The sequence below is a fragment of the Capricornis sumatraensis genome, chromosome 3 (genome assembly GCF_032405125.1).
Source record: "Capricornis sumatraensis isolate serow.1 chromosome 3, serow.2, whole genome shotgun sequence".
Taxonomy (NCBI): domain Eukaryota; kingdom Metazoa; phylum Chordata; class Mammalia; order Artiodactyla; family Bovidae; genus Capricornis; species Capricornis sumatraensis.
Genome location: NC_091071.1, coordinates 80,086,052 through 80,374,409, shown reverse-complemented (window position 1 = coordinate 80,374,409; position 288,358 = coordinate 80,086,052).

Genomic DNA, 288,358 nt, shown 5'->3' with positions numbered 1-288,358 from the left:
ATTTCATAATTTGCATTCCCTAGCTGATTCTGTGAATGTGTTTGTAAACAGGTTGCTGATAAGTATTAATATAGCCTTTGGTGATATTAAAGTCCCAAATAAGTAGACATTTTCAAAAGTTCAGGGAGTAAGCCAGCTGAATGGGAAGGGGAAATTTTTAAATTCACCTTATGGTCTGTTTTCTTTCTGAGTAAGCTAGCCGTCCTCAAGCTGCTATTGGTTAGAAATTTGGATTTTTGTGGAGGCCAATATTTCCTAAAGATAGATTTTTATATTTATGCCTTGCTTTCCAAATTTTTTAAATGATTTAGATAAAAGTCATTTAGTGACATGATTTTTTTTAAATGTTTTACAAGGACCAACAAAATCATGTTATTAAGCATGTGTCAACTGAGGGTTATTTTTTTCAACTGTAATTTCACTTTTTAAAATAGCCTGACCCTTGCAGCCATATGTTTAGATGCCTGTGTGAGGTAGGCTGTGGTTTCATGATTTCATCATCAGAAGAGGTCAAGAAAGAGTGGCTGTGCTCCTAATTATTTTAAGGCTCTCTTTTAACCAGAGGATATTTCAAGTGTTTTAATAGGAGAACTTCTGAGGAAGTATCAGAAAAGAGTGAGAAGAAAATTTTTGCCTTTCCCTAATTCTTTCTTCCTTTCTCCCTCCCTCCCTCCCTCTCTCCTCTTTCTCTTTCTCCACTATTTAGTAGTTTCAGATCTTCTGTCTTTGAGATTTTTTTTAAAGCATTTTAAAATGAGATGGTATGATGTCCTAAAAGTTGAGATGTAACCAGTGTATATATGTATTATATATGTATACACACATGTACACTTTTCAATTCAGTTCTGAAAATACATAGCATGTATTTCAATATTACATGGAAGTATTTGATAAAAATGGACGCCTAAGACTATAAATTCTATCAATATTTATCTCCAGAGTATGGGCTCTCTGAGTATAGCTGATCAGTGAGGCAAGGTGGAAGGCACTGCTACTGCTGTTTACTTGAAGGCGCTGTGGAATTAGAAAACTGGGGAAGAAAGAACACATAGTGGAAGCATCATTAGCTCCTTTGTGTGTTAGTAGCTCAGTTCAGTTCAGTTCAGTTCAGTCGCTCAGTTGTGTCCGACTCTTTGCGACCCCATGAATTGCAGCATGCCAGGCCTCCCTGTCCATCACCAACTCCCGGAGTGCACTCAGACTCACGTCCATCGAGTCAGTGATGCCATCCAGCCATCTCATCCTCGATCGTCCCCTTCTCCTCCTGCCCCCAATCCCTCCCAGCATCAGAGTCTTTTCCAATGAGTCAACTCTTCGCATGAGGTGGCCAAAGTACTGGAGCTTCAGCTTTAGGATCACTCCTTCCAAAGAACACCCAGGACTGATCTCCTTCAGAATGGACTCCTTGCAGTCCAAGGGACTCTCAAGAGTCTTCTCCAACACCACAGTTCAAAAGCATCAATTCTTCAGCGCTCAGCCTTATTCACAGTCCAACTCTCACATCCATACATGACCACTGGAAAAACCATAGCCTTGACTAGATGGACCTTTGTTGACAAAGTAATGTCTCTGCTTTTGAATATGCTATCTAGGTTGGTCATAACTTTTCTTCCAAGGAGTAAGTGTCTTTTAATTTCATGGCTGCAATCACCATCTGCAGTGATTTTGGGGCCCAAAAAACTAAAGTCTGACACTGTTTCCACTGTTTCCCCATCTATTTCCCATGAAGTGATGGGACCAGATGCCATGATCTTCGTCTTCTGAATATTGAGCTTTAAGCCAACTTTTTCACTCTCCTCTTTTACTTTCATGAAGAGGCTTTTTAGTTCCTCTTCACTTTCTGCCATAAGGGTGGTGTCATCTGCATATCTGAGGTTATTGATATTTCTCCCAGCAATCTTGATTCCAGCTTGTGCTTCTTCCAGCCCAGCTTTTCTCATGATGTACTCTGCATATAAGTTAAATAAGAAGGATGACAATATACAGCCTTGACGTAGTCCTTTTCCTATTTGAAACCAGTCTGTTGTTCCATGTCCAGTTCTAACTGTTGCTTCCTGGCCTGCTTAGTCGTGTCCAACTCTTTGTGACCCCATGGACTGTAGCTGGCCATGGAATTTTGTCCATGGAATTCTCCAGGCAGAAATTCTGGAGTGGGTAACCATTTCTTTTTCCAGGAGATCTCCCTGACCCAGGGATCAAACCTGGGTTTCCCACATTGCAGGCAGGTTCTTCACCATCTGAGCCACTAAGAAAGCCCTTAACTTCTTTAACACTTGTAAATTTTCCAAATCTAAGTTACAGTTGAATTCTCAGCAATACTTTCCTTTCTTTCTAAAGACTTGTTATCTCGATTTTATCACCATCATTGCTGTCACACTTATTTTGGAATTATTTTAACATTATATTTACTTTTAGATTTACTTTTGGCTGCACCATGTGGCTTGTGAGATCTTAGTACCCCAACCAGAGATTGAACTTGGGCCTTTGGCAGTAAAAGTGCAGAGTCCTAACCACTGGACCTGCATGGACTTCCCCATAATTACTTTTTAATTTACAAACTCCCCACACATTAGTTACCTCATTTGATCCTCACTGAAATCCTTCCAGGTAGACCTTGTTATTAAAGAGCACAGTCTTCAGAGTCAGAATGCCCAGGTTTAGAGCTGACTGTTCCCCTCCCTGGCTTGTGAAAGCAGGTTGTTGAGAGGATTCAGTTCAGTTCAGTTCAGTCGCTCAGTTGTGTCCGACTCTTTGCGACCCCATGAATCGCAGCACGTCAGGCCTCCCTGTCCATCACCAACTCCCGGAGTTCACTCAGACTCATGTCCATTGGGTCAGTGATGCCATCCAGCCATCTCATCCTCTGTCGTCCCCTTCTCCTCCTGCCCCCAATCCCTCCCAGCATCAGAGTCTTTTCCAATGAGTCAACTCTTCGCATGAGGTGGCCAAAGTACTGGAGTTTCAGCCTTAGCATCATTCCTTCCAAAGAAATCCCAGGACTGATCTCCTGCAGAATGGACTGATTAGATCTCCTTGCAGTCCAAGGGACTCTCAAGAGTCTTCTCCAACACCACACTTCAAAAGCATCAATTCTTCGGCGCTCAGCCTTCTTCACAGTTGAACTCTCACATCCATACATGACCACTGGAAAAATCATAGCCTTGACTAGAAGGACCTTAGTCGGCAAAGTAATGTCTCTGCTTTTGAATATACTATCTAGGTTGGTCATAACTTTTTTTCCAAGGAGTAAGCGTCTTTTAATTTCATGGCTGCAATCACCATCTGCAGTGATTTTGGGGCCCAAAAAACTAAAGTCTGACACTGTTTCCACCATTTCCCCATCTATTTCCCATGAAGTGAGGGGACCGGATGCCATGATCTTCGTTTTCTGAATGTTGAGCTTTAAGCCAACTTTTTCGCTCTCCTAGGTAAGTTGATATTCAAAAAGCATTTGGACTAGTACCTGGTAAAAAGTAAGCACTATAAAAGTATTCATTACTATTAGTTCTTTTACATATTAAAAAAAATCTCAGAGATATTAAATAATTGTCCTAAGGTAGTTATTTATGGTAAGTTAAAAATCTAGGGTAAAATCCCAGATTTTTAAAGTATTGTTAAAAGCCCTACTTTTAAGTATTGTTCAGTACTAGCTTGTTACTTAGATCACTTTTCCTTTAAGATTTCTTTCCTCCTTCCCCTCTTTCTCTTTTTCATCCCATTCTTTCTCTCATCTTTTCCTTCCCCTTCATCTTCTCCTTTCTCTCTGTTTTCTCTTCCTTCTCGTAGTCCTACCATTACCCTAAACACCTCTTCCAGCACCGCTGCCACCAACGTTATCACCGGAAACACTAGTGGGATAAACTAGACTGGCCATGAATTTGAAAGAAACTCATGCTGGTAAATGTCTTTTTAATGGGCTGATGGAGAATGAAAGAAGGAAAGAGAGAAGAAAGGAAGGAAGAAAATTTTAGTTGATAATCGTACTATGCTATATATTTAACTTGTAGTTATGGTCTCTACTTATTTATAAAAAACAATGCCTGAGGTGAAAAACATTCTTGAAAAGATTAACAGCAGTTTAGACACTGAAAAAGAAAAGATTAGTCAACTTGAACAGTTAATAGTAGAAGCTATCCAAAATGAAAAATATTCATAAATGCAGAACACTAAACTGTGCTAATGCTAAGAATATAAATGGACAATTTATATAAAATTGTTATCTAGAAAAATATGGAAATGCTTGTGTAAAAATTATACTAGTATGTGAACTGGGGTATTGCAATAGTGGGTAGTTTTTGCTGCTGCTGTTGGGATTTCAATGTTTATTCATTCCATTATTTATCACATGCCTAGAGGGTGGCTTGACGTTGTGTTAATCAACAGGGAACTAAAGGAAAATTAAAATAAATATAATTCCTGTCCTTGAGAGATTCTCAGTCTAGTAGTAGAAACAAACATGTAAACATATTTGCTATAGAGTGTGGTGAGCTGGTTAAGGAGGAAGCACTTTATTGGATGAGGATGTCCAATGAAGCTTCTTTAAGAAGAGATATCTTTATAGTTTATGGAGAGAAAAAAAAAAAAGAATTCACGAAGTAAGGATACAACTAGAATGTAGTAGGAGTAAATTTAAAGGAGAATTGGAAAATTCTGCACAAAAGATAAGTTTATGCAAAAGTGTTGGAGAACTGCAAATCTTTCATTATGATTTAAGTTCCAAGTGCATGCAGAGGTGAGTAGAGATTTGACGCTGAAAAGGCTAAGTAGGGGCTGCTGAAGCTGCTGCTGCTAAGTCACTGAGTCATTGCAGTTGTGTCCGACTCTGTGCTAACCCACAGACAGCAGCACACCAGGCTCCCCCGTCCCTGGGATTCTCCAGGCAAGAACAGTGGAGTCGGTTGCCGTTTCCTTCTCCAATGCATGAAAGTGAAAAGCGAAGTTGCTCAGTCGTGTCTGACTCTTCGCGGCCCCATGGACTACAGCCCACCAGGCTCCGCCGACCATGGGATTTTCCAGGAAAAAGTACTGGAGTGGGTTGCCATTGCCTTCTCTGAAGTAGGGGATAGATCATGACAATCTTACTAGAATACTACTGTCCAATAAGTGGAAATTTCCAATATTTCCTGCATAGACAACAGGAATTTGTGAACCACTTGGGCTTTATTCTCTAGGTATAAGGGAGTTATTAGGGGTTTTATGCAGTCTGTATTGCAGTCTGAGTTACAAGGTCAGATTTAAGATTAGAAAGATTACACTGTCATCAATATGGTAGATAGATTCATTGGCAATGGGGAGATTAGAATCAGAAACTTCAGTTATTTCAGGGTAGAGATGACAATGGCTTAATCTAGAGTCAGGATATATATAAGCAATGGAGCTGTCCATTCTGGGTGTAGGCAGTAAGAGAGTGTGATGATAAAGATGAAACACTCCTCCCTGAAAAAAATCTTTCATTGGTCTAAGTTCTAAATAATTGCCATGGTTATTGCTGAGTTTTCAGTTCAGTTCAGTCGCTCAGTTGTATCTGACTCTTTGCAAACCCATGGACTACAGCATGTCAGGCCTCCCTGTCCATCACCAACTTCCAGAGTTTACTCAAATTCATGTCCAATGAATCGGTGATGCCATCCACCCATCTCATCCTCTGTCGTCTTCTTCTCCTCCCACCTTCAATCTTTCCCAGCATCAGGATCTTTTCCAATGAGTCAGTGCTTTGCATCAGGTAGCCAAAGTTTTGGAGTTTCAGCTTCAACATCAGTCCTTCCAGTGAATATTCCAGACTGATTTCCTTTAGGATTGACTGGTTGGATCTCCTTGCAGTCCAAGGGACTCTCAAGAGTCTTCTCCAACACCACGGTTCAAAAGCATTAATTCTTCAGTGCTCAGGTTTCTTTCTAGTCCAACTCTCACATCCAAACATACCTACTAGAAAAACCATAGCCTTGACTAGATGGACCTTTGTTGGCAAATTAATGTCTCTGCTTTTTAATATGCTGTCTGGGTTGGTCATAACTTTCCTTCCAAGGAGTAAGTGCCTTTTAATTTCATGCTTGCAGTCACCATCTGCAGTGATTTTGGAGCTGCCAAAAATAAAGTCTCTCATATTTCCATTGTTTCCCCATCTATTTGCCATGAAAAGGCAGAGGAACCAGAGATCAAATTGCCAACATCCGCTGGATCATCAAAAAAGCAAGAGAGTTCCAGAAAAAAACATCTATTTCTGCTTTATTGACTATGCCAAAGCCTTTGACTGTGTGGATCACAACACACTATGGAAAATTCTTCAAGAGATGGGAATACCAGACCACCTGACCTGCCTCTTGAGAAATCTGTATGCAAGTCAGGAAGCAACAGTTAGAACTGGACGTGGAACAACAGACTGGTTCCAAATAGGAAAAGGACTACGTCAAGGCTGTATATTGTCACCCTGCTTATTTAACTTATATGCAGAGTACATCATGAGAAACGCTGGACTGGAAGAAGCACAAGCTGGAATCAAGATTGCTGGGAGAAATATCAATAACCTAAGATATGCAGATACCACCCTTATGGCAGAAAGTGAAGAGGAACTAAAAAGCCTCTTGATGAAAGTGAAAGAGGAGAGTGAAAAGGTTTGCTTAAAGCTCAGCATTCAGAAATCTAAGATCATGGCATCTGGTCCCATCACTTCATGGGAAATAGATGGGGAAACAGTGGAAACAGTGTCAGACTTTATTTTTTGGGGCTCCAAAATCACTGCAAATGGTGACTGAGTCATGAAATTAAAGGACGCTTACTCCTTGGAAGAAAAGTTATGACCAACCTAGATAGTATATTAAAAAGCAGAGACATTACTTTGCCAACAAAGGTCCGTCTAGTCAAGGGTATGATTTTTCCAGTGGTCATGTATGGATGTGAGAGTTGGATTGTGAAGAAAGCTGAGCGCCGAAGAATTGATGCTTTTGAACTGTGGTGTTGGAGAAGACTCTTGAGAGTCCCTTGGACTGCAAGGAGATCCAACCAGTCCATTCTGCAGGAGATCAGCCCTGGGATTTCTTTGGAGGGAATGATGCTAAAGCTGAAACTCCAGTACTTTGGCCACCTCATGTGAAGAGTTGACTCATTGGAAAAGACTCTGATGCTGGGAGGGATTGGGGGCAGGAGGAGAAGGGGATGACAGAGGATGAGATGGCTGGATGGCATCACTGACCCAATGGACGTGAGTCTGAGTGAACTCCGGGAGTTGGTGATGGACAGGGAGGCCTGGCATGCTGCAATTCATGGGGTCGCAAAGAGTTAGACACGACTGAGCGACTGAACTGAACTGAACTGAACTGATGGGACCAGATGCTATGATCTTAGTTTTCCGAATGCTGAGCTTTAAGCAAATCTTTTCACTCTCCTCTTTCACTTTCATCAAGAAGTTCTTTAGCTCTTTGCTTTCTGCCATAAGGGTGGTGTTATTAGAGTATCCGAGGTTATCGATATTTCACCCAGGAATCTTAATTCCAGCTTGTGCTTCATCCAGCCCAGCATTTCTCATGATGTACTCTGCATATAAGTTAAATAAGCCGGGTGACAATATACAACCTTGATATACTCCCTTCCTTATTTGGAACCAGTCTGTTTTTCCATGTCCAGTTCTAACTGTTGCTTCCTGACCTGCATACAGATTTCCCAAGAGGCAGGTCAGGTGGTCTGGTATTCCCATCTCTTTCAGAATTTTCCACAATTTGTCATGATCCACACAGTCAAAGGCTTTGGCATAGTCAATAAAGCAGAAATAGATGTTTTTTTCTGGAACTTCCTTGCTTTTTTGATGATCCAATAGATGCTGGCAATTTGATCTCTGGTTCCTCTGCCTTTTCTAAATCCAGCTTGAACATCTGGAAGTTCATGGTTCAGTATTGTTGAAGCCTGGCTTGGAGAATTTTGCGCATTACTTTACTAGCATGTGAAATGAGTGCAACTGTGCAGAAGTTTGGGCATTCTTTTGCATTGCCTTTCTTTGGGATTGGAATGAAAACTGACCTTTTCCAGTCCTATGGCCACTGCTGAGTTTTCCAAATTTGCTGGCATATTGAGTGCAACACTTTCACAGCATCATCTTTTAGGATTTGAAATAGCTCAACTGAAATTCCATCACCTCCACCAGGTTTGTTTCTAGTGATGCTTCCTAAGGCCCACTTGACTTCACATTCCAGGATGTCTTGCTCTTGGTATGAGTGATCATACCATCGTGATTATCTGGGTCATGAAGATCTTTTCTGTACAGTTCTTCTGTGTATTCTTGCCATCTCTTCTTAATATCTTCTTCTTCTGTTAGGTCCATACAATTTCTGTCCTTTATTGAGCTCATCTTTGCATGAAATGTTCCCTTGTTATCTTTAATTTTCTTGAAGAGATCTCTAGTCTTCCCCATTCTGTTATTTTCCTCTATTTCTTTGCACTGATCACTGAGGAAGACTTTCTTATTTCTCCTTGCTATTCTTTGGAACTCTCCATTCACATGGGTATATTTTTCCTTTTCTCCTTTGCTTTTCGCTTCTCTTCTTTTCACAGCTATTTGTAAGGTCTCCTCAGACAGCCATTTTGCTTTTTGCATTTTTTTTTTTTTTCCTGGGGAATGGTCTTTAACCCTGTCTCCTGTACAATGTCATGAACTTCTGTCCATAGTTCATCAGGTACTCTGTCTATCAGATCTAATCCCTTGAATCTATTTCTCACTTCCCCTATATAATCGTAAGGGAGTTGATTTAGGTCATACCTGAATGGTCTAGTGGTTTTCCCTACTTTCTTCAATTTCAGTCTGAATTTGGCAATAAGGAGTTCATGATCTGAGCCACAGTCAGCTCCTGGTCTTGTTTTTGTTGACTGTATAGAGCTTCTCCATCTTTGGCTGCAAAGAATATAATCAATCTGATTTCAGTGTTGACCATCTGGTGATGTCCATGTGTAGAGTCTTCTCTTGTGCTGTTGGAAGAGAGTGTTTGCTATGACCAGTGCATTCTCTTGACAAAATTCTATTAGCCTTTGCCCTGCTTCATTCTGTACTCCAAGGTCAAATTTGTTACTCCAGGTGTTTCTTGACTTCCTATTTTTGCATTCCAGTCTCCTATAATGAAAAAGACATCTTTTTTGGGTGTTAGTTCTATAAGGTCTTGTAGGTCTTCACAGAGCCGTTCAACTTCAGCTTTTTCAGCATTGCTGGTTGGGGCATAGACTTGGATTACTGTGATATTGAATGGTTTGCCTTGGAAACGAACAGAGATCATTCTGTCATTTTTGAGATTGCCTACAAATACTGCATTTCAGACTCTTTTGTTGACTGTGATGGCTACTCCATTTCTTCTAAGGAATTCTTGCCCACAGTAGTAGATATAATGGTCATCTGAGTTCAGTTTACCCATTCCAGTCCATTTTAGTTTGCTGGTTCCTAAGATGTCGATGTTCACTCTTGCCATCTCCTGTTTGACCACTTTCAATTTGCCTTGATTCATGGACCTAGCATTCCAGGTTCCTATGCAATATTGTCCTTTACAGCATTGGAATTTGCTGAGTTTTAAGCATTGTATTTGTTATATATTGCTGCTTAACAAAGTACCCCAACTTTAGCGATTTAAACAACATACAGTCATTATTTCACATGATTTCTGACGGTCAAGAATTTGGGAGGGGCTTATCAGTTCTTCCCACTTCCATAGTAGCTCAGACGGTAAAGCATCTGCCTGCGTTGCAGGAGACTTGGGTTCAATCACTGGGTCGGGAAGATCCCCTGGAGAAGGAAATAGCAACCCACTCCAGTAGTCTTGCCTGGAAAATTCCATGGATGAAGGAGCCTGGTAGGCTACAATCCATGGGGTCCCAAAGGGTCAGACACGACTGAGTGACTTCACTTTCTTTCTTTCTTTTTATCAGTATCTTTAAACTTGTGCTCCATTGTAATCTCAAACCCCTTCATTAGTGGTTTGTCTAGATTATTTCTCCTGTTACATCAGCAGAGTATTTCAGTTTCAGGGCATGTGTTAATTAATGTTACTTTGTACTTTTCTCAGAATTTTTTGTTTATGAAAGTGAAAGTGAAAGTGAAGTCACTCAGTCATGTCCGACTCTTTGCGACCCCATGGACTCTAACCTATCAGGCTCCTCTGTCCATGGGATTTTCCAGGCAATAGCACTGGAGTGGATTGCCATTTCCTTCTCCAGCGGATCTTCCTGACCCAGGGATCGAACCCAGGTCTCCCGCATTGTAGACAGACACTTTACCATCTGAGCCATCAGGGAAGTCTCTAATTTACAAAGAACACTTTCAATTTTCTTCCTGTATTTTGTGTGTGTGTGTGTATTAATCTTGTCATATTCGCAACCACACCAGAACTGAGAATTTTCTCAGTTCCATTTTGTTACTGATAAGGAATGTTGACAACATTGGAAAACTAAAATTCACCCCAGTGTGGTAGTTTACTATTAGATTGACACTAAGTTGAGCACCTGCACTTTGGTGGGTTGGGTTGGGGGGTGGGGAGACATTCAGTTCAGTTCAGTTCAGTTGCTCAATCGTGTCCGACTCTTTGCGACCCCATGAATCGCAGCACGCCAGGCCTCCCTGTCCATCACCAACTCCCGGAGTTCATTCAGACTCACGTCCATCTAGTCAGTGATGCCATCCAGCCATCTCATCCTTGGTCGTCCTCTTCTCCTCCTGCCCCCAATCCCTCCCAGCATCAGAGTCTTTTCCAATGAGTCAACTCTTCGCATGAGGTGGCCAAAGTACTGGAGTTTCAGCTTTAGCATCATTCCTTCCAAAGAAATCCCAGGGCTGATCTCCTTCAGAATGGACTGGTTGGATCTCCTTGCAGTCATTACTCCCTATCAAATTACATTTGTAGGATGGTAAGAACCTTTGTATGTTTGCAACTTTCCCATTTTAATGGATAGTAGAGCAAAGGTAAGACTTGTCTGGTAGACTAAATCCCAGTTCAGGGAAACCTTAGTAATTTGCATTTCCTGCAGGTACAGTGCAGAATGCAGTGATTGTAAGCCATCTAGTCTTTGTCAAGCCTTTCTCTGTTTGGTATATATTGTGATTGACACAGCAACAATAATGAAATGCGAGTAATCCTGTGCTGTCAAGATACTTTAGATGGATTTCTCTGTGTTTGGGAGATGTCTGGCCTAGTGAGAGGAGGAAATCTAATCTAGCATTCAGAAGGACTATACCTGCACCCTGATGTCTAGAAGGAAGTAGGTTAGACTTCTGGGTAATGCAATTACATGGGAATGGTGTTTACTTCTGTGGAATCATTAGACTATTCCAACTCTTTGAAAGATATGTCTCTTATGTAGTTGAAGGGTAGTTAACACTCTTTAATGAATGCCGTGCAAGGAGTCAAGATTATGTGTGTGTTCAATCGCTCAGTTGTGTCCGACTCTTTGCGAGGCTCCTCTGCCAAGGAATTTTCCAGGCAATAATACTGGAGTGGGTTGCCATTTCCTACTCCAGGGATCTTCCTGACACACGGATCGAACCTGAGTCTCTTGTGTCTCCTGTGTTGGCAGCAAAATTCTTTGTCACTGTGCCACCAGGGAAGCGCAGAGTCAAGATTACTAGGTGGGCTATTGGCATGGATGGGCAAAGTATAGTTTGATCAGGGCACCCCTGACTAACCAGGATCCAGCCTGAAAAATAGCCATTTTCTATGACTTCCTGAAGGTCCAGCTTGCATTTAATTTCTTTCACACTTCATAGCTCTTGTACAATGTCAACCACTTTTGAAATGTTTCCTTACCTAATCCTCTCTCAGTCACCCACTTTGTAGGTTACTATCTTGCATTTCAGATGAGAAGCCAAAGACTGTGTGAGTAGCCTCTTGCCCAAAGGTTCAGAATGGAGGAATCAGGATTTGAACTGAGTTTCTACTCAATGCATTATGCGTCAATATTTCACTTTAAGCAAACAGCCAATGGAACATACAAATGGTTCAGTTAATTTTATAATTAATCTTGAAATTAATAAGCATGATTATGTAAGTACCATGGGGCATGTGCAGGATCTTGGTTCCCTGACCAGTGATTGAACCCAATGTTCCCTGTATAGGGAGCATGAAGTATTAACCACTGGATTGCAGGAAAGTTCCTCAAGCCTTAACTTATAAAAGCATATTCTGGTCTTAATTCAGATATACTTATAATTTTTATATAGTAGTAGAACCTTTGGCAAATGCACAATTTCCAGTTCTACTTTTCTCATATAACTTTTCATTTATATTTCCCCAAGTTGTATAGTTTTTACATTTATAATTTTAGTAGCTACATAACGATACAGTTAATAAATACAGAAACATTAAAAAAATTCTTAATGTAGTAGTGAAAATTAAGACAATATCACACAGATACACCTCATTTGGGGCTTGGCTGGTGTCTCAGATGGTGGGGAATCCACCTGCACTGCAGGAGACCTGGGTTCGATCCCTGGGTCGGGAAGATTCCCCTGGAGAAAGGAATGGCTACCCACTCCCAGTATTCTTGCCTGGAGAATCCATGGACAGAGGAGCCTGGTGGGCTACAGTCCATGGGGTCATAAAGAGTTGCACATGACTGAGTGACTCTCACTCATGACGAGTGTGACACTCACTCATATACCTCCTTTTGGGAGAACCAGAATTCTGGACAAACAAAAAAAGCAAAACAGAGGGTGAGTATTTTCGTAAGGAAAGGACTCAATATAGAATTCCTTTAAATAGTAACATTCCCCTGGGTCCCCAGGAGATTTGGTATCCTAAAATTAAAAGTTACACACTTTTGTGAAGGGCTACCTAAGACTGGATAATTTCTGAGCTCGTTTCTAGCACATGATGACTAATGCATTGATTGAGTAAAATGAGGCCACCCATTTATTCTAGGGGTTTTCAGTTGAAGAAAGCTACAGGAATGAAGGATGTGTTTACTTCTCAGGCTCTGGTGGGTCAATAAAAACTCAGAACGGTTTTTCTCTCATTTACTCCCACAATGCCGAATCCAAGGGCTTCTTGGCTCCGGGTGTCCTCAGTTTGTCAGGGACGGTGTGCGGTCGTCTATTCTCGTCCATTCTCCTGCCTCCAGTCGGACCACACCCAAACCCGCCCAGACAGAGAAGAGCCTGCCCTATTTTTAACAAGACCCAGACACTGGGAGCATTTCTCCTTCCTCAATAACGCCATTCCAAATCCAGTCCACACTTCCAGTGTACTTTTAGCAATTAACAGAGGGCCTTCATACCCTTCTTATACATTTCCATCTAATACAAGAGATAGTTTCCAAAAATTTAAAATTAAGGAAATAATAAATATGCATCAGGTAGAAAACAAGGTGTATTTTAGATTGTCTGTGACTTTAAATATACTAGTATAGTGTCCTATTATGTTGTAGGATTGGATGTGTGTGTGTATGCACGTATGCTCAGTGGAGTCTGACTCTTTGTGACCCCGTGGACTGTAGCCTACCAGGCTCCTCTGTCCATGGAATTTTCCAAGCAAGAATACTGGAATGGGTTGCTGCTCCCTTCTCCAGGCATCTTCCCGACCCAGGGATTGAGCCTGCATCTCCTGCACCTCCTGCATTGGCAGGCAGATTCTTTACCACTGTGCCCCCTGATTAGGATATGCAATAGCAGATATCTTTTCCTGAAATCCTGATTTCTGTAGGTGTAAATACATATCTTAAAAATCTTAAGACATTCGACTGGGAATACATAACTATATCTATGAGAGAAGATGCTATACCTTTCGCTTAAAGCCTACCCCCCCACCAAAGATTTCACTTTTTGCTTAGTGAGATTCGATTATATTTAAGTAAGATTTATTTGAACAAGGTTATATTTAAGATACATAATAATGAAAACCACTCTACCCTCTTCCACATGCAAACTATCTTTGTTCAATGAGGTCACATTGCTTTGGGGGAATAATCACTATTAACCGCTCTGCTGGTGTTTTGTTAATTGTCTCCCATCAGATTTTATTTAATTCTTACACATATTAGGAAGCTGAAAATTTTGAGGAGTTGTAAAAAGACAAAGATTAGTCAAGGATAAAAGTGACCACTTTAACTCATACCTGATCAACATCCATTTTTTGAAATATTTTCCATCCAGCCTCCTCCCAAAATCAAATGCTTATTTGATATTGCAGGGGAATCTTTCTTTATAGGTGAGGACATACTTTCTTAAGGCTTCCTGCATTATTGTTATAGTTTCAGCTAATTTATTTTATAAATTTATTCTATCAAAGTTGATCTGTTGTCTTCCTTTGATATCAACATTCAGACAGGCCTGGTTTCCTCATTTTATTTTTCTTAGATAATTTCTATTTTGAAGAATGTAAACAAGACCAAATACTTTTCCTCGATCCTGTCTGCTTTTGTCTGTATTCTTTTTTCCTTTAGACTGGGGCAAATATGTGGCCACATGTGCTAGATAAGAATTCTTTATCAGATTTAGCCATTCCTTACTTGATTAATTTTGCTATGAGTAAAACAGAATGTGACTTCTAGGTTCCTCTGGCAGTCGCAGTATAAAGCTTCTCCTGCTCTTGCTGCTGCTGCTGCTGCTAAGTTGCTTCAGTCATGTCCAACTCTGTGCGACCCCGTAGACGGCCTCCTACCAGGCTCCCCCATCCCTGGGATTCTCCAGGCAAGAACACTAAAGTGGGTTGCCATTTCCTTCTCCAATGCATAAAAGTGAAAAGTCAAAGTGAAGTCACTCAGTCATGTCTGATTCATAGCGACCCCATGGACTGCAGCCCACCAGGCTCCTCCATCCATGGGATTTCCCAGGCAAGAATACTGGAGCGGGGTGCTATTGCCTTCTCCATCTCCTGTCCTTAAATAACCTTAATTTGTGTATGGTAAAGTAGAGTACGTCCTGGTTGAAATTATTATTATTTTTTTAAAACCATTTATGCCACAGTGTTTCCTGTCTTTTTAGGGTTGTATTTTCATATTTGGGCTTCTCCAGTGACTCTAGTACTTTGGCCACCTCATGCGAAGAGTTGACTCATTGGAAAAGACTCTGATGCTGGGAGGGATTGGAGGCAGGAGGAGAAGGGGACGACAGAGGATGAGATGGCTGGATGGCATCACTGACTCAATGGACGTGAGTCTGAGTGAACTCTGGGAGTTGGTGATGGACAGGGAGGCCTGGCGTGCTGTGATTCATGGGGTCACAAAGAGTCGGCAAGACTGAGCCACTGAACTGAACTGAACTGAACTGAACTGAGTGATTCAGCGGTAAAGAACCTGCCTGCAATGCAGGAATCACAGGAGCCACGGGTTTGATCCCTGGGTCAGGAAGATCCCCTGGAGGAGGGAGTGGTTATCCACTTCAGTGTTCTTACTTGGAGAATCCCATGGACAGAGGACCTTGGCGAGCTACCATCCATAGGGTCACAAAGAATTGGAAACATTTGAAGTGATTTAGCACACATACACTTCATATTTTTGAAAAATGGTTAATATCACTTTGGCAGACTGTCTTTTCTCATGAATTATATCAATAAAACCCTCATGACAAAGGCACAATTTTATTTTTCATGTTATAGCAATTTTGATCCAAATAGCATTAGTGAGAAAAAGGAGGAAATAGTCTGAATCAGATAGCATTTTTTTAAAAGTAGAAAATAAGATATCTTTGTTATCAGGTGCTGCTATGAAATTTTGTATTTTATCAGCTCTCAGTAGGTCTATGACCAATAAATATTACTGAGTGGTTAATATGTCTACCGACTCAGAAAATTTACCCCAAAATACATTTGCTGATCATTTCAAACTACAGTGAAGTCTCTTTATATTGTATATGCAGATGGGTGGGAGTTAGGAAATAGATTTGGACCCTTGTTCTTTTATTTATTTGCTATGTGACCCTTGGCAAAATATTTGACCTCTGTGTGCCTCAGTTTCCTCATTACAAAATGAGGGAAGATAAAATTATCATGCTATACACCTTAAACTTATACAGTGGTATGTGTCAATTATATCTCGATGAAACTAGAAAAATGAGGCTAATACCTTCCTACTTAAAAGTTGTGATATTAATGAATTTAAATAAATATATATATCATTCATATCATATGAACATTATAATATCACTTATTTCATAAGTCTATATCACTGAGTATTATTTACCTGGTAAATAAAAATATATTAGCTATTATTACTAATTTTAAAATGTAAGATTTCATTGCTGCAATTATTATACTGATCTTGGACATAGACAAACATTAGTGTTTGGAAGTGATTGCCCAGAGAATAGGAGTTCTTCATAGAAATTCCAAACAGCACAGAAACTCTAGAAGATGTGCAAATACAAAGAAAAGAATTTCTCTTTTACTGAGCAGAGTTACCACTATTTTGTAATTAAATGAATCTTAAGTTAACTCTCATGAAGAGTCACAGAACAAACTCTGACTTTTCTGAGATGTCCAGAGTTGGCGTGACCTCACCAATCAGCAGAAGTCAGGATGTATGGGGATTCATAATCCAAACTCACTTTAATTTAAGGGGTCCTGAAAACTGCCTTAAAAATCACACTTATCTTCTCTACTTGCTCCATGCTGCTGCTGCTGCTAAGTTGCTTCAGTCGTGTCTGACTTGTGTGATCCCATAGACGGCAGCCCACCAGGCTCCTCTGTCCCGGGGAGTCTCCAGGCAAGAATACTGGAGTGGGTTGCCATTTCCTTCTCCAATGCATGCATGCATGCTAAGTTGCTTCAGTTGTGTCCGACTCTGTGCTACCCCATGGACAGCAGCCCACCAGGCTCCTCTGTCCACAGGATCCTCCAGGCAAGAATACTGGAGTGGGTTGCCATTTCCTTCTCCACTTGCTCCACGGTGCATCTGCAAATTCTATAGTGACCTCCACAATTGAACTGTTGTAACACTGAAAACCAAAGAAATTTACAGACATTGTAACTAGGGTCAAGAAAATGTTAAACCCATCCTGGCTAGTGTTTTATTATAAATAAATATGTTAATAATTATTTACAAGACATATATACACTTGTATATAAAATTATGTTATGTAATAATATATTATTATGCATATATATATGATGTTGTCTTTAAACAGAAACACACATAAAACAAGAATATGAATTGATTTTGTCTGCTCATAGGAACCTGAGCCAATCTGGGACATTTGGGAATGTGCGGAGCTGTTTTGATGGTCTTGAATTTGGTGAAGAGTGGGCTGTGATGGAGGGTATATGGCATATACCCCCAAGACTACTAGCCTTGGTTAAAGAACAAGGATGCTCTTATACTTCCTAGCATACACAGGACAGTTCCCCACAACAAAGAATTATCCAGTCAAAAACATCAGTGCCAAAGCTGAGAAACCATGCCCTATATTGAGTCTTCAAACTGTCTCTGTAGGGACTGGATAGTTAATATCTTCCTCTTTGTTAGTCATGCAGTCTCCATTACAACTACTTGCCTTTGCTTGTGTAGAATGAAAGCAGCTACTGACAATATACCGGCTAACAGTGGGTGCATCTGTTTCACAATAACCTTTATTTACAAAAACAGTCAGCCTGCTTGATGCTGGCCTGGGCTATCGTTTGTGGACTCCTGCATAACAGTAATTCTCAATCTCAGATGCTCATTAGAAGAACTCAAGAGCTTTTAAACATGGTATTACCTGGACTCCCCTTCCCCCAATTCTGATTTGATTGGTCTGGGAGGGGCCTCCCGTGTTGGTGTTAGTTAAAAACATCCCATGGATGAAAATGTATAGCCAGTGTTGACAGCCATCGCTCTGAGATAGTTGCTGTTTTTGTGTTTGAAAGCTGACCCAGCCCAGGAGACCCTTATCAGCAGTCAGCAGAGCCTTCTCTTGCAATCTGGCTTTTGTCCCAGGGACTCTCCTGAAAGTCCACAAATTAATGGGCTTTTATTCGTGTCTGTTCCTCTGAATCCCTGAGACTGAGATTTAGAAACACTCCATGATTTCCGGTACCTTGAAACTCCTCACTCTCCAAGTTTTCCTCCTATGCTTATAACTTCCCTTCTGCCTCTTCTTCAACCTTTTGCACATTAAATATAGATGCTCCCCAAAGAGCTGTCCTCAGGGTTCTTCTCTGATTAATTTTTCCTGGCCTTTGTCATGGCCTTACTTCTCTATAAACAACATTCATATAACTAACTTTTGGCCTAATCTCTCCCACAGGGGTTGTTTTAGTAAGTTACCTGGTGACTCTATTCTTGATCATGGTTTTGGAAATTAGATATGAAAAGTCATAGTCATAAAACTAAGTTACAGTCTTTTATTCCAAATATCAACTCCCACAGCATGGGACATTCCATAAAACATTTTGAAAACTACCATCCTTACCATGCAACTTTTTTACAGGAGAAACCCCACAATAAGGTCTTTTGGGGACCTCATAACATACCTTTTGCATCGAGGTATACCTCATGCTGTATAGAAAGTTACCAGTGTGTATAAGGGTAAGTAGTACTTAATAGAAATAAGTAATGTAAATAACAATTTTGCGTTTATGTCACCAGAGCACTCCTATAGTTCAGAGATAAAACGATGAGACACTCATTCATTGCCAGTTATATCCTGCAGCTTGTCAGGAGATGGGTGAGACATGCAAACTGGGTAACTGGCGAGAGTTTTAGGGAGTCTTTTTACAAAGGTATGGGCAGGTGTATTTTTTTCCAAGGTCTATCATAACAAATTACCACTAACCTGGTGGCTTAAAACATCAGAAATTTATTCTCTCATCATTCTGGAGGTCAGAAGTCCATGGTCAAGATGTTGGCCAGGCGGCACTACTTCCAGAGGTTCCAGAGGAGAACCTGTTCCTTGCCTCTTCCAGGCTCTGTTGGCTATTGGCATTCCTTGGCTTCCTCGATTGCAGCCACTTCAGTTCAGTTCATTTGCTCGGTTATGTCTGACTCTTTGCAACCCCATGTACTGCAGCACGCCAGGATTCCCTGTCCATCACCAACTTACAAATCTTGCTCAAACTCATGTTCTTCGAATCTGTGATGCCATCCAACCATCTCATCCTCTGTCATCCCCTTCTCCTTCCTTCAATCCTTCTCAGCATCAGGGTCTTTTCAAATGAGTCAGTTCTTCGTATCAAGTAGCCAAAGTATTGGCGTTTCAGCTTCAGCATTAGTCCTTCCAATGAATATTCAGGACTGATTTCCTTTAGGATGGACTGGTTTGATCTCCTTACAGTCTAAGGGACTCTCAAGAGTCTTCTCCAACACCACAGTTCAAAAACATCAATTCTTTGGTGCTCAGCTTTCTTTTTGGTCCAACTCTCATATCCATACGCAACTACTGGAAAAACCATAGCTTTGACTAAATGGACCTTTGTCCAACTGCAGCCACGTCACTCCAGTCTCTGCCTCCATTTTTGCGTCACCTTTTCCTCTTCATATTGCCTTCTTCTCTTCTGTCTATGTCATATTTCTTTTTGTCTTTCTTTCGTAAGGACAGTCATTGGATTTGGGGCCCACCCAAGTAGTCAAGGATGATCTCCTAATTTCGAGATCCTTAGCTTAATTACATCTGCAAAGATCAGTTTTCCAAATGAGAGGTTAAGAAGTGGACATCTCTTAATTTCTTTTTTGGGGGCCAGTATTCAACCCATTATAGCAGGGTTGAGAGAAACCAACAAGGGACTGTGAAGCCCTCTTGGGCTCATTTACTAGGGCTGTAGGAGAGAGGAAGGAAGTACACTGTGGAATCTAGAACCAGTAGCAGTAGGTGGGGAGTAGGTGGGGAGGGAGGCACCCATGAGGCCTGGGAAAGAGAATTTCACTTGCCTTAAAGAAACCTAGAGGAGGAAATACCCAACTTTATTCCCTTTCCACTCCCTTACTGGTACCTCTCTTTGGCCAAATCGAAATGGATGCCAGAGGAAAAGATGACCGAAGATGCAGTCTCTAAAGGGGAAGGGAAGGTGGATCTGGAGAGGCAAACAGAATACATCCCACGCAGCAGGACACTATCATTCCTGAGACGGAGTGGAAAATTTCTCAAGTCAGAGGTTCAAATGAGACTGCTTTCAGATGCGCAGCAATAAGTTTAGCTTTTTATACATGTAAGGAACAAATGAGAACATATTTCATGTTTTCCCTGTAATTCCAGACCGTTACACACTGCCCTGGGAAATACTAATTGCCTACTTCTGTGTTTTGGGAAAAGAAGCATCAGCAGAATACACACCACCACAGTCCTTTACATATGTAGGAATAATCCTGTTATCATAAGCATCATCATTTTTATTATAATTCTATTTCCTTTATTTATACTCCTTTTCTGTCTCAAAAGGAATGTAGGTGGTTCAGGAAGAAAAAAGGTATTATAAGGATGATGAAATTAAAGTAGAAAGTCAAGACCACGGAAAGAAAGAGAAAGCTAATATGTCAACCTTAAGAGCTAATAGAGTTGCTGTGATTGAGCATCACATTGGACTCTACCTTCCTGGCAGCCGTCATTCTGATAACATAGTTACGTCTACCTCTTACTCTAACAGCACTTTGCTTATTTAGTCAAGAGAAGCTCTGCAGCACATGGTTCCATAAAGGCTGTCTTCTTCTCCCACTCATGTAATAATCACTTTCTAGGATTAAAAATCACCATATAATTCACTAATCACTGGTTGTAGAAATAAAATGTTGAGAGATGAAAAAAAGACTATAGAAGAATACAGAGGGACCAGAAGGAAAGAAACAATGAAGGTGAGAAGAGGGAACATTTTAAGGTTCATGTAACCCTTCTAATTGCTAATTATTTTCAAATTTCCTCACCCCTTCTGTCATATTTTTTATTTGTTTTATTGAGATATAGCTTTAAATGTAACACTTAAATGTTCATTTTACTATTGTTTGATTACATGTTATTATAATATATACTAATATATATCTATTATAAATTCACCAACTTGGCATGAATTTTCCATGATTTTTGATGTCTTTATCCTGTCAAACTACTACCACAATCACAATTTCATCACTGCCCCAAATCTTCATGCTCAAGAACTGACTTTTTGGAAAAGACCCTGATGCTGAGGAAGATTGAAGGCAGGAGGAGAAGGGGACAACAGAGGATGAGATGGTGGCATGGCATCACTGATGCGATGGACATGAGTTTGAGCAAGCTCCGGGAGTTGGTGATGGACAGGGAAGCCTGGCATGCTACAGTCCATGGGATCGCAAAGAGTTGGACATGACGGAGGAACTGAACTGAACTGATTGAACTGTCACCAACTTGGCATGAATTTCCCATGATTTTTGATGTCTTTATTGCTGTCAAACTACTACCATTATCACATTTTTTTCAATGCCCCAAATCCCCTTCATGCTCAATCTCCTCTTCCCACCACTGGCTTCTAGAAACAAATTATCTGCTTCTTATAAACAGAGTTGTGGTTTTTCTTTTGTATAATGATTTATAAAGTTGTGCTAGTTTCTGGGATACAGCAAAGTGATTCAGTTATACAAACATAAATATATATTCTTTTTCCTTATGGGTTATTACAAGATACTGAATATAGTTACCTGTGCTGTGCAGTAGGACCTTGCTGTGTATCTATTTTATATGGAGTAGTTTGTATCTGCTAATCCCAACTCCTAATTGATCTCTCCTTCACCTATCCCATTTGGTAGTCATGCTTGTTTTCTATGTCTGTGAATCTGTTTCTGTTTTGTAAATAAGTCCATTTGTACCATAGTTTAGAAATCACAAAAAGTGATATAATGTGATATTTATCTTCCTCTGTCTAATTTACTTCACTGAGTATGATAATCTCTAGGTCCATCTATGTTACTGCAAATGGCATTCTTTTATTCTTTTTTATGGCTGAATAGTATTCTGCTATGTATGTCACATTTTCTTTACCCATTCACCTATCCATGGACATTTAGGTAGCTTCCATGTCTTGGCTATGATAAATAGTGCTGCTCTGAACACTGGGATACATGCATCTTTTTGAATTTAGGGTTTTCTTTGGATATACGTCCAGGATTGCTGGATCATATGGTAACTCTCTTTTTAGGTTTTCAAGGACCCTCTATATTGTTTTCCATAGCGGTGGCACCAATTAACTTTCTCACCAATAGTGTAGGAAAGTTCCCTTTTCTCCCCAGTGTCTTCAGCATTTGTTATTAGATTTGGCTTTTCTAGAATTTCTTATATCTCTAGTCTTTTGTGACCAACTTCTTTCATTTAGAATAACATCTTTGAGGTATCATAGCTCATTCCTGTTTATTGTTGAGTAGTTTTATTTTCTAATATACCACAATTTATTTATGTATTCAAAAAGTCAGTGGACATTTGAATTATTTCCATTTTTGGCTATTATGAATAAAATTATTATGAACATATGTGTACAAGTTGTGTGAATATACATCTTCATTTTCCTTGGTAAATACCTTATGTGGGGTTAGCAGGTTGTATGATAGATATATGTTTAATTTTGAAAAAAACTGCCAGACTGTTTTGAAAGTGACACTCCCACCAGCAATGTATGTATTATTTCACATCTTTGTTAACACTTACTATTATCAGTCTTCTTGATTTTCGCTGTTCAACTGTGTGTGGAATATTTTTAATTTGTGTTTTCCTAATGATTAATAATGTTAAGCATGTTTTTTATTATTCATGTACCACTCTTTGGTGTGTCTGTTCAAATCTCTTGCTCATTTAAGTTATTGGGAGAGGTTTGTCTTGTTATTGAGTTTTAAGAGGCTCTTTTTCTTTTAAAATAAGTTCTGATTTAAACAGTCTTCTAGTGAATGTGTTTTGCAAATATTTTTCCTCAGCATGATAAAGAATACTACTTGTACCATAGAGCTACAGTAAGAGTTAGGCTAGAGTAGAAAACGTGCAAAGGTTCGGATACCTCATAGCCACTTAGTTAATATGAGTTCTTTTCCCTTGCCCTTTTGCCATATCAAATCCTCCAAAGAAGTTGAGAAATGATTCAAGGAAGGAAAAAACAGTCTTTCAATGAGGGCATCTTGGAGAGAGTATTTTCAGGATACTAGTGGGGTCATAGGGAAATTGCAAAAGATTAAAGAGTGAATAATGATAATTTAAATAAGGGTTAGGTAAAGTTTATTCTTTCTGAAACTTGGGAGATTAAGGAAGAAGACAGTAGCATAAGTTAGAGGCAGGATTGCATTGTGGTGAGCATAAGAGTCTGCAGTCAGGTTGCTTGGAGTTGAAATCCAGCTCTAGCCCTTACAAGCTATGTGAGGATGGGTGAGTTATGTAACATGTGGATGATCAGGTAAGAGAGGAGGGCAAGGTCTCAAAGGAAGTTATGAGGTATGCTCCAAAATTTGCATTAGCTAAGGAAAACAGGAGCAGACACCATGAGGAATTCTGAGAGATACATCAAGTCAGATGATCTTTATTATTTTTTAAAATTATTTATTTTTATTGAAGGATAATTACTTTACAGAATTTTGTTTTTTTCTGTCAAACCTCAACATGAATCAGCCATAGGTAGACATATATCCCCTCTCTTTTGAACCTCCCTCCCATCACCCTCCATATCCCACCCCTCTAGGTTGATACAGAGCCCCTGTTTAAGTTTCCTGAACTATACAGAAAATTCCTGTTGGCTATCTATTTTACATATGGTAATGTAAGTTTCCATGTTACTTTTTCCATACATTTCACCCTCTCCTCCCCCCTCTCCATGTCCATAAGTCTATTCTTTATGTCTGTTTCTCCATTGCTGCCCTGTAAATAAATTCTTCAGTACCATTTTTCTAGCTTCTGTATATATGCATTAGAATATGATATTTATCTTTCACTTTCTGATTTACTTCACTCTGTATAATAGGTTCTAGGTTCATCCACTTCATTAGAATTGATTCAAATGCATTCCTTTTTTATGGCTGAGTAATATTCCATTGTGTATATATACCACAACTTCTTTATCCATTCACCTGTTGATGGGCATCTAGGTTGTTTCCATGTTCTAGCTATTGTAAATAGTGCTGCAGTGAACAATGAGATACCTGTGTCCTTTTCAATTTTTGTTTCCTCAGGGTATATGCCTAGGAGTGGGATTGCTGGGTCATATGGTGGTTTTATTCCTAGTTTTTAAAGCAATCTCCCATACCATCTCCCATAGTGGCTGTATCAATTTCCATTTCCACCAACAGTGCAAGACCTTTCCCTTTTCTCCACACTCTCTCCAGCATTTATTGTTTGTAGAGTTTTTGATGAGGGCCATTCTTACTGGTGTGAGGTGATATCTCATTATAGTTTTGATTTGCATTTCTCTAATAATGAGTGATGTTGAGCATCTTTTCATGTGTTTGTTAGCCATCTGTATGTCTTCTTTGGAGAAATGTCTGTTTAGGTCTTTTCCCACTTTTTGATTAGGCTGTTTGTTTTTCTGGTATTGAGTTGTATGAACTGCTTGTATATTTTGGAAATTAATCTTTTGTCAGTTGTTTCATTTGCTATTATTTTCTCCCATTCTGAGGGTTGTCTTTTCACCTTGCTTATAGTTTCCTTTGCTGTGCAAAAGCTTTTAAGTTTAATCAGGTCCCACTTGTTTACTTTTGTTTCTATTTCCATTACTCTAGGAGGTGGGTCATAGAGGATCTTTATCTTTTTTAATAAAGTGTAAAGTTAAATCATCTATCCAGAAAGTGAAAAATCAAGGGGAAAGCTGGGAGTCAAGGAAAGTGAAGAAGATGAGGAACAGTTGTTGAGATGCAAATCCTAACTTGACAAGACAGTCATTAACAGATAGCCAAAAATCTAGAATGATCCAGGTGAACTTGGAGAGCATAAATTTAGACATGGGTTCTATCAACAGTTTCTTGTGAGCTGCTCTAACGATATTTATTAACCTAGAAGCAGGAAAGAGAGAAAACAGGACACCAGCTACTGAAGGAAGATAATGGTTGGTGAAATAGCAAATAAGGGATTCCAGATGAACAATGAACAATGCTGAAATGGTCAATGTTTTACAGATATAACCATACTATGTGATAATGTGCACCCGAAGAAGGTGTTCATTAGCATGTTTTATTTCTATAAGTGGAAAAAAGAAAGATTCTAAGTGACAGATTTTAAATGTCTGCCCAGATGGACTAGACAGAGTAAGGTGGAAGGAAAAGCTGAAAATGTGGTGGGTCAGATACTTCAGATTCGGTGATAACCAAATGCAGATGAAATTAAAGTGATGGATGGGGAGATGTCAAATGAGAGGTTCTCAGGTCATGGGAAATTTCATTTATTTGTTTTTTTGTTTTTTAATCTTTATTTATTTTTTTGTGGTCACATTTTTATTTTTTTAATTTAAATTTATTTATTTTAATTGGAGGCTAATTACTTTACAATATTGCATTGGTTTTGCCACACATCAACATGAATCCTCCACGAGTGTACACATGTTCCTCATCCTGAACCCCCCTCCCACCTCCCTCCCTGTACCATCCCTCAGGGTCATCCCAGTGCACCAGCCCTGAGCATCCTGTATTCTGCATTGAACCTGGACTGGCAATTAGTTTCTTATATGATATTATACATGTTTCAATGCCATTCTCCCGAATCATCCTACCCTCTCCCTCTCCCACAGAGTCCAAAAGACTGGTCTATACACCTGTGTCTCTTTTGCTATCTCGCATACAGGGTTCTCATTACCATCTTTCTAAGTTCCGTATATATGTGTTAGTATACTGTATTGGTGTTTTTCTTTCTGGCTTCCTTCACTCTGTATAATGGGCTCCAGTTTCATCCATCTCATCAGAACTGATTCAAATGTATTCTTTTTAATGGCTGAGTAATACTCCATTGTGTATATGTACCACAGCTTTCTTATCCATTCATCTTATAATGTTGTGTTGCTTTCTGCCATATAACAACTTGAGTCTGTTGTAATTATACATATATGTCCCCTCTCCCCAAAACCTTCCTTCCCCTATGCTACTCCTCTAGGTCATCACAAAGCACCAGACTGGATCCCTATGTTATATACCAACTACTCAGCAGCTATCCATTTTACACATAATAGTATATATATGTTGATGCTGCTGCTGCTAAGTTGCTTCAGTCGTGTCCAACTCTGTGCGACCCCAGAGACGGCAGCCCACCAGGCTCCCCCATCCCTAGGATTCTCCAGGCAAGAACACTAAAGTGGGTTGCCATTTCCTTCTCCAATGCATGAAAGCGAAAAGTGAAAGTGAAGTCGCTCAGTTGTGTCTGACTCTTAGCGACCCCATGGACTGCAGCCTACCAGGCTCCTCCGTCCGTGGGATTTGCCAGGCAAGAGTACTGGAGTGGGTTGCCATCGCTTTCTCCATGTTGATGCTAGTTTCTCCATTTGTCCCACTTTCTCCCTCCCCTACTGTGTCTACAAGTCCATTCTCTACATCTGAGTCTCCATTCCTTCCCTGCAAATAGATTCATCAATACCATTTTTTCTGGATTCCATACATACATGGGGAATTTTAGCTGGGGGGTTTTTGAGAGAGGGAACTTTGGAGGTTAAGGTACAGTCTCATCAATATCACAGTTAGAATTGCTATGGGAGATACAGCAAATTTGTGGATTAAGGGACTGTAAGGTCAGTGTTAGTAAGGGTTATGTGAGGGGTGCTAAGTGAAGATGCTCATCCATGCTGAGGAAGACTGAAGCCCCCATGAAACAGGGAAGAGTGCTTTAGAGATCAGTAGATTATTGCAGAGACTGTTCAGCTATTAATACATTATTTTGGCAATTAGTCCTAAAAACAGGTAGTAGATCTGTATCCAAATAACTATTTGCTTGGCCTTATCTTATAACTAATGCTAAGTGAGCTTTTGCATTTATCTTTTACAATTGATGTCGTCTCAGTATTTACAGCACGTGACACCATGTTCCAGAAAACGAGAAGCTTTCAAAACCCAGCTCTCAACAGCTTCCTCCTTATGCTCCAACATAATCTGCCAGCTGAGTTGACTCTGTGAGCCACCTTTGCCTGGGACTATGAAGGAGGGCTGCAGAGAGGGGAAACCAGTGTTCTTCCCCTTCGGCTTCCTGAGGGGTAACTGTACGGGAGCAGAAGAGTGGGAGGGAGAGCTTCTCCATATTTCATTGCTGGTTAAAAAACATACCTTGGTTTTTGATTCAAGGTGCTAATTTATGTATTTCATACATTTGTAATCTGTACCCCAAGGTTCTTAACTACAAGTTACATGCAAGTTATCTTTTAAGGTAAGTCTCTGAAATCTCTAGAGGACTCTATTCTCCTTTTTATCCACTTCTAGGTAAAGCTGTATTTGAAGGAGCCTGCAGGAAGAGCCACAATTTTCATAATTCAGATGGAGCTTATGATCCATAATTTACTACACTGAAAAAAATTGAACTTGCCAATGCCTACCTCAAAAGGCCTGGAAATTTATTTAAACAGGGTTAATTTCTCCTTTTATTATGAAAATAGGCAAAATATTGCCATTTAATATCCCTGTCCTGAGCAATTTGCAACACATACACAAATAACCGAGAGGTTGAGGTGCCTATATTGATAATTCAAGTTTCAAAAAAGGATTCTGAGAAAATGTTTTATTGCTTACGTGGTCCAGACTGACTGTCTCCATTAAATACATTCATTGGATAATTGCTTAACTTTCCACTTTCCTTTTCTGGGGAAGTCACATATAATATGTTCAAAATGACTAGAAGGAATCATGGGATTTATGCATATAAATACAGCAATGCTTTTCAAAAAGGACGGAATATATTCAAGAACTATTTATATTCTGGGTAAGCTTTGAATTATATTTTACATGCACAGAAAATAATTCATTATGAGCATATCTCATGTTGTACGCCAAACTAAACGACTCTTTGATACTGATGTCATGCCCATTCATATTAGTAGGAGTTATAGATACCAAGAAGACCAACAGCTAATGCCAAGAATGCACGGAATGGTTTCCATGGAGCATAATGGCATAATTGTCAGATGGAACAAAATTGAAAAGAACTGGAAGACGGGAAGAGGGTGTGGTGTCTGCAAAAATGAAAAACTTATTCATGGATTCAAATTTATGCTTCAAATGAATTGGATGTGATATATCATTCCTAGTTTTCAGGCAAAAGCTAGAAACTAGTTAAACAGTGATGGAACATTCAGAGTAAACTGGCAAATTCTCTTGGAACTTTCTTTTCCTCCACCTCAAATATACTAATTATCACCTGTTCTATCTTCCCGTAAGGATGACAAAATATCCTCCTTTTTTAAAAAGCTAAAGCTTTTGTAAAGTCCTTCCATATCCTTCTTAGGATTTCATGCCACCCGTTGTCGCATTGCCTTGTAGACTTACCATTTCGTCCCACACATCTGGACGATCCAGTATCATAAAAACCCCAACCTGACTGAGAGACAGTTGGGAAAAAGTGCTTGTCCAAGAGAAAATCCAAAACATTTCTTTGTCTTTTCATCAGACTGTTTATTTTCGTTATCTTCTATAACCATAATTAAACTTTCCTTTGATTTATTTTATGAACACTGAAAACCAATAAGCAGTTTTAACATTATCTTGAGCATGTAAAGAGTGGTCACTTAAAAGCGTCCCGATGGTACATTTCATGACTTTGATGCCATTCCAAGGACAATTTCTTGTGTCAAGTTCAGAAAACAGCGCTTGACTTTACTTGGTGCCTTCCCCACTGAGCTGTGTTTCTTATGGTGCCTTCCCCACTGGTATCCAGTCCGCATCCAAACTGTTTTCTTATGGTGCCTTCCCCACTAAAGAAGTCTCTCTTGTTAAAAATTACTTGGAGTCAATTTCACTCTTCTTTAAGGGTATTGACTTTTTGTTTTAATTTGACTAGTTTCTTCATTTGTGGACCATATTTTCATACTTAACCCCACTTCCAACAATTACCATAAAGCTCCCTCTTGGGATCCTTTTATCTTAACACTCTTAAAATATGGACCGGTTGCTTTCTAGAGTGAAACCATGCTATAGACTTCTTTTATTGGGCTCCTGAATTGGATAGATCCATTAATTTTGGATCCTCCATCTTCCCTTTGTTTATTTTGCTTCTTTGTTTCACTGTAGTACATTTTTAAGCACCCGCCTATGAAAAGATGAATGCATGCAAATATTCTGAGAATCCACAAGTTTGAAAATGTCTTTTATTCTGCTCTCACCTCTGACTGAGAGCTTGACTGAGTATTCAATTCTAGGTTGCAAAAATTTTTTCTTAGAACTTTTATAATATGATTAAAGAAATTTATAAAAACTCACAGCTAACTTCTATCAATGGTGAAAGACTGAACGTTTTCTCCCTAAGACCAGGAATAAAGCAAGGCTACCTGCTTTTGCTACTTCTATTCAACTTTGTACTGGAAGTTTTAACTATAGTAATTAGGCGAGAAGATGAAAAAAGGCATGTAGATGGCAAAGAAGTAAAATTATCCATTCACAGATGACATAGTCGTATATATAAAAAAATCCTTAAAAATTCTTCTAAACTATTAGCAACAATAAATAAATTCAGCAAATTTGCAAGATATAAAATTAGCACACACAATTCAGTGGTATTTCTATACACTAGTAATGAACAATGCAAATCCAAATTGGGAATACGATTCCGTTTACAGTTAATACTTAGGAATAAGTTTAACCAAGGCGGTGAAAGATTTATACACTGAAAACTACAAAGTATTGCTGAAAAAAATTAAATCAGACATAAATAGAGCTGACATAATATGTTCATGGATTGGAAGATTTAACAGTGTTAAAATGGCAAAACTACTCAAAGTAATCCATAGATTCAATGCAATACCTACTAAAATTCCAATAGCATTTTTCCAGAAATGGAAAAGCCAACCCTCAAATTCATATGGAATTCAAGGGGCTCTAACTAGTTAAAACAATACAGAAAAAGAGAAAAATTGAATAACTCACATTTCCTGATTTTAAACTTACTACAAAGCTACAGTTATCAAAGGACTGTGATACTGATATAGGGATAGACATATAGATTAGTGAAATAGAATTATCAGTCTAGAGACAAATGCATAGATCTATGGCCAATTGATATTTGCAAGTGAGTCAATCATTCAATAAAAACAGTTTCTTCAACAGATGGTGCTGGGACAACTGGATATTCACATGCAAAAGAATAAAGTTGGACCCTTACCTCACTCCATATATAAAAATTAATTGAAAGTGGAGTAAAGATGTAAATATAAGAGCTAAAATTATAAAAATCATAGAAGAAAACATGGGAGTAAGTCTTCATGACCTTAGACTTGGCAATGGTCTTAAATACGACACCAAAGGCACAAGAAACAAACAAAACAAGATGATTTTTATTCCATTGAAATTAATAACTTTTATGCATCAGAAACCATCAAGAGAGGGAAAAGACAACCCACAGAATTGGGAAAAAAAAATTTCAATCCATTTATCTGATAAAGATTTAGTATCCAGAGTATGTAGAGAACTCATTCAGTTCAGTTTAGTTCAGTCACTCAGTCATGTCTGACTCTTTGTGACCCCACGGACTGTAGCACCCCAGGCCTCCTTGTCCATCACCAACTCCCAGAGTTTACCCAAACTCGAGTCCATTGAGTCAGCGATGCCATCCAACCATCTCATCCTGTGTCATCCCCTTCTCCTCCTACCTTCAATCTTTCCCAGCATCAGGGTCTTTTCAAATGAGTCAGTTTTTCACATCAGGTGGCCAAGCTGTACTGGAGTTTCAGCTTCAGCATTAGTCCTTCCAATGCATATTCAGGACTGATTTCCTTTAGGATGGACTGGTTGGATCTGCTTGTAGTCCAAGGGACTCTCAAGAGTCTTTTCCAACACTACAGTTCGAAAGCATCAATTCTTTGGTGCTCAGTTTTCTTTATAGTCCAGTTCTCACATTCATACATGACTACTGGAAAAACCATAGCTTTGACTAAATGGACCTTTGTTGGCAAAGTAATGTCTCTGCATTTTAGTATGCTGTCTAACAAACTCAATAGGTCAATGGAAAAATCAAAGAGGAAATAGAAAAGACCTTAACACAAATGAAAATAAAAATGCAACTTTCCAAAATCTGTGGGACACAGCAAAAGCAGTTCTAAGAGGGAATTTTATAGTGATACAGGCCTACCTCAAGAAACAAGAAAAATTTCAAATAAGCAACATAATCTATCACCTAGAGGAGTTTAAAAAGAACACACAAAGCTCAAAGCCAGCAGAAAGAAGGAGATAATAAAGATCAGAAAAGAAATAAATAAAACAGAGACCAAAAAATAAAGAAAAAAAAAAAAGAAAAACATCGATGAAACCAAGAACTGGTGTTTTTTAAAAGATAAAGTTGATATGTTTTCAGCAAAGCTCATTGAGAAAAAAGAAAGGAGATCTAAATAAACAAAATAAGAAACAAAAATGGAGAAATTACAACCAATATCTCAGAGATAACAAAAAATCATTAGAGAATACTAGGAACAGTTATATGTCAATGAATTGGACAGCCTAAGAGAAATGGATAAATTCCTAGAAACATACAACTTTCCAAAATAGAATCAGGAAGAAATAGATAATCTGAATAGATCAACAACAATGAAATTGAATCTATTTTTTTTTAAAAAAGGCAAACCTCCCAGCAAACAGAAGTCCAGGATTAGACAGCATCATGGGGTAAATTTACCAAACAAATAATGAAAAGCTAATATCTATCCTTCTGTAACTATTCCAAAAAATGGAAGAGGAGAGAATACTCCTATATTCATTATATGAGCCTGTGATTACTCTGATATCAAAACCAGACAAAGATACTATGAAAAAATAAACCAAACAAACAAAGACAAAAGAAGAACATTTCAAGTTAATATCTCTGATAAATATAGAGGTAAAAATTCTCAATAAAATATTCAGTTCAGTTCAGTCTCTCAGTTGTGTCCGACTCTTTGCGACCCCATGAATTGAAGCATGCCAGGGCTCCCTGTCCATCACCAACTCCAGGAGTTCACTCAGACTCACGTCCATCGAGTCCGTGATGCCATCCAGCCATTTCATCCTCTGTCGTCCCCTTCTCTTCCTGCCCCCAATCCCTCCCAGCATCAGAGTCTTTTCCAGTGAGTCAACTCTTCGCATGAGGTGGCCAAAGTACTGGAGTTTCAGCTTTAGGATCATTCCTTCCAAAGAAATCCCAGGGTTGATCTTCAGAATGGACTGGTTGGATCTCCTTGCAGTCCAAGGGACTCTCAAGAGTCTTCTCCAACACCACAGTTCAAACGCATCAATTCTTCAGTGCTCAGCTTTCTTCACAGTCCAACTCTCACATCCATACATGACCACAGAAAAAACCATAGCCTTGACTAGACGGACCTTTGTTGGCAAAGTAATGTCTCTGCTTTTGAGTATGCTATCTAGTTTGGTCATAACCCTCCCTCCAAGGAGTAAGCATCTTTTAATTTCATGGCTGCAGTCACCATCTGTAGTGATTTTGGAGCCCAGAAAAATAAAGTCTGACACTGTTTCCATTCTTTCCCCATCTACTTCCCATGAAGTGATGGGACCAGATGCCATGATCTTCGTCTTCTGAATGTTGAGCTTTAAGCCAACTTTTTCACTCTCCTCTTTCACTTTCATCAAGAGGCTTTTTAATTCCTCTTCACTTTCTGCCATAAGGGTGGTATCATCTGCATATCTGAGGTTATTGATATTTCTCCCGGCAATCTTGATTCCAGCTTGTGCTTCTTCCAGCCCAGCGTTTCTCGTGATGTACTCTGCATAGAAGTTAAATAAGCAGGGTGACAATATACAGCCTTGACGTAGTCCTTTTCCTATTTGGAACCAGTCTGTTGTTCCATGTCCAGTTCTAACTGTTGCTTCCTGACCTGCATACAGATTTCTCAAGAGGCAGGTCAGGTGGTCTGGTATTCCCATCTCTTTCAGAATTTTCCACAGTTTATTGTGATCCACACAGTCAAAGGCTTTGGCATAGTCAATAAAGCAGAAATTGTGTTTTTTTGGAACTCTCTTGTTTTTTCGATGATCCAATGGATGTTGGCAATTTGATCTCTGGCTCCTCTGCCTTTTCTAAAACCAGCTTGAACATCTGGAAGTTCACGGTTCATGTATTGCTGAAGCCTGGCTTGGAGAATTTTGAGCATTACTTTACTAGCATGTGAGATGAGTGCAATTGTGCAGTAGTTTGAGCATTCTTTGGCATTGCCTTTCTTTGGGATTGGATTAGCAAACTGAATTCAACGATATAGAAAAAGGACCCAACCATGATCAAGTGGGATTTACTCCAGAGAGGTAAGCATGGCTCCATATTTGCAAATCTATCAATGTGATGCACCACATTAAAAAAATGAAGGATAAAAATCATATGACCATCTCAATAGATGCAGGAAAAGTATTTGACAATATTTAACATCCATTAGTGAGGGGAGGAGAGTGAGGTGAAACAGGAAGAGGAAGGAGAGGGAAGGGGAAGGTGGGAAGGTTGGAAAAATGTCAGGGGGCAGAGAAATAAAGACAAGCTTGAGAACAAGGCTTAGAAAGTGGGCAAGATCTGAAAGCCAGGGAACAGAAGCTGCAAGGAATGATCTGGCTCATGTGCTTCTGCTCTTGAGATAATCTTGAACTCTCTCAAAATAATTTTATTCCTGGCTCATCATTCAAAGTCCAGAGAGAGGCTAATCATGTGCTTGTACCCTGCCTATGACAGAAAGATGGATAGAGGATCTTAGTCATTTAGCTTCTGAAATACAAGGTGTCTTCTGAAAAACTAGGAAGATAGGAAGGAAAGGTGGATGCTAAACAGACAGAGATGACCAATGTCCACTGTAGATACTATCTGTAATGGCATCTTAAAGTTTAACACACACTATTATATACATGTTTATTATACTACATTATGGACTTAAAGGGTGATGGGGTTAAGTGACTTCTCCTAATTATGTAATTATTTGCTCATTCATTTATTGATCTCTCCTTTGTGTGCCTGCAATTGAACAAGAATCATTGCTTAAGTAATCCAGGAAGTATTCCCTAGATTTCATTTCTGTCAACCCAGTATATTAGTGTTCACGTAAAGCAAATATACACGAGGCAAGAAGTTCTGAATTTTATGAATCAGATTCACATCTAAATATGCTATCATCAGCCTTTTCCAAGAAACAATATTGTCAGAGGTTGCTGATAACTCTCACAAATGCATTTGTTCTCAGTTATCAGGATCCTAAGCCCACATTGAAAATCAATGTTAATTTTAGAATTCTCAGCTCAAAATGCAGCTTGTTCTGAGCTCTAGGAATTGTGCAAAAGAAAAAAGAATGATTTGTGATGCAAGGAATATGCTTTGACAGCTCAAACCCAAAACACATACAAAAATTTCCACAGGGATTTTAATGGTGACCTTGATGAGGATGAGAAAGCAATCTTTACCTGCTAGAAATATAAGAAACACTGCTTAGAAAGGTACACAGACTAAATTTGATATGAAAAGAAATCTGGATTTTACCAGATGAGTGCTTTGGGCTCTGGAAAATAATTTGAAATGCTGGCATCTCAGCAATAAATATTGGAGAATCTGGGAACTATCAAGCAGTGACACCTGCCAATAAACCTCCATGAACAATGAAGAGATTCAGCTACTGTTGAAGGGAGCATGGGTTCCCACTGCCCTGACATTGAAATGAAATGACTCTCCAATGGCCTCCTTGGAAGCTGGTTTTGGAACTGGTCCACAAGATATAATTATGAGATTCTTAAGCTTCTATGCTTAGCTACAAATAAAGTTCATCTGACTTACACTTCAGCTAGAAGTCTCTGTCCTGAGTTATGCATGAAGAAATAGGAGCAGAGGAGGCCTTTTATTTAAATTTGCAAACTTTTTCCTTGAAAAGAAGTAATGATAGAAATCATTTACTTCTTCTCCAAAGCTTAATGGGAATAGAAATAAAAAACAAACAAACAAAAAAAACTTTAAAGTTTAAATTTCAAATAGAACACATAGGCTGTAAACTATAGTTACAGTAAACAGTGTTGCCCATTTTTTTTAATACAACTTTAAAAATACTAGTTTCTCGTCATTAACCTAGCAGAATTACAGCACAGAATGGGACAAAAGTACTGCTGGAATTAGTTAGATATTTTTCAAGGCTTGTTTCATTTTCAAAATGAGAGATTGCTTTCCTACTCTTTGAAAGAAAGTAATAGATTAAATATACGAAGAGACTCATCTTGGGAATACTTCTAACTTTAAAAAATCAAAATCCACTTTCTCAGAATTGATGTGTTTCAAGGATCATTTCTTGTTCAAGGACTCTTAACATACTTTGGGCCTATTAGAAACATTTCAAATGATCAAAAATGAATGTCTATGTGGGGCATTCCATGTGTATCACATTGTTTTTAACCACTAAATTGGAAGATGTGACCCTTGCCCTAATTATAAATTAGACAATTATAAAATAGACTGCAGAAAACTCGGCTTCAGTGGTGGAAGACAAAGAGTACCAAGCGAAGAGGCTGAGGTCCTGGCTCTACCAACAATTCATTTGAACTTTGTTGAAGTTACTGTTTTGTGTCTCTATTTCCTCCTCCTTCAGGTGTAAGTTAATACCTGTCCTCCTCATCTCACGAGTTCCTGTGTGGAAAACACAAGATAAGGCTACAAACATTTCTAAAAACTCTAATGCATTCAGTTCAGTTCAGTCGCTCAGTCGTGTCTGACTCTTTGCGACCCCATGAATCGCAGCACTCCAGGCCTCCCTGTCCATCACCATCTCCCAGAGTTCACTCAGACTCACGTCCATCGAGTCCGTGATGCCATCCAGTCATCTCATCCTTTGTCGTCCCCTTCTTCTCCTGTGCCCAGTCCCTCCCAGCATCAGAGTCTTCTCCAGTGAATCAACTCTTCACATGAGGTGGGCAAAGTACTGGAGTTTCAGCTTTAGCATCGTTCCTTCCAAAGAAATCCCAGGGTTGATCTCCTTCAGAGTGGACTGGTTGGATCTCCTTGCAGTCCAAGGGACTCTCAAGAGTCTTCTCCAACATTACAGTTCAAAAGCATCAATCCTTTGATGCTCAGCCTTCTTCACAGTCCAACTCTCACAGCCATACATGACCACAGGAAAAACCATAGTCTTGACTAGATGGACCTTAGTCGGCAAAGTAATGTCTCTGCTTTTGAATATACTGTCTAGGTTGGTCATAACTTTTCTTCCAAGGAGTAAGCGTCTTTTATTGCTATCTATAATAGGTTCAAAAGTGCTGTGAAGGGGGTGTATATTTCCTTTTAAATAGCTTTACAAAGCATCTTAACCTTTGTACTTTTGTAAATCTCTTCTCAGCCCCACATTGCAAAGTAGTTTAGCTATAACTTGGGCTGTGGTTGCAGAGAAAGATGTATTATACTCCCCTCTTACCAGAAGCAACATGTTGATATTTTGAAGAACTTTTTTAATGGACAAAGAAATGTGGAAAGAAGCCAACTACAAGAGGAAGATGATATCTGAGACCCAAAATATGAAAAAAATTGGCTTAGGGCATTTTGGGGTGATTGACAAAGTGCCAGGATTAACCTACTTTATTAAACCTTTGAAATGCTTAGAATAAAAAATTTTAAGGCTACAATAACACTTGAATAAAACACTTGAAATTTATATAAGATATTGTTGATTTATAGAAAAGAAAATGTTGGGAGTTGAATAGATAAATTAAAGGCAGAAGATACTGGTTTCAATTCTAGGTTCATTTATGATAAAGTGAAACCTCAACCAGAGTAAAACACTTGATTTTTGATCTCTACAAGGGCTGAAGATATTGTGTACCCCTGACTCTTATCATCTTACTGCACACCAGCATGTCTCTGAGTCTTTGCTTCTATGATCAACTCTATTTCCAAGTATTCCACATTTAAATTTCCCAAGAGAAGATTGGGTTCATCAGCCTGTTCAGTATTCAGTGCTCCTCGAGGTCTCAAAACAGACCACTTCAGAGGTCACAGATTAGCCAACTGCTGTTCCAATTAGTGTTGAGGTCAAATGATGCGAAGCATACCTGGAAGATTCCTGTGCACACAGTTTCTGTGGTAAGTGCAAGAAACACTAGTTGGGGTCTGGGGAACTGGGACAGAGAGTTGGGGAAAGACATCCAGGAAAGAGTGCAATATCAAGCACTGTGAGTGACTAGAGTTTAATCCGGAGGGGAAATCTGGGTACATAAAATACGTATCCCACGGTTATCCCAGTGAAGTATTATCTCAGTTTTAGCTGAAGGCTGCTGGGAGAGAAGCTGAGGAGGGGTGTTCACTTTTCTATTCCCTAATGTTTGCAGCCTCAGGCCAAGAGATGCAGTTGAACCCAGCAGTTGAAAGCGCTGCACTCACTGAAGTGGTGAGGCCTGAGTGATGTGTGTGGCGCACCATAGCATTCACTCTACTGGGTATGTATGTGTAAGAAATCACTCAGAGTCACTGTCCACGAGAAAGGCTTTTTATGTGAAAGGCTTCATGGCTTGGCCAGTACCATTTTTATTAGAGCAGTAATTCAATTTAAATTATAAATTAAATTAAATATAAGTAGTATTAGATTTTTGAGTTTGAAGTTTTTGAACAGTATTTATATATATACATGTTTAAATGCCTGAAACCATTCTTTATACTGAATTTAAAGTTTTATACATTAGCTAATAAACATTAAGCTTTTCTGTGGGTATGCTGGGAGCTAATCAATAAATCAGTTTTGGCAGCTTTGACATTTTTGAAAATTAGTTGAACTGGCCAGTTACTTGACTATTTTATTTCGATTTTTGCCCCAATTTTAATGAAACATAGAAGTGCTAGTATTAATCATAGGAACTTTCATATGTTAAACAAAATAGAGATAAAGATTTAAGCCAAAAAGCATGTCCTGAAATGGAAATATTTGGTCATATTTGAACTCCAACTTTATTTTAAATTTCAAGAACAAAATTAACAACAAAAACAAAGCCATGATTATGAGCATATAATTCTTATTATGATCATGAGATTAGGGTTTTGGTAGTTCTTGACTTCTGAGAACCAGCACCTTTTAAAAAATAAGTCTATAGTTTGACTTTTTTCAACTTTTGTGCATATTGTTTCAAGACTGCATAGAAATAGATATTGGAGATTGCACATAGTAAAACTGCTTCATGAAAAAGAAATAGTCGAAAATGTCATCTCACTGAGAGTAAGATTGAGCCCCAGTAGAGGTGGAGTGTTTGACCAAGAGACTATGCACTTGGACCTGCCCCTCAGGATCTGAGTTCTGTCAGTCATAAGATCAGGAAGATTCTGGAGCCAGCAACATGAGATGACATGGGAATGAGCACAAGCAGGACCAGGGCACACAAGTAGGCTGTGTAAGCAAAAGCCCAGAGCTTATGTCTGGAGAAGCACCTAGCTGATGTGTAAGGTCATATGGGAATCCATTACAACCAGCTGGTGGAAGTCAAAATAACATGAACTTGACTTATAGGTGTTTCTACCCGATTTGTGGGTACAGACCAAGAACTCTGGAGTGACTTTGAAAGACTCATCCCTCCAATAAGCCAGCTGCCGTGGGTGTTGTAGTATATGATATCAACAGTGGATCCCATAGCCTTAGAAGACTGGCAAATTCTCTGCTGTGAAGTGGACCCCTGGTCTGTGTGGAACCCTCTGCTGGTGGACCAAACACTCGATCAACCTACAGATGGTGTTTCTGGTTGGAGTCCTGCAGGCAGGAAAGGCAAACCCATATCTGGAGTTTGTGTCTGGTGGTGGTAGGACAAATCTCTGGTCCTTCAGGGATGAGAGGGCCGTGTAGTCGGTGGCCGACATCAGCAGTCCAAATCATTTTATCTACTTCGTTAGTTAACATCTTCTCTGGTGGGTGCTGCCATGTGATGTAGAGATCTACACCCTTTGTGCCCACTCCCACATGCCTCTACCTTAGACTTCACTGTACTTAATATTTCAGTTTTTGGTTTCCCAAGTCCCATTTGATCAGTTTTTGGCCTCTGGCCAAAAAAACCAGGCCGTTTGTCACTGTCTCTCAATCATATATATTCTAATCTTGGGTCGCTTCTTCTTCTACCCGAAGTGGATAATAACCAAGTGCTGGAAGCATTTATGTATGTTTACATGCCTATGTTTTCATTTTTCATGAGTAAATATTTAGAAGTTGAATTGTTGGGTCATATGGGTAAGTGTATATTTCATTCTGTAAGAAACTGCCAGAGGGTTTGAAAAGTGGCTGTAACATTTTGCATTCCCACCAGCAAAGTATGAGAATTACCTGTTGATGCTTAGCCTTTTCAGTCCTTAATTTTAGTCATTTTAATTTGGGTGTGTCATATTATCTCACTGCGTTCTAATTTGCATTTCCCTTAGAACGAATGATGTTGACTGTTCATGAGCTTGAGAGTCATTTATATACCTGCTTTTGTGATGTGACTATTCAAATCTTCTGCTCATTTTTAAAAAGTGGATTACTTTTAGAATTATTATTGAGAAATAAGATTTCTCTATATATTTTAGATTCATGAAATATTTTCTCCCCAGTCTGTAACTTGCCTTTTCATTGCTTAATGTAATCTCTTGACGAGTAAAAGTTCTAACATGATAAGGGTCAGTTTATTAAAGTTTTCTTTTATTTCTCATTATTTTTGTGTCCTATCCAGGAAATGTTTGCCTGCCACAACACTACAAAGATTCTCTTTTATGTTTTCATCGAAAATTTTTATGACTTTAGCTTTTGTTTTTAAGGCTATGGTCCACTTAGAGATTTTTGCTTGTGTACATATATTGTGAAGGAAAAGTTATGATTGAATTTTGTTTACATGGATATCCAGTTGATCTAGCACCTTTTAAAAAAATACTATGCTGTTCATATTGGGTAATCCTTGGCATCTTTGACAAAAATCAGTTTACTATATAGGTGTGGACCTATTTCTAGACTCTCTGTTCCATTTTTTTATACCTTTCTTCTTATGCCAGTACCACTCTGTCTTTTGCTTTATGCATGCTTGCACGCTAAGTTGCGTCAGTCATGTCCAACTCTGTGCAACCTTATAAACTGTAACCCACCAGGCACCTCTGTCTGTGGGATTTCCAAGGTAAGAATAATCGAGTGGGTTGCTATGCCCTCTTCCAAGGGATCTTCCTGAGCCAGGGATTGAACCTGGGTCTCTTTATGTCTCCCACATTGGCAGGTAGGTTCTTTACCACTAGTGCCACCTGTGAAGCCCCCTTTTGCTTTATAGTAAGTCTTAATTTACTTTAACTTTATGAAAATTATTGAGATCAGATACACAAGTTCTCCAACTCTGTTCTATTTCAAAATTGTTCTGTTTATTCTAAGTCTTTGCAGTTTCTACACAGAACATGCTGTGTTTTGATTGGCATTGTGCTGAATCTGTAAATCAATTTGAGCAGAAATGATATCCTAAGCATACTGAGTCTTCCAATCTAGAAAAATAGCATATCTCTCCATTTCTTTAGATATCTTTATATTTTCATTTTTCAGTGCACAGATATTACACATATTTTTATTTAGTGTATTTCTAGGTGACTCATTTTAAATGGATTCTATTTTAAATGGAATTTTCTTTTAATTTTCTGATTGCTTATTGATTATGTGTTGAAATGCAGTTGATTTTTTTTACATATTTGTTTTGCATTTAGCAGTCTTGCTAGATTCACTTATTTGCTGTAGCCTCTATTTTGTAGAATGTCATTTTATTTCTTCCCTTTCAATCTTTATTTATTTCTTTATTTTGGTTGTGCTGGGTCTTTGTTGTGGCTTTTCTCTAGTTGTGGAGAGCAGGGGCGACACTCCAGTTGTGGTGTGCAGTCTTCTCATTGAGATGGCTTCTTTCGGTGAAGAGCTCTAGATGCACGAGCTTCGTTGCTATAGCTCGCGGGGTCTAGAGCACAGGCTGGGCATTTGCGGCACACAGGCTTGGTTGCTCCGCGGCATACGGAGTCTTCCCGGACCAGGGACTGGACCTGTGTCTCCTGCACTGGCGGGTGGATTCTTATCCACTGTATCACCAGGGAAGTCCCCCTTTCAATCTTCATCTATCTTCCTGTCTATCTCTCACTTACACATCTATTTGTTTGCCTTATGGCACTGGCTAGGATGTCTACTTAATGTTGAAAAGAAGTATTTTGAGCAAACATTCTTTTTTGATTCCTGATCACAAAAGAAAAGCAATTACTATATTTAATATGATGTTATCTGATGCTCTTGTAGATATCCTTTATCAGATTAAGGGACTTTCCTTTTATTGACAAAATCTTTATTGAGATATAATTCGTATACAATAAAATTAATAAGGTGCAACTTTTACCACAGTGTAAGTTTAGAATATTTTCATTATCCTCAGAGAAATCCTGTGCTCATTAGCAGTCCCTACCCATTCTTCCATTTCCCCAACCTTTCCAAAGGCAACTGCTAACCTGCTGCTAAGTCATTTCAGTCATGTCCCACTCTGGGCGACCCCATAGACAGCAGCCCACTAGGCTCCCCCGTCCCTGGGACTCTCCAGGCAAGAACACTGGAGTGGGTTGCCATTTCCTTCTCCAATGCATGAAAGTGAAAAGTCAAATTGAAGTCGCTCAGTCATGTCCAACCCTCAGCGACCCCATGGCCTGCAGCCTACCAGGCTCCTCCATCCATGGGATTTTCCAGGCAAGAGTACTGGAGTGGGGTGCCATTGCCTCCTCTGTCACATATGGAAGCATGCAATATGTGTGGTCTTTTGTAATTGCTCTTTCATTTAGCATAATGTTCATCTAAGTTGTAGCTATAAAAGTACATCCTCCTTTTTATTGCTAAGAAATGATAATAATAGTAATATTACCTTATGATACACTTTATTCATTCTTTAAGTGGTTGTTTTCACTTTTTGGTTATTATGAACATACATGTACAAGTTTTTATGTAGACATGTCTTCATATTTTTCTTGGGTATACACTTAGGAGTAGAAGTCCCAGGTCATTTAATAAACTAACTTTAAATATTTGAAGAATTGTGAGACTGTTTTCCAAAGACTCTGAACACTTTAAATTTCCACCAGCAATGAATACGGGTTACAATTTCTTTATTCCTTGGCCAACTCTTATTATTGTGTTTAAAAACATTTTTTTTCTCTCTTTTTTTTTTTTATTATAACTATTCTAATAGGTATGAAGTGGTATCTCATTGCAGCTTTGATTTGCATTTTCCTGATGGCATTTGTGCATTACTTTGCACAATTCTCCAAGCCAGGCTTCAAAAGTACATGAACCATGAGCTCCCAGATGTTCAAGCTGGATTTAGAAAGGGCAGAGGAACCAGAGATCAAATTGCCAACATCCATTGGATCGTAGAAAAGGCAAGAGAGTTGCAGAAACACATCAACTCCTACTTTATTGACTATGCCAAAGCCTTTGACTATGTGGATCACAACAAACTGTGGGAAATTCTTAAGAGATGGGAATACCATACCACCTGATCTGCAGCCTGAGAAACCTGTATGCAAGTAAAGAGCAACAGTTAAGAACTGGACATGGAACAACAGACTGGCTCCAAATCAGGAAGGGAGTATGTCAAAGCTGTATATTGTCACCCTGCTTATTTAACTTATATGCAGAGTACATCGTGCAAAGTGCTGGGCTGGATGCAGCACAAGCTGGAATCATGATTGCCGGGAGAAATATCAATGAACTCAGATACGCAGATGACACCACCCTTGTGGCAGAAAGAAAAGAAGAACTAAAGAGCCTCTTGATGAAAGTGAAAGAGGAAAATGAAAGAGTTGGCTTAAAACTCAACATTTAGAAAACTAAGATCATGGCATCCAGTCCCATCACTTCATGGCAAATAGATGGGGAAACATGGAAACAGTGAGAAACTGTATTTTCTTGGGCTCCAAAATCACTTCAGATGGTACCTGCAGCCATGAAATTAAAAGACACTTGCTTCTTGGAAGAAAACCTATGACCAACCTAGACTGCATATTAAAAAGCAGAGACATTGCTTTACCAATAAAGGTCCGTCTAGTCAAAGCTATGGTTTTTCCAGTAGTCATGTATGGATGTGAGAAAGAAACCTCAGTCATGTCCGACTTTTTGTGACCCTATGAACTATAGCCTACCAGTCTCCTCTGGTAGGCTATAGTTCATAGGGTCACAAAAAGTCGGACACAACTGAGCAACTTCACTTTGACTGGAGTATGGAGAGGGCGATGGCACCCCACTCCAGTACTCTTGCCTGGAAAATCCCATGGATGGAGGACCCTGGTTGGCTGCAGTCCATGGGGTTGCGAAGAGTCAGACACGACTGAACAAATTCACTTTGACTTTTTACTTTCATGCATTGGAGAAGGAAATGGCAACCAACTCCGGTGTTCTTGCCTGGAGAATCCCAGGGACGGGGGAGCCTGGTGGGCTGCTGTCTATGAGGTCACACGGAGTAGGACACGACTGAAGCGACTTAGCAGCAGCAGCAGTACTGGAGTGGGTTGCCATTTTCTTCTCCAGGGGATCTTCCTGACCCAGGGATCAAACCCAGGTCTCCTGCACTGCAGGCAGACGCTTTACAGTCTGAGCCACCAGGGAAGCCCTATGGATGTGAGAGCTGGACTGTGAAGAAACCTGAGTGCTGAAGAATTGACGCTTTGAACTGTGATGTTGGAGGAGACTCTTGAGAGTCCCTTGGACTGCAAGGAGATCCAACCAGTCCATCCTAAAGGAGATCAGTCCTGAACATTCATTGGAAAGACTGATGCTGAAATTGAAACTGCAATATTTTGGCCACCTGATGCGAAGAACTGACTTCTTGGAAAAGACCCTGATGCTGGGAAAAACTGAAAGCAGGAGGAGACAGGGACGACAAAGGATGAGATGTTTGGATAACATCACCCATTCGATGGACATGAATTTAAGCAAGCTCCGGGAGCTGGTGATGGACAGGGAAGCCTAGCATGCTGCAGTCCATGGGGTCGCAAACAGTCAGACACAACTGAGTGACTGAACTGAACTGATGACGTTTGTAGCGTGATAGTCTAAAGACAACTAGAATGGCAAAAGAAAATGTAAATTTAAGCCAGTGGTTTTACTGTTAATAGTAATATTGTTATTATAACTTTGAAACTTTTTATATACAGTAGGGTAAAGCAAATAAGACAATTTGTTAATGTTTTTAGGAAGCAATATTTTTAAATGTAAACAAGAGGATATAGAAGTAGAAAATTAAAGCAGTTAAAGGAAATAAAGCTCTGACATACAGATCTGAATTGGACACATAAAACTCCTGATATTATAGTAAACTTTATCCATTTAAATTGTCTAGAACCACCGACACCCTAGTAGTAACAGTTATACTTAACACCTTCATCTCGGTTTCTAAATACTTTGGAGATTAAAGAAATTATCTCCTTGGAGAAATAGCTGATTCTTAGTCATGTGACATTTAGAGTATAAAGCGAGCCTAGGATGTCTTGTAGTTATTGAAAACCAAGAGGAAGTGTTCAAAGAACAATGGGTTTATAACAAAAGTGTATAAGGGCCAGATTGAAGAGACTCCCATTGGCCAAATATGGGACAATTCTAGCATTAAAAAGAGTATCAACTGTAACTGATTATAAATTAGAGTGAGAGAGAGGAGAGAGCACATGCGTCATTTGTCACGTTGAAGGTGACTTTTACATTAAATTTTCACTCTGAACACTTGAACTTAAAGGGAAAGAATGATCACTGAGCATATCTTGTTAAAAGATGATAATGGGAAGAGTGCTGGCTAATAAACGTAGAAGGAATGAAAGAATTAGAGTTACTGCTGATTGCTAAGGGAAAAATAAGACTGCTTTTGCAATATAGGAATCCAATTGTTAACCCTTAACCAAATCAATTTATCGAGATTGCTGTCCTTTCCAGCAAGAGGGTCCATTCCAGGATAACATGTTACATACTTGTCATGTCTATCTAGTCTCCTTTAACCTGTCTATCCTTAAGTTCCATGTCCTTGACATTTATGAAGCATTTGTGTTTTAGAACGTGACTTTGATGTGAGTTTGTCCAGTGTGTTTTCTAAGACCCAGGTTATGCCTCACAGAAGAGGTGCAGTGTTCTCATTCCACGCACTCAGCTGATACACCAAGTCCATTTGTACCATTACTGATGATCTTACCTTTGAGTTTCCTAGATGTCTCTATTATTAAGTTTCTTTCTTTCCTTTGTAAGTGGGAAATATATTATGAGGAGACACTTTTGAGAGCAAGTAAATATTCCATCTTTCATTCTATTTTCACCTACCGGTTTTAGCACTCATTGATATTTCTTATCTGAATTATTTCTCTGATGACTGCCAAATGATTTTTTAATTTCATCATTTCTTTTATTTTTTGACTTTCTAGAGCAAGAAAATGGAGAAGGCAATGGCACCCCACTCCAGTACTCTTGCCTGGAAAATCCCATGGACGGAGAAGCCTGGTGGGATGCAATCCATAGAGTCGCTAAGAGTCGGAGACGACTGAGCGACTTCACTTTGACTTTTCACTTTCATGCATTGGAGAAGGAAATGGCAACCCACTCCAGTGTTCTTGCCTGGAGAATCCCAGGGATGGGGGAGCCTGGTGGGCTGCCGTCTATGGGTCGCACAGAGTTGGACACGACTGAAGCGACTTAGCAGCAGAGTAAGAAAGTGTTTTCTCTTCTCCCTATTTATTTATTGATTTGTTTATATCAGTGTGGACTCAGGGACTCATTCAGTAAGAGTAATCAACTGCTATCTTAACCTATTTTGATACTCACATTGTCCAAATTTGATTATTAGAAGCTCCTTTAAGCTGTCTTCTATGCCCTTTTGACATGTTCCATTGAATATTTTCTTACTTTTTTGGCACAGCATGAAACCTAGGTTCCCCTTGCACCTTTCCTGCCCTTCCCTGAAATTTAGCCATTTCTCCAAGTCCTGCTTGCTCTTAGTGGAAAGCGTGATTTGCAAATCAGGATTTGGGTACCAAGTGTGCTCATAGTTATTGGAATATTACTTCTCCCAGACCTTATCAGAGGAAACAGCAGGAGCTCAAGGGACAAATCTTTATATATGGATATGTCCCTGAGTTCACATAGCTCGATTTTAATTTAGTTCCACAGGATCCATTCTACTTGCATCTTTTCCATATTTGTATTCTCTCTGCCCATCAGGGAGAACCCTATCTTCCATTATCCTTAGGATATTTATTTATTTGTTCAGTCACTTGTAAGTAGTTACTTTCTTGATCCTGCCAGACTGTCTGTGCTGCCCCATTACAACATTGTCCTTGAGAGGGACACAAGTACTGCCTGACACTGAAATGTTCTCCCTCCTGTTCTGACCCTGTTCTAATCACTACCATCTGCCACTGGGCTTGCCCTGGTGTCTCACTCCAGCCCTGTGCTCATACAGACTGTCATTACCATCTGATTTCTTATGGTAATGGAAATAAATATAACAATCTTTATTATGTAAGGTGTTAGATTTTGGTTATATATATGCACATATACATATATGTGAATATACAAGTTTAAAAATAAATATGTGTATATAAGAATAAAATGATATATATGTATAATCATAATCATACATAATACATAACAATCATATTTACATTCATATATAATATGATCATGTTATATATATTTGTGTATATGCACATAATATACTCATATATATATGTATGTATATTACACACAATTTTTAAAACAGTGAAGGATGTTCGACTTTGCAAAATACCTTCTTACTATTTATTGACATGATGAAATAAGTTTTTCCTTTAACCCATTAACCTATTAATGTGATAATGATAGCTTAATAGATATTCCAGTTTTGTACTATTCCTTCATCCAAAGAAGAAACCCGATTTGATCATTGTGTATTAAATTTCTTGGTGTTTTATAGAATTACCTCACGATATATAAATTCTGTATTGTTCTGTAGTTTCTGTTCTTGCACTTTATTTGTCAGATTCAATGTCAGTGTCATTCTTTACCTCCCTCTCCATGTTCAGAGGCCACTTAGGATTGAAATAATGCTTTCCTAGATGTTTTGAATGCAGTCATTAGTGAGATTTATGAAGCCTGGTGCTTTTGTGAGGGGTTAATCTTTGATAACCTTCTCAATTTCTTTACTGGTAATTGGCCAGCTTGTTTTAAAAAAATCTTTTATTGGGTCAGTTTGGTAATTTATATTTCTTTAGAGATCAACTTATTTTATCTAGGTTTTCATGTATATTGGGCTTCCCTGGTGGCTCAGAGGTTAAAGCGTCTGCCTCCAATGTGGGAGACCTGGGTTCGAACCCTGGGTTGGGAAGATTCCCCTGGAGAAGGAAATGGCAATCCACTCCAGTATTCTTGCCTGGAGAATCCCATGGATGGAGAAGCCTAGGAGGTTACCGTCCACGGGGTTGCAAAGAGTCAGACATGACTGAGCGACCTCACCTTCAACTTCATGTATATTGCATACTTTCATGAAAAGTATTTTCTAATAATTATTTTGGTTTCCTTTTACTCATTATAACTACAAATTTTATGTGTTTTTGCTTTCCTTACAAATCCTTTAAAAAATGAGGTGAGCTACCATTTTATCCATTTTGTTGACATTTTTCAAGTGACCAATTCTTATGCTTATTATTTTGATATGTTTGTTTCAATATTATTCATATATGATTTTGTCTGTTTTCTTTTTTCTGCTTTCCTTGCATTTAGTTTTTTATTCCTTTTTCTTATCTCTTCCTCTAAATATGAACACTTTTCTTTTTTTTTTTTTGATATTTTGGTTAAGACTGAATTTTTCCTCAAAGTATTGCTTTTAGACATAACACATGGATTCTGATGCATAGTGTCTACATTATTTTCTAAATATCCTTCAATTTCATTTTCTATTAACTTTAAGTCAACTTTTAAAACAGTTTTAAATTTTTAAGCAGTTAGGGATTTTATTTTCTATATTGAAATTTAATTCTACATTCTTTGTATTGTAATTTGAGAATATAATCTGTACTATTTTTAGTTGTTGTAATATTTTGAGAGTATTTTGTGGTCCAACATTAAATGTTTCTGAACCTACTCTGGGTACTTAAAGATGGTGTACTCTTTGTTTTCAAGGTGAAGAGTGTAATACATTAATACTTTACAGAGCTTAAAATTTTAGAGAGATGATGAATTACAGAATTTGATTCTATACCTTTATATTTTACTGTTTCCTTGATTTGTCATGGGTCAAGAGAATGAGCGAATTTTCTTGTTACTTCTCTGTTCTCTCTCTATTTCTTCTTATGTCTTCTGCTGTTTTTGCTTTAAGAATTTTTCATGCTAGGATATTTGGCATTAATGATTTACAATAGATCTTCATTTAGATTGCCTCTTGTAAAGTGAACTTATTTGTCTTATCTAATGCTTTTTGCTGTGAATTCAATACTTTGATATTAATAATGTAATTACTGCTTTAGTAATTGCCTGCTATATGTGTCCGATACTTAGTCTTGTTTCAAGTGTATCTCTTGCATGCAACAAATAGTTGTTTGATTTTCTAATCTACCTGAGAATTTTTTTCTTTTGATATGTGACTTTATCCCATTTACATATATCATTATGCAGGTATTTTTGGTTTTAGTCCTCATCTTTTATAATTTCTGCTGTTATTACTTTATTCTATAGTTTTCCAAATTATCTGTGCTTTTAAAATTAAATAAGTCTGTCTATTTTCCTTCTGATAGTTCAGCAGATTTATAATGTGTTTTAGGCCCTTTAGTGGTGACTTTAGAGCTTTTAATAACATACTAAAGCTTAATCTTTTTGGATTTGTTGACTTTTGACACTACTCATTGCCTCCCTACTGTAAGAAAACTAGTTTATGTTCCCTTCCACACATCTCTCATCCAATTTCTAATTTAAATTAATTATATAATTTTCTTTAATTTTTCTTTATATCTACAATTTACATGATTGTATAAGTTGATTTGTTTCTGAACATCAGATTTATTGACATATAATATACATACAGCAAAATTGACCCTTTTTAGGTATAAAGTTCTGAGTTTCGACAAATGTATGCAGTAGTGTAAACCACGACCACAATCAATATATAGCGGAATATTTCCATCACATTGTATTTCTATGACATTACAGAGTTCCCCTGTAGGCCTTTGTAATACATTGCCTACTCCATCTGCAGGGCCTGGCAGCCACTGATCAGATTTGTATCCCTATGGTTTTGCTTTTCAGAAATGTCACATAAAGTGAGGAATCCATTACGTAATCTTTAGAGTCTGCCTTCTTTCAGTTAGCACAATAATACTGAGATTCATCCACATTGCTGCATGTGTTAGTAGTCTTTTCTTTCGTGTTGTTAAGTACGGACACGTCACAATTTGTTTATCCATTCCCAGGTCAATTGACATTTGGGTTGTTTCTAGTTTTTAGGGATTATGAATAAAGCTGCTTTAAACATTTGCACACAGGCATTTGTGTGGACATGTGTTTTCATTTCTCTTGGATAAATATCTAGTAGTGAATTGGTGAGTATATGTTTAGCCTTACAAAAAGCTGTCAAACTGTTGTCTGAAGTGACTATCATTTTACATTTCCAAAAGAAACATGTAAGGATCCAATTACTTTGCTTCATTGCCAGTGTTTGGCATTGTCACTTTTAAAAATTTTAGCTATTCTAATTGGTGTGTAATGATGTATTATTAAGCATCTAATTTGAATTTTCCTAATGGCTATTAATGTTGAACATACTCTCCCATATTTGTCTGCCATTTGAATCTTTTTTTGGTAGTGTTTGCTAAAATTTTCTCTTAAAAAAGAGTTCTGTTATTTTTCTTATTATAGTATTTTAAGAGTCATTGTATATCTGGGTTCTAGTCTGTATCATTTTTATTCTTTTATGGCTTGACTTTTTGGTATCTTGTTTGAGAAATCATTACTAGCCTGACATCACAAAGATTTTTTTCCCTTAAAGTTTTACAGTGTTAAAGAAAAATTGTAGCTGGATAGTAGTTAAAAAAATAAAAACAGATTTTGTTCAGGACTATTGCAAGAGGGGGAAAGAGACCTCAGAATGGAACTGGGCTAAGTTCTGAAATGCAGCATGGCAATTGGGAATTTATAGCCAAAGAGCAAGAGTGGGGTTAGTGGGTGGAAAATTACTAAGCAGAAATGTCAGAGGTAAGGGAGATTCTGGTAAAACTGACCTAACAGAATTCTTGCCAAAGACAGGTAGGATGATCATACATCACTCTGGGGATCCTGGAATATGAGGAACTTGATCAGACATGGAAGGTAGATATTGAGAGTGGGGGGTTGTGGTTAAGCCAGTATAGATTACTAAATTGGAATTTTATAAGGAATGAACAAATGAATATAGGATAAGGTGCCTGACTAAAGTTTTGTCAAGCAAATTATCTTTGTCAATAGTTTTAGGTTTACATTTAGGTCAAAGTTTCATTTCAAGTTAGTTTTGTACATAGTATGACATATGGGTTCAACTTACCAAATTTTTTCTTTTATGGCTTGGGCCTTTTGTATGCTAAGAAATATTTGTTAGCCCAAGATTCCAAAGATTTTCTCAAGTTTCTTCTAGAAGCTTTATAGCTTTAAATTTTACATTTAGGTCTGTGATTCATTTTGAATTAATTTTTGTTTATGATTGGAGACATGGGTCAGGTCCCTTACAGCTCAATCAGTAAAGAATCTGCCTGCAATGCTGGAGACCTGGGTTCGATTCCTGTGTCGGGAAGATCCCCTGGAGAAGGAAATAGCAACCCACTCCAGTATTCTTGCCTGGAAAATCCCATGGACAGAGGAGCCTGGCGGGCTACAGTCCATGGGGTCACAAGAGTCGGACACGTCTTGGCGACTAAACCACCACCATGGGTCAGGTCTCATTTTTGAAAATATACAAATCCCCAGTTGTCCAGAATCATTTGTTGAAAAGTCTATTCTTTCTCTGTTGAATTACCTTGGCACATTCACCAGAATTCCACCACAGATACATGGGTATAATTCTGGACTTTCAAGTGTGTCTATCCTTTTGCCAATATAAAAGTTTCTGGATTATAATAACATCATAAGAAGTCTTGAAATCAGATAGTATGAGTCCTTCAACTTTGCTTCTCTTTTTTGAAATCATTTTGACTATTCTAGGACCTTTGGTTTTTCTTATAAATTTTAGAATCAACCAATTGATTTCTAAAAAAAATGTCTCCTGGGGTTTTCATTGGGAATTGCATTGAGTCTATAGATAAATTTGAGTAAAAATGTATTGAACTATGTATTGAATATGCTGACCCATGAATACAGAATATCTAATCATTTATTATGTCTTCCAGAGAAGGAAATGGCAACCCACTCCAGTATTCTTGCCTAGAGAATCCTGTGGACAGAGCAGCACAGTGGGCTGCTGTCTCTGGGGTTGCACAGAGTTGGACATGACTGAAGCAACTTAGCAGCAGCAGCAGCAGAAGCAGCATTATGTCTTCAAATTCCCTCATCAGTACTCTGTAGTTTTTAGGGTTTTTTTTGCTAGTTTTGAGGAGAGGGTTTTATATACTGGGAGTAGATGGAGAAACAGTGGCTGACTTTATTTTGGGGGCCTCCAAAATCATTGCAGATGGTGACTGCAGCCATGAAATCAAAAGATGCTTACACCTTGGAAGGAAAGTTATGACCAACCTAGATAGCATATTAAAAAGCAGAGACATTACTTTACCAACAAAGGTCCATCTATCTAGTCAAGGCTATGGTTTTTCCAGTAGCTATGTATGGATGTGAGAGTTGGACTATAAAGAAAGCTGAACGCCAAAGAGTTGATGCTTTTGAACTGTGGTGTTGGAGAAGACTCTTGAGAGTTCCTTGGACTGCAAGGAGATCCAACCAGTCCTAAGGAGATCAGTCCTGAGTGTTCATTGGAAGGACTGATGTTGAAGCTGAAACTCCAATACTTTGGCCACTTGATGCTGACTCATTTGAAACGACCCTGATGCTGGGAAAGATTGAAGGCAGGTGGAGAAGGGGATGACAGAGGATGAGATGGTTGGATGGCATCAATCAGTGGAGCTGAGTTTGAGTAGACTCTGGGAATTGGTGATGGACAGGGAGGCCTGGTGTACTGTGGTCCATGGGGTCAAGAAGAGTTGGACACAACTGAGCAACTGAACTGAACTGAACTGAAAACAGCTATACTTCCTCCTTTCCAATCTTTATGCCTTATATTGCTTTTCATTGCTTTGTTGCTCTGGCTAGAATATTCAACACCATATTGCACAGGAGTAGTGAAAGCAGCCTTCTTTGTTTTGTTCTCAATCTTAGGAGAATGGACGGAGTCTTTCATCACTATTAATTATGATGAACAATCTTCACTGGTTTTCAAATAGTTTAATTGATGCACCCTTGCCATGAAAGCTGATTACATCTCCACTCATCAACTTGTAAACTGAGTAATATTATCATTTCTATATTGCCTTGACTCATAACACTTTCAGTTTATTTTGTAACTTCATTGTTTAGTCTTAGATCTACATTAGAGTCAACTGAAAGGGTACGGCCAGTACTTTCATAACATCTTCTCTATTTATCTCTTGGTTAGTGAAGTTCTTGAAATTTTATTTAGAAAGATTCAGATGAACTATATTCTTAAATCCTTTCACGTTGGAAATAGCTGCTGTTTTTATTTCTGAATGAAGATTTGCTTGGTTATTTTGCTAGGGTCTTTGTAACTATTCCTCTTCTGGAGTTGAGCATTGCTGTAGAGAAATCCAAAGTGAAGTGAAGTCGCTCAGTTGTGTCCGACTCTGCGACCCCATGGACTGTAGCCTACCAGGCTCCTCTGTCCATGGGATTTTCCAAGCAAGACTACTGGAATGGGTTGCCATTTCCTTCTCCAGGGATCTTCCCAACCCAGGGATCAAACCCAGGTCTCCCTCATTGTAGACAGATGCTTTACCATCTGAGACACCAGGGAAGACTAGAGAAATCCAAAGCTAACCTTTAAAAAATTTTTAATCCTCCTAGGTGATTTTGTTGTTATTATTACTACTACTGACTGGGTTTTCACAAGAATATCTTTCAATCACTTAAGTATCAATTGCTTGCTTAGTGCCTTTAATTTTTTGGTAAATATTAGCTCTCTGCTCTGACTTATTGTTGCATGAAGACTGTTGTTTTCTTCTAAGTTCATTTATTTAATGGAGAACTCTCACTCATTCTACAGTGAAATTTTGTATGTGTTCTTCATTGATTTTTTGCGAGCTGCTTTATTTGCATAGATTCTAAGCTGATTCTGTTTTTGAAAGTTACTGATTCCTAACAGTTGTCTTTGTTTTGTTCCTTTCCCCCTCATTGGTTACACAGTTCTGTTTCTGATTATCACTCATCTCTGAAGGAGGAGAGTCTGGTCATAAGTAGCTGTAGCTTCAATAATTTGGAGGGGAAGGACCCAGAGGGTGAGCAGGAGCAGCAGGCAGTTTCAGCCTACGGTACTAAGTTGGGGAAACAGTTTATTGAGAAATCTTAGAGTCAATGAAACCTCTGAGAGCCTCAGAAAACTTTCTAGTGCTTTCTGGGAAGGGCTGTGCCTGTGAACATGTCTCTTCCTAGTGTTTTCGTCATCCTGTGGACACTCCTTCCATGAGCAGGATGCCTTTCTTCTTATAACAACAAAGGATTTTGTGTGTAATGAGGTCTCCTTCCTCCCACCCTCCTTCTTCCTTTCCAACCTTCCTTCCTTCATATCTCTCTGCAAAGAGACACCATAACATAGTGGTTTTGAGCATGAATTCTGGAGGCATTCTGCTTTGATTTGCATTCAGCTTCTGCCACTTAAAAGTTGTGGTCCTAGGCAAGTCACTTACCCTCTGGGTGCCTCAGAGTCCTCACTTGTTAACATGAGGATGATGATAATAATAGTACCTACCTCATAGCCTACCAGGATTATGTGGTTTAAAATTTGTAAGATATCTTAAACAATTCTCATCAGCGTGTAAGAGCTAAGTGTTTATAAAAATAAGTGAAACTGTGTGTGACCACTGGCTACAAAATCCTATTGGTTATTATCATTATTCTCCATTCAATCACACAGGCAGACTTCTTGTATAAATGTCACATGTTGGTGTTTCTCACTCAGCTCCACAGCCCCTACTGCTGGCATGTCAGCAACATTTCTGGGCAAACTCCAAGAATTTGCTGTGCTATCCGAAGCATCATTGATGGAGGCTTTCAGGGACACATGGTGCTTGGGGGGAACTTGGTCTACGGCATACGATCTGTTAGTTTGGTGTCTTTCCCCCCCAGCTCCTTTCAACTTGGTCCAGAGTCTGCTGTCATTTGGCAGCTGGTTTTCATAGTCTGTGGTCTGAGACTGTGATTATTTTCCAGCTTCTCTGAAAATGAAGTTTTGGTCCCTGTTTTTATCATTCTTCTTGTTGTTTAGGTTGGTATCAGGGAGCAAAGCAGGGGTAAAAATGTCTTTACTAGCTCATTTAGAATTAGCAGTTGAGTCAGTAGGACTTAAGTTGACTTTATTGAATCAAAATTTAAATTGCTATTCAGAAGTTACAAAGCTGTGTATTTATTTTCTGTAAATCAAGCACTCATTCATGACAAATTACAGAGACATGTTTCATTTTGGTGTTCTTCAGTTGCTAAGTCGTGTCCAGGTCTTTGAGACCCTATGAACTGTAGCCTGCCAGTCTCCTCTGTCCATGGGATTTCCCAGGCAAGAATACTGCGGTGCCTTGCCATTTCCTTCTCCAGGGGATCTTTCCGACCCAGGGATTGAACCTGCATCTCCTGCAGGTGGATTCTTTATTGCTTAGCCACCAGGAAGTCCATGTTTCATTTTAAGCCCATATATTTTAGAGGAGAAATTAAAAGTCTTCTATTAAATTAACATAATCACCTATTTATTAATCAAGTAATACAGAAATGCCTAAATAAAAATCCCTTTGCCCCTTCCCCAAGTCGTCACTCCCATTTCCCAAGAGCAATCATTTTACCTGTTTCTTTTTTGAGTTCTTTCGGCAGTTAGTTTGGTACATTTAAATCATCAGCAATGTATTTATATATACATATACATGCATATTTTTCTGGTTATGTATTGCACTACATAAAAACAACAAATAACAAATTGGCATGTTAGGACGTGTGTTGCATAGATGGCTGTCACAATTCCTCTGATAAAATTACACTGTCTGAATGTTACATGCAACTTCATTAACCTAGTTGCAAGTACAGACTCTTTATAATTTGCTGTCAGAGTAGATTTCCACTTTCACCATAGAACTGATTCATTTGCTCTCAGATGGAGATAATATTTTCCTGAAGACTACCAGAGGAATCTGTTTGAAAGCTTTCTCTTTCTTTTTTGGTAATTTCTCTTTATGTTCAGATATCACTTCCTTACCCAGATTTACTCAGCGTTTTCCTGAAAACACTTTAATTAATCCTTAGTTTCTTTTTTTCTTCTAATTGGTCCTTTGATTAGTCTTTTGGTAGTTTTGCCTAATACCAGGCCAGAATAGTTTACACACAACTCCTAGTTTAAAAGTTCTGAAAAGCATAAGCTGTTGCTAATGATGCTGTTTCTCTGTAACTCATTTGGTTGCAAAACCTGACCTAAAATGACTTAAGGAATTATTTATTCCCTCAAGTGTTTAGTTATGAGGGAATCCTATACTCCATTGGAGTTATTATACAATTTAATATGTATATATTATTACCTTTCTAAAATCTGAAATATTCTGAATTCTGAAACATTTTTGGTCTTGAAAACTTTGAATAAGGGCCTTTGACCTGTATTATAATAGTTGAGTAATACTAGTATTGGAATTTTCAGCTTAATTAAATAAATTAACCCTGTCTGCTAAATACCACCTTAAGCCATCAGTGCTGTCTATATTTGTATTCCTTAATGTTTAGTCAGGTAAAGAAAGTATGCTAGTTATTTTAAGAGAGAATTTAATCTAAGACCTTAGCTGAAGGATTGCTAGAGAGTCAAAAAGCAAATAGAAGACAGTGCGTTGAGAGAGAGGTAGTAGCGGTGGGAAGAGCTAACAATCTGGGGCTGGAAGAACAAAGGCAAGAATGGAGAATTATTAGAACACTGAAAATTGGATAGAGACCTGAGGGGTGAAATTCAAGCCTAGAGAAGAGGCGCTACTTGTCTGATTTGAGTAGGTGTAATGAAGTTGGTTCTGGAACTGCCAGAAAATGACAGCTAGAACCACTTGCTGTTGACAGGAGGGAGGGCAACTGTTGGAGCAACACGGAGAGGTGGGGCAAGCAAACAGGGGGAAGGCCTTTCTTCCTCCTCTTGCCTTCCTGACTCCCTCTAGTGCCCTCTATTAGTAGAATCTATCAAAGACCCAGCTGGCAAAGGAGAATATAGTTGCCTATTTTTATTGACAGGGTTCCAAAGCCGTGTAGAGAATGGTAGGTTTGGAACTGAGGGGTAATAGCTGAAAAATGGGCACAGTTCAAATTTCAAGCTAATCAGCATCCATAGAAAAGCAACTAAACATATTTGAATTTCCATAGAGCAACAATAACAAATATACTCAACCACTCCTTATACAAAAGAAGTTGTCTTAGTTTCACAAGGCTGTATTGGTATTATAACTACTTCTTTTTCCACTAAACATTTCGTGTTTTCTTTCCCTCAGATAGTACTTCAACTTTCCCAAGTCCTTTACTTGGTGGTATGATCAAATCTTCATTCTTAAAGTATCTGAGTCTTTAATGGTCAAACTTTTCGTAGTTGTGATAGTTTTTCAAAAACTTCTGCTATTGCGAATGAAAATACCAGGAGGCACCTGAAAGAAGACTGGGGTTCCGTGTGCATTGTCCTTACTGCCTTGCTGTGTAGCAGCAACGTGACTTCCCCTTGGTAATCAGGATCAATCGCTCTGTCAATAAGTGACCTTTTTCTTTGCCTGCTGATACAGCAGCATGAGGAACTCAACATGGCCATGCGGTATTCTTGAACTTCCAGTTCAGTGGAATCATTGTTGTGTCCCTAGGTTGAAGCATTCCTTTCAGTCCTTCAAACCTACAGAATTCAAAATTGTGAGAACAGGAATCAAATAATCTCTGAGTAGTTATAATATTGAAAGAAGCCGCTCCTACTTCTATCCCTTGATGATCCTTGGACGCATCTGGCTCTAGGAGAGACAGCATCACATTGGACACGGAAGCAAAGCTTATACTGTAACCTTTAAAGGAGAAATGAAACATTTCAGGAACTGATGTTGTAACTAAATCTTCAGCAGGTCATCCTACTGTTCTTTCAAACCAGCCATTTCTGGGTGATGGGTTTATATCCCACTAGATCACCAGAATCACAAAGTTATGCTTATTAGCTTATTGCTACAAGGGGGAATGCACACAATGGGAACCATGAGATGGGTCAGGATTAGTCAATCAAGGAAATTTTATGGGGTCTATGGAACTGTAGTTAGCCATAGAGTGGTCTTTTCAGGGATTGGTTAGAATTTATAAAACAGTGAATTTGCAGGGACGTCAGTGGTCATGTCTTTAACGTAAGAGTCCATGCGGTTACCATGGTTTCAGTTCATCAGTGGTCTTGGATCATAGGAATCTAAATGAGCTACATTAAAACAGTGTGAGTTCAGCTTGCTTGTTTCAGATGTTATGGTTTAGAATAGTTTATCTGTTTTGTGAGTCCTGGTGCATTTTTTCAAGTCAGGGTCTCTGCTTTGACTTTCAGAAATTTCTTCACAGCTACCATCTTTTTTTTTTTTAAAGCAATTTCATCAGACTCTCTCTCTGAAAGATGGACTGTTATCTTATGGGGATATGATTAGTCCAGGTCTGCACTGTTCCTTCAGAGGTTATTGTCATATATTGAGTTTTCAGTGGTAGTTGTTTTCACCTCTTCAGTCATCAGGCCTTCTTGTTCTCATGGTTGGATGAGCATTTGTTGAATTGCATGGCATGACAGCAGCTGTACAGCAACAGTTAAGAATCTGGAGATCATACCTCTGGCTTCCGCAACACAGTTGCTGTTGTTTTGTTGTTTCAGTCATTAAATCATGTCCAACTCTTTTGTGACCCCATGGACTGTAGCCCTCTAAGCTCCTCTGTGGGGAGGAGGCAAGAATACTGGAGCGGGTTGCCGTTTCCTTCTCCAGGGGATCTTCCCAACCCAAGGATCAAACCCGAGTCTCCTGACTGCATTGGCAGGCAGATTCTTTATCACTGAGGCACCAGGGAAGCCCAAATAAGTAGATATTTCTGTCTGTAACACAAACATTAAAAAAAAGGATTATTATTAAAGTTTGAAGCTACTTCAAAAGCAAAATACAAATCTTCCAAATATGGGCCACAAAGGTTCGTCTCATAAACTATTCAGATCTTCCTTAAATAATCAAATGATGTTTCCCTTTAATTAAGATATGAATCATTCAACTTTGCCAGTGTCTGAATAATCAGTCCCGAATCTAGTGACCGTTATGGGTGAGAACCTTAGAAGTACTGTGATTGAAGGCCAGGGATGCCTATGAACTATCTGGAAACTTAAACCAACTAAGACGGAAGAAAATGATCAAGAGTTAAAGTAAAAAATATGCAAAGGAATGAAAGCCTACCAGAGGTTTTCAGCATCTGGTTCAGCATCTTGTTCTGATGGTGTTGTGTGAAGTGAGTTTATTAGTCTTTTCCTCTAAAGTCCAAGAACCAGAGCAGCTTACACTACAAACTGGACTTGTTGCAGAGCCTTTTCTTACCCTGAGCCCATTCAAAAATTGCAGCCGTACAAGTTATTTGGTAAGTGGATCAGAGATGCACCCACAAATGTGGTATGTATTTTCGTCTGAATCCAGAGATTAACCAGCTTTGGAATTGAGAGACAAAAGCTTAAAAACCAGGACAGTATTTAATCTTCTTGAACTTTACTGAGCAAGAAGAAAGTTGAACTTAAAAAAAATATATCAATATAAATGTTTATAATAGCCAGGACATGGAAGCAACCTAGATGTCCATCAGCAGATGAATGGATAAGAAAGCTGTGGTACATATACACAATGGAGTATTACTCAGCCATTAAAAAGAATGCATTTTAATCAGTACTAATGAGGTGGATGAAACTGGAGTCTATTATACAGAGTGAAATAAGCCAGAAAGAAAAACACCAATACAGTATACTAACACATACATATGGAATTTAGAAAGATGGTAATGATAATCCTGTATGTGAGATGGCAAAAGAGACACAGATGTATAGAACAGACTTTTGGACTCTGTGGGAGAGGGAGAGGGTGGGATGATTTGGGAGAATGGTATTGAAACATGTATAATATCATGTAAGAAATGAATCGTCAGTCTAGGTTCGATGCAGGATACAGGATGCTCAGGGCTGGTGTACTGGGATGACCCAGAGAGATGGTACGGGGAGGGAGGTGGAAAGGCGGTTCAGGATGGGGAACACATGTATACCCGTGGTGGATTCATGTTGATGTATGGCAAAACCAATATAGTATTGTAAAGTAAAATAAAGTATAAAATAAATAAAAAATAAAGTGAGAAGGTAGAAAAAAAATCAAGATGATTAAGTCTGTTGTCTTTCATTTCCATTATAATAGGAATGTTAAAAGTAATTGCCCATGGCACATGCTGATTATATGAAGTCCTTTAATATGCATCATGTCATTTAATGCTGACCAGATTATCAGGAAGCAAAATTAAGAATATTTTCATGTTTACCCTAAAGATCCTTGACTGTCATTGGAGACAGATCCATACTATGCAAACTAGCATCTTTTTTGAAACTCAAAGAGAACTTTGAGATTTCCTCAAAACTGGTCTGAAACTACTTATAACAGAATCACCTCAAGAGCTTAATGAAGATGTAGACTTCTGGATTTCATGCCCAAACTTTCCAAATGATATTTTAAAGAATGGGACCCTGAATGTTCAATTCACCAAACTTCCTAGATAAGTCTTATGCTCATTAAAATTTGAGGGCCAGTTTCTACTTACATACCTTAATTTCATATTTCCATTGGTTATATTAAATTTGTTAAAAAGAATTCCCCTAAATTATCTAGTACAGTGCTTAAAGAATTCTCTAATATAAAGTTATTGATAAAATCTTTGACCTTTTGCACTCATTAATGGCATCTTAATAAAATAGCTATATGAATAGATATATAATATTTTACATGATAATCCACCTGATTTATGAAGCTTAGTTTCCTAAAAAATGTCTTGGAAGGAAAATTCATGGGTAAGACATTTTAGAACTTAAAGGAATAAAGAGGTTGGAGAATTCAAGTACTATATGAAATTATTGTTTTACACATTTCCTTCTGTGAATGCAAAATTAAAAGGGTAAAGATATCTGATTAAATAAAGAGTCTATCATTGGGCACTTTATTGTTGTTTAGTCACTAAGTCATGTCTGACTTTTTTTTGACCCCATGGACTGTGGCCCACCAGGCTCCTCTGTCCATGAGTTTATCTCAGCAAGAATACTGGTGTGGATTGCCATTTCCTCCTTCAGGAGATCTTCCCTACTCAGGAATCAAACCTGAGTCTCCTGCATTGGCAGGCAAATTCTTTACTAATGAGCCACCAGGAAAGCCCATCATTGGACACTTTATATGTCTCATATTAGTGTTCTAGTTTGAATTCCATCTGCTATAAGCTGCAGAAGGCCTAATTAAACTGCTGCTGCTGCTGCTGCTGCTAAGTTGCTTCAGTCGTGTCCGACTCTGTGCTACCCCATAGACGGCAGCCCGCCAGGCTCCCCCATCCCTGGGATTCTCCAGGCAAGAACACTGGAGTGGATTGCCATTTCCTTCTCCAATGCATGAAAGTGAAGTCTCCCAGTCATGTCCGACTCTTAGCGACCCCACGGACTGTAGCCTACCAGGCTCCTCTGTCCATTGGATTTTCCAGGCAAGAGTACTGGAGTGGGGTGCCATTGCCTTCTCCAAAATCAAACTGACATAATTTAAAAACATTTTATGAATGGCCTACATAATTGAAAAGTAAGCTTGGTAGTTTTCACTGGGTCTGGTGCACAGATGAGACCTTCAGGAATCTGTGTCCCTTTCCATTTTTTTTCCCTCCTGGTCCCTGCATTGTCTTCATTGAAATGAAGGCCTTGCCAGTAGTGCAGTGAAATGGCCACCACCAAGTCCAGGGCACATCCACTGGCAATCCCTAGGGAGAATCCTTCCCGTTCCCATAATAATGAAAATCCCAAGGCTGAAAACTCCCAATACACACTGATCAGAGGGATGAAGAACATTTAGTTGTCATGGGTCCCTGCTGGGTGTGGAGTCAGTTGCACCAGAATTTGCCCTGAGAGTGGAGGAGGATGATTTCTCAAAGGAAATGAAGGAGGTTCTTTTCAGAAGAGAAGTATGGATCATGGGCAGATGAAAATAACAGCTACAGGGTGTAAACTGAGTAGTGTGAAATTGATTTCCATTTGCTGCCTTAAGCTATTTTAGGGAAATCTTTAGAATCTTCCTCCTTTAATGTTGCAATTAGATGCTTATTAAATTTATTTGTCTTTGCTGTCAACAACCTTTATACAAAGAGGCTTCCTCTCTTCCTTTTCTTTTTCTTTCTTTTCCTCATCTTTCTTTCAAATAATCACTTTCTAATTTTTGACTCAGTTTTGATTTTCTCCTCATCCTGGGCCCAGAGATAAAGAATAACTAGAAATGCTGGGGTGTAAAAACCTTTACTTACCTTTGATTTAACCTTTTTGACATATCCAACTGAGTCTATTTCATGCCCTGCCTCAGTACAGGGAATTGTATAGATTTAGCCACGAGGAGAGTGTCATATGGTGTTTAAGCCCGTAGTCCCTGGAGTCAGACTACTGGCTTCAAATCCTGTGTTTGCCATTTGCTAGCTGTGACATCATTGCCTTTTAAACCTTTCTATGATGACTCAGCATCCTCACTTTAGAATGAAGTTAAGCAGTGCCTCTTCAATAGCACTGCCTAGAAGATGGATTAAATGATCTGATCTGTGTGGTGGATGATAAGGTTCAGTGAGTGTTGACAAGAGTCTTTATTCATGTCCAAGCTCATGAAGACTGCTGTTGCCTTTACAAGTATCTCATTCTTGCTTTCCTTTCAGATACCTATATGCAACTGCAAACACGAAGTCTACTTTCTCTCAACACTCTTCTTCTCAACGAAAAACTTCATTGCAAAACTCTCTACTCCAGTTCTGCCATGCACTTTACTTACCTCTTCTATTTCTAGCTCTCAGATTCTGCTTTTCTCATTACTGCCAAGAAGACTGACTCAGCATTCTCCTCTATGGAACTGAAATTCTTGAAGTTGTTGAAAAGGTATACAAAAGTAAATTCACATGAACAGCTCACATGAATTAGTGAGGCCAACTCAAGGAGGAGGAGAATTTGTTCTATTATGTATTGATTCTTTCATACATTTCACAAACAAATTTCTACTGCCATAGACCTGTGACTACAAGAGAGTTTGTAACGTGCAGCTGGAAGTAAAAAGCTAAATGCTGTGTAGACTCTGCCCTTAAGGACAGGAAAATTTTATATCCCTTTCCTATTATTATGCACTTGACTTTAATGCAAATTAAACTCATTTTTACAAAATATCTGATTTTAAATATCTTTCTTTGCATCTAATGTATCTGCTGAAGATAATTATCAAAATTTTAACTAACAGGTATTAAATGCTGACTGTATGCTAGGCCCATTGCTAACTGGTTTATGAATAAGAATCACTTTTTTTCTCAGCGTTACTGCCTTAAGATTTAAGCAAAATCTTCAAGAGGTGGTAAGAATTTTCAAGATGGCCTCTAGAATTTTTCATGTTATTACATACACTTGATAAAAATAGTTTAGATGAATTTCTTTATTGCTGTTCACTAATCTGTTTCCAAAATTTTTCCTATGAAAAAGAATGCTGTAGAAAAATTATTTGCTGTACTAGATCATGGCAAATACTTACCTCTTAGGACTGTGTATAACATTATTCAGGAAAAACAAAAATTCTAAAAAACAGATCTACTTGGTGATATAAAGTATCTTATTTCTGTTAATATTGTTTGTATTCTTTTTTTCACTGTTTTCACCTCATCTTTGATGGAATTCCTAGTGAAACAAAACAAAACAAAACAAATCATCTCATGTCCTGAATACGCTAGTAGAGGTATTTCTCAGTTCTTACAAAGGCCTCTAGATCTAGGGGCATAGATACTTTCTAATAGGAACCTGAGATATCTGGTCTGGGATGTGATGAACTAAAATGTTTTGGATCTAGGGGTGAGAAATGTGAGCCCTGGATCTAGATTCTCACAGGAGAACATCATGTTTTAAACTGCTATAAGACAAAATCTTGCTGACTGTCCATTTAATTTATTACTAGTTTCTGGAAGCTGTGCTAGTCTTTTTGGTAAAATTTGGAAGGAACAGTCTGATTAAACTTCAAGATTAAAAAAAAAAAAATCTCCTGCCTTCAAGATAATCCTTTAAAATATATATATATTTAAGCTATTTTTCTCTGTGAGTAAAACATAATACCTAACCCAGGGTAAATATATGACATATTCAACTGAGAATTCGTGCTTCCATCTTTATCTTTGATTGGAGGTCAGTGACTCTGAACCTAGTTTTTGGTCATTTAGTAAGACCTATAAGCCTAGGTGTAGTTAAAGAGGATCAGCTTGAAAAACTCATACCGTTTGGTGTAAACCTCTCAACTCCACTGTCAGAGTTGGAATACATTCCCTTGGCTAAGCAGCAGAGCCAGTTATTGAGAAAGAAATGAGGCACTACTCCATATAATGTGTGAATGCTACTTTTCAGGCTTCAAAAGATGCTTTTTGATTGAAAACTGAGGCCACACAGGGTTTGAGTGATTAGTTTGTTCATATAAAGGTGCCAGAACTGGTAGGATTTTTCTTCTTTTTCCCACCCCACCTCTCCCATTAAGTATTAATAGAGTCAGGTATGGTGAGTAATTTGGACATCTTAAGATTTAAATTTCTGAATTTCTCTAGAGGACCTAGCACAGAAAACTTTGGTTCTCTATCTGGGTGCCTTTGGCTTTTAGCCAAACATATTTATGCCTTAAATAAGCAAAGCATCTTAAAGATTTCTTCAAGATTTTGAGGACAAGAAAGACAAAGTCCCTACTAGCATTAAAGGTATCTGTAAGTTTGTCATTTCCTGTCCCTGTTATATTCACCATCAATATTTCTTTCCTATCAACAGATTTCTAAACAGCTCTCCAATAGCATTCCATTTGAAAAGGAAAAGGAATTGATTCTGTCTTGAGGTAGCTAACATTAGGAGCTAAGTGCATATTTCCTGTTTAATCATTTCAACTTCATTTCCTAAAAATGAGCACACTGAGTATTTAACCTACTTGGTGGTGGCGGGGTTGGGGAGTGGTGGGGGGGTAGAAAGTACAGACCTTTGGCCTACTGCCTAAAAAAACCCAATAAGAGCTTAAGAGGCAGCAGTTTGGGAAGCAGTTAAGTATGTAATTAAAAACAAACCTAGAATCCTCAGATAGCATTGGATAAAAATCTCAAGATTTCTGGGGTTCATTCTCACAAAGCACCTAATCCAATCACCTATCTGGGGTCTGAATCCTATTACACCCTGCCAAGTGGTCACCCTGATGTATAATGCCTTATCATTGCAGGGACAGAGATCTTAACATACCACAAAGCAGCTCCCTGCAAGTCTGATCACTAGGAAGATTTTCATTATGTGGACTCAGAATCTGTGTCAGGGTAATTTTAATCGCTGGTTCTAGAGAAATCAACGGGGGACACACAAAACAAGCTCAAAATTCTATTCCACAGCACATTAAATTTCTAAAGACAGATTGACACCTCCAGTTCTTTTTTTTTTTTTTTTTTTTTTGACACCTCCAATTCTGTCAACAGTTCCTGTGTTCCAACTCTGTGTTGAGCAGACACCAATTTGTTTATGGTATTTTGTGGCCCTGGCACCTGATCTCAACCCCTTATTCTGGTAGCTCTCTGAGGAGTGCAGAGTCAATCAGGACTTTTATCAACTTCATTTCAGGCAGTGGGATTCTAATTAAATAAAACCTTAAATTACATGGACAACTTTGGCAATTCTGTCCCACAACTGCAATCTATTGGATGTAATATCAATTACTAAGTCATTTTCATAGCTATTTAGTAGATAATATTGCTACCAGCACTCACACACACACACACACACACACACACACACACACACGTCACTAATAACCACTAATATTATTTCTGTTACTCTGTGTCAGGGAGTATTCAAATGCTTTCCATATATTTATTCACTTAAGCTACTATGAGTTGGTTATTACTCTTCCCACTTACTGATGTAGAAACTGAGGCAATTCAGGAGAGAGGAAGTAACTTGCTCAAGTTTATGCAGGACATGAGTTGATAGCAACAGAGAATGAACACAAACTCTCCAATTATATACGGAAAACATCTCAGTTATCTATTCTGGCTTCCAGTTAAAGGTTGGTCACATAATTCTATTAGGTGTCAGTTTATATTGGTTCAACATTCTGATCAGTTCTTTCTGGATTATGAGCTCTCACCCAAGGTTTTATGTCATCAGCAATTAAAATCCACTTGTTTTCTAATTCTTATCCAAGATATTGATAAAAATGTAAAATTGGACAGGGTCAAACAAGGACAGACCCTATGGAGTTTTACCCAGGCTGACAACTATCCATTAACCAACAACTTTGGATAGAAGTGTTCAACCACATATGTGGCTTTATAATTATGCCACTCTTCTAACTGAAGGTTTCTTAACACTAATGTCACAATGCCCTTGTGTGTTGCAATCATCTGTGAGATTTTCACAACTAAATTATTTCTTAAAAAAATAGCAGATTAAAGATTATCATCGAATTAAACTCACTCTCAGTTCATTTTATCAAACTTTCTTGAGTATGATAAATAAAGTAGGGAGTTATAACTGGCATGGGAATAATAGTGGATATGTCCTTGGGAGGTCTCCCCTGGTGGCTCAGATGGTAAAGAATCCACCTGCAATGTGGGAGACTGGGGTTTGCTCCCTGGACTGGGAAGATTCCCTTGAGGAGGGATGGCAACCCACTCCAGTACTCTTACCTGGAGAATCCCCACGGACAGAGGAGCCTGGCAGGCTACAGTCCATGGCGTTGCAAAGATTCAGACATGAATGTCCTTGGGAGAGTGGCAAGTAGAAAATTCAACTCTCAAATGTGTAATGGTGGAAAAAAGGATAAATGTTACTCTGGCTCACATTTTTCCACATGAGTTTACAAGGATTTACTGAAAAACTTTGTCAAATTCATTTTGAGTATTTCTTCTCTCCATTCCCATGGCCATGACTTTGTATTCCTTTCAGAGTATTAGAATGGATGTTTCACCCGCTTATTCTGAAAAATTTCAAAAATACAGGAAAAATTTGAAAGAATAGTATAATGAACACCCATATATCACCTAGATTCAACACTTTATTATATTTGCTTTATTTGTATTTATAAAGCAAATTTTTATTTGTATATGATGTTTCCTGGGGGCTTCCCTTGTAGCTCAATTGGTAAAGAATCTGCCTGCAGTGCAGGAGACCTGGGTTCATTCCCTGGGTTGGGAAGATCCCCTGGAGAAAGAAATGGCAACCCACTCCAGTATCCTTGCCTGGAAAATCTCATGGACAGAGGAGCCTGGTGGACTGCAGTCCATGGGGTCGCAAAGAGTCTGGCATGACTGAGCGACTAACACTAACTATGATATTTTATTAACTATTTGAAAATAAGTAGCAATCATCAAGTCAATTCTCTCCTGGGCCAGTCATTTGTCTATTTCATCTATTTCCTGCTCTTCCTCTGCACTGCTCTGTATCACAGGGAGCTGGTACTTGCAAACTACATTTCCCAGACTCCCTTGCAACTGGGTTCAGTTTAGGTTTGAGCCAATGAGAAACACTGGCTAGAGATTCGCCCTGAGAAGTGAGTTGAAGACAGGATATTTCTACCACTTTCCCTGCACTTTGGGAAGCGTGTTTGGCAAACAGCTCCTCTCTCCATAGTCCAGGCTTACACTGGGGACCCCCTGCCAATTTCCACTGGAGCAGACCTTGGCTCCTAGGCTCTGGTAACACCACCTTTGAATTGGCAGTGGCCTCTTTTGTGACTCTGAGTTGACCCCTTGTCTTTTTGCCCTTTAAACTCTTCCCAACACCTTTTAAACAAGTTTCCTGTATTGAATGCTTTCTTTTGAACTCCTTTTCTTATGAGTTTCCTGATTCTGAAGACCAAAGGCTTTAAATTCTTTGATACACTTCTTCTAAAAATAAAGATATTTTCCTATTAACCTCAATACCATTATCACTTAAGAAACTTACTAAAAATGTCTCTAATATCACCTATTAGAAAAATATCAATAACATCAGATGTGCAGATGATACTGCCCTTAAGGTAGAAAGTGAAGAGGAAAGAGTCTTTTGATGAAAGTGAAAGAGGAGAGTGAAAGAACTGGCTTAAAACTCAACATTCAAAAAACAAAGATCATGGCATCCGGTCCCATCACTTCATGGTAAATAGATGGGGAAACAATGGAAACAGTGAGAGACTTTATTTTCTTGGGCTCCAAAATCACTGCAGATGATGCCTGCAGCCATGAAATTGAAATGCTCTTGCTTCTTGGAAGAAAAGTTATGACCAACCTAGACAGCATATTAAAAAGCAGAGAGATTATTTGGCAGACAAAGGTCCATCTGATCAAAGCTACAGTTTTTCCAGTAATCATGTATGGATGTGAGAGTTGGACTATAAAGAAAGCTGAGCACTGAAGAATTGATGCTTTTGAACTGTGGTGTTGGAGAAGACTCTTGAGAGTCCCTTGGACTGCAAGATCAAACCAGACAATCCTAAAGAAAATCAGTCAATGAATATTCATTGGAAGGACTGATGCTGAAACTGAAGCTCCAATACTTTGGCCACCTGATGCAAATAACTGACTCATTGGAAAAGACCTGATGCTGGGAAAGATTGAAGGTGGGAGGAGAAGGGGACGACAGAGGATGAGATGGTTGGATGGCATCACCGACTCAATGGCCATGAGTTTGAGTAAGCTCCGGGAGTTGGTGATGGACAGGGAAGCCTGGAGTGCTACAGTCCATGGGGTCCCTAAGAGGCAGATACGACTGGGCGAATGAACCGAACTGAACTGAATATTATCTAATACTCCAGTCCATATTAATATTTCCCTACTCGTCTCCAAAACGGTCTTTATAGTGATTTCTTCAAATTAAATCCAATCAAATTCACTCCTTACATTTGATTATCATGTCATTTTCAGTTCAGTTTACTTAGGTCGCTCAGTCATGCCCGCCTCTCTGCAACCCAATGGATTGCAGCACCCCAGGCTTCCCTGTCCATCACCAACTGCCGGAGCTTACTCAAACCTGCCTTCAATCTTTCCCAGCATCAGGGTCTTGTCCAGTGAGTCAGTTCTTCCCATCACGTGGCCAATGTATTGGAGCTTCAGCTTCAGCATCAGTCCTTCCAATGAATATTCAGGACTGATTTCCTTTAGGATTGACTGGTTGAATCTCCTTGCAATAAAAAGTACTCTCAAGAGTCTTCTCCAACACCACCATTCAAAAGCATCAATTCTTTAGTGCTCAGCTTTCTTTATAGTCCAACTCTCACATCCATACATGATTACTGAAAAGACCATAGCTTTGACTAGATGGACCTTTGTTGGTAAAGTAATGTTTCAGCTTTTTAATATGCTGTCTAGGTTGGTCATCACTTTTCTTCCAAGGAGCAAGCATCTTTTAATTTCATGAAGGCAGTCACCATCTGCAGTGATTTGGAACCCAAAGAAATAAAGTCTCTCACTATTTTCATTGTTTCTCCATCTATTTGCCATGAAGTGATGGGACCGGATACAGTGATCTTAGTTTTCTGAATGTTGAGTTTTAAACCAACTTTTTCACTGTCCTTTTTCATCTTCATCAAGAGGCTCTTTAGTTCTTCTTCACTTTATGCTATAAGGGTGGTATCATCTGCATGTCTGAGGTTATTGATATTTCTCCTGGCAATCTTTATTCCAGTTTGTGCTTCATCAAGCCCAGTGTTTCTCATGATGTACTCTGCATAAAAGTTAAATAAGCAGGGTGACAATATACAGCCTTGATGTACTCCCTTCCAGATTTGGAACCCAGTCTGTTGTACCATGTCCAGTTCTAACTATTGCTTCTTGACTTGCATACAGATTTCTCAGGAGGCAGGTTTTCTCAGATTTCTCAGGAGGTGGTCTGGTATTCCCATCTCTTTAAGAATTTTCCACGGTTTGTTGTGATCCACAGTCAAAGGCTTTGGCATAGTCAGTAAAGCAAAAGTAGATGTTTTTCTGGAACTCTCTTCCTTTTTCGATGATCCGGTGGATGTTGGCAATTTGATCTCCGGTTCCTCTGTCTTTTCTAAATCCAGCTTGAACATCTGGAAGTTCACAGTTCATGGACTGTTGAAGCCTGCTTGGAGAATTTTGAGCATTACTTTGCTAGCGTGTGAGATGAGTACAATTGTACAAAAGTTTGAACATTCTTTGGCGTTGCCTTTCTTTGGGATTGGAATGAAAACTGACCTTTTCCAGTCCTGTGGCCACTGCCTAGTTTTCCAGATTTGCTGGCATATTGAGTGCAGCTCTTTCACAGCACCATCTTTCAGGATTTGAAATAGCTCAACTGGAATTCCATCACCTCCACTAGTTTCGTTCTTAGTGATGCTTCCTAAGGCCCACTTGACTTCAGTTTCCAGAGTGTCATTTTAGTTTCTCTTAAATCTGGAAAAATTCTGCAATCTCCCTTCATCCCCTTTGAAGGATACCAGATCAGTTGTCTTCTAGAATGTTCCACATTCTTGATTCTTCTGATATTTTTCTTTTTGGTGCTGCTAGACATCTGCTGCTTCTTTTTTTTTTGCTGCACCACATGGAGTGCATGCGGGATCTTAGTTCTCCAACCAGGGATGGAGCCCCCACCCCCTGGAGCGGAAGCCCAGATTCTTACTATACCATCAGGGAAGTCTCATCTAAACTTATTCTTAAACTTATGGACTTTATAATCTGCAAGTTAGGTATAAAGTCTTGATTAAATTCAAGTTTTGTTTTGGTAAGAATGATTCATAGATTTATTTCATATTATGTCATACCAGGAAACAACACGACAGGATGTGATGAAATGTTTAATCACTTAGGCAAGATTATGACTATTAGATCTTATAAATGATCAGTGATAAGGGTTTTTTTTTTGTTTGTTTTTGTCATTTTTTGTAGCCCGTATGATACCTGATTGAATATTAGTGTTGTATTGAATTGAATATTAGCATTGTATTTCTATTAATGTAAATACAATATGAATATTCAATCAGCCATCCTATGGACTACAAAAAAATGGCAAAAAGAAAATGCAAATGTTGGAAAATACCCTTATCATGGATAAGCTTATGGTAAAATGCAAAAGAAATACAGTACTAATATTCAATACATATATATAATATATATCATAGTGGTCTTTATAATTTCTATAGAATACTACCTTGGAGACTGTACACATTCTGCAAATGAATGGCCAGTCATGAATTATATCGTTGTGTGATTGCTTTTCTTATATCCTAGTTTCTCTTTCACTGATCTCTTTCATTTTTTTGCTAATCTCCTTTTCTTTCAACTTTTACATTTAGTAAGGAAGTGATGACATAGAAGCGGGTTGAAACTAAAGTTAACTTGCTTTCTGCCCATTCAAATCAATTGACTCAATGTGTCTGAAAATGAATTCATTTTCTTTCTTACCAAACTTGCTCTTCTCCTTGTATTGCTTAACTTAGTGAATAACCTCATTCAACAGCCCCAGCCACCAACAGAGAACTCATTTTTAACCCATCACTGTCATTCACACCTCTCATCCAATTATTCCCCGAGGTGTGTCTATTCTGACTTCCTGGGTGTGTCTTCCTCAATAACTTGAATCTTATTACTATTACACAAGTTAGTATTTCACCAACTCTCATGTAAGCTACTTCAAAACAACTGGCCTCCTTGCTTCCATGTTCTTGCCTTCAAATCTTTCTTCCACACTCCTCTCAGGAAGTTTGTTCTAATGTGCAGAGTTTCTCATCTCAATATCCTGCTTAAAATCTTTTCATTGTTTTTGACACCTGCAGAAGGCAAAGTCCACCATAGATACCGTTTAGGTGTTCACCTAAATACTGTTCACCAAGATACTGTTTGGGTGTTCAGTCCCACACATCAAAGCTTTGCCTCTTGCTCTCTCTACAAGAGCCCCACGTGTTACAGCCACACAGCAGGCTGTGCTGTGCTCCCTCATGTGCACCCTTGCCCGTAATGTGGACTGTCCCTCCACATCATACTCACCTGGTTCCCTCTACTCATGCCTCACTTCTCAGCTAAAGGACTGTCTTTCTGTGAGTCCCTCCCTGACTCTCTCAGACAGTGTATCATTGAATCTGAATACCTAGCAGAGGGCTGACACAGGTAGGTGGTCAGTATATGTCCCCCTACCCTACTGAAGTGGGTACCCAGCCACACTTTTCCCGACAATCTTAAAAGACTTTTCCTGATCCTTTTTTCCATCTGAATCAGCCCCATCCCCATGAATCTTGCTTTTAACAAAATTTTCTTTTACTACCTGAACTTGTGATGGTTAAATATAAATACAAAGATATTAAAAATATAAAAAATATGTCCCCCAAATGGACACTTAAGGCTTAAAGATCCTCAGACGAGCATCAGAGCCCCTGCCTAGGCCTGTAGAGAAAGATAGATGTCTAATGAGGTCACAGAAACCATCAGGACAGAGGCTGCCACTGCCAAGAGTCAAGGGCCTAAACTCAGATCAGGGTTTGGGACACATGGCAAGGCTAAAAGCCTAGAAGAAATAGCCTTAAGAATTCCACTGTATCCTTCCTTCCATGTCATCATTGGGGCTACACAAGGCAATGAATCTAGAAGTTTATAGTTTGTATCAGCCCTGTGAAATCACACAATAGGACTGAAAAGAGTTGTATAAAAAGGAAGACTGAGGATTGGTCTTAAATTGCAGTACATTGAATAACCTTTTTTTTTTTTTTTTCCTTGAATGAATCTCTGTTTTTTTGCCTCTTTTAGAGCATAGCAAATGAAAGCCAGGGACCTAGAAAAGAATAAAAATAAACCAATGATGAATTTTAACAAGGCCAATTCAGAAGAATGCAAATACGACTGCATGAATCTGGAGAGGAGAAGGAAAAATGTTCAAAGAAAAATGATTATACAAAGAATGATAAAAATAGCAGCACAAAGTATGGGAAAGTTTAGCACATGAAAAAGAAATTTCTATTTTCTAACTTCTTTGTGTGCTTAATATCTGGTAATCATGTCACTCTTCCTAAAATCCTCCAATGCCTTCCTAATGTATTTAAAATAAAACCCCACATCCTCAGCATGACCTGCAGAATCTTGGGATTTATCCTCTGTCCAGATTTCTAGCTACATCGCATACCTCTCCCCTTCTCCTTCACCAGGTTCCAACCACAGTGGCCTTCCTTCTGGTTTTCATATAAACCAAGCTCCTTCTTGCCTCAAGGATTTTGCAGATATTCATCCCTCTTCCTGAAATAATCCCAATCCCAGGCCAACCAGTTCTGTGTCGGCCTCCCCCAGCTGTACTTCTCCCTAAAAAGGCTTTACCTGATCCCTCTTTCCATATAAACTCCCAACTCCATTCGTCTCTTAGCAAAATTTTCCTTGATTGTACTAATCAAAAGTTATAATCATATATTCCTCTAGGTGGTTATTCATTTAATGTTTGAAAGCTTTATAAATGTAGGAATCATGCCTGTCTTGCTTACTGTTAGACAGTGGGAACATAGAAGTTAAGTTTTGATTGAGTAAGGACTGCAAAGGAGGATGAAAAAATAGACTTGTGTTTATCTTTGCAGTAGAGGCTGCTATTACCCCTCAATCTCTCTCAATATTATCTCTTCTTCATTAGTAATAGAACCTCAATTTTGACCCAAACACATGACTTACCAGAAAAATGTGCTTTTTCCCATAATCTCTTGTATAGCTTGGTGACTAAGTTCTGGTGAATGGGATGTAAGAGGAAGTATCATTTGCACTCACAAGAAAGATCTTCACAACGAGTTGTGTGTCATTCCTTGATCTCTGACTCTTCCTATTGGCTGGAGTGGAGACATAAAGGCTGGAAGAAGCCGAGTTGACTTGAGGTGGTATGTGAAGTGTGACAGTGCCACACAGAAGGACCTGGATCCCCGGTGACTTTGTGGAGCCGAGGTGCCCTTCTGGGTCAGGACTATAGAGCTGCGACTCAAGCTGTACCTAATCCCTATAGGTAAGCATAGATGAGATGCTGAGGGACAGGGCTTGGGCCTCAGGAAATCTAAGTTGAGTCTTGAGAATGCTGGAGTTAAATGGAGCAAGGACATTCCTGGGAGAACAAACTTCATACCCCCCCCCCCCTCCACACACACACACACATACACACACACACTATGTAATTCAAGGTTCCCTGGTGGCTCATTTTGTAAAGAATCCGTCTGCCAATGCAGGAGACCGCCTACAATGCAGGAGACCCAGCTTCGATCCCTGGGTCAGGAAGATCCCCTGGAGAAGGAAATGGCAACCCACTCCAGCATTCTTGCCTGGAAAATCCCATGGACAGAGAAGCCTAGTGGGCTACAGTCCATAAGATCACAAAGAGTCAGACACAACTGAACTTCCATCACCACACTGTGTAGTGAAGTAGCATAGCATATTTAGGCAGAGAAGGCAATGGCACCCCACTCCAGCATTCTTGCCTGGAAAATCCCATGGACGGAGGAGCCTGGTGGGCTACAGTCCATAAGATCACAGAGTCAGACACAACTGAACTTCCATCACCACACTGTGTAGTGAAGTAGCATAGCATATTTAGGCAGAGAAGGCAATGGCACCCCACTCCAGTACTCTTGCCTGGAAAATCCCATGGACGGAGGAGCCTGGTAGGCTACAGTCCACGGGGTTGCTAAGAGTTGGAGACGACTGAGCAACTTCACTTCCAGTTTTCACTTTCATGCACTGGTGAAGGCCATGGCAACCCACTCCATTGTTCTTGCCTGGAGAATCCCAGGGACAGAGGAGCCTGGTGGGCTACAGTCCATAGGATCACAGAGTCAGACACAACTGAACTTCCATCACCACACTGTGTAATGAAGTAGCATAGACTATTTAGGCAAGGACAGTTAAAACTCTGGAGTCAGCAATGTACAAGAGATAGAGCAAAAGCAGATTACTAATAAACCGTTTATAAGAGCAGGTTATAGACACATAAAAGATTGCAATCATGGCAGAAACTGCTTCCTGCCCCAGCATATGCTCTCTTATTCCCTCTTAATTGTGGCAAGTCTTCAGTCATATTTACTAGGCATTCTGTTTCTCTTCCTTTTGATAAATGGTAAGATTCCACCTCCCCACTCCCTTGTAGTTAGACATGACCATGTGACTTGCTTTGGCCAATAAAATATGAACTTTAAACCCAGAGTGAAATTCATGTTTTCTCCCTCCCTCTCTTCCTCCTTTCCTCCCTCCCTATTCTTCTCTCTCTTATGATGACTGTCAGTGTTTCTGACCCTGGTTCTGGATTTCAGAGTGAAGATATCATGGATCAGAGCCCTAACAATCCAGGATGGTCATGTAACAAGAGAGGAAAATAACTCTTCAGTGTGTTAAGCCTCTATGATTTTGAGATTGTTAAGTCTTGCAGCATAACCTGGCTTATTCTGACAGGACCATGGTTTTATGTAGAGCGGCAATACACTCAGTGGTGATAGTATTTCCCAGGTTCTCTTGCACATAGGTATCATCAGGTAAGGGATTCCCAGGCGGTACTAGAGGCAAAGAACCCACCTGCCAGTGCAGAAGGCCTAAGAGATGTGGATTCGATCCCTGGGTCAGGAAGGTCCGCTGGAGGTGGGCGTGGAAATGCACTCCAGTTACTCTCGCCTGGAGAGTCCTGTGGAAGACAGAGGAGCCAGAGTGGCTACAGTCCACAGAGCTGCAAAGAGTCAGACACGACTGAAGTGACTTAGTATGCATGCATGCGTTGTCTGATAACTAAAGGCTTGATATAAGACATAGTGGAAGTGTTGTCTATAATTTCTGGAGAGATGCATAAAGAAAAGTGACATAACTGGAAAGGACCCTTTTTGGCCTCTTGTTCTTCCTCCTTTTTATCATCTAAAATTCAGGCAGTGATCACCAAGAGCTATCTTGGACCATGAAGCTATGTAATTCTTATAAAATTGAACATGCAACTACCACACAAGCCAGTAATTGTACCCTTGGACATTTATCCCAGAGAAGTGAAAACTTCAGTTCAGTTCAGTGATTCAGTAGTGTCCGACTCTTTGCGACCCCATGAATCGCAGCACACCAGGCCTCCCTGTCCATCACCAACTCCTGGAGTTCACTCACGTCCATCGAGTCAGTGATGCCATCCAGCCATCTCATCTTCTGTCGTCCCCTTCTCCTCCTGCCCCCAATCCCTCCCAGCATCAGAGTCTTTTCCAGTGAGTCAAGTCTTCACATGACGTGGCCAAAGTATTAGAGCTTCAGCTTTAGCATCATTCCTGTACCCTTGGACATTTATCCCAGAGAAATGAAAACTTAAGTTCACACAAATACCTGTCCAAGAATGTTCATAGCTATTTTATTCATAATAACCCCAAATTGCCAAACAACCTAGAATTTCTTGAAAAAGTGAATTGCTAAATCAACTGTGATATACCAATAATATGGACTACTACTCAGCAATAAAAAAGAAGCAGACTCTTAGTATACAACACGCATAACAACATTGATGAATCTCCAGAGAATTGTTCTGAGTGATAAACCCAAATATTACATACAATATTTCATTTATATTCTTGAAATGATAATGTTATATAAACAGAGAACAAATTACTGATTATAACTTGTACTGATGAAAATGTTGTATCTTGACTGTTACCATTATCAATATCCTGATGTGATACTGTGCTATAGTTTTGCAAGATGTTACCATTGGGGAGAACTGGGAAAAGGCACATAATATCTCTCTGTATTATTTCTTACAATTGCATGTGAATCCATAATGATTTCAAAACAAAACAAAACCTGCCTCCCTAAGGGAAAAAAATCACAAAAACCTGAGATTTACCCCAGGCCCTTGTAGGAAAAGGTCTCTAGTATCTGGATCCGGAGACATATGACATTTTTAAAATAGTGTTCCAGATGAATCTAATATTCAGCTAGATTTGAGCTCTCTAGAGAGCTGATTAAAAAAAAGCTACCATTTGCTGTCCCATGGCTTATCTAAGGCCATAAAAACAGCCTTATCCCCACACCTAAAGCAGGTCATATGCAGACCTCAAATTACAATGGGGTTACATCCCAATCAACCCATCATAAGTTGAAAATGCATTTAATAATCCAACCTACTGAATATCTTTGCTTAGTCTAGTTAGCATCACCTGGGAGCTTTAACAAATACTGGAACCCAAACTCACCCCCAGATACCTCACCTCAGGTCTGTCTGACTCTAAAACCCATGGGACATTACCTTTCAAAAACATGGCACAGGGCATCTTCCTCACGGAGCTCCTCTTCATTTAGGGTGCCAGTCCCCCATCAAAAGCGGGCCAGAACGCAAGACTCAGTCACTAGTTCCTATAGCTACTCTGTGCTGATAGAATCATAAGACAGCACAGACAGAGGCAAGCTGGGAGGTTGCAAAGTAGATTGAAGAGAGCGCTCGGAAAACATGACAAATGAAAGCCATACAGTGGGAGGATGGAAGGATCGCCCAGAGGCTTGTAGCTCCTATTTCACATGTGCACAAGGAATGAGTTATTAGTGAAAGGGACAATAGGGCTTTCTCAGAGATGGAATATGCCTTTTACTACAGGAGAAAGTAAACATTACTTAGAGCAAATCTCATATCATACCTTAATGTTTACAAAGGAGACAGAGGGAGAGAGGCCAGGAAAGAACAGATTTCCCAGGGGAGGAAATTGCAATGAGAACAAGTAATCAGGATCAAGCCAGAGCCTGTTTGAACAAAACGAATACCCGAGGATAGAGGAAACTCAAAGGATAACACAGGGTTTTACCCAGAAGGAACCTCTACTAGATTGATTTTCGATGGTTTCAAAGTGGTAAATGTAGTGGAATGCCAGGGCAAGAAGTTCTATGAATGAATGCTATTTTCTACAGATTTTGATGCTTGAAGGCTTCTCCCAAGTTCAGAATCAATATTTAAAAGTTAATTTTAAAATTTAAGCTTTAGCTTTCAGCAATAGGGGAGTGGCTAAATGAATCATAGCACAAGCTGTGAAACAGAGTAGTCTGTAGTCTTTAAAAATGGTGCAGAAGACGGTACGCAAATGACATAAACCCAGGATAACTCTGATGAATTAGGTGAGGAAAAAAAGATACAAAATATATGTGCTAAAACCAATACAGTATTGTAAATTAAAATAAAGGAAAAAAAATGTATATATATGTGCTTACAAGTATGTGAAAAATATGTATTTTCTTTTATACTTTCTTTGCTCATTTCTAAATTTTCTTCAATGAGTATGTGTTATTTTAATAGGCAAAATAAAAAAGATAAATGTTATTTATAAACATGTAGTCTCTTTCATGTTATATATCCTTTTTTCCTCCTGGGTACTCATAGAAGCTATTTTTGACACCTCTGTTAGGTTCCTAACTTTTTATCTCTTCCCTGGACTATAAGCAACGCTTTTTTCCCCCTCAGTCTTTCTTCTCCCAGTTCTGGCTTTGCTAAGATTTTGGTTTCTCCTTTCCTCAGGGAAGGCTCCTAGAATACCCTGACTACCAGGTGGACATACTCTAATATTTAGCACATGCTGTCTTCTATAGAGTTTGTATTGGTTTGCTATTGCTGCATAACAAATGAACACAAACCTGACTTAGAATAAATTCATTTATTATCTCACAGTGGATCAGGAATCTAGGAATGGGTTAATTGGGTCCTTTGCTCTTCTCAAGGCTGAAATCAAGGTGTTGGCTGGGACTGTGATCTCATCTGAGGCTCAGAGTTCTCTTCCAAGTTCCATGTGTGGTTTTCCTTTTTGCTAAAATTCAGTCTTTCTGTGGTTTTAGGTCTGACATCCCCATTTTCTTGCTGTCTCTTGGCTGAAGTCACTCTTAGCTTCTGGAGGCCACCCTGAGGTCTTAGCCATGTAGCTCTCTCATGACATGTCAGCTTACTTTTTCAAGGCCAGTGGAGAGTTGCCTCTGTGAGTTTCTTTCAGGAGCTCAGATCCACCCAAGGTAACTTCTTTTCAATTAACTCCTTGTCAACTGAATAGGATCTTTATTTACAAAGAAAAAAATCCTTTTGACCATAATTTAACCTAATTATAAGAGTACTATTCCATAGTCACAAGTCCTGCCCACTCTCAATGGAAGGAGATTACATTACAGAGTGTGTACAACAGGAAATGCCAATCATGGGAGCTATGTTAGAATTTTGCCTACTATAAGATTACATAGGTAAATTAAGGGAACTGCAAACATTGGATTAGAATTTACTTAAAGTAAGTTTCAACCAAAATTCATAATAAAAAATACTTTCTCAAGTACAAACCATTTTTGTGCAGATTTAGCATAAAACTTCTTCTGCCATCTCTATTTATTTGAAGAATTGCCCAAGAATACAAGGTAAGCTACTTTAAAAAAAAGTACCATTTGCAATAGTTATCCCTGGTAATCTGGCTTTTCTTGATTTTTTATAAAACCGATGAATGAATAAAATAATCAGTCAACCAACCAAACAGAGCCTAGAAATGAATGCTGAGGAAAATAAAAGGATGCTTATTGTCATTTCTTTATATTGGAGGGAAATTGCATTTCAGATTTTCTTTGAAACAAAGAAGTCCTGCTATTAAAAACTTTGAAACTCTTTTCAGAAATATCCACTTGAGGTAGGGTAGGGCTATGTGATGAGTATTAAGGTGGGGTCGGGGTAGGGCAAGATAATGAAAAGATATGCCTAATCTTTCCTTGGAGAAGGCGATGGCATCCCACTCCAGTACTCTTGCCTTGAAAATCCCATGGACAGAGGAGCCTGGTAGGCTGCGGTCCATGGGGTCGCGAAGAGTCGGACACAACTGAGCGACTTCCCTTTCACTTTTCACTTTCATGCATTGGAGAAGGAAATGGCACCCTACTCCAGTGTGCTTGCCTGGAGAATCCCAGGGATGGGGGAGCCTGGTGGGCTGCTGTCTATGGGGTCATACAGAGTCAGACATGACTGAAGTGACTTAGCAGCAGCAATCTTTCCTAGTTCTGTTTGGGATTCAACTGTTCTCCTTATAGCTTGTGCTGTAATAAGCTGCTTCTAGGAAAGAATTTGAAAATCTTGCCTGTTCTCTTCACAGCCAGGTCACACCCCAATATTTCCAATCCAGCTGGGATTAATGGCTGGCACTTTTATAGCACTTACTATGTCTCAGGTGTTTCTTAAAGCCCCTTTTACACGGTAACTCATATAGTCCTTCCAATCACTCTTGTGAGGTATGTGTACTATGACTATTATTATTACAAATTAAACCCACAGCTGGTTTTAGCTTCATTTTTCAGCTTGGCTTCTCTATCCTTACTTTTCAGAACTCTATCCCCTGCCTCTCATTCTGGTTTTCCTTTTTTTTTATCGGACATTTTGTTCAGTCACTGGTTTGGGGATTAACTCCTTCACCTGGAAGCTTTGAATACTTTTGAAACAAACGTGTTTATGTCTCCACTAGTATTCAACCTATTCCATGCTTGCCTTAATTAGATGAGAGCTGTGCTCTCTTATGTTTTGTTAGAATGACCTTGTGGACAACGCAGTCTCTAGAATATTTCCACAGCCCACGAGAGAAGAGGTTTTAGTCACAGCATTTTAATTGTAAGTGGCTGAAACCAACTGGTCTTAAGCATAAAATATTAGATCTCACAGATCTTAAGGACCTGGAGGCGCCCATAGGTGAACTCACAGAAGAAGCTCGAGAAAACACAATAGTTCACAGAACTTTAGAGCCCCAAGGACAAGCACTGTGAACTCATCTTTGAGTCCCGTCTCCTCTTGGCCTCATTTTGTGGCTTGGTCCTCTTTACATGGCAGAAAAGATGGCTTTCACTAGCTCCAGGACTGCCCTGTCCCATTTTATCCAAACCTGGCACCAACAGGACTGCTTTCACCCATGTGTGAGTATTACTTTCAGGGAAATGTTCTGACTGGCCTGGCTTGGGGGACTGATGGCGCCCTGTGATGGGACCATGAGTCTGCGTTGCAAGAGTAGTGGTGAAGCTCTGCCACTGGGCTCATGAGGGGAGGATAAGAGCTCCTCAGAGGAGAGGGAGCTGGTCCGAAAGCAGACGGGGAATCATGCTATGAGACAAAAACCCTGGCTGCCACTGCCCAGTGTGGTAGGGAGATCTTCAAGCATAATTTAGTTTCCAGTGAAGTGTCTAAATAATTCTCTCCCTAAAATTCAGTGTTCATTTATGTGACATGAATTCAGACATGGCTTGCACTGAACGTAAACTGTAGAACACAGTTCAGCAAGAAAATCACGGTGCTGCTAAGTCATATAGGGCTTTATGGCTATGCAAATCCATAACTTAAAAATCACTGGTAGTGGGAATTTTTTGTATAAGTACAGGAAGATTTCAGCCCTGGGAGAGAGAAGGCTGTAGGAGCTGGCACAAGGAACCAAAGGAAGACCATCTGGAACCCCAAGTGAGCACTGAGTGTACTACTGTTTAAGATGGTGACAGATATGGCTGATACAGAGCCCCACTGCCTTGAAGGTGCACAAGAGCTCAATGGGAGATGTCAGGCCACTCAGATTGGAAATTGAAGGTGTTGCGACTTCACTTTCACTTTTCACTTTCATGCATTGGAGAAGGAAATGGCAACCCACTCCAGTGTTCTTGCCTGGAGAATCCCAGGGTTGGGGGAGCCTGGTAGGCTGCCATCTATGGGGTCGCACAGAGTCGGATACAACCGAAGCGACTTAGCAGCAGCAGCAGCAGCAACAACTGACAAGGGTACTTTCACCTTGCTCAGAAATCAGCAAAAAGAACCAATAAATTCCCTGCTCCAATACTGATTTTTGCTGCAATTAAGAATCAAGAGTCCGGAAGTCATTTAAAAAGGAGATAGAGCAAAAGGCAGAGAAGGAGAAGAGGCATTTAGAAAATACTCCACTAATCTGAATTTGTGGAAAGGGTTCTGAGATTGCCTCGTAAGATGACACCTTAAAAGCCTAGATCTGGGTAACAATCAGATGCAATGTCCAAAGACAGCTTGTGCCCTAAGGGTGGGATGTTCTTTTGAAGAGTTTCTGAAAGCTCCTTTTCAAGAAAGCCCCTGTCATAAGACAATAAGATGTTTGCAGCTGTCTTCCCCCTTCCCCTCCTTACCTTACCAGAGGTAAATTCTGGCAGATGGTAATTCAGAATCATGCTTTTCCATGTTTAGTTTTCTTTTATGCAGACAGTGCAATGCTTGGACATGTCACGAACAAAGAAGAAGGATAGCAAAGAAGAAGGATATACCTTTTAAAAAATTCAGTACCCCAAATTTGGAACCCAGAAAATTGGAGACTATGAAGAGTGCACATTTAAATCTTTAACACTGCACCTCTAGGGGGTTGGGGGTGGAAGTGGGATGGGGAAGGATGTAATTCAAATACCAGCCTGGAGGAATCATTTCGATTATGATGTGTAAGAAGAAATGTAAGAAGTTATTGTAATGAGGTCAGTTCTGGTCCTTATGTTATTAGCCGACCAGTGAGGACACAGATGAGGCAGAAGAGAAATTAATTAGAGTGTTGTGGAGGCTTTACAGTCTGAGGTATTCAGAAACTTAGCAAAACTAGGTCTGTGTTCTTAAAAAAAAAAAAAAAGATTATAGAGAGACCTTATTAAAGCACAGAAGGCTCAGCTATTTAAGATGGTGACATACATAGAGGTAGGAATGTGCAAAGAAAAGCTGAAAGGCAGCCAGGCCCTGAAGGAATTTCAGTGGAATTTCTTCACCGGAGGAGTAGTTAATAAATAGAGCAGATTTCTAAGGGCAGAAACTAGAGCAGCTACTACAAATAATTTTTTTTTTTTTTTGAGAAGAGAGTGATAGGAAGTCAGAGACAAAAATGGGGAAACAAAGAAAAGCAAGCTTCCTAGCCAGCAATCCCAATGAAAATATCTGTTCCCAGATATTGAGAATGTCATATCATTTAATAATCATAAGATACACTTAGCCTTTGGCCTTGGGTGTTACTTTCTGATTAATACTAGATATCATTAAGAACTACATGAAAAATAATACTTTTCAAAAGTCTGAAAGATCATTTGCTTGGTTTTGCTGCCAACATTTCCAGTATTTTCCATTGCACGGGAGGATAGGAACAAGGGCTAGAAAATCCTCTGTGCTCTGAAGTGGTCCTTTTCCTACTTTTGATGGGGGGTTCTTCCTTATAAACATACACCAAGCCTTATCTGTGGCAGTTTTAATACACTGAATGCTTATGAATTGAAGCTCCAAGTTTTTATTCCTGTTCCCCTTGATCAGGTAGGTTGGGATGGCTACTAGCTCATTGTCTGCAAGAGTTGTTATTCTTTGAATAATCAAACAACGACAAAAGGGAATGGATGTTAAGTGTGTCTAAGTTTGGCTAGCATATCTGTGACTTTATCAATATACAGATTTCCTCTCACCTCACCACTCAAAATTGTTTTTTTTAACTGAGATTCAACTTGGCAAAAACGAACTTTAAAATTTGCCAGTGAATCCACAAGAATGGAACTGTTACTGATTATTCCTCTTTTTCAGTTCTCTAGTTGTGTGCATCTCACTGTCCATGAACAGTGAAAGAAACCTTTATTGAAAGCCTTGAGATTTTGTGGCAGAAGGATGCTGCCAGGGTAGCAGCTGCAGCAGCCGCTGTGAAGGGCAAAGCTGATGGGTGTGTGGAATGACTAGAGCGGCCACACTGCAGCATTTCCCAGACCCTGGGTCCCATGCTCACCTGGGATGTTTGTAGAGATGCAGATTCCTAGGCTTCACACTGGAGCTGCTACAAAGAATTCCTGGATTTGTGGCCTGGAGAACTAGGATGTGTAGCTAGTTGAAAGGGAAGACATGACAAGGCCTAGGGAAGCAATCTTAAGGATCTCAGCTTACATTTAGCCCAGACCTTCCTGGTAAGAGCAATGGCAAGCAAGGCTCACGGTGGGTCCTCCACAGCAGTGATTTGGGAGTGCCAGTCAAGAGGGACACAAATGAAATTGCAAAAGCCTATGAGGCATGAACTGGGGCCAAATGACAGGCAAGCATACAGGGAGTGTGTAAGGAAGTATAGAATCAACAATGAACAGCAATGAACAGAATACTCTGATATCCTGCATGTACTGGAGGCTATTGGTTGCAAATGTGGCAGATGCGAGCATAAAGCAATTCACTGAAAGGCTTGGGAAGGTACTTGCTGATTGAAGGTGAAGCTGAAGAGTGAGATAAGCCAGAGGAATGGAAGGCACCGCAAGTCATCTTTCTTGTGGTTCCCTTGGCTAGGAGAGGGCATAGCACTTTGATGTACAACCACCCAGTCTGTATCAAAGGAAGAGAGGAATTCCCGTAAAGGAACTCATGGTGCACTTACTGAAAGTAAGGAGGCGAAATGGGGGTGGATACAGGGCAGTCAAAACAAATGACTCACTCAACCAAAAAGCAAGCAAACCAAGGAAAGTCAACTTCACCATGCGAACAGCCAGCAATGGGGGGCACCCCAGTAAACAGCATGAACTGGGTGACAAAAGGGCAAGAGAAGAATCAGAAACTTTACAGGACCAGGGGCAGAATTAGCGGGAGGGTAGATACTCTGAAGCTAAAGGGAGAGATGCTGTGATGTCTTTCTGCTTAGGAAAGATCTACAGTGCAGGCCCCTGCTCCTCAGCCACTGGATTCTTCCCAGTGGGCAATAGCTCCACTCTGTGAGCACTCTCTGGGCAGAGGTGCTCCCTGCTCTGCCACCTTCACTGCAGCTTGGTTGCCCTCCGAGACAGCATTCAACCTTTTCCTGGAACTGTCCTCCTCTGCCACCGCACTTGCCCCTTCCATGTTGCCATGGGAACTGTTAAATTGCCTGGGGCTTCCATTCCGTTGCCTATCCCCTCTCCTCCAGGGTCAACCTCTTTAGACTTCGGGGACCCCTCCAATGAGGACAGCTATGCTAGCACCATGGTTGGTTAAATAGGCCTTTGTGGGCTGGCCTGGGAACCATACCACTATTTATAACAATTTTTTCTATGGGGAAATTCTTTGAGTTCCAAACACCCCATTGACTGGTGACCTTTTAGAACACAACAGTCCTATCTTGGCTCCACAGTGGGGTGAGATCACTGGTAGGTTTCAGAGCCAAACTGGGAAGAGGAAATCAAGGCTGGGGCAGGCTGGGGTCAGAAGCCAGGAGCAGGGAGGTGTCTGTGAAGGGACAGCAGGGTTGAGGAGGCAGGGGTTAGACGGCAAATTCATAGCAGAGAGATGTCAAGGTCAAGTGGAAGTTTGAATGCGGACAGATCTAAGAGAAACCCTGCAGGAATAGGGGATGGGCAGGGAGACAGTAGATGACGTGATGAGCAGACAGGAAAAGCAGGGTGAGTAAAGTGTGGTTAGACTGTCGTGGGGCTAGAGACACATTGCGGCAGTGTCTTTATTATCTCAGCCCCCTCTTGGGGCTTGACTTCTTAGAGCTGGGGAACTTGGCATTCTCGTATTTGTATCTGTTCTTACATTGAGTGAAGTGCAATCCCTAGGGAGCTGGGGGCAGGGAGGGCTTACTAAGAGCAATGGTCTTGGTTGTTGGTACATCCCTGTTGGTACCATTTCTTCCATTCAGACCCCTCAGGCTCATTGCCCAGATTCCCTGTTGCTGCTTCTTTCATTCTCCTGGTTTCTCTTTCTTTCCTTTCACAAAGAACTTCCTCAAGCCTGCAGTATCTTACTCTCTGCCTGCCCCATTGCAATGGATGAGTCAACCTGCAAGGTTGTGTTTACACATTAGGCCAATTTCTCTACTTGTGCGGTGGATCTCATTACCTACTGGTTATTTGCGAGCGTGCTCTCTCTCTCTCACTCCTATATCACTGCCCATTGTGACATTACTTAAGGTAAAGACATAAGTAATAACTTTCTCTTAGCAAGTAGGCATACCTTGACCTCACATTTCTCTCCAGCTTTTGTCCTGTTTCACTGGCCTTTTATAGCAAACCCCATGAAAGAGCTGTTCCTTTCAAGTCTTCTAACTCTCCTCTCATTTTCTGTCTCCCTTCTGTCAGCTGCAGCCTTATTGAGATATAATTTACGTACTTTACATTTCACATATGTAAAGCATTCCATAATTTTTGGTATATTCATCTAGCTGTCAACCATCACCACAATCAGTTATAGAACATTCTCATCACTTCAAGAAGAAAGCTTATACCCATTAGCAGTTAATCTTCATTTTTCCCAAGTCACCCCTGGGCCCTAGGTAATCAATCACTAATCCACTTTGTATAGTTTTGTAAATGCAGTGTTCATTCTTTCTTTCCTGATTTTAGTGATTTGAGTATTCTCTCTTTTTGCTTGATTAGTCTAATCTGCTAATTTTGGTCTTTCCCAAGAACCAGCTTTTGGTGTCATGGTTTCTATTGTTTGTCTTTTCTCATTTCACTAATTCCTGCTCTAATTTTTATTATTTCTTTCTTTTGGGGAGTTTAGTTTGCTCTTTTTTTCCCTTTACTGTTTTAAAGTAGAAGGTTAAGTTATTTCTTCTATATTTTCCTTCTTTAATAATGCAGGTTTTTACAAGGATAAATTTTCCTCTAAGCGTTGCTTTATCTGCATCCCATAAGTTTTGATACATAGAGTCTTCATTTTTATTCATCTCAAAATACTCTATGTGATTTCCAATGAAATTTTCTTTGAGATTTTTCCTTTTGACCTATTGACTATTTTGGAGTGTATTGTTTAATTTTCACATAGTTTCAAAGTTTCCAGATTTCTTTGTTAGTCATTTCTAATTTCACTTCATGGTGGTCTGAGAATGTACTTCAAACGATTTAATCTTTTGAAATATGTTGTTGCTGTTTAATAGCCCCATATACATGGGGATAGGCAGCAGTTCAACTAGTGCTGACTACTCCTGATTTTCTTTCAGTCTATGCTTTAAAATTTTGAGATACAGTCTTTTTTATTCTAATACTGTGGAATTAATTGAAAAACTAAGCACCTGCCTTAAGCAAGCAGATTATTGTAAGGGTTAATATTGATCAGAGGCTCTCTTTCTACCCATGATCAATCAATCATCAACTAATTTAAAAACAAATTGTGATTTACTGTGTACTACCCTGGTGTGACTGCTGTCTAATGCTAGCTAGTATTTGCTGAGTTTGAACTGCATGGCAGGAAAAAAACAGGGGTTCAATAAAGTTAAGTATTTTATCTAAAGATACATCTCTAATTGGTTCTGGGTTGAAGTTACAACTCTTGTTAGTATCTCTGATCTCTCATTCACAACTAACAGGGATAAAGGAACAAGTTAAATGACACCATGAGGCAAATTCAAAAGATGGAACATTTTTTAGGATAACTGGCCTAGCCTTTTCAACAAATTAATGTCATTTACAAAAGAAGAATTAAAGGAGTTCATATTAAAAGAATCTTGAGACATTTAAACAGTTACAGTATGTCATTCTGGAATGGACAGTCATTTAAACAAATTGCCTGTAAAGAACATTGTTGGTTCATTGGGAAAACTTGAATGTGGTCTCAGAATTAGATAAGTAGAACATTTACTGATGTGCTTGTTAATTCAAAAAGCAGATTTTTGAACTAGATGATAGTATGATTTCATTTTGATAAAGATAAGCATGTATATAGAATAGGGTTTAAAAGTACTTGCTCTAAGCATTATAGTAATGATTTGTAGATAGTAGGAATTTTAATTATTTCATATGTGCTTCTTTGTATTTAAATTTTTTAGCATACATATACTGCTTATTGTGGGCTTCCCTGGTGGCTCAGATGATAATGAGACTGCCTGCAATGTGGGAGAACCGGGTTCGATCCCAGGGTTGGGAAGATCCCCTGGAGAAGTAAATGGCAACCCACTCCAGTATTCTTGCCTGGAAAATTCCATGGACGGAGGAGCCTGGCAATCTACAGTCCATGGGGTTGCAAAGAGTCGGACACAACTGAATGACTTCACTATCACTGCTTATCTATTAATAAAATGTTACTTTTTTTTTTTTTAAGAGAGTCAAGTGCGGGATTTCAAATGCTTTGATTCCCGTCCACAATCCTGATCCTGATTTAATACTGTGAACTTGGACAAGTTATTTACCTTTGTAAGCCTTGCTTTTCTCAGTTCTAAAGTAGACTTGATCACAGGATACTTTTACACAGTTACTGTGAGGATTAGAGAGGTAATGAATGGGAAGTACTTAACACAAAGTCTGTTATCTAGTAATAACCTGATAAATGTTAATTATTATTACTGTGCTCAAGAGTTGTCAGCAAACCAAGAAGCTGAGCCTACTCAATGCTAAAAATCATGGCTTTGGGTCATCCTGAGGCATATTATAGAGTGAGATATCCATGAGTGAGTTTCCTTCGATTCATATGCTAAGGGCCATTCTTTATGGCTTAGCTATAAACCAAATAAGCTCCCTGAACCAAGGCACACTCTGTCCCTAATGATCTGTGGGATCCAGATACATGCCAATGCCTGTCAGGCAACTGATGAACTTGAGAGTTTATCCAAAGCATGCTTCTCTTCAGTACCCTTAATCATCATTCAAAGGTTTACATTTCCCAGAAAGGAATTTCACCATGATAAGGGCACTACTACATACTACTTATATTACAGAGCTATGTTATCTGTCATAAAGCCACAATTTTATAAGCTTTTTTTCATGACATATTGTAGGATTGCTCTGTGTATGAATTTCAAGATGAAACTTTTTAGGGAGGCTTCTTTGAATGAATCAAAATCAACACAATGGCTTTTTTTTTTCTTGAAAAAAAAAAGGTTAATATTCATATTCTGCTTGAGAAATCAAGGATGCAGGTTACAGATATTGTGAGATGAAGGTTTGTTTTCATCACACTGATGAAATTGTTAGTACTCCAGAACATTTTGAGTCAGCTTATTTTAACTGTCCACACATGCTGCTCAAGGCCGCCAGGAGTTGTATCAAGTTCAACGGAATTGTTGGCTTCCCATCTTACCCTTCACACACCCTTCTCCACTTCAAGTGTCCCAGTAAATATCAAGAAAATATAACACGGGAAGTTTCACAAGTCCTAGTTGATGATTATTGACATCACCAGGCATTACCCAGTTCAATAAATGTTTGTTTAAAATCTAATAAGTGCCAGATTCTACTGGGTGCTGAGGGAGATAAAGATGAATGGATTTGGTCTGAAGGAAAAGTGGTGAGAAAGATATATGAGTAATTGACATTTATTGAAGGTAGGATAGTGCTGAAATTGAAGTGTAAATAAAAAACGGTTAGTGAATGCCAACCAGGAAGATTTTAAATCCTGAACAATGAGCAGAGAAACCTGATTTCTAGGCAGGGCTCTTTGTTTTCCATGAAAAGAGACCTACTCAAGCTAACTCAGGGAAAAAGGGGTTGTTGAAAGAATACGAAGATCACACGAATGAAAATACACCCCAGGCTTCATGAGCAATAGGGCCTGAGGCAGCTGAACTCTGGTTGAAACAATCTCCAGTCCCTCTTATCTGTGTTTTTCCCTGTTCCCTCTTTGTCTCTGCTGGTGTCCTCTACTTTCACTCAGCTGTACAGTATTGCTAGCCCTCATTTAACAGGACCTTTTGGGTATGGTGTTCAGTACTATTTGACTATAGTCTCTGTATTTGGGAAGGAATCTGATTTGTTGCTGATGAGTTGATAGACATGCTGGCCTTGGCTCAGCCATCGCTGAGAAGCAAGAGTGTGCAGAATAGTGGGAACCTGTAACTTACTGAGTTAACCCTTAAAGGAGCTCTAAGCAAATTACTGCCTACTATAGTGAGTCAACTTTAATTTACCATTAAAAGAGGTACTGGATTTCAACTGGGGACCAAGATTGGAGGATATTTCTGATTTTTGCAGAGCCTGAGCAAAAGCAAAAAAAGAGGAAAGTCCAAGGATATTTAAGTGCCTCAAGTGACTGGAGTACAAGCACAAGATTGGGACCAGTGGATTTTGAATTTATGAGGCCAGAACCAAGGAATTTAATCTGAAGAAAATGAAAAGAACTTGAAACTATTTTTCAAAAAGATACGTACAAAAGATAAAAAAAAAACAAAAACAAAAACAATGTTCACACAGGTGATGTCATTAATGATCAGCATGGTTTCTTCACAAATAACTTGTCATCCAGTATCTTAATGGTCACAAAAAGCCTCTTGGTAGGGAACTGATCACGCTCACAGGAAGACGCAATGGGATAGTTCACAAAAAACAAAAAGGATCTCAGACTTTGGAATCAGGAATATATGTGTTCAAATCCTGACTTTGCTATTTTCTAGCTATGTGTCTTGGGCAGGTACTTAGTTTCTCTAAGCCTCTGTTTTCTCACCTGTACAATGTGATTGACTGCTCAGCTAATTTATACTTGTATGACATCATGGCTGGTTAAGTGTTTGTTAAATTAATTTGTCAGTGTCTGTGTTGGATTATGGTGGAGTGTTAGGAGTGTCTTCCCTACTCCTATGTTTGTAGTAAGGATTAAGTGGCACAATGTTTGTAAAATGCTTTGCAAAGTACCTGGCACATGGCAAATAGTCATTACATTTTAGCTTTTTTAAAAAAATTATTATTATTTCCCTTTGAAAATTTCAAACGTCTGGTATCATGAGAACTTGAATCAACAAGGAGTCTTCGAATCAAGGAGCTACTTATATTGTGACTATCTGAGGCAACCCAGCACAGAGAGGTAGAAAGCTCCTCACTGTTCTATGAGAGGAATTACTTTTTTCAGGAAAGACTCTTGCCCAAGATCTTGGATGTAAATACTTCAGATGTCCAGTCATGCTTCCTGGACCCTTTAATCCCTCAACAGGTACTGATTGCTAGAACTCAGATGTGGTACCTCATTCCAGTGATTCCTTACTTTTGCAGCTGACAAAGGACAAACTCATGGTTAGACTTTAGATGGTTATTATGGGGTCACAAAGAATCGAACATGACTGAGCGACTTCACCTCACCTTCACCTCAGGGGAAAAAAAATGTTTACCTCCCAAAGTAATGAGTATTAATTTCAGTCAAGAAAGAGGAAAAGGAATCTGTGATAGGCCTAGGCCGCGGAGAAAGAGAGAATGTGGTCCTCTTTTTTGTCTTCCTAGAGTTCCCCAATTTTACATACTTGAAGGAACCTAATAACTTTGGATTTCCAAGCATGAAGATACTTTCTGAAATATATATATTTTTTAAACTTCAAAGGCTTTTGAATCTGTAGTATTGTAATCCACACAGTTTTGGATGAGATGTGGTCTGCTGGTAATTTCTATGGTCAGTTATTGTAGGGGGATATTTATTAGCATTACACAGAAAGTATCATGGGGTCCTTTTTTTTTTTTTTTTTAACTCCAGAGGCTTGACTATTCTCATTGCTATGGTTTAAAAAAAGAATGCTAACTTTTCACAGAGAATACAGATTCTGAGCAGGATTTGGCAAGAGCAAGATACAACTTTTGAAAGATACTTCAAAAGTATAAGCCCCCTTTCTTGTCTTTTGAGGCTCTCCCTCTTGAGAACAAAGATGGAGTGAGAGAACCAAGTTCAAGGTCAGTGGGCTACTGGCCTGGAGCCTGGTAGTGGTGTTGGCTCAAGAGGAACAACTTCTTCCCTCTCCTTTTTGTTTCACTTACATTTTTATGAGTCTCTACTTCAGTGAGTACTTTTTATATTGCTTGCCCCAGAGACAGAGCTCTGAGGGTGACAAAGAGCTGCGACTCAAGAACTGACTTGAGCATCAGACTGGCACTACTGGAAAATGGAGGATGAGAGCAGCACAAGGCTCTGAAGAGGATCCAGACCCGGCCAGAACTATTCTCTTCATCACTCTTGCTAAAGACTCGTCATCAGTTCCATAGTGAGGCAGAGCTGGAGATTGACTGCCGAATCACTTATTTTCTATCTACAGTTAACTGTATAAATATGTGGAAGTAAAAGGAACATAATTCTCACACTACATGTGGCTTAGTCATTTTCATTAAGTCCTTCTATCTTCATACAATTCTAAGCTAGAATTCAGAACCCTTCAGGAATTGGTACTTGTGATTCCTGAGCTGTTATCTCTGCCTGACCACGCAGTTCAATGCACTGGTGTCCAGAGCAAGAGAGCACTGAGGCACTGATTGCTAATCTTAAACACAATGTAATTAGTAAAGCGGAGCTATACAGAAATTGACTACAAAGCCCTTGCTCTTGACAATTTCCTTAATTAACACTAAAGGTGCCTCTAAAATATGTGTTAAGTCTCTCTTCCCTTCTAGAAAGGAACCAAACTCTTCAATTATGTCCCTTTAAAGAAGTTTAGAATCTTTCGTCCAGTCTTTATGACTGCAATATTTTTGTAAGTCTGGAAGAACATTGTCAAATGTCTTTGCCCTCAACCCTGACTCTACAGATTCCAGATTCCATTTTGTGCTAACATTCCCGGAAATGTTAAAAGACTTCCCTGATCCCTCTCTGACTGATAAACTAATATATGGAATTCCACATATCAAATCTTGAAATAGATATGGAGGAAGTGGAAAACCATCCTGGGGAACTCAAGTCAGTTAACATGCCTTGTCATTTATGAAGGATCGCTTTTATGGTAACTTGACAATTATTCTGGAAAATAATCAATGTTTTTTCTTTTTTTTTTTAAGAAAGTGAAAAGAGAAAGTGTTAGTTGCCCAATCCTGTCCAACTCTTTGCAACCCCATGGACTGTAGCCTGTCAGGCTCCTCTGTCCATGAGATTCTCCAGGCAAGAATACTGGAGTGGGTAGCAATTCTCTTCCCCAGGGGATATTTCTGACATAGGGATCTAACCCGGGTTTCTTGCATTGCAGGCAGATTCTTTACTGTCTGAGCCACCAGGGAAGCTCCCCATCCCCTCCACAGAAAAACAAGACAAGATTGAACCCAGGCCAGGGCACACTGCTAGACCACCAGACAGCATCAGGTTACATGCCTGGCCTTTTTTTTTTTTAAGTCATGCTGCTAACCTCACTTTCAGCAATTATTGTGTAGAGGAAGAAATTTTAACTCTTAACAATGAATTTCTGATTTTTATATCATTGTAAGTGAAAATGTATTAACATATCCTCAACTGATTGACAACATATACCAAAGCCATTGATTTTTCCATAAAAAAGAGAACATAAATTCTTGATACTTAATTGATTATTGATTATTGTATAATAGCAATAATTTGAATGATTCTTCAAATTTGGAAGAATTTTTTGGTTATAGTATCTTGTGTTTTGAAACAAGTAGCATTTTGAATTATGTAATTCCAAAGCTCTGCATAACAAATCAAGCCTAATTTGTACTACACAGTTTGTAAATCATACTATCTGGCAAAAGTTCTGCACTTACTACCTGAGGCCCTAGAGACTGATATTATAGGATTCTTACAAAGGTTTCAGTGGTCATTGGTGGGGACTGCTGTAAAGACAGCTCTGCCTTTTCTGGATCAGAATTGCTTGACAGATAGTAGTGGACCATGCTTTATTATCATAAGTAGTAAAGCAGCAGCAGCCTTGGGCCCCGTGAAATTAAGGGATAGCTCCTTTTCATGTTCTCAGGCATTACATAAGCACCTTGGATTCTGTAGTGCTTGAAGGAGTGGCACCTAAAATTTGACCCCTCACTCTGATGAGGGGAACTTTGTGCTAGTATTAATATTTAAAAATCTACAGGTTATTGGGATGCTTCTTGCTCCTAAGTACTGCTGACAGGTTCATACTCTCTACACAAGGTACAATTTATTTTCTGGAGAATTTTCACATATAATTTCTCTTTTTAGTCTCAGTATCACTGGGCATTCTCTTCCCTTTAGTTGTAAAATTGGTGTTGAAGAGTTCTTTAAAAGAATTTCATTCTTTCACATGTGCCTGCTTTCAGAATTCACAAACACAATTCCATTAACTCTTATTGTAGTTTTTCTAACTTAGTTCTTTCTTCGGACTTCCCTTTTAAAGCCAGTTTTAAAAGGCCCAATCTTTGTCTACTGTTGAATAACTGGAGTCATTATTTCAATAATAGCATTGGAAAGGTGCTAAAGTTTTTCAAAACTGCAGATTGACCTAATTAATGTCTTTTCTGAGTTGTGCTAATTCCCCCATTAACCACTCTGGGGCCTCTTAAAACTCCCCAGTCTCTGCTGCCATCTATTCAGAAGTGTTATGTGCTTAGAATAGGTTGTGATTGCTTTGATTATGAGTAAAATGGCAGTGTTTTAAAAATGTTTGCAAAGTGTTTTCCTTCTTGTCATTTATTTCTTGGATTAATCGTAACTCTCACTGATTACTTTGCCAACTTTTAATAGTCCTGCATTCTGCTTTCCTGTCCTCACCAAAGTTGTCTCTACCACGGTCATCCAGGAGCTCCTATTTCTTGATGATTGACAGTGAAGAGGATTAAGCATAGACCTGGATCAGAAGTAGTCTCTTAACCATGCTGACTGAAGATAATTATTTCCCAATGAGGAGAGACCAAAGATTGATGCCAGAATCCTTGTATTGCCTTCATCATTTGTTACTTAGGACTGTGTACAGCAAACTGTACATAAAAATAAGTTGGTCTATCACCTCTCTATTACATCTTTGTAGAGCTATAGTTATATGTGGTCAGGTAGGGGTGTTGACCTGATCATGGGATTAATGTTTGTGTGCAGAGAATTTAAATAGCTGTTCTGGCAGAATGATGACTTAAAGCTTATGTCAGGCTGCATGGCTTCTATGCTACACAAGTGCCTAGATGATACAAACCACCCTCTCTTGTAGTATTGTGCTTTATCGCAAAATGTGATTGAACTTTCATATGCAAGACTCTTTTTTTTTCCCATATGGGGGAGTTAATTCTGCATGGACAGCTAAAACCCAAAATAAAAAAGCAAAAGGAAACATATAAAGGTAGTTCAGCAAAAATTTGGATGCCTGTTTCATGATTTGGTTGATAAATATTCTAGATTTGGTGATGGTTTTTGCTTCTCATTCTTATTTTCCATGCCCTGCCATCTTTGTTCTTCAGAGCATTGTATTAACTGTATGTTTCATATGCTTTGACATCTGGTGTCTTGTGAGCCCTGGAGATACTATCCCTACCAGGGCTAGCTGATTCCTAAATAGAGTAACTGACTGGCCTGTGAAAGAATTTTTTATATACAGGCCAACCCATCCAGAACCCATAGGCCCAGCTCTTTGTTTGATACAGCTCTTATACTCTGGGACAATATTCCCATACCCAGATCATCCCAGGGCCAGGCATTTATGCTCTTGGACCTGCTGAAATTATTCAAAGTTGTCAATCCTAAACTTGGTTAGCCTGTCTCACCTGTTACTTCTTGCAGAAACCAAGTTGATGGCTCTTGCCCACATTTCCCCTTGCTTCTCTGACTAATCCTGGTACTTCAGCTTGTGTCTGTCCCGCCATCCCTGCCACAAGATGGTGTACGCCTCCTATTGGAATTTCTGAGTGTAACAACTATCTTTTCAATGCAGTCATCCCATAATCTGTTGGCCTCACTGTTTGTGCGTTTGTGCATGTGTGGTCAGTTGTGTCTGACTCTTTGTGACCCCATGCAGAGGTAGCCCACCAGACTCCTCTGTCCATGGAGTTTTTCAAACAAGAATACTGGAGTGGGTTGCCATTTCTTACTCCAGGGAATCTTCCTGACCCAGGGATTGAACTCGCTTCTCCTGTGTCTCCTGCATCGGCAGGCAGATTCTTTACCACCTCTCCACCTGGGAAGCCTCAGCCTCACCATATCTGAATAATAATAAAGCCTACATTTTATAAGAACCTATTACTTTCAAAAACTGTATTATTTAATCATGTTCATTTTAAATGTCCAATTCCTTTGCTCTCTGCCCTCGGTCTGCTAGAATAAATTAGAAGACAGATACTTGTCTCTTGTTTACTGATGAAATTCTAATGTGTTGAATACTTTGGCCTATAGTCTATGCTCAGTAAATATTTGTGGAAGGGAATTAGTTACTTATTTGATTTATTTTGTTATCTTTTTTTCTTTTCAGAGGCACTCTGTAGAGACCAGCTGGGCCATGGCTTTAGCAAGAATCAGAGAGAAGGAGAAATTTCTGCTTTGTCTTGTGTTTTCTACATGCATGGAAGGAGCAAACAAAATAACCCAAAGGGCATTTTGTGTTCACTTACAGTTCACAGTACATAGCTGCTCTTGCCTGCTAGAGCTATCCAATATTAGCCTAAACTCAGGATCCTGACCAAAACATATCATATTGGCTTATTCATTTGTAAACTGAGGAGAGGGACTAGATTGATGGACTAAGTAATTTTCAGGAAATTTCTGTTTAGTATTACAAAGCCAATAAACATTATTGTCCTCATTTTAAAGATAAAGAAATCGAGGCTCAGGGAAATCACGTAAATTGCCCAAGGTCACACAGTTTGTTAATGAGAAACCCAAGATTCAAACCTTTGGGAATCAGTCTATGTCTCTAAACTTACAGCCTTTACATCCTTCAAGTTTTTTTTTTTTTTTAAAGTCTGATATACTTAGAAAGGTATACAGTGAGTTATTACAAAATGATTACATGGGTGAAACCCATGCCAAGACTCTTGTTAAGAAATAGAAAAATCACAGAGGCACGCCTCTCTTGAATTTCATCTCAATTCCACACCTTCCATCTTCCCCAAAGGTAACCACACCTTAAATTCCAAATTTTAACCTAGTTTTGAAATTGATATAAATGGATTTCTATTTATATTCTTTTGTGCCTGGCTCTTCTGCTTAGCATAATGTTTGTGAAATTCACTAGCATTTTGCATGTAAGTGCCGTTTATCATTTGATATGGCATTGCATGAATATACTCTCATATGCTTATCCATTCTATGATTGATGAACACTTGGGTTGTTTCCAGTTGGCTTGTCATGACTAATGCTACCATGCACATTTTTTGGTACATACTTTTGGTGTACGTGAGTGAGCAATTCATTTGAGTCCTTGCCTGGAAATGAAATTGGTAGGTCCAAAGGTGTCTTCAGCTTTCCTGTAAGCAGTGTGTGGAAGTTCCAGCTGCTTCACATCTTTGCAACATTTGGTGTTGTCAATCTTTTTCCATTTTCATCTTCTAGTGGTTGCTGCTGCTGCTGCTAAGTCGCTTCAGTTGTGTCCGACTCTGTGCGACCCCATAGACAGCAGCCCACCAGGCTCCACCATCCCTGGGATTCTCCAGGCAAGAACGCTGGAGTAGGGTTGCCATTTCCTTCTCCAATGCATGAAAGTGAAAAGTGAAAGTGAAGTCACTGAGTCGCGTCCAACTCTCAGCGACCCCATGGACTGCAGCCCACCAGGCTCCTCCGTCCATGGGATTTTCCAGGCAAGAGTACTGGAGTGGGGTGCCATATAGTTGTATTTAATTAGATGTGAATTTGTATATTTAATGACTGAGATTAAGTATTTTGTCTTTTATTTATTGGTTATTGGATGTTTTTTGAAGTGTGTCTTTAAGTATCTTTTCCATTTTTCTACTGAGTGAGCTGTATTTTTCTTCTTGATTTGTAGAAATCTTGGTCCTCTCTGGATAGATTTGATTTTATGTATCTTAAGTATCTTTCCCTCCTGTAACAGTGTTGCTCTGTCTCTTGACCGGTGACATCAATACTAGAACTAATATAAGTGCTCCAATGTTGGATAGACACAAATTGACTTAGTATTTACTGCTCTATCTTTTGTGTGAGTGTCATCACTAGGCATATTAAATTTCTCAGAGTAATTCTGGGCTGATTTCCTCAGGGTGGTTTTTGAGGGGGAGTGGGAAAATATAGATATATTTACACATATATGGACTTTACAGAGACTGAAAACAAATTTCTAGAATTCATATTTTGGTAAGAGGACTGAGAGAAAAGTGTATAGATTCAATGATCTTGAAATAAAAACTCTTTAGCTACAAATACCAATCCATCCTTTCCCCTCATTTCACCTCTGAGCCTCATCTTCATCCTGACTCTCTCTCTATCTCCCTTGATCCTCAGCTATGATAGTTGGTGATATCCATTCTCTAAGGGTAAATTCAGGGTAATATTATCAAGGATGAGACAATTTCAGGGATGGGCATGAGGATTTTAAAGAACATTATATGATAATTTTAAAAACTGAAAGAATATTTTAGGTGTGATGTCAAGTGTTTTATTTTTGGATGTCAAAATGGTGGAAGCCAGAACTCCACAGCATAGACCGGCACAGACAGTATATGGAAATGGAAGTTGGTTGGTGCAACACTGTCTTATTATATCCAGAGCTGGAGACATCACTCTGTAAGTCTTTGTGGAATGCAACCTGCCCGGGCTTTACATCCTTAGAAGTTCTGATCTATTCATATAGGTGAAAGTGAAGTTGCTCAGTTGTGTCCAACTCTTTGCTACCTTGTGGAGTATAGCCCACCAGGCTCCTCTGTCCATGGGATTTTCCAGGCAAGAATATTGGCGTGGGTTGCCATTTCCTTCTCCAGGGGATCTTCCCAACCCAGGGATCAAACCCAGCTCTCCCGCATTGCAGGCAGATGCTTTAACCTCTGAGCTACCAGGGAAGCCCTATTACCTATTCATATAGGTAAGTGTGAGTTATTTTATGGTGGTACAGATTGATATGTGATGTACTACAATACATGTTAACTTAAAGCAAAATCTCTTCTTGCTCATACTGTGTAGAGTCAGCTGGCCTGAATAAAGGGGAAAATATCTACATTGGTCAGTCAAGAATAGAGCTCCAGAATGCACCTAAGTCTAATGTCTAAAGAACATTATCTCCACATATAAGCTGATCAAAAAACCAAAATCATAGATGGTTTTAAAGCTCAAAGAAGGTTTTAAAGTTACCTTAGATTATCTGGTTCAAAAGTCTCAAGATCCAGGATTCCTGGTTAGGATTCTGTTGCTTTATTCTCATTATTGTTTGCCACGTGTCCTCTGCACATGTGTACATGCATTTTTCTGGGGAGAGGATCGAGAACTTTCATATGATTCTCAAAAGGAGTCTTTGATTCCTCCACAGTTGCATCAGCTGATCTTGTCCAACACCTTCTAGGCAGATGAAGAAACCGTCTTACTTAAGACTCCACTACTAATGTCTGGAGGAAAAAGAACCAAGCATCACTATTCCTGACTCCTGGACAGGCACTGTAGCCAGGACTAAAAACGAGGTTAAAAGTGGACACTTGCATAGGGAGATAGCTCACAGTCCCTATTAATGGGATGAGATGTTTTTAAAAAATCAAATCTCACTTTCATTTATAAGAGGATTCAGTAGAAATCCAGGATTCAATAAACCAAAAAAGTTGCTTTATTGCTAAGGCATCCATTTATTTTGTAAGTTGGGAGAAGTCTGTAATTAGAGTTAACAGTAGACCTGATTAGTAAATTCTATCTGCTCTCATACTGTGCTAGGTTTCCTTCGAGTGCTGGGACATACTTTATTAACTTGGAAGCGCTGTCACAGCTCACCTCTTGTCACTTGAATCAGTTGCCTGCTGGCCTGGCACTCAGTTTCGTGTGGCAGAACCTTACTGAGTCTGCATGATAATGGACCTTTTAAATCCTAAACAATAAACATTCATTTCACCATTCCACCCAGAACAGAAATGCTCTCTAACCTCATATCAGTCACAAATAAGACTTGGAAATCAACTCATGGTGCATCGGCTTCCTGCTTGGTTCATGCTTTGCAGCAAGTAATTTTAGTAAAATATCCACAGGGCATGTGTGTTTTGCATATGCACAAGTCGAGGCATGGCGTGCAATGGGGTCCTCAACCTTTTTGCAGCATTTCTGTTTTTATCTATAGAACAAATTTTGTTGAGCAAAGCTGATTTGTATGCATTGGTAACTAGGCTTAGGAAGCCCTGAGATGGGCTCCAAGGGAGAAAAAAAAAAGTCCTGTGATGATTTCCCCAAAGTTTAGGGGAAATTTTTAGCATCCCCAAATCCTCTGGTTGTTTGAAAAATTATGTTTCATGGAAAACCAATTTATTATATTTGTGCTTGTCAGATTCATTAGAATATTCTCATGCATACAGTATCAGTTGTTGAAGAAGCCAGGATGAGTGCCTTTGGCCCTGAAGAGAAATATTTTGTCAGGTTGAGACAGAAGATCAAAGAGTTATGTCTCAAATTCCCTTCTGGTGGGGTTTGAAGTTTGAGTCAGACCTTCTTCCTCGTATCTCCCAGGCCAGAGTTCCATTATTTCATCATGCTCTGGTGCTCCTGGGAGAATCTGATTTCTTAAAATTCATGAGAACTCAAGGCCAGGAGGGGCAAGCCTCAAATGTTTTCAGTTAGAGGACCACTTAGGGAGGCGAAGAGCCTTGTCCCAACTCTTGCTATTGTAATCACTCCCCTTCTTCCTCCACCACCTCAGTGCTGCTGCAATTAGTGGCAAAACTGATGCTACTTTTGGGAATTTCAAGGAGCTGATGTGTGGTTTTCATTAGCATAAGAAAATTAGTAACTTATGCTAGAAATTGAAGCTTTGGTTCTGTTCAACTATAACATAAACCTTAATATGCAGGAGACCAACCCCAAACAACATGGAGGTCTTCTTGGCCCCACTAGGATGGATATCTTAAAATAAGGCCTTGTGGTGCAGCCATTGAAGATTAACTAGGCCTTTCCTTATATTCATCCCTTCTCTTTCTCTCTTTTTCTGGCCACATGTTTGCTTTCAAGCAGGGCTTTTTCCTAGTTCTAATCATACATTCTAATTAAAAATGGGGACCTCTCCAAGTTTATTGTATGCTCTTTATTTTATGTTTCAAGAGCATCTTGGAAAAAAAAAGAGAGAGAAAGAGAAGGCATGTGCCAAAGCTATTGTAAGGTATGAATTCTATTTTAAAATCACTGCAGTGTGTTTGAGACAGAGGCATGATGCAAGTCTTCCTTATTGCAGTTATGATTAAATATAATGAGTAGGATCAGCCTGCAAGCTTATCACTATTCTGTGCTGTAAAATTGCCCAAGAGTAAAATGCAAATACAAACAAGGAGTTTTAATGAGCCAATGTAATAAAAGATTCAGGCGACAGAAATCTGGTGGCTGTGCTTTGGCCCCTTCCCAACGGGTATTTTGAACCGGACTCCTTTATAGCAAGTCTGAGTTGAGTTGAGTCAGTTTCCAAATATAAAAATATTTCAGATGAGCTCTAAGTAATATTATTTATTTAGAAGGGGTTTTTTTTTTTTCATTTTCATACATGTGAGAAGTAACATTGAACTAACCCACAAAAAGAACTTTATGAAAATAAGTAAAGCCAATTTTCTTATTTTTTCCTTTGTGAATTAGTATAAATGTTTTAGGCATTTTAATTGACTATAACCAATAATTCTAGATTAGGAAAAAGGCTTTTTTGGACCCTTAGAACTAGAACTCTCTCTCTACCACCCAGATAACACAGATAGACAATAGAGCTCTAATTAAGATTTACATTAAATTATCATCCTAAACTGAAGGGTTTGTGTGTGTGTGTTTGTGTGTGTGCACACGTGGTGAGAACATTTAAATCTACCTTCTTGACGTATTTCAATCTGTCACCATGCTGTGCATCAGCTCTCCAGTACTTACTCATCTTGCATGACTGATATTTTGCACCCTCGACCACATCTGCCCATCCCCACCCCTGTAACCACCATTCTGTTCTCTGCTTCTGTGAAATTAAAGTTTTAATATGATATAAATAGTATTTTAATGGTCAGACTGAAGTGTATTTAAGTTATTTCTTTTAAAATGGCAAAAGCCCTTTAGCTTTCCTCTCTGTGAATTTCATACTTTGGCTAGCATATAAATATTCTAAAAAAGCCAAAGACGGATCATGATAAATGGAACGGACATTTGGATTGATTCTGGCACATGATGATTTTTCCTTTCTCTCTTCCTTTTTTTTTTTTCCACAAGAACTGGTTATGATTTTAGACTTTGGCCAAATGGAAGGCGGTGGTAACGTTAAGTATGCTCACTGTTTCCCCAGGGAACTATTTTACTGATAAAGGTTTTGTGATGAGTAAGGATGGACATTCAGTCACTGATAGGGGAACTGATTTACATGGCTCAAGGCCATTCTGGACGTTCTGTGTTTGTCCTCCAAGGGCTTTGGAGGACAGAATTGAACGATGGCACCCCACTCCAGTACTCTTGCCTGGAAAATGCTATGGATGGAGGAGCCTGGTGGGCTGCAGTCCATGGGGTCGCTGAGGGTCGGACATGACTGAGTAACTTTACTTTCACTTTTCACTTTCATGCATTGGAGAAGGAAATGGCACCCCACTCCAGTGTTCTTGCCTGGAGAATCCCAGGGATGGGGGAGCCTGGTGGGCTGCTGTCTACGGGGTCGCAAAGAGTTGGACACGACTGCAGCGACTTAGCAGTAGCAGTGGCAATAGTGAGAGAGACATCTCGAAAAGTTGTGGGCTCGTCAAAGAATGCTCACATATTAGACATTTCGATCCCAGTGGGCAGTTCTCAGGAAGCTGGGACATACACTGTCTTCCTTCATGGTGAGATTTAAACTTTTGGAAAATAAAATTGATTTCTAATATTGTTCATGATTTTCTTTTTAACCTGGGTACACATCCTGGAATGTTGGAATTTTAACCATATCTTGAATTTTGAATAAAATTCCTCTTGACAGAAACACTTAATTCAGTGATGATACATTTTCCCTTTGTGATTGCAGAGTCTCTGCCCAAGCTGATCAGGAGCTTTTACCAAAATAGATTCCAAAATGTGAAAGCAGTAAATCAAGTCACCATTTTAAGAGGTGCAACTCATCTTACTACCACACTTGGGGGACAAATACATTGTTCAGGAGGATTTTCTACTTGTTTTGAAGCCAAGAATATAATTATCACTTGATAATTTATGGGGTGCCAACTCTTTAATGGCATCTAGTAAGCACTAAATTGCTTTAAGGGATAGAGACATTGTGTCACCTGCAATTCATTAGAAGGTCACAGGCCTTTGTAAAAAAACAGCAAGTTGGAGCTTCTGCTCCAGACGGATATTATTGTGTTCTCTCTGTGAAGATTCCAGAGTTTGAGGTTTTCCTGGAGTCCCCATTTCCTGGGAACATGATACTGAAGATCTGCTATGAATTGGGAGGTTTGAATGGAACCAGAGTGGCTTTTCAGAGAGATGCCCTTTAAAGCTCCAGAGGACCCAGAACAACTGACTTTCAATATACGTTGATCTGACTTCACCACTCATACAGTTTTGATGAACAATCTCCTGGTTATAATGCTTAATTAAAAATTCCTTTTGTGTTATGAACTTTAAACCTTATGATTATGCCAGAAACTTCAAAACTGTTAAAGGAATATTTTACTTGCTGCAAAAATACATATTTGGGGAAGATAAAGGATTTCTAAGACATGAAAAGAGAATGAAATCTTTGTAATACTAAAATCTGCCAAAAAAACAACAACAAAAAAAACAACCCACCTAAATTTAGATTTTTCACAGGGCTTAGGTACAGATGCAAAGGTGTTGCCAGAGAAAATTTGATACACACATAAGAGTGGCAGCTGTTACCCTTTTAGCTTCCTTCACCTTTTCTTTTAAGTCAGATTTCCCTGACGGCCCTTTTATTATCCAAAAATCTCTTGGTTGTTCCTTCAAATGCACCACTGAAAGTTGTCAGGTACACACACACAGCATATATAAAGAGTCACATATTTCCTAAAATGTTGACAGGTGTCTGCAATACTCATCACTGGAGACACTTACTGCTGAAGCTAAAGCATAATATTGAGATTGATAAAGATTGAAAGTGATGGGGGAAAAGAGACTGAGCTTAGTTCATGTAACAGCTGCAACCATTCCCAAATGTTTTTCTGCATAATCGTGCAAGAAATTCATCATGCATTTCCTATTAAATATTTATGCAACTTGCTCCATAGGAGGGCTGTGGTATTTATTAATTCCCTGGTGTGTGGTACGTTTTGGTACATCTATTGCCAGCAAAAAATGTGTCATGCCTAGCAAATTCAATTCTTGGCAGAAAATATTAGAAGATAATACTTACTTACAGGATATTGCAAACTTTAATTATGCCTAAATGATTTTCAAGACTATTTTGAAATAAGCAACTGATTCCCTTGGCTTTCAGATGAAAGGAAGGGTCAGTGGAATGGGAAGTGGAAGGGCAGACAGAAGCATTTCACTTTAAGTGCCCCATCTTTGTGGGAGGGGATCCATTTATACTGCATATTAATAATTACCACAAAAAGTAGTTTGGTCTAATGATTATCAGCAAGTGTTCTTCTACACAACTGAGATTTCCTTATTCTAAGATTTTATTAACTGAAAGGTTGAAATAGAAAAAGCTAATTATAAAAAATTGTCCCCTAAATTAATCAGTACAAAACATTAAAATCTCTAAGCTGAGATTTTACCAACATAGATTGCAAAATATCAAAATGAGCATTGTTGTCTGTGATTCAGAATACTTCAATAGGGGCAGACACAGGATAAAGTGGCATTTTGTTCAAAACAATGCTTATTTTGTGAATCACACTGAACTAGAAACTGCTGGAAATAAAATGGACAAGACATGGGTCTTGTCCTTAAAGTGTTCCCAAACAGTTTAGTTGGGGGAGAAAGACATTCATCCAATGAACAGTTAGAAAAGGCAACCACATATGTGATCATGTAGAGCTGCCTAACTAATTGTTTCCCTAATGTACACTATGTTTACTTTTCCAAAACACTTAAATAAACACTTTTTCTCATGACTACTCCATCAAGTAAGAAGAGCAGATAACGTCCTCATTTAGTAAGTGGGGAAAGTTGAATGGCTGGTCGATGTTTATCCAGCAGGTTATTGAAGAATTCTGGTTAAAACTAGTTATTCTGACTCTTGGATTCATAGGTAAAACATCACCTAAGGAACCTTTGGAGGATGCATCCAGAGCGTGCTAAGCTGCTTTAGTCATGTCCGACTCTGTATGACCCCATGGTCTGTAGCCCACCAGGCTCCTCTGACCATGGAATTCTCTAGGCAAGAAGACTGGAGTGGGTAGCCATTCCCTTCTCCAGAGGATCTTCCTGGCCCAGGGATCCAACCTGGGTCTCATGCATTTCAGGCAGATTCTTTACCATCTGAGACACCAGGGAAGTCCAGTAGCTCCCCTTTCTTCCACAGCAAAGGCTACTCAGAACAAATTTAAAAAACAATATGGATTTTTTCTTCTGTTTCTGAAGAAGTAGTTTGCAGCAGAGGATTCTTTAGCTGGAAACAACTAGAAAAGTTAGGTAAAACAAAATAAAACAATTAGTTTCAGGATATAGGAGAACTGCTGAAACAACCAGGAATGGGGAGGGAGGGGATTTTCAAAATATGAGGGAAACCTCAGAGATTTCAATCATTAGTCTGCACTATTCTCCCTTGGGGCATTGCTGATTCTGACTGTGGGGAACAGGGATGAGAATCAGGAATTTGACTTACATCAGTTCAGTTCAGTTCATTTCAGTCACTCAGTCGTGTCTGATTCTTTGTGACCCTATGGATGGCAGCACACCAGGCCTCCCTGTCCATCACCAACTCCCAGAGTTTACCCAACCTCATGTCCACTGAATTGGTGATGCCATCCAACTATCTCATCCTCTGTCGTCCCTTTCTCCTCCTGCCTTCAATCTTTCCCAGCTCCAGGGTCTTTTCCAGTGAGTCAGTTCTTTGCATCAGGTGGCCAAAGTATTGGAGTTTCAGCTTCAGCATGAGTCCTTCCAGTGAATATTCAGGACTGATTTCCTTTAGGATGGTTTGGTTGGATCTCCTTGCAGTCCAAGGGACTCAAGAATCTTCTCCAACACCACAGTTCAAAAGCATCAATTCTTCGGCACTCAGCTTTCTTTCTAGTCCAACTCTCACATCCATACATGACTATTGGAAAAACCATAGCCTTGGCTAGATGGACTTTTGTTGGCAAAGTAATGTCTCTGGTTTTTAATATGCTGTTTAGATTGGTCATAACTTGCCTTCCATAGAGAGAGCTATTTGCCAGGGGACAAAAAAAAAAAAAAAATTAGCAGAGATTTTATTGAGAAGGCATGGAGTGGCTAAGAATGGAGTGGAAAACTGAGACTGACCTAAGGCCAGACTTCTCCTCCATACATTTGGTAAAAATATAAACTTGTAGTTCAGAAGGCTGATAGATTGAATAGAAAGCCTGCAAAAAACTTTCTGAAGCAGTTCTTGCCATGCTAAAGCATAAGGATTAGAATTTGGGGCCCATCCAGAAGGAGAGTTTGATCCCTGGGTACAGCTTTCGATGTCTCTATCTACCTATCTATCTATCTATCTATCTATCTATATATATCTCCAGTATATATATATATATACCTCGTTTTTATTTATTTATTTTTCTAGTATTACATAAAAAATTACTGAGCATACACTGAGACAAAATCATAAGAGAAAAACTAGAAGACAGAAACAGACCTATAGGTGATGCAGGTATTGGTGTCAGCATACAAGGATGTTAAGTGCGATTAGGATGTTAAAGAGAAAAGACAGAGAAATATAAAAAATTAAAATTTTGCCCAAGAATTGGAATCCATTTAAGTAGAAATTAAATAGGAAATTCCTGAACTAAGAAACCATTGACTCAACAGATGGGTTTCACAGAAGAATAGATTCAGCGGAGGAGATAACCGTGTTGACTGGAAGACATGGCAGCAGAAAATTATCTAAATTGTAGCACAGAGAGAAATAAGAAAGGAAAATATAGGAAAGAGCATACACATATAAAGGAGTAAAAAATATTCTATCACATGTGTTGATTGAACATACACAGAAAGGTGAGAGCACTAGCAATATTTGAAAACACATTTGTCAAAAATTTTCCTAAAATGATAAACACATGGATTTAAGAAATGCCTAAAAATCTAAACAGGGTAAATTAAGAGAAAAACAAACCAAGACATATCACAGTAAAACTGCTAAAAGCCAAAGATTATGATAAGAAAAAATTTAAAGCACCAAAAATAGGTTAATTATCTCCAAAGAAACAATAAGAAGAATTATATCTGAGTTTTTATGGAAATGATAGAGATCAGAAAACAACATAATGCCATCTTTAAGGTCATGAAAAATATATATCTGGATTCTATGTTTGACAAAAAATTCTTCAAAAATAAGTTGAAATAATAGTTTTTAAGGGAAACACAACAAAGAGATGTTTAAGTAGTATGTGTTGCTGCTGTTGCTGCTGCTGCTGCTAAAGTCACTTCAGTCGTGTCCGACTCTGTGCGACCCCTATAGACAGCAGCCCACCAGACTCCCCCGTCCCTGGGATTCTCCAGGCAAGAACACTGGAGTGGGTTAGCTGTTCTAACCCAGCTCAGATGGTAAAGAATCTGCCTGCAATGCAGGAGACCTGGGTTAGATCCCTGGGTTGGGAAGATTCCCCTGGAGAAGGAAATGGCAACCCACTCCAGTATTCTTGCCTGGAAAATCCCGTGAACAGAGGAGCCAGGTGGGCTACAGTCCAAGGGGTTGCAAGGAGTCAGACATGACTAACTTCTTTCACTTCCCATGTTTAAGTAGTAGATTCTCCCTAAAAAATAGAGTTTTTGTGAATGAAATTTTAACTTAAAAAAAAAAAGGCTTCAGATAGAAAAACAGAAATGCAAGGAAGAATGAAGAGCACAGAAAGGTAAAATATATCAGTAAAAATAAATCCTGACTGTAAAAACCATTAATACTAATATCTGCTAGGTTCATATATCAGTTCAGTTCAGTTCAGTCGCTCAGTTGTGTCCAACTCTTTGCGAGGTTTAAATATATATATATAAAACACATGATAACAATGCCAAGGTAAGAGGTGCTGGGCTGTATAGACTTAAAGTATTCTAAATTCTAGAGTTGTAAAGGAAAGTCATAAATAAATAATTTAATCTTAATTTACTAAGTCTTTGATGCATGCTATAATTTCTAGGACTATCACCGAAAGAATATTAAAAGAAAGTATAAATACAAGGTAACATGGAAAACATGAAATAACAGGTTTGATTATTTTAAAAGAAAATGGGAAAGGAGAGAAAGAGGAGAATAAAACAGATAGGATAAATAGAAAACCAGCAGAAAAGTGGTGGCTGTAAACTCTAATTTATTATAATTACATTGAATAAAAAAAGTTACATACTACTGTAAAAAATATAAGAATTTCAGATGATAAAAATAAAACTCAACAATTTTTTAAAAATATAAATTTATTTATTTTAATTGACTATTAATTTTAAAACACATGCATTAACTATAAGGACACAAAAAGCTTAAAATTTAAAGGATGGAAAAAGATATATCAACACTAACCATAAGACAGATATGTTTCAGACAAAGTAGCCTTTAATGTAAGAAATGTTAAAACAGATGAAAGAAATAAATTCATAATGAAAAAGAGATAAATGTACCAAAATATATCACAATTTAATATCTGTAGCTGCCTAGTAACATAGTTTTGGGGATTCCTGGATGGTTCAGTGGTAAAGAATTCACCTGCTAATGCAGGAGACACAGGAGATGTGGGTTAGATCCCTGGGTAGGAAGATCCCCTGGAGGAGGAAGTGGCAACCACTCCAGTATTCTTGCCTTGGAAGCTCCATGGACAGAGGAACCTGGCAGGCTATAGTCTTGTGAGGTCGCAAAGTGTCGGACATGACTGATGGACTGAGCACGCTTGCACGCAGCACAGATTCAAAATGTATAAAGCAAAAACTGATGTAAGTAAAAGAAGAAACAGGCAAATCTGCAGTCAAATCCATAACTCACCTTTCTCGATGGGTGATTAGACAGACAAAATAATCAGTGAAGTTATAAAAGTTCTGAACAATAAAATCAACCAACTTAAGCTAATTCATATATACAGAACAATGTACCATACAATGTCAGAAGAGTAATTTGTTCAATTTCAAATAAAACATTTACCAAAATTGTCCATTTGCCACATCATCAAGCAAGCCTCAGCAGATTTTAAGGATTCGGTAAACTAGAATATGTTCTCTGACCATGGTGGAATTAACTTAGAAATCAATTAACTAGAAAATTTCCAACTTCATGAGAATTAAATAATCTAAGTTGTCACACATAAAAATAAGAAAATACTGTGTATTTAATGATAAAGAATATATAATTTATCAAAATTTTTGTGATGCACCTGAAGTACATACAGTCACATAGTAGGAAAGAAGACAGGAAAAGAATGATCTAAGCTTTCAAGAAACTAGGAAAAGAGTAGCAATTGAATTAAATAAAAGAAAGATAAAACAAGTTATCAGCAGGATAGAAAACGAAATACAGAAAACAATTTCAACTAAGTTATAAGTTGGTTCTTTGAATAGATGGATTAAATTGTTAAATCCTAGCAAGATTGTTCATGAAAATGAGAGGACACCAATTATCAATATTGGGAATGAAAAGCAGACATTATCAAAGTTCATGGACATATGAACAAATAAAACTAGGATAGTGTAGGCAACTTTATACTGTTAAGCTAGATAATTTAAAGGAAATCAATAAATTACTAAAACTTTTAAAAATTAAATCTGTTATTAAGGACCTTTTTATTAAAGAAATCAAATCCATTATTAAAAGCCTTGCCACAAAGAGAACTCTAGGTTGATGAATTATTCTAAGCATTTAAGAAAGAAACAATACCACTCTTTTATAAATTCTCTCAGAACACAGAAAAAAAAAAGAGAAAACATTTTCTACTGTGTTTCATGAGGCCAGTATAAACTTGTTACTGGAACATAAAAAGTTTATGATAACAGAAATTACAAGCTAATCTTTTCCATTTATTTAGAAGCAAAAATCCTAAACAAAACAGCAATCACATCCAACGGTATACAACTTAGAAAGTTGCATGAAACCAACTAGGATTTATTACAAAAATTTATCTTACGTTTTTCTTTAGGAAAAATGCGGGCAGCCTAAATGGACAAAGAATTGTATAGGCATTCCATAAAGGTAGATATCTGAATTTCCATAAGTATGTAGAAAGGTGCTCAACTTCATTGAAGTTCAGAAAAATGCACATTAAAACTACAATGACAGTTCAGTTCAGTCACTCTGTCATGTCTGATTCTTTACGACCCCATGGACTACAGCACGCCAGGGTTTCCTGTCCATCACCAACCCCCAGAGCCTGCTCAAATTCATGTCCATTGACTCGGTGATGCCATCCAATCATTTCATCCTCTCTTGTCCCCTTCTCCTCCTGCCTTCAATCTTTCCCAGCATCAGGGTCTCTTCCAATGAGTCAGTTTTTCGCATCAGGTGGCCAAAGTATTGGAGTTTCAGCTTCAACATCAGTCCTTCCAATGAATATTCAGGACTGATTTCCTTTAGGATGGACTGATTGGATCTCCTTGCAGTCCAAGGGACTCTCAAGAGTCTTCTCCAACACCACAGTTCAAAAGCATCAATTCTTTGGCGCTCAGCTTTCTTTCTAGTCCAACTCTCACATCCACACATGACTACTGGAAAAACAATAGCTTTGACTAGATGGACCTTTGCTGGCAAAGTAATGTCTCTGCTTTTTAATATGCTGTCTAGGTTGGCCATAGCTTTTCTTCCAAGGAGCAAGTGTCTTTTAACTTCATGACTGCAGTCACCATCTGCAGTGATTTTGGAGCCCCCCAAAATAAAGTCTCTTACTGTTTCCATTGTTTCCCCATCTATTTGCCATGAAGTGATGGGACCAGATGCCATGATGTTTGTTTTTTGAATGTTGAGTTTTAAGCCAGCTTTTTCACTCTCCTCTTTCACTTTCATCAAGAGGCTTTTAGTTCTTCTTTGCTTTCTTCCATAAGGGTGGTGTTGTCAACATATCTGAGGTTATTGATATTTCTCCCAGCTATCTTGATTCCAGCTTATGTTTCATCCAACCATATAATGATATATAGTATATACTGAAATGAGGTTTTGGAAGTAATTGGTAGTGAGAGTATAAATTTGTTAATTATTTTGGAAAGTCATGTATTTGGCAGCATCTACTAAAGCTGGTCAAGTAATTCCACTTCTGGAATATATATACATATATATATGTATATATTATATACATACACACTCACAAATACATATGTATCTTTCACATATATGTTCACCAAAAAATACATACACAACTGTTCAAAGCATATGATTCATAATAGCTCCAAACTAGAATTAAACCAAATGTCTGTCAAGAGTAGACTGCTTTTTTAGTAGCCTACGGCATTGACAATGAACAAACTAAGCCACTCAAAGATGAATGAGTCTCACAAACCTATGTTGAGTTAAAGAAAACAATCAGAGAAGAGCACACAGTACATGAATTCATTTGTATAACTTTCAGAAACAAGCAAAATTAATATCTGGTGTTAGAAGTAAGAGAGTGGTTTTCTTTCAGCTAGTGACTGAAAGTGGACACGGAGATGATTCTAGGGTGGTGACGACGTTCTGTTTCTTGGTCTAGTGCCTACTATACAAGTGTATTTGCTCTTCAGTTATGATTTATTCACTTTTTGGTATTTGTTGTACTTTGACACAAAGTTTACTTTAAAAGGCTGCTAGGAAGCTCTTAGATAAAATGTCTTTCAACCAAAGAGCAATTCTCTCAGTTGACTGAAGAGAATTTTTTTCCAACGAAGAGAACAAAGGAAGACAGATAGGAAAGCTTTTCTTCCTTTACCCACAGATCCTGTGCGTGCCCAGGTATAAGAGAATAATGTCAGTGTGAGGCAGGTGAGAAAGAGAAGTCCAGATAAATGGAAGATTGGTGCTACAGAAAGAAACATTTGAGACAGAGGCCTTCTGAGTGAGATGAGGACTCTGTTGGAAGTGATCTATCTTGCTGACTGTTAGCTGGAACTATGTGACTGTAAATAGAGAGGTGTCCCTGAGTTGTGGCGGATGGGTACATTGCCTCAAAGCAGCCACGGAGTTGGTTGAAATCATTCACCATAGGGTGGACGGAAGATAGGCAGATAACACATCTTCACATAGACGTCTGTTCATCTCCCATCCGCCTACCTCTAGGGAAATTTCTTCTTCCCTAGGAGATGAAGAGCTAGTTTACTTGTTTTATTATTTTGGTTTTCCAAGTACTCTTGTTTTAGCCACAGCAGGAAGTGTTAGACTGCAAGAGAAATCCCAGATTCCACACTGGAAAATAATAAGCTTTTCTAAGTTTTAAATGCCAGTTGAGTTTTCATTGTTAGCATATTTTCCCCCTAATTAGAGTTCTGATTTTTTTTTTGATGAGTGTGACTGTGGGGTTTGTGTGTGTGTGTGTGTATTGTGTGTGTGTGTGTGTGTTGACATATACTCTGCTAACAGAGTGGGATATTAATTTTCTCCTCCTTTCTTTGATCATAAAAATAGTTCTTAGTGTATATAAGGTACAAAATCTGAGCTTCCTTGATCTCTTGGGCAATTTAAATCTTGTTTCTACTTGTGTTAGTCCCCTGAAAGTCATTGTTAGCTTCTTAACAGAAACATAGAATGACATGAATAAACTTGTTTTACTATAGGCTGCAAATATATGCTTATCTCGGCCTAAGACATGTTTTTATGTTGCTAATACACACTTAAATGACCTGAATGGCTACACTAGAAGAATCAATTTAAAAATATAACCTAAGATGAAAAGAAAACCCACTCAAGACAGTTTATAATTTTAAGCTCTGAGAAAATTGTAAATGCTCAGCTGCATTAGATTAAAAAAAAAGAAACCCTTCCATAATATTAGCTGAGAAAATAATGCATTGTAATAACGTATATACCAATTTACCACTCAGAAGTCTTACACAAGTAAAACAATAAATTGGAGCTCAACAATATATACAACCTAAAAGCCTTTCATAAAAGTCCTCTGCAATAAGAGTACATTATTTTCAGGTGTTATTATATGCTGTACCTATGCCAGTTTGTTAATCCTTTCTTGAAAGGAAATAGATAACAAAAGAAATAGGTAATAAATGGAATCCCCATGGATACCCTTGACAAGAGAATCAGTGGGCTGCTAAAGGAGGGGTTCTGCCCTCTAAGCACCTAGGGGTGGATGGTTAAAGCTGGAAGAGACCTCCAAGCCTCTCCTGGGCTGCTGTAAAATGAAAACACACCACCACCAGCAGAATCCTGGGACTCACTTGAGCAGGTTTCGGATTTTGATCCAGAATCTCTGGGTGTGAGGTCTGGGAATCTGCATTTTCATTTATTTATTTTACCAAGCTTTTCCCAGGGATGGAGTGATGCTCACTGAAGTTTGAGACCTGCTCCTTCAGAGGCTATCTAATGAATCTCCTCATTTGCAGATGAGGTGGTTGAGGCTTAGAGAGGGGAAATGATCAGCCATTTCATGGCAGAACTTGAGTAGATCTAAGTTTTTCACTCCTCCTTTCTACCATACCTTGTAGCTTTTGAAGCAATTTGTTTCTTCATTCAGTGAATGCTATAAGCATCCTAAGAACTGATGCTATATACCCAGAAATAGGACTCTGGATAATTCTCAATTTCTCTAAACTACTGAGGTAACTTAGCATGCACCACACATGCACACATATTTATTTAATTTTTAAAAATACTGGTAAAGGAAAGGCCAAAGGATATGGAATGATTAAAATTAACTCCTTCTTTTTCATTCTTTAGAGAGTAAGGGAACTCTCCCTTCGACCACTCATGGAAGTGTGGTGGTGTTAAGTCGCTAAGACGTGTCCAAAACTTTTGTGACCCCCATAGACTGTAGCTCACCAGGCTCCTCTGTTCATGGGATTTTCCAGGCAAATTATTGAGTGGGTTGCCATTTCCTTCTTCAGGAGATTTTCCCAAGCCAGGGATAGAACTCGTGTCTTCTGCATTGACAGGTGGATTCCTTACCACTGAGCTGTCAGGGAAGCACTGGAAATGTGGTAGAGATATAATTTTCATCTAGTGACAAAAGATAGTTCCCAGGGTTACAGCTTATTAACCTGTATGACATTAACCAGTTTTGTATATAACCAATCTTATCCTAAGATTCCTTTATTGATTAAGTTGCTTATAAACACTTCTCCAGTTCTTATTTGAACCAGGTTTAACACCTATGAATGGATGAACTGGTTGCTTCATTAATGAATGAGTTACATACAATCTTTGACATGTATTTATTATGTAGTTGGGGTGTTCTCTAAACTTTTAAAAATTGTGCTTTAACATGAGAAATAAATCACTGTAGAAGTTATAGAGGAGTGAAGAGAAACTCTGTGACCTCCCTAACTTCACTGGAGCGCATGGTGTTTCCTTTTCTCTGTTCCCATGACACTTCACACGTGCAGAACACACCTCTCATGTGTGTTTATCGCATGGCTACAAAGGCTTCCTCAAGCAGGGGCTGTTAGTGGGCTTTGCTTATTTTTTGTGTTTGTTAAATGGTGGGTGCTTTTTGTTTCACTGAAGATTATTAAGTCTGCTGGTTCTCTTAGTGAATGATGATCCATTACAGGACTTAACGCTGAATGAGAGTCAAGACCCAGTCACATTTTTGCACTTCTCACTGTACACTGTTCCAAACAGATTTACTGAAACAGGGCTAAGGTGGGGAAAATTTTGAAGTTGCTTTGGTTTTTGAGACCTGCATCTTAGTGGAAATAGTAATAATAGCATACACTATTACTCAGTTCCACTCAGCCACTCGGTCATGTCGGACTCTGCAACCCCATGGACTGCAGCATGCCAGGCTTCCCTGTCCATCACCAACTCCTGGAGTTTATGCAGACTCATGTCCATTGCGTCGGTGATGCCATCCAACCATCTCATCCTCTGACATCTCCTTCTACTCCTGCCTTCAACCTTTCCCAGCATCAGCGTCTTTTCCTTTGAGTTGGCTCTTTGCATCAGGTAGCCAAAGTATTGGAGCTTCAGCTTCAGCATCACTCCTTCCAATGAATATTCAGGACTGATTTCCTTTAGGATTGACTGGTTGGATGTGCTTGCAGTCCAAGGGATTCTCAAGAGTCTTCTCCAACACTACAGTTCAGAAGCATCAGTTCTTCGGTGCTCAGCTTTCTTCACAGTCCAACTCTCATATCCATACATGACTACTGGAAAAACCATAGCTTTGACTAGATGGACCTTTGTTGGCAAAGTAAAGTCTCTGCTTTTTAATATGCTGTCTGGGTTGGTCATAGTTTGTCTTCCTAGGAGCAAGTGTCTTTTAATTTCATGGCTGCAGTAACCATCTGCAGTGATTTTGAAGCCCAGAAAAATAAAGTCAGCCACTGTTTCCACTGCTTACCCATCTATTTGCCATGAAGTGATGGGACCAGATACCATGATCTTAGTTTTCTGTATGTTGAGTTTTAAGCCAACTTTTTCACTCTCCTCTTTATTTTCATCAAGACATATTACATACTTTGCAAAGATAAGCACTTTTTGTTGTTGTTTAGTCACTAAGTTCTGTCTGACTCTTTTGCGACTATATCAACTGCAACCCACCAGTCTCCTCTGTCCATGAGATTTTCCCGGCAAGAATCCTGGAGTGGGTTTCCATTTCCTTCTCCAGGGGATCTTCCCAACCCAGGGATCAAACTAGTGTCTTCTGCATTGGCAGGCAGATTCTTTACATTGAGTCACCTGGGAAGCTCTAAGCACTTTTAGTTACATATATACCCCTGCATTGGTAGATGGGTTCTTTATCAGCTGAGCCACTGGGGAGGCCCATATGTATATATATATTTCAACCTCATTAGATATATAATATTTCAGCTTCATAATATTCTAAAAGCTAAATAAATCTTATCCCCATTTTCAGAGGAAGAAACAGAAAATACAGAGTGGGAACTTACTTGACAGTTATACATCTAGTAACAAACAGAGGATCTGAACTTGAGTCTCTAATTCCAAAACCCAGGAGTCCATCAAGAGGTCATCAGTTGCTGGCTTTAGATGCTTAGGCAAGTCACCCAACCTCTTTGAGTTTCCTTATCCTATCCGCATGAAGTTTCGGAGATCAGAAACAATATATGAAAACCATTACCACGGTGTCTATCATTATCGGTGTCTAATTAAAGCTAGTATCATCAGGATTTCACTGTTACCCTTCTGGACCTTTTCCCCTGCTTGAGCTTTGCCTGTTCCATTCACCTAATCTCTCCCTCACTTTCAGCATTTAGTCCTGACACCCCTTCCCCCGGGCTTTCCCAGTGGCTCATCAGTAAAGAATCCGCCTCCAGTTCAGGAGCCTCAGCATAAGCCCTGGTTTGATCCCTGGGTTGGGAAGATCCCCTGGAAAAGGAAATGGCAATGGACTTCAGTATTCTTGTCTGGGAAATCCCTTGCACAGAGAAGCCTGGCAGGCTGCAGTCCATGGTGTTGCAGAAGAGTTAGACCCAACTTAGTGACTAAACACACACACACACACACACACACACACCACTTCCCCTAGCTGTCAGGACTCCAGGCACCTGCACTCTACCAGGGTCTGTTCTTTGGAGGTTCTGCCTCCTGCCCTAGAGCAGTGCTTCTCAGATTTAAACCTATGCAGGAATAGCCGGAAGGTCTTATTGAAATGAAAACCCTGATTCTGAGGTCTGGGGTGGAGCCCAAGTGTCTGAGTCTCTAACAAGCTCTCAAACCAGTGTTTCTGCTCTCAGTCCTAGCACTACTCTCGGAGAAGTATGGCCTCAAATTTTTACCACTTTCCCTTGCTGCCCCCTTTCTCTCCCCAACCTAGTCTCATTTACTCAAAGTTTTTGTTTTTTGCTATTGTGATTTTGCTTTTTTTTTTTTTCTTTTTTTGCTATTTATTTTGCTATATATTCAAAAAAATTTGTATTCTGCTATTTGTTTTTGGCTATTGTGATAACAGAAAACTATAGATATTCATGGTTTTCCCAGGTTAACAAATTTACAGTTAAATCATTTTCTGCATTTCATAGTTCCCATCTCTCTATCACCTCCACGCTTATGAAGAAGAGTTCACTGATAATTTTAAATACATGTGAATAGGAAGCAATACTTGTGAGTGAGGTGGGGATAAGGTAGACGATAGGGAGGATGCTTTTTGGGCTAAGTCACACGTCCTAATGGCCATTTACTTGCATAGACTTATTGATCAATTAAATTAAGTAATTCACAGTATTAAATAACTTCAAAATTCCTAAAACAGGCCAATGAATTCTCTTATGAACTTATCTTTCATCTTAAAAGTGGGTTATGATGCCAGCACTCAGTCTTCCTGTTGAAAATGTTGATAAACTTTTTGTACAATGGTACTGTTAATAGGCAGTACTGTAGCTTTGGGAAATCTAACAAATATTGACAGAGTCCAGTGAAATGGTGTGATTATTATATCCTTTCTACCAAGACCAACTGGCTCCCTCCCAAAGTAAGCTTCAGGCACATTCTGCCCAATAATTGATGCAACCAAAATGTATCCAAGTTTAGAAATAACTATCAGAAAAGAATTCATTATATACATATGTATGTATGTATGTATATGGGCTTCCCTGGAGGCTCAGTGGTAAAGGATCTGTCTGCAGTGCAGGAGGTCTGGGTTCGATCCCTGGGTTGGGAAGATCCCCTGGAGGAGGGCATGGCAACCCACTCTAGTACTCTTGCCTGGAGAATTCCCTGGACAGAGGAGCTCGGCGGGCCACAGTCCATAGGTTCAGAGTCGGACATGAATGAAGTGAATAGGTAGCAGTGGCTCCACTTTCAAATGTTGCCCACTTTTACAGATTGGGGCATTGGGTCATAGGGTTTAAGTATCTGGATAAGATCCTAAAGGAATTAACTGATATCTAATGCTAAAAAAAAAAACCAAACCCTAAAATCAACAACTATTCAGAAATTCCCAGTTTTATTGACCATTATTATAAATATAATTCTCATTTTTTAAAATTGAGGTATAACTGATGTACAATATTATATACGCTTCAAGTATACAACATAGAGAACAAATTTTAAAGATTATAAATAGTTATTATAAAATATTGGCTATATTCCCTATGCTATATAATATATCCTTATAGTTTATTTTATACACAGTGGTTTGTATCTCTTAATCCCATCCCCCTATTTTTCCTCTCTCCCGTCCCCTCAATGATAAACGCTAGCTTATTCTCTATATTTGTGAGTCTGTTTCTTTTTGTTATATTCACTTGTTTATTTTTTAGATTCCACATATAAGTGATATCATACAGTATTTATCTTTCTCTATCTGACTTATTTCACCCAGCATAATATTTCCCAAATGCCAGTCAGTATCTTATGCCTTTACAATCATCATCAATATCATCATCATCTGGAAGGTGGCTCTGCTTCCCTCATTTATTACCTGAGTGTGCAGACAGAAATGCATGCTGGTAAAGGATGTTATTGTAAGTACAAAGGAGCAGATTTTAAATGTTTACGTTTAAATGGAGCTGCCATTAAAGGCAGTTAACTTTCTACCAATGACACTGCTGGTTGTCCACCCAGTTGCACCCTGCAGCTGCTCCTGCTGCCTGCTCAGCCACCACATCTATCTTGCTGTCACACTTTGACAGGCGAGAGTGAAAGACAAGAAAATAACCGATATTGCTCTCCTCCCCTCCAGCTAGGAACTAGCATGGACAGAAATCCGATGTTAAGGACCTGAAGGCCATTCAACAAGGACGTTTTGAGAAAGGTCTTCCTCCAAGATGAAAAGAGATGCATGGAAAATCTGTCTTTCACCTGCATTTTGGAGTGACTCTGAAGACAGAATTCGCTGGGACTGAGGCAGTCATTTTGTCATCACCCAAGAAAAAGCCTGAGGACAAAACCCAAGGTCTGAGTAAAACAAACAAAAGATGTAAAGAATCTGGGGCCTCGGTGGCTTTGTGGGATCTTGCTTCAATGGCGAAACTGCCCCTGCTTCCAGACTGACTGTTCTGCGGGATGATAAATGCCTTTCTGGTTTTCACCGCTATCAGTGGGCTCTTCTGTTCCTTGCAGCCCAGAGCTTACCAGCTGGGATTGCAGTCCTGGGCCCTTCAGGGCAGAGTAAGCTGTGCTGTCTAGGCTCCTCCTGAGGAGGCAGAGAGCATAGTGTGGTCAGCTGCCCTTGGAAACAGGCTCTAGTGGAAGCCACAGGAGTTTTCTCTGCCAGCCCTGATCAGGCAGCCTGACCCTGCTTTCTTTCCGTGCCAAATTCTTGGTGTCATTTGCAACAAAATCTCAGTTTTGGGGGCCATGGTGGTTTTTTAGAACTTTCAGTTTCATGAAGAGATGTTTAAGGGAGTTTATTTCTTTGAATATAGTCTATATAAGGAGAAGACAATGGCAACCCACTCCAGTACTCTTGCCTGGAAAATCCCATGGACGGAGGAGCCTGGTAGGCTGCAGTCCGTGGGGTCGCTAAGAGTCAGATACAACTGAGCAACTTCACTTTCACTTTTCACTTTCATGCACTGGAGAAGGAAATGGCAACCCACTCCAGGGTTCTTGCCTGGAGAATCCCAGGGATGGGGGAGCCTAGTGGGCTGCCGTCTATGGGGTCGCAGAGAGTCGGGCACGACTGAAGCAACTTAGCAGCAGTCTATATAAATTATAGTCTCTCCGGTTGTATGAGTGGAACGGAATTTAAAAGCAGATTATTAACAGATAGTGGCCATTTATATACTTTGCAAGTGAGGTCGTATATAAAGGTCTTTTCCTTAATAAGGGAAACTGTGTTCGCCATTGTAAGAACTATCTGAAATTGAACCCATGGCCTCAAACTATATTGCAATGTGTTTCTATGTGTTTACAAACAGGTAGTAACTTTGAAGTGAAATACTGTGGAAACTTATAGGAGCTGTTTGTGAAAAATAAATTATAAGGTATGCTGATCTTGCCAGTCCACTTTCCTTTTGATTTTTATTACAGTCAAAGTTGCTTTTTGATTTAGACTGATCCCCTTTTATACAGAGATTTACAGACTTCTGACTCTCTATCAGTTCAGTTTAGTTCAGTCACTCAGCCGTGTCCGACTCTTGGCGACCCCATGAATCGCAGCACGCCAGGCCTCCCTGTCCATCACCAACTCCCGGAGTTCACTCAGATTCATGTTCATCGAGTCAGTGATGCCATCCAGCCATCTCATCCACAGTCGTCCCCTTCTCCTCCTGCCCCCAATCCCTCCCAGCATCAGAGTCTTTTCCAATGAATCAACTCTTCGCATGAGGTGGCCAAAGTACTGGAGTTTCAGCTTTAGCATCAGTCCTTCCAAAGAAATCCCAGGGCTGATCTCCTTCAGAATGGACTGGTTGGATCTCCTTGCAGTCCAAGGGACTCTCAAGAGTCTTCTCCAACACCACAGTTCAAAAGCATCAATACTTCAGCGCTCAGCCTTCTTCACAGTCCAACTCTTACATCCATACATGACCACAGGAAAAACCATAGCCTTGACTAGACAGACCTTAGTTGGCAAAGTAATGTCTCTGCTTTTGAATATGCTATCTAGGTTGGTCATAACTTTCCTCCCAAGGAGTAAGCGTCATTTAATTTCATGGCTGCAGTCACCATCTTCCGTGATTTTGGAGCCCCCCAAAATAAAGTCTGACACTGTTTCCACTCTTTCCCCATCTATTTCCCATGAAGTGATGGGACCAGATGCCATGATCTTCGTCTTCTGAATGTTGATCTTTAGGCCAACCTTTTCACTCTCCTCTTTCACTTTCATCAAGAGGCTTTTTGTTCTTCTTCACTTTCTGCCATAAGGGTGGTGTCATCTGCATAGCTGAGGTTATTGATGTTTCTCCCGGCAATCTTGATTCCAGCTTGTGCTTCTTCCAGTCCAGCATTTCTCATGATGTACTCTGCATGGAAGTTAAATAAGCAGGATGACAATATACAGCCTTGACATACTCCTTTTCCTATTTGGAACCAGTCTGTTGTTCCATGTCCAGTTCTAACTGTTGCTTCCTGACCTTCATACAGATTTCTCAAGAGGCAGGTCAGGTGGTCTGGTATTCCCATCTCTTTCAGAATTTTCCACAGTTTACTGTGATCCACACAGTCAAAGGCTTTGGGATAGTCAATAAAGCAGAAATAGATGCTTTTCTGGAACTCTCTTCCTTTTTCCATGATCCAGTGGATGTTGGCAATTTGATCTCTGGTTCCTCTGCCTTTTCTAAAACCAGCTTGAACATCTGGAAGTTCACGGCTCACGTATTGCTGAAGCCTGGCTTGGAGAATTTTGAGCATTACTTTACTAGCGTGAGAGATAAGTGCAATTGTGTGGTAGTTTGAGCATTCTTTGACATTGCCTTTCTTTGGGACTGGAATGAAAACTGACCTTTTCCAGTCCTGTGGCCACTGCTGAGTTTTCCAGATTTGCTGGCATATTGAGTGCAACACTTTCACAGCATCATCTTCCAGGATTTGAAACAGCTCAACTGGAATTCCATCACCTCCACTAGCTTTGTTCGTAGCAATGTTTTCCAAAGCCCACTTGACTTTGCATTCCAGGATGCCTGGCTCTAGATGAGTGATCACACCATCATGATTATCTTGATCATGAAGATATTTTTTGTACAGTTCTTCTGTGTATTCTTGCCACCTCTTCTTAATATCATCTGCTTCTTTTAGGTCCAGACCACTTCTGTCCTTTATTGAGCCCATCTTTGCATGAAATATTCCCTTGGTATCTCTAATTTTCTTGAAGAGATCTCTAGTCTTTCCCATTCTGTTCTTTTCCTCTATTTCTTTGCATTGATCGCTGAAGAAGGCTTTCTTATCTCTTCTTGCTATTCTGACTCTCTATAATCATGTGTTATTGCAGTTACTATTTGAGTATATGACTTTTAACATTTCAAAAAAAGATGAAGATTTTAGAATTAGTAATTCCTTACCATTTTGGACTTACTTAAAGCCTCATTGGTTCAAGATTTTAAGTGCTTCCATGGATCTTAGATCTTGCATTCCTTTCTGCTGCTGCTGCTGCCAAGTCACTTCAGTCGTGTCCGACTTTGTGCAACCTTATAGACGGCAGCCCACTAGGCTCCCCTGTCCCTGGGATTCTCCAGGCAAGAACACTGGAGTGGATTGCCATTTCCTTCTCCAATGCATGAAAGTGAAAATCAAAAGTGAAGTCGCTCAGTCATGTCCCACTCTTAGCGACCCCATGAACTGCAGCCTACCAGGCTCCTCCGTCCATGGGATTTTCCAGGCAAGAGTACTGGAGTGGGTTGCCATTGCTACCCCACCTAAATTTGGTCTTGAATATCCAGGGCCACTTCTAGCCAGATGCTAGAGATGAGTCCAGTTTTGGATATATTCAGGGGTGATATTAAAATATTTAATGAGGTATGACATGGCATCATCCAGTCAGCACAGTTGCTAGTGTTAGGCTATCCAGGTCCCTATCAGCCTGGGATATATTATGCTGACTGGAGAGAGTAGGTTATAAAATAGAAGAACTTACTGGAAGTAAGTCCTCAGCTTAGGCAGGATCAAAATAAATTTCACATAAATGTCTCATTTGAATTTCAACCTTCTTTTCCCTTTCCCCCTTGCTAAGAGTTAGATAGTACTTATATGCTAGTGGATAAGTAGCCTTAAACTTTTCTTGGGTTCCTATCAACCCTTAAGTAGTTTGTCTTAAAATTAGCCCCTAGGGAATTCACTGGTAGTCCAGTGGTTAGGGCTGTGCACTTCCACTGCAGGGGGCATCTTTTCTATCTCTTGTCCAGGAAACTAAGATCTCAAGCGCTGTGAGGCACAGAATCCTGCCCTCCTCCACTCTGCAAAAATTACCCCTGGGTTCCTAGTTAAAGCACTTTGTTGCATACTGTACCCTAACACCATTTTTCCTGACTTTGTAGCAGCATGGCCAGCCTTTTCACCTTCAGCATATAAAGACCTTTTTCATCCTCACCAACAAGAGAAAGTTGACTGCTCTGAATTTATGCAAATTCAGTTTTTAACCTGCTAGCCAAAGAATAGGGCACAGAGATTAATTCTTAAGATGCTTTTCAGCTTTGAATCTGGTGTTCCAAGGGAAGATGCTTTTGATTTTTCTTTTTGGCAGATTTGATGCAGACATGAAGATGGGAAGTTAATTGTTAGCTCTGGGCATTCAGAAAAGGTGAGGATTTTTACCCACCCTGGTAAGAAAGGACATATTTACTGCCTAAGGATTTAACTCCAGATTAGTAGCATCTGATTCAAATGGAAAATACAATAAATGTCAAATAAGCAAATTGGTTGCATGGGGGTGGGTGTCACTCATTAGAGAGGAAAGAGAATTAGCATCACTAATGAGAAATATTTCTAGCAAGACTATTGGATTCTCGTCTCACTTTTGTTAGTGTCATACTAGGAATTCTGGAATATAAGATTTTGATTTCCCCCAGTTCCTTTACTTTTAGCACCGATCAAGAGGAAATCTGTTTCCCTTTTTACCTCACAGGTGTGTTGGACGTTTGAATATCTGGAAGACGATAGCTTGTGTGTCTACTGGCACCTCAGGCTGATTACAAGCTTTTATCCTTTTGTTTCAACTGGTTTAATGGGTATAAGGAGCACTGATAGCAGGGCTGTTTGTCAGGCAAGGCAGTCGCTTCCTTATTCAGTGGAGACAGATTGCCACCTGGGTCTTGACTCTGCTGTGAGATTCGCTGAGTGTTGACATGAACACCCACTGAAATGTCTATGAAATGTCTGCCTTTGGAGTGTTCCAGCTGATCCGTTCCCCACCCTCTCCCCTGACACTCGTTTCCTCACTGACTTTGCTGCAGTCCCGGGAGTGAGCTTCCTGGCCTTGATCCTGTGCTGGCAGAATCAGCTACCTCTTCTGAATGTTCAAAAGGCCCCTCTTGGCAAGCATCTCTCTCCCAGAGGAGGAGCAGGGAGTCAGGCACATCACTTCTTACTGATCTTCTTAAGAGTTCACTTTACTTGGCTTGAGGCCCAGGGTTATGTGGAAGGAATGATATGTCGGCTGACTACCGCATTTGCAGAGATAAGTTTAATGGATTTCTCAGTGTTTTGAGGTATAGTCTTTACAGTTAAGACTGACTTCATGAAAAAAAAGCCTACCTATTCTCTGCCTTGACCTTTGCCTATGTTTTTTCTTATCTTGGAATATAAAGCTTTACTTCACCTCATTGACTTATCACACAACTACATCAACACAACCCTTTCCAATTCCTGAACACATAGTATATATTTACTAATTCTGTTAATTTCTTCATCACCTCTTCTATATTAAGCCTTTGCAATCTGGTTTCCACTCCTACCAAACAACTGACATATTTTTTTCTGTGCATCTCTACCAGCCCTTTGCCTTTTTTTTTCTCAGTTTCTACCCCATCAAGTCTCTCTGGAGCATATGGAATTGTTGATTATCTTCTGTCCTTCAAAATTTGCTCTAGGCTTTGTCTCTATAATGTGGAATTATTTCCTCATCTCTGCAACATTTGGTGACTTTGGTGACTCCCTTTTCTTTTTTTAGACATTGACTCAAGGTTTTGTTCTTGTCTCTGTGCCCAAGCACTTTCAAAATTAATGCTTTTACCAAAATGGTACTGAACCCCTTTAAGGGTCTTTGACTTCTCTCTCTCTCTCTCACACACATACACACACACACACACACACACACACACACACACACCTGTTTCATTCTTCAGTCTACTTGATAGTCATTTCCATTTGGATGTCTAATCTCCCCTCCCAAGTTCTCCATTCCAGGAAACAGGTAGATTGAATTGGGCTTGAATCTTGATCCTAAACTTATTGGTTGTAGTACTCTGGGCAAATTAGTTTATATGGCCTCAACTAGAGAATGGGGCAATGATGGTAAAGTCTACCTCAGTGAATTTAAGAAGTAATACATGGAAAAGGTTTAGCACAACACCCTGACACCATGAAAGTGAAAGTGAAGTCGCTCAGTCATGTCTGACTCTTTGCGATCCCATGGACTGCAGTCTACCAGGCTCCTCTGTCCATGGGATTTTCCAGGCAAGAATACTGGAGTGAGTTGCCATTTCCTTCTCCAGGGGATCTTCCTGACCAAGGGATTGAACTCAGGTCTCCTGCATTGCAGGCAGATGCTTTACCCTCTGAGCCAACACCCTGACACCATAGTAAATGCTAAAAAGTTTATTATTGGTAGTCATTACCTACAGCACTGCCTTCTCCTTAATCTTTACATCTAGTAATTCACCAAATTGTTTCTCTTCCACCTTAATTGTCTCTCTCTTTTCCATCTTGGCTTCATTTCTGCTATCCCATAAATGAATATTTTCATGGATAGCATATCAGAGTTTCTTTGCTGTGTGTTATATCATTTATTAAGCTGTTTCCCAGTTCAAAAAGGTTTTCCACTATCAGTGAATTATATTCAAAATTTTCAATTGGATATCCAAGTCTCAACATCATTGATTCTATACTGGTAGTCACTTTCATCTGCTTCTGCTTAAGACATAGAATTCTGCTTCAGCTAATGCAATCTTGTCCCTGAAAACTTCCTTGTCCCAGAAAATATCATGCCATTTCCACTGCCCAATGCTCTTTAGATGGCAATACCTGCCTTGGGTGGGGGATCAGTGACACGGGCCCCATGCATTTGCCCCAAGTTATCTTTGATAACTTCCTAACAAATGCATGTTTGATCAGTTGATTTTGAAGAAAGAAGAGAATCTTCTCAAAAGTTTTGGAAACAGGATACAAAGTGCTAGAGGGCATAGAAAGTATAAAAACCTAGAAATATTAGGTTCACATTATCGGTTCTCTGAATTAGACTAGTAATAGAAGGTATGGACTGAGCATTATTACATTTTGGCAAACACTGTACAGTACACGCAATCAGCCCTGTTTTCCTCTAGCTGTCATCTAACCTTTTTTTCAGTATCAAGACATAGGACTGCACAGCATGTTATGACCTCTAGATCCTCTTTATAAAGAGAAAATTAGGTTCCAGATTATATGCCATGGAATCCATTGCCAAATCAACTGAACTAGCATTTGGGTGGTCACTATTAAACAGTATGTATTGATTGAGTTCCTAAAATATTCAAGGCATTGTTTCAGCTTGGGAACCTCAAGAAGAATAAAACACATCCCTTTACTATGCGTGTTCTGAACTTGGCAGTATTTTCAGGGCTATATATATATTTTCCAATATTAATTTTTAAGAAATAAATACACTTACAAAATTGAGAACATAAAATACTATTTTGAGACTTCTGATGGAAAATGGCAGTCTCCTGTTGTATTCCTCCCTGAGTTTCATTACTCAGAGGCAACCACATTTAGGTCTTGTAGGTGTTTGTTGATCTAATTAACTCAATTTTTATAAATAGTGTTACTTGACTTTTTAATTCTTACAAGATGAGAATTTAGTTCTCTTATTTTCCCCACCTCTGTTATTTCTCACCTTCCTCTTTTTAAAATAATTATAATTTTTGGCAAAGTGAATATTCAAGGTTTATATTACTATATTTGTATAAGAATTGTTCTCCACCCACTAATTATATTATGATTACAAATTCTTTCTTGCACCATGTTTTTGTTTCTTATATAATCAATAATTGTCTCACTTTGTCATTTAAAAATCATCTTTGTTTCTATATTTATTTCTAAAAACTATAAATTTCTTTCTGCTGTGGTCAAATGTGTTAAATAATATCAGTTTTGATCCTGACATACTCCACTCCCAGGAACTCTCTCTTAGGATTCTGGATTTCATGTTCTTATCTGGACTGGCTGTTCTCTTAGTTTACTGAACAGCTAGCATTATGGGAAATCTCTTGATCTTTCTCTTAAGTTGGATCTCGTGTTTTCCTCTTTTTTTTTCTTTCTTTTAATAGAACGTGCTTTATTAGCTTCCTGGGGAAGAATTTACGAGAGTAAAATTTTGAGATGTCTTTTCTAGTTTCAAGCTTGAGTGATAGCTTGGCTGGATACAGAACTCTAAGTTAGAGATCATTGTTCCTTAGAATTTTGAAAGCATCACTTCATTGTCTTCCATCTTTCAGTGTTGCTGTTGGTAAGTTCAACAATTTGTTGACATCATTCCTCCACTGTTAACATTTCTTTTCTTCAACTCTGTGACTTTTCAACTTTTAAAAACACATTTAACTTTGGTTTCTGTGGTAGTTGGAGATAATTTCAGGGTTCAATTTTCCATCTTTATCTGGGGACCTTTAGTGTCATATTAGTTCTGAAATACTGGATTATATCATTGTGTAGAGTTTATTCTTGAATAACTCATAGGGAAGTGTCTTTATAGGACCATGAACTGATTATTGAGTGACTATCAATCTCGTATGTTTCCTATGTTTGAAATTAATCGCCCCTTTCTCAGCACATCTCATTACTTTTTCATCATTTTGAGCATAAAATCTTTAATTATGCCATTATACTATTTTAAGACTGTGTCTGAGTCTGATTTTTAAAAAAACCTATATTGAGACAATTTAAGTGCCATAGAATTCACGCATTTAAGCACACCCTTCCGCTTTTTTAGTATATTCCCAGGGTTGTGCAACCATCAGTGTAATCTGTTCTATCACTCCCTAATAAAACCTTCCCCATTTTCCATTCCCCCCGTCCCTACCAACACTAATCTAATTTCTGTCTGTATAGATTTGTCTATTCTGGACATTTCATATGAACAGAATCATAAAGTCTGTGCTTTTTTGGTGACTGGTTTCTTTCACTTAATATATTTTCAGCATGCTGCTAGCTATTAATGTCTAACATATTTATCAAATAGATATATGAATAATTCTAAGTTCATTTTTCAAATATGCCATTATTCCTTTCAAAAATTTTTATTTAACCATGCTCCCTCCCAAAGTTTTTATTTCAAAAACATTTGAGGGAAGTTTGGTTAAAAATTAAGTATTCTAAATATACATTATTCTTAATTTATCTTCACTGTATGAACAGTATACTAGCCACAACCAGTTCCTTCATACTTTATCAAGTCCGTAGTCATGACCAGGGCAAGACTGGAGCAAATAAAGTTTTAAAACTTGGTTCTAGAGTCTCTTTACTTTGCTAAAAGGGACTGCCTTGGTCACCAAACTATTATAATGATTTAGTGCTTGTGGAACTCTTCTGGTTTAACAGCAGAGTGGATTTTTCCCCCTGAGAGGACTAAGTATTTCCTATTTCAATCCTTTCCATTTCTTTAAACCAAATGGAATTAGGTCAAGGCTGGGGCACTGGCATTCCTTCCAGTGTTCTGTCTAGAATAAGGTCAAATTTTGTGGGTTCCTTTCTTTTTATTTCTCTGTCTAGTCAACATTTGAGAACCAGAGAATTTTCTAAGACTTATAAAATGTACTTTTCTGGTTCCCCCAAAACCCTGAACCCTCAAAAGAAAACACAAATACGCAATGGTTTAGAAAGTCTTAAACCTGAGTATCTAAGGATAACTTAAGAAGACAAGTTTGAATAAAAAGGAATAGAGTAAATAAATTCCTCAATGCCTTTCTGCGATTCTAAAGAATTTCAAGTCCTAACATAATGATACTAAAATATGTGGAAGATAGTGGTAGGGTAAGTATGAATTGAGCAGGTATTAAAAATTAAACTCATATCTACTTGTATGCTATAGTTTCCATCTATGTTTATGATTTCAAAAGCAAGGATTTCAATTTTAAAATGAGTTTAATGGCTTTGAATTGTTTTTGAACAGCTGGAAAGCTTTTACGGTAACATCAAAGGTGATTACTCCTCATGGCAAGAGATCAGGGGCTTTGTGTCTCTTGGACTGATGTTAGCTCAAACACTTTTTTTCTAAACACACACACTGTAATTTTTTTTAAAATAAATCTTTTATTCTGAATTCAAGGGCTCTGAAAAAGCTTTAAATGCCCCCTATAGGGGAGCTCAAACCCAACAATGCAAACATCTGACTTTATCCTTATGTTTTTTTCTTCAAAAAGATGAGAAAGACACAGGGGAAGGTTTGCCTATTTTTATCCATGAAACAAGGTCACTAAATATGTTATGTCAGTTAAATCAAATTCTTTTCTTTTAAAAATGTTTCTGTGTAATATGTTAGGTATTCTTTTTGCTGAAATTTAAGAGTGACATGGATTCTGTAATTATTATTTCCTAATTGGTTATAAGCATCTGAATTTTTGGTTGACATTTCTGATGTAAATATAGCTAGCACTAGCATTCTGATTTAAAAATCTGCCTACATTAGAAGAAAATTAACCTTTTTAAAAAGCCAGTGTTCTAAGGCATGATTTTAATCAAATGAGCTTTAAATGTTGTACCTGCAGTTAGAATTTTTAGAGGGATTGCAACTCCCCAGTGATCTACATTTTGAAGGAGAAGAAAATCAAATAAACCATGGGAAAAGTGACTGAAAATTGTCAGGAAGATCCCAATGAAGCTAAGTTTCTTTGACTGAAATGGTTTTTAAAGTAACATCAGGTTCAGAAATAAAAATAGGAAGTGACCTTATTATAAGTAGGTTTGATATCTTCAAAAGAAATTATCAGATTATATTAGTATCTGATAAATTATATGTTTTCTGTTGGAATCATCTATGATATAATTAGTTATCTATTTATTTCATATTTGACAGATGCTTTCACTGTTTTAAATAGAAACACTGAGGGTGGGGCTAGGAAACTCTTGCAGAGAAATGCCAGATCTATTATACATAGCAAGTTGTTAAAATATTAAGTACTTCATATACATATTAAACATTTGAATGAAAATTATAGTGCATGTGATTTTTAGTCTTAAATATGCTAGACATATTTTTATCTTCTTTCAGTTGACTTAACTGGATGTTGAAGTCCTGATCCCAGCAGTTAGTAAAAAATTCCACCCTGAGAATTCTTGGGGTTCCTTCTTATCCTGGGGCTAGGTTGAGGTGTTGGGGTCTGTTATGGATTAAATTGTTTCTCCCCAAAAGATATGTTTTGAAGTCTTAACAAAAGATATGTTGAAGTCTTAACCTGCAGTACCTCAGAATATGACCTTACTTAGCAGGAGAGTTGCTGTAGATATAATTAGCTAAGATGAGGTTATGTTGGAGGCAGATGGACCATTAATCCAGACTGGTGTCCTTAATAGAAGAGGGGAGAGGCACACAGGGAGAAGACAGCCATGTGATGATGGAGTCAGACACTGGAGTAATGCAGTTACAAACTAAGGAAACTCAAGGACGTCCAGTGCCACTGGAAGTGAGAAGAAGCATGGGATGGTTTTCTCCTACAGGTTTCAGAGGGGACACGGCCCCACCAACACCTTGATTTTGGACTTCTAGCCTCCAGGACTGTAAGACAATGAAGGTCTGTTTTGAGTCAGGAGTTGGTAGGAATTACTTTGTTAGGAATTGATACAGGGCTTTGTACCATGCAAGGTGTTGATGCAGGGCACCTGGCTTCTGGTTCTCTGGACACAGAGATAAACGTTGAGCAGAACACTGTCCCTGTTGACCCCCTAGGCTTGGTATTCCCTGCAGTTTGCCTACCATGCTTGGGATTCAGGTACTGTTTAGGAGGTAGGGATCTCTGATCTCGTCACCTGGTACATCAAGTGTACAAGCTCTGACTCACCCTCAGGGCACTGCCCAGAGGAATAAGACTTCTTCACTCACTCTTCTAGCCCTGGGAGATTTTTAATATTTGGAAGGTAGCCTCCTTCTCCTGCCTGCTCTTCTAAATTACTCTGTTACCTCTTGCAAAATTATGTCTCCTTTATCTTTTCCTCACATCTTATAAATTCTCCTAAGGGATTAGAATTTTGGAAAACATCAGACAGAGGGTATTTCTTTGTGTCCACTCCCCAAACACTCATTCCTCCTTGGGTAATGAAACCACAAGCAGTGGAAGAGTGTTTGATACAGGTAGACTGGGGAAGGAGAAAGTGGAAAATATAAATAGGAAAGATTTATAAAATTCTCAAACTATTACCCAGTCACAAAATGATTAACAGCAATATACTAAATCATCCAATGGATTTTTAAATAATTTTCCCAGTCTCCTTATGTCCTGGCAGTAAATTAAATTTAGCAGGCTGATGCTGAAAAAAAGTGATCAAGAAAGCAGTGTTTACTGCAATCCTTCAGTGATGGGAACCATTAATGGGTCTTTCCAAGATTCCATTTCAGGAAATTTTTGCATGAATAATTAACTGGCTCAGCCATATCCATTACTGATCACCAGATGACAGGTATATTGATTTCTAAGATAGGCAACGTAACCAGACACAACAAATTATGAGCCAGTTTTATCTTGGCCTTCTTCAGTCAGTGATTCCAAACCTGGCTCAGACTCAGTGAGGCTCACTTTAAAAACACACACCCAAACTTCACTCCTGGACATGGCTATCTGGAATAAGATCAGGAAATTGGTGGTATTTAAAAATCCCTACATGACTTTGGCCAGTTTGGGGGAAGCCGTATTCTAAAAGATGAAGTTAATTTAATAATCTGAGCAATGATTATTAATATATGTGTTGTCTACATAAGGGCTTCCCTGGTCGCTCAGATGGTAAAGAATCCACCTGCCAAGGCAGGAGATGCAGGATTGATCCCTGGCTCGGGAAGATCCCCTGGAGAGGAAAATGGCTACACACTCCAGTATTCTTGCCAGAGGAGACTGGGGGGCTATAGTCCATGTGGTCTCAAAGAGTTGGACATGACTGAGTGACTAACACACACAGAGTCTACATAAACTCATGTATTTAATGTTTTTGGATACTGTCTTCTGTTATTTACATAAACTTTGCCCTAGCAGAATTAGCTCTATAGGTTATACTGTCCAACTTTATTTTGAAATCTACAATTGTTAATCAATGGAATTCATTAACTTCCTGGACATAAATCTTTATCACTGTCTCATCAGGCTGGTAGGAAGAATTTTTGCCATTTGATAAAAGAAAAATCTGAGCCTATTTCTTTTTTTTTAATTAATTTATTTTTTTAATTGATGGATAATTGCTTTATAGAAAGCAACTTATTATTGTTTTTTCTAAGTGATACCAAAAAGTAGTCAATTAGCAAGGCATCCCAAATATCCTTTAGCTGAGTAAGTTTAAATGTGTACTTCCCATATTACCTCAGGCATTTGAATACCTGACCTCAGTTGACCTCAGTTGACACTATCTAGTCCTTTTAATTTTACACTATTAGTGCATTTAAAACTAATCATCAAAGCATTCTAAATTGATTGTGCTGTTTGACTTCTAATAAAAGTGACTCATTTTCAATAGAAAGTTGTCTTTGAAATACCACCACTTTTGCAATAACCTACAAGGGGAAAGAATCTGAAAAATATTCTTTCTATATAACTGAATCACTTTTCTATAAACTGAAACTAACACAATATTGTAAATCAATTATACTCTAATAAAATGTTTTTAAAACAAAATACTGCTACAAGAGTCTCACTTGTTTCAGCAAGTATTGGGGATGTCATGTGTGTGTGTGTGTGTGTGTGTCTGTGTAGCAGGTTGTGCCTATCACACTCCTTTCCCCATCCTTGGCTAAGATATATACCAATTACGAACAACAATGCCCTGATACAATGCTGACAACAAGATCAAGTGCATTGCTTAACCACCTGTATCTGGTAAATTTAGAACAAACTGTTGATCTAGTAGGTTTAGGAAGACATATGGACAGGCAGGCCTGGCGTGCTGCAATTCATGGGGTCGCAAAGAGTCGGACACGACTGAGCGACTGAACTGAACTGAACTGAACTGAATTGAAAGTCTATCCAGGCACTAAAATTCACCAAATAACTGAGATAAAAATATCTCACCTAACAAGAAGACACTGTCTAGTTAATTGCAGAACAAGGAAGAGTCTTTGTTAGTTTAGGGACTTGATAGGGAGCCCAGCCCAGAAAGCCAAAGCGCTGGTGGAAAAGGCTTCCAGGAAAGCAAGGAAAGGAATGCTAACCAACCCAACCTACTGGGGCTTATCACTTCTCCAGAGTTGTGGTATTTAGAATTGTTTGTGTAAGAAGTAATAAAAACCTGGCAGGCTGGTACCTGTTAAGCTGCTGACATATGTCGTCCACGCGGCTTGTGGACTGGCTCTGCATTTCTACATGTGGGGGCCAGAGTAGCTACACAGCCCTCATGTCGGCAAAACAAAGCTAAGTTTGCCAAGAAACTCAGCTCTGACCTCAGTGCCACCTCCTTTTCTTTCAATTCCTGTTCAAGGGTGATGCAACTTGGTGTTTGGAGGTGCATACTGCTTTGGGGAGCCTCAGCTTGATGCTGTGAATTGCTTTGCTCCTGTTTTCTCATATGCCTGTTTTTCTGCACAAGATTTCTGGCTAAACTGCTTCTTTGACTTGGTTTTGTTTCCTAGTCTGACTTAAACCTATGTCCTATGGTCTTCACTGGTCCTCGAAACTCAACATCTGGTTATTTTGATGTGATTCAGGAGTAAACGGAGTGTTTGAGAGGAGGAGTGCAAAATGCCCCTCCAAAGGGCTTTGGAGCAGGTTGCTTAAACAAATATTTGCCACAGATATGGCTCTTCTCCAGGTGAATCCTTTAAGGAGGATGGAATTCCAGCTTGGTTTGGAGTGTGTTTAAATGTTTCCATTTAGTTTATTGGGTTTTTAATAGAAAGTTTATCCTAAAATAATCTGCGGAACAAAATGAAAACAGCAACAACCTGCTCAGTAGAAAGGCTAATATACTTTCAGCAAATCAGTGCCACTCATTACGGCTTTTACTTTATAGTTTGTGAGTAGAGGACTGGTGAAAAGTGGAAGGCAGGCTGACAGCTTTGTGTAGGCGGAACACCGACAACCCTAGGGTATACCATTTACACAGTGGTCTCTGGGTAATGATAAGGTGATTCGCCTTGCTCCTTGGGAAGTCTAATCTCCTAGGAGGAGTATTCCAGAATTAGATTCATACAAGAGGGAAAAAATCCTACGAAAATCAAAGAAGCTGGTCACTGTTAAAATACAGTGTTGGGAAGTTTGGTTTTTTTTTTTCCTGAAGTTTGAGCTGGAAGTTTCAGACGTTCCTCAACTTGAACACATTTTGCATCTTATTAAATGGTACCTCCATGTGCTGCTCTTGCCAGCGCTCTAGGGCTTGTCTCGGACAGCTCTGTGTCCTTTGCCTTCGTAGCCAACCCATTAACAAATATGATTGCATCAATCTCTGAAGTACGGTGTAAGTCTGTCACATCTTATCTCGGCCGTGGCCATCTTCTGCCCAGACATAAGCCCTCATCGGGCCTCTGGCTTACATTTGCCCCTTCTAATCAACTCTGTTGAGAGCAGCCAACATGATCTTATGTATGTGTGAATTTTTATTTTCATCAATGTTGTCTATGTGCATAGTTCAAGAAGTCATAATTCTACAATTATAACAACTACTCAGAAATAACAAGGAGCTAACTCCTCCTCATTCTCCCATCTCAGTCCCAGTAGTAATTGTTTTCAATCCTTTTAACTGCCCTTGCTCATTTCTCTGTATTTACTCTACATTTCTTAATTGCATGTTTATACTACTTACTTAATTTTTCTATTTTAGACATTATTTTCTGACTTTTTGTTTACTATTGAAGATGAGAATTTAAGCCTTTTTAAATTCTTCTTTGCCCCCCCGTCTTCCTAATTGAATGATACCATAATTTAAAGTTAGATCAAAATTCAATGTTTTTATTACTCTGAATGTGAGTTTTAGTCATAGCTGAGTCATGTGGCTTACTATTATTATATTTCCTTTCCTGCTTGACTTGTTCCTCTTGTTAATAGTTGTTTGGCTTTTGTTGGCTTAGTTATCTATATACACATCACAAATCCAACCCTTATTCTCCACAAAAAGTGGAAACCCCAGTACCAATATATGCTCATGTTCCAAAACAGCTTGGTAAGTTTCATGACCTGCAACAACAAGTCCCATGGATTCTATTTTGCCATCATCCTGAAGATTGCTGTTGCTTCTCTTTTTATACTATATCCTCTGCTTCCTAAGATATTGAGGCAACTAAAAGGATTTTGTTCTGTCTCCATACTTAAAAGCATTCATTCTAGGTTGGAAATCATTCAAGTCACTGCTTCTTCGTTTCCTAGCTCCCGTATTAACTCAAGTAATCCATGGTATTCTGGTTCTGGATACTTTATATGTGACGCTCCCCCTCTTTTATTCCACGAGTTCCTCTTAGGAGGACCAGGGTGCCTTGGTGTGAGTTCCTTCTTGCTCCCTGCATTGGTTTTCCTCCCTGGGTGTTCCTCTTTTTGCTATTTCTTCATTTTGTTTTCGACTCTCCCAGTAAAGACATTTTCCACTATCTAGTGATCTCTGGCAGAGAAGGCAATGGCACCCTACTCCAGTACTCTTGCCTGGAAAATCCCATGGACGGAGGAGCCTGGTGGGCTGCAGTTCGTGGGGTCGCTAAGAGTTGGACACAACTGAGCGACTTCACTTTGACTTTTCACTTTCATGCATTGGAGAAGGAAATGGCAACCCACTCTAGTGTTCTTGCCTGGAGAATCCCAGAGACGGGGGAGCCTGGTAGGCTGCCGTCTATGGGGTCGCACAGAGTCAGACACGACTGAAGTGACTTAGCAGCAGCAGCAGCAGTGATCTCTGACTTTCCATTTATATTCAAACAAGCTGCTGGAAGCTTCATGGGGAGGATTTGTATGCTGGGGAACTATACTCCAGAGCAGGGTTTGGCAACCTGAGGCCCACAGGTAAAATCTGACCCATGGCTTATTTTTGTACAGTGCTAAGGATGGTTTTTTAACAAAGTGGTAAATGTTAAAGGAAATCAGTAAGAGACTAAAATTTTGTAACATGTGAAACTTCATATTTTACTTCCATTAACTTACTGTAGAGAACAGTGAATCCTCTTAACTGGAGCTCCTGTATGGAAGAAAATGGTCTCACATTTCACATCCAGGTGTTGGGCTTGTATTCTTGAGTTAGAACATTTCTGATCTTTTCATAGTCTGGATTCCAACTGCTAGAGAGTCCTAGCATCAGTACAAGCTAGTCAATTCAGGAACCATCCCCTCAAGCCGTCTTCCACCTGAATGGTTGGAAAAGACCGTGCAGATAGAGCTGCTCTGGAAGGAAGACTGCTATGCCTAGAGTGGAAATGTGCTGTGCCAAGATTTGCAAATCCCAGATGGGGAACTTCTGCCCCATGAGAGGAAGCACAGAGGCAGAAACACAACGGAGACTTATGGGAGTGCATGCTCACTCAGCATCCAAGATTATTTGTATGTTTTTAAAAAATATTTATTTATTTGGCTGTGTTGGGTCTTAGTTGCATCATGTGGAATCTTCCTCACATCAGGTGGTATCTTTCATTGTGGTACATACTCTTGAGTGGTGACATGCAGGCTTAGTTGCTCTGTGGCATGTAGGATCTTCGTTCCCTAGCCAGGCATTGAACCTGTGTCCCCTGCATTGTAAGGCAGACTCTCAACCACTGGGCCACTGGGGAAGATCCCTGAGGTTACTTGTAATGTCAAGGTAAATGCAACATCTCAAAAACATTGATCAGTTCACATCACTCTATTACTTAAATGTTCCCATGGTTTCCCATCATATTTAGCATCAACTCCAAGCTTTGAACCTAGAAAGCCCTTCGTGCTCTGGGCTCTCCTCTCTCACTCTTCCTCCTAGCCTCCTGTTTATCCTTTGCTTGCTCTGCTCCACCCACACTGGCCTCCTCGCTGCTCCTTGATCAAGCTGAGCTAGTTTCCTTCTCAGAGTCTTTGCATTTGCCCTCTCCCCAATCTGGTACCCCAGTGACTCAGTAGTAAAGGACCTGCCTACAACGCAGGAGACACAGGAGATGCACGTTGGATCCCTCAGTCAGGAAGATCCCCTGGGAGGAAGAAATAGCAACCTTCTTGCCTGAAAAAATCCCTTGGACAGAGGAACCTGGCAGGCTTCAGCCCATGGGGTGGCAAAGAGTCAGATATGGCTGAGTAACACAACATGCACGTAAAGTTCTAACTGGTACACTCTCCAGATCTTCAGTTGATCTAATCTCTTATTTCATTCAGGTGTCTGCTTAAATATCACCTCCTTAGGGAGACCTTTCCTTACCATCCTCTATGAAATAGTCCCCACACATTGTCTGTCACTCCAAATCCTCCTTTCAGTGAGTTTTGTCTGCTTCGTCTCAGGTCTGTTTCCCACCTTCATCTGGTCTTTATGGACTGCAGAGATTGAGTCTTGGAAATTACAGCTCCCAGTCTCCTTTGCCAATTGACTTCCAGTTAAGTTTGGTCAAGGCAGAAATTAGTCTTTGGGGAATGTATTGGGGGAGAAGAAAGGACGTGACAGGAGAATTCTGGAGGTTTCTCCCCTTTTCTCTATGGGGATGGCATCTCCAGAAATAACTGTGTCTCTTCCACAGTTCTAGAATTCCATGGTTCCTTGACCCCTGGGCTTTAATAATAGGGCTTCCCTGGTGGCTTAAAGGAATACTTTAAGCATTTCTAACTATACCATAACTAATTCTCAAGATTAAATTCTGCAGTACTGTTTATTGGATTCCTGTTTTCCTGCCTGGATCCTGATTGATCTATTCTGCTTTATGTTTTTCATGGTATTTATCACTTCCTGTGGAGAATCCCAGGGACAGAGGAGCCTGTTATCATTTCCTGTGGAGAATCCCAGGGACAGAGGAGCCTGGTGGGCTGCCATCTATGGGGTCGCACAGAGTCGGAGACGACTGAAGCGACTTAGCAGCAGCAGCAGTTATACTATTGGGAGAAGGCAATGGCATCCCACTCCAGTACTCTTGCCTGGAAAATCCCATGGACAGAGGAGGGAGGAGCCTGGAAGGCTGCAGTCCATGGGGTCACTGAGGGTCAGACACGACCGAGCGACTTCACTTTCACTTTTCACATTCCTGCATTGGAGAAGGCAATGGCAACCCACTCCAGTGTTCTTGTCTGGAGAATCCCAGGGACGGGGGAGCCTGGTGGGCTGCCGTCTATGGGGTTGCACAGAGTCGAACACAACTGAAGCAACTTAGCAGCAGCAGTTATACTATTATCAATTTACTTCTTTGTTTTCTTTCTCCCTTATGAGAATCTAACTTTCATAATGCCCACATGCTTGAGGACTTTGGAGCAGGCATTTGAACTGGCTGAGAAATAGAGGGTCATGTATTTCCACTTCCTGATGAGTGAGCTGGAAAGAAGAACTAGCTGTGTGTTATTCCTGGAGAGCAGTAGGGAAGGAAGCAGGCACATTTCAGAAAGATGGAGGGTCAAGTTCTTCACTGAAAGCTCTACAGGCTCTGAAAGTTCTCTATAATGTTTCTAGCTTCAGGGAAGGAGGTTTCAGTTCTGGATCCAGGAGTCTATTAAGAGGAATAAGAACTGGCCCTTTAGAAAGAAGGAACCTTGGGAAATGTTTGAGCACATTAGGGGACCTGTGGATGGGCAAGGGGAGGAGGAATCAGTACTTCCTATTAACCTGAGTAGGTGGGAACTCATGTGTTAAAACACTAACAGCTGATGTTGGACACTGTTTTGTATCCTGTCGTAAAGATTTGCATACTTTACTATGAATGGATGTGAATAACAATGTGTAAATGGCATAAAAATGTATATTTGAAAGTACTCAAACTAACTACATGCTCTATATGTTTTTTAAAAAGTTCAGCAATTTAGCTTCTTTTTGGATTTCTGATGTACTTTAATTTACTTCTGGCTGTGCTGGATCTTTGTCACTATGTGGGCTTTCCTCTAGCTGCAGTGAGCGGGAGCTACTCTCTAGCTGTGTGCACGGACTTCTCATTGCAGTGGTTGCTCTTGTTGTGGTGCGCAGGCTCCAGGATACCTGGGCTTTAGGAGCTGCCGCACAGGGCCTCAGTAATTGGGGCGCATGGGCTTAATCACTCTGAGGTATGTGGATCTTCCTGGATCAGGGGTCAAACGCCAGTATCTTGCATTGGCAGGCAGATTCTTTACCACTGAGTCACCAGGGAAGCGCCCTGATGTACTTCTAAGAAAACAGACTGGTAATATAAATAGACAAACTGGGAAGTATCAATCCTAGATACACACCAACGTATAAGATGAGTAAGTATACCTGCTTTGATAAATATGAGATTGACAGATGGGATGAAGGATGAGTTCTTGTCTCCTAACAGAGGACTGCTTACATGTAATATGTGGAATTCTTCTATCTACCTTAGGCCATTTTTAGTAGCCACTTTTATTTCCAAGTGTTATTTAGGAGTTATGGGTCTTAATTTCTAGGAAGGTAGAATTGCTTCTGTATGTTTTTTATTTATTCTAATTTTATTGGATTATGATTGTGGGATATGGCCTTAAAATATCTACTTTTAAGATTTTTGCTAGAGACCTCTTTTTTGTGGCTGTTACATAACTGATTTTGTAAATATGCCACAGGCATGCAGGAAGAAAAAGAATGTTGTTTATTTGGAGTATTTCTAGTTACATTATAATGAGTGTTTACTGCATTACTTTTTTCTTATTTATATCTTCTTATTCTTATCAACCCACTTCCAAAGTTGCTATTTAAAAATCTCCCACTATGGTGGCTTTTTGACACTCCTAAAGATTTTCCTTGTTTTTATTCTGCTTTGTACATACAGATCCATAAATACTACCCTCTTTGAAAGATATGAATTTTATCTTACGATTTTTTACTTTTATCATCATGTTCTCTCTTTATCTTGCTTGATACTTGGAACCTGAATTTTAACTTATGTGAAATTAATATTTCCTCTATTTATTTTTATGATTACCTAGTATTATTTTGTTCTCTCTTGTATTTATCCCTTAAAAAAAATTCAACTGCTGAAAAGTACTTTTCTTATAAGCAGTATATAGCTCAAGCATAAAAAATTGCTTTTCTTCCTGAATATTGAGGTAACAGTACCTGTTATTATTTTATTCTATTTTGAACACACTGTGCGGCTTATTGAATCTAAGTTCCTCGACCAAGGATTGAACCTGGGCCCTGGCCGTGAAGGCGCCCAGTCCTAACCACTGGACATTTGGCACCTGTTTTTAACTATAAAAATTCAACTTGGCGACACTCAGTGTTACAATTGATACACTTAGTTTTATCATATCTATTTTAATTAACATTTGTAACTTAATTTGTTGTGCCTTTATTTCTTTTTTTATAAGTTTGATCAAGTTACTTTTCATTATTTAATTTCCCTTGTCAATTTGGAAGTTCTCTTTCATATTTCTAGTCTATCACTGGTGTACTTCTTTCTTCTCACCCCTTTGATCAAATGCATATTAACCCATTGGATTGACCCCAAGTCTTGAACTGTGCAAAACCTCAAGCCTGTGGTCAATTTGTAAGCAAATGATGTTCTTCAACGATGCAGTGTTTTCCTTTCCATTGAGGGTTGGAGACATTAACAGTAAAAACTAGGCACATTCTAATGGTAGCATTTGTGAAGAAGACCAGGAAAATACAAACAAAAGAGAGTGCACTCTTGAGTATCAACACAGGGCTCACAAGGGGAGCCACAGATGCCCAAACATGAGATTAAGAGTTATCAGCTTCAGATGCAGTGGAGGATCAGCAGTGGGCCTTTAGTCTGATTTGGCAGAACTGTCTTCTCCAAGTTTTCCAGGGTCTCACTTAGGAGAAAGCTTCTGGTTCAGTGTAGCCAGGAGGTCAGAAGAATGCTGACAAGTATGGGGCTTGAAAATACAAATTAGTCAATAGCTTTATGGTGGGAAGCCTAATGATCGGTAGTAAGAATGATCAGAGTTTTATACAAGTGATGAATAGCAATTAAACCTGTTACTGAGTTCTCATGTTCCCTAAGTTAAACATGATAGCGATGAACTAACAAATATGACCCTAAAATGCACCAGTATCTTTAAAAATATAAACAAGTTATTAATCAGTGGGTGTAGTTCTCATCTACTTATGAAGCAGTGCTGTGTTTCCCTCCAAATGTCTGAGACCAGCTCCCCAGGCCTCTGTGGCTTTGAATTTCTACTTCTCAAGACCATCACTTTGTTCTAATGGACAGGGTATGGAGTGGGATTTGAGTGAAGTCTACAGACCCTCCAGAGACTGTCTCTCTGGCTTTTCCCTCCTCACCGCATTTCTCTTTCTTATTTTTTATTTTATTTTATTTTTCCAATTAACTCTGGAGAAGCCATCTTGCCTATTTTCTCCCAGCATTGTTGTTGTTCCATCACTAAGTCATGTCTGAATCTTTGTGACCCCATGGACTGCAGAATGCCAGGCTTCCCTGTCCTTCACTATCTACTGGAGTTTATTCAAATTCATGTCCATTGTCAGTAATGCTATCTAACCATCTCATCCTCCCAACATATTTGGATTTTAAATTTGGCTCAAATTTTTGCTCAAGAGGCAGTTTTTTTCAAGAGAATTCCATGACTAATCTTAGCCCATTTTGTAATTTTGGCTTTATGTACCCCTCTCAACTTTAAATATATATAATTATCTCTCCCAATGTATATAATAAACTCTCAAAGTTTATATAAAATGTGTCTTTTCTTGGTTTTCTCCTTTTAAACTCTAGAATAGATATAAAGGGCCTTACATACTTTAAAAATGTTTGTGTAATTGATGTTTGCACTGGAACTGTAGAATTATGCAAATATAAAAATGTAATGAAGAATTTTAAAGACACAGGTAGAACAGCATTCAAATTATTTTACGTCAGGTTATTGGAATATCAATGGATTAAAGAAAAAAATTGTTTTAGAACTACAGGAATCAGTGAAGTATAATTCTAGCATTAAATGATGTCATTGAAAATGATGAAAGCACCAACACCACAATAAGAAAGGATGAAAGACATAAAAGCATTCTCAGAGACAGAAATACAAAAGCCCCTTCTTAAATGCATGAAGAGATACTCAACCTCACTTATATCAAGAGAAATTAATATTAACTGATAGGAACCTCCTACTATGGCCAAGGCAGACTAAGAAATATCAGATTTAGTCTTGTACCTTAAAAAAGTAGAAAACTAGACAAAATATATGAGACAATAATTTTGAGATATTAACAACAAGCAGCCCATTCTGTGATCCCTGAGAAAAATTTACCAAACAAAAATTAGACTTATAATTACTCTAGCTTACTGTGCCTGTAGAGTTTTCAGACTTCAGTGTAGAAAGAGGGAACCTATCAGAGCTAAACTACCTGCTTAAAAAGAAAAGAGAATGGAATTCAGGGAGACTAAAGGCTAGAAACTATGGGGCAGATACTTCAAAGGAGGTACTGGCTCAGAGAGATACAGATCTGCAGTGGGGTCTTTTGAGTATTTTGTATTTTACTCATCACTCACTGCAGATGGTGACTGCAGCCATGAAATTAAAAGACGCTTACTCCTTGGAAGCAAAGTTATGACCAACCTAGACAGCATATTCAAAAGCAGAGACATTACTTTGCCGACTAAGGTCCGTCTTCCTTAGTGGCTTCCCTGGTGGCTCAGAGGTTAAAGCGTCTGCCTCCAATGCGGGAGACCTGGGTTTGATCCCTGGGTCGGGAAGATCCCCTGGAGAAGGAAATGGCAACCCACTCCAGTATTCTTGCCTGGATAATCCCATGGATGGAGAAGCCTAGTAGGTTACAGTCCACGGGGTCGCAAAGAGTCGGACACGACTGAGCGACTTCACCTTAACTTACCTTACCTTAAGGTCCGTCTAGTCAAGGCTATAGTTTTTTCTGTGGTCATGTATGGATGTGAGAGTTGGACTCTGAAGAAGGCTGAGCACTGAAGAATTGATGCTTTTGAAGTGTGGTATTGGAGAAGACTCTTGAGAGTCCCTTGGACTGCAAGGAGATCCAACCTGTCCATTCTGAAGGAGATCAGCCCTGGGATTTCTTTGGAAGGAATGGTGCTGAAGCTGAAACTCCAGTAGTTTGGCCACCTCATGCGAAGAGTTGACTCATTGGAAAAGACTCTGATGCTGGGAAGGATTGGGGGCAGGAGGAGAAGGGGACGACAGAGGATGAGATGGCTGGATGGCATCACTGACTCGATGGACGTGAGTCTGAGTGAACTCTGGGAGTTGGTGATGGACAGGGAGGCCTGGCGTGCTGCAGTTCATGGGGTCGCCAAGAGTCGGACACGACTGAGTGACTGAACTGAACTGAATACATGGAGAAACAGTGGAAACAGTGATAGACTTTATTTTCTTGGGCTCCAAAATCACTGCGGATTGTGACTGCAGCCACAAAATTTAAAAATGCTTGCTCCTTGGAAGAAAAGCTATGACAAACCTAGACAGTGTATTAAAAAGCAGAGATATCACTTTGCTGACAAAGGTCCATACAGTCAAAACTATGATTTTTCCAGTAGTCGTTTATGGATGTGAGAGTTGAATGAAAAAGAAGGCTGAGCATTGAAGAACTGATGCTTTCAAACTGTGGTGTTTAAGACTCTTGAGTGTCCTTTGGACTGCAAGGAGATCAAACTAGTTAATCCTAAAGGAAATCAACCCTGAATATTCATTGGAAGGACTGATGCTGAAGCTGAAGCTCCAACACTTTGGCCACCTGATGCAAAGCACTGACTCCTTCGAAAAGACCCTGAAGCTGGGAAAAATTGAAGGCAGGAAGGGAAGAGGACGACAGAGGACGAGATGGTTAGATGGCATCACTGACTCAATGAGCATGAATTTGAGCACACTCTGAGAGATAGTGAAGGAAAAGGAAGCCTGGCATGTTACAGTCCATGGAGTCACAGAGTCAGACACTACTGAATGACTGAACAACAGCAACAGCACTTTAAACATAGGGCTTCCTGGTGGAGCTAGTGGTAAAGAACCCACTCGCCAGTGCAGGAAAGCAAGAGAAATGGGTTTGATTCCTGGGTTGGGAAGATCCCCTGGAGGAGGGCATGACAATCCACTCCATTATTCTTGCCTAGAGAATCCCATGGGCAGAGGAGCCTGGTGGGTTACAGTCCATAGGGTCATAAAGAGTCAGAAATGACTTAACAACTGAACAACAACAATAAATGCTTACGATCACTTAATGTCCAATATTATGTCTTCCCACTGGAGTCAGTGGTCATACTGTTGACGGGGTTCTCTTGGCAAGCATACTCGACTGGTTTTCCATTTCCTCCTCTGGTGGATCACGTTTTGTCAGAACTCTCCACTATGACCCATCCATCTTGGGTGGCCTCCACAGCGTAGTTCAGAGATTCATTGAGTTAGGAAAGCCCTTTAGCCATGACCAGGCTGTGATCCGTGAAGGAGAACTTTAAGTAGTAGAGCTTTATTGGTCCCAGATTAAAGTCTGATCTGAACCTACCCTAATAAAGTTTAAAAGCAAACCTTGAAATAATGCAACTGATTTCAAATTATTTAATTGTGCATAAAAGTAAAATACAATATTTTTTAAAGTAATACAAGAAATCCTGCAACAAACACATAAAATCATAATGTCCAAAAAGAACTACTTGGCATGCAAAAATGCAAACAATATAATCCATTCTGGAAAAAAATCAGTCAATACAAATAGAAATGATGGAACTAGCAGGCAAGGATGTTAAAACAGGTACTGTAAATATGCATCACTGACTCAATGGACATGAGTTTGAGCAAGGTTTGGGAGATGCCGAAAGACAGAGAAGCCTGGAGTGCTGGAGTCCATGGGGTCGCAAAGAGTTAGACACGACTGAGTGACTGAACAAATAAATATGCTTCACCTGTGTAAGAAAATATAAACAGTACAAGAAGAAAAACAGAAAGGAAAAAAAAGATATTTGTATAAAGCACTTTTTATAAGCTTTCAAATAAATGAAAATTAAACATCCAAATGAGGTTAATATGAAATTAGTAATTGTAAAATAAAAGGTCAGTGAATTTGAAGACATTGCAATAGAAACTATCTGAAATGAAACACAGAGAAGAAAAAAAGATTAAAGAAAACTGAGGAGCAATAATTTTAGAATACTATTGATGGTTTATTATATATTTAATTAGAATCTCATAAAAAAGGGGGGATAGAAAAGATATTTTTAAAAATGTTGATTAAAAACTCTAAATTGATGAAAATTCTAATTCATAAATTCAAAAAAGCTCAATGAATCCAGCGATTACACATACAGAAAACCAGGACAAAACACATCATAATAAAATTGTTGAAAGCTGCTGACAGAGGAAAAAAATCTTAAAAGCAGACAGAGAATACAGATGCATTGTGCACAGAGGAACAAAGATAAGAATGATAGAAGCATTTTTATCAGATGCTATGCAAGCCAGAAGACAGCAGAGATATATCTTTAAGTACTAAAAGAAAAGAAATCTGCAACCTAGAATTCCTCAACAAGTCAAAATGAAAAGTGAAAACTGTCATTTAGACATACAAAAGGTGATGGAATTCATCATCAGCATAACTATATTTCAAGAAATTTTTTTTTTTAATCATCAGGGAAAAAGAAAACAATGCCAGAGGGAAATGTGGATCTATACAAAGAAATGATGAGCACTAGAAATGGGTAATAAGCATATATTCCTTACTTTTAAAATCTCCACGAACCTAGCATCTGCTTAAAGCAAAAATGCCCACAATGTATTGTAGATGTTAAAGCATGTGTGTTGTGCTTAGTCTCTCAGGTGTGTCTGACTCTTCGCGACCCCATGGACTGAAGTCCGCCATCAACAGCAGTAAAAAGCATGACAACATAACACCAAGAACAGAAGGATAGAATCAGTTCAGTTCAGTTGTTCAGCTGTGTCTGACTCTTTGCAACTCCATGGACTGCAGCACCCCAGGCCTCCCTGTGCATCACCAACTCCCGGAGTTTACTCAAACTCATGCCCATTGTGGAGAAGGCAGTGGCACCCCACTCCAGTACTCTTGCCTGGAAAATCCCATGGACAGAGGAGCCTAGTAGGCTGCAGTCCGTGGGGTCGTTAAAAGTCAGTTACAACTGAGCGACTTCACTTTCACTTTTCACTTTCATGCATTGGAGAAGGAAATGGCAACCCACTCCAGTGTTCCTGCTTGGAGAATCCCAGGGACGAGGGAGCCTGGTGGGCTGCCGTCTATGGGGTCGCACAGAGTCGGACACAACTGAAGCGACTTAGCAGTAGCAGCAGCAGCAGCATACCCATTGAGTTGGTAATCCTCTGTCATCCCCTTCTCCTCCAACTTTCAATTTTTCCCAGCATCAGGGTCTTTTCCAATGAGTCATCTCTTCGCATCAGGTGGCCAAAGTATTGGAGTTTCAGCTTCAACATCAGTCCTTCCAATGAATATTCAGGACTGATTTCCATTAGTATGGACTGGTTGGATCTCCTTGCAGTCCAAGGGACTCTCAAGAGTCTTCAACACGACAGTTCAAAAGCATCAATTCTTCGGCACTCAGCTTTCTTTATAGTCCAACGTTCACATCCATACATGACTACTGGAAAAACCATAGCCTTGACTAGATGGACCTTTGTTGGGAAATTAATGTTTCTGCCTTTAAATATGCTGTCTAGGTTGGTTTTCTTCCAAGGAGTAAATGTCTTTTAATTTCATGGCCTCAGTCACCGTCTGCAGTGATTTTGGAGGCCCCCCAAAATAAAGTCTCTCCCTGTTTTCATTGTTTCCCCATCTATTTGTCATGAAGTAATGGGACTGGATGCCATGATCTTTGTTTTCTGAATGTTGAACTTTAACCCAACTTTTTCACTCTCCTCTTTCACTTTCATCAAGAGGTTCTTTAGTTTTTCTTCACCTTCTGCCATAAGGGTGGTGTCATCTTATGACAGAATAGAAGGATAGAATAGAAGTACACTATTGAATGGTTCTTACACTTATATTTATAGAGGGTACAATATTATTTAAAAGCAGACTATGATAAGTTAAACATGTAAAATTCAAACCCTAAAGCAATCACTGAAATAATAAAACAGAGAGATATAGCTAATTAGTCAACAGTAAAGATAAAATGGAGTTGTAAAAAAACACTTAGTTAACCTAAAAGACACTTACTCCTTGGAAGAAAAGTTATGACCAACCTAGATAGCATATTCACAAGCAGAGACATTACTTTGCTGACTAAGGTCCATCTAGTCAAGGCTATGGTTTTCCCAGTGGTCATGTATGGATGTAAGAGTTGGACTCTGAAGAAGGCTGAGTGCCTAAGAATTGATGCTTTTGAACTATAGTGTTGGAGAAGACTCTTGAGAGTCCCTTGGACTACAAGGAGATCCAACCAGTCCATTCTGAAGGAGATCAACCCTGGCATTTCTTTGGAAGGAATGATGCTAAAGCTGAAACTCCAGTACTTTGGCCACCTCATGCGAAGAGCTGACTTATTGGAAAAGACTCTGATGCTGGGAGGGATTGGGGGCAGGAGGAGAAGGGGATGACAGAGGATGAGATGGCTGGATGGCATCACTGACTCGATGGACGTGAGTCTGAGTGAACTCCTGGAGTTGGTGATGGACAGGGAGGCCTAGCGTGCTGTGATTTATGGGGTCGCAAAGAGTCGGACACGACTGAGTGACTGAACTGACTGACTGAACCTTGAAGAAATGAGCTAGTGGGCGGTACAGTGGAGGGGAGAAGAAACAAAGAATGACTGGGCCAGAAAGAAACAAGTTGGAAAACAGTAGATTTAAACTACTCTCCATTATTAATTATGTTAAATGTAAATAGTCTAAATACCCCAATTAAAATATAGATACTGTCAGACACTGTATTAAAATGCAGGATCCAGTGATATGCTGTTTATAAAAACCCATAAATTTAAAGACCTAGGTTAAAAGAAAAAACATGAAAACATAACACCATACAAACACACTAAGTAAAAAAGCTTGGATGATTTTTTTAATATAAAAAGAATTTACAACAAGAAACAATAAGCAACAAGGGAAAGAGGACTATTTCTTGGGATAAACAAGTCAGTTTATCAAGAGAACAAAACAAACCTAAGTGTGCAGGCACTTACTAACAGTGCTTCAAAATACATGAAGTGAAAATGGATAGAACCTGAAGGAGAAAAAGATAAATCCACAGTTTATGGGTTATCTCAGAGCAGGAACCAGGCAAAAAATGTTATTTCCGTTTTTTTCCCTACATGATATTGGAGATATTAGCTAGTACAGTATGGCAAGGAAAATAAATAAAAGACATGTAGATTAAAAAAATAAAATTCTGCAGCTCTCCCTCAATTTATGATAGGGTTACATTTCAGTAAACCCATCATAAGTTGAAAATATCCTAAGTCAAAAATTCATTTAATACATCTTAACTACCAAACATCATAGATTAGCTTATCTTACCTTTATGTGCTCAAAATACTTATGGATGTGAGAGTTGGACCATAAAGAAAGCTGAGCACCAAAGAATTAATGCTTTGTAACTGTGGTGCTGGAGAAGACTCTTGAGAGTCCTTTGGACAGCAAGGAGATCAAATCAGTCAGTCTGAAAGGCAATCAACTCTGAATATTCATTGGAAGGACTAATGCTAAAGCTGAAGCTCCAATATTTTGACCACATGATGCGAAGAGGTGACTCATTGGGAAAGACCCTGAAGCTGGGAAAGATTGAAGGTGGGAGGAGAAGGGGAAGACAGAGGCTGAGATGGTTGGATGGCATTACTGACTCAGTGGACTCAAGTTTGAGCAAACTGAGAAATAGTGAAGGACAGGGAAGCCTGGAGTGCTACAGTTGAGTCGGCCACGACTTAGTGACTGAACAATACAATAAGATCGGGCTTCTCAGGTGGCTTACTGGTAAAGAAGCTGGCTGCCAATGCAGGAGACTAGAGATTTGTTGGGAAGATCCTCTGGAGAAGGAAATGGCATTCCACGCTAGTATTCTTGCCTGGGAAATCCCATGGACAGAGGAAGCTGGTGGGTTACAGTCCCTGGGGCTGCAAAGAGTTGGACATGACCGAGTTACTGAGCATGCATGCATAATAAGATTGGTATTAACAAATCAAATATATTTCTATGTGATTCTGTGCTAAGCAATTGAAATTAAATGTCATTTACAAGAGCATCAAAATATGAAATATCTAGAATTAAGTTTTGAAGACATATTCAAAATCTGTGCAAAAATCTACAGAACACTGCTGACAGAAAAGAAAAATCAAAATCGATAAAAAGAAAAGTCATCTTTATGGATTAGAAGAAAATATTGTAAAGATGTTAATTTCCCCCCAATTGATACATAATTTTAATGTTATCACAATAAAAATTCCAACAATATTTATGAAACTGACAAGGTGATTCTACAGGTATGTAGAAATAAAAAATACCTAGAATAGTCAATACACTTAAAAAAAAAGTACTGAATTTGTTACACTATTGTTTCTGTTTCATGTTTTGGTTTTGTGCCTGCAAGGCATGTGGGATCCCAGCTCTCTGACCAGGTATAGAACCCACATCCCCTGCATGGGAAGGCAAAGTGCTAATGACTAGATCACCAGGGAGGTTTCACAACATGCTTTTGAAGAAGAGCAAAATTATAGAACTTATACTATCTGAATTCAAGACATTACATAGGTAAAATCATTAAGACAGTGAAACATAGGTGTAAATACAGACTGAGCAATGGAACAGAGGAGTGTCCAGAAATAAACTCTCATATAATGGCATTTGACTTTTGACCAAAGTGTCAAGGTAATTCAACAGAAGAGTATAGTCTTTTCAACAAACAGTGCTAGACTAAATGGATATCTATACATAGAAAATTGAAACACAATTATTACCTTATATCATATGCAAGAATTAACTCAAAATGGATCATAGACCAAAATATGAAAGCTAGGCTAATAACTTTTAGAATAATAAATATGTGACCATAGTAAACAGAGATTTGTTAGATAGGACAAATCATAAAGTTGTAAGTGGTTACAATGGACTGAAGTCCAATAAATAAGTAAAAAATTTGAATCCTTTTATCTTCAAAAGACTGTTGAAAAAATGAAAGGAAAGCCATAGCCTGGAAGAAAGAGTTGTAAGTTCAGTTCAACTGCTCAGTCATGTCCAACTCTTTTGCGACCCCATGGACTGCAGCACGCCAGGCCTCCCTGTCCATCACCAACTCCCGAAGTTCACTCAGACTCATGCCCATTGAGTCGGTGATGCCATCCAACCATCTCATCCTCTGTCATCCCCTTCTCCTCCTGCCTTCAATCTTTCCCAGAATCAGGGTCTTTTCAAATGAGTCAGTTCTTCGCATCAGGTGGCCAAAGTATCGGAGTTTCAGCTTCAACATCAGTCCTTCCAAAGAACACCCAGGACTGATCTCCTTTAGGATGGACTGGTTGGATCTCCTTGCAGTCCAAGGGACTCGCACGAGTCTTCTCCAACACCACACTTCAAAAGCATTAATTTTTTGGCACTCAGCTTTCTTTATAGTCCAACTCTCACATCCATACATGACCACTGGAAAAACCATAGCCTTGACTAGATGGACCTTTGTTGACAATGTAATGTCTCTGCTTTTTAATATGCTGTCTAGGTTGGTCATAACTTTTCTTCCAAGGAGTAAGTGTCTTTTAATTTCATGGCTGCAGTCACCATCTGCAGCGATTTTGGAGCCCCCCAAAAATAAAGTCAGCTGATGTTTCCCCATCTATTTGCCATGAAGTGATAGGACTGGATGCCAGGATCTTTGTTTTCTGAATGTTGAGCTTTAAGCCAACTTTTTCACTCTCCTCTTTTGCTTACATCAAGAGGCTCTTGAGTTCTTCTTCACTTTCTGCCATAAGGGTGGTGTCATCTGCGTATTAGAGGTTATTGATATTTCCCCCTGCATTCTTGATTCCAGCTTGTGCTTCCTCCAGCCCAGCTTCATTCATCCAGCCAGCCTCATGATGTATTCTGCATATAAGTTAAATAAGCAGGGTGACATTATACAACCTTGACATACTCCTTTTCCTATTTGGAACCAGTCTTTTGTTCCATGCCCAGTTCTAACTGTTGCTTCCTGACCTGCATACAGATTTCTCAAGAGCAGGTCAGGCGGTCTGGTATTCCCATCTCTTTCAGAATTTTCCACAGTTTATTGTGATCCACACAATCAAAGGCTTTGGCATAGTCAATAAAGCAGAAATATATATTTTTCTGGAATTCTCTTGCTTTTTCTATGATCCAGCAGATGTTGGCAATTTTTTTTTTATTCTTACATGTGTTCCCAAACATGAACCCCCTTCCCACCTCCCTCCCCATAACATCTCTGTGGGTCATCCCCATGCACCAGCCCCAAGCATGCTGTATCCTGCGTCAGACATAGACTGGCGATTCAATTCTTACATGATAGTATACATGATAGAATGCCATTCTCCCAAATCATCCCACCCTCTCCCTCTCCCTCTGAGTCCAAAAGTCCGTTATACACAGCTGTGTCTTTTTTCCTGTCTTGCATACAGGGTCGTCATTGCCATCTTTCTAAATTCCATATATATGTGTTAGTATACTGTATTGGTGTTTTTCTTTCTGGCCTACTTCACTCTGTATAATCGGCTCCAGTTTCATCCATCTCATCAGAACTGATTCAAATGAATTCTTTTTAAGGGCTGAGTAATACTCCATTGTGTATATGTACCACAGCTGTCTTATCCATTCATCTGCTGATGGACATCTAGGTTGTTTCCATGTCCTGGCTATTATAAACAGTGCTGCGATGAACATTGGGGTACATGTGTCTCTTTCAATTCTGGTTTCCTAGGTGTGTATGCCCAGCAGTGGGATTGCTGGGTCATAAGGTAGTTCTATTTGCAATTTTTTAAGGAATCTCCACACTGTTCTCCATAGTGGCTGTACTAGTTTGCATTCCCACCAACAGTGTAGGAGGGTTCCCTTTCTCCACACCCTCTCCAGTATTTATTGCTTGCAGATTTCTGGATCGCAGCCATTCTGATTGGTGTGAAGTGGTACCTCATTGTGGTCTTGATTTGCATGTCTCTGATAATGAGTGATGTTGAGCATCTTTTCATGTGTTTGTTAGCCATCTGTATGTCTTCTTTGGAGAAATGTCTATTTAGTTCTTTGGCCCATTTTTTGATTGGGTCATTTATTTTTCTGGAATTGAGCTGCATAAGTTGCTTGTATATTTTTGAGATTAGTTGTTTGTCAGTTGCTTCATTTGCTATTATTTTTTCCCATTCCGAAGGCTGTCTTTTCACCTTGCTTATATTTTCCTTTGTTGTGCAGAAGCTTTTAATTTTAATTAGATCCCATTTGTTTATTTTTGCTTTTATTTCCAGAATTCTGGGAGGTGGATCATAGAGGATCCTGCTGTGATTTATGTCTGAGAGTGTTTTGCCTATGTTCTCCTCTAGGAGTTTTATAGTTTCTGGTCTTACATTTAGATCTTTAATCCATTTTGAGTTTATTTTTGTGTGCGGTGTTAGAAAGTGATCTAGTTTCATTCTTTTACAAGTGGTTGACCAGTTTTCCCAGCACCACTTGTTAAAGAGATTGTCTTTACTCCATTGTATATTCTTGCCTCCTTTGTCAAAGATAAGGTGTCCATATGTGTGTGGATTTATCTCTGGGCTTTCTATTTTGTTCCATTGATCTATATGTCTGTCTTTGTGCCAGTACCATACTGTTTTGATGTCCGTGGCTTTGTAGTAGAGCCTGAAGTCAGGCAAGTTGATTCCTCCAGTTCCATTCTTCTTTCTCAAGATTGCTTTGGCAATTCAAGGTTTTTTGTATTTCCATATAAATCTTGAAATTATTTGTTCTAGTTCTGTGAAAAATATGGCTGGTAGCTTGATAGGGATTGCATTGAATTTGTAAATTGCTTTGGGTAGTATACTCATTTTCACTATATTGATTCTTCTGGTCCATGAACATGGTATATTTCTCCATCTATTAGTGTCCTCTTTGATTTCTTTCATCAGTGTTGTATAGTTTTCTATATATAGGTCTTTAGTTTCTTTGGGTAGATATATTCCTAAGTATTTTATTCTTTTCGTTGCAATGGTGAATGGAATTGTTTCCTTAATTTCTCTTTCTATTTTCTCATTATTAGTGTATAGGAATGCAAGGGATTTCTGTGTGTTGATTTTATATCCTGCAACTTTACTATATTCATTGATGAGCTCTAGTAATTTTCTGGTGGAGTCTTTAGGGTTTTCCATGTAGAGGATCATGTCATCTGCAAACAGTGAGAGTTTTACTTCTTCTTTTCCAATTTGGATTCCTTTTATTTCTTTTTCTGCTCTGATTGCTGTAGCCAAAACTTCCAGAACTATGTTGAATAGTAGCGGTGACAGTGGGCACCCTTGTCTTGTTCCTGACTTTAGGGGAAATGCTTTCAATTTTTCACCATTGAGGATAATGTTTGCTGTGGGTTTGTCATATATAGCTTTTATTATGTTGAGGTATGTTCCTTCTATTCCTGCTTTCTGGAGAGTTTTTATCATAAACGGATGTTGAATTTTGTCAAAGGTCTTCTCTGCATCTATTAAGATAATCATATGGCTTTTATTTTTCAATTTGTTAATGTGGTGAATTACATTGATTGATTTGCAGATATTGAAGAATCCTTGCATCCCTGGGATAAAGCCCACTTGGTCATGGTGTATGATCTTTTTAATGTGTTGTTGGATTCTGATTGCTAGAATTTTGTTGAGGATTTTTGCATCTATGTTCATCAGTGATATTGGCCTGTAGTTTTCTTTTTTTGTGACATCTTTGTCAGGTTTTGGTATTAGGGTGATGGTGGCCTCATAGAATGAGTTTGGAAGTTTACCTTCTCTGCAATTTTCTGGAAGAGTTTGAGTAGGATAGGTGTTAGCTCTTCTCTAAATTTTTGATAGAATTCAGCTGTGAAGCTGTCTGGACCTGGGCTTTTGTTTGCTGGAAGATTTCTGATTACAGTTTCAATTTCTGTGCTTGTGATGGGTCTTCTTCTGCCTTTTCTAAAACCAGCTTGAACATCTGGAAGTTCATGGTTCATGTGTTGTTGAAGCCTGGCTTGGAGAATTTTGAGCATTACTTTGCTAGCATATGAGATGAGTACAATTGTGTGGTAGTTTGAGCATTCTTTGGCATTGCCTCTACTAGGGACTGAAATGAAAACTGACCTTTTCCAGTCCTTTGGCCACTGCTGAACTTTCCAAATTTGTTGGCATATTTAGTGCAGCACTTCCGCAGCATCATCTTTCAGGATTTGAAATAGCTCCACTGGAATTCCATCACCTCCACTAGCTTTGTTCATAGTGATGCTTCTTAAGGACCACTTGACTTTGCATTCCAGAATGTCTGGCTCTAGGTGAGTGATCACAGCATAGTGATTATCTGGGTCATGAAGATCTGTTTTGTACAGTTCTTCTGTGTATTCTTGCCACCTCTTCTTAATATCTTCTGCTTCTGTTAGGTCCATACCATTTTTGTCCTTTATTGAGCCCATGTTTTTGCATGGAATGTTCCCTTGGTATCTCTAATTTTCTTGAAGAGATCTCTAGTCTTTCCCATTCTATTGTTTCCCTCTATTTCTTTGCACAGATCACTGAAGAATGCTTTCTTATCTCTCCTTGCTATTCTTTGGAACTCTGAATTCAAATGGGTATATCTTTCCTTTTCTCCTTTGCTTTTGGCTTCTCTTCTTTTCACAGCTATTTGTAAAGCCTTCTCAAACAGCCATTTTGCTTTTTTGCATTTCTTTTTCTTGAGAATGGTCTATCTCCCTGTCTCCTGTACAAAGTCATGAAAGACTTGTAAAATATATCTCTAATGAATAGACTTTAGCTAGAATATAGAAGAATACCATTTACACTCAATAACAGGGAAGCAACATGATAAATACTGGGCAAAATATTTGGATGGACATTTCACCAAAGAGGATATATGAAATGCAAATTAGCATATGAAAAGATGCTCAGCATCATTAGCCATAAAGAAAAAGCAAATTAAAACCTCAATTACCATTACACAGCCACTAAAATGACTATGGTTAAAAACTGGCAATATTTTGTATTGGTAAGAATATGGTACAAATGAAACTTTCACATTTTGTTGATGGGAATACAAAATTGTACTGCAACAATTTGGCAGTTTCTTATAATGTTAAAAATACACACCATAGAACTCTGCAATACCATTTCTAGTAGTTTATCCAAAGAAATAAAGATATTTTAACATAAACACACTCAAATATTGACTGCAATTTTCTTCATAATAGTTCCAAATTGAAAATAACCAATATGTCCATGAAGTGGTAAATAGATAAGTGAATTTTAGTTTATCCTTACAGTGGAGTACTACTGTGCAACAGAAAAGAATGAAAGATAGGTATGCATGCATGGGTGATGTTCAGAAAAATCTTGCTAAGGGAAAAAAATTACAGAAGAGTATATACTACATAAAGTTTATATGAAGTTCTATAAAAGACAAAACTATAGTAACTGAAAGCACATGAGTAGTTGTTAGGGGCTGGGGAAGTGGGTAAGGCATTGGCTATCAAGGAGCATGAGGGAATTTTTGTGAGCCATAGAAGTGCTCTCTATTATATTTGTGGTTGTGGTGACATGAGTACATATGGTTGCCAAAACTCATCAAATAGTACACTTAAAATTAATGTTGTTATAGGAATTCTATACACAATAAAGATAATTTTAAAAATCTATCTTTAATCAATTTTTCATCTATTAAACCCCAAAAGTTTGATAACATACTATATTCATAAGACTTTGGAGAAATAGGCACTGTTAATGCATCACTTGTGTGAGTATAAAAGAATTTATATTTGGAGTATCTGTCAAAATTATACACATGGTGCTGGAGAAGACTCTTGCGAGTCCCTTGGACTGCAAGGAGATCCAACCAGTCCATCCTAAAGGAGACCAGTCCTGGGTGTTCTTTGAAAGGACTGATGCTGAAGCTGAAACTCCAATATTTTGGCCACCTCATGTGAAGAGCTGACTTCTTGGAAAAGACCCTGATGCTGGGAGGGATTGAGGGCAGGAGGAGAAGGGGACGACAGAGGATGAGATGGCTGGATGGCATCACTGACTTGATGGACATGAGTTTGGGTGAACTCTGGAAGTTGGTGATGGACAGGGAGGCCGGGCGTGCTGTGATTCATGGGGTCGCAAGGAGTCAGACATGACTGAGCTACTGAGCTGAACTGAACAGAACCTTAGACGTGGAACTTCTATTTTTTAAAAGTTATACCATGCATATACTTGCATACCTGCAAAAAGTTTATGTACAAGTATGCATGCTACGTTGTATAACAGTAAATGACTGGAAACAACCTAAATTCTATCAGTGGGGAACTGCTTCAATAAATTATGGTACATCGTATTATGGAAGGCCAGATAACTGTTGAAAAGAATGTGGAAGACTTTACAGAATTGAAGATATACTATAAATTGGGAAGAGCAAGGTGCTGAAAAGTGTTTAAAAAATACAGAAAAGCGGGTGGAAAAAAGAAGCCACATTGTCTTGTACATGCTTAACATTTCTCAGATGGCATAAATAAGAAATTAATAAAATAGTTACCCATTGGGAAGAAAGGGAACTAAAAAAGTAGGACAGTATATACATTTTATACTTTAGAATTAGAATTCTAAATTAAATGACTTAGAATTCTACAAATTAATTTAATAAAGCACATGTAATATAAATACAAATATAGGAGGAAGCAAAAAAAAAAAAAATCCCTGAAAAGAAAAAATGTATCTAAGGGGAAAAGGAAGAATGTTGATGCCAAATAATTAGGATGAGGATGATGTTAAGTATGATACAAATTGATTAGACATCTAATTAATGTTCTTAAATCTTTTAGACATGCATGAAAGGTGAACAAATGATGTCTATAAAAGAAGTTATGAAAATCTTGAAAACACACTCATTAAAATGTATTAAAAATATTCAACTCAGCATACAGTTTAGTAGCTATGGATGACATTATTAAGATAATTACCATCTTTATTCATGAAATAATTATAGAAAACGTACTGTGGCTATATCACTGTAACTACAGGAGTTGTGAACCAGAAACATTCTTCTTGCCTTTAGAAGGCAAGGAATTCTTGATGAGGGCAAAGCCCAAATACATGAAAAATTAAATAAATAGGAGCAAAAATATGGCAAGACCTGCCTGTATGATCAGGAAAGGCTTCAGCAAGAAGATGGGGCCCAAGGCAGTAAGTAGGAATAAAACAGGAAGGGTATCCTTTCTAGGATAAGCTGTGAGTGGTAGGAAGTATGGAGGGGAAGAGAGCAAGACATTGCTTAGATTAGACCAGAGGGAAAGACTTAGTGTTAGATATGGGGAGATAAGGGGAAGATAAAATAAGGGCATAAGACCTTTAACAGTAGACTGTGATGTCTGAACTTCTTCAAGGCAGGGGATGCCACAGAAGCTCTGAGAAGGGGTGAACTCCGCACAGTGGAGTTTTTCATTAAAGCATATCTAGCTGCATTGAACAGCATGGATTGCAGCACTGAGTGACTGTAGGCAGAGACCAATTAGGAAACTGCTGTAATAATTTAGATGTGAAGAGATAACTAAGATTCTAGATAAGGGCGTGGCTCTAGAATTGGAAAGGGAGGTGTGGATGCAAAATAGATGATTTTATAAGAATCAACACATTTAGTGACTGATCAGATCTGTAAGAGAAAGGGAGAAAGTTCAGTTCAGTCACTCAGCCGTGTCTGACTCTGTGACCCCATGAATTGCAGCATGCCAGGCCTCCCTGTCCATCACCATCTCCCGGAGTTCACTCAGACTCATGTCCATCGAGTCAGTGATGCCATCCAGCCATCTCATCCTCTGTCGTCCCCTTCTCCTCCTGCCCCCAATCCTTCCCAGCATCAGAGTCTTTTCCAATGAGTCAACTCTTCGCATGAGGTGGCCAAAGTACTGGAGTTTCAGCTTTAGCATCATTCCTTCCAAAGAAATCCCAGGGTTGATCTCCTTCATAATGGACTGGTTGGATCTCCTTGCAGTCCAAGGGACTCGGGAGAAAAGGGAAGAATCAAAGATGAGATCCTGCAGATGAGATTGTCTCAGAGAGAGAACAATGGAGCAATGACAGAAGCAATGAAGTCAGGAAGAGATGCTGCTTTAGAAGATGGGGAGTAGGATTTTTAATGGAGATGTTGGAGTGGTATACTGGGTATCAGGTAAAAATGTCCAGAGGTGAGATCAGACTTGCATAATTTAGATATGGAAGTCACTGAAGCACAAAAGGATAAAGAGGGAAATTAAAAGTGATTGAGGGGGAAGCTGATGAAGGAGAGTGGTATGAACAAGCAGTGGCTCTGACAATGGCTAACATAGGAGGAAGGCCAAGGGGAATAGGGACTGAAAAAAGGCCATTAGATACAGTGTTTGAATGAGTGAAGTCACTCAGTTGTGTCCGACTCTTTGCGACCCCACAGACTGTAGCCTACCAGGCTCCTCCGTCCATGGGATTCTCCAGGCAAGAGTACTGGAGTGGGGTGCCATTTCTTTCCCCAGGGGATCTTCCCAACCCACGGATTGAACCCAGGTCTCCTGCATTCCAGGCAGACGGTTTAACCTCTGAGCCACCAGGGAAGCCCTGGTGGCTCCCTGTGTTACAGTGTTTAGCAGGTCAATTGTTCCAGTAAAGTGGGCAGTTGAGCGTAGGATTCTGGGATGGTGGAGGAAGAGGCTTTAATGTATTAGAGACAAGTGTACTGACGACTTGCTTAAAAAGCTGTCAAAAACAAACGAACAAAGAAACAAACAGGGAGAAAAGATATAGCCAGTGTACTACCAAACGGCCATAAATTTTGGGAACCTGAAGAGGCACTATGCCTGAGTCCTAAAAGCAAGTACTAACTGTTTAATGCACACAGATGTGTTAATTAAAATTTTTAATGGATGGTCACATTTTTATCAGTGCATATATTTAAAAGAAAGCAAGTCTTCCAATAAAAGTGAAGAATACTGTCTTTCTTTGCACTCTGGAAAGGAGGTCCCCGTTTCGAACCCCATAGGCCAAATCTGGCTCATAGCCATGTGTTGTTGGCTCACATTTCTTTGCTAGAATGCCACAGTTCCCTTGTCTCTTGTCACCCATAGCCAGCCCAAGCCATGCGGACCTTAGCATTTGCAACCCCCGCTGTAATACTTTTCTAATGTTAAACCATTCCAAAGAAAGAAAAACATTAAAATAATGTTAATTACTTACTTAATTAAATACTTCAATAACTGAAAGTAACTCATCCTCACTTTGAGTATACCATATTTTCTTTTTAACAAATTGGTTTTGGTAAATTGGTAAGTTTTATTTCTCATTGCTGTTTTCTTCTGAATTATCTCAACGTGCTGTGCCTGCCTCTGGCCCCTGCCCCACAAGAAGCACAGATGAAGGTCTGAGGCCTCTTGCCCTGGCCTTTGCTATGTGCTTCTGGTTGCATGAGTGTTCCTTTTTTCCCACTCTGTTTAATTACCATGCAACCCTCTGTTGAGCTCTTAATTAACAAGTTATCTTCATCTGAAGACTGGAAACCCTGGGCTCTTTCAGTGTATATTAGATAGCTAAAATATGAAATTAAAGAAAACAGAGTTTTAGCCAACAGAAACAAGTGACTCATTTCCTTGTGAAAACACACAAGGTTTATGTTACTCTGGCAACGATATTCCAGAACAGCGTCCTCCCCTCCCTGTTTAGAGTTTTCCTGTGTTCCTGTTACAGTCTGCGTTCCATGGTGACCTAATGGGGAACCAAGTCACTGATTCATGAGACAAGGAAATGGTGCTTTCATGCTCATAGTTCATCCTGTGTCCTTTTGACCGAAAGAGTTTAGTTTGTGCACAGAGATGTGCTGCAAGGAGAGACAAAGAGCTCTGGACTTAGTGCTGTCCTAGGCTCTAAGTGTGAGCCTGCTATGACTTTCAAAACACCACCGCTGCTTCCAATATGTTAGAATTCTAAGTGCCTGTTTTTCTAAAGGCAGCTGATTAAATCACAGTGTGTAGCAAGCAGCCTGTGTGTGTGCCGCACGGGGAAATGAAGATTTAGAGACTCGTTGCGCAAAGACCCCAGATGTTTTTGGGACTCACATCATGGGCGGGAATTTCATGGTGCTTCGGGCCAAAATTTCAACCCACATCAACATCAATGCAGCTCTCCCAGGCAGAAATGTCTAGAACAAAAAACAGTTGCAGGAACCCTCTTTTCTTCTAGGTTTTAAATTCTCAGAGGTACTCAAAAAGAAGTGGAGAGGATCTTCATTGTATTAGGTTCTGCTGCTTTTGCTACTTAAAAACTAAGATCTGGATGAAGGGAGAACTTCAGAGTTTTAACGTTAGAGTCTTTTTGAGCAGCTTTATATTTTTATTGGAAAGGCAGTGAATTTTGTAACTATTAGAATGCAACAGACCAAAAATTACTGGTGTTTCAGATTTTTAGTTTCTTTCTTGGACTAACAACCTATCTGCAAAAGAGATATTCAGCTCTGCTCAGTCATTTTTTTTTTCCCCTCACTGTCTTGCCAGTTTTTCTTTAGAGACAAAATAGAACAGGCAGAGAGAGAAAGAAAGAGAGAGAGAGGTGGGAACAGTGGGAAGATGTTGAACAATCTACTGTCAATTTATATATAATGTGAATTTATATAATGAGAGGCTAAGAGAGGGAAAATAAGTTGAAAATAGTAAAAAAAAAAAAAATGATCATAAAGGTCGAAGGTATTTTAGGGGAAATTTGGGGGGGAAGTTAGAAGAAAGATCCAGGAATAATAGTGATGGTGACAGATAGGAAGGGAGAGAAAAAGAAAATTCTAAGAAGAATTACTGGGACTTATACATACTCATCATAGTTCAGGAAATACAAGAATATGATTTATTTTGTAGTTGAAATTCAGTTTATTTGCAAAGATGGTATATTTTTAGCCACAACACTGCTCTGGGACATGAACCATGCTGGTCGTGGTATTATAAGCAATAAAAAAGTATTATTATTAAAAAATTGCTTGACAAAGCTAGGAATTATTCCAACTGGAAAGGTAGTCTTAACATGGGAGAATGTTGAATATCAATTCTTTTCTATTTTTTTCTTTTTGTGCAATACCCAGATATAAAGGCAGAAGGCAAAAGTCAACAGCAACTTATTAAGTCGAAACCTTGTCCTTCTGTGTTGTCATCAGGAAGGTGGCTCTGATATGAGGGAACTTCACTTTCACTGAAACAAGTGAAAAGCATTGGGAACAAATTTGAGTTCTAATCAGTTATTAATTAAGAGAGCATTTTTTTAATGAAACAATTTACTTTTTTTTTTCCACTGTGACTTTTCTCTCTTTTCCCCAAACATCATCTCTGCTAATAGATATTAAAAAAAAAAAAGTAGTCCATCTTTTGTGTGTATGGCTTGTGAAACTACAATTGCAAATTCCTTATAGAAATACTGATAAAATATTTTCTCTTTTGAAATTAATAATCCAAAGTAGTTGCAAGATATTTTCAATTTGTTCAGCAGTGTAAAATGATAAACTATTTGCTGCACAGGATAAGGAAAGCATGTTTCACATTCTGAAAATGTGAATTTCTGCCATAAAAATTAATGGATAACATCTAATGGATGAACATAACTGTATGAGTCAGATAATTTGTATATGTTACAAACTTGAAATATAAAATATGAATAATTATAATTGACAACAAAAACTGAACTTTGATAGAAATAAACACTGACTACCGCCTTGTCCATTAGTCTTGAAAAAGATGTTACATGCCACAGTATACTGGCTATGAGATGCTTTATTATTGTTAATGAACCAGTGAAATTAGTGTTAGATTCCCTGTTTGCTTGACCAACTGTTTCTTGGCTTAAGTGTTATTAAATTTCATGATAATATCACCAAATTTGATGACTAATTTTACTTATGCAAATTTAGGAGAAAATTCTGGTGATTTTACTGTGTAAGTAAATATTTACTGTATCTATATGATAAGAGAATGGATAAAACTGGGGAAAACTCTGAAACCATGGAGCCATAAAAGGGCTATTCGCCATTCTACCCTCCCCCTAGCCCCTGGCAACCACCATTCTACTGTCTGTCTCTAATGAACTTAACTACTCTAGGTACCTCATGTAAGTGAAATCATGCAGTATTTGTCTTTTAGTGACTGGCTTATTTCATTTAGTGTAATATCCTCAAGGTTCATCCATGTTGTATCATGTAAAATATTTCCTATCTTTATGAGGCTGAATGATATTCCATTGTTTGTATATACCACATTTTATTTGTCCATTCATCCATCAGTGGACACTTGAGTTGCTTCCATCTTTTGGCTGTTGCATATAATGCTGCTATCAACATGGATGTGCATATGTTTCTTTGAAAGGGAAATAGATGGAGAAACAGTGGAAACAGTGTCAGACTTTATTTTTGTGGGCTCCAAAATCACTGCAGATGGTGATTGCAGCCGTGAAATTAAAAGACGCTTACTCCTTGGAAGAAAAGTTATGACCAACCTAGATAGCATATTCAAAAGCAGAGACATTACTTTGCCAATTAAGGTCTGTCTAGTCAAGGCTATGGTTTTTCCAGTAGTCATGTATGGATGTGAGAGTTGAACTGTGAAGAAGGCTGAGCGCCAAAGAATTTATGCTTTTGAACCGTGGTGTTGGAGAAGACTCTTGCGAGTCCCTTGGACTGCAAGGAGATCCAACCTGTCCATTCTGAAGGAGATCAGCCCTGGAATTTCTTTGGAAGGAATGATGCTAAAGCTGAAACTCCAGTACTTTGGCCACCTCATGCGAAGAGTTGACTCATTGGAAAAGACTCTGATGCTGGGAGGGATTGGGGGCAGGAGGAGAAGGGGACGACAGAGGATGAGATGGCTGGATGGCATCACGGACTCGATGAACGCGAGTCTGAGGGAACTCTGAGAGTTGGTGATGGACAGGGAGGCCTGGTGTGCTGCAATTCATGGGGTCTCAAAGAGTCGGACACGACTGAGCGACTGAACTGAACTGAACTGATGCTTTCAATTATTTTGTATATATATGCAGAAATAGAATTGCTGGATCATATGGTAATTTTATTTTGTATTTTTTTGAGAAGCCACTATAGTGGCTACATCATTTTACTTCCTTACTGGTGAATTATAAGTAATTACAAGGATTACTTCCTTGTAATCCTTACAAGGATTCCATTTTCTCCAAATCTTTGCCAACACTTAAAAAAAATTTTTTTTATTGGTCATCCTTATAAGTGTGAGTCCTTGATTAAATTTAACTAAATTCAAACATTAAAATTATGCCTTTTTTGCATGTAGTGAAAACTTCAAACATTAAAATTAACCTGTTATATATGTAGAAAGAACTGTAATTCAATTTTTGCTTAAATTGCCTATTCTTTTTTTTTTTTTAGTGTTTTTCTTTTTTATTATTTTTTTTTTTTTTTTTACTTTTTCCATAATCATACTGATGTTTATTTTCTTTTTTTTTTTTTTTTTTTCTTTTTTTTTTTTCTTTTTTATTTTTTTTTTATTAAATTTTAAAATCTTTAATTCTTACATGTGTTCCCAAACATGAAACCCCCTCCCACCTCCCTCCCCATAACATCTCTGTGGGTGATCCCCATGCACCAGCCCCAATCATGCTGTATCCTGCGTCAGACATAGACTGGCGATTCAATTCTGACATGATAGTATACATGATAGAATGCCATTCTCCCAAATCATCCCGCCCTCTCCCTCTCTCTCTAGTCCAAAAGTCCGTTATACACAGCTGTGTCTTTTTTCCTGTCTTGCATACAGGGTCGTCATTGCCATCTTTCTAAATTCCATATATATGTGTTAGTATACTGTATTGGTGTTTTTCTTTCTGGCTTACTTCACTCTGTATAATCGGCTCCAGTTTCATCCATCTCATCAGAACTGATTCAAATGAATTCTTTTTAACGGCTGAGTAATACTCCATCGTGTATATGTACCAAAGCTTCCTTATCCATTCATCTGCTGATGGACATCTAGGTTGTTTCCATGTCCCGGCTATTATAAACAGTGCTGCGATGAACATTGGGGTACATGTGTCTCTTTCAATTCTGGTTTCCTCGGTGTGTATACCCAGCAGTGGGATTGCTGGGTCATAAGGTAGTTCTATTTGCAATTTTTTAAGGAATCTCCACACTGTTCTCCATAGTGGCTGTACTAGTTTGCATTCCCACCAACAGTGTAGGAGGGTTCCCTTTTCTCCACACCCTCTCCAGCATTTGTTGCTTGCAGATTTTTGGATCGCAGCCATTCTGACTGGTGTGAAGTGGTACCTCATTGTGGTTTTGATTTGCATTTCTCTGATAATGAGTGATGTTGAGCATCTTTTCATGTGTTTGTTAGCCATCCGTATGTCTTCTTTGGAGAAATGTCTATTTAGTTCTTTGGCCCATTTTTTGATTGGGTCGTTTATTTTTCTGGAATTGAGCTGCATAAGTTGCTTGTATATTTTTGAGATTAGTTGTTTGTCAGTTGCTTCATTTGCTATTATTTTCTCCCATTCAGAAGGCTGTCTTTTCACCTTGCTTATAGTTTCCTTTGTTGTGCAGAAGCTTTTAATTTTAATTAGATCCCATTTGTTTATTTTTGCTTTTATTTCCAGAATTCTGGGAGGTGGATCATAGAGGATCCTGCTGTGATTTATGTCTGAGAGTGTTTTGCCTATATTCTCCTCTAGGAGTTTTATAGTTTCTGGTCTTACATTTAGATCTTTAATCCATTTTGAGTTTATTTTTGTGTGCGGTGTTAGAAAGTGATCTAGTTTCATTCTTTTACAAGTGGTTGACCAGTTTTCCCAGCACCACTTGTTAAAGAGATTGTCTTTACTCCATTGTATATTCTTGCCTCCTTTGTCAAAGATAAGGTGTCCATATGTGTGTGGATTTATCTCTGGGCTTTCTATTTTGTTCCATTGATCTATATGTCTGTCTTTGTGCCAATACCATACTGTTTTGATGACTGTGGCTTTGTAGTAGAGCCTGAAGTCAGGCAAGTTGATTCCTCCAGTTCCATTCTTCTTTCTCAAGATTGCTTTGGCTATTCGAGGTTTTTTGTATTTCCATACAAATCTTGAAATTATTTGTTCTAGTTCTGTGAAAAATATGGCTGGGAGCTTGATAGGGATTGCGTTGAATTTGTAAATTGCTTTGGGTAGTATACTCATTTTCACTATATTGATTCTTCCAATCCATGAACATGGTATATTTCTCCATCTATTAGTGTCCTCTTTGATTTCTTTCATCAGTGTTTTATAGTTTTCTATATATAGGTCTTTAGTTTCTTTGGGTAGATATATTCCTAAGTATTTTATTCTTTTTGTTGCAATGGTGAATGGAATTGTTTCCTTAATTTCTTTTTCTACTTTCTCATTATTAGTGTATAGGAATGCAAGGGATTTCTGTGTGTTGATTTTATATCCTGCAACTTTACTATATTCATTGATGAGCTCTAGTAATTTTCTGGTGGAGTCTTTAGGGTTTTCCATGTAGAGGATCATGTCATCTGCAAACAGTGAGAGTTTTACTTCTTCTTTTCCAATTTGGATTCCTTTTATTTCTTTTTCTGCTCTGATTGCTGTGGCCAAAACTTCCAGAACTATGTTGAATAGTAGCGGTGAAAGTGGACACCCTTGTCTTGTTCCTGACTTTAGGGGAAATGCTTTCAATTTTTCACCATTGAGGATAATGTTTGCTGTGGGTTTGTCATATATAGCTTTTATTATGTTGAGGTATGTTCCTTCTATTCCTGCTTTCTGGAGCGTTTTTATCATAAATGGATGTTGAATTTTGTCAAAGGCCTTCTCTGCATCTATTGAGATAATCATATGGTTTTTATTTTTCAATTTGTTAATGTGGTGAATTACATTGATTGATTTGCGGATATTGAAGAATCCTTGCATCCCTGGGATAAAGCCCACTTGGTCATGGTGTATGATCTTTTTAATGTGTTGTTGGATTCTGATTGCTAGAATTTTGTTGAGGATTTTTGCATCTATGTTCATCAGTGATATTGGCCTGTAGTTTTCTTTTTTTGTGACATCTTTGTCAGGTTTTGTTATTAGGGTGATGGTGGCCTCATAGAATGAGTTTGGAAGTTTACCTTCCTCTGCAATTTTCTGGAAGAGTTTGAGTAGGATAGGTGTTAGCTCTTCTCGAAATTTTTGGTAGAATTCAGCTGTGAAGCCGTCTGGACCTGGGCTTTTGTTTGCTGGAAGATTTCTGATTACAGTTTCAATTTCCGTGCTGGTGATGGGTCTGTTAAGATTTTCTATTTCTTCCTGGTTCAGTTTTGGAAAATTGTACTTTTCTAAGAATTTGTCCATTTCTTCCACATTGTCCATTTTATTGGCATACAACTGCTGATAGTAGTCTCTTATGATCTTTTGTATTTCTGTGTCGTCTGTTGTGATCTCTCCATTTTCATTTCTAATTTTATTGATTTGATTTTTCTCTCTTTGCTTCTTGATGAGTCTGGCTAGTGGTTTGTCAATTTTATTTATCCTTTCAAAGAACCAGCTTTTGGCCTTGTTGATTTTTGCTATGGTCTCTTTTGTTTCTTTAGCATTTATTTCTGCCCTAATTTTTAAGATTTCTTTCCTTCTACTAACTCTGGGGTTCTCCAATTCTTCCTTTTCTAGTTGCTTTAGTTGTAGAGTTAGGTTATTTATTTGACTTTTTTCTTGTTTCTTGAGGTATGCCTGTATTGCTATGAACTTTCCTCTTAGCACTGCTTTTATAGTGTCCCACAGGTTTTGGGTTGTTGTGTTTTCATTTTCATTAGTTTCTATGCATATTTTGATTTCTTTTTTGATTTCTTCTGTGATTTGTTGGTTATTCAGAAGTGTGTTGTTCAACCTCCATATGTTGGAATTTTTAGTAGTTTTTCTCCTGTAATTGAGATCTAATCTTAATGCATTATGGTCAGAAAAGATGCTTGGAATGATTTCGATTTTTTTGAATTTATCAAGTTTAGATTTATGGCCCAGGATGTGATCTATCCTGGAGAAGGTTCCATGAGCACTTGAAAAAAAGGTGAAATTCATTGTTTTGGGGTGAAATGTCCTATAGATATCAATTAGGTCTAATTGATCTAATGTATCATTTAAAGTTTGCGTTTCTTTGTTAATTTTCTGTTTAGTTGATCTGTCCATAGGTGTGAGTGGGGTATTAAAGTCTCCCACTATTATTGTGTTATTGTTGATTTCCCCTTTCATACTTGTTAGCATTTGTCTTACATATTGCGGTGCTCCTATATTGGGTGCATATATATTTATAATTGTTATATCTTCTTCTTGGATTGATCCTTTGATCATTATGTAGTGGCCTTCTTTGTCTCTTTTCACAGCCTTTGTTTTAAAGTCTATTTTATCAGATATGAGTATTGCCACTCCTGCTTTCTTTTGGTCTCTATTTGCGTGGTATATCTTATTCCAGCCCTTCACTTTCAGTCTATATGTGTCCCTTGTTTTGAGGTGGGTCTCTTGTAAGCAACATATAGAGGGGTCTTGTTTTTGTATCCATTCGGCCAGTCTTTGCCTTTTGGTTGGGGCGTTCAACCCATTTACGTTTAAGGTAATTATTGATAAGTATGATCCCGTTACCATTTACTTTATTGTTTTGGGTTCGGGTTTATACACCCTTTTCAGTTTCCTGTCTAGAGAATATCCTTTAGAATTTGTTGGAGAGCTGGTTTGGTGGTGCTGAATTCTCTCAGCTTTTGCTTGTCTGTAAAGCTTTTGATTTCTCCTTCGTATTTGAATGAGATCCTTGCTGGGTACAGTAATCTGGGCTGTAGGTTATTGTCTTTCATCACTTTAAGTATGTCTTGCCATTCCCTCCTGGCCTGAAGAGTTTCTATTGAAAGATCAGCTGTTATCCTTATGGGAATCCCCTTGTGTGTTATTTGTTGTTTTTCCCTTGCTGCTTTTAATATTTGTTCTTTGTGTTTGACCTTTGTTAATTTAATTAATATGTGTCTTGGGGTGTTTCGCCTTGGGTTTATCCTATTTGGAACTCTCTGTGTTTCTTGGACTTGGGTGATTATTTCCTTCCCCATTTTAGGGAAGTTTTCAACTATTATCTCCTCAAGGATTTTCTCATGATCTTTCTTTCTGTCTTCTTCTTCTGGAACTCCTATAATTCGAATGTTGGAGCGTTTCATATTGTCCTGGAGGTCTCTGAGATTGTCCTCGTTTCTTTTAATTCGTATTTCTTGTTTCCTCTCTGATTCATTTATTTCTACCATTCTATCTTCTATTTCACTAATCCTATCTTCTGCCTCCGTTATTCTACTATTTGTTGCCTCCAGAGTGTTTCTGATCTCATTTATTGCATTATTCATTATATTTTGACTCTTTTTTATTTCTTCTAGGTCCTTGTTAAACCTTTCTTGCATCTTCTCAATCCTTGTCTCTAGGCTATTTATCTGTGATTCCATTTTGATTTCAAGATTTTGGATCATTTTCACTATCAATATTCGGAATTCCTTCTCAGGTAGATTCCCTACTTCTTCCTCTTTCGTTTGGTTTGGTGGGCAACTCTCCTGTTCCTTTACCTGCTGAGTATTCCTCTGTCTCTTCATCTTGGTTATATTGCTGCGTTTGGGGTGGTCTTTTTATATTCTGGTGATTTGTGGAGTTCTCTTTATTATGGAGCTTCCTCACTGTGGATGGGGTTCTATCAGTGGCTTGTCAAGGTTTCCTGGTTAGGGAGGCTTATCTTGGAGTTCCGGTGGGTGGAGCTGGGTTTCTTCTCTCTGGAGTGCAGTGGAGTGACCAGTGATGGGTTATGAGACATCAAAGGTTTTGGAATAATTTTGAGCTGCCTGTGTATTCAAGCTCAGGGGAGTGTTCCTGTGTTGCTGGAGAATTTGAGTGATATGTCTTGTTTTGGAACTTGTTGGCCCTTGGGTGGAGCTTGGTTTCAGTGTAAGTATGAAGGCATTTGATGAGCTCCTATTGCTTAATGTTCCCTGAATTCAAGAGTTCTCTAATGTTTTCAGGTTTTGTATTTAAGCCTCCTGCTTCTGGTCTTCAGTTTTTACAGTAGCCTCTAGACTTCTCCATCTATACAGCACCGATGATAAAACATCTAGGATAAAGATGAAAAGTTTCTCCACATTGAGGGACACTCAGAGAGGTTCACTGAGTTACAAGGAGAAGAGAAGATGGAGGGGGTAGTTAGAGGTAACTGGAATGAGATGCGGTGAGATCAAAAGAGGAGAGAGCAAGCTAGGCAGTAGTCACTTCCTTATGTGCACTCTATAGTCTGGCCCGCTCAGGTATTTACGGAGTTATACAGGGAAGAGGAGAGGGAGGAAGTAGACAGAGGTGACCAGGAGGATAAGAGAGAGGATTGAGAAGGAGAGAGACAAATCCTGCCAGTAACCAGTTCCTTAGGTGTTCTCCACTGTCTGGAACACACAGAGATTCACAGAGTTGGATAGAGAAGAGATGGGGGAGAAAAGAGGCAGAGGCCACCTGGTGGAGAAAAAGGAGAGTCTATAGGAGAAGAGAGTGGTCAAGCCAGTAATCTCGCTCTCAGGTAAACTTGGGTCGTGAAGTTTGGGTTTTTAAATGAACATAATTGACAACAAAAACCTAAGAGCAAAGGTTAAAAATCTAGAGTAGAGGTTGGATTTTCAAAAATACAATATTAAAGAAAAGAAGCAGAAGGAAAAAGCAGGAAAGAAAGAAAGAAAAAAAACCAAGAATTATTAAAAAAAAAAACAAGCAAACAAAACAAAACAAACAAACAAACAAACAAAAACCCCACCAACAACCATCCAAAGGCTATATATGGTGTTTGCCTTAAAAAAAAAAAAAAAAGTCTTTTTTTTTTTTTTAAAATAGTAATAATAGGTTATAGTAATAAAAATTAGAGGAGAAATAGAAGATTTAACAATTAAAAAAAAAGGTTAGGAAAAAAAAAGAGAAAAAAAAAAGAAAGAAAAAAAAAAAGGAATGATTTTTAAAAATAGTAAAAATATATCTGGCTCTTCTCTGATGTTTTGGGCCGTGTGGGATCACTTCCAAGGTGGTTCCCTCTGTTTAACTTCTTCCGTTTGCTGGTTTTTCAGGCTCACTAGTTCAGTCGCGCTGTGGGGAGGGGGAATGCCGCAAACTAATAGCGCTGTCGTGTGCTCTCAGTGTCACAGCCCCGCTTGATCTGTCCCTTCTCGCGGCGCACAAACCGCTCCGGCTCTACGATGCACAGCCGGGAACCGTCTGGGGCTGGCCCTAGGCTGCATGCACTTCCCGGTCCAAGCCGCTCATGTTTGGCGCTCAGGCAGCCCTCAGAGGCACAGATTCGGCTGGGACTGCGCTTTGTGCCCTTCCCAGGTCCAAGTAGCTCAGGAGTTTGGCGAGCGTGATCGCCGCGGCTTGTCACCTTTTCTGTCGCTGCTGCTCAACTTTCTGGGTGGACCGCTGGCGTCCCCCGTGAGGCAGATTGTGACTGTCCAGCACCCCCAGAAGTCTTAGCAAAGAAGCCCGCTTGCAGTTAGGTAAGTAAAGTCTCTCCGGGTCTGCAATTGCCCCTTTCCAGTCCTTACGGCTCTGGCTGCCTGTCCCCGGCGGGGGATGGTCTGCAGCCGGCTTTTTCCGTTCCGTCCTTTGTTCTGTGCTCGGTCCTGGCGGCGTCTTATGTTCGAGCTTTTCGTGCTGTAGCTATCCCACAGTCTGGTTTGCTAGCGCAAGTTAGATCGTTCTGGTTGCGCGTGGGGCGTTCCTGCCCGATTCTTACAAAGCACTGCAGCCCGCGCCTCCCGCGCGTCCCTGCCCTGCCCCCACTTCCCAATGGCGGATGCAGGCGTCTGTGCTGCTTTTCCGCTGGGGGAGTTACTGTTGGGCTTGTAATCTCTTGGTTTTAATTATTTCTTTATTTTTCCTTCCTGTTATGTTGCCCTCTGGGTTTCCAAGACTCGCCACAGACTCGGCAGGGAGAGTGTTTCCTGGTGTTTGGAAACCTCTCTTCTTAAAATTCCCTTCCCGGGACGGGCTTCCCTTCCCGGGACGGGCTTCCCTTCCCGGGACGGAGTTCCCTCCCCACCTCCTTTGTCTCCTTTTTCGTCGTTTATATTTTTCCCTACCTGTTTTTGAAGACAATGGTCTGCTTTTCTGGTTGCCTGCTGTCCTCTGCCAGCCTACAGAGGTTGTTTTGTGGAGTTTGCTCAGCGTTGAAATGTTCTTTTGAGGAATTAGTGAGGGAGATAGTGGTCTTCCCGTCCTATTCCTCCGCCATCTTTATGAAGTCTCTGTTTTTCTTTTTTAAAAAACCTTTTTACTTTGTATTGAGGTGTAGCCAATTAACAATGTTGTGATAGTTTCAGGTGAACAGGGAAGAACCATTCATATATCCATTTCTCCCCCAAGCCCCACTCCCATCTAGGGTTGCCACTTAATATTGAGCAAAGTTCTGTGTGCTTTATAGTAGGTCCTTATGGTTTTGGGGTAAGGGGAGAAGGGTGGGGGAAGGGATACTTAGGGGATTTGGAATAGGCATGTACACATTGCTATACCTAAAATGGATGTCTATTCTTTTTTTAAAGCTTGTTTTTCAAAGTGAGATGTGTGTTATGTAATAACATATTTTAAAATAGAATGATTTCACATTTAGGGGTCCATTTATCTATTGCTGAGTAATGAAGCATCCCAAACCTAATGCGTTGAAATGACAACAATAACACCAATCAGTAATTTAGCTCAGGAATCAATGATCTGTGATGGCTCTGCTCTCAATGTGAGGTGCAGCCCTCTTTTCTCTCCTCTCATTTTTTCTACTTTCTTCCTTCCCCCTTTTTCTTCCTTTCCCTTGTTCTGCTTTTTCTCTCTTTCCTTTCTGTCCTTTGTTTCTTCCTTTTGTTTTTCTGTTTCCTTTCTATATCTTCTTAGCCCTTCTTTTTTCATCTTTGTAATGCCCAGCTCTCTGTTAAATGCTGGGACTTCCTTTGATGTTAGTACTGGCTTCTGGGATGGATGGGGTTCTGACTTCATTTTTTCCCTTCATCTCCATCCTGCGTCATATCCCCACATATCTAAGTTGGAATCTGAGCCTGCATATTGGTGCTAGTTATACACAAACTCACAGTTTTAAGCTTTAAAACCAAGATTTATTTCATATAGGAGCCAATTTATTTCAAGGTAACCAAGAAATGGTTTGCCCTATTGACCTCCAAACATGCAGGAACAAATAACTTTTATTAGAATCGGTGATATTTGGAAAGGATATTCGGAAAGAGTGAGTCAAAGCTGTTTGGTAAGCTTGTGAAAAACATTTTCCCCCCTGGTTTTTAGTTTATTTAATTCAAGTACCTTACCAGATGCTTTGGGTTCAGTTCCAAATGGTCTCTCCAAAGCTAATATGACAGAATTAATTAAATCACTATTCACCTCCTTTCTCTCTTATCCTGTTTCATGCTCTCCTTCAAGTCTCCTTTCTGGCCTGAAATATTTTGTTATCTTGAACCTAATAGTTTATTTCCTCTCCTCAACTGAAAGGTTACTTTAGTTCTTACTGGATTTATATAGTCCAGATGGGTGATACTAAGAGGTAACTTAGCAATATTTCAATTAATTGCCTTTTATCTCTGCTGGCTTTTGTGTTGCAAAATTTTAAGGCCAAGATATTAATACTTATCTTTCTATGCAAGAATGAACAAATAAGAAACAAGAAAGACATCATTACATAAACTCTTCAATATTAATTAAATGAAGAGCAGAATGTGTGTTGGTTTTAACTTTTACCCATTTAGATTTTAAGCAGGGCAGAAGCCTCTGGATACTGTGTTTGTAAATGATCAGAAGCTCTCAGTACATGCTGGATGTACAGGATTTAAGGTATTGGAAAGTGAAAACTAAATTTGATATGAAAATAGATCTAACCATCAACTCCTAATCCCCAAAGGTATAATATACTTTGGGAAGTTTTGAGAAGTTAAGCATGGAAGCCATGGGCCACTACAGAATGTTCCAGTTTTTCTCATGTGATCTCCTTGATGAATACTAACTTTTGGTTATTCTTGAGAAAATATAAATTAAAAAAAACATATTTTTACCTTCAGTTTTCAGGGTAAAAAATTTGGAAGACCATAAGAGAAAAGTATCATTAACACTTTCATGAACCAAAAATACTGTTTATTTCCATGAACACATGCTTTTTATTATTAAAAGTGGTATATTTTTTCCATGACAAAAATGTTTTACAGTAATATTTATAAATATTTTATAGTTATATATAAAAATATTCTGTAAGTAGCATAAGCATATGGTAACAAAATTTCACACTATATAAGAGAGTTCAAAATGGAAAACAAAATTTTCTCCTGGAAAATATGACACAGTTTTGAGGGTGTCTTCCAGAGGTTTCTCTTGGGAGGGAACTCTTCTCAGAGGCCCTCAGCAAACATCTTCTTTCCTCTCATTGGTCATGTGTCCATTCTTTTTTAATTAAAAAAAAATTATTTATTTTATTTATTTATCTTTGGATGTGCTGAATCCCTTGGCTACGCAGGCTTCTCTCTAGTTGCCCCTAGTGGGGGCTTCTCTTGTTAAGGAGCAAAGGCTTCAGTAGTTGCAGCGCTCAGGCCTGTCGTATGTGGGGATCTTCCTGGGCCACAGATGGAAACTGTGTCCCCTGCATTGGCAGGCAGATTCCTAACCATTGGACCCACGTGTCCATTCTTAAACCAATCCCTGTCCTCAGTGGCTTAGGATCCTGAACCAGTCAAGAAACATGGGATCACCATGATTGAATAGAACTAGGAAAGAGGGAAATGGATGTGAGGGAGACAGCTTCGATGCTTGTGTCCTCATCTACACACTCACGGCTCCAGCCCTCCTCCTCTGATGCCCATATGATACCATCTCACCAATTCAGCATAGCTTTCGTCATGTCCCCTCTCTGATTCAAGGTGTTCAAGAAGAAGAGGCAGCAATTAAGCTTGGTTTCTCATTGCTCTTCAAGCCCACTAGTATTTTCTGGTCCTTCCCAACAAGCAGTAGCTTCTATATCTCCTTAACTGAATTCTCAGCATCAAACTAGTTGTCAAGAAATTCCCATTGTCTCCACAGTCTACCAAATGTTTTACACCATTAGCACCACTCTTACTGGTATCCCCAGCTATCCCTGGGATGGTGCCATGACAATTCTCCTCTATGCAGATTGTATTTTGTTAGGTGCCAGAGGATATAAACATTTCAAATGTTGTTCAACATTTCCAATCACAACGAAAAGAGGTCAGACCAATTCACACTCCCATAAAGAAATGAGTATCTGTTTCTCATCAAATTCTTGCCAACAGGGTATACAATCAGTCTTTTGATCACTGTAAATTTTATAGGTTAAAAGCCAGAAATATTAATTTTGCTAATCTTCAGGTCAGTGAGAGTCTATCTTTGAGCAATTTTTTTATATGTGTGTGTGTGAAGAGTTCCTGCATGAAATATTCTCTGAGCCATTGCATATCTAGGAAAATCTATTGCCTGCATACATGAATGACAAACCTGTAAGTTCTTGCTTTACAGTACAATTATATCTTGTTTGTTGAAGCCAAGTGTGAAGGTAGGCTGATTTTTATCTTTACATGTAACTTGATACCATTTTGGCTCCTTGAATTTTGTGGGATTTGATTCCTTTGTTTCTAGACTTTTTCTCCCAGAATTTATTTAGGTATAAATGTGTATGTGTGTGTATGTGTTTGTGTATACTACCTTCTCTCAAGAACATTTCCTCATATTTTTGCTTTAAATTGTATCTTGGATCCTTGTTCCCTCTGTCTGTTTGGCACTTTATATCTGGTCCACTTTTCTTCGCTAACTCTCCTACGATAACACACACCACATCTTGCACATCTTCAAATTTATTAATAACAAATTTTGGTTATTTATTCACCTGTTTCATTCAGTTCAGTTCAGTCGCTCAGCCGTGTCTGATTCTTTGAGACCCTATGGACTGCAGCACACTGGGCTTCCCTGTCCATCACCAACTCCCGGGGTCCACCCAAAGCCATGTCTGTTGAGTCAGTGATGCCATTCAACCATCTCATCCTCTGTCATCCCCTTCTCCTCCTGCCCTCAATCTTTCCCAGCATCAGGGTCTTTTCCAATGAGTCAGCTCTTCGCATCAGGTGGCCAAAGTATTGGAGTTTCAGCTTCAACATCAGTCCTTCCAATGAACACCCAGGAATGATCTCCTTTAGGATGGCCTGGTTGGATCTCCTTGCAGTCCAAGAGACTCGCAAGAGTCTTCTCCAACACCACAGTTCAAAAGCATCAATTCTTCAGTGCTCAGTTTTCTTCACAGTCCAACTCTCACATCCATATATGACCGCTGGAAAAACCATAGCCTTGACTAGATGGACCTTGTTGGCAAAGTAATGTCTCTGCTTTTTAATATGCTGTCTAAGTCGGTCATAACTTTTCTTCCAAGGAGCAAGCGTCTTTTAATTTCATGGCTGCAGTCACCATCTGCAGCGATTTTGGAGCCCAGAAAAATAAAGTCTGACACTGTTTCCACTGTTTCCCCCATCTATTTCCCATGAAGTGATGGGACCAGATGCCATGATCTTTGTTTTCTGAATGTTGAGCTTTAAGCCAACTTTTTCACTCTCCTCTTTCACTTACATCAAGAGGCGCTTTAGTTCTTCTTCACTTTCTGCCATAAGGGTGGTGTCATCTACATATCTGAGGTTATTGATATTTCTCCCAGCAATCTTGATTCCAGCTTGTGCTTCCTCCAGCCCAGCATTTCTCATGATGTACTCTGCATAGAAGTTAAATAAGCAGGGTGACAATATACAGCCTTGACGTACTCCTTTTCCTATTTGAAACCAGTCTGTTGTTCCATGTCCAGTTCTAACTGTTGCTTCCTGACCTGCATACAGGTTTCTCCTGAGGCAGGTCAAGTGGTTTGGTATTTCCATCTCTTTCAGAATTTTCTACAGTTTATTGTGGAAAATTTATTTGACCGTGATCCACACAGTCAAAAGCTGTGGCCTGTTTCATTACTAAGACATTTAAAAATTTTATTCTTTGGAGTCACACACTAAATAATTTCAAATATTAGCTGCATGTAATGATATTCCGTTGTCCATAACTAAATTGAGGTTATGGACCATACAATCAGAGTTTACCCAAAGCCTTTCTCTGAGACTGTCTAGGTTGCACACATAATTCTTACATAAACACATCTGTGTAACGAATAAAAGGCCAAAATGGGTGACATGTGTTTAACTTTATTCATTGTACCAATTATGAACTTTATTTCAAGAAGATTGATTAAGCTTTAGATAGCCACACAATTTCTGTAAACGATCATTCCCTACTTCTTACAGCCATTGTCAGCATTTATAAATAAAAGACTTTGGGTTTCACAAATTCTGGGTTTCACAAATTACTAGATTAGATAATTAGGGATGAATTGGCTGGAGCAATTATGAGGAAACCACATGCAGCCTGACCTTGATGCATTGAATAGCTGGACAACGTAGAGGTTGGTCTAAAATAGTAGTTCTTCATCTTGGTTGCACTATGGAACCATCTGGGGATGCATGGATGAGCCAAAACACACCCACGTCTCCAGACACAGTGCCCACTTCAAGCCTGTCACACAGTCTGAACATATTGACCACCCTAATGTCAACCAAAATGTGTGATACATAGGCCCTTTGCTCCAGCAGTTACATTTCCAGGAATTTGTTTTATAGAAATGCTTGCATATATGCATAAAAATTCATATTCTAGATGTTTATTAATCCAACAAAGATCTCTGGAGCCCATATTCAGGGCTAGCACTGTTCTAGACACTCGGAACAGTGAACTGCCTGTGCTTAGCAAGATTACAACTGGTAGGAAGGAAGACAAACACGCAGAGAGATAAACTGGAAAAGTAACAGATACTTATAAATGCTCTGTGGAGAATTCAAATATGGTCCAATGAGCTCCTCTGGAACTTTTACTTCTCACACAGGACTAGGGGAGACACTGTTTTAGACTCCTATCTGCCTTGACTTTCCATGTTATCTCCACTTTACTGTGGAAGCCCATGATGGGCAAGAACCTCTGTGAGGTGTCTCCACCTAGAATTCCAGAGACTATGACCTGGGAAGCGAAGCAATCTTTTTTGTTTTTGTATCCTTCCAAGCTTATCTGTAGCTTCTTTTTCTCTTTAAAAAATTTATTTTTATTTTGGTAAGATACACATAACATAACACTTACCATTTAAGCCATTTGAAAATACAATCTTGTGATAGAAAGCACACTCACAGCATTGTGCACCCATCACCACCATCCGTCTCCAGAACTTTTTCATCTTCCCAACCTGAAACTCCATACTCCTTTAACAGTAACTTCCTGTTCCTCTCTTTCCCAGCCCCTGGCAACCACCCTTCTACTTCCCATCTTTATAGACTTGAGCATTCTAGTACCTCATAGATGTGGAATCTTCCAATATTCATCCTTTTGTGTCTGACATTCACTTAGCATTATGTCCTCAAGGTTCATCCATATTGTCACGTCAGAATTTCCTTCCTTTTTAAAGCTGAATAATATGCTTTTGTGTATGTATAGACCACTTTTTGCTCGTCCTTTTATCTTTCTATGATCATCTGAATTGTTTCCAAGTCTTGACCATTGATAATGTGGGTTGCTGTTATGAAAATGGGAATTCAAATATGTCTTTGAGGTCCTGCTTTCAATTATTTTGGAAGTATAGCCAAAGATGGGATTGCAAGTTTGTATGGTAATTCTATTTTTAATTTTTTGAGGAACTGCCATACTGTTTTCCATAACAGCTATGCCATTTTACACTCCAGTGAACAAAGATTTCAATTCTCATTAACAATTATTCCCTCGTTTTTTGGAGGAGCTCTTAATAGGTATGACAATATTCTGCATGGTTTTAATTTGCATTTCTCTAATGATTAGTCACCTTTTTATCTGCTTATTTGGGGCCATTTTTATAAATTCTTTGGAGAAATTTGTCTATTTTTAAGAATTGGGTCATTGGGTTTTTTATTGTTGAGTTGTATGAGTTTTTTATATGCTGTGGATATTAACTTACTCATTATCGGATACATGATCTGCAAATTTCACCCGTTCTGTTGGTTGTCTTTTCACTCTGTTGATTATGTCTTTTGATATATAATCATTCTACTGGTATTTTGATTTCTGAGAGAGGTATATTAGCCTTTGTTATGATAGAACATTTATTAATTTCTTCTTATAGTTCTATCATGTTTTGTGTTACGTTGCTAAAGTTTTATTGTTTGCTGTGTGAAGTTTCTTGATTGAACATAAGTTTTATTAATGAAAAATATAACTTTATTTGTGTATTCTTTAAAAAAAATTTTTTTCTAGAATTCCGTTTTGTCTGGCATCATCCAGTCTTAATATTTCCACAGTTGCTTTTAAAATATGATTCTTGATTCAAAAAAATTTTTCAGAACTTTGATAAACCTCTCTACTGTCTTCTTATACTTGGCATTGCCAATAAGAAATCTGCTATCAATCTGAGTTTTTAGATGATATATTTTTTTCTTCCTGAAAAGCTTGAAAGTTCTCTGTAGCTTTAAAATTTCACTACAATATTTCTAGGTGTTACATTTCTATTATTATTCTGTTTAGCTTTTAATGATTCGTTAAGTCTGAGAAACCAAGTCTTTTTAAGCTAAAAGACTTTACATCATGACTTCTGGAGGACCTCCAAGGTGGCACTAGTGGCAAAGAAACTGCCAACGGAGGAGACATAAGATACTTGGCTTCGATCCCTGGGTTGGGAAGATCTCCTGGAGGAGGACATCGCAACCTACTCCAGTATTCTTGCCTGAAGAATCCCATGGACAAAGGAGCCTGGTGCGCTACAGTCAATAGGGTCCCAAACAGTTGGAGATGACTGAAGCAACTTAACACAGGCACACACAGACTTCTGGGTGAGAGAAAGTTCTGCCTGATATGGGGAGGAAGTATGCATGAGTGGTCACGGATGAAGAAAGAACTACCCAGAACCCACACAGGGGGAGGGAGCTCATGGCTCAGTCCATGGTCCTGATTCAGCTTCTGCCGGAATAACTTTTGAGCTTCCAGTTGTTCATGGTCTATATTTTATCATAAGGGATCTCATATTAATTTTTATCTTAAACCTGGTATAGGTGGGAACAGACCCCACACTGTGCTCCACACTTCAGATGTGGTCCTAGACCCACATTTTTGAAGGTTTGTCTAGTGCCCAACACTGCACATACTACCTACTACATGTTTCCTGAAGTCTTGTGATTAAATGAATAAAGTGCCAACAGACAGCTGAAAAGGAAGAAAAATAGATTTTAATAGTAAAAAAGAAGATGTAAATGAAGTAATGGGTAAAAATAAAAGAGATCTAAAATAATACATGCAGGTTAAGTTGCTTCAGTCATGTCTGACTCTTTTCGACTCCATGAACCGTAGCCTGCCAGACTCTTCAGTCCATGGGATTTTCCAGGCAAGAATGCTGGAGTGGTAGCCATTCTCTTCTCCAGGGCATCCTTCCAGAACAGGGATCGAATCTAAGTCTCCTGCATTGTAGGGGGATTCTTTACCACTGAACCACCAGGGAACACAAAATAAATACAAACATTTTTAAAAGTACAGTTTTAGGTTCAAAACAAAATTGAGAGGGATATATAGAGATCATCCATATACCCCTTGCCTCCATACATGTATGCTGCTACTGCTACTGCTGCTAAGTTGCTTCAGTTGTGTCCGACTCTGTGAGACCCCATAGATGGCAGCCCACCAGGCTCCTCCATCCCTGGGATTCTCCAGGCAAGAACACTGGAGTGTGTTGCCATTTCCTTCTCCAATGCATGAAAGTGAAAAGTAAAAGTGAAGTCGCTCAGTCGTGCCCAACTCTTAGCGACCCAGTGGACTGCAGCCTACCAGGCTCCTCTGTGCATGGGATTTTCCAGGCAAGAGTACTGGAGTGGGGTGCCATAGCCATACATGTATAGCCCCCTACATTATCAACATTAAAATCACATCTTTTATAATTATAGCTAAGAAATAGGACAAATGTATTCTACTCCAGTTATCTACTGCTGAGTAGGAAATATCTTAAAAATATAAAATAGCAATCATTTTAATATGGCCACAGATTCTTCTGGCCAGGAATTAAGCGGTCTGAGTAGGGACAACTTGTCTTTGCTCTACAATGTTAGGGTTCTTACTTTGGAAACTTGAATGGTTGGGAGGGACTGAATCAAATGATCCTGGACTTACTTGGAGTCTCCATGCAGATTCCTGGTACATGGGATGGAAGGACTAAAAGGGTGGGCTCAGCCAGCACAATTAGCCACAGGTTCTGTGTGTGGTCTTAACACGTAGCTAGGGCTTGCTCTCGCGTGGTGACCAAGAGGGGCAACTTCTGAGGGAGCATCTGAAGGATGAGAATTCCCAGAGAACCAGGTGTGTTTGAATGACCTGTTGAAGTCCAGCAGTAGAAATTATGTAGCATCATTTCTGCCTCATTCTACTGACTATCAGTGAGTCCCCCAGGCCAGCCCTGATTCAAGAAAGTGCAAAGGGGTAGTGACAAGGACACACGCAGAAAAGCAGGGGAATGGAGATATCATTGCAACTACTTTCAAATACAACAATCTGCCACACCTGTTACTCGTTTTTGGATAAGAGGACAAGAAACTGATAAATGTTTCTCTGGAGAAATTGGAATGTGTGTGCCTATACCTCTTAAATTTTTTTTTTTAATAAAATGTTTTTTTTTGCAAAAACATTTTTAGGTGGTGATCACGCCCCTTGGCAATGTGTAATCTGCACAGCAATGTTGGCTCCACTTTCCGATCTACTTATCACATCTTCCTGATAGAAGAGGAAACTGCAGCACTTATTTCCTAAACTAAATTGAACTTCAGCAAAAAAGCAAAGGAGAGGTGTTATCTAACAGGAGGGATGTGGCTTGTCTTCAGGGATATCACCGTGACTTATTAGAAATGGTTTAAACTGTTGCTGAAATGGTTTAGAACCAAAGAAGAATCTCTGGTACAATAAAGTTTGTTCAAAACTTCAACGAGTTTTCTGGAGGAAGATCACGAAATCCCCTTTCTTTTAACTGTCAGTTTCACTTGAAAGTTTGCAAAAATGTGATAAACACAGAATGAACAGGATGAATGATAGCCCATTAGTAGTCAAGCAGATGTTCTCCCTTGACCTTGGGAGGCCTAGCTCTCTCCGTGAGTGCTGCAGGTACTCTTCCGGAAGAGGGACGTGGAAGGGAGGTGTTTGAACTCCAAGGTAGATTGTTTCTCCCTGTGCTTTGAGTTTAGAATTTTCCCAAGTCGTGTAATAAGGATGATTGAGTTTTGTGGTGTCATTAAAAAGATTCCCATTGCTTCTATTTAGGAAAGCATTGCCTAGATTTTGCCCAAATATTATGTTTATGAGTTGAAGCATTTTTTCAAGTCTTAGTAATTTTTGGTGAACTTCTGCTACTTCGTTATAGTAAGCCAATGTAAATGTGAAATTAAATCCATAGAACTAAATAAATGTGCATGATGAATGGAACTTTGGCTTGTGTTGAGTAGTCTCACTTAGAGTATTACTGAGCTTGAAGAAACAGGGAGCAGCCATCAATGGAAACATTGTGCTCTGCAGAAACCAGCCTACATAAATATTTTATTTAGCTGAGATAATAACAGATTCTTAGGATACCTTTTTTTTTAACTGTTGCAATCAAATGTAATTTGGTCCATTAAATTTTGACTATAAATTTAATACCAGTGAAGTTAAACAATTATTTAGGCTCATCTAAGACTAATTTTGATTAATCTTTTAGAACAATACACAGAATCTTATAGCTAGGTGAGATCCATCGCTTTTTTTATAAGTAACCATTTTCCCAATTACACTGAATATATTTTGCATATAATTTTTCAAAAGAGTAACTTTAGGGTTGTTACATAAAATGTAATTGCTTTTTAAAAATAATTCTTAAGAAACCCAGGGATTTATATTTTGGAAAAAAGCATTATGATCTGAGAATTTCTAGGAGTATAAAATACAAGAAATGGACTGTCATTAAGATATGCTACCCTTCCACACTCTCCTTTATGCCCTCCCAGATTTCTGTCCTTCATCTCTACTGGAAGAAAGAACAAAGGAAAGCAGTTTAATCCCCAAGAAGAGAGATTATCATTAATTACAAGGCAGAAGAGCCTGTCCTTGAGAGCTATTAAGCAGCAAGCACTGCTGTTTGGGAATATCCCTTTCATATTTTGAAGTTGGATACGTTCCCAGGCCCAGGCTGGGAAGATGGACAGCACGCCTGTCACTCTGCTCCCAAAAGATCAGCTTCAGTGCTGGAGCACTCGTCAGTGTTGGCCTACTCAGTCTTGGTCCCCAGAGACCCAGGAATCTTTGCCAAACCAAAATGACCAGAAAAAGAGTGTTGTCCCCCAGCATAGAGACAGAATTGACTTGTTTTCTGGCTCCCCACTCATTCTCAGGACTCTTATTCTATTTTCCTGAAGATGGTGGTGCAGACATGGAACATCAACAGCAATTCTGATACCACAGCAGCAGCAACCACAACCACAACAAAGACTGTGGAGCCCACGCATGGAAATGGCACCACCTCATTCGTGTAAAGCCATGTAAAATGAAGCCTTTACATCTTATTCATACTTGGTTCTAAAACAATGTTCTATTTTGATGAGTCACTAGAAACTACTGAAATCTTTTGCTTAAGGGCTAATATTGATACCCATACTTCTTTTTTTGTAAGACTAATCATGTAACTCAACTGATTGTGTTTCTTTTCAATCACTGTTTCACTTAGGTGGCTAAAACAACATGAATGAGACTGATGAAAATTAATAAGCATTAGTAATAGGGAACATATATTGAGTACTATGTGCCAGGCATTGTGTGTGTACTTTATCTCATTCTATATGAATAGTCACCAGAAGTCTATGAAGTATCACTCATTATTATCATCCCATTTTATAGATGAGTACCCTGAAGCTTACAGAGATGAGGTAAACTGCTTGAAATCACAAGCCAGTAAGTGGCATAGCCAGAATTAGACACTGGCTCTGCCTGACTCCCAAACCCAACCTGGTAACTGTCTTCATGCTCATGGGGTTATGAAGAATGACAACCGAATACAATGTCATGCTGATGTGGCAAATTCAGAAATTGCTTGGTTCCAGTGATGGACAAAAATAGTTAGCTCAAGACAATTCTTATCCATCTAAAACTCCAATTTAAGGCACACTGAAGTGATGCCAGGAGGCCAGGGACATTAATTTGACAAATGAGGAGTGTACATTGTCACCCCTGGGCAAGGAAGTATGCTTTCAGAATACTGTTGCCTGTCTCTGTACTAGCTTGTAAATCTCAAGCTTTCTATACTTCAACATTGAGGCAAAAGTCCAGTTGGGCATTATATATTTCAGACCTATACTGGGGCAATGATTTATGGCCTGTTCAAATATTCTGCAAATTAAGCAAAGGATACACTCTCAAAGTAGAAAATCCTCATTAAAATCTACAACTTGTAACAAAAATATTGTCTAAAACTTTTTATGTTCTGGAGGTAATCCTTAGCAAATATTAATTTCTCCAGATGTTAGTTATACACTAAGAGATAACTTTTATCGACCATTTACTGTATACCAGATACCTTGCTGCACTGTTATGTATCGACCCACTACATCCTCACATCTACCTTATGCGTGAAAGACTATTATTAACATTGTTTCCAGCTGAGAAGATTTAGACTTAAAGAAGTTAAAGAACTTGCCCAGTCACATGGTAATTAGGAGAGCTTGTATATAGGATTCAGTAGTCACTGCTTACAGTGTAAGGAGGACATGCAAGAAGAGAGAACAAGCTAGATTCAGAAGGGGAAGTGAATTTCTACCTTTTCCTTTTTCTTTATTTATGGAGATAAATCCTTCGAGGGCAGCCTTCAGGTTGACAGGAGCTGGACACTCCTTGGTCATTAATTTTCTCCTGCCTTCTAGAGCCTTCCTGGCTCCTCTCTCCACCTGCAGCTAATGCTCTATATTCTGTGTCCTCACTTATCCTCTCCTCTGCACTGCCTTTTTCCTTTTCCCTTGTTTTCTCTCAAGACCTGGCATATAAACCTCCAGTCCTGACGAATCCAGCTCTTGCTTCTCTTCAAACAAAGCCCCACCAGCTCCCAGGAACTGACAGAGAAAACTCTCCCAGCCAAGTGGACGTCTCACTCCTCGTGCTTGAGTAGTACTTAATGGTACAGACCCCTGGGCACGTGCTTAATCACTCAGTAGTGTCTGAATCTTTGTGACTCCTTGGCCTGTGACCCGCCAGGCTCCTCTGTCCTTGGGATTTTCCAGGCAGAAATACTAGAATGGGTTGCCATTTCCCACTCTAGGGGATCTTCCCAACCCAGGGATTGCACCTGCTTTTCTTGTGTTTCCCGCATTGGCAAGTGAGTTCTTTACCTCTGCTCCACATGGGAAGCCATCCCAGGGCAGATGCTTCATTAATTCTCCTTCAACTCATTGGTGTATTTTCACCCCTTGCCCTGTTACTGCACATCTGCTCCTCAGTCCCAAGAAAAGAACTCCCATCTTCTTCACCAAGAAGCTGTCTAAGCTTGACCTTTTTTATCTCATCCCTACCTCACCCCTGTATGGACCCACACTTCATGGGAACTTCCCATGGGAAATTGTATGGATGACAGCCACAGTCTTGAGGATGTGTGAGATTGCCCCAGTGTACAGTGAGAATCTAAAGGAACTAAGATAGAAGTTGACATTTATTAGATGGTCACAGCAACAAAGATAGTGGAGTGGGGAAGAGGAGAGATCCAGAAGGAGGAGGTGTTACATAAGCCAACAGAGGAATGGAAGGTCTGTAGTGTTAAAGGCTGTAGAAGGATTGACTTAATACTTGAAAGTCAATTGGTAGATTTCATTGTGAGAAGTCCAGCAAGTCCATATGCCCAAGATATTCAGTGAAAGGAGAGGAATGCAAGGTCAGAATGCTGTGGGTTGAAAAACAAATGGTAGAAGATTTTATGAAAGTTGTGAATCTGGAACACTCTGTGTTTAGGGGCGTGTTCAGGACTCTGTCATACTTTATTTTCCTGGTCTCTACTTGCCTTCTCTGCCTAACTCCAGTTTGCATGATTTATCAGCACTTATAGGCAAAGCACTAGAGCATCCTTCAAGATGTTCAATGGTAAACAAAGCAGAAATAAGTGGAAGAGACTGAAAACGAATGTGGGGCTGAGAAGAAGTTATTTTCATTTTTTAAGATGGCACAGGCTTATGCATCATCAGATAATTGGTTCCTATCTACAAGAATGTTTCAGCTGAGCTCTTTGCAAGGCAAAGCCCTAGCCCTCATGGGGCCAAAGTCCATCATGACTAAATAATTATATTAATTAATTAAATAGTTAATTCTAAACAAATTACAATAGGATAAACCATAGCATAATAGATACTCTGGGACTATAAGAGAAGGATTGCCTGTGGGCTTTGAGGAAGGATGCATAAGAGCTAGCCAAGAGGAAGGAAAAGTGGAATGAAGAGGGCATTCAACCATAGTGTAAAGCCTGTGCAAAGGCCCTGAGGCAGGAGGGCGCATGCCTGGAACCAACAGGCAGGACAGTGTGGCTGGAGCACAGAGAAAGAGAATGAAGAACGGTTGAGGTGAGGCTGGAGATGCAGATGGGAACCATGCTGGGAATGTAGCTCCAAGATACAGGGGAGGAGCTTATAGAGAAGGGAAGGTTGCAAGTAAAGAAGGGAGGGGATAATTGCCATAGCAACACCAGGAGAAAGCAGAAAGAAATGGAATACTGACTACTTCTAGGCAATTCCACATTGGTTTTCCAGAGTTTTCTCCAACACATCAGAAATGGAATTCATCTCTGCTCTTTTGTACCCCTCTTCTGAACTTTCCTCCCTACTCCATCCTTCTTTACTAGCTTTTTATCCTGTATTCTCCTTCCTGGTGAACGAGATCAGTCATGACCAAGATGCCCAGTTTAGAAAGTCATGAACCCAGAGGTGGGATTACTCTAAACTGCTAGTAACTCTTATCTGCTTTATGTGATCAGGGCCTGAGTCCTGAGATGTCTAAATCCTAACAGCTTTCAGATCTGCTCCCTCCTCTCTACCCCTAGACAGCGCCTTACTTCAGTCTCTCAGCTTCTCTTGGCTGGACCATTGTAACAGCCTCCCAACCCCTCTTCCTGTCTCTAATCCATCAAGTGCACAACTGGTAATGCAGCCTTTTTAATATTTGCTTATATGGATGTGACTCTTTTCTATAAGAGAAAGAAATCCTTCCTACTTTCTCCATTATCAGTAGTGTAAAATCCAAACTCCTTAGCTGAACATGATGCCTCTGGCATCTGGAAGACTTCCATATCCTCTCTTGCTTTGCTACCTCATGCATATTTCAGAGCTATTTGCAATCTCTTCTCTTGCACATCAGCCTGGAAATCCCCATCAGCCTGGAAATCCCCTCCAGTTACGCACATCAGCCTGGAAATCCACAGATATGTGCTAATTCAAATCATCCTCCAGGTCAAGTGTTAGTTCTTCCAGAATGTCTCCCCTGTCCTTCCCACCACAGGCAGGTTATGGTTCCTCCTCACTCTCTCAGAGTGCCATGTGTGTGTACCATCCATATCACTTACCACACACTGCCATGGCTGTTGGCTTGCTCTCTGATTTTTCTACTTAACTGTGCATCTTGGGGGTAGGAACTGAAATAGACTTCTTAACTGTCAAGTTTCCAGAACTCAGCACAGTGCCTGGCATAAGGCAGATACTCAACATAAATGTTGGACTCCACATACAGTCCATGGGTTGCAAAAAGCCTCAGATATGACTTAGCAACTAAATTATGACAACAGTATGAATGATGAACTGGATCTATTTCTTTGACAATTAACCAGGAATAGGAACTATATATAAAATTTTGCTGGAGTGCCCCAAATTATAGCAATGAAACAGTGTTTAGATTTTGATTTAGAAGTCAGATTAGCCAGGAAATTATACCCCATACATCTGAGTTGTGATTACATGATATCAGAAATTATCTGAGAAACTTTTGTAGTAACCTGTGTAATTTGATGTATCTAATTTGTTATTATGACCTTTCAGATCCAAAGAAACTTAAGGTGGTTTTTAAAGATAACATAAAATTTCCAGAAGATGATTATGTTGGTCTCTACTGATTGTGAGTTTTCTACTCTTTCTAAATCAAACACGAATTTTGTCCATGTGGCAATGGGCCCAGCAAAGCAAATTCATTTCCCAGTGTTCCTTCCATCCAGGGTTGGTCATATGATAAAGTTTTGGCTAATGAAAATAAGCAGAAACGGTATGTGCCTTTTATATTTGTGTTTCTTCTTCATTTTTGGAGTGAGGATTCAGTACTGGAGAATAATAGCCACCTTCAGTGCACACAATTGTGGAAAGGAAAATCTCCATATCTCCTGAAGGAAAGATTCATGGTTATATAAGCAAAATAAAACTCTCCTTGTCTGGTCATCTATTTCAGGAGTTTCTCAAGTTCACAGTCAAATCTAATTCTTAATTGATAGAATGTTGGTGTTGTTTAGTCACTAAGTCACGTCTGACTCTTTTGTGATGCAATGAACTGTAGCCTGCCAGGCTCCTCTGTCCATGGGATTTCCCAGGCAAGAATACTGGAGTGGGTTGACGTTTCCTTCTCCAGGGAATCTTTCTGACCCAGGGATTGAACACATGTCTCCTGCACTGGAAAGTGGATTCTTTACTACTGAGCCGCCTGGGAAGCCCTAATTGATAGGGTAGTGTAGTAGTGAAGTTGCTCAGTCGTGTCCGACTCTTTGCGACCCCATGGACTGTAGCCTACCAGGCTCCTCCATCCGTGGGATTCTCCAGGCAAGAGTACTGGAGTGGGGTGCCATTTCCTTCTCCAGGAGATCTTCCCAACCCAGGGATTGAACCCGGGTCTCCTGCATTGCAGGCAGATGCTTTACCATCTGAGCCACCAGGGAAGCTCAATTGATAGGATAGTGAATATTAAAAGTAGATGAGAAATATGAGACAAAGGTCATGGACATAAAATAAAACCAGGGATGTATTTAACACAAAAAGTCTATACTGTGAAGTACAGTATACTTTGCATGGGCAGACCACACATTTGTTTCTAAGATGTTTAGAAGACAATAGCAAGAGGGAAATGTGGTCAGTTATCTATCCATAAGAGAAAAAGCAAAGTCACTTAGAAGAAAATGAATTTTGATAGCAACACAAGACAGATATTTCCTTCCAAGGCTTCTTATACAAGGAACAGCATGACGTAGTAAACAATGTCCTTGTTAGCTTCCTTACAGAGGCAAACAGCTCTGGGTTGTCCTAATAACTGATGGCCTCATCCAAAGTGCAGTGAAGCAAAACAGGACATCTAGACAAATGATGGGTCACACTCCAGGCAATCCTCCACAGATACGCTTTCTTTAATTTTTTAGATGAACTACATTAAAAATCTGATAAAAACTGTAGGCCTTCCAATAGAAAATGCACATGTGTACCACACTTTAACTACAATTTCAAGAAGCTGTGGACTTTCTAAGAATTTGGAAATTCTAGGCTAAGAACCTAGCTTCAATCTGAATTTTTTATACCCAGCAGCAATGAGGACTTATGATATTACACGTCCATGTTTTCATGTAAGAAGGGTAATTAACTTCCTGGTTTTCGTTAGTTAGACTGAGGGGTTTTCTGAGATGTAGGACTTTTAGTGCTAAAACCAGGTCAGTCTCAGGCAGCCTGGTAGAGGTGGTCATAGTATATATAGGGGAAGAACCACATGGCTTAACATTCAGCCAAGTCTCTGTGGATGTGTGAGTTGTAAAGGTGGGCAGACTTCTTTCTGTGAAAATTAAGGAATTCACAAGGATACATGTTGGAATTCATAGTCACCTATGATACCAAGGAACTCTCACTGGCAAATCCAAGAAGCTTCACTAAAGCCAATTTTGAATGTATCCAGATGTACAAACAAATAGATAAACATGTTTCCAAAATCCAATCTTTTTTCATAAATCTGCAATGATTTGTATCCAGTACTCATCTTGTTGGGGTTTTTTGGTTGTTATTATTGTTCCCGGGTACTGATAATTGTAGCTTCTTGGTATATTTTCTGAAACAAATATTTTGCAAAACGTGTTTCAAAGTAAGTAACTTGAGAGATTTGCTATGTGGAAATAAGTAGCCATAAACCAGTTACAAGTTGGGGAGAATTATTAACAATATATAACTTTGGTTGTAGGATTATTGGTTTTAGCTTTTAGAATCAGTGAGGTCCCTCTTTGTGGTAATATTTGTGTAGCAGGGCCAGACTTTATTAAAACCACAACTAGACTCTCATAATAAAACCAGATTACTAGGTGTAAAGCAATTGTTAATTTTATAATCTCTCTAACAGGAAGGTTGGCTCTCAAAAGATAGTTAAGCAATAAAATGGTTATTAAATTCAAAAATGGTTGTTATATTGGTAACGAAGTCAAAATCTCTTTGCTTCATCTGTTTGGCAGTTGTTAACTGTCTGGTCAAGTGGCTTTCCTGCCGTCTTTTTCTTACAGTAGGTAGTACGCTCATAAAATTCTGAAGGAGCTTCGATGGTCAGTGTTCTCAATTCAAGTTGTTTGCCTGTCCCCCAAACTCAAACTCTTGTAAAAGTCGAGAAACACTGAAAACAATCATATACTATTGCTGATGATTTCTTCACAAGAAGATAAAGAGCCTCTCACTTGTAGGAGGTACAGAGGATACTGGCAGGGGCCAGTCATGTTTGGATTGGGAAGAAGCAGCCAGATAGTGGCTGGAAACCTTTTGCATGAGCATTTCTGGCAAGAGAGCTCCCAGAAAATCACCAAGACTCTCTAAATTTCTTGTGATTGCTTCTCTCATTCTAAAATTTACCTGATTTTGTGTTTGTAATTTTATATTATTCTTATTAAAAGTGGCCTTCCAAATTGTATAAGCTTCCAGTCCCACAAAACAGGAAAGTGCCTCATGTGAAGACCACTAGATCCTTCTTACCCTGAGACACTTTCTGTCTTGCCAGCAAGAGACTTGCATATGTCTTTTCCATAGAACAGTTAAGAAACTAACTAGGGCCAAGGTCTAGCTTTCAGTAAGTAACCTGTTATACCTTTTGGTTCAACTCCAGGGAGCAAAGGCACTGAAAGGTGGAGTACAGAAGGTTAATACGCTCCACAAGTTCCTCTGAGCACCAGAAATGGCTATTTATAATGACTTGGGCAAGTTCCAGTCCTTAATGCAGAGTAAACTGGGGCAAAGGAAGAATAACAGGCATAATCCTGGTTGAGCAGGTGAGAAAAGTGATAGAGGCGGAGCCAGAGGCATTGTTTTGTATTATACCAATAGAAAGTAGCTGGTTTTAGAAAAGGCAGAGGAACTAGAGATCAAATTGCCAACATTCCCTGGATCATGGAAAAAGCAAGAGAGTTCCAGAAAAACATCTATTTCTGCTTCATTGACTATGCCAAAGCCTTTGACTGTGTGGATCACAATAAACTATGGAGAATTCTGAAAGAGATGGGAATACCAGACCACCTGACCTGCCTCTTGAGAAATCTGTATGCAGGTCAGGAAGCAACAGTTAGAACTGGACATGGAACAACAGACTGGTTCCAAATAGGAAAAGGAGTACGTCAAGGCTGTATATTGTCACCATGCTTATTTAACTTCTATGCAGAGTATATCATGAGAAATGCTGGACTGGAAGAAACACAAGCTGGAATCAAGATTGCCGGGAGAAATATCAATCACCTCAGATATGCAGATGACACCACCGTTATGGCAGAAAGTGAAGAAGAACTAAAAATCCTGTTGATGAAAGTGAAAGAGGAGAGTGAAAAAGTTGGCTTAAAGCCCAACATTCAGAAAACAAAGATCATGGCATCTGGTCCCATCACTTCATGGGAAATAGATGGGGAAACAGTGGAAACAGTGTCAGACTTTAATTTTTTGGGCTCCAAAATCATTGCAGATGGTGACTGCATCCATAACATTAAAAGACGCTTACTCCTTGGAAGAAAAGTTATGACCAACCTAGACAGCATATTCAAAAGCACAGACATTACTTTGCTGACTAAGGTCCATCTAGTCAAGGCTATGGTTTTTCCTGTGGTCATGTATGGATGTGAGAGTTGGACCGTGAAGAAGGCTGAGTGCTGAAGAATTGATGCTTTTGAACTGTGGTGTTGGAGAAGACTCTTGAGAGTCCCTTGGACTGCAAGGAGATCCAACCAGTCCATTCTGAAGGAGATCAGCCCTGGGATTTCTTTGGAAGGAATGATGCTAAAGCTGAAACTCCAGTACTTTGGCCACCTCATGCGAAGAGTTGACTCATTGGAAAAGACTCTGATGCTGGGAGGGATTGGGGGCAGGAGGAAAAGGGGACGACAGAGGATGAGATGGCTGGATGGCATCACGGACTCGATGGACGTGAGTCTGAGTGAACTCCTGGAGTTGGTGATGGACAGGGAGGCCTGGCGTGCTGCGATTCATGGGGTCGCAAAGAGTCCGACAAGACTGAGCGACTGAACTGGACTGAACTGAATAGAAAGTACAGCACTGGGCTTGCCTAGAACAAATGTACGACTCTGTTAGAAAAATCGTTTGTGCATGTGTATATGTGTGTGTGTGTATCCCCAATCTTCCCTCTCACCCCAAAATAGAGTTTTGAATGTGGGCTCTCCTATTGTAAAAGATAAAAAATTATTCAAGAGTCTTCTTGAGTTGGTGATTTAGTCAGTATGTCATGTCTGACTCTTGTGACCCCATGGAGTGTAGCTTCCCAGGCTCCTCTGTCCATGAGATTTCCCAGGCAAGAATATTGGAGTGTTTTGCCATTTCCTTCTCCAGGGGATCTTCCTCATGCAGGGATGGCACCCATGTTAGATTGTTAGATATTATCACCAACTCAATGGACTTGAGTTTGAGCAAACTCTGGGAGATAGTGAAGGACAGGGAAGCTTGGCGTGCTGCAGTCCACGGTGTCACAAATTTGGACAAGACTTAGTGACCAAGCAACAACAAATCAAAGTAAATGACCTCCTATAGACTGATCAATCTGGGATTCAAGTGTCAGAAGGCCATCGGGATAAGAATAAGAGCATCAAGAAAAATAATCTTTGTGTTTAGCTTTATGGGTAAAAGATATCATATTGATTTGGTGGAGCAGGTTAATTATGGCAAGATGAAAATTCCCTTAAAACCCCAAACAACCATTGCCTAGGTAGAATACACTTTGCCTTTCAAAACTTTTCTAAGATTAGAGAGGCAGATGGAAAGAATTTGTAAGCAAAATTAGTCTTAGCACCAGTGCCATATTGGAAAGAATAGCACCTGTTTGCCAAACGCCAGGCTATGTCCCAATAGTGTCTGAAAAAATGGAAGTTAAGCATATTAGTCAGTCAAGCACATTAGCAACATGAATGCAGAGGCGCTTTGTCATTGACTCCTCATCTCATGTCTCTCATTGCATGTTTCCAGACTGCTGATGCGTCCTTTCAAAGGAATAAGCTGCTGGACAAAGGAAAATGAGCGCATACCACTTTGGGAGACCAGGTATAGGTTTCTGAGTCAATAAAATTTGACATTTTAGGTGTCCGAGTGGAGAAAGGAAGATAGAAGGTGGGAAGGATTTTTAAAAGAAACTGTTGTAAGCTGAATATGAAGAGCGTGGTAACTTTGGGGGTTAACTTCTTAGTTCTTCCAACTGAAATGGTGTTTCTGTCTCTGAATTTCTGCTATATTATATAACTTAGGATTTGTGAATCCTTTTACTTTCTTTTTAAATTAAAAATGTCATTTATTGCCTTACCAAATAGCTTCCTGCTATTTGTGACGAGGGCTCCATTTCCCTTTGGTTAAGGGATACACTAATTGGTCTTATTATAACAACTATTCTTGAGCCAAATTTGAAGCAACATTATTAACGCAAACCTAATCTCTTCTATGTGTCTCTGTTTTACAAGGGCATGTTCTGAAACATGATAAGAAAAGCTATCCTTGAAGTATTTCTAGACAAATTAAAAGCAGGAAATACCAGAGATTTCATGTGCTGAACTCTCATGAGATTTACTGCCCAATTTAGCAGTTTCAGCATGAGCCTGGGACATGCCTCTGTACATTTTGATGTGAATTCCAAGTGGACTGAACTTGTAAAGCTTTAGAATTTCATCCATCTCTTAGCATTTCTTTGATTTGGGGTTACATGTCACCATTAATCATAAAAATACAAGATCCCTTGAAGTATGGCTACTTGGGCTCTTCTGTGGAATTAATGGGATAAATGAACAAACCAACAAACAAATCAAGCTGATCTGGGAGTACAACAATCCAGATTTAAGTCTAAAAATTACTTTAAATTTTCAAATTATTTTCAGAATGACTTAAGTATAGCATTCTCTGAGGAGTCTGATGTGACTTTCTGGAATGCTTTTCTTTGCCTTGGTGAGGAAATTTAGCAGCAAATGTGAAACCTGAAGCCACATATGAAGTCTCTTGGGTGTCCTGCCCTCAATATAGCTATCACCACACTGTTAATGCCCCTCTGACATCCTGGTCCCCACATTGTTAAGACAATGAAGCAGGCGATTATATGAAATTAAAAAAAAAAAAATACATGTGGAACTCACGGCTAATGGTTCCAATGAAATATAAGAGTTATTTTTATTTAGGAAAAAGGAAGTTTGCTTAATTCTCTTACTTGAAGTTTTTCATTAGTTCTTCACTAGCTATATCTGAGGTTCTAGGATTCAAGCTCATTAAATAAGCTCTAATCTGTGATAAAAGTTTTAACATATTGAGGTTAAAGGAGAAGCAAAGATGATTATTGGGAGTTTCTTTTTCATGGAATAAATTTACTCATTTAAAGCATATTTGCTGGGATTATGTTCTTTATACTTTTTTTGACATTAAAAAATTCCTTTCCTTTATGAAATGCTGGTATTTGTAAATGCAAATTTGAGAAAAAATGACTCAGTTGGACAAGTAAAGACTCGGTAATCTTAAAATGTCTTTGAAATTTACTGGTCTGTAAAAGTCAAAAGTTTAGGAATCACTGCCCTGTGAAATGACAATTAACTTCTTATTATGGCATGTAAGACCCTTCCTAGTTAGGCCATTGTTTGTTTTGTAACCTCATTTTCACCACTTGAAACACAGGAATTGTGGGACAGAGACGTGCTTAATGAGTTGTATCACATACTGTGAAATTCCTTCCATTCCTTGTCCTTCTGGAAAACTCCTAATTATTCTTCAAAACTAGGGAGGAAAATGTTACCTCCCCTGTGAGGCTTTCCCTGACAACCCCATCTGGTCTCCCCAGGAAGAAACTAGACACTCCTAGTTTTCCATTCCTACTACTTCCAGGTATGACCCTGGTCACATTTCATCATAACGGTATGTTTACTTGACCACGTGCTCCATATAGGTGAGATCCTTAGGCAAGAAAATTTTCCCTTGTTTATTTCTTTACCTTCTGCATACAAACCAACGATTGACACACAGTAGGTGCACAATAAATGTATGATTGGATTTTGTTGTTTTTTTTTTTTAAATATAATGATTCCACTTTTATTAATGATTGGATTTTGAATGGGATGAATGACTGAATTATATTTTGCAAGTTGTCTTTTCATTCATCTCTTTAGTCATTTGTAAAGAAATATTTAAGTGCCTATTATGAAATAGCTTTATAAAGCACCCTAATAACTGGCTAGTGTAAAATACAACCTTTATTTGTGGTTTGCTTATAATCCAATTGGGAAAGACCAAAAATATTCACATAGAAAAGGTTAGATAACCAATACACAAAATGATCAAAGATGAGAGTAGCATGTTATTGTGAATTAGTGGATCCTAAGGTCAGTGTTTTCTACTTTTATTGGGAGACTTTGTAACAGTTTACATTGGCCAAATGTTTCAAGAAGGATGTGGGAATTGGTACAAATATTATGAGCCCTCTGTGCTAGGTAGCCAGGGCCACAGAAAATCAGAATTCTTGTTCTCTGTCCCAGAGTTGCTCCCTCCATCCATTCCACAACCCTGTGACTCATCTGCCTGGTTATAGCCTCACCTCATCCCTCATACCTGACATCCAGGACTGCTTCTCTGTCTCTGATCCTTCCGTTTTTCTTTCTCAATAGTAATTGATACTTGCTGGTTGCTTTTGCCACCTTTCATAAAGGCTTAGGGTAAGTAATCCACCTGGTATTTTCCAATCCATCCTTTTATTTTGTTGACAAGAAATCTGAGACCTGGGGTGGCCACGACTCACCTGGGATCCTCCAGCTATGATTAAGTTTCTACCTCCAGGATTCTTCCCACCCTCTTATTCTGTATGCACATGAAACATCTTTCAGACGATCAAAACAAATTAAAATGTGGGTCTCTCTGAGTTGGGCTTTGTTGTTTCCGTGAAAGCTTGGTCACTGTCTCATTCACTTGAGGGCAAAGGATCTATAACTTATTGAATCCAATGTGCATTAGATTTTTTTATATGAATTCTACTTAACTTTGACACTTTTTATTAAAAATATTAAATGTTAAGTAGAAAAAAGAAGCTAAGAGAAAACTGAATGATGAAATTTGCATTGTAAAGGGCTACCTGAGGGCCCCACTGCACACTGTGTGGGCACCACTGGTCTCTTCCGGATCTCAGCTCACTCACATGCAGGGGGAGGCAGAGATCATTTATTCATATACACCTGCATGCTTGGGTGTTCAGTCGTGTCCAGTTCTTTGGAACCCCGTGGACTGTAGCCTGTCAGGCTCCTCTGTCCATGGGATTTCCCAGGCAACAAAAATGGATTGGGTTCCTGTTTCCTTCTGCAGGAGGTCTTCCCGATCCAAGGATGGAACCCACGTCTCCTGGATCTCCAGCAATTAGCGGGCAGATTCCTTACCACTTGAGCCACCTGGAAAGCCATTATATATACCTATTCCTAACATAAATATGTACATTACACACACTCACATGCACGGTCATACTCAGAAACATAAGCCACTGATTTCCCTTTATTCAAATTCACTTGTGGGTTATCTTTCAGACTAGTTTCCCTAAGGATGCAGAAAGTAAACCCTAAAATACCTTTCTTTCTTCCTAATTCAGTCTATGAAAAGTGGCATTCAAATAATAATAATTTGCAGAATTAAACACCATTGAATCTTAGCAATTATTTGGAAGAAAATAACTACTTTCATTCCTAATTGCAATAAAGTAGAAAAAAATAGAAGGTCATTTTCGTCTTTATTCAAGCCACTGGGTTTACTTTATTTCTTTTAAATCAACTTTCAATAAACATTTAAATATGATTTTGTTTAATTTAAACCAATTTGTACCCTATTTGTATTTACTGAGATGTGACAGAAGTCCCAGCTTTCCATGGTTCTGTTTTTGTTTTTGGATGAAATCTTAGTTATTTAATGAACTTCAATATTTATATTTAGTTAAAGCTCTGCTATCATTTATAACCAGATGAGACAGCCATGGGAAGATAAATTGATAATTTATTCCTTCTGCATTAGGGAAACAGTTCTTGTATTTACAATATGCTTAGCATAGCAATTCCCTGCCTAGCCTCCTAATATTTGTGTACATTTTATGGTGGAGTGTGACTTTCAAATTAAAAATGATTTGTTGCAAGAATATTGGCTAGGAAATACATTCTGAGAAGAGACAGCAGAGAAGATGTAATGAAATTTTTTACCACTCTTAGCCCTGGGCTATTCAATAATTTTTGTTCTTTAAAGCTAAGAGGAAGAAAGGGAGCCTCAGACTGAGTGGCAGATGTTAAGTCAGGAAATGGGAACTCCGCCTTCCTCAGAGCTTCCAGTCTCTCTCTGACCTTTGTGGCCCTGTTGAAAGGATTTCTCTGAATTGAATGACAACGCGGAGGCTGTGGGTACTGTTGCAAATCAGGGAATGCGGGTGTGACGGAGAAGCCGTGACCCTTGCCCTGCATGGTAGTTCAGACCTAGGTTAGGGGAGAGGTGTGAAGGACTTTGCAGCACTGGGTGGTCCGGACGGGTCTGAGGTCCTCCCACTAGGAGGACTTAAGAGGCTTACTCAGCGTGCTCCCACCCCGGCTCCTGCTCCACGTCTCTGGGTCTATACTCCCAAGCCTTCCTTCAGTATATCTCCAAATCGAGTAGTGTTTGATGCTCAGGCATGCAAACGTAGATACACAGGATATGTCAGAAAACCATTCCTCCCTCCCCCCACCTCAGGGCGTCCACACCATGGTGTGGCTCAGAACAGATGCAAAGTCTTGCAGGAAGAGGACACCAATTGGTACAGGATTGAATGACAGGAAAAACAGTTCTGAGAAGAGTCTTCCCTCCCACTAGCTTTACTGGGATATGATTGACACATAACACTGTAAGTTTAAGGTGTACAAGGTGAGGGTTTGATACACATTTATATTGCAAAAGATTACCGCCATCCGTCACTTCACAGAGTCACCTGTTTTTTTTTGCAGTGGGAACTTGGTGAATTTCAAGCACTATATACAATGAAGTATTGTGAACTGTAGTCACCATGCTGTTCATTAGATCTCTAGAAATCGCTCGTCTTATGACTGAAAGTTTGTTTTGTCCCCTTTTATCACCTTTACCCATTATTGTTCAGTCGCTAGGTCATGTCCGACTCTTTGCAACCCCATGGACTGCAGCATGTGGGGCTTATTTGTCCTTCACTATCTCCCAACTTCCAAACCCCTTATCACCAATCTACTCTGTGTTTCAATGACTTTGGTTATTTTAGATTCCACATATAAGTGAGGTCATATGATATCTGTCTTTTTCTGACTTATTTGAACAGGGTCTTTTGAGGTAGAACTCCATGCCATCTTTGTTGTCACTATGGCAAAAATCAATGAAATAATCCTGTAACAATTTAAGTTTTTAAGTAGGAAATTCGAGAAAAAAATTATTTTTTTGCTTTTATGTGTTTTTAAGGGATACCAGTTACCAAGTCTAAGCAATTTATTGCCTTCTTTATTCAAGTTGGTCTATTTTTCCAAAACGTGCATCTTTTACAGAGTATCACAGGAAGTCACTCCTGTCTCTCTGAATGTATTTGTCCAATATTGTGTTCTCCCATCATTGCTTGTTAACCTTGCAACCTATTAGAATATGTGGCTTTTAGCAGCTTTCCCTGCTCTTCCCTATGTGAAACCCACTGCCAAGCAGATGAGAATGGTATTTATCACAGAGGGGCAGGTTCTCACTGCCAATAAGCATCAGCTGTCTAGAGATCAGGCATGGAAAAGTGATCTGAGCAGTTTCTACAAAGAGGAGAAAACATGGAGAAATGAGGACCCTGAAGGGACTTCCCAAGTTGGTTGAAGAGATGGGGGAGTTCTATGAAAAAGGGATTCTCCAGAAAGCAAAGTAGTTTAGAAAAGAAGAGCATCAGCAGAAAAGAAATACCTTACGTCTCAGAATGTGGCACAATGATTTTATCTGAAGTGACTGGGCAAGGTCATCAGCTACTAGGTTTCTGAAGATATAACCTATCACTTTTCTTTTATTGGGGTTCTGTGATTTTGGAGAGAAGCTGAAATACATTCCCTTCCCAAGGCAGTAGGATTTACTCTAAGAAGACTCTTTTGGACTTCTGCTGAAATGGAAAAAGAAGGGATTAAAAACCCAGGCAATGGCAGGACCAAGGCATTGGCTATGACAAGACCCTGCAATGGAGGCACTTCTGATTTTGAGAGTTCAGTTTCTTGTGATGACAAGTTTGGGGGTGTGGCAAGGGCAATGGGAAGCAAGAGTGAAATAGAGATGAAAATCATCAAGACTCAGCAGTCAGAAAAGCTTCAAGTCAAAATGTTGAGGTTCGCCCACATAGAGTTGTGAAAAAAAAAAAAGACAAAAATTCAAACAATGTAGAAAGGTGTAAAATGAACAGTTGGAAATTTCTATCCCAAATCCCCACCCCCTTCTGACAGTTGAGGTGTTCATTATTTAAAAATATTTTCATGTGTGTGGTGTTGGAAGTCAGTACAATGCATAACCTTTGCAAGGGACTGGGTACTACTGTGCCAGTGGTATTGTTTCTTGATCTGGGAGCTGGTTACACAGTTGTATTGAGTTTGTGAAACTTTTGTCAAATTTTGGGCTAATTTTTTTTTTTTTGCCTATATTATAAAGTTTAAAAGTTGATTTACTTAAGCTGTATTTATTTTAAAATATTTCAAACTTACAATAACATACTAAGAACAATGCAGCAAGCACAAGCATGCAGATAACCACCCTTTTTAAGAGATGCAGTATTACAGAGACCATATGCATCTTCACTGGAGCACATTTCCTCCCTCTTCTCCAGATAACTACTATCCTCATTTTGTCATTTTTCTTTTCTCATGAGTTTCTGCGTTCCCCAAATATATATGTACCAGTTTCCTCCCACTGTTGGACAGTAGAGCCATTCCTATGAAACCTTTCACAAGCAGAAATGGTGTAAAGAGAAGAAGCAGTTACCTTAGGACATCTTGCACAAAATAAATGAAGAGAAAGCACAGAGACTCCGCAGTTTGAAACTGGTGGTCCGATACTGAGATGCTGAGTTCAGTTCCAGGGTAGGAGCTTGGCCGTGTCGCTCTCACTGCTTGGGATGTGCTCCCATTCTACAACGGCTCCCCATAAAACAAACACTGAATGCTATTTTCACTTTTTGCCTTTTTCCCTAAAAGCAGAAATCCACTTCAGTTTTCTTTTTGTTAGTGAAACAAGTACTAACATAAGTCTTTTGTAAAAGCGAAGTGTTATAACAGGTACTTTTGAAAATGAGAGATGCTTGTATTCCTAAACAATTTATGTATTGTTTTGAGTTGTTCCATGGTTTCCTCCCATATGTATCTCTTTGCAATTTGTCTCATTTTTAAAAATTGAGGTGAAATTCTCAACATAGAGTTAACCATTTTAGCAGTACAATGAAGCGATATTTAGTGTATTCACAATGCTGTGTAGCCGCCAGCTATTTCTAATTTCGATCCTTTGTCATCACCCCATAAAACACCTCATACTCATTAAGGAATCACTCCCCATTTCCACCTCCTCTTAACCCCTGGTCAACTCTATAATCTACTTTCTGTCTCTAAGGTTTTGCCTATTCTGAATATATCAATAAGAGGGATCATATTATATGTGACCTTTGTTGTCTGTCTTCTTTTACTTAGCATAAATTTTTCAAGGTTCATCCAAGTTGTAGCATGTTTCAGTACTTCATTGATTGTTTTATTAAAGCCATCCTAGTGGGTGTGAAATGATATCTCATTCTGGTTTAATTTGCATTTCCTTAATGATTAATTATGCAGGACATCTCTTCATGTGCTTGTTGGGCCATTTGTATATTGTCTTTGAAGAAATGTTTATTCAAGTCTTTTGCCCAGTTTTAATTGGGTTGTTTTTCTTTTTATTATTGAGTCGTAACAGTTCTTTATATATCCTGGCTACTAGACACTTATCAGATACATGATTTGCAATTATTTTCTCCCATTCTGTAGGTTGTCATTTTCACTTTATTAATAGTGCCCTTTCATATACAAAATGTTTTAATTTTGATGAAGTCCACTTGTCATGCTTGTCTTTTGTTTCTTGTGTTTTTACGGTTCTATCTAAGAAGACTTGCTTAACTCAGTTATGTAGATTTACTCTCATATTTTTCTGAAAAATTTTAAAGTTTTAGCTCTTACATTTAGGTATATGGTCCATTCTGAATTAATTTTTCTGTATGGTGTCAGAAATTCATCTTTTTTTCACTATGAGGCTATCCAGTTGTCCCAGAACCATTTGTGGAAGAGACTGTTATTTTATCATCGGATTAGCTTGCACCCTTGTTGACAACCAGCTGTCTTTGTGTCATTGCTACACAGCTTTGACTTCTGTAACTTTGCATCAAAATTTGAAATTGGGATATCTGAGTTCTCCAACTTTGTTGTTCCTTCTCTGGATTGTTTTGGTTAATCCAGGTTCCTTGAGTTTTCATATGATTTTAAGATGGCCTTTCAATATCTGCAAAATACCAGCTGGAATTATGATACAAACTGACTTGAATCTATATATCTGTTTGGGAATTATTGCCATCTTAGCAATATTAAGCTTTCATAAACTTGGGATGCCTTTATTTAGGTCTTGTCTAGCTTTTCCCAACAACATTTTATGGTTTTCAGAATGTAAGTTTCACATTTCTTTGTTAAATTTATTGCTAACAATTTTATTCTTTTTGATGGCATTATAAATGCAATTTTTTTCTAATTTCATTTTGGAGTTTTCATTGCTAGTATATGGAAATACAATTGATTTTTGTATATTGATCTTGTGTTCTGCAACTTTGATGAACATGTTCAAATAGCATTTTAGTGGATTCATTTGACTTTCTTTGACAAGGTCATGTCATTGACAAAGATATATAGTTTTATTTCTTCCTTCCTTTCAAATCTAGATGACTTTTGTTTCATTTTTTTACTTAATTTCCCTGGCCCTACCTTCTGTACAAGTGGCAAAAGTAGACATCCTTGGCTTATTTCTGATCTTAAGGGAACTTTCATTGATTTATGTTCTCATATTTATTATAATGTCCTTTCTGCCTGATTTAGGTTTCATTTACTCTTTCTTCTAGTTTAAGTTGGAAGCTTAGATGAATTATTTTAGATATTTTTGCTTTCTAATATATGTATTTAATGTTGCACATTTCCCTCTAGGCACTGCATAGCTGCATAACACGAATTTTGGTATTTGTATTTTTATTTAGTTAAAAATCATTTAAAGTTTCCCTTGAGATTTCTCTTTGACCCTTCCGTTATTTAAAAGCTATTTCTTTGATTTCCAGATATCTTTCTGGAATTTTCCAGATATCTTTCTAGTATTATTTTCTGTTTATTTTTGTTGTGGTCTAAGAACAAACTTGTATGATTTCTAATAATTTAAATGTGTTAAAATTTTGTTATTGCCCAGAATATGGTACACCTTAGAGAATAGCGCATGTTCACTTGAGAAGAATGTGCATTCTACTATTGTCCAGTGAAATGTATTATAAATATCAATTACATCAAGTTGTTTGATTATGCTGTTAGGGTCATGTTTATTCTTACTGGTTTTCTATCTACTTGCTCTATCAATTCCCAAGAAAGGAATGTTGACATCTCCAAGTATAATTATGGATTTGTCTAATTCTCCTTTCAGATATATCAGGCTTTTGCTTTGTGTATCATAAAAGTCTATTGTTGGGCAAATGCACATTTAAGATTCTTATGTCCTCTGGGAGAATTTGTTCCTTTGTCATTGTGTAGTATCCACCTTTATCCTTGATAATCTTGCTTGTTCTGAGATTTACTTTGATCAAAATTACTAGAGCTATTCCAGTTTCCTTAGATTAGCATTTAATAGTTTATCTTTATTCTTTTACTTGAAAACTTAGTCTTTATATTTAAAGTGGATTATTATGAACAGCATATAATCTATAGTTTTCTATGTAAATTAATGCAATTTATAAATTTTCTTGACATTTTCCCCAAGAAAGTGAAGATCTTTTTCTTCTTGAAATATATGTAATCACTGGACTATAACAGAAAATTTTTATAAACAGTTTCCTTGGATTTTCTCAGAGTCAAAAATACTTATTTTCTAAAGATGCTTACCTCAGGTACATTTATTTAATATTGAACATGATGAGTTGACACAATTATGTGGCTAAGGGGCTAGAGGACTCCAGAAAGATAAAACTACTAAACTGAGGAATCCTGAGTTTCAGGAATCTTTTCTTAAATTCAGAAAGGATTACTTCATCATATGCTTATGCCTTAACATAGCAACAATTTGAACTGAGTGCAAGCCCAGAGTTTAGATGAGATCAGTTCAACACTTTTTTGATTCACAGATGAGGAATCTTAGAACAAGGGCTACATAGCTCTTTCCATCTTGTTTTCCTGGTGGTTTCAGCAGAATGGAGAAAGTTATGTTGTTATATTGTTTCTGTGATTGTTTAACCAGTAAGATGCACCCCAGCAACTACTTAGATGGATGTTTGTGAGTGAGCATGAGTGAAGAGAGAAATTGCTTTCTACGCTAAGGGTTGGGGTTCAGGAAGTGCATTATAATAAATAATTTGTCCCAACCTTGAGGTGTGCTCCGTGTCTAGTCTCTTTCTCAGCCATTTCTCAACATTCTTGTGTTGATTTTCTTATTTACAACTTTGAAATTTGAATTAAGTTTTTCCATTTGTATTTGCCAATTCCAACTAAAATTGCTTTTTGTGAGACTAATTTTCTCTTTGTTTCTGCATCCTTTATCTTCCAGCTAGAAAGTTTATTGTATAAATGACTACTATTTGGCTATACACAGCTGACGTTTCAGACTTACCATCTCTGGTATAAGTTATATAAACAAAGGCCTGAGAATTTCAGAGTCAGTTTTGATTTGGTTACAAAAAAATCCAAAATTAAAAAAAAAAAAACAACAAAAAACGAAGATTAGAATTGTGTAAAGCTCAAATATAATATAAATATATTTTATATTTATATTATAAAAATAACAATAGCTCTTCCTTAGATATTTTAAGTTTCTTATTCTGATTATTCATGATAACCAGCAAATAAAAATGGTCTTTAATTTAAAGAAAACAATCATCAAATATTTGCAGCACTTTTCTTTTCAAACATTTGAATTGTTGGTTTTGTTTCAGCATGGTTCTTAATTTATCCTAAGAGACTTCTCAGCCTGTGCTGTTACAGGGACTCCTCACAGTCTAAGTAGAATGACAGTGTTAGTATATCTTTCCATTATTACAGAAACTCTATTTTTTGAAAGTGCCTGTAGCAGGATTCTGGGAATTCAGTGTAGGTTAACAGTGGGGCTCCCACCATTTAGAATTCTTTTCTCCTAATGAAAGGAGTCTGAACCCTTGAACTCTGTCAGGGACTTAGGCATGTTCCCTGGGCCTGATTTTCATCCTCAGAAAATGGAGGTCAGACACATGTCAAGAATAAAGGAAGGGCAGATTAGAGTACTTAAAGACTTTGTACATGTCCAGATGACACTAATGTGTTGACCATAGTGTCTGGAACCTGCTAGGCACTTGGTGAGTGAGTGAATGAACAAACGAATCAATGAGTAAATAGTGAGTAGAAATGACAGCGAATAATCAGGGAAGCAACTAATTATACACATGGTAGAATGTCTTACTTTCAATGTGTTAGCTTGGGCTAAATGGAAATTGTTATAAAAAATGTCATGTTTCCCAGAGATGCTCCTTTTCTAAGGGATTAAGGCAGTATAATTTGGTAATACATTTTCATAAGGAAATGGTTACTGGAGATGCTAATATAGGATGATAAGAGTTTCATCATTTCTATAGAAATTGCCTTTATGACCACCTTACCTGATGAGAGTACTTGTGCTCCGCATAGCCACTTTCTTCCTCCATTGATACAGTTTGATAAACGTGACATAAAATAAAGAGGACAGTAATGTTTACATTCTACTTCTGTAATTACAACAATACTTGGTTTATGAGTGCAGGAGTGAAAGACATAAATGTTTCTTCATTGAGTCAACTTCTATTAGGTTGACAGAAAAGGGGAAAAAACTCAAAATATTTGTTAGACTCCACCACACACATAGACACTTGGCTCTTGGAATTGTGCCAAGTTTCTGGGATTTACATCTGAATAGCACTCAGATTTGAATGGAGGGAAGGTGCAATGTACATTATTCCAGTCATTGTACCCACGTGATTCCGCCAAGATGTCCCTCATCCTTGTTTGTATGGCTTCATCAGGTCCACATGGCATCCTGGCTCAAACTTGGGACACAGGAATTTTTTGGTAAAGCTGCCTGAAAGACCATTTTGCTAGCTGTGTGCCCTGGTGCCCTTCCTCTTTGGGGTCTTCCTCTGTGGGGCCTTGCTACCAGCCTGGTGAGCTTCAAGGGATGTGCTTCTCTCCCTCATCTCAGCCTGCACTATCTATCCTTCACTTCTCCTGCTCCGCAACCAAAGAAACAACTCTGTCTAGCAGAGGGGTGATCCATCTGTATGTTTTTCCAAGGCACTCAGTCAGCGGCTTTTAATGAAATATGTGAGAAAGACTTACAAGGAGCTTTAATATTTTGCTCTGCCACTTATCACCCTTTCACCAACTCTCTGCTTGAAGTAGGACAGGAAAGAGAAGCTGACAAGGGGGGGGAAAAAAAACACACAAAAATTCTTTTAATCCATAAACGAATATCTCAAAGTAACAACACAATCAGAGTGAAGTGCAAGGAGCTGTCAATGTTATTATTTTACTATGTTCCAAGCCTTCTGCTAGAGTCTTTCAGAAGTTTTACTTCATTTCATCATTACAACAAGACTGTGAGTGGACGTGCTAATTCCAATTTTACAATCAGGAAACTGAGAGTTAAGAGAGATTAAATAGCCTACTCAATATTAAATGTGAAGTCAGGGAGTGAAATTCTAAATTCTGAACTTTTCTCTATTTACTTCTTTTCACTTCACAACCATACACATATGATGATCAGTGAAGGCAAGAATAGCAAATGAGAAATATGGGAGGATAGCTATTTAGGATTATGTTTGACCAGTTAAAAGCTATATGGGGACATATGGAATGAGAATGAAGATCAGAAACTTAAAGTTCAGTTAATATGGACCTCACTCTTTGCAGAACATATAGTACAGTGTTGCTCAGCCCAAATATTTGTCAACTGGGGAGCTGAAAAACAGACTGTGGTGCATCACAATGGAATATTACTCAGTCACAAAGAGGAACACACTACCGGTACATTCAGCAATGAGAATGAGTCTCAAATGCCTGACGACAAGGTAAGAGAGCCAAACTAAAGGCTAACGCGTCTGTGATTCCATGTATATGACTCTCTGGAAAAGCCAAAATTATAAGGATTGTGTCATATTTTGATAGAGGTGGTGATTACATGACTAAACATGTTTGTCAAAAATTGCAGAAATGTACAGGAGTGAATGTAAAATGTAAAGGAGTGAATAATACCAGATGCAAATTATACTTTAATCTTTAAAATGAAAGAAAAACACAAAGTTGTTTAAAATTAGCTGTTTTACTAATTTCATTAGAAATGTCTTACCTTATGGTTTTTAGGTAAAATTTGAAAAATAGAATGAATTCAATCCCTTAATAACCAACTTCTTCTTAATATTATAGAAAACCCACAGACCTAAGGTACCCCAAAGGCCATCTTTCCTCAACTAAATAACGAAACATGATAAGTTGCTTCAGTCATGTCCGACTCTTTGAGACACTGTGGACCATAGCTCGTCAGGTTTCTCTCTCCATGGGATTCTCTGGGCAAGAATACTGGAGTGGGTTCCCATTTCCTCTTCCAGAGGATCTTTTCCACCCAGGGATCGAACCCATGTCTTTTATGTCTCCTGCATTGGCAGGTGGGTTCTTTACCACTAGTGCCTCCTAGGAAGTCCATCATGAAATCTAGGTGCTTCTTAAACTGAAAAGAAGAGAAAATTGCCAGGTGCAATTGGTACAGACCGATAAATTTGGAAGTAGTTCTTATTATTTGCAAACATATAAAATGTACAAAATGAGCCACTGAGTAATTAATAATTAAACTTGTTTATTAATTATTGCTTCAAATACTCATAAAACAGCTACACTTGGCTGTATGTTATTTTTACATAGAAGACTGACAACTGCCAATAATCCAATTTAAGGCAGAAGAAACTACTCAGTCCTGCATAAACAAGATGCTTCAAAGCTGGGAGAGTTTGGGGGTCATTTGATGTTTTTGGAGAATCATTACTCAAGCCCTGAATATCTATCTTTGCTAAGACCACATAAGCCATCGACTTTCCTTTCTGCCACGGAGAAGTCTCTTGATCATCCCCTTGGTTTCTGGGCTTTGTAGTGGCAATTTCATGGTCGGTGAGAGGAAGATAGTCAGCTTGGCTAATTCACACTGAGAAAAGCAAAGGGTTTCTTAAGGATGGGAGAAAGAGACCCAGAAAGAAGAGGGAGGTGAAGAAAGAGAAGGAGAGCCTAAACAGCCTAAGAAGAGAAGGAGAAAGAATATTTGAATTTATTTTTCTGTGTGGTATAAACAAAAGCCACTTCTGGCATTTTAAAAAGACTGTAGTAAAGATTTAAATTGCTTTTCCATTATTTCTGGACATGAAGATTGCTTTTTCTCCTGAAGGTGACACCATGCCAGGATGAGCTGTGAAGAGGCTCAAGTTTCATAAGTAACATATCTGTCAAAAGCTTCAGGCTGACTTTCAAGAAAAGCTGTTTAACTTCCAGTGATGTGTAATTTAATGAAGGAAAAATATAAAACTATTAGTTTAACCAAACAGGAAATGCAGAAGAAACTCTAATATTTTCAGTATCTCTCAGAATTATACTGTCAATCTTCAAGAGCTAAAGAAACCAAAAATGAGCCCTGGTGATGCAAAACAGCTTGTCAGCATGATTCCAGGCATATCTGTCAAGGGCGAATGTGAATCCAAAGACTCTTTAGACAACATATATGAACAAGTCTTTGACTCAAACTTTGGTCATTACACTGAAGAGGGAAGTGAGTCTGTAATTATCTGGGTATTTAAATGCTTTTTCAGTTATTAAAAGGATACACTTACACAATTAATATGTGGGCCTCCTGAAAAGCTACTATTAAATCTATGACACATCACACAATTTATGGCATCTTAGAATTGGGTACACGATATTCCAAGAGTAATTTTTCAGCTACCATATTTTTATTCCAAGAGACTCACAGAAGATATTTGACTAGCGTGTTTCTTTGGTCCACATCTGTTTTCCAGTATTATTCTCACGACCTCCAGACATCCTGAACTGTTCAGATTTTGGATGCTCTAAAAGTTTGACTAGCACTTCATATAAGAATTTTACTGGATGGGGGATGTGAGTGGAGGAGGAGGAGGTGGAGAGGCAGTAAAAGAACTGATAGTGGAGAAAGAGGGGTAGGAAGAAGAGAAAGGGCAAAAAACGTTGGCAGGCGCGCCCCGCTTTTTGTAGAACGTGGCCCTGAACACCTGCCCTCAAGCATGGTGTGTGAGAGAGACAGAAGGGTTGACAGTGAGTGACCGTGCTTGTTGGTGGCTCTTTTCTTTTCATCCACACCCATGGGGTTTGGCAGGCTTTGCGGCTTGCAGTTTGGGGTCCTGCTTTCTTAACTATGGTGGTTTGTGAGGGATCCACAAGGGATCACAAAGCAAGAGTCCCCTCTTGTAAATTTGGAGCTGTCTGTCCCCTGCACCAGCATCTGCTGACATTTCCACTAGGATTGTGGGAAGGTATGGGCTTATTTGAATAGCTGAACATTTTGGGAAATTTTCTTTAATAAGAAGAATGTCTCTGCATTGCATGTATACTTGGTTTTTAGGTGCTTTTGGCTTGCACCTTGCACTCCTGTTGATCAGACTCATTTGTATTTGGAGGGAGCAACAATGATTAAGAGTAGCTCTATAATTTGAAAAATTCATCATTTTTTTCTGAATTCTAAGTGATAAGACGGATCTCTGTTTCCTTGACTATTAACAGTTTGGCAGCGTTTAATTACTTGCTGGGTATACATCTTATATTGAGGAAAATCAAGACTAAAGCAAGAACTCAAAAACCCAAGAAAACCTGACTTTATCAGTAAAGCAAATATCATGTGCTCTACTTGATATCAGCAGAAGATCAACTAAAGAGATCAAAGACTGACTATGTCCTTAAATGGGAGGGGTCTAGCATTTATTTATAATTTATTCAGCAAATGGCTGTGCCAAGTGTTGTTCTGGGTGGTGGATTTAGAACTAGACCAGAGCAACTGAGTCTTGGCTTCGACACTGCCTATGTTGTGGTGTAGGAATAATGCACGACTGTGGTTAGTAGTGCACTGTATTCAGAGCAGGTTTCACATTGAACATCTCTGAGCTCATTTCTCAAGGAATTTCACTTATTACTTTCTGTCAGTTGCTCATTATTTTCCTTTATAAATGAATTGGCTAAGTGACATGCATTACAGATATATCATATTTCTAAACCTCCTGAACCTTACTTCTGGTAAACATAAGCTTTCGCCTTGAACAGAGAAAGTCACAGTAGCGAGCTGAAGTTGTTATAGAAACAATGAGAACACTTCAATATTCAGGAATAATCATGTTTTCTAGAATAAATGATACAATTAATGCTTGATACTGGATTGTTTACAGACTTCCTCCTGACTCACAGCTCTTCACCTGTCAGTCCCAAAGAAATGGAAGGGTAATTCAGAAGACTTAACAATAATTCAAATATTGGTATGTGGAGCTGATTTTAAAAATCTTGACAGGCTTTTGCCTGTGATAGATTTATACTTTTTTCATTATTGTAGCAGAACATCAAAAATTGCCTCTAAGAAAATTAAACTTTTTTCCTTTCTTCAGAGGACAGCTAAAACATGCTCATCTAAGTAAGTATTTTTGCATCTCCAGAGAAGACCATGGAACAGTAGAAGAGCTTAGTACACATGGGCTATGGAGCCAAGTGGGCTGGATTTGGGTCCTGGTTCTGCTGCTTCCAGCTGAGTGACCTTGGGCAATACTTTTCTTCATACTACCTCAGTTTTCCCATCTGGAATATGGAGATGGTAAAGTAAACTTCTTTCATGGGGTTATTTTGAGGCTAATGTACATTACACATGGGCATTTGCCTGAAGAAAGGATTAAAAAATGTCTGCTTTTCTAATATCTGGTTCATGCATGCTAAGTAGCTTCAGTCATGTCCTACTTTTTCTGATCCTATGGCAGTGTAGCCTGCCAGGCTCTCTGTCCATGAGATTCTCCAAGAAAGAATACTGGAGTGGTTTGCCATTTTCTCCTCCAGGGGATCTTCCCAACCCAGGGATCCAATCAGCATCTCTTTGGTCTCCTGCATTGGGAGGTAGTTTCTTCACCACTAGTGCCATCTGGAAAGCCCCTATATCTGATTCACATATTCACGTTTGAGTAACATTTGATTCTGGCAAGATGAGGATGCTGTTATAGTTGCTCATTACCTTCTTAAATTTCTCTATGGAACAAAGTATTTTATCTAGAGTATCCTCCCAGAGTACGGATCAATAAGTTACTTAGAGTGCTTCAGTGTTCTCTCTGTTTTTGCCTGTGGGGATTAGATGATGGGAAGCAGCATGGAATTACGGAAGGAATAAGGTCTTTAGAGTCAGGCCACTGTGGTTCATGTCTAAGCTCTGCCAGGGACAATGACTTAAGTATGTTTACCACCTGCAAATGGAGGCATTGATACTTACCTCCTAAGGCTGTTGTGAGGTAAGCGCAGTATATGTACTTAGCATATATCCTAAAGATTAACAGATGTTGGTTCCTGTTTGGATGAACAGTCCTAAACCATCCCTTGAGCAGAATGGCCAACATCTGACTCAAGTAGGCCCATCCTCCTTACCTTCTATTTTGCCTGCCTACAAACCTCTCAAACCACTATAAACACAGCCAATTCAAATAGAAGTCAGACATTTAATAGGTTGATCTACAGCTTACAGAGTCAACTGGTATGAAAAACTCTTCAAATCAGGGTGATGAGATCAGCTTGACCAATCAGCATCTGTTTCTGTTAAAAAAAAGAAAAAAGAAAAAAAAGAACAGAGATTTACGGAGGGAAGAAGCAGGAGCTAAAAAGCCAAGACTTCAGGTGACCAGGCCCACAGATATGTTGATGTGATGAAGAAGCAGAATCTATGGGCTGGCATCAGACTGTGAGACAGCAAGAGAGAGTTAAGGGAAGAGAGGGTGAGTTCCTTGGTCAGTAGCGTGAGCATCAGGACAAACAAAGCCCAAAGATCCAAGCCATTCAGATGGCAAAACCTCCTTCAACTCCTGATACTGAGGGAGTTCCTAGAGGTACACTATACATGGACTCCCCAGTTGGTTAATCTCCCTGAGGCTGACCGTCCATACTTTCCGTTCTTCCATGAAACTAAGGAGGTTCATATTCCTACGAGTTTCCAAGAAGGTCTGGGTCAATGGCAGAGGCTCTTGTTTTATCCATTTCTATTTCCATTCACAGTATAAATTACCTTTATTTTATTTGGGGCCACTTAAGTAAGTCCCTATTTCTTTCTCCTCCAAAATTAGTATTGTACCTTCTGGAAATATGTCTGATACCAAAGGAAGATAGCCTCTGAGTGTGGGGCCTCATGTTGCCTGTGGAACTGTCCTGTTTATTTCTGGGTCCCAGCTTGACTAGATTTTTTGGTATAGATTCTAGTAGGAATTGGCCTCCTAAGCTTGAGTATTAGATGTCAGACACTTGTAGGGACTAGTGACTAATTAACTCTTCTTACAACCTTTAATTTTTGTGCCCTTAGATAGAGGCAGTATATAAAGAGGTTAAGAACATGGCTGTGGCATCAAATTACTTGTGTTTTATTTCTGCCTCCATCACCTACAAGCCTGGATGGGATTCTTATTGCTCTATGCCTCAGTTTCTTTATTACTATATGCTGTACTTAAAAATTATTGCTGAATATAATCTATCTTCTATCAAAACACTTATTTGTTTTCTCTGCCTGCTTAGTTATATTTCTCTTGTTTGATTTTTATCTCCTTGAGAGTAGATAGGAATGCACTTTTGCATTTCCATTACTTAACACATAGTAGATGCTCAATAAATTATTTTAACATCTCCTTTTTGAAAACCGCATTCTTGAAAAACTGCTAACTTTTGGTTCTCTGAATCTTATACAGACTTTTATATCTCTAATTCTTTCACCACATAGGGATGTAAACCTGCAGTATGTATTCAGTTCACTTCAGTCGCTCAATCGCAGTGAGACCCCGTCAATCGCAGCACACCAGGCCTCCCTGTCCATCACCATCTCTCGGAGTTCACTCAGACTCACGTCCATCAAGTCCGTGATGCCATCCAGCCATCTCATCCACGGTTGTCCCCTTCTCCTCCTGCCCCCAATCCCTCCCAGCATCAGAGTCTTTTCCAATGAGTCAACTCTTGCCATGAGGTGGCCAAAGTACTAGAGTTTCAGCTTTAGCATCATTCCTTCCAAAGAAATCCCAGGGCTGATCTCCTTCAGAATGAACTGGTTGGATCTCCTTGCAGTCCAAGGGACTCTCAAGAGTCTTCTTCAACACCACAGTTCAAAAGCATCAATACTTCAGCGCTCAGCCTTCTTCACAGTCCAACTCTCACATCCATACATGACCACTGGAAAAACCATAGGCTTGACTAGACGGACCTTAGTCGGCAAAGTAATGTCTCTGCTTTTGAATATGCTATCTAGAGTGGTCATAACTTTTCTTCCAAGGAGTAAGAGTCTTTTAATTTCATGGCTGCAGTCACCATCTGCAGTGATTTTGGAGCCCCAAAAAATAAAGTCTGACACTGTTTCTACTGTTTCCCCATCTATTTGCCATGAAGTGATGGGACCAGATACCATGATCTTTGTTTTCTGAATGTTGAGCTTTAAGCCAACTTTTTCACTCTCCTCTTTCACTTTAATCAAGGGCTTTTTAGCTCCTCTTTACTTTCTGCCATAAGGGTGGTGTCATCTGCATATCTGAGGTTATTTATATTTCTCCCGGCAATCTTGATCCCAGCTTGTATTTCTTCCAGTCCAGCGTTTCTCATGATGTACTCTGCATATAAATTAAATAAGCGGGGTGAAAATATACAGCCTTGACGCACTCCTTTTCCTATTTGGAACCAGTCTGTTGTTCCATGTCCAGTTCTAACTGTTGCTTCCTGACCTGCATACAGATTTCTCAAGAGGCAGGTCAGGTGGTCTGGTATTCCCATCTCTTTCAGAATTTTCCACAGTTTATTGTGATCCACACAGTCAAAGGCTTTGGCATAGTCAATGAAGCAGAAGTAGATGTTTTCCTGGAACTCTCTTGCTTTTTCCATGATTCAGCAGATGTTGGCAATTTGATCTCTGGTTCCTCTGCCTTTCTAAAACCAACTTGAACATCAGGGAGTTCGTGGTTCACGTATTGCTGAAGCCTGGCTTGGAGAATTTTGAGCATTACTTTACTAGCATCTGAGATGAGCACAATTGTGTGGTAGTTTGAGCATTTTTTGGCATTGCCTTTCTTTGGAATGGGAATGAAAACTGATCTTTTCCAGTTCTGTGGCCACTGCTGAGTTTTCCAAATTTGCTGGCCTATTGAGTCCAGCACTTTCACAGCATCATCTTTCAGGATTTGAAACTATGCTTACTTTATTCATTAATTTTATTAATTATTCTGTTATTTAACTAACTTCAGCAAATATAAGGCCCTTTAGAGTTCACTTTTGTTTATCAAGTTTGTCCCATTCTTCTAACATATTCTTTTTTGCTCTATTTTTACTCCAAATTAATTATTGTGCTTATCATTCTTTATTGTTTAAATTAAGGTATAATTGCTTATACATAATGTTAGACATTATGTTAGTTTCATGTCTACAACATAGTGAGTCTATACTTTTATACATTACAAAATGATCACCACTATAAGCCTAGTTACCATCTGTCACCATACAAAGTTATTACAATATTATTGACTATATTCTCTATTATGTGTATTGCATCCCATGACTTATTAATTTTATAACTGGAAGTTTGTGCCTCTTTATTGCCTTTACTTATTTTGTCCATCCTCCTCACCCACCTTCACTCTGACAAGCACCAGTTTGTTCTCTTGTATCTATGAGCCTGTTTCTGTTTTGGTTGGTTGGTTGGTTCTTTTTTTTTTTAGATCCCACATTGTGCCGACCATTGTTGCATGTCTTTCTGCCGGATCTATCTGGTTCTCCAACTTAGCAAGGTCATTTTGAATTCCAATCTCATCTGCTTTGGAGTACATTTTTTCTCCATGTAACTATGCCAGCTAAATCAATGAGTTTCCTGTTTCTTTTTTAAAATAACTCACTGATAGAAGGTTAAATAAATAGTATCCACCTGATTTACAAATACAAGATGTATTCTTCAAAGCTATAAAACCATAATTAGATATGTGAAGAACTATGTTTAATAAGAGTACAATTGTTTCATAGAAAACATTTTTTAAATTTTATTTTATTTTTTTTGCTATGGTCTCTTTTGTTTCTTTTGCATTTATTTCTGCCTCAATTTTTAAGATTTCTTTCCTTCTGCTAACCCTGGGGTTCTTCATTTCTTCCTTTTCTAGTTGCTTTAGGTGTAGAGTTAGGTTATTTATTTGACTTTTTTCTTGTTTCTTGAGGTATGCCTGTATTGCTATGAACTTTCCCCTTAGCACTGCTTTTACAGTGTCCCACAGGTTTTGGGTTGTTGTGTTTTCATTTTCATTCATTTCTATGCATATTTTGATTTCTTTTTGGATTTCTTCTGTGATTTGTTGGTTACTCAGCAGCGTGTTAATCAGCCTCCATATGTTGGAATTTTTAATAGTTTTTCTCCTGTAATTGAGATCTAATCTTACTGCATTGTGGTCAGAAAAGCCAAAAGCTGGTTCTTTGAAAGGATAAATAAAATCGACAAACCATTAGCCAGACTCATCAGGAGACAAAGGGAGAAAAATCAAATCAATAAAATTAGAAATGAAAATGGAGAGATCACAACAGACAACACAAAAATACAAAGGATCATAAGAGACTACTATCAGCAATTATATGCCCAAAAAAAGGACAACATGGAAGAAATGGACAAATTCTTAGAAAAGTACAACTTTCCAAAACTGAACCAGGAAGAAATAGAAAATCTTAACAGATCCATCACAAGCATGGAAATTGAAACTGTAATCAGAAATCCTCCAGCAAACAAAAGCCCAGGTCCAGATGGCTTCACAGCTGAATTCTACCAAAAATTTCGAGAAGAGCTAACACCTATCCTACTCAAACTCTTCCAGAAAATTGCAGAGGAAGGTAAACTTCCAAACTCATTCTATGAGGCCACCATCACCCTAATACCAAAACCTGACAAAGAAGCCACAAAAAAAGAAAACTACAGGCCAATATCACTGATGAACATAGATGCAAAAATCCTTAACAAAATTCTAGCAATCAGAATCCAACAACACATTAAAAAGATCATCAACCATGACCAAGTGGGCTTTATCCCAGGGATGCAAGGATTCTTCAATATCTGCAAATCAATCAATGTAATACACCACATTAACAAATTGAAAAATAAAAGCCATATGATTATCTCAATAGATGCAGAGAAAGCCTTTGACAAGATTCAACATCCATTTATGGTAAAAACTCTCCAGAAAGCAAGAATAGAAGGAACATACCTCAACATAATAAAAGCTGTATATGACAAACCCACAGCAAACATTATCCTCAATGGTGAAAAATTGAAAGCATTTCCCCTAAAGTCAGGGAACAAGACAAGGGTGCCCACTGTCACCACTACTATTAAACACAGTTTTGGAAGTTTTGGCCACAGCAATCAGAGCAGAAAAAAAAAATAAAAGGAATCCAAATTGGAAAAAAAGAAGTAAAACTCACTGTTTTCAGATGACATGATCCTCTACATAGAAAACCCTAAAGGCCCCACCAGAAAATTACTAGAGCTAATCATTTAATATAGTAAAGTTGCAGGATATAAAATCAACACACAGAAATCCCTTGCATTCCTATACACTAATAATGAGAAAGTAGAAAGAGAAATTAAGGAAACAATTCCATTCACCATTGCAATGAAAAGAATAAAATACTGAGGAATATATCTACCTAAAGAAACTAAAGACCTATATGTAGAAAACTATACAACACTGGTGAAAGAAATCAAAGAGGACACTAATAGATGGAGAAACATACCATGTTCATGGATCAGAAGAATCAGTATAGTGAAAATGAGTATACTACCCAAAGCAATTTATAGATTCAATGCAATCCCTAACAAGCTACCAATGGTATTTTTCACAGAGCTAGAACAAATAATTTCACAATTTGTATGGAAATACAAAAAACCTCAAATAGCCAAAGCAATCTTGAGAAAGAAGAATGGAACTGGAGGAATCAACCTGCCTGACTTCAGGCTCTACTACAAAGCCACAGACATCAAAACAGTATGGTACTGGCACAAAGACAGATATATAGATCAATGGAACAAAATAGAAAGCCCAGAGATAAATCCACACACATATGGACACCTTATCTTTGACAAAGGAGGCAAGAATATACAATGGATTAAAGACAATCTCTTTAACAAGTGGTGCTGGGAAAACTGGTCAACCACTTTTAAAAGAATGAAACTAGAACACTTTCTAACACCATTCACAAAAATAAACTCAAAATGAATTAAAGATCTAAACGTAAGACCAGAAATTATAAAACTCCTAGAGGAGAACATAGGCAAAACACTCTCCGACATAAACCACAGCAGGATCCTCTATGATCCACCTCCCATGATATTGGAAATAAAAGCAAAAATAAACAAATGGGACCTAATTAAACTTAAAAGCTTCTGCACAACAAAGAAAACTATAAGCAAGGTGAAAAGACAGCTTTCAGAATGGGAGAAAATAATAGCAAATGAAACAACTGACAAACAACTAATCTCAAAAGTATACAAGCAACTTATGCAGCTCAATTCCAGAAAAATAAACGACCCAATCAAAAAATGGGCCAAAGAACTAAATAGGCATTTCTCCAAAGAAGACATACAGATGGCTAACAAACACAAGAAAAGATGCTCAACATCACTCATTATCAGAGAAATGCAAATCAAAACCACAATGAGGTACCATTTCACACCAGTCAGAATGGCTGCGATCCAAAAGTCTACAAGCAATAAAAGCTGGAGAGGGTGTGGAGAAAAGGGAACCCTCTTACACTGTTGGTGGGAATGCAAACTAGTACAGCCACTATGGAGAACAGTGTGGAGATTCCTTAAAAAACTGGAAATAGAATTGCCATATGACCCAGCAATCCCACTCTTGGGCATACACACAGAGGAAACCAGAATTGAAAGAGACACATGTACCCCAATGTTCATTGCAGCACTGTTTATAATAGCCAGCACAAGGAAGCAACCTAGATGTCCATCAGCAGATGAATGGATAAGAAAGCTGTGGTACATATACACAATGGAGTATTACTCAGCCATTAAAAAGAATACTTTTGAATCCGTTCTAATGAGGTGGATGAAACTGGAGCCTATTATACAGAGTGAAGTAAGCCAGAAAGAAAAACACCAATACAGTATACTAACGCATATATATGGAATTTAGAAAGATGGTAACTATAACCCTGTATGTGAGACAGCAAAAGAGACACAGATGTTTAGAACAGGCTTTTGGACTCTGTGGAAGAGGGAGAGGGTGGGATGATTTGGGAGAATGGCATTGAAACATGTATAATATCATGTATGAAATGAATTGCCAGTCCAGGTTCGATGCAGGATACTGGATGTTTGGGGCTGGTGCACTGAGATGACCCAGAGGGATGGTTCAGGGAGGGAGGAGGGAGGGGGGTTTAGGATGGGGAACACATGTATACCTGTGGTGGATGCATGTTGATGTATGGCAAAACCAATACAATATTGTAAAGTAATTAACCTCCAATTAAAATAAATAAATTTATATTTTTAAAATAAAATAAAATTTATTTATTTAATTTTTGGTTGCACTGGGTCTTCATTGCCCATGGGCTTTCTCTGATTGCAGTGAGCCAGGGCTACTTTCAGTTGCCATGCACAGGCTTCTCAATGTGGTGGCTTCTCTTTCCGCAGAGCACAGGCTCCATGCATATGAACTTCAAGCTGCGACACATGGGCACAGCAGTGGTGGTTCACAGGCCCTAGAGTACAGACTCAGCAGTTGTGCACACAGGCTTAGTTGCTCCACAGCATTTGGAATCTTCCTGGATCTGGGATCAAAATCTGTGTCCCCTGCATTGCCAGGTGGATTCTTAACCACTGTACCACCAGGGAAGTCCCTGTAGAAAATATTTTTATGTAAGAAAACCGTTTGTTTGTGAGGACAAATGGTCCAATAAATCTATAACTGTTCAAAGCCCTGGAATCCAACATTTCAATTTATTAAGCCAAGAATTAGCCTCATGTAATTTTTTTTAGTTGTTTTAAATTTAACTCGAGCCTGCTCACATCTGAGTTTATCCAGTAGATACAATAGTATCCTATATATGGGTGTAAATAAAAATTTAGCAAACCAGCAATGATGAATGTATCCTAATTTTTGTGCAGTTTTGATGAACAATAGTTACAGTCTAGATCAGAACAGTTTGCATAGATTTTCAGCAATAATTGGTAGACTCTAGATTTTAATGAGGTGAAACTCTGACTCCGAGGTATGTTACTCTAAAGAGAAAGATGAACCAACAGATCAAAATCCTTTATTGTTTCATTTGATGAAAGTAATAAATCTCAATAATGTGTTTTCAGATAAAAGGAAATCATTCTTTTTTATCTTGGAAAAATGTGTCCTTATTAGATATCTAAGATAGCATCTTGGGTAAAGTTATACTCCAAAACACCTTGCCTCATTTAAAAGTCTGTTCAGCTTTCTTGGTGTTCATGCTACTCTGCAGGTCACAGAAAGTGACCTGAGCTCTTTACTATTGGTACGTACAGGTTTCTGTTCAGTCCTCAGGAGAATGTAATTTCATTGCTCATTCAACCAAACAGACCTACAGCAGTTTGTTTATATGATCACCTCCTGAAACAGTAGAAAGAATCACGACAAAGGTGATGATTTACAGTCATAGTTACAATTTAGGCTGAATTTTAGTGGATTAATTTGCTTCATTGAAAAAGTCTTCTGCAGAGGTCTGAAGACCTGTATTCAAAGACTAAAACAGTCTCCTGGGGCTTTCAGCTTGATTTTTTTTTGTTTTGCCCACCTGGGGCTTTTCCTTAGGTTGTAAATTCCAGCTTTCTAATGTCAGATCCCTCTTCTGTTGAGCTTTAAGGCATTTCTGGAATTACTCAGCAAAGGGACTCTGACAATTCCCTGCCCTGTTCTTAGGTCATAGAGCTGATTTATGTCTGAAGGAGGTTCTCTAAACAGTAGATGAAATTGGTGAAATGCTATCCATTTATTAAAGTGGGTTCAAGAGTTCCTCCTGCTGATCAGTGGGAGTTGTCCTTAAAAAAAAAATCGACTCTGAGTGCATTGACTTATTGTTATTTTGTGTTTTATTACAGGAAAGTGAAAGTCACTCTTAAAGAAATTGTTTAAGATTGAGTAAACTAACCGTGTTTGGCACATTCTAAATATGCTATTTCAGGTTGATAGCATATAACCAATTGTAGGAATGACTGTTCTTGTTAACATGAATGCACAAATTAAATATTTACTTAACCAACATTTATGAAGCATCATTTCTCTTCAGGAACTGCTCTATGTCCTGTGGACATGGCACCGAATAAGTCAGACAAACTCTTTGCCTTTTGTAACTAAGTGGAGACAAATATGAAATAAGAACAAATAAATGTATAGCAAAATCATAGGTAATGTTCAGGATTGTAAAGAAAAGCACAACCCAGCATGGAGAATTGGGAGTCATAGTCCTTTTAGGTATGTATACATTTTCTACTGCTGCTTTAAAAAAATTACCATAAATTTCATGGTTTAAAGTAATCTAAATTTATTATCTTATAACTCTGTAGGTTAGAAGTTTTAAGTTCTTAAAATCAGTCCTAAAACCAGAGCATCGGCAAGCCCCAGGGGGAATCCTTTTCTTGATTCCAGATGCTTCTCAACATTTCTTGGCTTGTAGTCCCCTTCCTCCATCTTCAAAGGCAGAAATAGCACATCTCTCCTATCTTTCATTTGTTATCACATCTCTTTCTGACCACAGCTGGGAAAGGTTTTTCTGTTTTGAAAGCTAGTGTGATTAGATTAGCCCACCCAGATAATCCAGGACAAGCTCTTTGTTTTAAGGTCAGTTAATTAGCAACCTCAATTCTAGCTGCAACCTTAATTCCCTTTGCCACATTAGAAAGCGTATTCTCATTTATTCAGATGCTCAAAGTATATCAGATTTCACCAGTGGGAGCCTTTTCAAGCCAGGACCTGTGTTCTTCTGACATGTGTCTGCCATCATTTGAGCACTTTCTCACTTCTGGCTCAGTAAGATGATCCAGGTTCGCTTTTGTACATTCCCAGTTCCAGCCCAAGAATCAGTCATTTCTCCAGGAATTCTTGGTTTCTTTTAGTGAAAAACTAGTTCTTGGCTTCTAGGTCTGTTTAATGTTTTTGAGGTCTGGATGTGTTCTGAAGACAGAGTCTGAAGGCATGAGTTTAAAAAAAGGGAAACAAGATGAGTCCAGATTTTTTTTTTTTAACCTGAGCTAACAGATGGATGGAGTTACCATGAACAGAGCTGGGGAAGCCTGCAGTGAGAGGTAGGTTTGGAGGGAGGTTCTGAATTCAGTTTAGCCACATTAGGCTGAGATGCCTATTAAACATTCTAGTGGAGTTGTCAAATTGGCAGTTAGATGTCTGGGTCTATAGTTTTGAAGAGAATCCTGGAGTAGGAATCATCAGAGTGTTGGCGGTATTTAAATCCATGAGAAAGGATAAGAGCATCCAGGAAATAAGTAAAAGGAAGAGAGCCAAGGTCTGAAGTCTGGGGCACACCCACAGACTTCAAAGATCAGGGAGAAGAGGAATGAAGGAGACAAAAGGAGGGATCACTGAGGTAGAGGGAAAGCAGAGAACTTGGTGTCCCAGAAAGTGAAAGTGAAAGTCACTTAGTCCTGTGCGACTCTGTGACCCCATGGACAGTGGAATTCTCCAGGCCAGAATACTGGAGTGGGTAACCTTTCCCTTCTCCAGGGGATCTTCCTGACCCAGGAATCGAACCAGGATCTCCTGCATTGCAGGCAGATTCTTTACCAGCTGAGCTATGAGGGAACATCTTCTGGTGATCCAGAAGGCAGATGGAAAAAACATATCAAGGAGGAAACAGTGATCGACTGGGTCAAATGCTGCTACTAGATTAAGTAAAGAGAGGACTAAGAACTGACTGTCATTGGGTGGCAGCGGCAGTTAACTTGGTTAGAATGGGTTTAAGCCAGAATAGGAAATATAGAATTACACAGAACAAGTGTAGACAAATTCTTTTAAGGTACTTGCTGCAAAGAGGACCAAAGGAATAGGGTAATTAACTACTGGAGAATTAGGGTCTCAAGAAGGCTTTTTTAAAAAAATAAGATGGAAGAAATACCAGCATTTCCGTATGTTCATGGAAGTCATGATTGAGTAGGGAGTGGAAAAAGTGATAAATGGCAGCAGGTGGGGTGGGCAGAATCTGGTTCTTTGTCACGTCTAGCCGTGTCCCTTGGCTTTTGGCTGCCTTTTGGCAGTTTCAAACCAGTAGTAACAGGTGAATTCTTTGCAAACAACTTTCATACCTCATGGGCTTCCCTGGTGGCTCAGACTGTAAAGCGTCTGCCTGCAATGCAGGAGAGTGGGGTTCCATTCCTGGGTCGGGAAGATCCCCTGGAGAAGGAAATGGCAATCTACTCCAGCACGCTTGCCTGGAAAATCCCATAGACAGAGGAGCCTGATAGGCTACAGTCCATGGGGTCGCAAAGAGTTGGACATGACTGAGTGACTTCACTTCACTTTTTTTTCACTTCATACCTCTTCCTGTCACTTTCTCTCTGCCTTTGCATCCAGGGAATATTTCAGATTTTAGGATTCATACAGTTAGCTTGGATCCACCTGACAATTCATGAGTGTGTCCCCATCCCAAGGCCATTAACCTTGATCACATCTGCAAAATCCTTTCTGTCAAGTAAAGTAACTTATTCATAGGTTTTGGTGATAAGAACTCCCTAGGGTCATTATTCTATCAACCACAAAATCCCAGGGATATCAGAATTCTTGAAATAGATGGTTTCTTAGTTGGTTTTGTTTATTCCTTTAACCTCCTTAGCTAACTCTTTAATTATTTAAACTGAAGTAAACTTCTTGTAAATTTGCTTGAATTCTAAATGGATAGGGCTCAATTCTATGTGTGCCTATACACGGGCTTTATGGATCTGTCATTTAAGTTAGGCTGACGAGCTTTGTGCTCACTCCTGTTATTGAAAGAGAAGCTCTCGGCTTCATTTCCCAATCTTCTCATGCAAATACTGTTTTCCAGACTCCATGGCACCTGGCTTCTAGCTAAGTTCCAGGAGCGGAAGCCTGGTTAGAGACTAGAGTGCAGGATGAAGGAAGGAGCCTCTATTTCCATTTCTAGTCCTGAAGTGACTACATTTGTTTGCGGTTCCCACTCTCCTGGGCAGCACAATGGTTCATGGTTTGAGCTCCTACTGGAGGCCAGGCTTCTGGATTCTAGTACCATTATCCCCTCTCTCGGAATGGTGTGGCTTCCTGCTGTCAGTCTTTTGGTTGCTTCCATTCCCTATTTGGTTTCTTAGCTCTTCTATCATTGTGTAATCCACTAATTATATTAAATTTCCTCTATTTGAAATATCTAGAGTAGTTTCTGTCTTCCTGACTCAACTTTCATTGATAGAATGGAAAATAAAACTGTACAAGTTTCAATCTTGCGTTTGAAAAATAATCTTCTCATCAATCTGAAAGGGACTCTGGTATTCTTAAAAAAGAAAAAGCTCAATAGAAAATCCATTCTGCTTGTTTAGAGGTATATAAAGATATTTTAGCACCCTCTTGTCATTTCTGACATGAAATATGCAGCTTGATGTTTACTTACTGAGACTGATGTCATAGGGTGAGCTTTACTGGTACATGAGAAAGGAATTTCAGGAAGCCACTCTGTGAACTGCTGGGGATTAGATTTCTGAATGATGAGCCCAGTGGTGTTGGTATAGCAGAGAATGGGACCATATTCCACTGACAATGCCAATCAAGGACACTCAATCATGGCTTTAGGGCCCAAAGAACAGGATAAAGAGAATTCCACATGTCTGAGAAGTGGTTTCCTCTATTTCAAGGAGAGGGAAAACTAGGGCAAGAATGCAATCTGGGCTGCTGGGTGGCTGGCTAATATTCATCGCTTCTTAAAAAAAATTTATACACACACAGTGGAAAAGGGACGAAGGGAAGCCTGCTCGCCTCTGAATAGCAAGGCTATTAGCAAGAAGAAAGATTTAAAAATAATTTACATACATGATTATTAGGATGGAAAAGGATGACTCCAACTGCAGTTCTTGACACAACTTTGTGGCTTTCTGTGGTTGAGATAATGTACATAAAGCAGAGACCCCACCATCTGACTAATTAACTTGGCAGCAGGGAGGGAATGGATGAAAGGATAATTAATAGGTCAAAGACCCAATGCTGTGTTATGATTATTTGAATAATATTATGATAATTTGAATAACATACAAGAGTTTCTGAAAATTGGTTGCTGGCTAGGACTCCAGCTGACAAAACATTTGAATCACGCTCATTTTATACCTCCTGGGTAGCTTTCCTTCCTTCCTGAAAGTAGTAAGCATATGTTTGAATATGGGGGGAGGGGAGGGAAGAAGAGACCATAGGGAATAACCGTGGAAAGAGAGACTGTTTTAAATGTCCATGACAGAATGATACTGTTGTAAAAGTCCACAGCAGAAATCCTCCAGTTCAGTTCACATTGAAGTGACCTTAACTGGCAAGCACAGTTGCAGGCCGAGACAATAGATACGATGGCATTCAAGTTCACAGGGACTGTTTAATGAAATGAAAAACCCCGTGCCTATTTCCTGGTTAAAAAAAGAAAGAAAGAAAAGATGAATTAATTAGTTTAGATCTATGTTTGATGGATTTGTATCTTTATTTAGAAAAACAATACCAAAGAATCATTTTTACTTCAAGCCAGTAGGGGTTTTAAACCAGGACATTTATTTAGAATTTTTTAAGCACATTATATGCTGAAAGTGTGTTAAACAAAAATTTGTTTTAAAAACTCATGTAGGTTATTGACAAATGTGAAGCATTTATAATATAATATTCCCACAATTGACAATCATGCTGCCCCATTTAGTATGTCAGGCTTCCCTGGTGGCTCAGCTGGTAAAGAATCTGCCTGCAATGTGGGAGACCTGGATTCGATCCCTGAGTTGGGAAGATCCCCCGGAGAAGGGAAAGACTACCCACTCCAGTATTCTGGCCTGGAGAATTCCATGGACTGTATTGTCCATGGGGTCACAAAGAGTCAGACATGTCTGAGCGACTTTCACTTTCACATATTGTATATCATTTCAGGGGCTTTTTTTCCCCTCTTCAATTCCTTTTACTGAGAAAATGGACTTCATTGTCAGCATCCAAGCTGCAATCTAGAACGTGGCCTGAGGGTCTTTAGGGCAACTAATAAAAAGGCCAACCTGCTTTTTTCTGCATGAATTTATTTCCTGCAGGAGTCCTGTGGGAGTTTTATTATTTATATGAAAAGAGTAGCTTCTGTCTACCTTCCCATTAATCCAGTGTTTCTCACCTTGGGACAGTTTTGTCCACTAGGGGACATTTGACAATATTTGGAGACAGTTGCAAATGTCACGATTTAGGGGAGATACTGGTATCTAGAAGATGAAGACTAGGGATGCTGCTAAACATCCTACAATGTGCAGGACAGCCTCCACAATGAAATCTGCAAAGGGCTGATGCCGAGAAACTCTATTAATCCAAATGTTGCCTTGGGTGAATGCAAGAATGATGCTGCCTGGTCCAATGGCTGCACAGTTGTCAAGTGTGAATGGAAGCATTATAAACACTGCTATGCTAGTTAATAGTAATGAATTTTTGCATGGGACCCATCCAGCATTCATTGAATGTTTTGAATGTTCAAGTAATCCTTAACATTTCTGTAAGCGTTGGTCCTTCACTTCTAAGATTATACTTCTAAAAATAGGGGAAATGGAGCAGGCACCCCACTGCATATGACTAAACGTCTAAGCTCTTACACTAGCATGTTAGGTATAGTTGTCGTTGTTGTTGTGTAATCATTATGTCTGATTCTTTTGTGACCCCAGGGACTGTAGCCTGCCAGGCTCCTCTGTCCCTGGGATTCTCCAGGCAAGAACACTGGAGTGGGTTGCCATTTCCTTCTCCAATGCATGAAAGTGAAAAGTGAAAGCGAAGTCGCTCAGTCGTGTCCGACCCTCAGCGACCCCATGGACTGCAGTCTTCCAGGCTCCTCTGTCCATGGGATTTTCCAGGCAAGAGTACTGGAGTGGGGGTGTCATTGCCTTCTCCATCCTTCTTGGCAGGCAGATTCTTTACCACTGAACCACACAGGAAAGCCCAGGTATAGTTGTTATATGGCTACAATTTGGTTATTAAGGATCAACTTTAGTGAATGAGAAAGTGCAAGTAATTCTCAGTTCCAAGAAGTCATAGGTCAAAGACTAACCTAAGCAGTAGAAAGAGTATATGTTTCCGAAGGGCTGTTCAGATAAGCAGCGACCCTCAGAGGAGCTCTAAGGCCACTGACAGACTGCTTGTGCAGCCTGATGGGATAGAGCTGTGAGTACTGAGAAAGGCAAGCAGGACTTCAGAACAAAGCTGGGCTCTGTGCCCCTAAAGATATGATGTAGGTGCCCACCTGTGCAGGGATTGCAGTTCTGTTTGTTCTCCCTTGCTATCTCAAAGATTCAGTTGAGAGTGTGCCTGCCACATATTATTTATTATGACTGGTAGGTAAATGAGACAGACAGCTTTATTCCTAAAGTAGAACCGCAAACAAAGACTACACACTTTCAGCGGACAGCATTGAGAATAAAGAATATGCTGCTTCATATTTAAGAATGCTTATCATACAACTTGATTAAGAATTTTACTTGCATTTTAGAAATGGTGGCAGGACTTTAGACTAGATTAGAATTTCAGTTTTCCAGCTTAAATATTCTCTCCTTGTTCTTCATCCTAAAGCAAACATTATTAACATTTAGGTTGTCAAGCAGCCCACAAGAAACACCTGTGTCCACCATTCAGTTTCTGTAAATAAATAGAAAAATCAGAAAGAGAGCAAGTATCACTTCTATATAGACAAGTTGCTTGATGTAGAGCAAGAAATGATATACATTTTAATAATTAGAATGCAATTATTGAACTATAAATATCTCTGGTTATGTACTGATATGTAATGCTTAAGTTACAAGGGTACATAGTTATATAGCTATCTTTGAGAAATAGAAGTCGTCAGATGCAGAAATTTTCATGATCTCGTGTAATAAGAATGTGGAATAATACATTCTCTCCTGCTTTCTGTCACTTATTAAGCCTTGTGTTAATAAATGCATGTTTCTTATTTTTGTATCCTTAACCTAAATGAAAATTTAATGAAGTCTTCCTGTGTTACAAAAATGGAGAATGTAAAAAATTATATTGACTTTTGCTGTTGACAAAAGAATTAGGAAGTAAGTGATAAAGGTATACTCCCTGACATCCATCAACACAGTGGGAGATAAAATATGTGGGAGTGCACTTTAAGTTTCTATTAAAATAATAAGCTATATTTAAATAATAAGCATTTGCACACATTGTGGGGCCCCCAGTGGCTCAGCAGGTAAAGAATCCACCTGCAGTGCAGGAGCCACAGGAGATGCAGGTTTGCTCCCTGGGTCGGGAAGACCCCTCAAGGAGGAAATGGCAACCCACTCCAGTATTATTGCCTGGGAAATTCCATGGACAGAAGAACATGGTGGGCTACAATCCATGGGGTTGCAAGGAGTTGGACATGACTAAGCACAAAAGCAGAGACATTACTTTGCCGATTAAGGTCCATCTAGTCATGGCTATGGTTTTTCCTGTGGTCACGTATGGATGTGAGAGCTGGACTGTGAAGAAGGCTGAGCACCGAAGAATTGATGCTTTTGAACTGTGGTGTTGGAGAAGACTCTTGCGAGTCCCTTGGACTGCAAGGAGATCCAACCAGTCCATTCTGAAGGAGATCAACCCTGGGATTTCTTTGGAAGGAATGATGCTAAAGCTGAAACTCCAGTACTTTGGCCACCTCATGCGAAGAGTTGACTCATTGGAAAAGACTCTGATACTGGGAGGGATTGGGGGCAGGAGGAGAAGGGGACAACAGAGGATGAGATGGCTGGATGGCATCACTGACTTGATGAACACGAGTCTGAGTGAACTCCGGGAGTTGGTGATGGACAGGGAGGCCTGGCGTGCTGCGATTCATGGGGTCGCAAAGAGTCGGACACGACTGAGCGACTGAACTGAACTGAACTGAAGCACATGTGCACCACGCACATCGTGGTGTTAAGTTATGAAGAAATGTTTGTGATGCTTAGTTTGGGAATTTGAAGTAGATAAGTAAAATTTTGGTAGCTAGAAACAGTATTTAAAAGTATTAAAAATTCTGTTGGACTGATATTATGAAATCTCATTGATAATACATTGAGTAACATGACTCTTCTGTAACATGAGGATTGTCAATAAATGCTAGAAAAGGAAGCTTAATATTAAAGGAAAGTTATTTTCCTGGAGGGAGCAAACACAAAAAACAAACAAACGTATGCTAGAAGACTATTGAAAGCTATGATCTGGGGTTGATGGGCCAAATGGCAAATGATAAGAAAAATGAAGAATGAGAGTGTGTGTGTGTGTGTGTGTGTGTGTGTGTGTAATAGACAATAAAGAAGGGCCACTAAAATACAGAGGTCTTGCTTTCTAGAAGATTCCTTCACCAAAGCAGAGATCAGTTCTTAGGATACAGATGCGACCATGAGCAAGATCAGGCGAAGTCTTTTCTTAATTCAACAAGGGTCAGGTAGACATATGAGAAGTAGTTTCTAAAGGGACTCCTCTGTGATGTTCCTTGATGGTAAGTACTCTCTCCCTGGGGCTGGGAGGATGAGCTTTGCCAGAGAAGAGGGTGAACCTAAAGCCATTTTTTCCTAGCTAGTTTTTGATAGGGCTTCCCAGGTACCGCTCGTGGTAAAGGATCCACCTGCCAATGCAGGAGACATAAGAGACGACAGGTTCGATCCCTGGGTCGGGAAGATTTCCTTGCAAAGCAAATGGCAACCCACTCCAGAGGAGCCTGGCAGGCTACAGAACTTGGGGCTGCAAAGAGTCAGACTCGACTGAACATACAACACAGTTTTTGATAGCTCTGAGAAAAGCAACTGTATTGACTTGCTAACATCAATTAACATAAACTGACAGGAAAGAAATAGTGGGCTAACTAACTTCATGACACACTATTATAAAAGCATGTCAGACAGAAGTGTATTTCTTACCTTCAGTTATCATAATATCTAGCAGCTCCTGACTGAGTAGAATTTTCAGTAAGGACTCTGGTTTTTTCACCAAGCACTCTCGCTATTTGCTAGAGGTGGTGTCTCTGTGATTTGTAATAGACTCTTACTTCATCTCCTAACTTCTATGTTGAAGCCAACTCCAAACTGAGGGTTCTGGTGCCCAGCTCACCCAGTTTCTCTCTAGTTCAGCTTGTAAAATGATCTTGGGTAAACACAGCAGGTGTTATCAAAGCAACAGCTCTAACTAACCCTTGGCACTAACTGCTGTCAGATCCACTGGTAATGCTGATGACAAGCTCCTATGAATTTAATAGCATCAGGAGTGCCTCGAAGTTACAGCTACCAGGAACTGCTCTTCTGTCAATGACAAAAGAGAGTTTAGGAAAGAAATACCCCAGCTTTCTAACTGCTAGAGGGAGCATGGGTCACTGTGACAGGTTCCCTGAGGTCTTTCCTGGAATCACCCAGAAGGAGTGAGCCCCAGTTGCCCACAGTGGTAACCTGCTCAATAATGCACCATAATGTTGGCTTCTTTCCTCCACTTCTCCCATTCTTCTGCCACTGCTTTCTGGGATCACCTCCCAAATAAACCTCTTGCACTCAAATCTTTATCTTAGGGTCTACTGCAAGGGAAAGGCTTCCCAGGTGGCTCAGTGGTAAATAATCCACCTGCAATGCAGGAGACTCCAGTTCAATCCCTGGGTTGGGAAGATCCTCTGGAGTAGGAAATAGCACCCTACTTCTGTATACTTGCCTGGGAATTCCCATTGACAGAGGAGCCTGGAGGGCTACAGTCCGTGGGATTACAAAGAGTCGGACGCAACTGAGCACTACTTCGAGGGAAACCCAACTGAAGAAAGTAATTGTGAAATACACATGGACAATTTCTCTAAGACCCTCATTTACAGAGTTACTTCTCCCCAACTTGGCCATTCCAAATCTCTTTGAATTTATCTTCATCTGCAGCCTTGGGTGTCCCCTGAATTTGATGTCACCTTCCCCATATCCATACCCATTGTTGGTCAGTTTAATTATGTTCATCTGCATCCTCTCTGTTCTTTTAACCCTTGATCACCTTCTACTCTGGTCTTGAACATCATCAAACAGGTTAACTAGATCATATTCTTTACATTCAACTTCCTATCACTAATCTTACCCACATGCTCAATATATTCCAGCTACATACACCATCTCATTATTTACTGAAAATACTCTATTTTTTCATACAACTCAGTCTGTGTTTCCGGTATGTTCTTCTGGTCTTGGAACTCTTCTCCTGCTTAAAGATCACCCTCTCAGTGGTGCCTTCCCTGACACTCCCAGGCAGAATTAATTGCTATCTGTTGCGGGTTTCATATCATTCTTATATATGACTGTTAGAACAGTCACCACATGGAACTGTAATTATTTCCATGTCTACCCTCTTAGCCAGAGTAAGAACTTGAGGACAAGGATAGTCTTTAATCATCAATATCCCAAATTCCTAAGATTAGATTGGCTGGAAGATAGCGGGCAATAATTTAATGTGAGATGAATGAATAAAAATTACTCATTAAAGTCACAGCCCTTGTTTCCCCAGTACACTGATTTTCATAGGAAACAAATTTGTCTACTGTTATTTCTGTGGGACCTAGTTTTTTGTTTTCTTTTTTAATTGAAAGTCCTTTATTTTAGCTCACCTTAACAGGCGGTTGGTATGTGCCATCCCCAATTCTGACATGATTGGCTCACTGGTTTCTTCTGCTCACATATCTTAAATTTCAGCTAGGTATTTTAATTACTAGCTTAGCTCAGACTGACAGTAATCAGATGGCCTTCTGCCACCACAGAAACCATGAAACAGCTTAGTGTCTAATTTGATCTGCTATCTCCTAGGCATAGTCCTACTTCTAGACTTCTGTTTTGGTAAACAGTAGATGTCCTTATGGTTTAAGTCATTGTTAGTTTGGCTTTTAATTAATTACAGCTAAAATAAACCCTAGATGATGATCATATGAAATACTTTTAAGTTGCATTAAGGGATGGGCACGTATTTAGAGAGGAAGACTGGAAGGAGCAGTAGAGGAAGTGAGAGGAGTGAGTGAGAAGGGAGGAATGGGGAAGAATTGGCCCATGGAGGCTTTAGGCTCTGACTAGTCTTAAACAGATCATTTACTGCAACAGAGGCATGGTTTGATAAACAGGAGAGGTGAACATTCTTGAATGGGCATAGGCAATGGCAACCTACACCACTATTCTTTCCTGGAAAATCCCATGGACAGAGGAGCATGGTGGGCTGCAGTCCAAGAGGTTGCTAAGAGTTGGACACGACTGGGCAACTTCACTTTCACTTTTTACTTTAATGCATTGGAGAAGGAAATGGCAATTCACTCCAGTGTTCTTGCCTGGAGAATCCCAGGGACAGGGGAGCCTGGTGGGCTGCCGTCTATGGGGCCGCACAGAGTCAGACACGACTGAAGCGACTTAGCAGCAGCAGCAGAGATAGGAGAGAGTAAGGGATTTCATTTTCCACACACACACACAAAATCTACTTAAAAGCAAACGTTTGGAACACAAGTGTACATGAGTTAGCAGAACTCTATATCTGACTTGAGCACAAGCAAGAATACCTGACACAATATTTATCTGAACAGCACATTGTTTGGGCATAATGGAGAGACAGTTGTATTAGACACCATATGGGGGTACTGGGGAACTGGGTTCCAGTGCTGCATCGGCAGTGACTCAGGAACACCCTGGCATTACTAAGATCATGTGTTCAAGAATATGTGAAGCAGATCTGTACTGTCTTGGTTATAATGTCATAATAATAGGATGACTTAAAGCTAGCCACTTAATACTCAATTTCTTCATTTTTGAAAAAACAGAATAAATGTGATGATTTAGAGTCCTTACAACTCTACATTCGTGGCTTAATGGTCCCGAAGCTGAAAGATACTTCCTCCTACAAATTCTGCCTTAATGACTTTATATTTTCTAAATCTTTGTTTAAAATACACTTAAAAAATTGCAAATAGAACTACCTTATGACCCAGCAATCCCACTGCTGGGTATACACACCGAGGAAACCAGAATTGAAAGAGACACATGTACCCCAATGTTCATCGCAGCACTGTTTATAATAGCCAGGACATGGAAACAACCTAGATGTCCATCAGCAGATGAATGGATAAGAAGGCTCTGGTACATGTACACAATGGAGTATTACTCAGCCGTTAAAAAGAATTCATTTGAATCAGTTCTGATGAGATGGATGAAACTGGAGCCGATTATACAGAGTGAAGTAAGCCAGAAAGAAAAACACCAATACAGTATACTAACACATATATATGGAATTTAGAAAGATGGCAATGACGACCCTGTATGCAAGACAGGAAAAAAGACACAGCTGTGTATAACGGACTTTTGGACTCAGAGAGAGAGGGAGAGGGCGGGATGATTTGGGAGAATGGCATTCTATCATGTATACTATCATGTAAGAATTGAATCGCCAGTCTATGTCTGACGCAGGATACAGCATGCTTGGGGCTGGTGCATGGGGATCACCCACAGAGATGTTATGGGGAGGGAGGTGGGAGGGGGTTTCATGTTTGGGAACACATGTAAGAATTAAAGATTTTAAAATTTAATAAAAAAAAAATAAAGTAAAAAAAAATAAATAAATAAAATACACTGAAGTTCTTAAACATTACAAAATAAAATTGTAAGAGTAGGGCACTGGAGAAGGTTATCAAGAAAAATTATATTTCATATTCAGTAAATTTTCTGAACCAAATTACTCTTGACAGAGGATTTTCTGCTTTTACTACTTTAACTGCTCATTGCTTTTGGCCCATTAGATGCGTGATTAATGCTCAGAGTTGTACTTCAAGCACTAAGTTTTGTCAATACTAAATAAATAATTACAGCATTTCCTTTCTGTTTCTGGGATCATGGGCCATGATCATAAAATTTTTTAATTTTCAGAAGAGTGAAAACATTTCCCTTTCTCAAAAAGCACACAGTTTCCTGGATAACATGCAAAATAGAGTACACTACAATTAGAAAAATAGTTGCTTTATAGCAGAGGAAAAAATGGCAGTTTATGATGCACTGGACAGGTTCTGGGTCTTACAGAAACCAATGTTTGCAGATTCTGACACCTCATGACCACCTGCTGATCTTGGATCAAACAGCTGCACACGGCATCTCAGTCTACATTGCCAAATGGAAAATGACCCAAAACTCACATCTAAAAATCCATGAAGCAACCTGACAGATGTTGACGATGGTCTTGGACACAACCTTTCAGACACAACTTAGAACCACCCACGAACATTAGAAGAAAATCTTGAGATATTAGATCTATCTGCCTCTAAAATTGTATTTCTAAGGGTAAGTAAATTATACTTTCTCTTTTTCAGTTGTATGTGTCAACATTTCTTTGATAAGTGGCTCCATGTAGAATGTCTTTTTAAAAGCAGGACATGTATTCCTCTAAATTTCCAGATGTCTTCCTAACGATTGTCCTGTATACTCTTTGGTAGTATTTAGCTTTGTAATATAATTGGATGTGCTCAGTTGTGCCTGACTGCAAACTCATGAACTGTAGCCCACCAGGCTCCTCTGTCCATGAGATTTCCCAGGCAAGAATACTGGAGCAGGTTGCCATTTCCTTCTCTAGGGATCTTCCTGAATGGAGACAGACCCATGCCTCTCTCCTGCATGTTACCCACTGAGCCATTGGAAGCACTTTGTAATGTATATGAACTACAGATATTTTGGGCCTACACAATAATATAAATGATTAATTCTAACATGACTTAAACGCCTTTGTTTTTAACCTTGGGGAGCATACTTTTATTGAGGGTTATGTTTAAGTTGTTATTGTTTTGGTCTGAACTTCATCTCTTATATTTATCCTTATGGCTACGGCATGAAGGATAATTAAATCTGTATTGAGTTTTGTGAACCCTGTGGAGAAAAGATTTATATCCACCTAGGAAATCTTGGAGCATGAAGTTTTGTACACAAATTCTGGGATTTCTGTTGCTAGCCTGTTAGAAATCTTGAGATTTAGCCAAGAAGTAGAAATGTAGAGCACATTAAGAGAATCTGGGAAAAAATTAGGTATATTGACATTCAAAAATGTGAAATGTTTAGTCCTTTCAGAATTTACTCTGAAATAGCTGAAGTAAATTGTCTAGATGAGATTGGGTTGAGAATAGAAGCATAGTAAGAATTGATTTTTGAGATAAAAGATATGAAGGCTCTGAGAGTATACAATCATAAATAACAGAGTTTATACATAACTATTTTAAATATTTAATCATGAACTTTTTTCAATCATTTTTACCATTGGTGAATTTTTTAGGTGGACATACAATTAGATACAGTAGGAAAAAATTGTAAGCTGAAATTATAATAGTAACATATTCCCTAAGCCTTTTCTTGTGTATGAAATAGGAATACATATTTGATACAACATATGATGGTTAAATGATCCACTGAGCACTGGATGTATTCAAAAAACATGTTTCCAGAACATCTGAAGAACACTAAAGGTTTGAACACTAAGAGGAGAGTGAAAAAGTTGGCTTTAAAGCTCAACATTCAGAAAACTAAGATCATGGCATCCGGTCCTATCACTTCATGGGAAATAGATGGAGAAACAGTGGAAACAGTGGCAGACTTTATTTTTGGGGGGCTCCAAAATCACTGCAGATGGTGATTGCAGCCATGAAATTAAAAGACGCTTACTCCTTGGAAGAAAAGTTATGACCAACCTAGATAGTATATTCAAAAGTAGAGACATTACTTTGCCGACTAAGGTCTGTCTAGTCAAGGCTATGGTTTTTCCAGTGGTCATGTATGGATGTGAGAGTTGGACTGTGAAGAAGGCTGAGCACCGAAGAATTGATGGTTTTGAACTGTGGTGTTGGAGAAGACTCTTGAGAGTCCCTTGGACTGCAAGGGGATCCAACCAGTCCATTCTGAAGGAGATCAGCCCTGGGATTTCTTTGGAAGGAATGATGCTAAAGCTGAAACTCCAGTAGTCTGGCCACCTCATGGGAAGAGTTGACTCATTGGAAAAGACTCTGATGCTGGGAGGGATTGGAGGCAGGAGGAGAAGGGGATGACCGTGGATGAGATGGCTGGATGGCATCACTGACTCGATGGGTATGAGTCTGAGTGAACTCTGGGAGTTGGTGATGGACAGGGAGGCCTGGTGTGCTGCGATTCATGGGATGGCAAAGAGTTGGACACAACTGAGCGACTGAACTGAACTGAACTGAAAGGTTCGAATAAATTGTTTTATAGAAGCTGGCTTTATTAGAGAAATGATTCACAAGAAACATTGTTAATTATTGATAAAGAGTACCATCTGAAAAAACACAAAGCTCAGTGGTCTACTGAGTATGTGGGCATAATGGTGGGGAAAAGCCAGATTGCACAGCTGTGTATTACCTTAGAAGGGAGGAAAGGGCAGACAGGTTAAACGTTTCATTTTCTGAAAATGTTTGTCTGTAACTTCCTGCTGGCTGGCTGTTGCCAGAAAGATGAGGTACAGGCCAATTCTTTTGATTTCTATTTTGGTGACATTTCCCAAATTTTTACTGGTTTATTAAAATAAAGTGAAAGTTGCTCAGTCATGTCTGACTCTTTGCGACCCCATGGACTATACAGTCCATGGAATTCTCCAGGCCAGAATACTGGAGTGGGTAGCCTTTCCCTTTTCCAGGGGATCTCCCAACCCAGAGATTGAACCCAGGTCTGCTGCCTAGCAGGTGGATTCTTTACCAGCTGAGCCAAAAGGGAAGCCATTGTGTTTATTTTAAAAGGTTTATTAAAAGTTTATTGAAAAGGTTTATTAAAAGCCAGACCTTAATGGGGCTTCTCAGGTAGCACTAGTGGTGAAGAATCTGCCTGTAATGCAGGAGACACAGGTTTAATCCCTGGGTCGAGAAGATCCCTTTGAGAAGACAATGGCAACCTGCTGCAGTACTGGAGAATGGACAGAGGAGCCTGGTGGGCTACAGTCCATGGGCTTGTAAAGCACTGAACTTGACTGAGCACACACAGACTTTTCTGAGTTACCTTAATTGATATTTTTGCAAGCACACCTTCCTTGTGATCAGTTAAGCCTTAGAAAACATTCCTTTCCACTGAAAACAAAACAAAATGATATAAAAAAGGTCAGAGAGTCAGCACAGACTATTTTCTCACAAAATCTGCCCTTGACTAAAACCTTTGCTGAGTTTAAAAGTATTATTATATTCATTACTCCATGTTCATGGATTGGAAGACTCGGGGCCATGTCTCCCTCAAGTTGATCTCAATGCAATCACAATAAAAATTCTAACAGGTGTGTGTGTTTGTGAAAATGACAATTTGACTCTAAAATTTATATGAACTACATAGAGCTGAGTTACCAAGACAGTCTTAAAAAAGTGCAGAGCTAGAAGCCTTCCACGGCCAGATAGGAAGAATTACCAAAATTAAGACAGTGTGGTTTGCAGGAGAAATAAACAGTCTGCAAAACAAGACAGAATTTCCAGAAACAGAACTATACATTTATGTCACCTGATTATGGTTGCCTGAAAAAGTGGTCTTTTCAATAAATTACAATGGATCAATTTGGCCATCTGCAAAGGAAAAGGTTAACTTTACCCCTATGTCACACTATACATGAAAACAAACACACAGAAATCACTCAGAATGGATGAAAGACTTGTGTAAACATATAACCTGGAACTGTAAAACTCCTAGAAGAAAACATAAGAGAAAGATTTTTTAAATGGGACACAGAGAGCACTAACAATAAAGACATAATTTGGAAAATTGGCCTATGTTAAAAGTACAAAATTCTCTTTATCCGAAGACATCATTCAAAGAGTGAAAAGGCAAAGAACAGAGCAGAAGATTCTTTTCAACATATAAAATTTACAAAGAGCTCATATACAAGATAGCCCCAATACATTGGTAAGAAAAATATAATAAACCAACCCAACAGAAAAAAATGCAACAGACTCACACAGGCATGTTTCAAAAGAGAATATATAAATGTCAATAAATACATAAGATTTGTATTGTACTAATCTCATTAGTCATCAAGGAAATGAAAGAAAAACTACAATGAGAAATAGCTTCACACCTATTGAAAGGACTAAAATGTAGAAGGCCAGTAATATCAAGTCTTGACAAGGATATGGATAACTGAAACTCTCATAAACTGTTGGTAGACAATTTTGTAGTATCTAATAAATTTGGACATAAAGCATACCCTGTGACCAGCAACTTTTACCCCTCAACACATGCTGAAAATAAATTCATATCTATGTTTTTGAACCATGGTGTTGGAGAAGACTCTTGAGAGTCCCTGAGACAGCAAGGAGATCAAACCAATCAATCCTAAAGGAAATCAGTCCTGACTATTCATTGGAAGGACTGATGCTGAAGCTGAAACTCCAATACTTTGGCCACCTGATGTGAAGAACTGACTCATTGGAAAAAGACTCTGATGCTGGGAAAGTTTGAAAGCAGGAGAAGGGGATGACAGAGGATGAGATGGTTGGATGGCATCACCGACTCGATGGATATGAGTTTGAGCAAGCTCTGGGAGCTAGTGATGGACAGGGAAGCCTGGCATGCTGCAGTCCATGGGGTTGCAAAGAATCGGACATGACTCAGCGACTGAACTGAACTGATGTTCGCCAAAATAGATGTACAAGAATATTCTTAACAGTATTGTTTGTGATAGTGTAAATCTGAGAAGAATGTATTGTTCATCAATATTTGAGTGGACGAATAAATTGAGTCAAATAAAATCAATAAAATAAACATGTTTTTACTACATGCAGCAGTTATGGAGACTATCACACATGAAATGTTTAACAAAAGCAGCCACAAAAGAGTTACACATGGCATGATTCCTTTTATATGAAGCTCAAAAAGTGGCAAAGTTAATTACGGTATAGATGCCAAGAGAGTGGATACCTTAAGAGGGTATGAGAAGGACGTCTGAAGAGCTGGCAACTCTGTTGATCCATTTAGGTCCTGGGTACATGGGTACGCTCGCTTTGTGAAGAGCTGATGCTGCACACTTTTGAGTTATTTACATTTCTGTGTTATGTCATACATCAATAAAATGTTCATTAAAAAGAGTCATTACCTTATCTGCACATAATTCAAGCTTTGCGATAGAAAGTTTGGCAATGTCTTTTAAAATTTTATTGCATTTATAGCCTTCAATCAAGCAATTTCACTTTTAGGAAATTATGCTACTAAAAGACTTGAACAGAGGGACGGATATATGTTTAATGCCCACTGCCCCTTCCACTGGCACAGTGTCATTCCTCAGTTTACATGGCACAGCACGTCTCTCGCTTCTCTCTGTGATGTTTCTTCTTGGTCTTCTTCATTCCCACCTCTTCATCCATGCTCTAAACTCAGGAGAGTCCTACAGCTCCTACAACATTGTGCCTTCATCCCTTCTCTCCAAGTTCTTCCCCCATGTGACTCCTTTTTGTATAATGGCTTTAAGTGCTACCTGTACGCCAGTGACTCCCAATTTTATTTCTCTTGTCTCCGGGTTTCCCTTGAACTCTAGCTAGATTTATATGTTCAACTTCTAACTTGCCATTTCTAATTGGCTTTCTAATAGGCATAGTAGATTTAATACATTCAAAAAGGCAGTTTTTATACTTAGCTGGATCAAACTCACTTCTGCTCAGTCTTTCCCATCTTTGTAAATGGCATCCTCCCCCTTGTTTGGGTCCCAGATCTAGGAGTCTTAGATTACATATCCTCTTTTCTTTGCAATCTATTTCATTCACCAAGGTGATTGTTGTACTTGAATCTGTTTGCGTCTCTTCATCTCTGCCACCATCACTGGAGTCATTAAATCCCAATTAGGTGATTTAAATATGCCTTTAGCTGGCTTCTTTAATTCAATTCTTCCCTTTTAAAAGTTCATTTTCTAGCCAGAGTAATATTTTAAATCATAAACCAGACCATGGAACTCCCTTTCTTGAGACCTTAAATGGTTTCCTATTGCTTTTACGTGAAAATCGAGACTTTTCCCCACAAGTCTACAAGGTCCTGCCTTTTCCAGTTCCTCCTTATATGATACACCTCTCATCACCCACTGTTCCCCCTTGCTCTCTGCACTTCAGTCACACTGGCCTCTCTTTGTTCCTTGAGCATCCCAAGCCTCTCCTAGCCTCCGGGTCTTCGTATTTGCTTTTTCCTTTGCCGAGAGGGTTTACCTCTGCAGATAGCTGGCTCCTTCTCATCTTTTACATCTCTGCTCAAATGCCCCCTACCCAAAGAAATCTCCCCCCACCACTCTATCTAAAGTGGCCTCACAGCTTCCACACTGTCTCACCCTTTATTTCCTTCATGGCATTTATCATGAACTGAAAAATATATGTCTATTCACAATCTACAACTTATATATTTTCTTTCGTAAGAAATATAAGTGGAATGAAGGCAAGTTCCATGGGTTTTTTTTTCCCCCTTCACTGCATGTATTAAATTTGATGGAAATGCTAGACATTCAAAAATTTTGTTAACTTAAGGTAGTGGTCCCCAACCTCTTTGGCAATCAAGGACTGGTTTCGTGGAAGACAGTTTTTCTACAGACCCAGGATGGGTGATGGTTTGGGGATAACTCAGCACATTACACTTATTGTGCTCTTTATTTCTATTATTATTATATCAGCTCCACCTCAGATCACCAGGTATTAGACCCTGGAGGTTGGAGACCCCTGACTTAAGGAATACCTAAATTGCAACAGTCTTTGTAATTATGAAAAATTGTAAATAGCATAATTACTGGTTAAACAAGTTGTGGTGTATTCCTATAACAGAATGCAATGAAGGCATTAGAAAGAATATCTGAATACATTGAAGGAAATACATATACACATACATCTTATGTTATACAGCTGAAAAATTCAGAAAGCAATATACCCAAAAAGGAGGAAATGACTTAAAGACAAATTCGATGACACACAATATGCACGTAGGTGGGTTCCAGGGCTTCAAGTGATAAATCCAGAATTTCTCCTGTCAGTGTTCTCATCTGAGGGTGTCTTGGTCCTGCAGGAGATATTTGACAATGACTGAAGACATTGCTGATTTTCACAACTTGAAGAGGGAGGAGGTGCTTCCGGCATCTAGAGGGTAGAGACCAAGGATACTGCTGAGCATCCTGCAATAGCCAGGACAGCTTCCACACACAAAAAAGAATTATCCAGCTGCCAATAGTGCTGGGAACGCTGGGTGATGGGAGGCTATGTTACTAGTTACTAGTATGTTACTAATCAATGTCTACTTGGGGACTTGAGCTACATAGAATGGTGGTTCAGTTTCAGGTCTTTACTTTTCAAAAACTGCCCACATCCAGAAGCCATCCAGACTGATGGAAACTGATACATTTATCACTAGCTATTAGAATGGCCAGGATTTTTCTACATCATTCAGCCCGAGTAATTTCCTAATTTTTAGCAGTTTTCTGCATAGTTCAGACTAGAGACATATTTCTCAAATATTTTAGGAGGCATTTGCTTTGTGACTGCCCTTCTGCTTCTCTTCCCCAGTGGATAATTAGAAGGATTTATTCTCTGGAGATGTCAAGTAGGCACCTTTCTCATTACCTAAATTCACTTACAGAAAAATAAATCAGTATCCAGATGAAAGTTCAGGAAGTATCCAAGGGAGCTGTTCCAATCCAGAGAAAATAATTTCTACTAAGTATAGTCAAAAAGAGACTGAAGAATTCTTTACCTCCTCTTTTTGTAATAATCTTCCTACAGTCCCCAAAACTGTGTTGAGGCAGAATTTATAACTTGCTTAATTTACAGTGAAAAAAAAAAAAAAAAAAGAATCCTCTACTCCCTAACATTTTTTTTTTCAATCAGTGCAGGCAAAGTTCCAGGGTCTTGTGAGGTAAGAGGGGATCATAAGTTTCCCAGGATACAGTGAGGATATCACTTTCAGTAGACATAGTGTTATTATCTATCTTTTAGAAGGCTCCAATGAGAGAAAAATCAAGTAAGTGCCAGGGAACGGCACTTTCTGGAAGTTGCTGCATAAAGAGAAGAAAAATAGTACAAGAAGGTAGCTGCTGCTGCTGCTAAGTCGCTTCAGTCGTGTCTGACTCTGTGCAACCCCATGGATGGCAGCCAACCAAGCTTCCCCATCCCTGGGATTCTCCACGCAAGAACACTGGAGTGGGTTGCCATTTCCTTCTCCAATGTATGAAAGTGAAAAGTGAAAGTGAAGTCACTCAGTAGTGCCCAACTCTTAGTGACCCCGTGGACTGCAGCCTACCAGGCTCCTCTGTCCATGGGATTTTCCAGGCAAGAGTACTGGAGTGGGGTGCCATTGCCTTGGGTAAGCCTAAAATGGCATTTCTCAAATCCAAAGTCGTGGCTCTGAATTGAGAAGGGCCATGCCACAGAAAGACTGTCGTGGTGTGTATTACACCTCTCCCTGTCTTAAGCGTGACGAGGAGAGAGAGAATGAAGAATCTCTTTCTCAGGTGACACTCCATTAGGAGCCCTTGTCTTGGTCATTTCATATTGCTGAAGCAAAGTATTGTAGACTGGGTGGCTTATGAACCACAGACATTTATCTCTCATGATTCTGGAGGCTGGGAAGTCCAAGATTGAGGTGTCAGATCAAAGTGAGTTCTGAGGAGGATCCACTCCCTGGTTGCAGACTACTGATTTCTCATAGTATTATCATGTGGCAGAAAAATTAAAAGGGCACTTTTATAAACACACTAATTCCACTGATGAAGGCTCCAACCTCACAACCTAATCACCTCCCAAAGGCCTCACTTTCTAATACCATTACACTAGATCTGAGGACTTTGTGGTGGGACACAAAATTTCATTTCATTGCAGACGAAGCCCTGATTTGTTTTGGTCTCTGACAGGACAGAGAGGCTCTTAAACTTTGCTAACACAAGGTAAACTCGTAGAACTACACTTCTGTGCTGTGCATCCCCATGAGGCAATCATTTGGATTTCCTTTTTTCCTTCTACATGATGGGAAAATGTTGGAGGTGGTGAATATAGATGAGGAGTATCATGTCTGAAAGACTCTTGGGATCAACCTGAACACTGCCCCAGCAACCCCCACCCCTCCCCATTCCTCTCAAAGGGTGGTAGAAGCATTGGATAGCATACCTTCCTGCACATCCTCATTCAAACACACCTGATCTCCACCATCATCAGATTGACCAGGAAAGTCAAGATACCTGAGCTGAATGAGTCTAACCTCTCTGAGTGAATTTAGGCTCGGGGGCTGGGCTCCTAAGTCTCAGCTTCAGCACCCAAGTCAGTGCTATCTGGGGGAAGCAACTGCCTCAGCTTTCTTATCTTCAATGATTGTATCTGCTTCTTGGGTTTAGGGGGCAGATTAAATGAATGAATGCATGGAAAGCACTTAGCATGGTTCCTGGCACGTAGTAAAGCCTCAATAAATGTGGTCAGCTGCTATTATTGCTGCTAATAATTCTAACAGAAACAAGGGATCTGCTCCTAGATGGTGAATAAGAAATAAAGGAGGAGAAGACATGTCACTTCTACTAGAATCCCAGTGGGCCCTGCTTAAGATCGAAGAGGGGATAGTAAAAATAGGGAACAGCTCATCCTCTACCTTAAGGGCCACTGAACACTCCACCCTGAGCCCACCTTACAGACCACTTGAGCCATACCCACGTCACTGCTGTGCCAGTTTCATGTCCTCCAAAGCCACCCTCATGGGCGTCCTCTCTTTTCCTTCTCTGATTCCACCACTTCTATGCCTGAATGCTACTCTTCCTCTTCAGAATGCCCCTCAAAGTAGTCCCTGTTCCTCCCCTTTTCCCAGTGAGCTGGCCTGTCTGCATCACAACACTTACCTCTGCTCCTCTCACTCCAGGCCCCTTGAAGGCAGAGAATGTACCTTTCGCCCCAGTGACTATCCTAGTTTCCAACATATAGTGGGTCCTGAATGGCTGTTGGTGAAACAGTCCCCAGGCATCATACGCCTGAAGACTCTGCCTCGGATAACTGGGGATTGGAATATAACTCTTCATATGTATGCTGTATCCATATGTATCCTCCTAACCAGAATGGGAATTCCTTAAGAGAAGGAAAATATATGTATTTGTCTTGGTCTAACGATATTGTACAGATGCCAGCAATGCCCTGCTCCCACACCCCCAGACCCCACCACTGTGTGCATGCAGGCTCAGCTTCCCGATCCCAGCATCCCATCTCTTTGTCTAAGGGTGTTCTTTGGCAGCCAGCATCTACTCTGTCCCCTGTGCTTGTGCACATGGCAGGTCAGAAATGTCAGAGGACTGATATTTACCACCCGGGAACAGCCCTCAACCAATAACTGATGGAAAGTGAAAGTGAAAGTGAAGTCTCTCAGTCGTGTCTGACCCTTTGTGACCCCATGAACTATAGAGTCCATGGGATTCTCCAGGCACAGATACTGGAGTGGGTTGCCATTTCCTTCTCCAGGGTATCTTCCCAACCCAGGGATCGAACCCCGGTCTTCCGCATTGCAAGCAGATGCTTTAACCTCTGAGCCACCAGGGAAACCCAATAACTGATGGAACTGGTGTATTAATACACAAGTTACCTCCTTGGGTAATTGCAGCTTCATCTGTCTGGGATTTCTGGCAGTCAGTGTAGAACATCCAACTTGGAATTATCTCACCAAAGGGTGAGGTATTAATACACCAGTTCCATCAGTTATTAATACCTCACCCTTTGGTGAGATAATTCCAAGTTGGATGTTCTATACTGACTGCCAGAAATCCCAGACAGATGAAGCTCCAACTACCCAAGGAAGTAACTTGATACTACTTATTTTACTGATGGCTAACTTAATCTGTTTGGGCTACTATAACCAAATATAATAGATTGGGTGGCTTATAAACAACAAGAATTTATTTCACATAGTTTTGAAGACTGGGAAGTCTAAGATCAAGTTAGCATGGCTGAGTTCTATGAGAGCCTTCTTTCTAGTTCATTGCCAGCACCTGCTAACTGTGTCTGCACAAGGCAATAGGGGCGTGAGATCTCTATGGGGTCTCTCAGTTGTGTCTCCTCTGACCATGAAATTTCCTAGGCAAGAATACTGGAGTGGGTTGGCATTCCCTTCTCCAGGGGATCTTCCCAATCTAGGGACTGAACCTGTGCCTTCTGCATTGCAAGTGGGTTCTTTACTTTCTGAGCCACCAGGGACGCCCTGATAAAAACACTAGTCCAGGGACTTCCCTGGTGGGCCAGTGGTTAAGGATCTGCCTTCCAATGCAGGGGATGAGGATTTGATACTTAGTCAGGGAACTAAGATCCCACATGTTGGAGAGCAACTAAGCCTGCATGCCACAACTAAGACCCAGTGCAGTCGAAAGTAAAATAAATACATCAATAAAATACTTTAAATAAAATACTTAATTTTTTAAAATAAAGAACACAGATCCCAATAATGAGGGCTCCACCCGCATGACCTACGTATTTCCCAAAGGCCCTACTTCCTAATATCATCATCTTTGGGGGATAGAATTTCAACTGATGAATTTGAGGGAAGACTACAGACATTCAGACCATGGCAGCTGCCTACCTACCTTTCCCTGTCTCCCCACCAGTGTTTTCTAGATAAGTATACCTTCCAAATAAACTATCACACAAAATCCTTGAATATCAGAATCTGCTTCTGGGAGAATCCAAACCAAAACAGATATGAACAAGCTGTACGAGAATCCTGCCTTCAGTGTCAGTGAGTGACGACACCAAGAACTGAGAAAAACAGATGGAGTTGCTCTTCCATGAGACAAGAAAAAAAATATATTTGTTCCAGAGAAGTTGTGAGATGGAGTAAAGTGGCACAAAGCTGTGCACTGGGATGATGGAAAGGGAAGCTGAAGGGAGGCTATAAGAACTGGGATGAGCTGGGTGGGAGGTGACCATGTCAAGCGAAGTATAAATGGAGCTGTGGTAGGTGCAGTGGACTCTTTCTCTGCCTCTCTGTGGGACCTTCAGTAAACCTGCCGTTGCTCTCTCAGGAAATCAGTGGAAGTGGATTCTATTTGCAGATGGTCAGAGGTGCTGAGTGCCATCTAATGGTGGGTGTGATGAAATCACCTGTTGAGGCAACTGGACATTTGACTTATATTTGTGTCATTCACAGCACCTAGCTCAGGGCTAAAGTGCACAAGAATTATTTACTGACTTCTTAATGAAAAACTGCAAAAATAAATGTATAAGTTTTCACCTTTGGGCTTACCTGGTGGCTCAGTCAGTAAAGAGTCTGTGATGCAGAAGACCTGGGTTCGATCCTTAGGCCAGGAAGATCCCCTGGAGGAGGGCATGGCAACTGACTCCAGTATTCTTGCCTGGAGAAGCCCCAAGGACAGAGGAGCCTGGTGGGCTACCGTCCACAGGGTCACAAAGAGTTGGACACAACTGAGAGCAGCTAACACTTTCACTTTCCATCTTCTGATAGATATGTCGATTAATAATCAATGATATTGACTATGCCAAAGCCTTTGACTGTGTGGATTACAATAAACTGTGGAAAATTCTGAGATGGGAATACCAGACCACCTGACCTCCTTCTTGAGAAATCTGTATGCAGGTCAGGAAGCAACAGTTAGAACTGGACATGGAACAACAGACTGGTTCCAAATAGGAAAAGGAGGACGTCAAGGCTGTATATTGTCACCCTACTTATTTAACTTCTATGCAGAGTACATCATGAGAAATGCTGGGCTGGAGGAAGCACAAGCTGGAATCAAGATTACCAGGAGAAATATAAATAACCTCAGATATGCAGATGACACCACCCTTATGGCAGAAAGTGAAGAACTAAAGAGCCTCTTGATGAAAGTGAAAGAGGAGAGTGAAAAAGTTGGCTTAAAGCTCAACATTCAGAAAATGAAGATCATGGCATCTGGTCCCATCACTTCATGGCAAATAGATGGGGAAACAGTGGAAACAGTGTCAGACTTTATTTTTGGGGTCTCCAAAATCACTGCAGATGGTGACTGCATCCATGAAATTGAAAGACGCTTACTCCTTGGAAGGAGAGTTATGACGAGACTAGATAGCATATTCAGAAACAGAGACATTACTTTGCCAACAAAGGTTTGTCTAGTCAAGGCTATAGTTTTTCCAGTAGTCGTGTATGGATGTGAGAGTTGGACTGTGAAGAAGGCTGAGTGCTGAAGAATTGATGCTTTTGAACTGTGGTGTTGGAGAAGACTCTTGCAGGTCCCTTGGACTGCAAGGAGATCCAACCAATCCATCCTGAAGATCAGTCCTGGGTGTTCATTGGAAGGACTGATGTTGAAGCTGAAACTCCAGAACTGTGGCCACCTCATGTGAAGAACTGACTCATTGGAAAAGACCTTGATGCTGGGGAAGATTGAGGGCAGGAGGAGAAGGGGACAACAGAGGATGAGATGGCTGGGTGGCATCACCAACTTGATGGATATGGGTTTGGGTGGACTTCGGGAGTTGGTGATGGACAGGGGGGCCTAGGGTGCTGTGGTTCATGGGGTCGCAAAGAGTCGGACACAACTGAGCAACTGAACTGAACTGAACTGAATCAATGATAATCATCTTCTGTGCTCTCTGATTGAAACTGCTTCAACTTCAAAACATATCTATCTATTTATAGTCATTTATTTCATCCTTCTACCCTTATGTTAGTACACACACACACACACACACACACACACACACACACAGAGCATAGCTCTTCTAATACAATCACTTAAACTCTCACAGAATTTAGTATTGGTGTTGCCCAGGAAAGCCCAAGAGAATAAAACTCATTTAATCATTCAACAAATATTTATACAACAAATATTTTTGAGTTATTGCAGACTCAAAGATGAAAAATAGAGTTCTTAAGAGTTTTCAAAAAAGTCTCTGCCTGAATTATGGTCATTATTCTCCCTCCAACACTCTTCCTTCACTGTGAACCAGTGGTGAGTCACTCCATGGACAATGCCTGTGTCTCATTCAGTTCCGTTCTTTAGACAGATTTGCTTTGCCATTAATGTATCACTAGTCTTCTTTCTTTAAAGGAAACTCTTGACTATACTTCTTTTTGTCCTGGGAAGGAAGGCATATGAACTAGAATGTAAGCCCATGTATTGCAATCTTTTTCATCCCCAGACTTTCTTTCAACCACCCACCTCCCTTGATAACTTGCCCCAGTGGCCAAGCAGAGTGGCGGAACATTTGATTAGAAGAAAATAGTTGGGAAACACACAGCTTCATTTATTTGGAAAGCACAGCCACTGTGGGTTGATGGCTATTACAATGTAAGGCAGTTACAAGTCAAAACTGAGCCAAAAACTGTAGGCAAGGGTGAAGGAAGAGGAACAGGGAGCAAACAGGGAGGCAGATGGTTTTAAAGTACAATGTGAGAGGGCTTTGTGAAAATCTATAAGCTTTCTACAAAAAAGTAATTTTACAATTTATTACTGGCTTTGGGACTGTCAGTATTATTCTTTGGAAATTACCCATTTGAACATCTCAGAAAATCTGATGGATAAAACGAAAAAGAGAACAGCAAAAATAGTAAAGAAGCTTAAGTTGTAAGTTACAAATCCAGTGATTTTGACTTTAACCTTCAAAGAGAAAGAAAAATAGTTTCTGGCTTGAAAAAGAACAATTATACACTCCTGCCTGTTCTCAGGCTCAATTTTTCTGTAAGCCCTTAAAAGATAAATCCAACTATAAATCACCTTGGAAAATGGACTTGGAATCTGAGAGGGACTGCATTGTTTGCTTTTTGCTCCTTTCTACCCTTGATTTGTGTTTAAAAAGTTCTTTGACCCTAACAAATTCATCTCACGGATTTCAGATTATTTCTCACTAATGTACAGTGGTGTTTTTAACAACTATTTTTATCATGCAGTTGTTTCTTTTTAATAGCAAATAATAAAATGTACATTTTTATAAATATAAATATATATAGCATAGTATTTTATAAAACAAATATGAATATATATATATATATATACACACACATATATTTAAAGGAAGGCCAATAAGTACTAAAGCAGATACTAGGTTCTTGACCATGTTGTAAAGGATCTGCATGGTGGTTTTCTCTCTCTCTCGATTCTTTTTGATGCCATTTAAAAAGACACGCATAGCATTGTCCCTGACCTTGAAGGAACTTACAGTCTTACTGAAGACATAGTATTTTATTTACATACAACAAATGGAAAATAATCCAGAGCACTCTATGTTTGTTTTTAAAGTTAAGAACTATAGGGATTCAGAGAAAGGCAAGGTCAATCTAGGTTATAGGAATGTGTCAAACTTTAATTAATTAATTCAATGTTCATTCACAGAATGGCAACTAGAGGACTCTGTGATTGGAGCTGGGCATCAGGAAGGTGTGTAAAACACGTGCTACCTAGAAAGGTGTATCTATGGAAAGGGTGATGTGGGATAGGGCAGGCTCTGGTAGAGAAGAGAGGATTCAAAGAATGTAATATGATCAGAGAGAAAAGATGGAGCCTGGTGACAAAGGGATTTGAAGGAGGGACATGACAGGGTAATTTCCTTGATGAATCTATGACAAGTAGTAACATATTTTCAAAGAAGCTATTGTTACAGTTTTTGATTAAATCAGTAAAATCTCTAGTCTTTTAATGAAAAAAAATCTCATTTTCTCCAACTCAAAGAAAAAACTTTCCTGAGGTTTAAGTAAACACTGAAGTGAGAGATCTAGTTATTTTTTCCAGCCATGATTAAGCAAAGAGTTATTCCTTTCAAAAATCATAATATATATTTTAAAGTATAGCTTGATTTTCAGGCATCTTAATATATGAAGAGCCAGTATTTCTAGGCCCTCCATAGGAAACTAAAATATGCAGGGAAACAGAATTTTTTAAAAGTACAGGCCCAGGCAAATACATTCCTCCTCTGCCATCTAAGCTAATATAAAATTAATGCAACTCTGGCTAGTGATGTGAAATATGCTATATACAAGAAAAGTACTAGGCTGTATTTCAGGATTAGATGACCGATTTGAACATTCATCTTACCCAAACTAGTTTTGCTTGATTATTGAGAATCTTGAAAGTGGAAAGTTCAGCTAAATAAATTCCCAAAGATATTTTAGAATTCCTTGGTATTTACTTTGCCTCATTTCCCCTGTGTACAAATCTAAGACCATTTGACTTAGTTAATTATTACCTTCAAATCTATGTAGGATTTGTGACTTCATTTAAAAAATATACTGCTAACTTGCTTAAGGGAAATAAAAGTAACCATCATCATTTAAGCCAGAGGTTGGTAAACTTTTTCTTAAATAGCTAAATAATAAATATTTTAGACTTGAAATTAAATAGCTCTACTATTGTGGAGTCAAAGCAGCTGGTGGGGTAAAACAAAACAAAACAAAACAAAACAAAAAAATGGGCAAGGATGTGTTCCAATAAAAACAAATATATGAAAACAGGTAGCTGTCTCAGGATTGCAGTCTGCTTATTTCTCATCTAAATGATATTGCCACCATTCAGGTAGTTGCTAAACGTCTTCCAAGTTGAACACCAGCATAAGCTCTCTTATCTCTAATTAGAACTTTTGCTGAGGGTGGGGAGTTAGTATGTGGAAATAGCAGGGGAAGGGGAGAAATAGGCTATTGGCAAAAACAACTGTATTCTATCCATAAATACTATGTACTCCTCTTCATATTTTACTTTTTAATTCTGAAATATGTCAAGCAGGTAGATAGGTAAAGAAGTAATATAACAAATACATTATCCTTACAACACAGATTTCTCTCCACTTAATGTTTTAATATTTGCTCCAGGTAAACATTTAAATATTTAAATGTTTCTTTTTAAAGAAACAAAATGTCACAGACATAACTAAATGCTTGTTCCAATTCCATCCTCCTTTCTCCATTCTAAAAGGCTAGCTCGTCCTTTATAGATAATCTGTCTTTTTCCTCTGGTTGTTGTTAGGATTTTCTTATTGTCTTTAAGGTTCAGACATCTGTGGATTCATATCTCCTCTCAGTGCTGAAAAATAATTGGGGAATATCACTTTGAATGCGGTATCTTCCCATACTCTATTCTCCCTCCTTTTGGAACTCCTGTCTCAATATATATTGGATCCTCTATCCTAATGGTTTCTAACCTCTGTTTTGTGCTTTTTTTTTTTTTAATGTCTCTGTGTGGTAATTGGGGTAATTTCCTAGATTAATTTTCCTGTTTTTTAATCCTCTCTCAAATTGTCTGATCTTTATTTACGTGAATTGAATTTTAAATTTAAATTTCTAAATATACATATTTCTTTTCTAAATCTGTCATATATTCATAATGTGCCCTATTCTTTGAAATTTATTTTTATTCCTTTTTAAAAAAATTCTACACATTTTGTATTACAGATTATTTCAGATGTTTTTATTATATCATGTTTGACCAGGGGAAGAAAAGCTTGCCTAATCCTCATATATATTGTATATGCTGCTTTCCCTCATGGCTTGCTATTTGTTTGTGTGTGTGAAAACACATTATAAAAAACAGATATTCTTGTCTTTTGCGGGTTTTCTTTGTTTTCCTGTTGGAGTCTTTGCACTTACAGAAGTGCTACTTTGGAATGATTTTGTATTTGTTTTTACTGTGTGTTCCAGGGATTTCACCAAACTGAGATTAGTCTTATTATTGCTATCTCAGATTAGACATGTCCATACCCATGGTTAATAGAAATTTGGACAAGCTTGGAGTTTTTTTTTTTTTTTTCCATAGATGAGTTCATTTTCTCCTCAAAATCCTACATAAACACGTTTCCTTCTTGCTTTCTTGTGCCAATAGGTAGAATTCTGTTCCCCCTCATTCACTAGGAGGATGCTCTTCCATTATCCCAACTTTACAATGGAGTGTTATGCATAGCTCCCTAACCTTGCCTAAGCAAGGTATGTCTTCTATACTTATATGAGCATTAAAGCATTTTTAGGTATACCTTGGGCAGTTTTCCTCTTGGTTGCTGGAGTACCAGTTCCTGAATTTACCAATCTGATTTTCAATATCTCCCTTATATCTATCATTTTCTTGCTTTCTAATCCAGGTTTGTAAAAGTAAACATTATGCTATCTCACAATGCATCAGCTATTAATATATGTGTTTGTGATTGAACAATAAAGCTGTGACTTATTCTGTCATATTGCTGGAACCATTCTTTAAGTCACCATGGTATCATTTCAAAGATTTATATATTTATGATATACTTTTAAAATTATAAATCTCTTTTGTGCTTTTTTTTTAATTTAAAAGATGCTTTATTCCTTTATTGCAAATTATATGTTCGCTCATAGAATCTGTCCAGTTGAGTTGAGTCTGAACAAAAAACTTTGTTTAATAATTATTTAACTATAGAGAAATAATTTGAAAAATTCTTGACTTTAGGTACTATTTTCCTTGAGTGTATAATATATAGTATTAGTAGTACTATACATTCACTTTTTAAAAAACTTTATAATTTCACAATTTTCCTCTTGATACATGTTGTTTACCGTTATGCCAAAAGAAAGCCAGCATACTCCACGGTAAAGATGCTTTTGCCGTGGAAGCATTTTTGGAAATTACTTTTTTACATTGTAGGAAAATGTATGGCATTATACATTTGCAAATTATACCAGGAATCCAAGCATTTAATATGACTTGGAAGCAGATTTTGCATATTATATCTATAATTTTGTTAATTTCATACCAAATAAGGATCAGCATTGCAGCTAAACTCCTGCTTAAGGTGCTTCTTTCTGATGACTGGAATACAGACCATAGCCCTCTGAAATTGGGAGCCCACATGAAAGTTGCAGACTGGTCATCTTCAATATTCTCTCCTCATCATCATCCTACAAAACAGAGTTTTAGAAAGTGCTTCTGAATCCAATTGTCCCCACATGGTTGGGATTGTGTCTAGGGGAGCACCATGTGCTGAAATGCTAAACCTAAATGATTGTAAGCACTAGGTCTTCTGGAAGATGTAACAGAAAAATGGCTCTGCCTCCCACCCTCCACAAAAAGTTTATAGCATCAAATGAATATCACAAGTTTAAGCATTTTCAAACTGGGAATTTAAAAATCATGTGACAGCTAGAATCATTTTGTTAATATATTTAGGCACTCGTGTTTGTCCGATTACAGCATGGATAAAACAGACGCTCAGTCTGGGTGACTGGTGCCCACAGCCAAGCTTTTCAGGCTAACAGATTGGCCTAATCCTCACTTGTTAAAATTTGTTTCCAACCTTTAGCTCATTAGCTTCTCCTTTTCTCCTGACCTCATCCTTTTGTGTTTTCTTGATCATTGGAATGCCTCCCTTGGAAATCCAGACTTCAGTCTATTCTAAACAGAGCTACAGAAAAAGTGGAAGTGCTTTCATTGTGTTTTCTTTACTTACTGGGTGAGGCCCAATTTTTCCCCTCCTCTTGATATAATTAGCATTGTTTTCTCCAAGAGTCACCCGAAGAGTGATCTTTCTCCTTTATCTCTCATAAAACTCATTCTAACTCAAGTAAGTATTGGGAGAACAGAAACTAGGACAACAGATCTTTGCAATCAGGCTTAGGGCAAAATAACTTTTTTCTTCTGATTTTTCTCAAGTGATCCTTAGTTCCTTCCTCTTAAATTTATCTTATCTGATACCATAAAGGTTTTCAGTCTCAGCAATGCTAGAAGGTTACAGAGGTGAGTGATTTCTCAATTTAAAATGCATTAGAGTTATTTCTATGTCATTTTGGCTTTATAAGTGCTTCCTGATGTATTTCCTGAAAGTGAACTTTTTCATTTCTCTTTATACCCCTAAACTCAAACCATCATCCTATCTCTATAAAAGATGCACTGACCTACTTCCCTTTTTGCATACAGACATTTTTGAGCTTGACCTTAACATGAAAAGTAGGTAATATACTGTGCTATAAGCTGGCTCTTTTAACGTAGACTATAAAATAGGTTATTTACCAAATAATGGCAGAAAACTATAGAATGACCTTACCTACTACCAGCATATATATTTAGATATAGTTATCTAATAACTCCTGAGTCCTAAGATGTACATAGCAAAATAAAAGGAAGTACAACCTCTCAAACTTATCAAGATCAGTAGACACATAGAAAGGTATATATCACTTTTCCTGTAAAGGAAATTTCAATTCACCAATAAAATTGGTGAATTCCCGTTAGTCACAGATTTCCCCTACTAATCTTCCTTCTGAGGTTGGCAAAGTCACCCACATTAGTGGCTATACCTTTTCAAATGTCGACATAAACCAAAGGAACCAAAATGGATCACAAATATTTACTGCCAGGCAAAAAAGTCGCTAGAAACTTAAATAAGAAGAATAAAAATGATATATGTGGATCTGGACATTCTGACCACTTGAGTTTATACTTTTTCAAGCCCAGGAAGAGAATGTGTCAGACCAGAATCACACTTAACACTCAATCAGGAGAGAGGTAACCACAGGAAATGAAAATGTCTTCCCTGTCCCCTGCAGTTCTAGAGAAAGTGTTAGGATTAGAAGTGTCCTTAGACAGATGGAACATTAAGCAAGTGTTATCAGTGGTGGAATATCTGAGGAACAGGGCAGTATGTCTTCAACAGGAGAATTCCATTAAGCAGCAAAAGCTTAACTTTTCAAAAAAATAATTTATGGCTTTCAAAAAATACAAAACCCACTTTTAACTCTTACATTGGATTTTAGGTAGGATACATTTTTTTCTGAGCTACGTCCAAGACTAGTTTTAAAGAAAAAAACAACAATAACCTTATCTTGTGTCAGAGTGTCAATGGAGTATTTTCTGAACATTTCAAATGAAATTCAAGATAGTCAGTATAATTTTTGGTCCTTGTGGGCACTAGCAGATTTTATATTTTTGTAACTCGTCACTCCTAACACCATTTGTATGCTACATATATAATAGAGTCTTAAAAACACTTTGTGACAATTTTGTAATTAATCATTCATTACAGAACAAATTAATGTTAGAGCTGGGTATTCCATGTCCTAGTTCAAAATTTTTGATAGACACCAATAAAAATAATTTGATTGGGAAAAAGCAAATAGTATTGCCTAAACAGTTTATATGAGAATTTCTTAGCTTAACATTTAATAAAACTTTTAACGACTTAAAATCAACCATCTTTCCAATAGAAATAAACATAGCCCTAAATACTCTTGGTGAATTACCATTCAAATAGTGAATTTTTACCCTGACTTTTTTCACCACTTATTTCAATGAGTGACTTTTCATCTGCTGGAAGTGCTGGGACAGTCTATCATTCATTAATTGCAAATGCTGCTTTCTCAATGAACTCTGAAATATGAGTATTACATTTGATTAACATGGAATGTAAGGGAGTGGAATCTTAGTCAAAGAGAGTGATTTATATATAATTGAGGATAAAACCAAAATGAGGCATGTTTTCCAGCATTAGCTACTGTAATTGCACTGAAACCTTCAGGAATACTTATCATGAATGAATCAAAGGACGATTATATTCTCACAGTATCATTTAAAACAAAAATAAGATCATGTTGTTCTCTTGCATAAAATATTCCAGTGATTTTCCAAGGGACTTAGAATAAATTTCAAACTCCTTACCATGGCCTCACAGACTCTGACTGATCTAATCTAGTCTCTTCCTACATCTCTTACGATCCTACTCTGCTTTCAAGAGGCCTTGGCCATTGGCTGCCCAAACAAGCCACACTCATGCCATCTTAGGACCTTTGCAATTGCTTTCATCTGCCTGAAATCCTGTTCTTCTATATCCTGCCCCTCTTCCTCATTCCTAGGGCTTCCCTGGTGGCTCAGACAATAAAGAATCTGCCATCAGTGAGGGAGGCCCAGGTTTAATCGTTGGGTCAGAAAGATCCCCTGGAGAAGGGCATGGCAATCCACTCCAGTACTCTTGCCTGGAGAATTCCATGGACAGAGGAGCCTGGTGGGCTACAAGTCCATAGGGTCACAAAGAGTTGAACACTGAACAACTAATGCTTTCACTTTTTCAGAGTCCTTCCAAACTGCCAAGTGAAGTCGCTCAGTCGTGTCCGACTCTTTGCGACCCCATGGACTGTAGCCTATCAGGCTCCTCCATCTATGGGATTTTCCAGGCAAGAGTGTTGGAGTGGATTGCCATTTCCTTCTCCAGGGGATCTTCCCGACCCAGGAATAGAACCCGGGTCTCCCGCATTGCAGGCAGACGCTTTACCATCTGAGCCACTGCCAAAGTGAACTTATATCCCTCAGCATGCATATGCACCTGTACACACACACACACACACACCCCATTCACTCCCTGTATCACTTTGCCAAGTTTTTAAATCATGGTACTTATATTTTTCAGGGTCTATCTGTATTTGCTCAGGTATTTTCACCTGTGATAGCTGCCTCAGGGCCACATGTCACACCCCTTCAACCCACCCTGATTTTAGCTGCAGCTGCAATAGACATTTCCCTGAAAGCTCAGACTTACCTCCCTAACAATGACCCTTCTTAGCATCTCCACTGGTCTTTCTACCTTCTTTTCTAGGGTTTTCTCTGGCCCCAGGTGCTTTTTTCAACCAAGCATAAGCACAGCCAGTGCGAGATGGGAGCTAGTGACTGAATGCTTCAATCTCCTGGTCTTCAAGTTAACCAGGCTGGCAGGTGTTTGGTAATTACTTCAGAGATACCAGCAGAAGCCAAGACTCTGATACCATAGCAGCAACCTTAGTATTGGCTGTTCCTTTTTTCCCATCATGTACTCTCCTTCCCCTCATGCTTATTTCCTGGGATCACCTCCAAATTTACCATCAGTAAACAGTATTCAAGATTTTGCCTCATGCTCTGCTTTCAGGGGAGCCTTAATTAAGACATATTATATAGTATTAATATATATGGCCCATAAGAGCCAAAGGCCTTAACTTTTATGTGTTTTGTTGTTGTCTACAATATGCAAGGCTTAGCATACAGTGAGCATATATTTTTTGAAAAAAATTATAGGAAAAGCAGAAGTTATGGGCAAATTTAGGGAGGAGATGGTATTCACAAGAAAGGAATGCTAGAAGAAAAAATTCAGAAGGTATAGAATAGTAGATATAGGATAGTATGAGAAGAATAATGCTAACTAAACAAAAAGAATGTGTAAAACATGTGTAGAAGTTACTACAAAGTTCTAAGACAGTCAATCAGATAAAAGAGGGTTCAAGATTGGAAAGATCTGGGAAAGTTTTATTATGTGTTGATCATCCTGTCAGAGAAGTCAGGTGGTGTTATTATTTTATTTTTAGCTGTTTGAACACTGAAAATTACATTTTCTTGGAATTTCAGAGCTGATTCACATGATAAAAGGATGATTTTGAATTAAAAAATAATTTGCTAACTAGTACATTTTTAAAAACCAGAGGTGCAGGTCTCAAATGTTCATTGCAGCACTGTTTACAATAGCCAGGACGTGGAAGCAACCTAGACGCCCATTAACAGTAGAATGGGTAAAGAAGATGTACACATCTGTAATGGAATATTACTCAGTCACAAAAGGAGCAAAATAATGCCATTTTTGGTAACATGGATGGATCTAAAAATTGTCATAATGAGCAAAGTAAGTCAGACACAGAAAGACAAATATCATATACTGCTTATGTGTGGAATCTTTTTAAAAATGGGTACAAATGAACTTATTTATAAAATGGAAGTAGAGTCACAGATAAAGAAAACAAACTTATGGTTTTTCAAAGGATAAGAGCAGAGGAGGATAAATTGGGAGATTAGGATTTACATATACACACTACTAAACATAAAATAAATAATAAGGACCTGCTGTAGAGCGCAGAGAACTCTACTCAGTACTCTGTAATGGCCTCTATGGGAAAAGAATCTTAAAAAAGAGTGGATATATGTATACATATAACTGATTTACTTTGTTGTACACCTAAAACTAACACAACATTGTACGTTGACTATACTCCAATACAGATTTTAAAACAAACAAACAAAAAACCCAAACAAAACAAAAAGACAGGGATGCAGGGACCTCTACTTACAATTATGCCAGAATAACTGGCACTAGACGTGTCCTGCCGTAAACAATGAGGCAATATACATGAGGCAAGTGTTCTCAGTAATTGGAGCACACGGACCACGGGATTGGGAACTTTGAGAGAAGAAAAACATGTAAGTTGAGCACCATATTTACCCTGGCTTTCTGCCTGAGGACACTTACCAGCTGGCACAGGCTGCCAAAGGCAAAGCTTTTGCTGAACAGAAAAGGCTGAGGTGAGAGTTTGTGGTGGTGGAAGTGCTTGGAATTAGCTGAAAAGAGTGCCTGATAGGAAGGAGCTTCCTGGGGAAGAGAGATCGCTGGGAGAGGCACCTGCGTGGCTGACAGCTACAGACAGCATCAGAAGTCTTGCCGTGCCGGATAATTTTGGAGCTCCAGTCTAGCCACAGTGGAGAGAGCTCACTGAATTCCTCAGATACTCAGTTTAAAACCTAGAAAGACCAGACCTTCCAGGTATGCGCCATACTCTAGAGCAAAAGCCACACCCTAGGACTAAGGCAAAAACCAAAATAGATGTGAACTAACAAAGAATAACATTAAGCTTGACAAGATCAAACTTGTCCACAAGTCATTTAATTAGTTACTGGAACAAAACCCAACACTCTTTAAAGGAAAGCACTGTAATCTGGACTCTTTACAACGTATCATATATAATGTCCAACATTCAGTAAAGAACAGTGTTTTGAAAATAACTACTATAGAGCTAAAACCTTAATTAGATTAATAAAAAGAAAGAAAGCTCAAATTACCAATAACAGGAATGAAATAGACTATGTCTTACAGATCCCACTTACAGTAGAATGACAATTAGGGAATTTTATAAACAACTTTATCTTAATACATTTGACAACTTAAAGGAAAAAATTCTTAAGTAACACAATTTACAAAGATGGACACAATAATCCAAAACATTAACAGTGTGTGTGCATCTCTTTAGTTGTGTCAGACTGTTTGCAACCTCATGGGCTGTAGCCCACTAGGTTCCTCTGTCCATGGGATTCTCCAGGCAAGAATACTGGAGCGGGTTGCCATGCTCTCCTCCAAGGGAAACTTCCCAAACCAGGGATCCAACTCAACCATCTCCTGTATTCGCAGGTGGGTTCTTTACCACTAGCGCCACCTGGGATACCTCAAAATATTAATAGCAGGGGCCTGAAAGTCAAAATTATTCCTATAATCATATAAGGAACTTTGTTTTTTCCACTTTTAGTCTCACAAACAGTTTCCCAGGGACTGCTATCTTCTATTAATTTATACTTTAAAAAGATTGGTAAAAACAGAGGACACATTCTTTCGTAAGACATACCTCAAGAGTGTTTATCATTGATTCATTATTGATTAAAAGAGAAGACTCTGTTACTTAGATATCTCTTACTTAGGATCCCCCTAAAGGTCAGTTTTTTCTATTTCCTTGCCAATGGTACATATTTATTAAATGAGTAGGCATCAAGGAATTGTTAGGAAATAATCAGATTCTTATCTAGCCTTTTTTTTTCAACTACTTAACTCCTTGGAATCAATATGTTGACATACTTCTGGAAAAGTCTCTTGCAAATATCAAAACTTTAAAAAAACTGAAATACAGATGTATAAAGATGAGTTCTTGCTATTAACTCTTGTGCAGAATATAGATATCCACAGCCATACAAACCAATTTAGCTTTACCTGCTACCAGGCAGATGAGGGTGAATAAAACTGCTAATATTTCAGAAAGCATTTCAAAGAGATCTCATGAAATTACAGCAATGAGTTTCTAATTTGTCAATAGATCAGTTAATAAAAATTTTAGGATCTAAAGGCAGAAAAGGGTTTCTCTGGTGCCTCGGTGGTAAAGAATCCACTTGCAATGCAAGAGGCGTGGGTTAGATTTCTGGGTCGAGAGGATCCCCCCTGGAGAAGGAAATGGCAACCCACTCTAGTATCTTTGCCTGGAGAATCCCATGGATTGAGGAGCCTGCCAGGATATAGTCCATGGGGTCACAGAGTCAGACGTGATTTAAAAAACAGCAATAACAAAAAGCGGCAAAGAGCATACAAGAAGGAGAAATAGAACTTTCATTCTACACTAGACAAGTCATTCTCAGACTTGGAGTGTGTACACCTCCTCTGCATTTATCCTAAAACACCAAACTCTGTGTGACAGCAGAGTTGGGGAGCTGGGGAGCGCTAAATGTTAAGCAAAAACAAATATATCTGTCATAATCCTTTATTTCATGGAATCCATTGTATTGGAGTGTGCTGTTCACCAAGTAAAGGTTGATTTTTTATAAACTCATCTTTCTAAGGCCAAAATTCCCTTTAGAATAAGAAAATATTCCTTGGATCTGTCTATTTGGGCAAAAGAAATGCCTCAAGCTTATGATAAATACTTGTATTGCACAGTGCTTTACAAAGTCAGCCAATTTGTGGCCTCTAAAGAATTTCTCCAGTAACTTCCTGAGTCCATTCCCTTGAATACGCATATTTGCCTGACTCAGTCAAAAATGTCATCAATCAGGATTATGCAGTAAATAATAGTGTAGAGATTATTCCCTGAGCACAATGAGTGATTGTTCCAACACACAATGTTCAGGATTATTAGATGAGAAATAAAGAGTCGTGACAGGATGAATTTTGCCTACAGCTGAAGGCAGGTGACTCCTGCTTGCTACTGGCAGGAAGCATGTCATGGGGAAAAGACTAAAATAATATGAATATGAAATTCATATTGATCTTATTCAATAGGTGTAAGTGCCTATAAAGATGACCAACACAAAGTCCTTGCCTGTGGAAATGCTCAACGTTTTACGTGTTATGAGAGCCACAGGCTCATAAAAGTATTTTCCTTAAAATTTTTGCAACTTTGACGTTAATTTGAAATTGCTTTTTCTATAACATATAAAACTTTATCAAGATGTGTATATATCACTTGTGAAATGCATTTGAATAAGTTAGGTCTGTGAATATCCAGTAATAACTGTTTTCTTCTGTCCCTAAATAAGGTATGGACTACTAGGAAAGCTTTCAATCAACCCTCAAGACAGGTTTTTTGTCACTTTCTAGGACTTTGCTTTTTTTTTCTCCTACCCAGGAAGATGAATCGCTCCATCAGCTTGTGCCTGTAATTATAGTAATAGCAATAATAGTTCACAATTATCAAGTGCTTTCTGTATGTCAAAGACTCTTCTAAGACGTAAGTCATTTAATTCTCATAAAACTGTATAACATGAGCATTGCTATCATACCTATTTTACATTTAAGGAAAACGAGGCATGGGGAAGTTATATATGTTGCTCAGGGTCACACGTGGGCTTCCCAGGCGGCTCAGTGGTAAAGAATCCACCTGCCAATTCAGGAGATGCAGGTTCCATCTCTGGGTTGGCAAGATCCCCTGCAGAAGAAAATAGCAAGTGAAAGTGTTAGTTGCTCAGTCATGTCTGACTCTTTGCAATCCCACAGACTATAGCCAGCCAGGCTCCTCTGTCCATGGAATTCTCCAGGCAAGAATACTGGAGTGGGTAGCCATTCCCTTCTCCAGGAGATCGTCTAGATCCAGGGATCAAGCCTGGGTCTTCTGTATTGCAAGCAGATTCTTTACCATCGGGGAGCCACCAGGAAGCAGCAACCCACTCCAGTACTCTTGCCTGGGAAATCCCATGGAGAGAGGCGCCTGGCAGGCTACAGTCCATGGGGTCACAAAAGAATCAGACATGGTTTTGTGGCTAAACAACAACAGCAAGGTCACACAGTCAGTGACAGAGCTGCCATGTCAACCCGGCTGATTGCATCATTTTGCTGTGCGATGCTCCTTCTCACTAGCACTCATATATATCCATCACATAGTATTAAGTTGGAGTTTGGGATTTCGTTTCACTGTAGACGGTTTTCTCTGTTAAGAGAGCAGGGCTACCCTTCACTATAGAGAACAATTAAACCCTATGAAAATAACATCCAGGGTTCATGTTTTCACTTATTCACAAGTCACTGTCTACCAAATTTATTCATGACCCCCTCCACCCATGCCCAAACAAACAAAAGCACTCTTTGTCCTAGCTAAAAGAGTGACCCACTCCAGCATTTTATAAAAACAATACCTTGTTTCACTCCAGAGAGATTACAGGTTAGGTTTTAATGACAAAGGAAGCACTTTGGGTGAATATTTGAACAGTACCACCTGTTGAAACTTGTAATGTTATTGCCTGCGACTCTTCAGAATTCAAGATTTAAACTTTCCTTCAGTCACAAGAGAGCTTATGTGAGTATTGCCAAGAAAATAATGACCAGATCCTCTGTCCCTGAAACTCAGACATTTCTGAGTCCAGCTTCAGGGAGAAACAGCTCTCTGCACCAACAGCTGAGGCACGTTGTGTCAACAAGATGGAATGCACCCAATTTCACTTTGCAGCATACTCTGGAACCCAAGCCACAGCAGGATGACTTTTTTGATGTGTGCAGTTACTTGGGAATAATGGCAGCACCCTTGCAATGTGCTCTGATGGGAAACAGCTGTCAGATTTGAAGCCCTGGTTAGATATGGCCATTCTCTGTGTGTCCAGTGACTGCTTTTGTTTGGTTCCTATTGGTTAGGGAGAACAAGGGATGGAATTGTTAATTTCTTCAAAAAAAAAAAAAAAAAAAGAATGTATGTATAGAGACTTTCTGGGCAGAGCTCAAGAAAAACAAACATTGATGCTTACTGCATGTTATACAGAGAAATCTAGTAGTCTGACTTCAAAAATGTGGTATTCAACATAAATCTATAGTGATTGTGGTGAGAGGGCTATAGGCTGGGGGTTCTTCCTTTATGCAAGCTATCTTGCTCTGCCCAGCTGGTTCAGAAAACATAGGTCTAACTAATTTTAAGGGAAATGTTTTATATTATATTCTTTCTGTTCCTAATTGACAATTCTATGGGAAATACAGAGAAGATAATGGAAACTGATGGAGCCAATAACAGTTATAAAAAGTGGGAAGGATAAAAAGTCATTTTATTGTTCAGTCCTAAGTCATGTCCAGCTCTTTTGCACCCCCATGGACTGTAGCCCACCAGGCCCCTCTGTCCATAGCATTTCCCAGGCGAGAATATTGGAGTGGGTTGCCATTTCCTTCTTAAGTAAGTGAGAAAATGAATTAAAAAAGCAGATGTTATTAACTTTTCTTTCAACTCCTTTATGTTAATAGAAATAAGAAGCAAGTGAAACTCAAAACATAGTATTGTATTAGCTATCTATCTATTTTTAGTCCAGTTCCTTGATTCACCTTGTCAGAGCCCAAGGATTCCATTGCCTTTGGATTTAAACAAGAGCAAGTTTCCATTCATTTTCCCATGTTTCTGAGCACTTTAAAATGATAGCTGAGTTATGAGTCATTGCCAAGCTCTTCAGCATCATTGTACCAAAAGCACATAACATGTTTTCTACCTGTCGATGTAAATTATTGCCTGTGTGTAGAACTCCAGGAACGATTTGGCTTCCTGCCCACACAAATGACTTCTCATCATTCAGGTTTCAATTTAATGCCAGTATGTACTGTAAGATGTATGTTCAATCCTACAAATGAGTTGCATGTGCATTTCCATTTCAGAAAACCTGGACTGAATTTTAAAAGAAAGCGTTTGGGATCTATTGTATTGGAGGTACTTCTGAGCTTAGTGCATTCTCCATAGAATGTAACACTACAGAAATAGAGTTAGACATTGGGTACTACACCAAATTTTTTGAAAAGAAAAAAAAAAGACCAATGATGTCTTCAGTTTTTGAACTTCCTTTTCCAGAGAACGAAAAGACATATTGTGAGTTTTCTTTTTCCAGTTACCTTTGCTTTTTAAAATTTCTGTTTGCTTTCTCTTGTCTGTCCACTGGCCTAAGAAGTCAAATCAACTTGAAGAGGAAAAGGTCTTAAATAGAAACCTAAGGATTTAGAAAGCTTTTGTTGAATAGGCAGAATCTACTCCAAGCTCTAATAAGAAAGATGTTAATACGTTTAGACTTCCTTGCTTCTTCTTAGTGATTTTGTTGATGGATGAAAATATATATGAAATAAATTAGAATGCACTCTAAATTTAATAAATTAAAAATATTGTCAAAAATGCCTTTTTGTAAATGTGGCAAAAAGTACTGCACAAGCAAGCTAGTAAAAAGATCAAAGGACTTAATAATGATAATAATAGTACGAAGAAATATGATCATCCACAAAAAGCGCATCAAAATATAAGATAAATCAGAAACAGGAGTGTTCTGAAATAATTGAAAATAAGGAACCTCTCATGTTGTTTTATATTACCAAAAATAGATGCAGCATTCTACTGACCAAAAGTACATCAGTAACAAGGACTAAGGCATTCTCCTTTACAGTACGTGCGTACCTTCTGTAAAAGCCATCATCGCATTCTGCCACATAATCACACAGGTAATAAATATTACATGTTATGCCAATATGTTTCAATGGCTTCTCTTTCACTCAGCTGTAGAACAAAACCAACAGAGTAAAACAACGTTTGTAAGTCACCATTGCTTAAACTGAGAAAAAAGAAAATATTGGGATTTTTACACGATAATCCTTCCTTCTTTTTCATTAGTTTTCCTCTTAGCAGAGCATTTAAGTGTGTATTACCACTGAATACAGGGTCACAATATTTTCTACTTAGTGGAATTTGGTTTCAGAGAATACATTGTTCCACATTATATCAATGTCTATGGGCAAAGAAACACTGGGGACATGATGGCATTGCTGGCTGTAAGCTGCAATCTCATGCACTCTTCTGACTCTTAGATTTAAGGTAATGTTTATTCTTATACTTCATTATGTGGGCTTCCCTGGTGGCTCTGAGGTTAAAGCGTCTGCCTGGAATGCAGGAGACCTGGGTTCGATCCCTAGGTCAGGAAGATCCCCTGGAGAAGAAAATGGCAACCTGCTCCACTACGCTTGCCTGGAGAATCCCATGGAGGGAGGAGCCTGGTAGGCTACAGGCCATGGGGTCGCAAAGAGTCGACGCGACTGAGCGACTTCACTTTCACTTTCACTTTATTCTTATACTTCATTATGTATTCCAACGTGCTATTTCTCTATGTTTGTATTATGGCCAAAAGTAGATGGGAAGTTTCTTGAAGATAAGAACCATTTTCCTAATTAGTTTTATAGTATGATGTCAGACTCTGACACATCATCCAGGCATAGCTTTGGCTTTAACTCTGTGTTCACACAGAGTTTTGAGTTAGGTTTTGTACTATCGGTATCAATAATCTCTTCCTTTGCTATCAATCATACGTCCACAGAATTGTAGAACTAAAACGTGCATTCCAGATAATCAAGCTCTTTATTTCACAGACAAGAAAACCCAGACTCAGAGCAATTAAATATTTGGCCCAAAGTCAAAAGGAGATTCATAGCTTTCAAACATAGGAAAAGAGTTCATCTTATATTTGAGTAAACTCTGGCCCAGACACCTGCTGTTTCTTGGCAGCCTGCCGTAACAAGGATCATAACTGATGAATGGACATTTACAGTTTATTCAAATTAATATAAATTTCTCTCATCAGTTGGAATAAGGTAAATTAATCCCTAAGCATAATTTTTAGAAACCAAATGCTTTGGTGCAAATAAGGAAGCAAGCTCAGTAGCCTAGGTGAAGATGCCAAGTTTTCCTACAAAGTCTCCCTATAAGGATTTAGCAAACTACCTAAGAATCACTTAATTGCTTTATTCACTCACGCATGGACATATGTGAATACAGCAATACATCTGACAACCTCCTTTCTAAAGAGTTTAAAAGAGTCATCAAATTCTCTAAAACATGCTGTCAGGATTTTCTAGGTTAGAAGGATTTGATTGAAATGGCACTGAATATTTTTCAGAAATAATTGCTTTTCCTTGGTGTTGAATAAAAAATACTTGCAGAATTGATTGATGTATGAATTAGTAAAAGGACTTTGGCTAAAGGCTTCCTGAACTTTAAATAAACAAATATTAGAACAAGATTAAGGGCAGAGGAGGAGATTCATAATGGATACCAGGTTATCTTACTTTCTTTTTCTAGGTTGCTCTGGTGGCCCTGTGGCAAATCACCAAGTTTCTTAACATTCCTCTGGGTAAGGGTAGAAGCAAAACTTGAGCCTGGAATTCTTTTCTAATAGACTCTCCAAGAGAAGCCAAAGGGGTTAAAAAGTTAGAAGCATAAATTAAGCTGATAATTAATAGTGCTCTTATGAAGTAGTCCTTTCTAGTTTTATTTCTATAGTACGTAGAGAGAATACATATGCTCCATGTTTTTTTTTGAAAATCCAAAGTTTTATCTTGATATGGATTGAGACCAATTCTCTAATCAATTTCTTTGTACTTTCTATTTTCAAAAATCGTAATTTGTTATCAACATCAACAAGCAGGATTCTCAACACTGCGCCCATCAGATAATTTGTTCTAATTATCTCTATGCAGAAAAAGAGAATACTTGAAAATGGATTTGACTTTCTGTCAAACTGTTAAGATAACAGAGGGCTGCATTTTTCTTTTCTAATAAACCAAGAATATTTTTTTCTCCTAATCATACTCCATTTTATTGAGATATGATTTACATATAAGGAAAAGCATGTATTTATTTAATTGCATAATTAAATGATGTTGGAAAAAATCACATCTGCGCAACCCATAATTCGGAAAGGCCTTTGTTTTTTAGTGCAATCACACATTTGTTTTGTTTATTTAGAACTTTAAGTAAATGAGATTGCACAGTAAGCACTCATTTTCTGTCTGACTTTTGCCCAACGTAATGCTTTTGTGATTTTTCCATGTCATTCCAGACATCAGAAAATCATTCTTTTTCAATGCTGAGTGGCATTCCATTAGGTAAATATGCCATAATTTGCTTATCCATTCCAATTTTGATGGTCAATGAGTCGTTTCCAATTTGGGGAAATTATTTTTAAAAATCTATTATGAACATTCTTGTACATAACTTTTTATAAAATAGTTGGTGTCTTAGGATCATGATCCCTTTTAAAATATATTGCTGGACTACTTCCCACCAGGAATGTGTGAAGAGTTTCAATTGTTCTACTTCCTCATCGTTATCTGATATTGTCAGCCTTTCTAATTTTTGCCATTCTAGTGGATGTGAAGTTATATCTCAGTTTTATTTGCTTTTCTCTGATGTACCATTTTATGTACTTATTGGACATTTGCATTCTTTTGCTGATTTATGACCTAGCATGAGGTCTGTTTTGGTGATAATCGCATATATGCTTGAGAAGAATCTATGTTCTACAGTGATTAGGTATAATATTTTATAAATGTCAGATAGTTGTCCAAATATTCCATATTATTACAGATATTTTTGGTCAACTTCTGTTCTCAATTACTGATAAAGTGAAGTTAAACCTCTGATGAGGATTGTAGGTGTGTCTATATTTCCCTTTAATTATGCTAGTTTTTGCATCACATACTTTAGAGTTTTATTATTAAATACATGTAATTAAGTACACTAGGCATTTTGGGGAAATGACTTTTTAATCATTATGAAATGTCCCTCTTTATCTATGGCAATATTCCTTATATTGAATACAACATTTGTCTGATATTAATATAGTGACACCAGCTTTCTTATGCTTAGTAGTTGTATGGAATATCTTTTTAAGTTTTTTATTTTTTTAAATAAACTTTAATTCTTTGAGCATTTTTAGATTCATGGAAAAATTGAATAGAAGACACAGATTTCCCATTAACCTCATCCCCCCATACACACAGTGTCTCCCCCTGTCACCATCCTGCACCAGGATGGTTCAGTTGTTACAACTGATGAACCTATATTGTGAGTGTGAAAGTCGCTCAGTCATGTCCGACTCTTTGCAACCCCCTTAGACTATATAGTCCATGGAATTCTCCAAACCAAAATACTGGAGTGGGTAGCTGTTCCCTTCTCCAGTGGATCTTCTAGCCCAGGGATCAAACCCAGGTCTCCTGCATTGCAGGCAGATTCTTTATCAGCTGAACCACAAGGGATGCCCAAGAATACTGAAGTAGGTAGCTTATCCCTTCTCCAGTGGATCTTCCTGACCAAGGATAGAACTGGGGTCTCCTGCATTTCAGATGGATTCTTTACCATCTGTGATATCTACATTAATCCATTCAGTTCAGTTCAGTTCAGTCGCTCAGTCATGTCCGACTCTTTGCGACCCCATGAATTGCAGCATGCCAGGCCTCCCTGTCCATCACCATCTCCAGGAGTTCACTCACACTCAACGTCCATCGAGTCAGTGATGCCATCCAGCCATCTCATCCTCAGTCATCCCCTTCTCAGAATCTTTTCCAATGAGTCAACTCATAGCTTTAACTAGACAGACCTTTGTTGGTAAAGTAATGTCTCTGCTTTTTAATATGCTGTCTAGGTTGATCATAGCTTTTCTTCCAAGGAGCAAGCATCTTTTAACTTCATGACTGCAGTCACCATCTGCACTGATTTTGGAGCCTAGGAACATGAAGTTTGTCATTGTTTCCCCATTATATTTGCCATGAAGATTTTAATACAATTGGTCTTTCTTAGTATTTTTGTGTTTGTTTTTGCTTTTATTTATTTTTTTTGAAGCCTTCCAGATGATGCTTTAGTACATCCAAAATGAGAACCACCAACTCCACATGAGCTAACTCTCAGCACCCAAGATGTGTCTGGGGAGTGACAATATCATGGGCAGGCAGTGTTCACATTTGGACATGTTACTGAAGAACTGATGAAATAGCTCACTTTGATCAATGCAAATACCTGTATTGAGTTGAAGGATTTTCTTTGGTTGGAGCTCATGCATTTAGTTAATCAGAGATTTTTTTCATCAGTAATTATGGGGTTATAGCTTAAGTAACAGAAAGTTTAATCACTGGATTCTAATGGCTCCTTTGCCCTAATAGGATGATAATTATTAAGGGTCAATCTAACACTTGCTATGGATTTTTCATCAGAGATTGTCAATGAATATCATTAAGTCTACAACTGGAACACAGCTTCTAGTGTGAATTCAGTTCAGATTAAGAATTTGACCTTCAGAAAAATTTGTAACAGCACACAGACACTATTTGGCTCTTCCCAGGTGGCGCTAGTGGTAAAGTATCTGCCTGCCAATACAGAAGATGCAAGACGTGGGTTCGATCCCTGGGTCAGGAAGATCCCCTGGAGTAGAAAATGGCAATCCACTCCAGCGTTCTTGCCTGGAGAATCCCATGGGCAGAGGAGTCTGATGGGCAACAGTGCATAGCGTCGGACATGACTGAGCAACTGACCACATCCACCCTCAGTTCAGTTCAGTCGCTCAGTCGTGTCCAACTCTCTGCGACCCTATGAATAGCAGCACGCCAGGCCTCCCTGTCCATCACCAACTCCCAGAGTTCACCCAAACTCATGTCCATTGAGTCCGTGATGCCATCCAGCCATCTCATCCTCTGGCGTCCCCTTCTCCTCCTGCCCCCAATCCCTCCCAGCATCAGAGTCTTTTCCAATGAGTCAACTCTTCGCATGAGGTGGCCAAACTACTGGAGTTTCAGCTTTAGCATCGTTCCTTCCAAAGAAATCCCAGGGCTGATCTCCTTCAGAATGGACTGGTTGGATCTCCTTGCAGTCCAAGGGACCCTCAAGAGTCTTCTCCAACACCACACTTCAAGCGCATCAATTCTTTGGTGCTCAGCTTTTTTTATAGTCCAACTCTCACATCCATACATGACCACTGGAAAAATCATTGCCTTGACTAGATGGACCTTAGTCGGCAAAGTAATGTCTCTGCTTTTGAATATACTATCTAGGTTGGTCATAACTTTTCTTTCAAGGAGTAAGCGTCTTTTAATTTCATGGCTGCAGTCACCATCTGCAGTGATTTTGGAGCCCAAAAAAATAAAGTCTGACACTGTTTCCACTGTTTCCCCATCTATTTCCCATGAAGTGATGGGACCAGATGCCATGATCTTCGTTTTCTGACTTTTGAGCCTTAAGCCTACTTTTTCACTCTCCTCTTTCACTTTCATCAAGAGGCTTTTCAGTTCTTCTTCACTTTCTGCCATAAGGGTGGTGTCATCTGCATATTTGAGGTTATTGATATTTCTCCTGGAAATCTTGATTCCAGCTTGTGCTTCTTCCAGCCCAGCCTTTCTCATGATGTACTCTGCATATAAGTTAAACAAGCAGGGTGACAATATACAGCCTTGACATCCTCATTTTCCTATTTGGAACCAGTCTGTTGCTCCATGTCCAGTTCTAACTGTTGCTTCCTGACCCGCATATAGGTTTCTCAAGAGGCAGGTCAGGTGGTATCACCCAAAGTTCATCATTTACGTTAGGTTTCAGTCTTGGTGTATACATTCTATTGATTTAGACAGATGTATAATGAAATGTATCCATCAATATAGTATCATATAGAATAGTATAACAGCTCTAAAAATCCTCTGTCTACTGTCTACTCATCCCTTCCTGATCCCTAAACTCTAGCAACAACTGTTCTTTTTTTCTTTTTACTATCTTCATAGTTTTGTCTTTTATAGAGAGTCACATATTTGGAATTATACAGTCCGTAGCATTTTCATATTGATTTCTTACACTTAATAATATGCATTTCAGTTCAGCTCAGTTCAGTCACTCAGTCGTGTCCAACTCTAAGGTCCCTGTATATCTTGTGGCTTGATAGCTCGTTTCTTTTAATAATACTCTATTGTCTGGATTTACCAGTTTGTTCATATATTCACCTACTGATGGACATATTGGTTGCTTCCAAATTTTGGCAATTATGAATAAAGCTGATATTTAAAAAGATCTGTAATTTTCTTTCTTTGTAGTCTTTTCCTTCACAATAAACTGTGGGAAATTCTTAAAGAGATGGGAATACCAGACCACCTCACCTGTCTCCTGAGAAATCTGTATGCAAGTCAAGAAGAAACAGTTAGAACTGGACATGGAATAACAGACTGATTACAAATCAGAAAGGAGTACGTCAAGGCTGTATATTGTCACCCTGTTTATTTAATTTATATGCAGGGTACATCATGAGGAATGGTTAGCTGGATGAAGCACAAGCTGGAATCAAGTTTGCTGGGAGAAATACCAATAACCTCATATATGCAGATGACACCACCTTCATGGCAGGAAATGAAGAAGAACTTAAAGAGCTTCTTGATGAAAGTGAAAGAGGAGTGTGAAAAGGCTTGCTTAAAATTCAACATTCAGTAAACTAAGATCATGGCATCTGGTCCCATCACTTCATGGCAAATAGATGGGGAAACAGTGGAAACAGTGACAAATTTTATTACTGGGGGCTCCAAAATCATTGCCGATTGTGACTGTAGCCATGCAATTGAAAGATGCTTGCTGTTGGGAAGAAAAGTTATAACAAACCTAGACAGCATATTAAAAAGCAGAGCCATTACTTTGCCAGCAAAAGTCCATCTAGTCAAAGCTATGGTTTTTCCAGTAGGCATGTATGGATGTGAGAGTTGGACTATAAAAAAAGCTGAGCACCAAAGAATTGATGCTTTTGAACTGTGGTGTTGGAGAAGACTCTTGAGAGTCCCTTGGACTGCAAGGAGATCTAACCAGTCCATCGTAAAGGAGATCAGTCCTGAATATTCATTGGAAAGACTGATTTTAAACCTGAAACTCCAATACTTTAGCCACCTGATGTGAAGAACTGACTCACTGGAAAAGACCCTGATGCTGGGAAAGATTGAGGGCAGGAGGAGAAGGGGACGACAGAGGATGAGATGGTTGGATGGCATCACCAACTCGATGGACTTGAGTTTGAGTAAGCTCCGGGAGTTGGTAATGGACAGGTAAGCCTGGCATGCTGCAGTCTTTGGCATTGCAATGAGTCGGACATGACTGAGCGACTGAACTGAATCTTTTCTTTGTTTGAGTATTTGGATGATTCTAATCTCATTGGATGTATTTCCTCTGTTTGTATCCACTGAAAGTGACTGTGCAGAATTGGTAGAATTTTTTCATAAATTTTTGGCAGAATTCATAAGTAAACCCATCAGAGCCTGGTTCTTTCTACTTTAAAAGGTTATTAATTATTGATTCAATGTCTTTATTGAAAATAAGTTTATTCAAATTGTATGCTTCTTCTTCTATAAGTTTTTACAGATTATGCCTTTCAAAAAATTGTTTCAAAAGTCCATTTCATCTTGGTTACTGAATATGTGAACACAGATCTCTTTACAGTATTCCTTTATTATTATTTGTGTCCATAGAATTTGTAGTGATATCCCCTATATTCATGTTTGGTATTAATGATTTGTGTCTTCTCCTTTTAAAACATTAGCTTGGCTAGAGATATTAATGATGTTTCATTTCATTTAGTTTCTCTTGCTTTCTTGTTTGCAGTTTCATTGATTTCTACTCTTATTTTTTAATTAATTAATTTTAATTGGAAGCTAATTGCTTTACAGTATTGTAGTGGTTTTGCCATACATTGACATGAATCAACCATGGGTGTACATGTGTCCCCCATCCTGAACCCCCCCTCCCAACTCCCTCCCTCTGTTCTTATTTTAATTAATTCTTTTCCACTATTTACTTTGGATTTAATTTGCTCTTTTTTCTAATTTCTGATAGTGGAAGCTTAGATCATTGGTTTTAGATCATCCTTCCTTGCTAATATATACATTAAATAGTATAGATTTCCCTAGAAGCATTGCTTTCACTGCATCCCACAAATTTTGTTATGTGTTCATGTTCATTTAATTTAAAGTATTTTTCACTCTCTTCAGATTTCTCCTTTAACCCATGTTTTTAGAAGCATGTTGCTTAACCTCCAAGTGTTTAGGGATTTCCGAACTATCTTTCTATTATTGATTTCTAGTTTAATTCCACTGTGTCTGAGAGCATACAGTGTATGATTCTTATTTTTTTTTAATTTGATATGTGCTTTATGTATCTATTTTAGAGATTTTTTTGAGGCTGGTTATTTTGGGAGAGGGTATTACTAAATACATGAAAGATTGGTTAGACAATGCTTATTGACTGGAATGCTTTACTTGTAAACCCCTGACATTTAATATTCAATCTTAGACTTTAGTCTGTAATACCAATTGCACCTATAAGTAAGTGAAAGTCGCTCAGTCGTGTCTGACTCTTTGCAACCCCATGGACCATACAGTCCATGGAATTCTCCAGGCCAGAATACTGAAATGGGTAGCCTTTTACCTCTCCCTTCTCCAGGGGATCTTCCCAATCCAGGGATAGATCCCATGTCTCCTGCATTGCAGGCGGATTCTTTACCAACTGAGCCACAGGGAAAGCCCAAGAATACTGGAGTGGGTAGCCTATCCCTTCTCCAGCAGATCTTCTGGACCCAGATCTTCCCGACCCAGCAACTGGGGTCTCCTGTGTTGCAGGCAGCTCTACCAACTGAGCTATTAGGGAAGCCCAGTTGTAGCTATAGGCCAGTCTGATGCTATGTTTTGGCAACTTGTCCCTGCTTCAAGTATTGTTATGTAGCTTTGGCTGGTATTCCACTATTTTAGTCCAAGAAGTAGTTGAAGGCACACACATTTTGGCTGGGTGCAGCTTACTCTGAGAATAGCTCTCCTGCTCCTGCATTGCAACAAGCCTACAACGCATCTTTTGAAAAAAGTATTTCCCCTTTGCCATCACTGGTTGAGACAGGTCAGGTTTGACATTGCCAAGGGAACCAACTGAGGGCTTTCCTCAACTCTCTAATGGCTGCTGGCTTCGTAGAATTTTATCTGTAATTAAATCTATTTTATCTAATTTAAGAACAGACTCTGGTAACGATTTCGGTTTCAGTGTGAAAGACAGGTAGAGTTCTTTTTAGCAGCAAACAGTTTAGAGCTGTATAATCGTTGACTCTCATTTTGTTTAGGTTTTTCCAATTTGACTTTGGACATTTACTTAATCTTTTTGTGTCTCAATATTTGAATTTTCCACAGAGGCAGCCAATTTCAAAAACATTTGAAAAAGAGTATATATTGTTCTAAAATATATCTTTGCAAAAGTATTGAAAATTTAGCTGAATTGTGATGAGGTGAATTGGCTTAATGTCAGTGCCACACATTCAGTTAACCTCAAAGTCACAAAATCTGACTTATAAATAGAGCATAATTCTACATAAAAATGATGTTTTGCACTTCATTAGGTTTGATTGATCTCAAGCACAGTTATGTATATGCTACAGATTAGCTTAAATAGGATTTCAACTTTTAGGTGACTCCTTAGATTCTAAAATATCTTCCTAATTACTTGCCTCCTGATAGACTAGAAATCCTTGTACATTCAGGGGATTAACTGTTACTGTGCTTTTAAAGAGATTATGTTCTCTCTGAAAGAGAAAAAATGGGGCCATTAAAAGATGGAAGCTTATCACCCTGTCTGAAATATAATTCTATCCCTGTTTGGGGAGGCATACAGAACACTTTGGTGAACCTTTCCCCAAACAGCTTTTTCTTGCTTTATATCATGTTGGAAAATAGAGCTTAAATTTACTTTTTGAATATCTATGTACAATTTTAGTGAGTTCAAGTTTAACATGAAGGGTCTCTCAAAACTGACCTCAAGATTAGATTTACCAGCTTAAAACTCAAGGCCTAGAATGAAAAAAAAAAAAAAAAGGCTAATCTTTGTTGCACGACAAACTTGAGGGGGCCAGAGGGGTTTCTTTTCACAGGCAACTGCAGTAGCAATGATTTGATCACCATTTGCCTTTAGTGCTTACACAGACTGGGATCTTACAATAAAACCCTTTATGTTCCTTTAGCATGTCGGTAGTCTTCTCTTTAAGAGCAATGAGCGTCTGACAGAGCATATTTGCAAGATTGATACATTTTCTTGTGTCAGTCCTTCTTAAATCCAGTCTCTTAGCCCTCTTCACAAAACTCAATAAAATAGCTTCCTTGATTTAAAATTTTTTAGGAGAAGAAAAGAGAGTCTGTCAAATTAAGAGCAATTTTAAAGCCCATTTTAAAACTCAACCATTTTAAAACCCATTTTAAATTTTAACCATTTTAAACCATTTTAAAACCCAACATCCTCCTTTGATGATATTCTTTCCATTCCTGATTCCCTTTCTTCCAATATAGGAGCATAAACAAGCAAACCTTCCAAATTGGTAAGAGTTTCAGAGAAAAAAAAAAATTCTAAAGCATAGGACAGTGTAGCACATGTGATTAAAGGACGGGTAGCTGCATGGGCTCAGGAGAGCCCAGAGGAGCTCCTTCACATTCAAGGTCAGGAGGGCCGGCTGTGAGGAGATACCCCCCGTCCAAGGTAAGGAGCAGCGGCTGCCCTTTGCTGGAGCCACCATGAAGAGATACCCCACGCCCAAGGTAAGAGAAACCCAAGTAAGATGGTAGGTGTTGCAAGAGGGCATCAGAGGGCAAAAACACAAACCATAATCACAGAAAACTAGTCAATCTAATCACACGGACTACAGCCTTGTCTAACTCAATGAAACTAAGCTATGCCATGTGGGGCCACCCAAGATGGGCAGGTCATGGTGGAGAGGTCTAACAGAATGTGGTCCACTGGAGAAGGGAATGGCAAAGTACTACAGTATTCTTGCCTTGAGAACCCCGCAAACAATATGAAAAGGCAATAGGATACTGAAAGAGAAACTCCCCAGGTTGGTAGGTGCCCAATATGCTACTGGAGATCAGTGGAGAAATAACTCCAGAAAGAATGAAGGGATGGAGCCAAAGCAAAAACAATACCCAATTGTGGATGTGACTGATGATAGAAGCAAGGTCCGATGCTGTAAAGAGCAATATTGCATAGGAACCTGGAATGTTAGATCCATGAATCAAGGCAAATTGGAAGTGGTCAAATAGGAGATGACAAGTGAACACTGACATACTAGGAATCAGCAAACTAAATTGGACTGGAATGGGTGAATTTAACTCAGATGACCATTATATCTACTACTGTGGGCAGGAATCCCTTCGAAGAAATGGAGTAGCCATCATGGTCAACAAAAGAGTCCAAAATGCACTACTTGGATGCAATCTCAAAACTGACAGAATGATCTCTGTTCGTTTCCAAGGCAAACCATTCAATATTACAGTAATCCAAGTCTATGCCCTAACCAGTAACGCTGAAGAAGCTGAAGCTGAACAGTTCTATGAAGACCTACAAGACCTTTTAGAACTAACACCCCAAAAATATGTCCTTTTCATTATAGGGGACTGGAATGCAAAAGTAAGAAGTCAAGAAATGCCTGGGTAACAGGCAAATTTGGCCTTGGAATACAGAATGAAGCATGGCAAAAGCTAATAGAGTTTTGCCAAGAGAATGCATTGGTGATAGCAAACACCCTCTTCCAACAACACAAGAGAAGACTCTACACATGGACATCACCAGATGGTCAACACCAAAATCACATTGATTATATTCTTTGCAGCCAAAGATGGATAAGCTCTATACAGTCAGCAAAAACAAGATCATGAGCTGACTGTGGCTCAGATCATGAACTCCTCATTATCAAATTCAGACTTAAATTGAAGAAAGTAGGAAAAACCACTAGACCATTCAGGTATGACCTAAATCAAATCCCTTATGGTTATACAATGGAAGTAAGAAGTAGATTTAAGGGACTAGATCTGATAGATAGAATGCCTAATGAACTATGGACGGAGGTTCGTGACATTGTACAGGAGACAGGGATCAAGACCATCCCCGTGGAAAAGAAATGCAAAAAAGCAAAATAGCTGTCTGGGGAGGCCTTACAAATAGCTGTGAAAAGAAGAGAAGCGAAAAGCAAAGGTGAAAAGGAAAGATATAAGCATCTGAATGCAGAGTTCCAAAGAATAGCAAGAAGAGATAAGAAAGCCTTCCTCAGTGATCAATGCAAAGAAATAGAGGAAAACAACAGAATGGGAAAGACTAGAGATCTCTTCAGGAAATACCAAGGGAATATTTCATGGAAAGATGGGCTCGATAAAGGACAGAAATTGTATGGACCTAACAGAAGCAGAAGATATTAAGAAGAGGTGGCAAGAATACCCAGAAGAACTGTACAAAAAAGATTTTCATGACCAAGATAATCACGAAGGTGAGATCACTCACCTAGAGCCAGACATCCTGGAATATGAGGTCAAGTGGGCCTTAGAAAGCATCACTACGACAAAGCTAGTGGAGGTGATGGAATTCCAGTGAAGCTATTTCAAATCCTGAAAGATAATGCTGTGAAAGTGCTGCACTCAATAGGCCAGCAAATGTGGAAAACTCAGCAGTGGCCACAGGACTGGAAAAGGTCAGTTTTCATTCCAATCCCAAAGAAAGGCAATGCCAAAGAATGTTCAAACTATCGCACAATTGCACTCATCTCACATGCTAGTAAAGTAATGCTCAAAATTCTCCAAGCCAGGCTTCAGAAATACATGAACTGTGAACTTCCAGATGTTCAGGCTGGTTTTAGAAAAGGCAGAGGAACCAGAGATCAAATTGCCAACATCTGCTGGATCATGGAAAAAGCAAGAGAGTTCCAGAAAAACATCTATTTCTGCTTCATTGACTATGCCAAAGCCTTTGACTGTGTGGATCACAATACACTGTGGAAAATTCTGAAAGAGATGGGAATACCAGACCACCTGACCTGCCTCTTGAGAAACCTATATGCAGGTCAGGAAGCAACAGTTAGAACTGGACATGGAACAACCGACTGGTTTCCAATAGGAAAAGGAGTACGTCAAGGCTGTATATTGTCACCCTGCTTATTTAACTTCTATGTAGAGTACATCATGAGAAACGCTGGGCTGGAAGAAGCCCAAGCTAGAATCAAGACTGCAAAGAGAAATATCAATAACCCCACATATGCAGTGGAGAAGGCAATAGCAACCCACTCCAGTAATCTTGCCTGGAAAATCCCATGGACGGAGGAGCCTGGTAGGCGTAGTCCATGGGGTCGCTAAGAGTCGGACATGACTGAGCGACTTTACTTTCACTTTTCACTTTTATGCATTGGAGAAGGAAATGGCAACCCACTCTAGTGTTCTTGCCTGGAGAATCCCAGGGACGGGGGAGCCTGGTGGGCTGCTGTCTATGAGATCGTACAGAGTTGGACACGACTGAAATGACTTAGCAGCAGCAGCAGTAGCAGCAGATATACAGATGACACCACCCTTATGGCAGAAAGAGAAGAGGAATTAAAAAGCCTCTTGATAAAAGTGAAAGAGGAGAGTGAAAAAGTTGGTTTAAAGATCAACATTCAGAAAACTAAGATCACGGCATCTGGTCCCATCACTTCATGGCAAATAGATGGGGAAACAGTGGAAACAGTGTCAGACTTTATTTTTTTGTGCTCCAAAATCACTGCAGATGGTGACTGCAGTCATGAAATTAAAAGACGCTTACTCCTTGGAAGAAAAGTTATGACCAACCTAGACAGCATATTCAAAAGCAGAGACATTATTTTGCCAACAAAGGTCTGTCTAGTCAAGGCTATGGTTTTTCCAGTCGTCCTGTATGGATGTTAGAGTTGGACTGTGAAGAAAGCTGAGCACCGAAGAACTGATGCGCTTGAACTGTGGTATTGGAGAAGACCATGGACAGCAAGGAGATCCAACCAGTTCATTCTGAAGGACATCAGTCCTGGGTGTTCTTTGGAAGTACTGATGCTAAAGCTGAAACTCCCGTACTTTGGCCACCTCATGTGAAGAGTTGACTCATTGGAAAAGACTCTGATGCTGGGAGGGATTGGGGCCAGGAGGAGAAGGGGACGACAGAGGATGAAATGGCTGGATGTCATCATTGACTCGATGGACATGAGTTTTAGTGAACTCCGGGAGTTGGTGATGGACAGAGAGGCCTGGCAGGCTGCAATTCATGGGGTCACAAAGAGTCAGACATGACTGAGTGACTGAAATGACTAAACTGACTGATATAAATTTCCCTCTTTGTGTGGTAGTAAAATCTCTAATTTTTATCTGGGACTATGGCTACTCAGGACAAAGATAATTCTCCCAGGCTTGCTTTTATTTATATGTGGCTATATGGCTAAATTCTGACCAGTGAGTAGTATGTGGAAAATTCTCACGGCAGCATTTGAGGACTTTTCTTAAAAGGAGCTAGTGTGCATCTTTTGCTCTTTCCTCTTTATCCAGTACTATCATGACATGCCTGGACCTGAGAGAGCCAACAAAGACCATTGGCAATGGCACCTGTTTCTCTGAAGATCTCTTCTTTGAACTGCCTGCGACTAGAATTCTACATGAAGAAAAAAATCAACATTTATGTTGTTTCAACTACTGTTTTTCAGGTGCTTTTTACTTTCAGATAAACCTACCTCTAACTAGTATATTTAGTATTTCTCATCTTTATTGGAAAGATTTTCACCAAAGTTATTAATTATAACAAATATACATTTCAATTACTGTAATTTGCAAATTAAAAGGTCAACAAATATTTGAAATGTCAGTCTTTTTTATTTTTGTGCACCAATAAGAAAATTTGCATTCCTCACTCAAAATGTATTTGTATATAAATTTTCATCTTTGAATAATCTTGACAAATAATCAGTTCTTCCATCTCCTGAAATATCACAGTTGATTTAAGGATGATCCACACTGATACAAATGATCATTGGGAATCTACCTCATCCCAACTTTGTGTCCAATTCTTCAGTATTTGTATTATTTTTGGAAACATCCAAAAAATGAAGGTGTGGTGTCTAGTTCTACACATAAGGAATTTGGAAGTCAGCATTACATCCTAACAACAAATGAAAAGCTGAATAGACTATAAAAATCAACTTTTTAAAAAAATTCATAAGGGATATGAAGACACAGGACAAACCACTTCTCCTGATATTTAAGAAGAAGACAAGTAAATACAAGGGAGTCACAGCTAAGCAGGGCAAAGACTCACCAGAAGCCATTGTGGGAATCAGTGCCAGGATAGGAAAACCTAAACCATAACTGATAAACTGCTGGAGACTCAGTGTGGGCAATTCTGATAGTTAAAAACTCCAGGAGGACCCAGGCATAAGGTGGGATACCACAATCTGTGATTTACCTCTAGGAGCTTTAAAGGGTTCCTAGGGTAAATATCAGAGAAAATACTCCTTGAACTTCTAACAGGGGAAAAGAAAAAGAAACCATTTTGAAATGTGCCATAGCATGCTGTTTTTCTTTAAAAGTTTGCTCTCATGAGAAATTGGTTAACCAGAGCCTAACCTGCAGGGTATTATTAGAGCCAAGTAGAACTGGGGGAAGCGAAATGACCCAACTCCAGCCCACTCTAACCCCACTGCAGCCATCCTCTCACAACTGTGGGAGGGCAAAAGCCCTGAGAAATGCTTGTGAAGTTCATAGTGTGGGGACATAAGCTCATTAAAAGACTGAGGCTTAACTAAAAGACTACAGAACACTTTCTGCCCCCATCTCAAACCACATTACTAATAGCCTATATACAGCAATTTTGATTTTTATACCTAATACATGATATCTAGCTACCAAGAAATAATTACAAAGCTTATCAAAAGGGAAATGACCCAATCTGAAGAGGCAAAATTAATATCAGAACCTGTGATATTGGAATTCTCAAACTAGGAGTTTAAAACTACTGTGATTAATATAAGGCTTCCCAGGTGGTTCAGTGGTAAAGAATCTGCCTGCAATGTAGGAGATTCGAGTTCAGTCCCTGGGTTGGGAAGATCTCCAGGAGGAGGAAATGGCAACCTACACCATTATTCTTGTCTGGAAAATCCCATGGACAGAGGAGCCTGGTGGGCCGCAGTCCATGGGGTCACAAAGAGTTGGACAAGACTGAGTGACTGAGTACAGCACAGCACAGTGAATTAATATCCTAAGAACTCTAATGGATAAAATACAGGGCATTTGAAAACAGATGGCACTGTAAGCAGCGACATGGAAATCCTAAGAATGCACTGAAAAGAAATACTAGAGATAAAAAACACTGTAACAGCAATGTAGAATGCCACTGATGGGCTTAGTATAAAATGGGACATGGCTGAGGAAAGAATCTCTGAGTTTGATGATATCTCAATAGACACCTCCCAAACTGAAAAGCAAAGAGAACAAGGACCAAAGGAAAAAGTCAGAACAGAATATACAAGGACTATGGAGCAAAGCTGAAGCTCCAGTACTTTGACCACCTCATGCAAAGAGTTGACTCATTGGAAAAGAGTCTGATGCTGGGAGGGATTGGGGGCAGGAGGAGAAGTGGATGACAGAGGATGAGATGGCTGGATGGCATCACTGACTCGATGGACATGAGTCTGAGTGAACTCTGGGAGATGGTGATGGACAGGCAGGCCTGGCATGCTGCAATTCATGGGGTCACAAAGAGTCGGACACGACTGAGCGACTGAACTGAACTGAACTGAACTGATGGAGCAACTCTAAAAGATGTAACATAGATGTAAGAGGAATAGTAAAGGAGAAAAAAAAAGAAAGGAAAAGAAGGGATATTTGAAACAATAATGAATAAGAAATTCTCACAAATTAATGTCAAATGCCAAATCATGGATCCAGGAATCTCAGAGGGACACCAATCAAGATGAATGCCCCAAGATACACATAGCCATATCATCTTCAAACTATAGAAAATCAGAGATAAAGAAAAAAATCATGAAAGAAGCTAGAGAGAAAAAGTACCTTACTTAAAATAGAACAAAGATAAGAATTACGTTCATTTTCTCTTTATAATCATGCAAGGGAGTAAAAGAGTGGAGTGAAATATTTGAAGTATTGAGAGAAAGAAATCACTGATTTTGTACCCTGTGAAATTTTGGCACTAGATTTTGTACCCTGTGAAATTATCCTTCAAAACTGAAGGAGAAATAAAGATTTTCTCAGACAAAAATTGAGAGAATTTGTTGCCGGACCTGCCTTATAAGAGATGTTACAAGTAGTTCTTCAGAGAGAAAGAAAGTAATATAGGTCAGAAACTTGATTCTGTATAAAAAAAGGAAAAACATTAAAGAAGGAATAAGTAAAGGTAAAATTAAAACTTTTGTTTTTCTTAGTTGATCTAATAGGCAACAGTTGGCTCAAACTAATAATAGCAACAATATTTAATTAGGTATGCTTATGTACTGCTGCTACTGCTACAGCTAAGTCACTTCAGTTGTGTTCAACTCTGTGCAACCCCAGAGATGGCAGCCCAGCAGGCTCTCCCGTTCCTGGGATTCTCCAGGCAAGAACACTGGAGTGGGTTGCCATTGCCTTCTCCAATGCATGAACGTGAAAAGTGAAAGTGAAGTTGCTCAGTAGGGTCCCACTCCTAGCGACCCCATGGACTGCAGCCTACCAGGCTCCTCCGTCCATGGGATTTGCCGGGCAAGAGTGCTTATGTACAATATATATCATATATATGTAAGCAGAGAAATACTTAGGTGTATATCTAATGAAATATGCATGAGATCTATGAGAAAAACTAGGAAACTCTGATGAATGAAATCAAAGAACTAAATAAATAGAGAGATATTTCATGTTTATTGATAGGTAAACTCAATATCATCAAGGTGTCAGTTTTCTTCCCAACTTAATCTGTAGACTCAATGGAGTCCTAATCAAAATATCAACAAATTAATTTATGGGTATCAACAAATTCTAAAGTGTAAATGAGGAGACAAAAGACTATTCTTATTTCTGAGTTCAACTTTGCTTTTTCTTTTTCTTTTTTAGATTTCACATGTAACTGCTATTATACAGTACTTACCTTTCTCTGTCTGGCTTACTGTGCTTACATAATGCCCTCCAAGTTCATATTCATTTATGTTGTTGCAAGTGGTAGGATCGCCTTCTTTTTTAAGGCTGGATAATATTTCAGGTGTATGTGTGTGTGCACCACATTTTCTTTATCTGATCATCCATTGACAGACCCTTAGATGGTTTCCAAACCTTAGCTATTGTGAATAATGCTGCAATAAGCATGGGAGTTCGAATCTCTCTTTGAGATAATTATTTTGTTTTCTTTGGATAATTATTCAAAAGTAAGATTGAAAATAGGATGATGGTTCTAGATTTGTTCTTTTTCAAGATTGCTTTGGTTATTGGGGATCATTTTGTGGTACCACACAGATTTTTGGATCATTTGTTCTATTTCTTTGAAAAATGCCCTTGGAATTTTGATAAGCATTCATAGCGTCCGTACATTGCTTTGGGTAGTATTGATATTTTAACAATATTAATTCATCTTATGCATGAGCACAAAATATCTTTCCACTTATTTTTGTCATTTTCTTTCATCAGTATTTTATAGCTAGCCTTGTAAAGATTTTTCAGCTCTTTGGTTAAACTTATTCCCAAGCATTTATTCTTTTTGGTGCTGTTAGAAATGTTATTTTTTCTTATTTTCTCTTTCCAGTAGTTAGTATATAGAAGCACAACTGATTTTGTATATCAGTTTTGTATCCTGCATCTTCACTAATTTTTTTTATTTCTAACAATGTTTTGGTAGAATTTTTAGGATTTTTTATATATAATAAAAGTATAAATAGTGTAATAATTTACACATTTGGAAGTAGTGATGACCTTATTTCTTCCTTTCTGATTGGATAACTTTTGTTTATTTTTCTTACCTAATTCCTCTGGCTAGGACTTCCAGTACAATGCTGAATAAACGTGGTAGGAATGGGCATTCTTGTCTTACTCCTGATCTTAGAAGAAAAGCTTTCAGTTTTTTACCTTTCAGGATGATATTAGCTGTGTGCATGTCATATATGGCCTTTATTATACTTCCTTCTGTACCCAATTTGTTCAAAGTTTTTATCATGAAAGGATGTTAAATTTTGACAAATGTTTTTTCTGCATCTATTGAGGTGATCATATGATTTTTATCCTTCATTATGTTAGTGTGGTATATGTATCACAGTGAATGATTTCAGATGTTGAGCCATCAGACAGTAAAGTATTATTCAGTGTTAAAAAGACACAAGCTATTAGTCCATGAAGACATAGCAAAACATTAAATGAATATTGCTAAGTGGAAGAAGTCAATCTGAGAATACATATTGTATGATTCCAACTATATGATATTTTGGTAAAGGCAATATTACAGAGACTAAAAAGATCAGTGGTTTCCACGAGATGTAGAAAGTGGGGAGGAATGGTTAGGCAAAATATAGACAATTTTTAGGGGAGTAAAAAATACTTGATAAGATACTATAATGGATACATATCATTACACATTTGCCTAAACACACAGAACGTGCAGCACCAAGGATGAACTCGATAGTAAACTATGGACTTTAGCTGAGTTCAATGTGTCAATGTTGATGTATCAGCTATAAAAAATGTACTTTTGGTGATGGATGTTGATAAAAAGAGAGGCTATGCTGTGAGGCAGGGGATACATGGGAAATTCCTGTATCTTCTCAAATTTTCTGTGAATCTAAAACTGCACTAAAATAAATAAATAAGATCTTTTTAAAAAATGACCTCAAGAAAAATAGCTTCCAGGAACTCCCTGGTGGTCTGGTGGTTAAGACTCCACTTTTTTGCTACAGGAGGCCCAGGTTTGATCCTTGGTTGGGGAACTAAGATCCTACAAGCCATGCAGCAAGGCCAAAAAAAAAAAAAAAAAACAGAAAAGACGAGAAAGAAGGAAAAGACAGACAAAAAGGTGCTGAGAATGAAAGTAGTTTAGAGTAGAAGGTTCGGAAACAAATAATGCTATTTAGGTGGCTCTGCCTGCAGTAAGGTTTTTACCCAGATGGTATCTAGTTAAACGTTACGGATCAAGAAAAACTTAGAGCTTAAACATCAATTAGTAGGTGTTAGTCATGTAGGGAAGAATTACAGTCAAGAACAACATGCTCTCAGGAGATAAAATTGAGAAATTTGGAAGGAATATATAGGTTAGCAGCAGCAACTGAGTTTTATTCTAGTGTTTCAGCTATTACAGACCTGCACACCTCACTTTCTTTTATAACAAGACCCTAGTGATTGCTCCAATCTACTAATCCCAATGGATGTCTTAGAATAATCATAGTGGCCACTATGGAGAACAGTGTGGAAATTCCTTAAAAAACTGGAAATAAAACTGCCTTATGACCCAGCAATCCCACTGCAGGGCATACACACCGAGGAAACCAGAACTGAAAGAGACACAGGTATCCCAATGTTCATCGCAGCACTGTTTATAATAGCCAGGACATGGAAGCAACCTAGATGCCCATCAGCAGATGAATGGATAAGAAAGCTGTGGTACATATACACAATGGCATATTACTCAGCTATTAAAAAGAATACATTTGAATCAGTTCCAATGAGGTGGATGAATCTGGAGCTGATTACACAGAGTGAAATAAGCCAGAAAGAAAAACACCAATACAGTATACTAACACATACATATGGAATTTAGAAAGATGGTAACGATAACCCTGTATGTGAGACAGCAAAAGAGACACAGATGTATAGAACAGACTTTTGGACACCGTGGGAGAGGGAGAGGGTGGGATGATTTGGGAGAATGGCATTGAAACATGTATAATATCATGTAAGAAATGAATTGCCTGTCTAGGTTCGATGCAGGACACAGGATGCTTGGGGCTGGTGCACGGGGATGATCCAGAGAGATGGTATAGGGAGGGAGGTGGGAGGGGGGTTCAGGATTGGGAACTCATGTACACCCGTGGCAGATTCATACTGATATATGGCAAAACTAATACAGTATTGTAAAGTAAAAAAAAAAAATAGTGGTTTTCTTAAAGTCCAAATTCTTAACCTGTCATGGCCAGTAATTTATGACATGATTGCTGGCCATTTTCTCACCATTTTCCCTCTGGGCAACCACATGCAGTCTATGTGTCCTCCAAATAAGCCCTTTTGCATCCTGAGTCTTTGTGCAATATTGTTTTCTCAGCTTTGACTACCCCACTCTTCTTTTTCTAATGGGTGGACACTCTCAGATCACAGCTCATATATCGTCCTGTGGATGAAAGCATTCTTCAATCTCCTTGTGTCCTCCCTAGGCAGAGGGGGAAACTCCCTTCTCTGTGTGCCCACAACACCAGGTATGTACAGTGTCTCTAACTTACCGCAGTTTATGATGATAAAATGTGTGTTTGGCTTTCTCTCCCACTATATTGTGAATTCTTTGGAAGCTGAAGCAGTCTTGTTCCAATACCCACTATGTTTTCTGGTGTTACCTCTGTGAGCCCCATTGCTGCAATACATGAAACATGACCCCCTGGCAGAAACATACCACAGCAACCACATCATTTAGCACTGCATTCCTTAACCGATCTGATTCTGGGTAGAAAGTATTTGAAGTATAGGCCAGAAGATCTGGAAATGCTCTTGTTAGGATATAATATCACAAATCAGGGATTTCTGATAGGGTTGGATATGACCAGATTCCTATGTTGCATATTTTATTTCAAATGCAAAAGCATAAGGGGGAAAATACTCACAAATATATGTATTTCATATATTTCTGCTGCTGCTGCTAAGTTGCTTCAGTCGTGTCTGACTCTGTGCGACCTCATAGACTGAAGCCCACCAGGCTCCCCAATTCCCGGGATTCTCCAGGTAAGAACACTGGAGTGGGTTGCCATTTCCTTCTCCAATGCATCAAAGTGAAAAGTGAAAGGGAAGTCGCTCAGTCGTGTCTGATTCTTAGCGACCCCATGGACTGCAGCCTACCAGGCTCCTCCGTCCACAGGATTTTCCAGGCAAGAGTACTGGAGTAGGGTGCCATTGCCTTCTCCGTCATATATTTCTAGTATCTCCCAAATGTAATGTAATGTAATGTAATACCACCTTGGTATCCCAAGTCCTCAGCTTCAGCAGTCATTTTTGTCTTTCATATTTAAATAAAGTAGCTCAAACTTCCCTCTTTTTCCCCAAAATATCTCAAGATTATTGGGTGCCTGATCCTTTTCCTGATTACCTCTGATTCTGATTTCTCACGTTGTGTTTTGATCTCTTATCTGAAAGTCGCTTCTTAACCCCTTCTCTTCCCTCCTGCATCTCTTGTCTACTCTCTTCCACTACACTTACTATGACCTGGCATCATTCATTTTCCTAGTAAACCACTAGCATAGACTTGTGTGTAAATCAGATTTTACTGAAGTTTGAGGGAAGTAACACAGCATATTCTGAGCAATGACTTCAAATTTGGTATTAGATATCACTGTCATAATATGTCAACATTCTTCTTTTGCTAAGGGAATTCCTTACTAGCTAGAATTCCTTCAGCCAGAACTTGCCATCTTTTCTGGACTCTATTTTTCCCATCAAGATATTCCAGCTGTCAGCTCACAGTGTTCTAATATACTTATATTTCGTACAGAGACTTTAACCACCTCTACTCTAATTCAGCCTCCAATATGTTTTCAATCTACTTTTCATTTCCAAAAACTAGTAGGAAGCTCTGAAAAATGGCGTGATCAACTCTAACATTCAGCGGCATAAAGAACATGCAGATACTTTGAAATTCCAATTTCTATTTTGTATAATTAAATTCTTAGGTGGGACTCCTATCATACCAGTATGTAAAAAAGAAAAATACTTTTCTCCCTATGTACAAAGTCTCCAGAGGTCATGATTCTCACACTCACATGCACAAGCACACAAATACATTACACTCCATAGGTACCAAAATATTTAGTCAGGTTCTTGCATATATAGTTTCCAAGTGATTGATGAAGTGATTCATAATCCACATTCTGGTCACATTTAATAAACTGATAGTCTCAGACCAGAGAAAGATCTGGAAATGCTCTTGTTAGGGTATAATATCACGAAACAGGGATTTCTGACAAGATTGGATATGAACAGATTCCTATGTTGCATATTTTATTTCAAATGCAAATGCAAATTCTTAGCCAGGAATCAGAGGCTGAGAGTTTCCTTTGAATTTCCAGAAAAGGTGTATGCACCAAGCCATTCATGAGGGTATACAAGATCCATCTCTTTGTGTGCACTTTTCAACAGCCTTGAGAATATTGTGTACATTCCCAAAGGCTTAGACCCAGAGCAGCCTAGAATTGAGCACAAAGGTAATATTTTGCCCTGTTATTTTGTGCTCCAATGAGAGGCTTGTCTGAGAACTGAGGACTACAAGACAAGCCTGCTCCATTTGGCTGCCTCTGATGGAGAAACATGATGAGTATTATCTGACTCCTTGTTCTTATTGTCATTGTCTACAAGGAACGTGCAATCAAAGAGAAAAGCAACATTTTGTGGCCCTCAACATCTTAATAACACAGCTAATTTAACTGGTGTACAGGCAGGAAGATAGCTAGGCTGAGCCTTAATAAAGGCAGGTCTCTCCCTTGCTGAGTTCTGCATCCAGCACATACACATCAATTATTTACTTAACATATGTTAATCAGTGTTGCAAAGAGGACCAAGTAGAGACACAGGTACTAATACAAATCTCATAATTATCAAAATCAGAAAACAAACCAATGAGCAAACTAATAAGGGTAAGGAGTAAGCATATTGTTACAGGCTTTTTGCAGAAATCTCTTATCAACTCTACAACTTAACAAGTTATCTGGGAGGAGAAAGTGGGGGAATGGAAAAGTATATTAAGCTGACTATTGTTTCATATTTATGAAGCAAGATGGAACTTAAAACTTGATCACTGTAATCTAAATTGTTTTATTTAATCCATGCTATCTCCAGTTCACAGTTAAGGAAACTAAGATTCAGAGAAGTTAGGTCATGTGACCAGGAGCACAGAAGTGCCAAAGGATAGAGTGTGGACTCAGACAGCTTTTATGATTCCGGTCTAGATTTTCTTCCATGCACAATTGCTGCTTCTGAAACCAAGTTTACCTTGCACATAATACAGAAAATTCTATTAATATTATTGCCATATAATCCAATGCCAAGGCTTCTCAGGTGGCTCAGTGGTAAAGAATCTGCCTCCCAATGCAGGAGACGTGGGTTCAATCCCTGGGTCAAGAAGATCCTCTGGAGAAGAAAATGGCAAGCCACTCCAGTATTCTTGCTTGGGAAATTCCATGGACAGAGGAGCCTGGTGGGCTGCAATCCATGGGGTCACAAAAGTGTTGGACATGACTTAGTGACTAAGCAACAATTTAATACCAGCAATTTCCAGAAGCCTCTGTGCTGAATGATATGCTCAGTCTTAGGTAATCTTGCCATTCTTGTTTTTTTTTTTTTTTGCATATGTTTATATATTTACAAGTCTTTACAGGGTATCTTGAACAGATGAAGAAGATTAGAGTTTCAAAAAAGATAATGATTTGTTGATTCAGACCTGAGTTAGACTCACCCCAGGTAAAGTCATACTTCAAATATAAGCAAGGCTAAAAAACTTGGTTATGCAGTTTCCAAAGGAAGCAAAATACACACTAGTGACAGGAGGTACAGCTCTCGTCAGAGCCCGGGTCCTTTGCCTTGGGAATAAATAAGAAAGAAGTTGTCCTCTTTTGCCCTTGAATTCAGGAACATTTGAAGTTCTTCTATATGTGGATGAAGTGGGAGGAGAAAAGACTTCAGTTGTCTTCTTAAATCTCATCCCTTAAATGAAATTTTTGCAAAAGCAGTCATTTCATAGATGAAGTTCCTTGAACTTTGCATATATTCAGAATAGGAGTACCTTTTTAATGCACAATTTCAGTTATTTTAAATATAGTTCTAGGAGGGAAAAATAGTTCTGTGAAACCCAGAATCAACATGGCAAGAATTTGTTTCCATTATTCTCTTCTGAGCACATTTATTTTAAGGTAAGTTAAATGTGGCAGTGTGGGGCTTCCTGTCTATTCTCTTTTAGCTTTGAGAGTAAGCTCACGGCAATGATGCACTAGAAATGGGCAGGATGGAAAAGAGAAGGAGGGAAAGAGGGAGCAGGAGAGGAGAGAAGATCGGGACAAAAAGCAACTTGCTATCCTGACCACAAGTTACGGAGCAGATTAAAGCTGAATACCCCTTGAGAGAAGAGTTGAAAGGAAGAAGCAGGGGGATGGATTTACTGGTATTTATGTGATGAAAAGACTACTTGAGGCTACCAGGGGAAACTTAACCATCCTATGGGCTTAAAATATATTTATAGTCAGCTCCAGTGAAGATGAAGTTCTTTCTCATGATGGACTGAGCTCGTGCATTTTCCGTCTTTGTTCAGTGGGACAGTAGGTTAATAGATATAACGTTTGCATTGTTTTTATTTATATTCAAGGGGACATGTGACTCCAACAGGCTGGTCATCCTGCTAAAATGCTAAGTACCTGGGTTAGGGAGAGAAACTACCTGCTGTATGGTGATGCATCAGCCTCTCTTTCTTCCCTAGTAGTAAGGCTAGTGTTGGACAGTCTCATTAGATAGAACACTAAACATGTGTTTACGTCACACAGTAGCAGAAGCAAAATTCCTGGTCAAATTCATGGATTTGATGTTTTTAAATATGTTAAAGGCCAATAGGCACATGCAAATATTCCTAATGTCACTAGTTACCAGAGAAATGAATATCAAAACACAATGAGATCCCATCAACATAAAAAGATAATAAAGAATACTAGGAAAAAGTCTATGTCCTTAAGTTTGATAACCTAAATAATAGAGACAAAGTTCTTGAAAGACACAATCAGCCAAAATTCATACAAGAAGAAATAAGCAAACTGAATATGCCTATATCTATTAAAGAAATTAAATCAAGTCAATAATTAATAATCTTCCTCTGTACACTTAAAACACAGAGCATTGTAAATCAACTATACTTCAATTCTTAAAAAAAAGAAAAAATAATTGATAACCTTCCCAAACATAAATCACCAGGTATAGATGGGTTCATTAGCAAATTCTACCCAACATTTAATGAATAGATTATACCAATTCTATACAATCTCTTTCAGAGGGTAGAAGCAGCAGGACTACTTCCTAAATCATCATATAAAGCTCAATTACCTTATACAAACCAAGCAGACGTTGCTTGAAAACTACAGACCTGTATCT